Source organism: Scomber scombrus, chromosome 10 (genome assembly GCF_963691925.1).
Source record: "Scomber scombrus chromosome 10, fScoSco1.1, whole genome shotgun sequence".
NCBI classification, from domain to species: domain Eukaryota; kingdom Metazoa; phylum Chordata; class Actinopteri; order Scombriformes; family Scombridae; genus Scomber; species Scomber scombrus.
Genome location: NC_084979.1, coordinates 23145467 through 23433824, shown reverse-complemented (window position 1 = coordinate 23433824; position 288358 = coordinate 23145467). Strand labels below are relative to the sequence as shown.

Here is a 288358-nt window from a genome sequence, read left to right as displayed (position 1 = left end):
TTGACCTGCGAGTCTGTCTTGCATGACGAGACCTCGCTTTCCTCTGAGACTCTGCCTCTTCATCTCTGACTGGGGTCAGATATGACCTGAGTCAATAAAGAGTAAACCATAAAGATTTGAAGTACAAAGGCTGCAGCAGGGCATAGTCAGAGAAATGCACACAGAGGGCCAAACAAAATGTTCAAGGACAAGACAATACACAGTTTTTGATCAGTTTGATTATCGAAGATGTACATACATATACAACAATAATAATAGTAATCTTAAATTATAGAGCACATTTCAAGAATTAGAAAGTGTTTCAGACAAAGGCAGTTAATTAAAATCAACAATTATAAAATCAAAAATTTAAAATCCAATCAATCATCATTATGGGTATCAAGTGAAACATAACCAAATATAGCCTACCTATAGTTAAACACAGTTGTTAACATACATAGTTCTGTATATTATTGCTAAATGCTCCAAAAAGGCAGTAAAAGATAAAATCAGTGTCACAGTACATTTAATTAATTAATGATGCCTATTCTTTTTTTTGACATACAACAAGTAGAAAACCAGATTATAAGTTCAGGGATGAAAGGAAAATATGTAGAGACTGTATTTTAAAGTGAAACTGACAAAGAAAGACATATCTGCAGTGAATTTGTTCTGAAAATGATGTGTTCTTTCTTTTGTGACATGGCAACATAAAAAAAGGAAGCAACACAATTAATATTGTAGTTTATTGTAGTTTTGCAATTTCCATTCTTACTCTTATTTCAATTAATAAACTTATAAAATTGCAACTGACATGGAGTGATGTGGCTTATTGCTAACCGAGGAACCGACAGTCACCTTTCCAACCATCCATCCATTCAGCCACCAGTTACCCACTTTGACCAGTTGCTAATCCAGCCTTGCAGAAGCAAATTAATGAAATTAAATGAATTACTGAAATGTAAAAGGCTTTCACTTTGTCAATAATGAATGCAAAAAATGCCACATATCTCCCACTTCCTTCCTGCTGTGTATCTTTATTTGCGGCCTCATGATGCATCAGCAGATGTAACATCTCACTGATTTACACTTTTGAAAAACCTCTCCCTGCACCCTAATATCCCATCTCAACAGGAAATATATCAGAAAAAAGAAAAGAGATGTTGTCAGAATCCTTTTTCATTGTGACTTCAAGATGTAAGCAAGATTTCCGGCGGTTACTTCACAGACATATAGAAAGAGCTGAGCTAGCATCAGTGGAGAGGCTCATGTTTTACCCCTAGCTGCCCGCCCCTCCTCTGCTACTGTACTGTAAGCTTTTACTGGTATTGATCTTTCAGTTGTGGAGTCACCCTGAATCCCGTCTGAGTCAACGGGTTGTTCAGCATCACACTCTACTGAATATAATGTACAGAGCTTAGAATACGGACTCAATGACTGTGCATGGATCCAAAGAGTGATACAAGAAATATTACAGTGAAATAAATCAACAACAAAATAAGTTAAAGCTACTACAGCTGCAGATCAATTTATTGTATAATTACAATTATGAGTTAAGAATAGATTTTATCCATAAACACTGGTGCACAAAACCTGCTCCCCATATATAATGCTTTTCTTAAACTATATGATGAAAATGAATTCATAATTAATCAGTTGAAATAGTTGCTAAGGATAATAGCCTTCAGCCAAAAAATGACTAATGTACATAAGAGAAGCAAATCAAAGAGACCAAGGAGAGAAACTAATCTTCAGCCCCCAATGTAACAACCTCCAAGCTCACATTACATCAGTTTAATAAGGCCTACAGCACTTGTACTAAGCATAATTACATGAGGACATGGAGCTTTGCCAACACAATAGCCCCAAATTAGTGAAATAAAAATCCAGGAATAGAACAGAATGGCTCGTAAAACTCTGAAACTTACCTGGGAACAAATGCTTGCATGGTCCCTGTGGAGGGTCAGACACTGAGACACTGAGGCACTGCAGCAGTGATGAGTGGGAGAGGCTGTACAAAATGACCGGAACAGGCTAGAGTGCAGAGAGAGAGAGAGAGAGAGAGAGAGAGAGAGAGAGAGAGAGAGAGAGAGAGGGAGAGGTGGAGAGTAAGAGAGAGAGACTTCCTGCTCATCTAGATGTTGCACACACAATCAATTTAGACTTTCTGTCTACCAAAGTCTGATGCAAGCAAGTCTATGCACACTTCAGTTCAATCGAACATGTGGGCAGCAAGCCCATTTCTGCTAATAGCACTCAAGGATTTATTTGACTACATAATAAATTATATGAATAAACTCCATGTCTCAGTGTGATACAATGATTAATTTCCCGCAGAGTTCTTTTTACTGGGAGTGGATGACTGTGTTGAAGGATAATTATATAATTTAGGAAGGAAATTATGTATTTATGTATTTATGTATTCATTGATGCACTTATCTAGGTTGAGGGGCTTAAGCATACTCCAGCATACACCAGGTAGATGCACGACAAAAATAATCGACCTACTGGGTCAAACAAAGAAATTAGGGGTGACATCTTTTGTTTGAGTGATATGTATGTTGTTGTGCCCCCAATAACATCCAATTTAACCAATTTTGTCAAAATTTTATGTAAATGTTTGAAAAAAGTATTCGCATACTGAGTTTTGGCTCCCAAAAAATGTGTGAAAAAAAAAAAGTCTCCTGAAAAAGTGATTATATAATATATGATGGGGTCTGCACACAACACTTGTTTAACTCTTTGTTGAAATGTAAATGTAAATAACAATGATTGATTCTCTTAACATGGTAGTACATTTAATATTTTGGGGGTTTCACCTGCTGGTTGGACAAGAAGACATTTGATGGCATCACTTTGGCCTATAGGAAATTGCAAAGGGCATTTAAAAAAAAAAAAAACTGTTTTGTAATGTTGATGATGCCAAAATGACTGAAAGTTTGATTCCTTGCACATAATAGATGCACATGTAATTCTGGTAAAAAAAAAGCAGATAACCAAATACTTAATTTGACTGTTTAGCGTGATTTCATTATAAATGAACATGGGAACATCAGGCTGAAGATAATATAAACAGATATTTTGAAACTATTTGACAAATAAAAGCTCATTTATACAATATGGGGAAAGTCAACCCTGACATATGTGGACAGATATTTAAGAGGTTACTTATGGTGATCGTATAGGTAATCAGACCCAGCTGCATGCGCTGATAATGAAATATGAAATACTAACTCTGCATGACCATATTGAATGGGACACAACACAGCACAGAATTGAGAATACAAAATTGAAAGAACCAGGGTTTATTTTAAAAACAAGGTGAAAAATGTCATATCGGCAGTAATCAATGCCTTGGCAAAAACAGTGCATTTTGTAAATGTGAAGTTAAGTCTTAATAAAAATGCGTAGTGGTGCCCAAAAGTCTTACTATACTACCGAGAAGCTGTTTAATCACTTATCAGAAACTTATTCCACAGATGTGCAACATGTATATACAAACATTTGCCTAAAAACAAGATCATTTTATAACAATATATTTGATATGTCTATTGCTTGCCCCAATCACAGCTAGAAAGCAGTGATTTTACCTTTTTTTGCATTATTTGAGGATTCACATTATTGTAGTTGTCTTCATAGCATCCCAGAGAGACAGTGTTGTGATGTGAGAGTATGTTTTGCTCTTTTTTTAGATCTGGTGACTGGTGAGAAAAAGCCATGAACAGCACCACTCCTTGCTTGTCCTCAGACCTCAAACAATCCTGGTGCCCCTTCCGTCCATGTTAGGATCAGAGTCCTGCTGCAAAACTCCTCGAAGAAAAACCTAAAAAGTCATGATTCTGTAGTGTAAAGTAGCCCTTCTATTTTGCTGATATGCAGCTGAGCCTGTGTGAGTTTACATCCCCACACCTGTGTATTTCCACTACAGCTTGACTCTGATAAATTGTTGAACTGATGTCCTCACAAAAGCTCCCTGTTAAAACTTTGATTCATCTGTAGTCCAGACTTTCAGTTTCAGCAGTGAAATTTCGCTTCCATTAAGACTTTGTCATTTAACATGTGGTCTGACAATTGCTAAACAACGAGCTACAGTTTGTAAGTTGTCTTTGGACCGAATGTGTTCACCATAGAGATCTTTAGTTGCTGTAGTCTAGAGGTGCAACGATTAGTTGATTAAGTCAACTGACAGTAAATAAATTGTCAAGTATTCTGATAATCAATTGATCCTATAAAATCCTTTAAAGTGAAAAATTCAAACGATCTGAATATGTGCTGCTTTTTCTTGTCTTAACATGACAGTAAATATATATTTGGTGGTTTCCAACAGCTGGTTGGACAGCAAGATATTAAATGACATTACTTTAGATGACAGGAATGGGCATATTATTAGTGTTTTTTTTATGTTAATGATGCCAAATGATTAATCAAGAAAATAATTGGCAGATTAATCGAAAATAGTCATTAGTTGCAGCCTTAGTGTAGTTTGCTTAGGTCGGTTTGGTGCTGTTTTGAATGGAAATGACTTGGTTTGCATATCACTGCAGATCTAAAAATGCTAAATTTAGCTGCACATCAGCACTGTGAGTTTTTAGGCCATCTGGAAAACAATTTGTCCCTGAGGTGCTTCACTGAGCTCCTTTGACAGTTATAAACAACAGCTTATAAGTTAATGCATAGATCATATCTGCTGTTTTTTTTTATTAAAGGCTCCCAAAAAAGACAAAATGGTTTTCCAAAGTCTGATTTTGAAGTAATACATACCTAAATAAAAAAAGGTAGCAAAGCAGTTGATGAAAGTAAACTATTCTTGGTAGAGGGCTCAAGCTTTAAGATCCCACTGTACCTTACAATACTAAAGCTATATTCTGTTTGGCTGGAATTGTAATCAGTTAAAAAAAAGTGCAAAAAACCCCCACAATGAACCAAACTTTAACATTTAATCCTCTAGTTTTTAAGTAATGAACCACAAATGGGTACTTTAAAATGTAAAACAAAAAATGCTATCAACTACAGCATGTCCTATCAACTACAGCATGTCCTACACTTTTAATTTTTTTATAGACTTTTTCTCTAGCTCTTTCATTGGCCGTTTTTGATGTGTAAACAACCGGGGTACAATAAATTACTTCCTGCATTTGTTTTCTATTCTAAAATATTGTCTCACAATATATCTCAGGCGGTGAAAATATGAAACAAACTTTAATGTCACCAAAATAGGCATCACTTATGGCTTCAAGTGCATTAATAAAACAGGTTATGTCATTGGCTTTTAGTTTTCCAGTTTAGTACAGAATCTAACGTTGACAAAAAAGTTGACTTCTTAAAAGTGGAAAATGCTCTATAGAAAGACAAGTCATTTTTCTGGATTAAGGCTTCTGAGGTTGTTATTGATAGGTAAACCCTGAAATACTCATTTCCTAACTTCACAGCCATTTTATATTTTGAGGTACAGGTTTTAACTCAGCCTAAGCTCCAGCATAGTGAGTGAATTCTTCTGAATATATCTGCCTTTCAAAGAGTAACCACATTACTAATACTGCACCCAAACAACAGCTATCAATAATGTCTTTGTATTTGTCAATTTGTAGACAGTGACTTTAGCCTGAGAACGTTCCCCTTCTCCTTGGCGGGTTTGTCAGGTGTGGAAAAAAAATCCCTTTCTGGTGACATGCATTCTGTAAAACACAACAAAACAGAGAATTATTAGGAAGGATATGTTAGTAAGGGCATATTTGTAAGACACTAAAGTTAAAACAATAGTTGATTACACTTTTATGTCAATAATTTAATCATAGATTATTTTCTTGATACATTCTCACTCACATCCAGCTTTCTTCATCATCTTCTTAAAGCTCCTCTCTATCTTCGTCTTCCCACTCAGATGGCTCTGTCTCCTCTTCAAAATAGCTCTCGTCTTCAGCTGCTACATCCTGCTGTTCTTCCTGCCCTTCCGATACCTCTTCCTCTACATTAAGTTTCTCCTCCTCCGGTGACTCCTCCTCAACTCCTCCTTCTTCTTCTTCCTCTTCTTCAGGTGCCTCCTCTTCATCGGCTGTCTGCTTCTCCTCATGAGGTATCTCTTCTTCTACAATTTGTCCCTCTTCTTCTGTCTGTGACTCATGTTGCTCGGTCTCATCTTCTTTTACTGCCCCTGCATCCTCTGCAGGAGCAATTTCTTCTGGTGCAGAGTCCTCCTGCTCAACAGGAGCTTCATCTTCTGCAGCTGCCTCCACTTCACTTGCCTCTTCTTCTACAGCTGCATCAAGTACCTCTTCTTCAGTTGCTGCAGGTGCCTCTGCTTCAGCAGCGGGAGCCGTTTCTTCCTGTGTCTGCTCCACAGTCTCAGCAGAAGGTTGAGTTTCATCCACCAGCTAAGACAAGGAAAGCAATACAATATATTAGAACACAGTAGACTGAAGTCTGAACACAAAATAATTTACAGCTCTGCTATGGGGGTATCCAGGTGACTTGGTACATGAGATGAGATTTAAAAAAACATAAAAACATGATCTATATGGCATGAATGTAAGTGTAGATGTGAAATCATTAGAGAATCTATGCCAGGCAATTAGTTCATTCAAATTAACAAGATGGAAAGCTCATTACGGTTCCCTCTGGGCACACAGTGAACAAAAATAGTAAAGGGATCATGTGGGCTGACAGTTTGTGTGTTAAGGCATGTACGTGCCATTATAATTCAAGTATAATCTAATGATACATTACTGCTTACTCTGAAAACTTTATTATATACATAGTGTTTTACATCTGTGACCCAAATTTAAATAGTTAATTCAATGAAGAGGAATCTGATTAGCTTGTGTGTTGGATACCTGGGTAACCTGCTTCTGTATGTTCTCCAGCTGAGCCCTGAGTTCAGAGTGCAGGCTATGGGATGCTGAGTTCTGATCCTGCAGACTCTGACGTACCGTATTGAGCTGCTCCTCTACACCGGCCTGCTCGAGCTGCTGTGACTGTTCTTTCTCAAGTAACTCTCTGGAACACAGAACAACCTCAGTGAAAATCTTGGTTTCAAAAGATGTTTTCTGCAGTCGTTAATTGTGAAGACAAAATGTGACATGTCGTATAATATGATACATAGTTAACCGGGTGCCCTATGAAGCCCAAATCTTCACTGTTAAAATATTGTTATAAGGCGCCAATGCCTTTATAACTTTCTGGCATGGGCAACAATAGCCTGTGAACCACAGTTCTATGATGTTTACATAAGCTTCAAAGAGTGCAGATTTTACATACAAAAGAAGTTTTACGCCAAACATTCAGCTCCAGAAATCATCAATACAAAGAAATGTTTATACAGATGAGGACAATCTCACAATGTGAATATGAGGCCTACCAACACTGGCCTAGAGTAACACAGAGAAGCAGACAGTGGCAGCCAGAAGAGGCTTTGACAAAGTCAACATAACGTTACGGGTCGCAGGAGGTGAGCTATTTCTCCATTGCACCAAAAGCAGCTGCTTTTTCCAAATTTACCTGACAGTAGCCATCTCCAGCGTGCTGGCCTCCAGATGAGCCTGATAGCTGTTCAGCTGCTCCTTCAGGCTGAGCACCTCAGCGGCTTGTCCCTCCAGGGTGGCACTCAGAGTGGCAACCTGCCCGACTCTCTCCTCTAGCCTCGATTCTGCTTCTCCCAGGCTACCTGTCAGGCCCTCAACCTGCTGGGACAGTTCCGCACTCAAGATCGCAAGGCTCTCCACCTGAAGCCTGACATCCTCAAACTCCTCATTCTTCTCCTTCAGCATGGTCTGTAACTGGCTCAGCTGCTCCAGAGACACTGTGGCTTGCTGCATCTCTGCCAGGCGGGCTTTCATCTCAGTGTGGAGCGACAGCACCTGAGCAGGGAGGTCAGACGTCTTGAGCTGCTCAGCTGTAGCCATGGCCATGCCCACCTGTTTCTGCGCCAGTGCATAAGACTCCTCCAGGGCATTCAGGCGAGCCTCCAGACTCTCGGAAATGTGCAGCTGCAACGAGACACAAGAGTAGTGTTAGGCCAAGATGGCCACATGGAGTGACCATTATTGTCACTGGGCTGGTGTTTTGAAAGTTTCTTAAACACTGTATATGTGCACTGCCAAACAATTACAAATATTGTATTACTGAGCCTCACTCAAGTCAGATTTGCCCATATTATGTCAACTAAGTTATGTAATGCCAAAGACACTTTCATGTTCAATTCTATTGGCTCTAATAGTCAATTCCACACAAGTTAATTGCTCCAGCCACCAGCTGCAGTCAGAGGCTGAAGCAGCAGCCATTTTTTAGAATCATTTTGGTAAGTTTGTTTAAATTATTGTTATGTTGCAACTCATGTAACACAAGCAACAGACTCAGTGAAGTCCCCCCCCCACCCAAATTCATGTTCAACAGGAGCCAGAAACAGGCCACAAAGCCAACCAAGAGTGCACAACTAAAACTTTAGGCACATTTATGAGTCATAAAAAGTACATTTGAGGTTGTACCGGAAATATTTCAGAAACAAGACTGAGCTAGCAGAGTTGATGTCACACACAGTTCTTGCCATACTGACTTCCCTAAACCTAATTTGAAAAGTAGAGCTGCAGGAGGGAAGTGCTTCAAATAATGTCGCTTATCTCCCCAGAGCTTCCTGCAGCAACTTCAAAATTGTTGGAATACAATGAACATCACAGATAAAGTGACACAGCATCCATTAGTTTCAGTTAACAGTGACATAACAGGGTCAGTTCATTCATGTTTAAACATAAAACTAGGGATATAACTATTTTAGGGCTGCATTTACAAAATATCAGAAAATAGTAAAGAATGTCCTTGATGATTCCTTCAGGCTATGGTGACAAATGGCAAGGCAAGGCAGTTTTATTTATATAGCGCATTTCATACACAGTGGCAACTTAATGTGCTTTACATAAAACAAACATTTAACAGAAAAAATTGGAAATAAACATTGAATTTGAGAAATAAAAATAAAACCCAATAATAGTAAACACATGTCAAATGTCTTGCTTTGTCTGATCAATAGTCCAAAATCCAAGTTTACTATCATGTGCAACACAGAAAAGCTTCCAATTCCTACATCTGAGAGGCTGCAATCAGTAATCATTTGGCATTTTTGCTTAAAAAACAGCTGAAGCAATAATTTAATTACTAAAATGGTTGCCCTTTAATTGCTGACAATCACTTATTGATATTTTGGCTGGTTGTTTCAGCTCTAAGGCAATACTATTAATAGTGAAGATGCCCACACTCAGATTCAGATATATTTGAATTATCATTACAGAAATCCAGAAAAAACAATAATTAATTTGTGTTTCCCTAAAATCTTTCAGCCTGTAAACAGCCTATGAACTGGTGTTCAGTATCAAAAGACTAAATTTAGCTTTGGCACATTACTGTCTTGTTTATTATTATTTTGGCAGCATCCTCTGGCAGCAGTTCTTGTTTGGTATTATAATACTGATATGTTTCACACAGAGAGAACTTTTGACTCTGATTTTTGACAGTGAATAGACTCTCTGTGTTTGACTCACTAAAATAGTCACTGTCCCTCCCTGCATTTGTAGGTCAAGAGGAATCCTTTTACAACTGTCAGCAGCAGTATGGATGTTAGAAAGAGCAGCTTTTTGTAGCTACTCACTCCAGTGAGGGTCTTGGCATTTTTGTAATCTGATAGGAGGCCTACACTTCTTTCCTAACTTGCAACTACCAGCATGCAGCATGTGCTGAGGCCTTTTCTTATTATTTGAAGGTGTTTGTGAAAATAATAGCCCATACAAATAAGTATTGTAGTGTATTTATAATATGATAGAGGTCATTTGATGAGGCATCTGTTAGTGGCTGTACACTCTGGTGACATATCATATTCTCACAGGGGGAAATCATCACATTTATTTTTAAATCCTTACCTTACCACTTGACTGTCGCATTTCTTCGTGGGAGGACTGTAATTTCACTATCTTCATCTGCATGCCCATGATATTGTCTGTTAAGTAGGTTAAAGTTTGGTGTTGCTGGAAACAGAACCATGCGCCAGTGGCACTGCCAATTACAATCATTAGAAATAAAACAAAGAGAAGAGCGTAATTATTACTCCCTCCAGCGCGAACTTCTGACTCCATAACTTCATTTTTGAAAAAGTTATCTTCATTGTTGTGTTTGCCTTTTCCTCTCCGATGTTTGGCAGTCATCTTCCTACAGAGGACACAATGTTCTAGCGAGGCCGAGAGGTGATATTCAAGAAAACGGTGGGTCAAAAAAGCCTCGGCCGGTGAGTAAGCGGTGATTTACTTCTGATGGCTCCTTTAAGTTACGCTGCGCAATTTCGCCTGATTTAAATCACCGCACAATGAAGTACCGAGAGGCTGCAGAGAGTTCTTGATGATGAGGTTGAGCAGGAGAAGAGAAAGGGAGGCGTGGACCGTAGGTAGCGTGTCCGTCCATTCAGGAAGAGCGAGGAGGAGTGGGGGCGCCTGGCTGGCACCGGGAGTGGCTGATCCTCCGCCACCATGTGCGCTGCTGTCATCTAATGGCAAGACTACACGTCCGGCAGTGGCTTTCTGTGCGCTATTTTTTACTGCAGCTGAGGCCAGAGCTGGTGCATGTGGCATGTAGCAACTGCACTCTTCTGTCTTATAATAATAACCACTGAGTTAAAACGTATTAATGATACATTTATTGTGACCTCATCATCTGAACGATGTCATCCCTCTTCATGCATTACCACAGTGTCCATTTAAAATGTGACTATGTGACTTTCACATTCATTGGCATGCACAGACTGGTGAGGACACATTTCTATTTAAGGTCACCTAATTAAAGTCACCACTTTCTTAATTGTCAATATCTTTTTGGCATTTGCTGCCTCCTTACATTCCACCTCACTTCCAGTAAATTTCTATCCTGCTAATCTTCATGAACTCTTTTTTTCTTTGCTCTTTTAATGTCAAGTGGTGCAGCAATAGTCAGGTTATTTTCTGTGTCTCTTGTTTTACCCTATTTTGTTTTTGTGTGTTTTTTATATTGCCAATTTACACCTGTTCCACTTCAGTTTTTTTATGTTTATATGGTGCAAATAAACTAAGCTACGGTAAATTAAACACCCCACATCTGCACCAGACTACTGAAAATGACTTTATTGATCACTGGGGGCATGGTATTTGAAACCCGTACACACCCATGGTCCACCCACACAGATGTTTCCAACTATGTTGTCTAATTAGCTCTGCTCAGAGCTGTGTGGGCATGTACAGACTTGATTAATATTTCTTTCACTGTTCTGTTGCAGTGGAGGGCTGCTGAGCACTCTCTTAGAAACTGCAAAGTGACAAAGCAACAAAATAGAATGTAGTGATGGGACAATATGTTTAGCTTTTTCTGGCTGTTGATAAATGTCTAGTTCATAGTTTCAGTAATAAAACACACTGGAATAACTAGCTGGAGAAATGGGAACATACTGAAGTGTTCTGGGCTTAAATAATGGGTAATGAAACCAGTAATTGCAGAATGGAAGTGTGCAATAATGTTGGTGACACCACACAATTCACAGCACCTAAGAGGTCACTCCACACTAACCCTCTTTTTCTCTCCATATGGACTGTTTACTGCATGCAACTGTCGGTCCTAGAGAAGGGATCCCTCCTCTATTCCTCTACCTGAGGTGTCTTCCTTTTTCTTCCCTGTTAAAAGGGTTTTCGATTCGAGAGTTTTTCGTTATTCAAATGAACTTACGATAGAAGATGGTCTATGCTGTACATATTGTAAAGCCCCCTGAGGCAAATTTGTGACTTGTGATATTGGGCTACACAGAAAAATTGACTTCACAGCTGTTTATGGCAGCATAAATCATGATGGCAGGAAGCACCTGATATATATATATATATATATATATATATATATAGTTGAAAGGTATGGAACCATGTGATTAGTAACACCTGTGTTTCTTAATCAAAATGTCTACTGTGAAAAAATGTCTATTGTGCTGGAATATTTGTAGTGTAACCCTGGTAGGAATATTGTATACTAAGTTCTTTTCAAAAAGGTTTGTCAGTAAAAGTCCTATCTGATAGATGTAAATCAGCTGGATTGAAAAAATCTGACAAGTAGCATTAGTATTATGTAGCTGCTGTAAAATAAATATAGTTACATAAGCCACTGTACCACGGTATCTGCAATCATCAGGTAAAAGATTGTATCAATATTACAACCATTTCCATGTTCTGCATGAATTTTCTGATTTGAATCGCTTGATTAAAAACTCAGCAGTGAAATAATTATGAAACCAGGAATTTGAGGAATCATTTTATTTTAATTTCAATAGCAGCCCAATAAACACAATGTTCCATCGTATCCTTTTTCATAATGCAACTGGTGCATTACTTCCAAGCGGCACAACCACTTCAATTCAAACATCGTATTACATATCTAAACTGTAAAATAAATGCTGCTCATACAGTGTTCATCATAGTGTCTTCACTCTGTAAAGGAGATTAAAAATAGGATTTAGAATCATTTAATATCTTTTTCCCAGCATGTCATTTAAGTTAAATTGCAGATGTGCTTCCTTCTCACCTCTGACACTGAGTACAGTGAAGCATTCAGCCCGTCCCAGGGTGTTCTCTGCAGTGATGGTATACTCTCCCATGTCTTTGGGGCTCACATGAAGGATTAACAAGGAGCAAACTCCACAGATGTTGGAGATGTAATAGTTGGTATCAGTGTTTATACTGATGTGATTTCGATACCATGTGATACGAGGTTTGGGATTTCCTTTCACTGCACAACTCATGTAGCATTCATAGCCTTTCGGTGCAGTGTGAAGCTTTAAAGGTACAAGGAAGGTGGGAGCACATTGCAAATCACAGTCCTTTCTGGTTGGTAAACTCACCACAAACTTTTCTACAAGAGAAGAGATTCAGAGAGATTTATTTTCTGAACAATCTATTAAAACGTTTTTTGACAGGCATTTGTGCATGACTCACAAACACACCTTTCTTTCTCTCCGTTCCCCATGTCGGTGACTCCGACGGTGCAGATATGCCCATGTCATTTTTGGCATAGACTCGGAAATGATATTCTCTCCCATGCATGATATTGCAGGCCGTGAACTTGTTATTGAAGAGTCTGTCAGCCACTGTGGACCATGTGCGTTTAGTAGAGTCCAGTTTGGACACTGTGTAGTGGAGGCGATCATCACGCTTCTCATCAGGAGAAGGTTCCCAGATCACTGTGACTGTGCCAGGCACATTTTCCTCCAATTCTACTAGTCCAGGAGGCTTTGGATCATCTGCAACCACAGGCAGGTTTACTGGCATCAGATCCATTAACAGATTCATTTGAAATTGATTGAGCTGATGTGTCTCTGTTTGAGTTTTACCTGTAACCCTGACTTCTGTACTGAATGTCTCCTGTCCTGCGAGATTTTTCACTAAAATTGAGTAGATGCCTGAATCAGAGCGCTCAGAGGAGGGGATCAGCATCTGTGATGAGCCATCAGAGTTACTGATGGTTACTCGCTTTGTCACTGGCACGTTGTCCTTTAGCCACATAATCACTGGCCGTGGTAAGGCCTGGAAAAAAGAGCATTAGAAATATATTAATATAGTGTCCATTTGGTCTTCACTCTTGTTTAATAATAGAAATACTAATAAAGCTTAAGTATAAATGTTCACCTCAAAGTTTATCGTGATCCTGACTGAATTTCCCGCCCTCACCACTATGAAACTCTTCATCCTGTGGTTTGTGAACTTTGGCCTCACTAATATAAAGAGGAGAAGATTTAGATCAATGATTTACTGTAGTTAGTTTTAACAGCAAAATCATGCAAATCTAAAAAATATGAATGCATAGCTGCAACTAACCAGCAACAAGTTTTTTTTTAAGAAGAGCTGACGTACCAGGAGAAGGCATTGCAATAACATAATTGGCCAATTCCTCAGGAACACTCTCTCCTCCATCATTAGTTGCAATCACTCTCACCCAGTACATGTCCATGGACTTAAGGCCTTTTACCCTGAAAGAAGTCATAATGATGGGGGGGCTATTACAGCGGGACCATTCAATGCAATCCGCTGGACGTATCTCAACAAAATATCCTTTAGCTTCATCCTGTATGCCAAGTTTTTCTTCAGGTTTAGTCCAGGTCAGGACCAAATGGGTGTAAGAAGTTTCTGTTAGCTTCAGGCCTGTAACTTTACCAGGAGGCTCTGGGGAAAACAGGAAGAAAATCACAAAATAGTAACAAATGCAATATCAGGTATTGAATATTTAGATTTATATAGTGTACAATCTATATCATGGAATAGAAAAAAGCATACATTGTAAATAAACATATTTACTAAATCTAATATACACATAATACATCTTTTTTATTTATTTATTTTTACATATTGTTATGTACATTATAGAAAAAGAATAGCAGCACTTACTCTTAGGATCCCGTGCAAAAACAAACTCAGAGGGGTTGCTGTATTCACCAGCTCCTGAGATGTTTATGGCAGTGACTCTGAATTCATATTCCATACCTGCCACAACATCCTTCACGTCATATTTCTTCCCTGGAAGTAGTTTTAGATAGGGAACAAAAAACATCACTATTATGGTGTACAATGATATTAGTCTGAACAGGAGTAAAATAAAAATAAAAAGCATACCTTTTATTAGCTCATCTGAAGCGTTGACAACAGTCCATAGATTACTCCCCTTCTTGCGCTTCTCCAAAATATAGCCCAGGATACGTGAACCTCCTGTTTTATTTGGTGAATCCCAGGAAAGGTTTATGCAGTCATCACAGGCACTGACCACCTTTGGAGGCGCTGGAGGGCCAGGGAAGGCTGGGATATGCAGCAAAAAACAAACAAAAAAAACCCATACTACTGGTAAAGTTTGTAGTCTGCGAGATTTCAATTTTCTTGTATATTTTGTGGCTACACTTACATTTAAAAATTCGGTAATATTCATGTTACAGATATAACAAACATATGCTTTGCCATTGGTGATTGTGATGTGGACAGATGTGCAACATAAACTAGTGTTGACCTAGTTTACACTATATTTTTAAAGAGTAACAGAATAATTAAATAATTAATAAAGCAACTGAATAATTAATTAAGTCATTTGTCAAGCAGCGTGTGAATTTGCAGCATTTCTCTTATATGACTGGGATGACAAAACAAGGAAATTAACAAACAAATGAACAACAATCATTATTTACAGTCCTTAGTCCATCAGTCATTGGTAGATCAAGAGACAGATACGTATTGAATTGCATTACAGTATAAAAAGCAAAGGTGAAAGTTGTTGTTGGATCCATTTAGCCACTTTGCTTTCATGGTCCTTGCTGGGACACTTGAGCAGAATATGAGCCATAAAAGTTTCTGCACAGACAAATACCTTTTCCATTTAGATTCAATAGTGTCATACTATGAGAAAGATATATCTTCATGAGTTTCAAGTCTGTTCATATTTCATTCTGATATTGTTGTTTGCTTGCTGTAGGCCCACAATTAGCATTTGACGCACCTGTCTTTTTAAAAATTTGTATTATTTGAGTTCAACCACCCACCTTGCTGTAACTACGCATGCGCATTGCTGTCCCGTTTTTCAACCAAATTGAGGTCTTGGGAAAACATTACAATCAACAGTGGTCTGTACTCAATTGCAGACGTGTAATTTTCATTATGAGTCAGTGTGACAGTCTTTGAGGAAGCTGGAAATGTCTCAAAACATTCGGTAAGTGTTGTCAAACGACCTGCAGTGAGCTAACTATCATTAATTAGCTGCAACTAATGCGGCCCAGTTAGTAAGTTATCAGTTCCTTATTTCCAAATTATTTTAGTTTGACTCAATTTTCTTAGCATGGGTTTTATGTAAGTATGCCTGTATTTATTTATTTTATTCGTAAAATGTAAGTCACAAAAACATGAATATTAGCATACCATTAAATGTACTGTAGGCCTACCAGAGCAGGTCACAATTAATATATAAACGCAAGATAACAAACAATACAAAGAAAAAAACACATACGACACATGATAGAAAGTTACCAACATATTATATTGTCTGTTTTTTAACCAAGCATAGCCTAACTATTAAAAATAGCATGCAAATGTTTACCAGCAATGTTAGTGTCTGCAAACCATTTGTGCTATTTTACATCTCAGATATAAGCATGTCTGGTTTCATGCTAGTATATTAGTCCATTTCCTACTCTACTAACTACACCTGATAACAACCCAAGCACGTTGGGCTGATATGGACAGCATAGGCAACTCAGTTATCTTGCTAACATTAGCTGTTATGCCAGCCACATGATGACATTAGTGTAGGAAGAAATGTAGTTAACACAGTCATGCTCCCCACTCTATCAGTTGGTGTGAATTATTTGCTTTCAACATCAAATTTTCCAATCTATATGAGGTGGGACCCAATCTTCTGTGAGTAAATCTGTAGACCGGCTGGTGTTGGATGAACAACAGGTTGTGTGACTTTGCCAACAGTGATAGAGGGTTCTGCCATCCAAGCTTAATTACTGTTTTCTAATAGCAACAGCTTGTGGAGAAAAGCTGGATCGGGACTGTGGAGAGGACTTTTTCCAGACTTGTCAGGGATAACTTTCAACTCCGGCCAACTCTTCTATTGAGTCTTGTGGACCGCTGAGACTGATAACCTTGATGGAGAACTACTACAACACGCCACAACACTCCGCCAAGGAAGACTGCAGCATGGACTTCTTTTTCAAGCAGACCTTCAAACAGTAAGTGCAAAGTTTTTTTGTGTTCTGCTTGTGTTGTGTTGGCTGCTGTGCCATGCTGGGTCTCTGCTTGTTATGACCTTTTAAACTTGCGTCTTCTCTGCTGACTTTTCAACAATCACTGTTGTTTTTGGGCCCTGCGTGAGATTTTCTGTCTGACAGATTCATAGATCTAAAATGTATTGACCACTGTGGAAAAATAAGATCATTCATCTTCTATTGATTGTAATTTTATGTCATTTTGCTTGAAGTTTTGACTTGCAAGGTTTTCTAACCAGTACCAAGGACTGTAGCATTATCTTTCTTAGCCATAGGTTATAGTGGCAGGTTCTTTGGACATTAGAGTTTCGTGCAGGTGGATTTTAGACTTATGTGTTATTTAAAAAATCTACAAGAGGCTTTTTACTCATCATGTTTTATCACAGGATATTCTTGCTCTCCTTACAGCCACTGCTTTCCATTACTGCACTTTATTGGTATAGATTAAATAGTAAATCTGTGCTCTGGTTTCTCGCACAGACCACAGACATGCATATTATGTGAAATGAAAAGTCAGACTTTATTACCCGTGTGCTTTATTTTGTCTGCTTACTGTATGTGTGTTGGGCCTGTGATCTACTTGTGATGTGTCTTGGATGTACACTGCTTCTCCGTACATAATAATCATAGATAATGGTTGGACAGCACAGAGTGCCAGCAAGAGATAACACCACAAATAGGCTTTGGAGTACCATTTGTTATTTGATGTGCACTAAAAGCAGGGAGGTGTATTAATAAAAAGTGAAATCTTATTAGGGTATAGTATATCCTCTATTACGTCACTGTCTTCAGTGTTAGTGGGTGGGACAATTATATTAGTATATCTCACCAAGTGTACCAGCTTGCATTTCGTCAGTCTCCATCACTTGACTTACACCCTCCGCAGTCACCGCTCGGATACGATAACAATATTTTCGGCCACGGTCCACATTTGTGTCACGGTAGCTGGGCACATCTGGGATTTCCCCAATTTTCTTCCAGGTGTTTCGTCCCACCTGCTGTCGCTCCAGTATGTAGTTAATCACTGGTGAACCACCATCGTCCTTTGGAGGCCTCCAACTAAATTCAATACATGTAGCTGAGCTCTCTGTTACCTCCGCAGGACCCAGGGGTGAAGTGGGTTTGTCTGAAACACAAAATGTAGTTATTTGAAATTGCTTATGTGTGAGTGAGCTGATACTTGTTACTTGGAGAAGTCGTATTTTTATTTAGAGGTGGTAAATTACAATAAAATAATGTATATTATTTCAACTTATGTATTTTCATACCACATCTTTAACCTGTCACATTATCAAAACCTGTGATTGTACTTGAAGTAAACAATATTTAAAAAAACAATTCCTGTTAGTAATGTGGCAGTTTTGCAGTTGATGGTTTGCATTTGGAAAATAAGTAACTGAATCTGTCCAGGTAGAGATGGGCTCAGGGAAATGTTACGCTCCATTTTCACCTTACAGAGAAAGGAGTGGCCTCATTTGTTCCTTATTGTGGATGAGTAATGAAGCTTTAAAGCACGCTGCTGTTTGCTGTTCTTAAGCTTTTACAAGAGCAAAGTACTTCTTATTACACTGCGTGCAGCACAAATAGCATCCTTTGGCATCTATAAAGATAAGAATTTTTTAAAAGGAGTTGGATGTTTAGTTAATAATTTACCTTTTAAATTGGACATTTTTATTGTTGTGGTAAAATGTGTTTTTAGTTTTTACGGCTGTGGAGGAAAAAAGATCTGTGTGGGTGAGAAATTTCTGTTTTGTGTTTAATTCCCTTGTTATCCTTCATTTACTCACCGAGCACAATCAGCTGTGAAATCGCCTCAATGAAGCCGTGTTCGTTCTTCAGTTTAATCTTGATCTCTCCTGTGTCCTTTCTCTGGCACCTGCTCAGCAGCAAGCGGCTGTGACTTGCAGATTTCTCTATCTTTGTGTTGTTGTCACCTTGGAGCTTTTCTCCCTCTCTGTACCACTGAATCTTTATGGGTTCGTAGCCAACAAAATGCAGTTTAAAGATGGCATTGTGCCCCACTTTAACTGTTACAGGCTTGCTGAAAGTACAGAGGTCTTCAGGTTGAAACCGTGGGGGATCTAAATAAAAAAAGGGATCAGTTCGGGTCATTTTAAACCTTGTATGCTGTCAGCTGGGATCAGATTCAGTGTTAACATTTGCTGACCTGTGTCTATAAATATAATAATATATACTTTTGCTCTATTATTAAACAGCATTATTGTTATTATAACAAATTCTCAAACCTTTGACGTTGATAATTGCTTCTGTTTTACGACTGTCTGCCTCAAAGCGGTATTTCCCAGAGAGCTCTTCTTTGCATGTGATTATGATTAATTTGTGGATCGTGCCATCTTTAGTGATTGTGAAATTGTCATCTGGGGATATCTGAAAGGAAGAGATGCAGGCAGATGAAAATAAATAATTGAGCAACAACAATTGAGTTATTACTCAAGTTAGTAATATTGAATGGTCCCCCCAAAGGGCTTAATGTCCAGCTGTGGTGTCCTACAGTATATATGCCCAGAGTAACTAAACATGTTTGAGGTCCATCACAGATTAAAACATAATGTATGAACAGTGTATAGTGAATAACAGATTCCCTGTAATTGGGCTGATAATATACTTTTGTTTCATTCATCTTTCTTTTGATGATTTTTTGTGCATTTGCCATTTACCATATTGGCCCATAATATGAGGCAACCCTGATTATGAGATAACCCCCTTCAACACCTGTTTTGGAAAAAATGTTTGTTCGAAGACACTTCACAGTACAGTCACACACTCAGACACTTCTGCCAGACTCTTGAAAGCAGTCAATTGTACTTTCTTCGGCAGTTAACATTTCTTAAGACTGTCTGTTCGTCTTTTAGCTCCTTATCATCTGTGACAGCGGTCAATTTGCAGTTTGACAGATTTAGTCCGTGGTCCATTTCTGCAGTAAATATGTCGGGAGATGCTTTGGACGAGGGCTGAACAATTAATTGAAATCGCAAAATATGGACTGCTGCAATTTTCAAATAGCAGGAGGCACAATATCTGTTGAAGGTGAAATGTCAAAATCCCCCTTTTTTACAGATCCCTGCAATAATCATAACATTTAAATATTGTCCAATTAAAATGAGAATAAAAATGATCATTTCCTCCTCTATTGCAAATCATATTTCAATATCAGTCAAAATAATTGCAATTAGATATTTTTTCAGAGTCGTTCAGTCCGACTTTTGTCTCATTTTCACTTGTCGTGATTTTTTTTACGTTAGTCGTACCTACTGCAGAAACTACTGCAGGTTAAACCGGCCAAACGCTTTTTGAACTGACTGACTCTTAAACTCACTATAAACACACTTTAAAACACTCACTAGCCTAGCAACATTAAGGCTACAAACAACCCACAATGCAACACTCTCTGTAGGAGTACAGTATTTCTGATAGTGCACAGTGAAGGGATGGAGAAGAAATGTGAAGAGAAAGAGAGGGAAGACATGCAGTCAAGGTTGCTGACCGACTTTGATCAGAGGATGTTGAGGTTATACGGTGTATGACCTAGCAGCCACCATGACTCTCATCTTGTGCATTATCTTGATGTACACCAACACACAACCCAATAAAAAGAGAAGTTTGACCTTTAAGCCTAACCTTTTTGCCATCTCTGAACCAGGCTCCCTCACAGTCTTCACTGCTGACCTTGCATGTTAACTCGGCGGCCTCACCGATGATAGCGCTGACATCAGACAGTCCACAGATGAACTGAACCCCTGGATCTAACATACACAACAGTGAACAGCCAGGCTGGTTAACTGATTGTTTTCATTTCCAAAAGCAAACCTGTTAGTTGTGTTCACACTGAGGAGGGATAGCTGAAAATGTAATTTTGTTGTTAGAGTTATTACAGGATGACTTATTTTTTTTTCCATTTTACTTTTTTAGATAGATTTCAGTCTCTGTTGGAAGGTTTTTATTCACTTTCCTTCTCCTGTGTAATACAGCTCCCTTTCCTGTGCTATAAATATTTATACCCTCAATGTTTTCTTTTTTATTCAATGTGAGTCAAACAGAAAATTGACTCTCATGCTAGCCAAATGCAGATCTGTCAAGAAATCCTCATTTTGATGACAAAACAATCCATCTTTGCGGGGTAGCTCTGTTTCTGAAGAGGCTCCCTGCTGTGGCTAAATACAACATCAACATTGAACATGGAGCAATGGGTATTAACTAGAAAAATAACACAGTTACCACATCCAGAATAATTGTTTGTGGTGGAGGCAATATGTTTTTGCAACTTGTCACTAAAAGGAATAATGATTTCATTGTTGTAAAGTTAAAATCTGGATATTTTGAATTGACATGACAATGTTCAACAGTCTCTCCAAAATTCTTCCAAATAAACTGTAGGCAGTATACAAATTGCTCAAGTTAAGGTTAATTATTCAACACCAGGCACAACACATGTGTGTAAAGTACCATACAGTAATTGTACTGTATGTTATAGTGAAATAATTGATGATTGATGAACTCAAGAGCCATTCCTTTTCGATACACACTCCTTTTTTGTATTCATAAATATGCAAGTGATATTCTCATTCTGCAGAGCCTGGTTGTCATAAAACAGGCTTGCAACACTAGCAAGATGAGTGGACAAAAGACAATATACTACAATAGATAATGGATCAAAATGTCATATTAAAATATGCTTGGAGCGAATCGGCATGTCTTAACTGAAAAGATTAGTCAGTTAATTGATTGTTTGATTACTATATCATCAGACAATTAATTCCTAAACAGTCCAATTTAGATAAATGAGTCATTAAGTCATGACAACTGTTTGGATACTCACCAATCACTGTATCTTCTATCAGTGGACCTTGTCTTTTATGCTTTGAATGTGTGGCAACGCCAGTTTCATCTTCTGTCTCATTATACTCAGTGTGTTCTTCAGGACATGTGCTTTCACCTTTGAAATCCAAGTTTTTTAATGTTTCAGAGAGCAAAATATTATAATGCCATTGCACACACAGTTTATTCACTAAGCAGTCATCCATACAATACCTTAATATAAGAATATATAATATAAGTCACAAAGATACAATAATATACTATTTGGGGTATCTTACCATTGGTTGCATCCTGTGTCTTCGAATGATTCAAATTTGTGACCTTAGAGTCCTCCACATCTTCATCTTCATCACTTCCTGCTTCATTTTTATCTGTTAGAGCCACATAATTCAGGTAGTAAACACTCAACTGTACATATTTGATATGAACAGTATTGCACTGCAGTTTTATTCAAGTCAAAGCAAGCAGCACTATGTCTTGATGAGTGTCTCATCCAACTTAAGACACAATCATTGTGCTTTATGTGCAGTTTCAGTATTAAAACAAATCACAGCATTTCCATATGTGGAGGAAATGAAACTATAATTTCAACTACACAAATGTAAGTGGTATACAATGTTCCAGGTGGAAACTGCAGCTCTCATAATTTCCTTTGTTTTGGTCTGTAACATTTAGTTATTCCTTTGTACAATAGTATCAAATACAACATGAGCTCTGCAGTCAAGATAGTGATTTATGTTGGAAAAAAGAGATGATCCATCACCATTGTAAATAGCACAGAAATAGAATTATACTAAGCAATAAACCTTTTCTTCTGTCAGTACAGTATATCTGATGCAGGTATGACTAATCTTGAAAGTCAACTATAGTACAGTTTCTCCATGCAGTCAATGTCCCAGTTATTTCTTACCAGATCTGTGTTGTTTATTCTGGACCTTCCTTGTTTGTTTTGAGTTTCTGACAGACGCAGCAGAGTTTTCATTTCCATCTGAATCTGTTGCTTCATTTTGACTTGTGGCAAATGTTTGAATCTGGTTTACCTCTTTATCATCACATCTGCTGCTGGACCCTGCACAGATACAACAGAAAATAAAAATACTCTGCAGCAAATAATTATGGATGTTAAAATATTCAAAAACACACTTAGAAAAGTGGTGTCAATCACAAATAAATGGATCATTAACATAAATATGGATATTAAGAGCTGCAATGTTGCCTTACCTGTTTCTCTATGATCAGTCTCTTGACCATAGGTGATGCGTTTTGATTTATTGGATGATCCAGTGAAGTCCTCATTATCTTCAGAGTGTCCTTCTTCAATAGCATCTGTGGTATGTCACAGATATTTTAATGAAATAGTTCACAAGTGATATTCAGATCAGTATTCATTGATCGTCTAATCGATTAACTGTGGCAGTTTTTGTATAGTGGGGTGTGATGAAACACTAAAAACAGTGTGTTTGCTGTGGGTTGAGACCGTCCGTACTATTATTGAGATATCCTGACCAGGTTTATAAGGCTGCATGGGCTGGTCTGCAACGTATTTTTAATTTAATTATCGATTTAATCTTACTGATTAATTATTTAGACCATACATTTTCAGAAAATACTAAGTGCTCATTACACTTTCCTGAAATACGAGGTGATATCTTCAAATCACTTGTATGGTCAGACCAACAGTCGAAAAACAATATTCAGTTTACAATCACACAAGATTAAGTTAAGAAGCCAGAATAAGGGAGAGGTTGTGTTTGAAAAATGACTTCCAATCATTTCAGCTGTAGACACATTTTGAGATTTTAAAGGTATCACAGCTAAGAATGAAATGAACAACAAATTGTACTGTTTTTATGAAGTTCTTCAGTCAATAGAAATGTAATCCAAACAGATGTTAGATGTTGAATTGGGTGATGAGCAGCTGATCATTTGTACATAGATCTACTTCAGTGCAACCTGAACACAACTTATCTTTTATGATCTTCTTGTTATGAATTCATTGTTATATTAGGCATGGGCGGACTTTACCTGTTACCTTGTCAAAATCCTCTTGACCAGATTTGGTGTGTTTGTTGTTCTTAAGTTCATCTGCTATCAGTTGCTCTCCTGGAGAAGTTACACACCCTGAAGCATCCGATTTCAATACTGTGCCATCTGCTTTAGAGTTGCTCATCTTAACTTTCTCTCTGCCCCCTTGTTCTTCAAAAGAGGCTCTGGCTTTTGCGGCATCAGGCTTGTCCTTTACCGCTCCACTGTTTTTACCCGGTCCAGTGAGTGCTATTATTTCACTATCTCTTCCACAAGCAGTTAATGGCTTTTCTCCGGTCGGTTGTTCTGCTTCGTGTTTTGCTTTCATGGCTGCTAAAATCTTCTCCATCTCCTCTCGGTTTTTTATTTGCTGCTGTTTGGCCACTTTCTCAAGGTCCGTCTCTGCTCCATCAGCTGAGGCAGTTTTACGTGTTTTCTTCTTATCAGCAGATGTGAGGTTACTTTCAACTTAAAGGATATGAAATATGTCATACGTGACTCACATTTATTTATAATCATAACAATATTGATGTTGATGTATTTTACTGTAACGTTTTACCTTCCACCACCAGCCAGGCATTGCAGGATGTAATTCCAGCCACAGCTGAGTAGATGCCTTTGTCTTGCTGCTTGCAGTCCCTGATCAGCAGCTTGTGGATCAGTTTGTGGTCTGACACAGTTATGTTGTATTTTTCTCCATCCTCCAGGACGCTGCCCTTACGCATCCACGTGACTCTGGGCAGTGGGTGAGTCAGGACACATTCAAAGAGGGCATCCTCTCCTACTTCGACATTAATCTCTTGAATTTTGACAACGAAGTCCACATTGGAAACTGTATGAAATCATGCACACACACACACACACACACACACACACACACACACACACACACACACACACACACACACACACACACACACACACACACACACACACACACACACACACACACACACACATACACACACACACACACACACAAGACAATTAAGTAACAGTAAGGGAACATAGCCATCTATTCAGTTTGTTACACACAAACTACTACAATGCAAAGGGAAGTTTTATAGACCCTTTTAGTGTGTGTGTGTTTTCTTCAACCCACCACATGGTATGCGTGTCACCTCTGAACCAGAATAATCTTCACAAACTCATTACGTACTGAAATCAACCATGGTCACCTTTTGCAGTACATAGTATAAGTAACTGATGTCATTAGAGATCGAGGGGCCTATGCAACAACCAAAGCTGGTTTGGTATTTTCTTGCAATTCCTTTGATCTGTCTGTGTGGTATTTGGGTTCCCAGTGCACAAGGAGGACTAGAAGCATAAACATGTTTAAGGTTCATTCAAAAGAGGAAGCGCAAAGACAATTTTTGTGGGAAATTGTCCTTAGAATAGATGTCTCAATGGCTGTCTGCTGCTAATTTTTGATTTTGTCAACAAGAGCAAAATTAACTATTTTGATTAAATACTCTCCAACCTGTAGATGTGTTTAAATTGGTATTAAAACTATTTTAAAGGAAATAGAGCATCCAAAATGTCAACTTATTGCTCTCTATAGAGTAAACTATACTGTCTATTTATTAGCTCATTCTAAGTTGTGAATGAGCTGTGAACCTTTCCATTTAAAGGAACCATCACAATGAGTATCAGAGATTGAACACACTTGATGGACATAAATGGACAATAGGAATGTTTTGCTTATTTATTTTTTTTAAACTTTCAGTCCCACCTACTGCCCCTTTCTTTGAACCTACGTTTAAACTCTTTGAGGAGGAGTTTGACATCTTCACTATCCATCTGATTCAACCCTGTGTCAAGGAGGTTTATCTGTTCAGCATCCAGTTGAGTCAGCCCTGCATCGAGGAGGTTGACCTCTTTAGTATTCAACTTATTCAGCCTTACATCGAGGAAGTTGGCCTTTTCAGCATCCAGCTGACTTAGCCCTGTGCCCTTTTGCATCTGGCCCTTTATAACAGAATCGTTCGTCCTCCCACCGCTCGTTGGGCAGTGTTTGTCTCTTTCATCCTCATCATAGGGAATCACACCATCTTTCTAGAAGTTAACGACAAAAGAAAACTTATATATATATATAAACTGAAAATATAATTAATTTTGTTATAAAACATTTCAAATAATAATAATAATATAGGCACCTTTTAAAGCAATCAACCACACCTTACAAGCACATGTAAAACATTGTTTTGATAAATGCATTAATCATAAAATAAGCAGACTGTTATTAAGTATAATAATATATAATATAATAAATAAATCTAAAGCAGCACACCACAAAATATGTAAAAACTTAATTAATAATTGGAAGTTTATGTGAGAAAATTACAACATTTTGAGTTTTTAAGTCTGCATTAGATACATTGTACAAGACAAATGAACAAATATATTATGAAATGTGTTCAATAAAGAGCCTTGCAGCTAAGTCCTTATTTGCCTCACTGTGCATCTTTTAGCTCAATTTCCAGCTCTAATGAAGCACAGCCTTCTCCTTTTAATATAGCTGTTTTCTGATGGTGACAAGAGATGGAAACAGCTGATAGAGATGGGAATCAGCGATGGGAGTGAGAGAAGTAGAATTAATGGACTGAAATGTGCAGATCATTGTTCATGATTAAATGTCTCAAATGCATTAGTTCATCTAATTGAAGTTATGCAGTTGGATGAGAGTTATTCTCATCATGCAGTATATTTCAGGTTTGGTGAATATTCAGAATTAATATGATTTCTCCTCCTTAATCAGTGCCAGCTGTTTTCATTGAAATGTCAAACTATCACTGGCTAACTTGTTAAGATCTTGACTGGTGATTTAGCAGGAGATAATGTATCTGCTGTGAGATCTGGCTGTGAGATCTGGCTGTTTTCATACCTTGCACTTGTTTTGCGCTCTCTCCTTCTTCCTCTCCTCCAGTCTCTTGAGAATTGAATGTAAGTCTGAAACACCAAACTCATTACAGATGCGCTCATAGTCTTTCCTGTCAGCATTCAGCATGGCGTCCCAGAATCTTGTATTAGTTCCCTCATCTTCGGTATTTGTTTGGTTTTCTTCTTCTGTTTCTACTTTACTAAAGGCATAATGCATAAATCTTACATACAATCATACACTCATTTAGAAATGTCTGATTCGATATTTTAAAATCTTACAACTTAAATATCTTTTCTTACCTTCTCCTCAGCAATTTTCTGAAATCTGATGGATTTGTCAAAGCTGAAAACAAAAGATTAATTTCTGGTTTATATATATTGTATAGCTATATTGGGGTTTTAATTTAGATAAACTTTTGATGTAACTGGTCATTGTTAATGAAATACAGATAAAGAAGTCGAGTGAGAAGGAGTGACGTGTAGATTATAATGCCAGTTACAGACTTTACAACTCCCTGACATGCACATTCAAAACAAATATTCACATTTCAGAAAAGTATTGCATGAATAACTCTTACACTCATTGACAGTTAATGTTGTAGAGCAGACAGCTTTGCCATACTCGTTCGCAGCGTAGCATTTGTATGTATCCGCCTCGATCGCAGACACTTTGCGGATCTAGAAAGACAAATAGACATGGCAAGTTACCACATGTACAGATTGAATTCACACAATAACTAAATTAATAACGTATATTTTAATACATTACTGTCTGTGCTGTTAAAAACTCATAATGAGCAGTAACTGCTGGCAGGATTTTTACTGTATGTGAAATCTTGGACTCACTCACCTCTAATATGTGCTCTCCAGTTGATTCATCATATTTCATCTGAAATTTCTCCTTGTCTGACATATTCCCTTTAGTTCTTCTCCATGATACTTCTGGTACTGGATCCCCTTTCACCATGGCCTTAAAAATGGCAAATTTTCCTAAATGACATGTAGTAATATTGCAGTATTATTTTCACATCTATGAATTTTAGTCTGTGTTCATAATTGTAAAGCTAGTGCTATGAAATTCAACCAACTTTCCTTTGCTTTTAAATAATTTACATCTTACATTTACTGTCATGCATCTTTCAGTAACTATACACTTTAATTAATCCGTTAGTTTTAGTGACCTGTTATGATATAAAGAAACCCACCTTCGTTGACGCTCACTGGGAGAGGTTTACACAGAAAATCTGGGGCGCTTTTTCCTTCTGGCAGATTTGCTACATGCTGTGTGATGATCACTCCAGGAATCTTAGATTTTATCCGGATACCAGCTAAACAAGAAACAAACATCCCCACCAAAAAAAAAAAATCACATATTTTTGAGCATAGTTAAGTGACTTTAAAAGCTCAACTTATTAAAGAAAAACAACAAACAAAAATGATTAGAAAAAACATATTCAGTCCAAATGGAGAGGTCTGACTGTGGTTGAACTAAACATTTCTACCAGCAGATGTCAGGTATGTCAAACGTATTCCCAGTGGTGCCTTGTGTGTCTGTGTGTGTCTGTGTGTGTTGTTCATTAGTCATCTTAAAGGTTACTTTAGCCAATGACAGCTGCGTGTTTGCTGTCAAAAGCACTTAGTTTCACTTTTGAATGATCATCAGGGAGAATACTGTACACTCACCGGTCACTTCATTAGATACGCCTGTGCAATCTAATACAACAGCTCTGCCATCAATTCTACATTTATGAAGCTTATACATTTTCATTTTTTATTGACGTTGTCAAAAAAAAAGATATTTCTACTTTATTTTATATTGAGAAGTGTTCCTAATATTTTAACCACTCCATTAACATACACGAGGGGAGCAAAATATTAAGAACATTTTTCAACATATTGCACTCCAGTAGATTGTGATGTGTGTGTGCAGTAGATTTTCCTGGTTGTGCCATCTGATTGCTCATTAATGTCTGACTTAGACATCAGAGATGAGATAGAACATAAACACCTACCAGTGAGGGTTATTTGGTAAAACCCAAATGCGAGAAAAGAAAACATGCCTTTGTCAAAATGTGACTGCTCATTTTCCAACTGAACATTGTGATTATATGTTGTTTTCTATTTGTTTTTTGTTAACTTAGTAACTTTAAAACTTAAAGGACCAGCTTATAGGATTTTAGTGGCATCTAGCAGTGAGGTTGGATATTGCAAACAACTGAATATCGCTTCCGTCAGCCCCCTCAGCCCTCCCTTTCAAGCTGTAGGAGAACCTACAGTGGTTGCAAAATTTGCAAAAAGTCAGTGTTTGGTTTGTTCTCTCTGGGCTACTATAAAAACATTGCAGTGCAACATGGCGTGGCCTTTGGAAGAGGAGCCGCTCCCTTTGTAGATATAAAGGGCTCATTCTAATGTAATGTAAACACAATAATTCTCATTTTCATGTGATAATAGTGTTATATTCCATTTCTGCCAATAGATTCCCTCAAAGCTTACACACTGCTCTTTTTGTGAAATTCAACGCCCATAGCAGTTAATGTGAAATTTAAATTACTGTATAGTCAGAATTTGATCTTTGCCTTTTATGCATAAAACATGCTGTACAACAGGAGCCAAATCATAATTTAATGTTGCACTCTTTGTTTGATTTTATTATTGGCGGTTAAGGTCAGGCTAAAGCTGGAATTATGCTTCTCTAAAGATGAGTTTAAGCATCTCTGTGAACTTATGAAGAAATGGGTTTTATGGGTAACGTAGGTAGCAGAGGAACAATCATAAACACTTTCTGAATCTCAATGTGTAGTGCAGACCTACGTGTCAAGCAAGCCGATTCAGTTTCTTGTGGGTGGGTCAGAAACAGAGATGAAAACAAACGTAAACATGCAACATATACAATTTAAAAGAAACCTCTCCAAACGACGCCCCGTCTCTTATTACAAAGAAGACACTGATAGTGAAAGTACACTGTAGCTCATGTATAGATGTACACATATTTCAGCACATAGCCCATAAAGTTAAAAGAATAAACAACACACTAATTCACTGAAACATTTCAAACAGCGTGACATTAAATCCACTCTATAATCCTCTGCCTACCTGGTTTACTGCTAAACATTTTCTTATCAGGCTTTGGATGTGCAAAGATAGAGAATCACACAGGAGTCGATGAAGAACAACATTAATCTGGGGATTAATGATTATTATGACGAGGACAGTAATAGGAGAACTGTCACCCCATGAAACATGTAACTGAGGCCGACTGATTTCACAAGGCAACAAATTAATAGTTCAGGTTAACCACATGAAGACAGGGCAGGTAACATGTAGACGCAGCAGTCAATAATACCTAATGTATTATTCAGTATATTCCATTATTCCTAATAATAATGGAATATATATATATATATATATATATTAATAATAATAATGGATGCAGCTCTGTGTTATGTTCTGTGTTATGTTCATACTGTACATTAATGCAAAGAGACAGCGAACATGTTATGTATGTCTACCAGACAATAAAAAATTATTTTACCTGATCTGTTTCCAGACACCTCATTAAAACGTTGAATGTATTGATGAACGAGGGAGAAATCTGTTTGAGAAAAATAAATCACAGCAGATCAGTTACAAGTACAAGACTGAATGCTGTGGCCATAGTACATTTAAGTGGTGTATATAACAATACGTGTGTGGAGAAGAGGCTTTTTGTTACTGGTTGCTTCTGTGAAATTACAGGTTATGTCCTACAAGCATCTTCTTTATATTTGCAGAAAGGCTGATGATTATCCAAGCTAGGCTAAGTAATTCTTCACCTTTACTTTAATGTGTATGATTAGTAGTTAGATAGATATGTACACAGAGAGAGAGAGAAAGAGAGAAGTAAGCGATTGAAAGACCAAAATAGTGGGTGGAAAGGCTTGAAGAGAAGACCCAGTCAGGCTTAATGTGAAAAAGGAAAGCTCATGGAGGCCTGAATAAACTGAAGCACTCAGAGGGTCACAGTAAAGGGCAGTAGGCAGGCAACCTTAATCCAGGGATGTTTTCTTCTCATCCTCAGTTTATCACTGAAGCCTGAGAGAGACGACCTTTAGTCAACTGGCTGCCGAAGTGCCTGTCAGTTGGGGAAACTCCAACTCACATAGTTCTGATAAAAGTTAATGGAGTGCTGCACATGTGGCTGGAGTGAATATTTTTAGGTGTTTCGTGGCCTTTTACAGATGTCATGGGAACTGTCGGACTGCAGGGATGAAGATTTAAGTCGACCAGCTTTCCAAAGAAGGAAATATTTCTTCAGTTTTTTTAAATAGCGTAGTTTCGACTTGATGTTTAAGTATTTTAAAGCTGCACCAGAATGTCAATATACACAACACGGATTACTCCTCTACTGTCAAAATTGTTTGTTGACTGCAGTAATATGTTTTGGCAGGATTAGTGGCGCCTCATTTTCTACCACTTTTGGTGATGAATTTACTTGCACACAGATTACTGTAAATGAGCCAGTGATTCAGTTGGTTTGCTCATGTCAAAGACTGATGTAGACTTTCATTTCAGATAATCACTTCTAAGTAGTGTGTGTCACATTACAAAATGGTGTTATAGATGTTGTGCCGAATTTGTTCAGAATATTCACTTGACTTCACATGACTTTTTACCTATTTTATTAAACAGACAGGATAGTTTTTGCTTTGCTCTACGTGTTTTTCTACAGGAGCTTTTACATTTAAAAAAAATAATGTGACCTCATGGCTTGTATCAAAGATTTACTGTTACAGCAGTTTGTATAATCCTTAACCCCAAAACTGACACCCCTTAGAGGCATTGTAACAAAAAAGTGTGCTAATTTAAAATTATTCATTTTTTAAAATCTAGTCAGTGGCAAACATTTATATCAAAATAGTAATAACTATAATGCATTATTATGTTATTTTCAAAACTTTTCTCGGAGACTGTTTACCTTAATCTGCAGCAGCACAACTTTATATTTGCAATAAATGGATACTGGGCTGATTTTACTGTTGCTTAAATCCGTAAAATGGAACAGAAATTGGCAGAAAAAACAGGAAGGAAGAAGGAAAAGCAGAAGCGTACTTATTCTAGAGGGGCCCGTGTTCTTTGCTCTATTCCACATTTTGGCAAGACTTGAGTGACCTGAGAAGAGAAAATGAACATAAACATTAGTGCCAATGATGAGGCAAACATCATTATGTATATATATTCTTCCTGTGCAGTATTTTCTTTTGCAAAGAAAAATTTAAAATAATAAAGAAAAGGCTATTATTACAAGACAATATATATTTATATTCTACAAAGTAGTAATATGGTGATTTATAGAAGCCACTAACCAATTTTTTTTTTTTTTTCTACAGCTTTCACGCTGCTGAACCTTGCAGTGATAATACCCTGTTTATATTTTACATGTACTTGCATTTGAATAGACAGAATCTGATGTTAAATAGAGTAAATAAAGACGGATATAGACAGAATGTGTGTAAACATCTGACTACCACAAACCCCATGTTAACAACCAATTACATAGGATTTAAAGTATGTTGACAGTCACTAAACTGTCAAATAATGTATGAGCATATCAATGTCAGAGGGGTTTGCTTTGAAGCTTGCATGTGGATCAAGGTCAAAAGGTCAGTCTACATTTATTGTGACTGATTTGAAGGTTGTCAGTTCTTCTGCATTACATCCACTGGGTCTTTCATGAAGTGAATGTGCATGTAGGGATACAAATGTTTTAATTTAACCCTTTACAGCAAGGCAAAAGCTTAAGAAACAAGTTTTGTTGAAATATTTATTGTGCTCTGAAGTTCATATCAGATGCTTTTACCAATTTATTCAGTAATGATGGTAGAGATTACTTATGCAACACAAAATATTAAGTAAAGATTCTTTTTAAGGAAAGGTTGTGCACATTGTTATCATATTTTGGTCCAATCTGAGGATTTAGAAACATCAAGACTGGGGTTATTGAGAGGCCAAGTCTTGTAAAGCTCCAAAGCTATAGTTAGCTGTAACCCTGTTATGACTTCATATGGTTACACAAAGTCTGACTGAAGACTATTGTCACCCTGAGATCTCCGTTCTCAGAAGTCAGATTCTCAAGTTAGATGCTCTCAGTACACCAATATAGGACTGTAATTACCAAATATTTTCTTGGATCAGTGCTCCTGATAATTTCTTATCAATTAATTGTTTTGTCTAAGGTGATGTCTTCAGGTGCTTATTTTTGTCTGACCAATAGTCCAAAACCCAAAGATATTCACCTCACTATAAATGATAGAGAAAAACAGCTAATCCTTACATATTAGAGCATGAAGCATTAATTGTTTGAAATCGCAAAGTTGCCGATGACATTTAGGTCAATCAATTAACCTTTTCAGTTCAGTTCAGGTGATAAAGAAAACGATAAAATGAAAAATACAGAAATATCATGGGGTGAGTGAGTTACAGAGAACTTCATCTTCATCTTTTCTAGCTAAATTTTCTAGCAAGTTTCATTGCCCTGTTCATATTCAAAGTTACAGTGATAATTCTTTCGTACATCATCGTGCCTACACTACAGAACAAAGACTGAACAATTAACTCTTTTATCTGGTCGATCTTTTAAGAAGAAATCTCTTGACTCTCTACAGCGAACCCTCAGTTGTTCTACTTCTATCATTTCATAAACTGTAATCCACCTGGATATCATAAAAAAAAGTCAAGGCTGACCCACGGTCACACATAAACACAAACAAACAGATGAAGAGTGGTTTACCTGTCTACAGCTCTGTCCTCACTCCCACTGCGACTCTGAGACTGGTTTATAGATGTGGTATAAACTTGCTGCCTCCTCGGTTTTACTGGATATTAAATCCTTTGGGAAAACACATTTGATTTTGCTGTCTGCAAGCTTGTGCCGAGGCACAGACTGTCAAGGAGAGGCTTCTTCTGTTTAGGCAGATGGATGCTCGAAGCGGATGGGTTATTATTAAGGGGAATGGGGGTGCGTGTGGCGGTGGGGGGTGGTGGTGGATGAGGTAAGGAGGGATGAATAGCCTGAGGCAGAGAGAAGGGCTACCAATGACAAGTTAGTATTGAAGTTTATATCTCACTGCAGTAATTACTGATGACAGTCTACTCATCTTCCACAGAACAGTTGCTGACAAGAAAAATGATTGGTGAGTTCATTTTGTTGTATGTTATCTGATTCTTACAGATGCCACATTACACAGCGCATGCACGTATAACTGTCAGTACCAGTTAAGCAGAGTGTTAATAGCAAAAAAAACAAAAAAACAAAAATGCAGGTAAACCGCTTACTTTCAACTCTTGTTATTTTCAAAATACTCAGATTGGAGTTTGAGCCGTCACACCAGGCTTTTGATTTCAAACATGTAGCATTAAGAGCTGGAATAATAAACTATTGTTATTTGATAGGGACCTTGGGTGGTGGTTGCCAGGTGACTTTGCACAGACAGACACTGTGTGAATCTTATAAAACAATGTGGCTGGGAGTCATACACCTCATTGAACTTCAAGGTGGTATGATGTTGAAACAAATTTACAGTGGGATTCTGAATTGAGTCTCACCCTTGCGAGTACAGATCACACGTTGTAAACAAGGCATTTATCTCCTTGTATGCAGTGCTCTTCTTATATTACCACATATTACATAATCAAGGTTGTGGCATTTATGTGGTATAAGCTCTTCTCGTCATGGCTTTCAGGCAGTTGTGACTTAGGAAAAGGAAGATCAAATGAAGAACAAGGCATTAATGGTCTCAAGGTCATGTACCAGAATGTCCATTACATTCATCACACATTGTGTATATGTTCTGCATGTGGAGTATGTGATGAGCAGCCCTTATAATGTGTAGCTATAAGACAGCACTGACAAAAAGCAGTCACTGCAGCAGGTGATAAACAGCAACGGCTGACTTTAACACACTTTGTTTTTGCAGTTGCTGATCTAATTTCCTTAAGGGAGGTAACTATATTTAATTCCTGTTATGTTCTCTCCATGGAAACCTGTTTGTGTTTTTGCCACATTAGCAGCATGACTCTAGAAATGGCAAAGCTGTTTGGTCTGTCAATCTGTTGGTCTATTGGTCCACCTCTTTGATCTAGTGGGACTACTGCTGAATGGAATGAAATTAAGTATGATACACATTCATAGTCCCAAGAAGCTGACTTCATTTAGTGCCACAATCAGGTCAAAAAATCCTCTTGTCCAACTCTTCTGTTCATGGAACAATGCCTCTTAAACTAATGACCAATCTTTCATCTTCATATTTACTTTGAGATTAATGCATACAACATAGCGTATATTAGCATGCTAATATATGAAACATAATCATACAACACCAAGCTAAATGTCATATGCTTTTATCATTACACTTTCAGCTCAAAGCACAGCTGATCTCAACAGCCTGAAGTGACAAAATACAGCTTAGACATAGTTTGATTTCCGAAAATGGCCATTGCACACAGAGTAAACTGTGTTGTTAGCCAATTGATTTGACTAACCATACAGGATTTCCTCTGGTGCTGCTCCATAACATCCACCAATTTGGTTTCTAATGTTATAGCCTCACAGACTGCTTGTGTGTTTGTAAGTGTTGTTTAAAATATCAGAATCTGGACTTCCCACTCTTTAGTATTATTTAAATCAAAATGAATAGAATTTAAAAATAACTATTAATTAAACCAAATTTTAAACTTGATGGGTTAAACGTACTTCACCACTGACAAAAGTACGTCCTGTGCCACAACAGCATTCTGATTTTGAGTCTAACTAAACATACGTGACAGTCACACCAGATCCGCTTCAGTGAAATGGAACACCATGGAAACTGCAGGATTCAAAGAACAGATTGAAATACAGGCTTCTGACACGGTGGTTGTGTCTGTCTCTACGAGACAACCATAGAATCTACTAGCACAAGGTCCGAATGGTGCCAGTGTCCTGTCATGCTTGTCCTTCCACGTGCGGTACCTCTAATGCATCTGAATAGGGCCTGAGCCCACATAAACCAGCTGGATTAGGAATTAAACCCCTTCAGCCTACCCTCCTTATATTGATTAAATGTCATGCTGCATAGCTTTCATTCCAGTCATGGGGAACCACAGAGAGCAGCCGCTGAGGTGCTAACTAGACAGCCTGGCCTGCCTCTCTGTTGTGTAGATTGCTCTTCTCAGGAAAACCTCAACAGTACATGAGCTGAGGCCTTGTCACTCACTCTTCAACAAGGAGTGAAGATATTCTTAATTGGCTTCAACTAGGTGCACTGGCAATAAATCCAGGCCACTAATAGTCAGAAATAACTTATCAGGCTTTTTTAAAACTGGTACATTTTTAAATTATTGAATAGACAAAGGTTATACTGTAAATAACGGCTTGATGGCAGAATTTCTGCAGTTTACCAGTTTAAAGAGAAGCTTTAAGGCAAGGCAAGGCAGTTTTACTTATATAGCGCATTTCATACACAGTGGCAACTCAATGTGCTTTACATAAAACAAACATTTAACAGAAAAAATTGAAGAAAAAATACATGGAATTTGAGAAATAAAAATAAAACCCAATCATACTAAACACATACATACCCCCCCCCCCCCCCCCCCCCACACACACACACACTAATAATAAAAACAAAGTACAGAAACATAGAAAGAGAGAGAAATAAAATACTATAATAGAGCATTAAAAATAAGATTGCAGCATAACATAATGATTTGCTTTAAAATCATTAAAAGGACCTAGAGTGCAAATGAAAGATTACAATTTAAAGTGCTTTGAAAGAGCTCAATCATAAGCACAGGAGAAGAGAAGTGTTTTTAACCTGGATTTAAAAATATTCACAGCTGGGGCTGATTTCAGTTCTGCTGGTAGTTTGTTCCAGTTGTGTGCAGCATAACAGCTAAAAGCTGCTTCACCATGTTTAGTTTGAACTCTGGGCTCCACTATCTGACCTGAGTCAGTAGATCTCAGAGTCCCACTGGGTTTATATTCTACTAACATGTCATTCATGTATTCTGGACCTAAACCATTCAGTGATTTGTAGACCAGTAGCAGAACTTTAAAATATATTCTATTCTATTAAGTAGGGCATCCCCACCTCTGCTAACATGATAAACTCTGTTCATGATTTCTACTTGGTTCTTATGATTATGGAGCTCTTTTTTTATTATATTCAAGTAATGTTTGAAATGTTTTTGTGTAGTGAAATTCAAAAGTGCTGTACATACACAAGTCACACAAACAAAAGGATCTTCCACACAAGACACAATTATTCTTTTAAAATGACCCCATTAAGATATCTCCATAATACACACAAAGAGGAGTATCAGTAGAGCATACAGGTTCTCCAAAAACCAAGATTAACACCTACAGTAAGGCTAGAAAATAAAACAAAAATAAGAGAAAGGAAAATGTAGTGATTCTGAACCCTATCCTGACATATGTACTTCACAGTATGTGTGTAACTAATGAGAGATGATAGGTTCATTCATGCCTGTCAGTGTTTTGAGGAATAGTAGCAAAGGTTTCCTTGTCTAGCTTTTATGGATGAGTCATGCATAGTACATCACTAGCGATAAGAGAAATCTATACCAGCCGTGCCCTTAAAACAAATTCAGTGCATATAGCTCATAGTTTTGTGTCAAGTATGGATGTCTTGATAAGAGACTCATGGTTCCACAAACATTTAAACACTTCTGAGCTCAGTCTCTTCCTGCATTTTGTAGGTTTCAACTAAGGAAACTGTGGATATAATGAAAGGCATTCATCTTAATTAAAGAAAGCCATGTCTAAATGTGAGGTAACAACTCCAACTTTGTATGTCATAAACTGTACTCTTACATACATTCTCAAAATACATAAACTGAGATAATTAGATTGTGGGGGAAAATTTGGTAAAAGACGCATCGCCAAATCTAAGAAAACACTGTATGTTTCTTTGAAGCCCAAAGGAATGAATTCTGACTCCATTTGATTTTATACTCAACATTGTATAACATATCGAAAGCCTTTTTAGCATCTGAACACATTATTGTTGCTGGTTTATGAGGAACATAAATAATGTGAGAGAGATTCTCATAGTACCTGCAGAGTGTATTGATTTGATAAAGCCAGTTTGGTCATTATGCATATGGAGTGATTATTAAAAACATCCAGTCAAGCTCCCCAGAACTGTGGCCATTAGCTTTATGCCACTATTCAGCAGACTTATGTGCCTGTAGCTGGAATATTTGGCAGGTTGTTAGTTTTAGATCCAAAGACATTAAACCAAAATTGATATTGGTTGAAAAATGAGCTTCTTTAATACATTTGTGCACCATGTCTTACAGTAAGTAACCGAATTGTGGCCAGAAAGTAATATACATTTAGGCAGGAGATGTCCCCCTTTTTAATAGAGCATGATGAAGCTCTATTAACACTGTTTAAATAGACAATCTTTCACATCTATATAAGGGTTATGAGTTAAAGTTTTGATAGAACAACTTTAAGGGCATAAAAAAAAAAAAAACTTTTATTGCCTCCATTTTGGTCTGACCTCTTTTGTCTCCATTGAGGTCTGACTGTCTGGGATTTTGATTGGAGGGCTTTGAGGTTTTGATATTTACTTTCTGATAGCTTAATTTAATTTCTGAGGCACTCAGATTGTTCGTGCGGGCGGTATTAAAATAACAATCCAGTGACTCTGAGGACAGGGTCTGACATCATTTCTTGCTCTCAAGAAATAGCCATTTAATGAGTTTATTGATGATGTAAGTTGCCTCTACTTCTATATTCTCCAAGCTGCCTCACCACTGTCTCAGTAACCAGACTGTATCACAGCTTCCTGTCACTTCATTGTGTGTTTTATATGCTATCACCCTTTCATCATTGCCATACAGAGCATGTCTGCTGAAAGAGCCATGATTGCTTTGATATATCAGGTGCTTCTGACATGGCCATTGAAAAGCTGATGGACCACCAATGCTTATAAATCACAGTAAACTCATGACATAATGTGTAGAAGACAGCAATGAAGGTGCTGTGATTGTGACACTCGCATCCCTTGGATTGCCATCTCTCACAGGACAGCATTGCCATATGGATGCGGTATTGCCATTTTTAAGCATTTGCTCAAAAATGTGCTTGGTGAAACGTGTACAATGTATTCAGAGTTAGTCAGTTCTGGGCTCCAGACCAAACAGCCCAGGCATCTTTGCTCAGTAATGAAAAGCTATTTTAGATTAGATTGTTAACAACAGAAAGAGGATTAATGTTGTTGGGGCTTATGAAAGATAATACATCAGTTATTAGACTCAGTGTTTCTTCAGTATGTTACTTATGATTATTTATGATTTCCATCTGAAAAACTGTTAAAGGTTGAAGAAGGTTGTTTTTTCTCCCCCCAGATTTTCAATAATTGACTTAAAAAATACATTTTGTAATGCAGTTGTAAAGCCAATGGATTCTCCATCAAGTATTATCTGAACGGGTTTACCATGCGTCATACTGAGATAAAATTCCTTCTTCGACTCTTTAAACACATTGCATCAATATGCAGTCCCACAGAAAACAAAAGTGATGAAAGACAGTCATGTGTTTCAGTTTTCCCCAGGGCTCAACCACCCATGGTCTGACATGGATTTGTCCTTCTCTGAGAGCACTACTCTCAGATCTAGTGCTGTATGATTACTGCACATTCGTTCAGTTAACATTACTCTTATTGTTACCATTACAGCCTGGACAGTGCGACACATCTGTCAGCTTTTGTTTGTTTTTACATCATTCTAATGGAATCATTAACAACACTTGAGTCAACCTTTTGCACTCAACATTTGCAATGCAGCTTTAAATAGTCGTTATTATCACTAGATCATATGCATTCCTTCTTACTGTTATACACAACTGTAGATATACTAAATAGCTGACCTTCTATACACTCTATGATGTACTCTATGCATTGCCTGTTAACATCTAAGTCCTGTCAGTCTCATACTTAGCTTTATTGCACGTATTGTGCTGTTCTCTCCTGACCAACTCTTGCTTGTATTGTATCAACTCTCACATTAGTTTTCTTGACATGTACATTGTGTCTGCTAAATTAAATTGTAAATCAGCTGTAGCTTAATTAAAATTACATAACATCATATTGTTTTAATGTTCAACTTATCGGTCATTTTTAAAGCACTTTGAATTTCACTATGAAAGCTGCTACAGTTTGACTGATTGATGTGTTGTAGCACACAAATACACACATAATAAAATAGAAATGTATTTGTCCCCTAATTTTAGTCCTGTATATTCAACACATTTAGAAAGATGTTTAGAGACTTATTGAACTTTCAGGATCTTCTCTATGAAATGAGTCAGACAGGAAAGGGATATGACTAAGTGACTCTGTCCACTGGCAAAAAGGCCTGTATCTCTATGAGATATGCCCCTATCCTGCCATGAATTGCATTCTAAATCCTCATCACATCTTCCTGGTGGCCCATCTCCATCCTCATTACTCACAGCTCCAAAGGCTCCAAGCCTGATTAATTCCTCTCACCGACAAATAATCTGTGTGCTTTAAACACTCAGACACTGGCACTCTGATTGTTGCCTATACGCTCTGCAGTACAGGGACATTTGAATCATGTACTTAAGAGCTGACCAATCACAACAAAGCTGTACATACCTAAGAGCTTAAACTGAGGCTGAATGGCATTCAATGTTGTTCCCCCCTGCAAAAAATATTACGATTTTTAACGGTGGCCTTGGTCTTGGTCCAGCTAGGATCAACACCATGCCGCAGTGATATCAAAGAGCCGGGGATTGACATAAACATGGCGCACTCTTCCACAGCACATACAATACTGAGCTTGTAGTCTCACCACACAGTTAAATCGGGATTATGACAGTATCACTAGAGAGTTTATTCCCCACAATATAATAATAGGCATCTGTTGTTGTCTTTGCACAAATTAAAATCTACAAGTCGAATTTGTAATAATAATAACTGACCTATAAAGATGATATCGTCCAAATTGATGAAGGTAAATAATCACTGACTCAGAGCAAAGCTAACTAGGGCATGTACAGTATTAAGATAAGAAATATTTCCTCTTATAAACTAAAGATACATTTTATTCTCATACCAAGCAAGGACAAGTGTTGGTTTGGTTTTCGACATCAGATGTATTTGCATTGACAATCACTTTGGTTTTCTATTCCAATGGATTCCACCAGATGGTAGTAGATTTCCTTCATTTGCAATCACAGTGAAATTCAAATGATTGTCCTGTCAAAAGTTCAACATGTAAATGAACCCTTTATGTTACTTTGTAAATGAACCCCTTTATGTTAATTTGAAAGCGTCTCCCCTGTCTTGAATGTTTTATGGTGTAGTTATCAAGCATTGAAGGCAGGACTATATATTTGTGACATAAGGTTTTTGATGAATGTGTTGGGATAAAACCTTTTTTTCTTTCTTGACTGGGTTTAGTGCATTTGTATAGACGATGTATAATTACATTGTATTTAATCCTGATTTCATTCAGTAATTTTCTTCTTTGAATTCCGGGCTATTTTTCATCCACTGAATGGCCTTTTCATTTTGCTTGACATGAGAAAGGAACTATATGATGATATGCCAAGGCTATCTATGTGTGATAATTGAAAAAGGCTCTTTAGAGAAATGTGAGACTGTTATTCTTTAATTGTGACCCAGCAACTGTACGCAGCCCAGAAACAACCTTAAAACCACCTCTGACATCTACATTTTCTACATAATCAAATGATGATTCCTCGCTGGTTTTCTATCAATTTGTCCACAACAACAAATTCAATTTAGTGTATTCCTCCTGTATATCTTAAACCAGTTTCAAATAGAGCTGCAACTAATGATTATTTTTCATAATCCATTCAGGATGGAGATGGTGATTAATTTAATAGCTGGCAACTAGTTTCAACAAATAAAACAATCACCATAATACATTTCTTAAGCTGACTTTGACTTAGTTTCACCTGAAAAAAAAAGTAACAATATTTCTCAAAAATTGTATCTCCCAAGTATGTGTCTATGTCACATAATAAAAGGCTCCAAGACAGTTGGCCATTGATGGCTCATCCAAATCTTTGCCACAGCATTGCTCGTCTGGAACAATCCCCGTCACTGTCTTGTCAGTGTCTTACTGAAGGAGACGGCTCAAAACATGGCATCTAAACAAACATTCTCTCCTATTCTCAGCAGTCAGCAGCTACAGTCATGGAGAGGTACTTGCCCCTTGTGTTAATTTTTAAAGTGCTGTCTGCCTCCTGTCCCTGGTGTTGTATGTGATGTCTGCACTGCATTTATGACCACCATTATTGACCCACAGTGGTCAGCACAATTAGCATGATGCCAATCCAATCTGATGTAAACGTTATTTTCTGTGTAAACATCTTGTGACAAGGGAGACATAAAAAGAAAGACCGTTTTTTTTTTAGTATAGAGACTGTAAAATTATAATCCATCTTGGCCATTATGACAGATTTATTCAATGGACTCAAAATAGTCTGAAGCCTCTGAATAACAAGTTTTCTCAGTAAAGCAGTTTGATAAATTACATAAACAACATTAAATGTCAGACAAACAAAGTCAATTGTAAAGCAAACTTTGAAAATGTTAACATAAGAGAACGTAATTTTACATGAAGATTTGTTCATGTCTTTCTTTAAGCAAAAATGCACATAATTCCAACTTCTCCGATATTTTGAAAGCCTTTGATGATTGTAAACTGAGCATCAAAGATAAAGTTATAAAGTCTCTTTGCATGTCACAGCCTGCTCTCTTATCTGTCAGTTTATAATTTTCTTTAACATCTGTATACTTTGAGTGCATTGATGTTGAGCTGAAAAGATTAGTAATTTAATCAACAGATAATTCATCAGCAACTATTGACAATAATGAGTGATGGTACAAGTACATTTTCAAGCAAAATGTTAAAAAATGTGATGTTTTCAGCCCCTCAAATGAATGGATTTGCTGTTTTTCTCTGTTTTGTATCAGTTTAACCTGAATACCTTTTGGGTTTTGGACAAAACAAGACATTTGGAGATGTCACCTTCAGCTCTGGAAAATTTTGATTTACATTTTTCAATATTTTCTAACAAAACTATCGACAACAATTGAAAAAAGAAATTGCAGATTACATTTTTCGACAAATTAATCAGTAATACAAAGCCTAAAATCCCCAAAGACTGCCTCTGCGTATTACTTTGGCACAAGCAGAAAAAAATAAAGCAGTCAGTGTTTTCTGTGTTTCAAAAGTTAATGACAATAACTGTGAAACTTAAACTACTTTTGGGTCGTTACTTATTAAGACACCACAAAGTCTGCAGTTTTCAGTGGTGACTGACAAGGGAGCCAGAGCCGCTGGCTAAAGCAGTGTGTACATGAACATGATCTGGCTGATACTAGCCAGAGGAGCAGGTTATTACTGGTAATCCACTCAGAGCAACAGTCAGAGCTATCTACAGTATGTGGTTCAAGGGCAATCTGTATTTAAGGCTCAGCCACAATCTGGACATCCCACCACTTTCTTGTGGTGTCCGTCATGTCAATCATCTTGAAAGGAAAGTCAGTCCAATGAAAGACTTTCTGTTTTTTCAAGAAGACAAATATAACAGTATATTTTTTCAGTTGTATTTTGGCAGGCCAGTCCATTATGCTAGATGGTGTTCTTAATTTAATGAAAACAAGTAAGGTGTAAGGTTTATCACAAACTCATCAAGGAAAGGGGCTATGAACTTGAAAGATGATTAAATACAGTCATTTTAATGGATGAATAATAAGGAGTAATACATCTGCATCAAAATAGCCATTCACATCCTTCTTGTGATTAAATCATTGATCCTAAACCACAGCAAGGACCTGTATTTATGTAAGCCTACTAATCATCTGAAAGCAAAATACAGGATTATTGTAATCCTAATTGTTATCCTTCTCAAAAAAAGAAACAGCAGTTTAATTTTTTTAATGACTCTGAATGAAGACTTTATGGCAGTTCAAGTTGTGATCAGACTGGTGAGATTGTTGTCGGTAATGTTTGGTGTCTGTGGCTCCCCGTCTCCCAGCAAATCCTGGTCCATCAACCAACAGAACACGCTTCAGTGAGACCATGATACTTAACCATCCACTTAACAAGGTAGCACAGCAGCAGCAATTTAGGGGGAAAAGGTTTGAAAGTGCCTACCTATCAGTCTTTGAACTACTGGTTAACTGCACTGCAGCAGAAGAGCCACTTAATACAGAAGATGGCAGAAAAGCCATCTGAAATTCTTGGGCCATAACTTGAACATCTAAAAGCTCTGCTGTTAGATGGTTATTGGTTGTAGCTTTAGTTGTAGCAATATACATTCAATATACAATTTGTTTTTTAAATTAGCCTTTCTCGTGCATCTACTGTAGATGTACAAGAAGATGAAAAAATATAAAATCACTCATTGTGCATTCAGTTCCTCTGTTTGATTGTTAAAATGAATGAATTTTAATGTCCTTTTAATGGAAAGGAAAAGGGAATCAGGGAAATGACACACCCATCCCCCACCAACTATACGCTTTAGAGACCACATTTGAAATGTCCAAGTAAAGGTCATAATATAGTAATGAAGGTGATTGCAAATTGATTTTTTCAAATCAATTTCTTTACCTATCACCCAAGAGACCTACAGCCACCCTGCCATTATATTCTGGGTGCCCGTTCATCTTACAGTTTCTGTTTCTTCTACAGAATCATTTAACTTGACAATAGCTTTAGGAGTATGGCACCCCATTCAACTCTTTTCATGATGTCAATCATCACAAATGTAGGTTAGATTGAAAAAAAAAAATACAGCTGATACAGGCACACCTCAAGACAACCTGACATGCATATCCACTTCAGTAATCTTTTTCTTGTGTGCCGAAATCCCAAATGAGTGAACAGTGAACCTGTCAAGAAAAAAACAGTTTCACCAGCGCTATTACCACCTTTCCCCCGCTCATCTGTTCCTGTCGCAGGTCACAAGGACTGGACCGATCTAACACTTTCTAATCAAGCGCTCACCCTTTATCATCTCCAACTGACAGCTTTAAGTAGCCATAAATAAGCGTGGGCCAAGCTCCTCATTTGTCATGTGAGGCCCTGCTTGCTGTATATCTCCCCCTTTAGAGACCATAGCTCTTCTTTACAGCTCCTGCCTTAAGTAGGCAATGCTGGGGAATGACGGCAACAAATAATCCTGTGATAATAATGGGCCTTTGCTCCTCAATGATGATGAAAGAAACCCCTCATAAAGATACCTTTTTAAGCTTCTATTTTATTAAAAAACAGGACCTCCATTAGTATTACAGAATTTATTTTATGGTTGGCCGCTGTGGGAAATTTCCAGCCAGCAAGGAAAAAAGACCATTATATTTAATGTGTTGTGTATTTTTTTGTGATGAATTGTTTATTGAGATAATGCAAAACAAATAGATCAACAGATAGATCATCAAGCATACAGGGAACTCCACTCCACTAATGCAGTAGTTAGTCTGCAAGAATGGGGGAAAAATGATTATAACTATCAATAAATAAAGAATGCTAAAACGGGAAAGGAGTGAATTAAAGACAGAAAAAATACACCAAATAAGCCCAATTAAATAAAAACAATAATGAGTCAATGTAAATGCACAAATAAACAGAATGCCTGCGACACAGAATAACATATAGTAACATATACAATAGTAAATCCACAGTAATAAACAACAATAGCGATGCCAGAGACAACAAACAATATGCTAATTACAAACATACACACATACACACATACACACATGTACATGGCCCATGGTACTAAATAGAAAAGGTTATGTGAAATAAAATGAGGTCAGAGAAAGACCAAAGGTTGGGTTTACTTCTGCCTCTGGATGATCTTGATAGCTTTAGACCAGTTGATCACAGTATCAACTCTAGCCCTGTTATTTCTGGCAGCCATTTCAAGTAAATAAACATCTGCAATATTATCTGTTTCTCCTAAAACTATAACAATATATTTGGATCGTACCCAATAAGATTTAGTGCATAGCAGCTGGGAAGGGCTTTATTATTGATAGTTCCAAAAATCGTATTGATATATTCCCAAAAAGGTTTGATAGAGTGGAATAATACCAGGACATATGTTAGTAGTCTCCTCTAACAAAGCCAGGGCACTTAGTGCATAAGTCATTGTCAACCAATTTTTATCTACATCTATGCTCTGGTATCTAGTAATATTTGTCCACAAACTTAAAGTGAATTATCTGATAAGTGAGATTTTTAGATGACGAAAAAATGGTGCCCAGACTGTCTCTCAATTCCAGTCAAGGTTGAGAGACTGAACACTTTTTGTTACTGGGAGTGGTTGTCTGTTACAAGAGGAACGTTTGTTATAGACCAAAGCTACCAGTTTAGTGTGGGTATTAATTACTGCTAATGAAGGCTTTTGGAGTAGGAGTACATCCTATGGTAATCTTCCTTGCCATCTCCTGGCCCCTCCCACCAACATACCTTCCTGCCATCACCTGTTTCCTACCTCCACTTTTCTCTGCTAGCCATCACACTCCAACACTTACTGACTGAATGTTGTATTTTCCCCATTCTCAACCCCCTTTTTGGCACTTGAAACGGAATTTAATTTCCAGATTCTAGCAACAATAAAAACACACAGACGCTTCATCAGGAGAATCAAACAGGAGGGTGTCTTGGTCGTGGGAGACCTTCAACTTTGCACAATACAGCAGGAAGCTCTGCACACCCTTTTTTTATAGTTCTTTCATGATGAGTGAAAGGCCATTCTGTGTCTTGAGGTGTGTAGGGAATAATCAGGCGAACAGCAGAAGCTCATGACTCCCATTGGCGAAAGATGCATTCAGTACGACCTTCCTACCAGACTTGGTTTGTTATCATCAGTTGTTGGACTTGGTGTAAATCCTGTGGGCCCGCAGGGAGCCACATAGGGAGTTGGCACTGGAGAAAACCAATTGTGTCACTACCCTCCTCTCTTCAGGGAGAAAGATTAATCTTAGATTAGATCTGCGTGTATAATCCTGGATCCTTGGATCTTCTCTTTGTTTAGTTGAGTGACCTCACACTGTGCACACAGGTCAGACTGAATGATATTGGTTCTTTCTGAGAGTGATGTGAGCGAATCAGATAGACCAAAAGAACTTGCTCTCTGGAGACGGTAACCATTAAACTCCTCATGTCTGTTTGGATTGCGATGACAGCTACCCTCTTGACACTTACATCTTGCCAGATATCAGAGACTCCTTTAAGTCAGCAATAGCTCGGGAGATATTTGTCAGATGAGACTTTACTGAGATTTCCTCAGGACCAGCAAGCGCTTTACATACCAAAAGCTGTGCATGTTCTTGGGTTGTGTGATATTGGCGTGTTCTGATTCAGATGGTGATAACTTTGATTTCTCTATTGTCTGAACCCGAGGAAGAAAAGGGCAATACAGGCTCTAGTGTTTCCCTTATAATTGTACAAGCCTGGCAGATTGCCAGGACAATGAGAACCCTGGCCAGGCCAAAAAATATATATTTTAATGCCAAAAATAACGCCAAATGTCTGTTTATTCAAAATCAACTGTATTTGGGAGGCTCTGTGTAGCACTGTATCGAAACGTGAGTCAACTTCCGTGTCGTTGCCTAGGAAACTCTTGGTAGTGTTGCTTCTTTAAGGAATTGGGCAGTGCGGAGTGAGTATGTGGTTGAGAGAGAGAGTATGATGATGAGGCTGCAACTACTGTCTGAGAACAGGCATAGAGCGTGAGAGTTTCTGCCAAAAATAAGCACCAAGACCCAAAACACACAGAGACATGAGAGCAGCTACATGAGTTTACTGCAGAGAGCAGGAGGGAGGACAGCCCTCTATCTCCACTACTCTGTGCTGAGGCTCTGCTGCAGAGCAGAACGTGTCTGTCATCCAACTAAGTATTGATGGCATACTTAATTTGAAGAACAAGAGTGCTGAAATGTGGAAACAAAGTAACTCTAACCTTGGGGAACCAGTGGGCTCCATTAAGTCACAGGTTCCTGCGTTATTTCACTCAGTGAACAGAGGTTTTTCTGCATAGTCTGCATATTTCTTTTGAGTACAAATTCCATTCTCTTTACATTTCAAAATAAGTTTCAAACCTATGTAGGTAAATGCTGTACTATTGTTACACACCACATACAACATAATTCAAACATCAAAAACCCAGCAACTATTGAATAATAAATGTATTTGTTACTCAGCGCCTTACCATAAATGGATGACATATCCTTGTGTGTTCAGGGTCAAGATATGTTATACGTCATCAGTTAGGTAAACCTTTGATTACCTGTGCCTTCGTAGTCATTCATACTAAGAAATGCTTATTAATTAGTTTTCATAGGCATGCCTCCATTTGGGACATGTCAGTTGGGTTTAGGAGAACTTCAAAGTATTCCTTCCACTGTTCGTAAATGTCCTCAGTCAAGGTAAGCAGTTGTCCACCCCTACCGTAAAGAGCCTGGGGTGAGCCCTCCTTGCCCTGCCTGAGTTTCCTTATCGTTTGCCAGAACTTCTTTGAGGCCAAATGTAAGTCCTTCTACATGGCTTCCCGTATCCCCTCCCAAAGACAGGTTTTTGCTTCAGCAACCACCTGAGCTGCTGCCGTTTTGGCCCTTCTGGTACCCATCTGCTGCTCCAGGAGACTCCTGGGCCAGCCAGACCCGAAAGGCCTCCTTCAGCTTGGTGGCCTCTTTCACTGCTGGTGTACAACAGCAGGTATCGGGTTGCCGCCCCAACAGGTACAGATGACCTTCCAGCCACAACTGAGGTCTTGAACATGGCTCACTCAGATTCCTTGTCCCCAGCTTTCCCTGGGATGCAGGAGAAATTCCTCCAGAAGTGGGAGTTGAAGACCTACTTTTCTGTCCGGCAGCCTACCCTGCCACCTGATCCTACCCACCACCAGGCTCTGCTCCTGTCTTTACTTGATTGTCCAAGACATGCAGCCGCAGATCTGATGATGCAAGTACAAAGTTGATCATCAGTCTTTAACCTAAAGGCCTTTACACAAAAGTTGTATGATGAATAAACAACATGAAAATGTGAAATACTTGTCTGTGAATAAATGTTTTGCATAACAACTACTCACACCAGCAGCAATACAAATCCTGGCTCCATGGGAAGAAATCAACAGTGTTTGTATTTATAAATACATGATGATGAGTCGTATGATGATGCATGAATATTAATTCTTTGGTTTTTTAATTATTTGCCCAGTGAGCATATACCTGTCTGCCTCCAGTGAAACAGAGAAGCTCACAAACAGACTGGGAGCTGATCAGTCATTGTAGATGTGGTAAATAACAAATCCAGCGGGATAGTCAACCCCCACATACACCTTCACAATATACAGGTCTTTGTGCTGATAATAATCTGTGAATGGTTGATACTTTTTTTCACAGTGTGAAAACTGAGAAAAATCCACCTTGTTACGAAAAAAATTGCATTGCTTCGTTACCGCGTAATATACACATTCTCTGTGAAAGTACTAATGAGACAAACAACAGCTTTGAAAAAATGTTGACATACAAATTAATCACACAAAAAAACAGTGGCAAGCATTTAGAAAAACTACATAGATAATATTCTTGCTGATAATCTTGTTTGCTTATGTAGGTCATATAGAGACATTAGAGCCATCATGAGTCTGTTTCTCAACCAATTAAAAGTTCCTTTTAGTAAATTTAAGTTTTTAATCGTTTGAAAAATAGCTGTGTCTCAGTCATGGCGATTAAAAATAACATCTTCAAGAATGCAATAAAGCTTAATAAAGTATTTGGTTGATGTTGGTGTAAACTCTTGGCTGTCAGCAGAAATTGCTAAAAGTCAGACATTACTGGACTGTAGGTGTCAGGTAATGAGTTTTTTTTTTTTGTCATAAAAAAAAAAAAAAAAAAAAAGGCTTGCCAAGACATAAGCATCATCTCTTACGTCATGTCTTCTTGACATTTGACAGGTGACATTTCCTAATGATTTCTGCCATAACAATCAGCAATTTAATCATGCAACTAGAAAAAGCGAGGAAAAAGGATGAAAAATGTCACTTAATTCATAACCACCCTGAGGGTTTTCACAACTCTACACTTTTTCCCCCTTCCTTATAGCCTGCAAGTCTACAGGAATTGTGACCCAATTATGTCCAACAGTGTCCACACTGCTCCTGCATAATTGCCAGGAATACTGTTTTGGCACAATAGGTGCCTGTTCGGAATGGGTCGATTACTCATTATTTGTTGAAAGCAACATATGTATCAATTGACAGATGTATCAATTACAATGACAAGGAATTAATAAATTAAATGTTTTAAATCCAAACAGAAAGTTCACCAGTGACAATTTGAGGTTGAACCGTAGAAGCAATTTTCAGCCTTCCATTGGTTAATTCTGCTGTCAATCAAATGTGTCTACGCTACTGTTGGATAGTTTGAATTTCTTTATTTTCTACTGTGTATACTCGTTCTTCTCTCCCGAGCAATTGAGCAGGGCACGTAAGTATGTCCTGCTTAGCAAGTCAGAGCCCAGAAGCTCCACCCCACTGTGATATCACAATGTTTATATCAAACAGCCACTGTTGTACTCAGACACGGAGTTTAGCGGCTCACTGTTGGCTTGTTTATTCAAAATGTATTGAACACTTTAACACTCAACACTGCATTCCTTGGGTCCTCAGCAGTACACTGGCAAGCGTTAAGTTGAGTCAGAGCCCAGAAGCCTGCTGTGATGTGAAGGTGTTTATACTTTTTAAATATAGTTCCCAAACAGATGTAATCCCACCTTCAACCATAATGTGGATTGCAATGGCAGAGTGATGCTGTCTCTATTTCTTGACTCCATGTGCAGAAGAAGAAGCGGAAGCAATGTTGTTTATGAGGTATTTTTTATATTTCTGAATTTGCTGGACACAACCTGCACTAAGTCTTGAATGTACATGGCAAGTTTCACCATGGTGCACAGGCCTCCATATGTTTTGTTAATATTGGAGGCTGCCTTTAAACTCACAAAATGTAGATAAACATGCATACATCTTGAAATAACATAAATATTTCACCACTAATAATGATCAGTGAGAAAGAATGACAAGTGATGTGCGATTAAGGGAACAGTTGAAGCAGTAAGTAGGATGACCATGATGTTTTTTCCCTGCAGACAAATGTGTACATGGACAGTAAATAGCCTTTCAGCTTTAAATTCAATGGCATGTAAACATACTATAACACATAGACACTCACACATACAAACATACTGATTTCTTGGTTTTTTGTAAAAAGGGCTAATGGGTCATCATGATACACTGTATAATAACATCAATCACAAATGTGGTATATATGTAGTGAGAATGTTTTTATAAACCTGAAATAGCTATAGTGGAGGCTGCAGTATTGTACACTGTACACTCAATAGTATTCAGGTTTGGACAGACAGGGGGATTGTTTAATGCTAATTTTCAGAGGACATCAAATTGAAGTGGTTTGCATGAGGATTTTGATAGAAAGCCGTAATCGCCTGAGGCAACACCATCGGATTACCTCCTTTTGAAAAGCAATTTATGAAGTGGATGAGTGCCCAGGTCAAAGCCACATGAGGCACCTTTGGCATGTACTGCTCATCACCACTGCAAATTAAAGGAGAGAGAAGTGCCCACAAGGTCGTCTGGACGTCAATATTTCTAACCAGAGACTAATTAGGAATATCCGAAATGTGTTGTTTATTGTATGTCATGAGATAATAAGAGATAATTAGAGATAATTGATTTTAATTGGATGTTAATGGAGCTCATAGGTGACACCTTCACACCTGTACCCACAACAGAGTAGCTACCTTACAATAAAAGCCTTGTTACATATACCAAGCTGCATACAGATGACACTGACCAAATGTGCTCTGGGTCTGATTACTCTGTTCCCATGACTTTTTGTTTTTGACTCTCTAACCAAGAGAGGAGGCATATAAGTAAAGAAGACTTGATAGATTGAGTGGATGAACTGTGATCTTTAATATCTTGACAAGAAGTGAACCTAATATAATTAAATGTTTTTCAGGAATCTGTGAAAATATATTTTACACCAAATATCAAAAGTTGCAGGAAAAAAAAAACACCCAAGGTTTTAAAAAGGTAACCTCCACTGGTTTAACAAATTCTAGAAATACAGATACATATAGACTACTTAAAAGAATCACTGGTTTTCGACTCAGCCCATTTTAAAATATTTAGTTTAGTGCTTCAAAAACCATTATTAATGTAAACTTCACAAAAAAAGCATCATTACATAGCCACCATGATCAGACAAACCTTTTAATCGTACCAATTAAAGGGGATTACAAACTGGCACAAATGCTTTTTAGTTGGAGAAATACAATCAATGAAACCTGATAGAACCTTCTTTTGCAGCTTTTATCAGTAAAACAGACATTTCAATAGATCATGTCAGCTTCTTGTTTTTTGAAAATTAGATTTAGTGATTGAATTAGTGAACTATGTTTAAGCCTGGTTTCAGCAGAATGGGCAGTTTCCCTCGACTTAATCTGTAGTTATCATGGGCATGCTGTCTGTTTTTTTTAATGCACACCCAACTTGTTTAACAAAGCAGGAAAGCCACATTAAGAATGTGATCCACAATCCGGTGTTAAAAAAAGACACTGAATGATTTTATGAGTGGATTGTGACAGAATTGAAGAGAACAGTAACTGTGACTCAGTGATTTATAGCAAAGTTCAAATGTAATTTTCTCTCCACATTTAATAGATAGCACGTTGGATTTTTGGAGTGCAGGTTAAATTAATTCTGATTGCACTTCACTGACCGGCAGACAAATGCCCCCATCTGCGGTTCAGGTGAATACGTACATCCTTCAGAATAAATCAGCAGAAATGATATGCTGCTGCCAGTCAGTGAGAGCTATTCAGAAGCACCTGGAGAATGTGTTTCGTGGCCTCCCCGTCAATTAAAGTTGATGCCTCTTCTTCAGCCCATTCACCTCTCATCTCGGTGTGATGGCTTTGAATTTCAGACGGATCAGGTGTGCTGGAACTTGATGCTGACTGATGTTGATAGAGGCAACATAATCATGACAAAAGAGTCTTGTTTGGTAGGGAATGACCTTTAATTCTCTTTATCTGCCCTGAATGCAAATTTCATGTAAAATGTCATCACAGAAAGGCTTTTGCTGCCTTATTAACATTAGATGACACTTAATTAAATAGATTAAATAGGAATAATCTTCTCAGATCACTTTTCAGTAATTTGCTACAGTAGTGTCTATGTGCCACTGTGTTGTGTTTTTAGCTAATTGATTCAGGGCTGGTTTTAATTTGCACTTCTCACCTGATGAGTCTCCTGTGGTTTCCTCAACAGTCTGTGAATGGTGGTTTAATCTGGCAGTAAACCAACACCAACAAATATTGAGAAAGAGATCAAAGACAATGTTGTTTTTTTTCTACCTATCTCTTCATAACACAATGTGTTGCAACAAATATCCAGAACCTAAATTTGTAACTTATATATTCTGACGTCCACTGTTACTTCGTAACAAATCCCAACAATTGATGATGAACATTTTCCTTTTCTTTATTTCAATTTATTTCAGTGGTTATAGGTAAAAGCTGGGTTTTAAACTAAATGCACTTTCACTTATGTACCCTCCACTCAGCGTGCTCCATTAATGCACAAGAAAACCAGTGTTTTATTATTTTCTTTGAATATATTTTTTATTATGTATTACAAACCCATTTAAAAATATGCTGTACTGTATGTACCTTCTTGATTTACCCTATGGAAAGCCTTTCCCTCCTGGGACCAATATTTTGGAAGAGTTTTACTAATCTGCGTTGACAATGCAATTCATGGACAGTAATTCTGACTGTTGATGTCAACATACACACAGTGCTAATCATGTTGTTTCACAGCAAATTAATTAATCTACGACTAAGATATTTTGATATCACCCAGTATGTCTAATCCTATGCATGAACATATGTATTATACTTATTCAGCCAATTTCCAACCACAATTTTTTTTTTTTTAAGAAAAAAAATCCACCCTGACACCCTAAAAAAACAGCTGTTGGGATAATTTTGTTTTTAAGAAAGGCATTTTTCTGATTCTCATGAATAATGTGACAGATGATGACAAATATTATATTGACATCTTTCAAGAAGAGGGAGATAAATGAGCTCAAAAGGAGTAGAAATATACATTTACATTTTGCACTGCAAAATTAAAGATAAGAGAAATTATTTAAAAACACAATTTTGTACCCATGTTCAATGGTCACACATGGAGAAAATCAATTGTAGATCTAAATGAGGTGCCAATTTCTCCACCCACAGGTGACTTTAGTCCAGAGGCAATGCATCCAGTGGACAATTTCACTTATTCTCAACAGAAAGCCTTTGGTTTCTTGATCTTAGTTAGGTTAGTCATTTATTTAATTTTTATTTATCAAGTCGGCTTATCAATCTGTGGTTCGTCCAAAACCAATGGCAAAAAAAACAAACACAACATAATATAAAATAAAGAAAATTGGTGTTAAATGAGAATTACCTGACTATTTTGGGATGGAGGCAATATATATTTTTTGTACTCCATATATTAATGTACTGGGACATTTATTTTCTCTTAAATTAAACTCTGACAAACTGCCTTGTCAGATGTCATTACATCAGTGACAAAAAAAAAAAGTGATTCCAAGAAGAAGGATAACCTTTTCAATTAATTGGCCATAAGTAGGATTTTTTGATCCCCACACCTCAAGCGACTGGTGCAAGAACATATTCTATTAACGTACTATAGCCATAGTCTACTGTAGATGGCCTTTAGACAAACATATTCCTAAATCTGAATGGATATTACATGTTTTGATGCACTTCTTGATGCTCACTTGTTAAGGCAGACGCAGAGGGAAATGCTGAGCTCAAATGGACCCATCAGTTAACTAGACTGCAGGTACACACAGCACTGACTCAGCCACAGTTAAATAGCTGCGTGCTTCAGGAGTCTGCTCAGTAGGTTTTAAATGATGAAGGAAATAGCTGCATAATTCTAAGTTATCACCAGTAAATAAAAGACTGAAGACAGTAAAAGCATCAGCAAATCTTAATTTACAATATGTTGATATATTTCTGCTGAGCCACCATAGAGCTGGTTATAGATGGTAAGACGAAGAGGAATCAGCTCCTGTTTTACTGCAGTACACTAGAAAAGTATGTAGTATTAATTGTTAGTTGAGTGACCTGAACAAATTAGATTGAGCTGTTACAAGAAAATACCATTTTGATTTTCTCTGCCTGCCTTGACAGTAAGATTGTTACAGTTTTAGTATCTTTTCTTACAGACATTGTTTTTAACACACGAAGAATAAGAGGGCGATGTTCAACTGTCACTTGACTTTTTAAAAATAAATTGGCTTTCTAGAATTTTACCATAGTTACTAACGCTACAACTAGACATGTGGAAGATATGTAATGTGTGAATTGAGTATATATAGCAGTAGATAAAAGAAGACTTTCACACCTGAATCTGAGATCACTTAAGCTGTCAGTACACTTCCACTGTTCTCACAAGCATGGCAGGTGTAGCTAATAACAGGTTGGCAGCCTTTGACTTGTTTTTGTGGACAGATAAAGAGTTCTGTTTTTTTTACCATTACACCAATGTACAATAAAAAAGTAGTATCATAGTTATCATTATTACTGCAGTGCGAGTTATATCACTAGATATGTCTTATTATTATGATTTTCATGACACATTTGCCTTTGTACTGCTGTATCCTCTTGAAAGGGACATATCATGCTTTTTGTGATTTTCTGTTATTTTTATACGGATGTCGGATGCCTGTGTTAAACATGCTCAAGTTCCAAAACTTCAGGTTTAAGTATATAAAATGTTCCCTGTAATTCAGCAGCCCAGGCTTCAACCTGCTCTGAACACTTTGTTTGTAATGTCACCTATACTTCCTCCCCATGATGATTTCAGATTGTTTGAGCAAATATCTGTCTGTTTCATCGCCTTAGTTGCTAAGGTTGTTACTACGGTTGTTGTATTGGGGTTGTTTGCATTTTCCACTCAATCATTCATATTGGATTTCCTTCTGTGGTGTCACTAGCTCTCTACTCTGGTCCTCTGGAAACTGTGTAATAAAAGCAAATATTTTGATAAGCTTAAAACAGATGTCGTAAATAAAACCTCATGGGAAAAAAAAGACTATGAAGTTAATCTTTCGTCTTTACTTTGATGGTGTCTACAGATGACCAGTGTAGGAATTGTAGCTTTAGTTTTTGCTTGTAACTAAAGTCTACCAATTTGATTGGACTGAAGATCATTAGATCAGTTAAAACAAACTTTAGTCATGATGTCAAATAGTTTTCAGTCATTGACTCTCTGAAGTCTGTGATGCCAGAGGACACTCCCCTGGTGATTCTCTGCCTCACCTTAACTGCAAACTGGACTTTAGTCTTTGGTCTGATTTTCGTCCAGTGACACATCTGCTCAGCTGGACCGAGTTTAGGTGAATGACAAACATCCCACTGCTGGGTCATAAAAACCTCCCTGGCTGCATTTGCTGTAAGTTTAGGGTCATCCTCCTCCTGTGTTGTTCTAAAATTGGCAGACTACCTAAAGGGGGGACACTGTTGCTTCAGTGTTCACCTAGTATGGATGTGAACACAAAACTACTTCAAGCCAAGTCAGCACTTTAGTTTTAGTCTGTTTTATTTCAAATCAAATATGCCAAAGCCAAAATGACCTAAATGTGTCACTGTTTAAATTATGGAGTCAACCCTTTACTTACCAGCTCTCTCCTGGCTGTTTCCAGGTTATCCTGGTGCAGTCATAGGATGTGTTTATGCATCAGCCTACCAACACCTGTCTAATATAGGCACATGACATTTATTTTATTATTTAGCCCTTTTTTCTTTACTTTTAGTCTGCATTCACAAACATAAAGACCACCTTAGAGCTCAATACATCAAAAATGAATGTCAAACCACCCCTAATCATAGGGTCCAGTTAACTCACATAAACCTAGACATTTCACACACACTTAGATGAGCAAATATCCAAATGAGGTAGCATTGCAAAGTGGTTGATGATGCCTGACCTCCACAGCTTCAGGTCCTACATCCTTCATGTCTGCATCCAATTTTTACCAACATGCCAGGCTTATGGATGAAACATTATTTAAAAAATATGTTGGATATCTAAGGAACTGAAGTTGTTAACATGATGTTGAGACATTAACAGATGCTGCTCAGCAATCAGCTGGAACACCTGGCATTTATTTCCTGACACCTCTATCTGCTCCTGAGGATGCTTTCAAAGTTATTGCAAATATGCATCTATATTTTTGAGAGTAACTCTTATTTTACAGTGCAACATCTTATTATGCTTGAGTATATGGTGAAGGTCAATTATATATAACTGTGTGATATAGAACAAATGACGCTAATATTAGAGGACCTAAGAGACATTACCACTTCATTAAATGTTTAAGCTGAGCAAAATGAAAGTCATCAAGCTATGTAACTAGACACCAGGATCCTGCATTAGACAAGCAAAGTCAATAATTAACGTCATGCTTTGTCAAATAGTAGCTGCGTCTACAAAATGGGGTACTAACAATGTTAGCCAATGTTAGCATTATCCCTCATCAGCTGGTGGTTTTACAGGGTAGTTACACAGTGACTGATTGGGAAGTTAAAAACACAAGGAGGACCTTAACAGAACAGTTCATGTCTTTGTCTCTAATGAACTCACAAAGTGGCTTGGCTGCAGAAGTGGGAGCTGATGAGGTACCTGTGTTTACCGCATGAACTGCAGCAGCTATCAGGCTCACACGGTCCTGGCTTTGACATCCCATCCTGAACTTTATCGTATCACAAACAACATAACCCTCCTGCCTGAAATGAGCCTGCACATAACCGTGTTCTTCTGTTACAGAGGCAGCAGTGAAGTCCATTTCTACACCTGCATGATAACTAGCTGCTGCTTTTCCTGCTAAGAAAGGGAACTTCATGTGGGAGCAAAACATATCGTATAATCTGTGTATACATTCTGATGTATAGGCAAAACGTTGACCCCATGACACACTTTGAATGCCAGTCCCTCCATTTGCGTAATAACACAGACATGCATGAAGAAATGTAAAAAGAAAATACAGGGATAATTTCGGGGAAATCAATTGGTTAATGCCTCCATATATTAATTATTTTTGGTGCATTTAATGGATAAATAATTTATTTATTAAGTCATTTACTTCTACATGTATTTTTCATCTTGGCAGTTTCAGTCCTCTGTCAGCAAGTGTCATGAAGAAATCAAAGAATGAAAGTATTGCCCTTGCTCATTTCTCAGTATTAAAGCAAATATTCCGTCCTCTGGGGTTGATAGGACAGAGCTGCCTGTGAGAGCGTAGTAATGTAAAGAATAAATGCTGAAGAGCGCACAGAGTTCAGTCAGTCAGTCATTCTGTGATGAAGTGCTACTAGACTGTGAAACCTCAGAGAGCCTTACAAAGCAAACACACGAGAGAAAAGCTGCAATCTGTCTGTAACACTTTCAGAGCTACAGTAGGTTGGGTAATAAGGCCAAAATGGAGGAAAGCCCCATAAAAGATCATGCCAATACAAGGTTTTTTTTTGTTTGTTTTTACTGCTGCTGTGACCTTACATTACCTCAGCCTGTTGAAGGCATTGGATCTCATTTCTGAATGCAATACTGATCTCTTGTGGACACATACCCCGAGTTATTTCTTGTTGTGCCCCCCCTCCCCTCCACTCACTTGAAAACAAAATTATGCAACAATAGCATTTATATTAATGTAACATCTAGAGAGCAATGTTGATGTCCTGAAATATTGATTACGGGAGAATTTTGTGCTCAGCATTTAGTTTAGAGCCGTACAAAAATAAAGCAGCCACTTGCCTCATTGCTTACTTGGAATCGTTTGGAGCAGATGTGAGAGCCAAATAATTTATGTTCACTAACTAATCTTGACGATACTAGGCTTTAAATATTAAAACAAGGCTAAATGACTCAACGACTATGACAACGCAACATTTCTTTATGAGGCCAACAAAAAGCCTATATTATATTATTTTTTCATGTCATTATTTGCTGTTATGTCGTCATATGTGAAGCGAGGTGCATGCGGATCAAGGTCACTAATGCAGTGATGTTGCCAGGTTTGCATCCTGTGTCTCTGATGTGTTAACATCTGTAAGGAGACGGTAATCTCACTATTGATGCATCCAGGTGATGCACCCTATTTTCTCCCATAATGCTACAGTGTGAACAAATCTGTGTTGGAAATCATAGAAATAAACACAAGAAACCACCAGTTACCTTTCTGTGCAGATGAGATCCAGTGTTTGTTATAGCAATGCTACATTTGCTGCAACAAGACCAACTTTCACAGTTTTCATTTCAATTATCAAGGCCACAGACCACGTATTGGTAAATAAACTCACATGGCCTCTGTCAAGAATGGTCAACTCTGATCAATACTGTATTCCCTCATGTTGATGATGAAGTACAAGTTATCATTTTAAGTGCTACAGACTTGAATTACATTGAGCTGCTCGTAATGCAACACAAACATATCTGTTATTTTACTTTATCACCAGACTTTCAGAGAACACCTTTTTACCACTGCACTGGCACAGTTTCATGTTTGTCATCAAAGTTTCACATTGATCGACTCAATCCATTTTCATTCACTTATATCACATTTGATTTACTTGATACTGGGTAGATGATTTTGGTGACATTAGTTTGTTTATTTGTAGACTGTGTCATGGTGATGAGACATTTGTTCACATTTGTGACACTGAACTCTTGTATTTGATAACTCATTTTGGTGCTACAGATACCATTTTGATTTTATTTGACTTTGTTTAATGTTTTGTTTACATCTGTTACATTTTCTACTCTCTTTTATTTGATGATTGTTTTTGGTGCTTTTATTGGGATTTCATTTGTTTTGTGTCACTTTTTTAATATTCGTAAATATAACCATAATTATAACCATATAACATCAAACACACGTCTCAAAACTTAATTTGTCAAAAAACCCAAATTGTATTGGGGACTGACTGAATTTCCCTGGGACCCACTCAAATCCCCACCTGTGGCTCCAAGGGACACATTACATTGAAAGCCTATCAGCATCACTGCCAATGTGACAGAAATGTTTTTTTCCTCTTTGTTCCAGGCAGTTTATGTTATTAAACCCAAATAGAGATGACAAATAGGCTATTTTAAACATAAGGTAAAGCAAGACCTCTTTATTAAGTGAAGTGTTTATGTTGGGAAGTTGACAAAAAGCACAATCTATTTCAAAAACATCACAATTGAGTCAAATCATATTTGATATATTTCACAGACTCAAGCATATGATACATAACATGCTGTCATTGGTTATGAAAAATGACAAACAACACAGTATGTAACAGATTTTCTCCATTTGTAAAATAAAGTGGCTCCACTGAAATGTGATACTCAATATTCAATATTCAAATCAACTGCAGCAAGTCCTCCAATGTGTTTTTCTAAATAGGTAACTCTGGGGAGACCTGGAGCAGATGGTTTATAGCTGAAGGCAAATGTCACAGCATGAATATACAACCATTTTATTGGGGCTTCTAAAATGATATCAAGGGAGGGGAGGAAAGCTGCATTGTTCACTCAGGCCAGAGGAATAGAAGTCCAGAGAGCCAGTTTTTCATCCTGTCTTGTGGCACTGTGCACCAGCAGGTTCATAATAGCTCTGCTTAATGAGGGCTATGATATACCTCCACCACTTTATTGGCAGGACCTAGATTCTTTCCCTGTGCAGAAAACCATTATTCACTATAAAAGAAGCCCCGGCTCCAAACAAGCCTAATGCACTGCATCTGTGAGGACAAAGGAACATGACCACATCAGGGTTTTTCCTGGCTCAAAATAAGGCGGAGGTGGTACTTCATAGTTCTTCTGGCCCTCACACAACCCAGTTTGCTGTAGTCCTAAACTGGGGCTAATATGACTTGTTGTCAGTATGTTTGAGATTACATTAAATGGTGTAATTAATTAACATGAGACAGATATGGCTGAAAATGAACATAGCTGCTGAAACAGTGGAAGGGTGCAAACACATCTCTGTAGGTCTACATGGTTTACAATATAGTGGCACTATAGGTCTGATATTTCATTGAATGGTATGACGAATAACATAAGACAGATAGGGCTGAAATTGAACATAGCTGCTGAAACAGTGGAAGGGTGCAAACAGTTACAAACCTCTTTACAAAGGCCTTTGTGTTTTTCTTTTTGACATCTTCATAGTTACTTAAAACTACATAGTTCGAAGATGATTTAGAGAGCATTTCTAAGCACTGTATCGAATGTAGCACAGTAGAGTCGCAATCATGTAGTAGTAGAACAGCTGTTTAGTCAATCACATTTCTATAAAACCATGGAGTGCCGAATAAAGAAGCTTCATAAAGTTCACATCACGCTTCTTTGGACTTGCATTTATGTATTAATTTAAGCTGTGGATGCTCTGCAAGAGGTCTGGACCTTGTTGTTTTTATTATGGCCTGGTCCCGTTATTAGAAACGTTACAATATTTATTCTCTTTTTTTTTGTGAAAATATCGACATTCATTACCTACCCTCTTAAAAAACGATATGTTAAGACATCTGTATGCATGAGAAACCTTGCACATCTGTGAAAATAGAAACTGGATATTCAATTCACTGTCTGTCCTTCTTATTCACCATGTAATGGAAGAAGAAGTACCTGCACTGGGTTGAGTGCTGACTGGCTCACTTGGCTCAAAATAAAGCTATATATGTGACCTCTTCATTCATAAGATTCAAGTCTCAATGATTTATGAAAGGAAGATGCCAAATAATATCACAGTGGAAGCAAGTAGCATGTTGTGTTTATACATCCATTTGTGATCCATACAGTTTAAATTGCCATATGAAATAATAAGACATATTTTAAGAATGTATCTTTCCTAAAATTTAGAAGGAGACTATAGATTATAAAACATGCTTTTTGACTGAAGGATTAAATAAATTATAGCACCAGTCTGTTTAGACACACCTTTCCATTACCTTGAATGAGTGTGTCCAAACTTTTGACTGGTACTGTAAATGAAAGAAAGTAAAATAAATATAAGATATAATCACATTTGCATGAATAAATTTAGAAAGACGTATTCAGTCAACTAATTATTATAATTTGTGTGCAACACTATGATCACCCCTATTAGCTATGTTTAGTAAACTACACATCTATTTTCTGCTGATTCTGCAGATGGATTTTTTGCTCGTGTGTACTCAGCCTTCGGTAGCAAGTGAGTCTTCATTTCTTGCTGGGCTGTCTTAAGCCCTAGGTGGGAGTCCTCTTGTGTGCCATTATGGTTGTATTTGATTATGCAACATGTGGTGAGACATTTCATCTTCTCATCTTTCCTGGAGTTCGGGGCCGAGACAGGCTTTGTAAACATGCTCTAATCCACCACCAGATACACAATGAAGTCCAAAGCCTCCTGATCCTTGATAGATCCTTTAGAACAACAGTAAATATGAATTTATTCTGACACCAGGCAATGCTGTCTGGAAAAGACTAAACAGCTCTCTTTAATTTTTTTGTCTTTCTTCTTCTTTATAAGTAATTCTGTGCTACTGGATAGAGCTGGGCAATATATAGAAATTATATCGATATCGTGATATGAGACAAGATATTGTCTAAGATTTTGGATATCGTAATATCGCGATATGTCATCATGGTTTTAAATGCTGCATTACAGTAAAATATGTAATTTTCTGAACTTACCAGACTGTTCTAGCTGTTATGTTACTTTTTACCCACTTTTTCATTATATCCACATTACTGATGATTATTTATCAAAGATTTCATAGTGCAAATATTTTGTGAAAGCATCAACAGTCATCTCTACAATATTGATGTAATATCGATATCGAGGTATTTGGTCTAAAATATCGTGATATATGATTTTGTCCATATCGCCCAGCCCCACTACTGGACATGTTTGTGTGTAACAGGTGCAGGTAACAATGAACTGCTGGAGACTTGCCTTAAATCAATTCTCACCTTTTTTTTTCTTTTCACACAAGGCACTTAAATATTGTGTGATTTATTCATTACCTCATCCCGCATCCTTCTCGTGGACTGAAGGGTTTCAAAGCTGCTGAGCGAATATGAAGATCTGGACATAATATTTTATTACAAGACATACATCTCATGGTACATTAGATTTACCGCAGCTAACATATATCACTGCTGTAAAAATGGGATGGATGCAATTTAAAATGAATTATAAATATATAGAACCACTCAAAAGTTTGGACACACCTTGTCATACAAGTGACTGGGAAGGTGGTATCCAAACCTTTGACTGGTACCGTATACTTCATCATTATAGCACTGTTGTGGTTTTAGGAGGCTAAAATAATCAGTCAGATAAACCAGACTGGCTGCTGTGTTAAAGGACCACTGTGTAAGAGTTAGTGGCATCTAGGGGTGAGGTTGCAGATTTTAACCAACTGAATACCCCTCCATCCCCTTCCCTTTCCTAGCATGTTGGACAATCTATGGTGGCTGCGAAAAATCTGAAAGGCCCTCTCTAGAGTCAGGGTTTGGTTTGTATGTTCTGGGCTACTGTAGAAACATGGCGGTGCAACACGGCGGGCACCGTGGAAGATGACCTGTTCACTATATGGATAATATTGGTTCATTCTAAGGTAGCAAAAACACAACAATTGTTATTTTTAGGTGCTTATTAATTAGACATACTCATCAATATCATATTCATTTTTTGGCAATAAATCCCCCTTAAATCTTACACACTGGTCCTTTACATGTTATAAACTTTAATTTTTTGACATAAAATGAGCCACACTAACACTATATTTGTGGCCTTCACGTGTAATAATACTGAGTTCAGACTAAAAGGCCTTTAATATAGTCAGAATCTGGTGTAATTAATACAAACATGTAAGGCTACATAGAACCTTGCATTAAGTGTAATAGCGAAAATTATACAAGTCAGGAATTAATATGTCATGGGTTTGAAAATATACTTTCTAGAGAAGCATGTCTGTGAAGTTACTCAAAAAGCAAAGAACATTTTTCTTTTTCAAAGGCTTTAAAATGTCTAATTTCCTGTACGTTCAGGAGGTTATGTTGCTGTGAGCAATAATTTATCCTGATCTTAATAACAGTTTAAATGGATTATGTTGCAGCTTATCAGCATGAAATTAGAAGATAAAATCAGATCTATTTTTCAAGGTTTGCATTCGTCACTGCGTGTAGTTTCAATATACAGAGTTTTCACACATTACTCATGTCACACTGAGACACAATTGGCAGATTGTGTCTCAGTGTGACACAATCTGCCAATTCAGTTGTGTCCCCCCCCGCTTGTAAAGCCTGTGGACAATGTTACTATTTTCAAATGTGTCTAATATATGATGAAAATAGATGGTTCATCACATACTGTAGGTCAGTAAACAATATCTGAATGAAAAACACATTGAAGAGTCTTTAAAGTTGTGACCCTGGTAATTCTCCAATGAAAACAACTATGAATGTTCAACATCTAGTAAAACTAGCCTGACTGGATTGTGAAGTTTCAAACCAATATACTTTTTTATTCTTTTTTGAAAAATAGTCCTTGTAATTATGTTGAGGAACTGTTATGTACTGTTATCCACCGTTGTTTTAGAGAGTAAAGGTTTTTTTTATTAAGTTGACAGTATGACAGACCAATCAGTGTTTATGTTTTAGTCTTTATAGTTTTATAATTGTGTCTGGCATTGTATTCTGAATAACAGAGGAGGTGTCTGGTGTATGGAAATGATTCCTGTTTATTTAAAGTGAATATTGCCTCATTGCATTTCTTTTGAGAGACTTACATTTAACAAAGCACCATACAAAAAAGGGTCATGACTGGCTGATTTGCAGGGGCAATATCAAAATCTATTAAAGCAAAATGGAAAATATTTTACCCGCAGAAAATAAGCTCTTTACAGTGGACTTAAAAGCTGCAAAATACAGGATGTGGATACTTCTACTGCCGGGCTGCAACTACTCAACAATGCTTGACACAGCTTGAAGGTGAGGGATGGCAGTTTAGAGCCATATTCCTCTCTTTCACTCGTCATCGTAAAAAGCCCACTTTATGCAACACACAAACCTGACAACTCTTCATAGATCTTAATGGTAACACTAAACAGTCAACTGCAAAGTAAAATTGTTGTTTGGGACATTGTCATTCTAAAATTTCAAATCCACAATTTGAAACACTGCTTGATGACATCTGGACAAAATGTGAGTTAATACCACTGCCCAAGCAGAACAGATTCACATCAGTAGATTTTGTCGGTAGTAACACTGCAGTGGGCTGTGTTGATACAGCATGGTGATTACAGCAGTTTTACTCTGGCTGCAGGTGCCAGAATGCATTGAGAAATAATCTCCAACACAAGCTCATATTCCTCTAATAGATATGTCAGCATCACACAAACAGGGCAGGTGGTGGACAGGAATGCAAACTGTTTCACTGGATGGTGGCCACGCAACTTACATGCAAGCTGTTGCATGCTGACAGTGAATAACTACTTGATACAAAAACATGTAATTGTTGCTTACAGCAGCACTCCAACAGGAATTTTTGTGGCTGAGTTTTTCATTCTTCATTTTTTTTGTTATTTCTTGGCCTATTCATTTTCTATTTTCATTTAATTTATCATGTCTCAAATGAAAAAACACACTTATGCTGATGACAGTTTGGGCCTACACTGCTCCCCTTGGGAAGTAAATTACTAACTATAAAGACAAATGGCCAGCCGTGGTAGCAGATGCACATAATATGGCAGAATGGCATAGTGTTATTGGATGTTTATTGGAACGAGAGAAGGAGAGAGAGAGAAAGAAAGAGAGAGGGAAAGAGAGGGAGATTGAGAGAGTAGGCCAGTTTGAGTAATTTCTGCACAATACTGCTCTCTAATCTTAATTTCTTGGCAACTCACCAACTGGTGGTGATCAATAGCTGATTTCCCCTTTACAACGGCTTCATACCACACTATTGTTTGAGCCTGACACATCATAAAAGCATGAACGGGTTAAATCTGTTGATCCTACAGTAGTACCTCACAGCCAGCAATAGAACTGATTTAATAGCATTAAGGAGAACAAGTGATAACCTCAAAAGAGGATCCCATGACATTTACGCTTATGAGAGAAGAAAATGGCTAAGAACATAAATCTGAGGAAATGTGAATTTAATGTTGAGGGCACAGAAGTGTTGAAAGCCTTCATTTGCAATATTGTTTTCTTAATTTATTCCTGCAAACTCTGAAGGGAAGTCAAGAGCCAAACTTTTAGGTCAAATGAGGAATGATAAGAAATAAACAGAAGTGCTTTGATCCACTTCTTGTTACTGTATGTGCAATGGTAAAGCTACAGCACATGTTTTTTTTCCAGATCAAACGTGAGAAGCAGGGAAAATGACAAATTGAGGCAGCAACATTATTTCATTAGACAGATGATAGAGGAAGTTAATTCTACACCAGTGTCACACTTGATGAAAAATATCATCCACTTTTCCGAAGTAATTACTCGGATCTGAATCTACTTGAACAAAACGGCTCTCATATTTATAGATTTCAGTATTTGTACTGTTCCTCCACTCATGCAGGATTGATGGTGTTGGACGTGCATATTAGTTGCACAAATGAAATCCAGCTCATTTCTGCTCAGTGGACAAAACAGATGAAGCAGATACCCCAACTCTTATAAACGATTCAAACTGAGCCCTGATGAAAAGTAAATCGATCCCTGAGTACAGTTAACTTCATGTCACTGGACCATGACCTATCAGTCCAGCAAGCAGTGGGACATTTCTGACTTAAAATATGTGGCAAGTTATGAATGTTTAACAGGGCTAAAATTATAGCAGAATGTGATATCTGTTTTGAATCCTAATTAACACCTAAGTACCCTGGAATAGACTGTGAAACAGCATGTTGACAAAGTAGTAGCTGATTTGTGAACCAAATGCCAGTAAATGCAAAATACTTGACTCCATGTGACTGTGTAGTGTTGATAGGAAAACTTTGTGTTACATATCACTAAAGCTCATCATTTTTGGTTTTGTTATTATAAAAGATTGGTTTAAACTGATTTCCACCCTGATTTTATGCCTTTAATTGTTCAAATGTTGTGTTTCCTGATCCAAGAAGATGTTCACCACATTTTACCATCAATTACGTCTTGCTGCCATGAGTACAGTTCAAGAAATTCTTACAGTAATCTTAAAGTGAAAATGAAAATGAGAAGAATATACCAAATACCTTTTAAAGTAATTTTAAAAAAAACAACAAAATTAAAAAAAAAAACAGAAAGCCAGTTGTGATCCAGTCCTTGCACTGACTGTTTCTATTTTAGGCGACACAATTACGAATAGATTTCTTTTCAGTTGCTTCAGACGTTGCAGTTCATCCATGGCAATAAACCTCATTTCCACATGGGCGAACTTTCATTCAAGCTGTTCAAAAACCACATCGAACCAAACCCGTTTGATGAAGAATATAAAATGGCTGCCTCACAATGGCTTGGGTCGGCTAGGCGAGAATCTGTGTGTCTGTGACATCAAGTGAAACCAAAAGCTTGCTGATGAATGGGAGATGGTGTGATTTTAAATTTGAACACACCACTTCTTCAAATTGTATCTTCTCTCGGCATTGGCTGCCTCAGATTGTCTGTTGAAGGCGGGTCTTCTGCGACACCTCAAGCATGATGGAGGGACCACAGCCTTCATGCAGCGATCCAAATGGTTGGAGGCTGCTCATTAATATAGATGGGGTTTTTATAGGAATGGCTGTTGTGCTAAATTATTCAGGGGGTTCAGGGAGACATATGGGCTGGCCCCTTCAGTAGCATAGCTAACTGAACACGTAAATACCTACTGTGGGGCAGGTGAAGCAGAGGAATGAGCCAGGAATCTGCTGTATATGTGAAGAGTAATGGCAAAAAGTCTTGACAGTCTTAAATCATGAGCTGCAATAATGTCACCAGGGCAGCAGCAACCATATACACATGCACACACAACAGGGTTACCACATTTGTAATTTGACAAAGACATGAAGCCTGTGTGTGAAATGTTCAGTATGTGCACATGTGATGCATAATAATAACCAACATTACTATTGAATATACAGTGTATATATACTGTATCATGAAATACACCACCAATATATATCAGGGAAGTCAGCTCGCGAAATATTTTAATATTTTTTTTCACTTTAGCCTTTAACTAGCTAGTCATCTTCACACTGATGCACTACTGCACTTCTTTAAAATGTTGTATCTTACTTGATTTTATACATACTATTTTTTCTATGTTTTAGCTACTTTTACTATGCACTATATGTACTATTTTAAAGTTTTATTATTTCTATTTTCCATCTTATATTACATTAATGTTTTGTTGTTGTTGTTGTTTTTCAACTTTGCTTTATGCTCCTTTTAATGCCCATTTAATGTGAAGCACTTGGTGCATGTAATTTCTTTTGTTGTAAAGCACTTGGAGCTGTATTTCTTGTATGAAAGGTGCTATACAAATAAAGTTATTGTTATTATTATATTGCCTGGTTCAACCATAAATATTGCTAATCTGTGCGGATGATCCACTTATAAGATGGTGTGCAAACCAGGCAGTCAGGCAGGACAGAAAAAGACAGCACAGGCAGCTGTGGAGACACAGTTAAAAATAGAATCTATTGCTAAATTTCTGTCTGAGCATGTACACATTTGATTGACATCTCACAGATGACAGACGACTGCAAATCTAAAAACACAGACTCTGCTGTGTGGTTAAAACCTGGCTTTTCAGCCACCTGGCATGTACTCAACACAACAGTAGTTTATACACACACACACACACACACACACACACACACACACACACACACACACACACACACACACACACACACACACACACACACACACACACTCTCTCTCTCTCTCTATGCATGCTTGGAGATAAATGAGGGGGTCCATCCTGTGATCAGGTCCATTAGGTTATCCTGTCAGTATGGGTATGCTGTGATTATTGTGCAGAGAGTGATGGTAATGTATACATCAGGCTGTCCCTCATGTTGTAATATAAAGTAACACTGCATGGGGATGTGCTTTGTGTCTGTAAGTGCTTCATACTGCAGTCAGCCTGTATTTTAAAACTTTGGGAAAATGTCTCTAATATTTTAGGTTTAATTTCCAACAGCAAATGATGATTGCATTCATATATTACTTCAAGATCACAGGTCCCCTCTCTGTTATCACATCAGGCGACAGATACAGTACTCTGCACTCTGCACTTCTATCACTGTCTGGTTTTGATTGGCCACCAAACAGGTCAGTAACAGACGACGACGGACAGTCAGGTCTGCAGAAAATACTATCTGTGCTGACCTTCCCACAATCCAGGATCTGTACATCTCCAAGGTCAGGGAACAGGCAGGGAAAATCACTGTAGACCCCTCACACCCTGGACATAACCTGTCTGTGTCTTCTCTCTAAGTACATTAAGAGCTACTAAACTGGAGTAAAATTGCTTGTATATGTAAAAATACTTGGCCAATAAAGGTGATTGTGATTCTGATACAGATAGTTCTGCTGATATTAATTCAACCATGAAAGGCAGGTGAGGACCATTTGTTTTGTTGGTTCGTACGCAGTGTCTGCAATTTTAAAGAGGGAGCCAAGTATCTTGCTGATGGAATATTTATCTTTCCTCAATAGGGTTCCATTGTGCTGTCATGCAGTTTGTTAAGATTATTTGAGGGCCAGGAAAAGGCTGCTATTATGCATAATGAGTTTCTTCCTGGGTGATTTAAATGTTTGTTGTACAGTAGATATGTGCTCATTTGAATTTCAATTATCAGATTTCAGTGTTGAGACTTTTTCATCTGATTGTTTGATGGAGCATGCCCATAAACTCCTCCACTTGTTGGGAATAATCACAATAAAGTGGTTTTACACATATAATGCATGCTAGAATGCTACGTGCCATCTTAAAATACACAAGCACTTTAAACATTCATAAAAAAGCAGACTGATGGTGTTCAAACAAATTGAAAGAACACTTCTTCTGTGGGGGTGCAGGTGCATTTGGGACATGCACTGAATGTTAATGGCTTTCCTTCAAGATGTACTGCTTGAATAGTTCATTTTTGTCTGTTTTATCAGGGTGTTGTTGATTTCCTCTACTCTTGCTGCTGACTGCCCCCACATTGGGCTGCAGGCACTGATTTAACACCTTTAGTGCCTTGATTTCACGTTACATGATTCAATCATGGTAAACATAGTGAACAGCCACACAAGGCCGTGTGCTCCAGCATGTCACTTTTCAAATCTGTCCTGCTGCCTTTTGATTAATAAATTAGTTTATTAACTATACAGAGATATTTTTAGAATTAAACTGGATGATGATTCATTATTTTCCAGCTCAATATTTTACTGACATTCCAGTTATTAATCATATTAAATATTTAGATCTAAATACATTCATTGGTTAGAGGACATTTAATTAAAACATTATTCTTTCTTTCTTAGTATTTAGTTTGTGCTTATGGACAGAATCACTAAACGATTAATCTTGGTCAGATGAGCGACGTGCCAGACACAGACCCAGTTTTTAGATTTCGTCTAAGCACAGATTTTCATGAAAAATACCTACAAATTACTTTGCACTTGCACCGCGAGTTCAACTTTCATCCATTTACACCTTTCCCCTTGCATGAATATACCAAACAGACAGGCATTTTACAGTCAGGAGAAAGCCTCTCGAGAACATAAGAACAACTGTGACACATTGGTGGTGTTGTACATGCACGTTGAAAACCATTCAAAGTGTTGTGAGTCATTTAGTTGTGTAACTGAGGATGAACTTCAACTTAGACTTCAGGCATATGCACCACATACTGCAGTGTTGAACCACCAGTTTTCTAAAACTTCTACAGTCGTTATTGGAGCTTAAGGTTAACTGTAGGAGATTTTATGAAATCTACAATTCAACACCACTTTCCTGTCTTAAAATTGTCAGCCTTTCTGGAGAGGAAACATAGTCAAGACAGCTGACCATTTCTCGAGTAGGATTATTTCATAATGATGACAACTTTTTTGTGACTAGTCAGGAGAGGTCCAAATGAAATTCCTGCTACAGGCTGCTGTAATGGGCCACAAAGCACTGTATAGGTTGTCATAATGATTTATTGCGCTACCCAGAAAATTTCCCCCCTTGGAGTCTTCTGTGTTTTATTTTTCCTTCTCGTAAGAAGTTTGTAAAAACTGGTTAAAGTAGGATATTCAGTTTGCAGTGTGATTGAGGCATTTCTGAATTATTTCATTGAAAGAAATACGCAAAACTAAAATTACAATTTAAAAAAAAAAAAAAAAGAAAAAGAAAAAAAAAAGCCTTTTAAAACATTAGTAGGTGAATTTTTTGGGTGTGAAACGATTATTTTTACACTGCAAAATACACACATCATATATTATTCATGTCACCAGAAAATACAGCCTTACATAGCAAAGATGCAGTTCCAACTGGCTTAGTTTCATTCCCTTTGTCATTAGAGCTTTGCTGCCTTCTAGCTCCATCACTCACAGTAAGCCCCTGCCTAGTGCCAGCATTAGTTGATAGAAGCCGCATCAGTCACACAGAGTGAGTCACATACGCATGGAGTCAAGATTAATGAAACACTGCATACAGCTGTTTGGACAACCCAAGAATGTAAGAGAAAAAAAAAGACGACCGGAGACGGTTTGTCCACAAAGGGACAACCAGAAGAGTGTTATTGACCCCATTCGTTCAAACACACTGTACTTTGTGTTGCACCACAATCCAGCAGGGGTAAATTCAAATTCAAACTTACCACAGCCTAGCATCTGTGTACTGTCTTCACCACATTCTGAGAGAAACAAACACCTCGGCTAGATTTAATGCTTTTTTCCTGGGGACAAAATAAAATACCTGCTTGCTGGTTAGAGCAGCAGGGTGGAAATATTAAAGTGATATTTCAAATGTGAGAAAACCTTTTTCTATTTTCAGCATGTATTCCCTAAATGATCATAGAATAGTACTTATTAATTTGCACAATGGGAAAGATGTGGTTATATTACCTTTAATGGGAAAATATTCAAAACAGGTGGCGTTTTCTTGGTAATTTGTAGGAAATTATATGGAGAATAGTGCATCCTGGGTGGATAAACCATGCGTGAAAAATTGAAAAGGAAAATACAATTTAAAATTTCATAGCTTGCTGTGTGAGTAACATAGACACTGGGTAACTAGGATGAACGGAGGTTTAGAAACAATTCAGCAGTGGCTGGCATTCATTCTAACAATATTAAAGGCATTTACATTAAGTGTATATCTTTATTGCAGCCAAACACATAACATTTAACTAATTACATTTATCTATTTTTCTAACTTAGGCCATACTGCCCAGCCCTAGGTACAGTTATAAAATTCATATCACAGTATAATTTACCAGTAACGATATATATTACACAACACATTCTCATTATTAAACAATCCCACAGGTCGACTGTACCTGCACTCCTGAATAACCCATAAGAGCATTTTCAAAATGACCCAAAATCATTACAAATCACTGTTGAGAAATGGTGATGCTTTATGGTGTGACAACGCTGTGGTTAAGGTTTGCTGAGGTTTCGGCACATCAACCACTTGGTTAGGATTAGGAAACAATCATGGTTTGGGTTAAAACGATCACTTAAAATATGGTTTCTGCTACCTTAAATTACACAACCTTTATTGTCCTGGCAACTGTACACTATGTTACATTTTTATTTTATTTTTTTTCTAAAAAAAAAGGTCCTAACTTCCAGAAACATGATTCCCATGGTTGGAAATGAGAAGCCAACAACAGTCTCCTGTATCTAAGTCCAATTTTTGCCCTTTTTTTGCTATCTAACTATGTAGCCATCCACCCAACCTGCCGCCTCCTAATAAGGAAAATTGTCACCTTACATTGACGTCATCTGACCAGCGTCATGTTCCTGGGTCATATTTTCAGCGGCCACTAGATGTGCAAATGTATCAGTAGGTTGTTTTTGCCGGCTGAATTTTAGACCAATACAGTTGTTTTTTTCTTGTGAGGATGGGCTGATATTTGCTTATATATTTGTTTCTCTTAACATTTCAGTATACATTGTTCTGAAGGGGTAAAGGGCTGGTATGGCAACTGCATGGCAGCAAATGCTGAACTCTTAACTGTATTACAAGGACATATTTCACATTGTACATAGTAGAGTTTTATTTTTAAATTGCAAAACAGCAATAATACATTTAATTAAGTACAAAACCTTTTCTCAAGTAACTTCCATCTTGTTAGTACAGCCTGTAGAAAATTCCTGAGAAAGTGATGTCTCATTTGCAGAGACATCTTTTTTGTTCCCACTGCTGCTTGACGACGTTTGAAATTTGCGGAGGACGCATTATTTTGCTTTCCTCATATTTCAGAACATGTTTTGATTGGATTGGTGATAAAAAAATCCCCCCCCCCCTTGCAAACACTGCCGTCCAATATGATTTGCAGAATATCGTCTGCTTGTTGTCTAGCTTCTTAAACCTGAACCATATCCATAAAATGGAAGTTGCACTGGTCATTTCTTTGTTTCCAAGTAAAGCATTGTGGGCTCTCATGTTTTCCAGACGATTCGCTGGTTCAGGGTGATGACAACGAATCCTGGACAACTTTGTTTTTTGTTCAAGCAAAATGAGAGCTTTACTGGTCAGCATGATATAGTCAAAATTCATACCTCAGGGCAAATTCATGCTGGTGTAAAGTTCTGTACCATTTATACCATTCACCCCTATCTGTATCATACTTTTTCAGCTCATATTTCTTGCTTATAATGGTAAATCAGTCATTTTGTGTGTGAACACCATCAAACAGTTAATCGCATTGTAACACCTTCTTCTTGAATCCATTTCCCCATTCAGTCAAAAGATCTCTCTCTGAGAAACTGCAGAAGGAAATGCTATGATTTCAGTGCAAATACGTTTCCTTTGTAAAGACAGGGCACTTTTCAGACCTGAGAATGAAATAATATCTCACCAGTGAAACAACTTCTAAAGCTTTTAGCATATCAGTATGACTTCCAGTTGGAGTTTCCTGTAGAAATAAGTAGCGTCTTCCAACATCTGCTTGATATCAGGCCTGTGTTAACAGGCAAGAGTATTGGTGCATATGGTTGGTTCATATTTGGTTTATATGAGTAAGCCAGGAAGGTCAATTAGACTTTAGTATCTTTTTGTGCTGGCAGCAAACAAACACTGGTAGTTTGCTGAATTCATAATGTGCAATTTTTTGTCCATGTGTTCCTTGTTAAAGTTTCTTCTCAACATAAATCATACAAAATAAACATAAATGGTCTGGGGTTTAAAATGTTTATACTAATGTTATGAGAATTTAGTATAAAGACTAAAGTCGGAACATTTTGAAGAAAAAGTAATAATATTATGAGAAAATGTTGTAATAGTTCAGCAAATTAGTTTTTCATTTCCAAAGTCACGATTTTACAAAAGCAAATTATAATCATTCAGAGTTAGATGGTGGAGTTTCAACAGAGTCTATGTGCCTCACTCCCTCATGTCAGCGGGTAGTGGGCTCTAATCATTTTCTGATGCTATTAACTCATGTTTTAATATTTGCCTCTGCACTGTCTGGAGGAAACAAAGTCCACTCTGTGATTTCAAAACGTATCCCGTTATGAAGGCAGGCATCTGGTAATTGGTTTAATTTGTCACGAGTGATGACAAATGTTCCTTAATACCAGTTACAAATAGATGTACTGGATGTTTCCAATGAGAAGTTGTTATCGGAAGGCAAGGAGAAGATGCAGCAGTTGTATTTATGTTATAGTCTAGCTCTTTGTACAATTGTCTTACATAATCAGCCCTTGGAGGCCTCCTTGCAGTCACTGTGACTCTGCACCTGCTTGACAATTACATCAGTTTCTTGTGGTGGGAATTTTCTACGGCAGAGCTGTTCATCCTCAGTCATGATGAAAATGATAATATGCTATGACAAAGCTGTCTTAAGAGGGCAGGAAATGGCATGGCAGATTGAGCCTTGCTGATAATTAATCCCACTGATCATTTTCTATTTTCCACATAGGCCGCCATTAAAAAAACAGACATGAGTGTAAAACTGCTGACTGGACACTTCAACCAACACACTGTGGCAGTTATTTGACTCAACTGAAGCCACATTAAAGCCTGCTTCATCTCCACCTGCCGAGAAGGAATTCTTCACACTAAATGTATAGCTGATAAACATTTTATTTTACAGGCAGACATTTTGTTGTGTAGTGGTAAAATCACAGGTGTTTAATAATAATAATTAATAACATTAATTTGGGCTACAGTCCAATTAGTTTCCCAAGTTCCAGATCCATCTTGATCCAGGGCATGGATTTTCACTTCCTCAGCTTACTGATAAATGGAGTTTAAACCATCATTAACTTTATTAGTTATAAATGCGAGCTGCTATCATATGGCAGGATGTCTACTGTTAGTATGTGGAAATAACATTTTTATTGGTTAGTTTTAGTTATATAAATGTTATTTTATTATGAAATCTTAAAAAACAATGTTAGCATTGTAGTTGCAAATTATGTGCCATCTTTCTTTTTATTAATCTCTCAATAATTACTGTTGTTAAAACAATTACGTTTCATGGTATTAAATAGCAACAAACAAGATTTAAAAAAAAAAAAAAAAGTTCTGCAGCAGTCTGTGGAAGTTAGCAGCAGGTAGGGAAGACCTAAAAAAAAAATTTAAACTTGAAAAATGTACATTTCCTTTTTGAGGAGTCGCCTATGTATCACAGACAAAGAGAGACTGTATAATTGTGTATACTGCTGTTTTGCTAATTGCACAGGGCACGGGACTTGTATAAAAAACCACCAGGCTAATGATAGTACTGTATCAGTGATCACCCAGATGGCAATTTCAACCCTGCAATAAATCCACAATAAAGATAGTTTCACCAGCTCTACTTTTCATTTTGAGTGTCTCGTAATTCTGTCAGCTTTTGAAGGTAGCGTGCTATTTTCTCAATTTGTTCAAGGCCCATACTGCAGGTGTAACTGACCATATTGATCCACTATTAAACCGAGGTAAAGGCTGTGGCTCCCCTGATTACTGGTGAAAGTTAGACAACATTGTAATTCAACACTACATCTGACTTGTGTTCACGCTTCATTACAGATTCAGCATAAGCAATTTAATGATACAGAACCACACTAAACAGAAGTCACAGTTCAACAGTGGCCTTCAGATCTTTCCCATGTTGCCCTCTCCAATTTTGTATTTTTGAGTGATGGTAAAATCCATTCGTCTTTCCAGCCCCTGTACAGCTTCTCCTCTGGCTAATCACACGACTTTATGATTCAGCAGTAAAAATGACAAAATGGAAAATCCTGTAGATATAAAAGTACAAGTCTTAGCTCTGGGCTGTTCCAGTGTTAGATGCTGTGTGTGATCTGAATGTGGCTCTCCAATCTCTGTAAATCATATTGATACATTTTCCACCAGTTTAACCCAAACTGGCCTTTTCATGAAAGCCATCATGACAAGGGCACTGATTACTCTTTTAACACTTTAGTACATACTGTAAGCATATATTATATCACAAATAATTATTTGCATTGTTGAATAATCACCATTTATTTTCTTGGTTAAGTGACTAATCATTTGGTCTATAAAGCAGTCCAAAGTTACATCTTCAAATGTCTTGTTTTGATCGATATGAAGTCCGTTCAATAAAGATATTCAGTTTACAATCATGTTAAAGAAAGAAAAGCAGCAAATTGTCACATCGGAGAAGCTTTTTTAATCAATTTTCAAAAAAAGGTGCAGATGAACTTTCTGTTTATCGATTAATGGGCTGGTTATTGCCACTCTGATACTGACCAAAATCTAAAATCTGTTCTCAGGTAGGAGTTAAAAACTAAATGTCTGTCCAAGGACAAATTTAATACACTAAAGATGACATTTACCATCACAGAGCATGTCTTTTCCTTGATCTTACACATTATGTCAATTTGAAGAATACAGTAATTCAGATTATTGAAGAAGATGAAAAGTTGAAATGCACGGTTTTGTGTTAAATTGCGAATAAAACATGGTAAGAAGAAGCAGCAACACTTTATTAGCAAAACAGTCTTTTATTAGAAATATCTTGTATAAAAATGAACATGCTCTACACATTTTATTTTTTTCTATAGATAATTCATAAATATCCAGGCACTGTAATTCTTTTTTGTGTTTCTTCTTTTTTTTTTTTTTATAATTCAGTACATAAAGCAGACATGATCAATCAATTTTTAATAACATTAACTTGCCATTTAATTTCAGTCAGCACTTACATATTCTATTTTGTAACACAGACAAAGTGTTTTAGAAAAATAAAAGGGGGGTTGTGGCAAAAAAGCATTAAATTATCATATTCACAAACACAAACAATCCCACAAACGATACTTTATCAAATGATGGAAAAAAAACAACATTTGCAGCAACACCTTTAACATTTTTGTTGAAGCTGAGAGAATCATTGATTAAACCAAAATATTATTTATTTATTTATAATCCTCTGCAGTAGTTTTCCTTCTGGACATTACACCTCTCTCTTAAATTGTCCACATGACTTGTTATGAGTTTTGACATGCAACATACAGATTTTTGCATTGCTGAGGATAACATTTAATGAGACAAATTTCAGAGTTACTGTTTCTGACGAATACTTCAGAGACTGGAGACAGAAATGGAGTTCACACACTTAATTAGAAATTGTACATAAAGACCTTTCTTCCTTGCGTTTCAACAGAATACACTTTAAAAGGTAATGTAAATGCAAAGCAAACAACACCATGAAGGATCCATGGAAAGAACGGCAGGAGTAGTTTAATGGATATGAGGCACAGAATGAAGGCACTGGCCCTTATTTATCAAGCAACAATATGTTTAGATTTTAAAAAACAATGTTGATTGATGAATATCAATTCATGTGTGTTAGAGAAGTGATTCTCATTGCAGTGGAAATTTTACCTTGGGGCTAGAAAGACTCCAAAATGATCAGAGACACACAAACCTGACATACCACTGTCTTCTCATACGAAGAATTATCCTTGTTACATTTCTGACTGTATGACCAATGTCTATTATTCACTAACCTTCAGCTCTGTTTTTATCACCAGCATCTTCTGTGAAAATAACTGGGTAACTTGCAAGATGCTAAACCTTCTTTACCAGTTATCTGCTGTTTTCTGCCGCACAGGTGGAGACAATCATCATGTTTGAGTGATAGAGGTCCTATAGTTTTTCATAGCAGGGGTCTGGTGAGTGCCTGAAGACCATATTGGCCAAAAAACAAAACGGTGAGCTAAAAGAAGCTAAAAAATAGTTCTGCACTATGGTCAGCACTGTCACTTAATGCAGGTTTACTGTAAAAGAAGGTCCAACTCCAAATGAAATGGCTATAATGTAAAAATCTGACACCAAAACTATTACCAAAACATAAAGGGCTGTGCAGAATAATGAAACGGAGGATATAACAGAGGATATAGAATTAGCCATGAATTTGATTGTGTCGAGCATTTTGAAAGATAAATCACTCCTTGGGAAGCACTATGCATGCCACCCACCTAATTATCTATGAAGTCCATTGAATGGAAATGAGCTTGCACCTTCTCCAAATGGGTCTTCATGCTGAGTAGCTATATGTGCTCCCAAAATACCCTTTTAAACTATCATTAATCATTTCCACTGTAGCAAGTTATTGAACCAGAGGAAGAAAAAAAAAAAACTCTAAAAAAAGAAACATTATCTCTGCAGTTGCTGCATATCACAGGAGGTTCCCAGGCAATACTGTTATATGTGAATCGCACCATCAAATGTAAAAAATCACATGTCTGATATGACAACAAACTGATGTGATGTTCAAAAATTAAGTATTTCATCAAGTTAACCTGCATTTAGGGACAGAACACACCACAGAAGCTAAACTATTCTGGTGTAACCCAACAAAAACGTTATTTAAACATCATAGAATTACAAAAAACTCTTTTACTTTTAATGGTGGGTCTGTAAAAGTAAAACAGATGAAAAAACTTAAAGGGGTCCTATTGTGCTATTCTTTCCTGCATTATATCTAACTGATCAGCTGAACAAAGAACTCCAAATATCTCCATATGTTGTTGTTTCAACAGGTATTTAGTACTGCTAACGAAGCTCTACTAATGTTTAATTTCTTGTAAATTCTTCACAATAAAAGTTAGTAATTTAGGAATTTAAAAGCTTTTACTATGAAGCTACAAAGCAGGACATGTTGGGTTTGCATCTGTAACAATTGAACACTTCTGTGATACAGCTGGCCAATCAGAACATAGTGGGTTTTTTGAGAGGTGGGCCTTAAAGAGACTGAAAAGCTAAACTGTTCTGTTAGACACAGAAGCTGAATTGAGGGGCTGCATAAAGGGCCAATGGCCAATTTTTGAGTTGTGAATTACGCAAAACTACTTTAGCAAGTCCCAGAATATAGATATTGAGCTAGAAATGAGCAAAATAGGTCCCATTTAAACTTCTGACAATCATCCAACTGCTTGAATTTTGGAAAGGTCTCAACAAGTGTATGATAAATAAGGGCCAATAAATCGGGGATGTTTAGAGTATGCATCGTTTACACCACATTTATGCATGTGGTGTAAACTGTAAAGGTATACCATGGCAATTTGTTTTTAGTTTGGCTCATTTTCTGTTTGAAGTTACCCTTTATGTAGCAGAAGGTAACCCAGTGGGTAATGATCCAAAATGACATTTCCACTGTGAATGACAACCATGACAAATGTTGCATTCCATTGACGTTGACAACACAGCACAGTACACGTGATGCTCCCACAAGCATGCTCTGGGACTGTACACTAGGTCTGCCAAGATGATGGCGTTATCAACATTATTATGAAACATTAATAAAAAACTGGAATGACCCGCTGTTTTTTTCAGGTGTTTCAGATATGGTTAGTTCATACAGGAATACTGAATGGGCTCTAGTAAGGCATGTACAGTTTGAAGAATACTGCAGCTTTCAACTCCAATAATACCAGTTACCAAAAATAATGACTATATTTTTATACTGTTTGATCTTGTCAACTGCATTTGACTTTTGCAAAAAACAGAAACACATTCCTGTTTTTGTTGAAATGAGACAAACGATTCAGCCTCAGAGAGAACTGACATTGTGTGCTATAAACTTCAGAAGGAAAACATACTGTAGGCTCCAGGTGGTTCACTCAGCCTGCATCTGGAAACTTCACTGCCCAGTGCTCACGCATGTCTCAGAAAGGGTGGCAAGAGGAAAATTAACTGTCCAGTCTCCCTTACATCTCCCATCTCCCTCCTGCAATCTACAAATATTTCTCATAAATTTGGCGTTTATGCCTTTACCTGATTCCCTTGAAAAATGTGACATCCTTTTTATTTATGGAGTGACATATTCCCATCTTTCCACCCCATGCCTTTCTGCTGTAGAAGCTTGGAAGTCCTGCAGTATATTTCCAGTATTCCCCAGAATCAGGTGATTTCTCCTCAGGCAGGCCCTTGTTCAGCTTCCATGGTTCGTCTCTGTCTTAGATGGCATGGTTACTGTAGCTTATGTATGTCTGCTTGGAGGCCAACACTGCAGGTGAAGGTGTGGGAGAAAGAAGTGAAAGGTTAAAAATCCATAGGTGACACGCAAAGATGGGAGTCAGTAATCTTTCAGAGCACATGGTGGAGTCCAGATTGATGGGAAGTTCTATTTATGGGTGACTTCATCAAGCGAGTGCAGGTGGTCCAATGATAATAGCAGGATACTGTAATGTAAAAACTGTATTTACAGGAATGATACGTCATCCATCAGTATATTGCATTTGAATTTAAATGTGTAATTTACAATACAGGAATGTCAGTGTGATTCAAAATAAGGGCTGCAATTAATGATTATTTTCGTTAAGGCTTAATCTGATTGTTTTTTTTGTTTTTTTAGTCAATGAAATGAATGTTTTGTCAGACCAACCCAAAAATATTCAATCTCCAGTGATACCCGTACATTCAAGACGCTGGAACCAGAGAATATTTGGTATATTTGCTCGAAAAATGGATCAAAATTGATTTTCTAACCCTATCTACTGCTTGGTTAATCAACTAGTTGTTTGAGCTCTAAAACAGATTGAATTCAACCTTATTGCATTGAAAAACAACTGTTGATTGTAAAAATATTGATTGTTGCAAACATTCAAACAACAAATCACAGTTTGCACATTGAAATATTTGTCAAGTGATTATGTGCAGTCAGAATTATTGGCTGTGGCAATGATCATATCAGTGCAAATGCCTGCTATTACAGTACCATTCAGGAAATCAGGGAAAACTCTGTCGTATTGTTTTCTTCACAGCCGACTATATCATTAAATTGTATTACAAAAAAAGCACTATATAAAGTCACCAAGCAGATCACAGCAGAGGTATAAAATGCAATAGTAACCATTCAAATGCAAGTCTGTTACCACATGCAAAGACCTGAGATTTCTGTGTGCAAGAAGCAAAGCATGCAGCAGTCCGTCACTGTATTAACATTTTCTAATTGTACAGCATATTGTAATATTGTAAATCCTATTAAGACAATACAGTATGTAATCTGACTTGGCACTATAAGTGTTGTCATCAATGTTTGATAATAGTGCTCATTATTCTTTAACCTTATTTTCTAGTTTTATGGAATTTTTTTCAGCTGTGAATAAAACACGTAAGACAGATGCACCGGAGGGCCGAGCAAAACTGGTAATGACCATAGACAAGTCCAAACTGCTGGTTAAATGTGACTGTCATACCTGTGTGTATGTGTGCAGTCATGCTTGTATGCACACATATGTCTGTGTGCAAGTGTCAGCATGTATGTGTGTGTGTCATTTTTTGAAATAAAACTGTCTTCAGCAAGCATGCTTGGTGGTGGTAATCACACAACCAATCTGCCAATCTGCCCACAGCAGCCTTGGCTGATTAAATATGTCAGAGGGGATGAATCCAATCAGAAGACAGCTGAAAGCCAGAGTAGGGGCAAAAGTGCTGTAGAGGAGAGATGTGTAATGGTAAGCATTTCTGTATATTTGTCAGTGCCATGTTGGGCGTGTGAATGAGGGCGGTATTCTCGCCATTTCATCCAAAGCATCTCTTCCAAAAGAAGCATTGATAAATGAACCTTATTTTAATATTTATGTGCTGCGAGGCCAAGATAAAGAATAGATGGTCCAGAAAGAATTGGAGCGGGCAGCCCCATCTGTCTTTTCCTTTTCACTCTTATTGTTGTTGTTCTCCCATTACCACAAATTCCTTCTTTTGTCAACAGGGAAACAAATTACAGGGGACACATGGCTATCGCTTGTCTCCTGCACTCAGGCAGAGTGGTGTCATCTTCCCAAATTAACAGGCTTTACCATGCTGATTGGCCATTTTACAGCACCACACACCAATATTGTCCATCCAAGTTAATGTCTGTTGGTAAAGGGTGGATTTGTGAGGGTGTGATTACTGCTTTGTGTCATTCAGGGTGCTGTATTTTAGCCAGGGGCAGCTGGGGTGCTTTGTGCATAGTAAAGGCAGGCACGAGTGTTGTGGTGAACATTAGCAGAAATTAAGAGGAAGAAAAAGTGGTCAAAATCATTGTCTAATAAGGTTACCTGAGAGTCTAAAGTCCCTCACAAGGGTCCCCTCCCTCAACACAGTCTGACACATAAGCACAAAGAGCAGTTGTTAGATGTACAGTTCAAACCAAAGGGTGAGAATCAGCACTTAGAAATGGGCTTTAAAATAGGATAAGATATAACAGCTCCATTCTGAGGTCGGAAAAGAGGCATGGATGCAAGTGTGGGCGCAGGCTTTCTAGTCCTAATACACACCATTCTGTACTGTTCAGCTTGTCAGAGTATAAAATCAGGACTAGCAGTAATCAGAACATGTGTGGTTGCTTGATTGGATTTAAGCCTGCCCCCACACAGGGACAGCCTACTCATACACTTTATCTTGGTGATTGAAATATCCTCTTTTCCAACACTAAGCTACCCGTCTCCTTTGTCCCTTTCAAAATCAGAATAGTGTGGGCACCCTGTCACACCTCCTGATTCACAAATCCAGTGTGGTTAGAGTTAGGGAATATGGAACCATTTTTTTTATGTTCCTTGTATTCAAAAAGCAGGATTATCCTGGTGAATCACAAAAGTTACTTACAGCCTATTTTTTTTTTCTATTTCCAGTATTCTGTGTAGCTTATTTAGAACATACTAAATTATATTTGAAATATTACTGGATCTTGTTTAATCAAAGAAGAGTAATTTATTGAGCTATAAGCATTAGTTGTCCTGTCATTGATCAATAAAAAGCTGAATAATGTGGAATTAATAAACCTAATCCTATTCCAGGCAGAAGCTAGATAAAAGCCACTCCTACCAGTCCCTAATTATTCACACTATTCTGTTTGTGCCATCAGTGATGGTTCATGACCCCAGAAGAAGACAAAGTATAACATTACTTCAGTTGGCACAGAAAGTACACCCTTATATCTCGTATGCTCATGTAACGCTTGCTAATTTCCAGAACTGCTGAAGTGAGAAATAACACCGCTGTCAATTATGTTCACCTAAAAGGAGATCATAAATTTCAAGTAGACATGCATATTCTATAACTGCTGTAATTGTATGCCGACACCGCTCATTTCATCAGCATAAAATCAGCTCCTGGTTGAGGTCCACTGGAACACATTTCTTTCTTATTTTTGTTGTTGTCTTTACTGCTGCATTAGTAATACCAACCTTGTGTTTCAAGACTTTCACAGAGTTCAGACTTTGCCTCTCCGTTGGGCCTCAGGCCACCTTTGGGGTTGAACTTGTTGGACATGGTAGCTGCAGTGACCACAGCCTTTAGGCTGCGCTTGCGCTTGGGTACGTTCTGCTCTGGATGGAAGAGAACCACGTAGACCTTAGGCATGTAGAGCATTCCCAGAGACACAGAAGCACTAAGGCTTACGGAGATGGTCAGGGTTGTGGTCTGGATATACATCTGTAATAAGGAAGAGACGGGAGACAAAAACAACAGAATCATTTGTTGAGGCTTAACTTATTGCTGATCAGTGAAGTTTAATTTAAAAGTTTTCAGTAAACTGAAGTGAATTTAAAACAAACACTGCATCACTCAAGTAATGTGTGGATAGTATAGGATTATGTTTTAATGTAAATCACAGCTTCTTGTGTAGAAGAAATTCATTTTGCACTGCTCATAGTATCACATAATCCTCACATAATACAATGTGATGACATACAGTAACCTTTATTCTTCTTTTATTTTCATGTGTGGGTTCATCACTCCTGGGGTCTGCTTTCAATGAGGTGTTTGTTTATTTATGATATACAACTAATAGAAGTGCCCCCCTGATGGGTGTCTATGTAGTCTGCGTATAGATGTTTTCGCCCTGAGGTTTTAGACAACAGCATAAGGATTGTGTGCTCTCTGAAGCCAGTGACAGCTGCAACCCACAGCTGGGGAGCAGATATATAGCTACAGGCAACAAATATGGAGTAGAGAGAAACATGCCTGCAAGAGATTTTTCATCTATGATAATCATTCCAGAGCTCATACACTGTCCATCTCTGATTTTTTGGTTTAAGGTATGTAGTAGGTTAGCGCAGGGGCTGTAAAAATGTGATATATTGATCATATTTGATATTGAAACATGAATATCAAGGTTTTTACAAACACATTGGAGACAAAAATATAAATCATTGTATAGAAACCATTAAAAACCATTACATTCCATGAAACAAATATTAAAACCTATGAAAGTAACACAAATCTGAATTTGAAGATTTGAAGAATGTTAATTCGATAAACAAGCAAGAAGAGGACAGTTCACTTTGTGACGTGGGTGAAATTCGTACAGGTCTTCTGAACTTGATGAGCACAAGTCAGCGAGTGTACAGTGGAAACACAGCTGGCAGACATCCTTCAAAGACATTTGCCTGAGGTTTTGTCTGACATTACATTAGCAGACATCACAAATGACTGTGTTGTTTGGCATGGCCAATTGCCCACAGGCCTCTGCACCACTAGCATTTCAACAGTTATAAATGATGTTTCCCAACATGGCATTATGACATATGTTGTTTGTATGTGAGCTTGTGCAACATTTATCTTTTCTGATTTTTTTAAAATCAGCTTTACACCACCATGATCATCTGGGCTTGAAGGTAGATATCTATTAGTGTTAATCTCATAGAGGTTATAATATTTCAAATGAATCATAATATGTACAGGTTTTTTACACATACTACAGGTAGAACATTGTGTTGTAAAGCAAGATGTGTGAAAGTGAAATAAATAGCCTGGTCTGTCATGCACTGACTATGGTATAATTGAATGTAATGAAAAGCAAAACTATACAGAAGCCTGGCGCAAATTAGGCTCATAATACCATGTCCGTTTAGGAAAAAAAAGAGAGAAAGATGTCAGTGCAAAATGGAAGTGATAGGGCATTGTGTTCCATCATACTGAAAACAGCACATGAGCACTCCTTGGTGATAGAGGGGGAGTGTTGTAATCTCCTGAGAAGATTACACGTGGCCTGGGGTGAGTTCGGAACAATATTGCTACCCCTCTGGAGTATAGAGTGGAGTCACTCTGTGAGGGGAGTCAAGACCCTTGTCCACTTCCATCGGCCCCAGTGACATAAATTTTCCCTGACACGCCGATATGATTGCCAATCTGCTCCATCGGCACAGCAAGGGAACAGGGCCGGGGACAGAAACTGAGCCATTATAAAGTTTCTTTGAAGCAGGATTGCTCTTTTCTGTCATTAGGCTTCGAATCTTTTTTTCTGGCCAGCTGCCAGAGCTGTCTCTACCTGTACATAAAACATGTTAACAGGGTCACACTCGCACAGGTTGTCCAAGTCTGATATTTTTTGCAAATTGTTCTAATGACTATATCCAGTCATTTATTAGTCTCTGGCAAACCATATGCATTTTTCACAGAAGACATTTTGATATAAAATAATAAAAAAATAAATGATTGATGAATTAGTGTCTTTGGGTCCTGGTATTGTATGCTGGCTAACTGTCACACTGTCATGTGATGTGTTGTCTTTTATAGTTGTTCCCACCGGTCACACTCAAAGGTGGCATGAAAAGCCGACTGGCACGGAGAGGGGAGGGGAAGGGGGGAAGCGTTTAAATACGGGGTTAACAGCACATATTTTCAGACATTCTGTCCTGGAAGGCAGTCACAGTGATGCACTCAGCAGTTCGCAAAAGTGCATGACGAAAAGGAGTCACACAACGTCACTTTCATTGAATGAAAATGAAATGTAGGCCAAGCTGAAACAAGCAAATAATTCAACAACAGGCGTGTGGTAATGATGGCAGCAAGTTTACAATCCAACTCCGGCCGCAGAGAGAGTGATTTTCACTGTGAGCAATCTAAAAAGCTGCCTGTTTGGAAATACTTTAGATTTTGGTAACCAGTATGAATATTTCCTGACTTTTTTTTTGGGCCATCGAATAGCATATCTATTAAGAATAATTCATTTGATCTCTCTCTCAAGAAGGGTATGTGGTTTTTAAATTAAGTTTTACATTATAGTACATTACTTTATTTATTTATTTTTTAATGTGTAGATATTTAGATACTTTAAAATACATGTTTATTTTGAAATAAATATACCTCTATAAGTAGTTGTCTCGTCTGCCTCTTATGCACATAATACACAAAAATAGATATTCGAATGGATCAAACCAGTTTTGGCAGCCCTACTTAACTGTATTTACTACAGTACTGTATATTTGTGATGTTCTTTTATAGTTATACAGTCAGTCTCGTTTCATTTCTTGGTGTAAATGAATGTTATTCTTTGTGATAACAACATAAAAAGTCTTGGATTTGTGTTAGTGCCAGTTGGATTAGATTGAAAGAAACCTTGTTAGACTGAGAATTATTCCCCCTCTCAGTTTATCCACCCGGAGACACAAGTGACAAACAGAGATTATTTGTATCTTGGCTGCCTTTTTCATCACTGGCTGTGTTTACTTGCATGGAGTACCTTTGCTATGGACTACACTCTGGGGAAAGATACTCGCTCCCTAACCTCAAATTCAGTGTTGCTGTGACATTATAAACCAGTTGACAGAACAAATATAGTCCACCAGCAACAAAGTACAGCAAAGATCATGTCAAGTCATTGGGTGAACAATCTTATAGCATTGGGTAACAGTCTGACTGCTAAAGGGCTTTGACTAAATCTACAAAAAAACGAACAACAAAACACATCTAGCAAACAACTAATGTCCTCTTCTATCACAAGACGATTCAACATTTCTCCTTGTATTATTTAATGCAGAGTGTTGAGTTGTGCTGTTTGTTTCATATTATTGTACATGGCAGACATAGAGCAAAGGAAACATGACTAGCCTCACTGTTTTGCTCTCCCAATTTTCTCTTTCTAATCTGCCTGACAACTTTTTTTTCTTCCTGTGTAACTTGGCAGACTTGTGCTGAAAGCTAAAAAAAAAAAAAGGCAGATGATAATTTTCCAATTACCAATCGAGTAACAATTTATCAAAAGATGTTAATGTAAAATTTGTATTTGGAAAAAACTGAGACTCCAAATGTTTTCTTGGGCAACTGTAATGTTCTAAATATTACTGGGTTACTACGACTGTACATGTTTCATACTGAGTAGAAAATTAGAATGTGTCCCTCCCGAAAAGTGCACTTCCCTCCCCCAGTTTTGGTCCAAGAAACATTTTCTGGTCAGGCATTTGTCTCTACGCCAGTTTACTAGAACTAAATGTTCATGCAGACTCACCCACTACCTTGCCTTTTAACAGACCCTGTTTTATGTTGTTTGCAATCCAGAGGCTGCTATAGAGTTGTTATTGTTATTATTTTGCAGCACTATACCAATCTCATACTGCTTTAACTGAAATCGTTAGTTTGACTTTCTCAGCCTCCACTTCTTTAATGTACATCTGTGTCGAGCAACCTCAAAATTGGCACTTGTAAAAGGTAATTTGTGATGTGACAAGAAACATCAACATCCACAGTCATTTTATGCTACTTCACAAACATGCGTTATCTATTTATGTGCATATGAATGTGCAGTGATTGACTACTCGGTATTCCCACCCAGTGAAGCTGAATCACATACACACTCACAGAAACACAATTAAAGAAAACATATCCAAGCAAACTTGAGGTGAAAGAATTATCCTCACAAGTCGGCTCTAAAAGGCTTGTAATCCCCACAGTGGATGACAAAGCCCATCATCTCACGATGAATAGTGGCAGCATCCACAAACACAAGGCTGATGCTACAACAACAAACATAATTTAAGTGGCCATTTTCTCCACAACGAGGCACACAGGAAATATAAAAGAAGTCCAAATGGAAAACTGACATCCAACATGCACAAGTGAATTTAATCGACTTGCTATTGTGCTCTCTGTAAATACAGTGCAATTGGAAAAAGCTTAGTGACTGCGTTGGCATCTGTGCATGGATCTAAAGCTTGGTTGGTTATTTTCTACTTTGGCCACATTTCAAGTCGCATATTTACCTTTTCTGCTGATTGTGAGGTCCCAAAGAAGATGGGGATGAAGGCGAGCCATACAATGCAAGTGGTGTACATGGTGAAGCCGATAGGTTTGGCCTCGTTGAATGTCTCGGGAACCCCTCTGGTCTTGATGGCATAAACTGTGCAGGTGACCATCAGCAGCATGCTGTAACCCAGCAGACAGATGAGGGAGAGATCTGATATATCGCATTTCAGAACACCACGGGCCTTGACAGGATTGGACGTGCGCTGGTCCTCGTAGTCGATGATGGCTTGCGATGGGTCAACACCAAACCAGATACACACCCCGAGGAGCTGCACTGATATCAGGCTGAATGTGATGACTAACTGAGAGGCTGGGGAGATTAATCGAGGGGCACTAACCGACACCTTGCCCTGCTCAAAAATTCTATAGATCCGATTGGTCTTGGTAAGCAGCGCTGCATAGCTTATGCTCATACCCAGGCCCAGGAAAATCCTTCGCAGCGAGCATATGACCACATCAGGAGTGGAGATCATGAGGAATGTCGTAGCGTAGCAGAGAAAGATACCGGTCAGCAGCACGTAGCTCAGCTCTCGACCTGATGCCTTAACAATGGGTGTGTCATTGTAGCGTATGAAGGTGACGACCACAAACAGAGTAGCCATGATGCCCAGGACAGCGATAAGGACGGGGATGACTGCCCACGGGGAGCTCCACTCCAGCTTGACAATGGGAATGGGAACACAGCCGGTGTGGTTCTCGTTCGGCCGCAGATCAAAGCGACACATCTTGCAGGTGTGAGTGTCTGCCTGATACTGGTAACCGTCACAGTTCTCGCAGTGCCAACAACATGGAATTCCCTTCACCGTCTTCTTGCGCTGCCCAGGACGACAGGGTTGGCTGCATATAGAGGAGGGGACTTCTTGTGTTCCACCAGGCCACTGCATCTCATTGATCTGGAAGAACATGTATTAAAAGGGGAAGACTTAGCAGTAATGAACAATTTATTTCACTAAAACTGTTTTAATTAAGATTAGGAAAAAAAGAAAGTTAAAGGAGTCAATTTGTGGAATTTACTTGAAAAATAATTGAAAATGAATAACACACTACATAGATTAAAAATAAAAGATCATTACATAAAGCTGCGGCATAAATATTGTTGTATATGAATTTTGTAATGGATTTCGTTATGTAAATGGTCCTTGGATATATAACCGTGCATACATATAAGGAAATATTTATATGTGTATATTTTCAGTGTTATTATGTGCATTATGTATTTATTACTATAAATGTGTTGTGTATGTCATGTACGTAGGGATCTATTCAAAAGACTAATGTGAAAAGTGTTGGTGTTATACGCTAATGCTTCAGCCTACACCTTTTTGGTCAGAATCTGCTTTTTTTTTGGTTTGTCACTGTTTCTAAGGGAGATGAAGAAAATGAGGACATATGAATATTAACTTGAATTGCATGCAATTAAAAATAACCAAAATAAACTAAACTAAACTACTTGCATGCTGACATCCCTAAAACCCAAACAATGTGAATCAATTCTGTGCAGTTCCTCAGCATTATTGCATTAAGATAAGCCCGTAATCAGAATAAAAGGGCACTTTTAAAGTAGGATTTAACCAACCCGAACACAACATTAACACAATTTACTACATATTGTTTCACTTGGTACACGTTAAACAACATAATGCAAGTGAAAACACTCTTTTCATCAAGACACTATTGTGTAAACTCATCAAATTACACTCAACATAAAACACCTTTGCTGTTTAATTACTTCCAAGGAATGATGTACTTACTTGAAGAAAGATAAGTAAATAGTCTAGCTGCATGATACTGCAGTCTCAACACAGTGCAGTACAGTATTATATACATGTGCTTTTTTTAATGCAATTGGCTTAAGAGGACCTATTAAGTGAAATATGGTGTGCAAACGGTTGGGGGAATATTAAATTATTCAAATAAACATCTGGATGGTTTAGGTTTGGTTTTGTATGTAAAAAAAAAACTCCATACGGCATTCTTGAATTTTCTTGGGAGGTCTCTGCCAGGTGAAGCTGGCAAGATGATGTCTGTGCAGCAACTCAGGACCTTGATGTCTCCAATAATCTAATACCACATCGTTATTATGTGCATCAACATAATAAGAACGCCCGGGGGCTCATGTATAAATGACGCATAACCACAACAATGATGGATACGCATTGTTCCTCTCATGGTTTGGAATTTAAAATAAAGCAATTTTGGTGTAAACATATGGTACACTGCGGATTGTCTGCCCCATGCATGTATATCAGCTTATTGGAAACTAGTCTTTTATTGTATGCAGTAATGATGGCAAATAGCAAAATAAGGTTGATGCAAAAATATGGCCTTGTCTTTTCACAGAATTATAGACCCATTCTAATGAGCATAATCATGATGGGAAATGTTTTGGACGTTTTGGAAGTACAACACAGACTGCATTGCAATGCCTCTGTTTGTATGTGCATATATTGTAAAGACAACCAGAAGGATGATTAGTTATATCCACTGACTATTGACCGATAAAACCTGACAAAAGCGAGATGCATTTAGTGTAATTTTTGACAACAGTGATAAGTTATTATGAGGAGGTGAATTAATGATACACTACTATGTGTGAGAGTACTAGAGTTGCTTTAAATGTCACATAATATGGTGACAAGTAAAGATACACAGAGGCTGCTGTGGAATGAGAGAGTATACATGAATTTAGATTCTGTTTTGCTTTGTCTTATGCTTAATGCCAATTGATTGCTCATTTAATTCATTTCCACATGACTTGTGGTCACAACACCCATCTTCCATTTGGAGAAGCTTCAGTTGGGTATTTTTATTGCGATTTTTTATTGTCTTGTAAATTCTTGTCAAGATAAAATTAGCTGAATTAGTAATGAAATGCTAATCAGCCAAATATGGGATGTTTCATTAATTATTTTGCCAAACTGTACTGTACTGTACTAAAGTCATAAGTCATATTTTGAAAAAAACATACAACATAAAACCTTGTGGACACATTTAAACTAATATTTAAAATATTCATACGTCCAAGTGCAGCTGATCTGTCCAGTGGCCAATGATCTTGTATTCTGTGGTGCTATTTGATATCTGGTATTGGTAGATTTCATAGCGACCGGGAGCATCTCCATTCACGTTGAAGACCACCGGGGTGCCAGCGATTCCTGAGGATGACAAAGAAAAGTATTTGTTATTGCTTTAAAGTGAAAAACAATATGGTATCAAGTCAAGCTCTCATTCTCATAAGGCTCTTAGATGAAACAAGGCTTCAAGGGGAACTTGAAGCCAGTGCTGTTACAGTGTTAATGATGGGAGCAAAATCGATGTTGACAGCCATGTTGTCCTGGTCATTTGAGGAGGGCCAGGGCTTCTGTCTGTTCATGTTCCCATATCATTTCACACTCCTTCATTCTGCTTATTGCCCCATTGCTTGTTATACACAAGATCCCCCTCAGAGTGCTAACGAATGACAGCACTGATTTTAATTACCACTTTGAGGTCTCTCTCATCTCTCAGTTTCCTGTTTTTCCCTTTTTCTGAGCCAACTATGAACCCCTCTCCAGCTTCACCACTTGTTATAAAAGTGTGGTGTGAGGGAACAAGGACTCACAGATTTAGTGATGAGAGCCCACCACAGAGCGTTTCTGAGGAAAGGACCATTAATAGCATCCCCATCTCACTCTATTTGCCCCTACCAAACTTGCTGTCTCTCTTTCAATGCAACCCCTTAATACTGAGCAGTTCTGGAAATGTGGAGAGGAAAGTACAAAAAAAAAACCCAAAACAAAAAACATAACCTGTAGTTTAAGTGTGTTTTGTATTTCTTACTGTCAATATTTTGATGTTGTGAACAATAGATTCTGGAGCTACTTCAGTTCAAATGGATATCACAGTATTGACTACTCTCTCTTCTCTCATAAGAAGAAAAGGGATTATTTATTTGAGTGTTTTGTTCCTTTTAATAGGTCACCATATCAATTGTTGATTGTTGTTGGAACCCCTGAGTCAGGCTTTGGGACCAGACTTGTTTTCTACCTTCTGCAAACTTGTGCATGTCAGAGGTCTGATCAAAACCCATAGGATTTAATTGCATTAGTAGCATCCTGCTGCATTATCTGGAGGGCATGTGTAAGACAACAGCAGGCAGTAAGGTGCAATTATGAAGATTTTCTTGGCCATCTCAGCAATACAGGAAATTGAGTGGGATGTTCCTTCTAATTTGATTGCTTTAATCGATTAGTTTCACATCTTAACTTGCAAATAGGCATTTTAATTTTCATGCACAGCCAGCAAATATTAACAAACAGCTTGTTTAATAACCTGGTAGGATTACTCTGGAAACAATGTAGAAGATAACACGTACAAATTAAAGCCATGTAGTCTAGTAAAACCCACCTACTGCCATCAGGTGCAGCTCAGCCCAAATACACAGAAAATAAAATGGTAATAGTAAAATACTTAATTTTACTCTGTATGTGTTGGACTCTATTTTAATGCTTTGAGAGCTGCCTTGCCTTTTGAGGTAGTTGGATTTGCAAGATCACTTGTCAGGCTTCAAGTTATGCGCTTGTGGCAAAACAGTGGACTGTATATACAGATATACAGTGAACCCTCGCTATAACGCGGTTCACTTTTCACGGTCTCGCTGCTTCACGGATTTGCATCGTGCATTGTGTTCTGCATTCTGATTGGCTAAACAGTCTCTCCGCGTCTTCTCTACCTGTGTGTCAATAACGTTATGGTTTAATATGTACACGTACGTAAAACCGCTTGCCAAATTGAAGTTTGCTAATTCTCTTGCAATTTCAAGTTTCTCTAAAACCCATAATGTCGACAAAACGTTCTGCACCGACAAAGGCACTTGCGGTCGGGCCCAAAAGGCAAAGGAAGATGCTAACTATCGCAGAAAAAGTTAAACTTCTGGACATGCTAAAGGAAGGTAGAAGCTATGCGGCTGTAGGTCGCCATTACGGAATTAATGAATCTTCCGTTCGTTCCATAAAGAAGGAGGAAAATAACATAAGGACGACAGCAGCAATAAGTTTTAATAAGGATGCAAAAAGGGTTGCAACTGTCCGCAACAAGACCGTGGTAAGGATGGAGTCTGCATTAGCTTTGTGGATTAATGACTGCAGAAAAAAAAATATCACGCTGGATACAAACGTTATCTGCACAAAAGCTAGAACACTGTATCAAACCTTTGCTGACAGCGACAGTGACAGGGAAGAGGAGGAGGATGCAGATACCGGGCCATCATCAAGTGCTGTTCACGCAGTACCAAGCGCATTTAATGCAAGCAAGGGCTGGTTTGAAAGATTTAAGAAACGCTTTGGACTTAAAAATGTTTCTCTGCACGGAGAGATCGCCTCTGCGAATACAGTACAGTACAGTAGTTATTTGTAAAAAAAACAAAAAACAAAAAAAACAACAACAAACGTTTATACAGTACTTTTATTTGTTAAACAAATGCTTGGGCCTGTAAAAAGGTTTTGTTCCTTGCTTTCAATGTTTTATGGAGTATTTCATTGTATAATAACTGTAAAAAAATAAAGGTTTCTACTTCACATATTTCTCCTGTCGCGGGTTCTTTTTGGAACGCGATAAACAATGGTTCACTGTACAATGCATCTCCACTTCCTACCACTATGCAAACCTGAAGCCAAAATATATCCTTTCCAGGAGCTGCCATCTTGCCTGTGTGACGTCATTTGGAGGCAATGACTGCACAATAGAGTCGGGCAGCGGGATGACGACAGCCATCTGTAATGTAGCCATCTACCACAGGATGATTAAGATATTTTGGCTTCACTTTTTGGGAGCTGTCATGATGTCCATATTTGTATACAGTCAATGGTTTGGACCACTCAGCGTCCTATGAAGAACTGGCAGCCCTGAGCGTGGATTAGATGTTATGACAGCAAGAAGTTGGCCCGTGATATAGACGGATGGTTCATCCAATCACCTGCCAAGTATTGTTTGAATGTGTCGGCCCTTTTCCAAGGACGACTTCTCAATCACATTTAAAGCTCTACATTACTCCTTTTAAGAAACACTTGCGTTGTATTTAAACAAACTTAATTTTGAGGATGTCACGGAAGTCATAGCAAATTGGGGAACCTTTTACTCCATTAAAGCTATTTGTCAAAGCCACAAGAAATCTAATGTGTTTAGAAATGTAAAAGATACAGGTACTGCTGTGAACTTTATAAATGTGAAGGTTACTTCATTGAACTCAGTTTCTTTGATGAAGACATTTGCTACAAACATAGTTCAACAAGTTACAAATTATAGAAAAAATTGAATTGCCACGTTTTCCTCATGAATGCAAAGCAGTAATTTAAAAATTCCAAGATCCAGAAGTGTCAGATATGTAATTTGTTTCTATTTTAACTGGAGGCCAGGCCTTACATGGTTATTAGTCATTCGGTTGGGCAGAGTTAAGCACTGGCATTGATTATCTCTTCAGTGTTCTCTCTCTTTTTTATAACAATGACCTGAGGAACAGTGTTAAATTGTATCATATCCTCATAATTTGCTGTACTGCTTAATATTCCTACTTTCCTGGAAAGGCAAGATCCATTGATAAGCCATACTCACACTCTTTAATTTCAGATTTTTCTATAAACTGTATCAGTATCAGTTTGGATTAGTCTGAGCAGGGAAGAAGACAAATTCATTCTGATAAAAAGAAAAGTGGCTCCTATTTGTGTAACCACAGAAAAACCGTATTAACACTCCCTAATTACTATTAATGTCTGAGCAAATCACTGTGCCATGTAGTGATATATGATCCTGTGACTGAGTGCTTCCTCAAGTTATACCCACATTAAATTAGTAATCAAACCTCATGAAAAAAAGCAGCTTTAAATGAGTATGTTGAGATGTTACAGCCAACCCCTAATCACAACACTTTTATCACCACTCTATCAGGATACTGTCTTGCAAAGTTACTTTATAAAACACAATGTCCTCAGGAAAAATGGCATTAAGTACCTCTGAGTATGTACTATTTCTGAATATAACCTGCAGCAGTTTACTTCAGTTTCACATGGATTACAGACATGATGCTGTGCATCAATAAGTATCAACTTCAACTACAATATCTGTAGTGGCAAGGTTTCTTCTTTCGTTTTGTCAGCATGCACTCCTATAGACAATTCCCAGAATGCACAGGGATCATGTGGACCTTCCTGTTGTTTTCTTACAAACCTTTTAAATTCTCTATTCCTCTGTACAGAAAGAGTCTTAAAAGCAAGGCAGTATTCTGGTAATGTGCAGCATTGATTTCCTAGCCATCCCTGTTGTAATGTGAATGGCTTCAGTGCTGACAAGCCTTCCAGTAATTCAACACCACAAATAAAAGAATGCATAAACAATTAAGCCCTTATACAGTATTTCAGCTTTTATCAAATGCTGGGAGAATTTATCCATCTGGTAAAACTAAACAAATATGACTTCAGGACACAACTACAAACTATTTCTTATTTTAATTTTACACAAATGAGGGCTGACCTGCTTACATAGTAATAAGCACGCACAGGCACAGGTAAACAATGTTTTGACTTTGAAGATGGCGCCTACAGTAAAACAGTGCTGAGGGCTGTCGAGTTCTCTTTCCATGTCCATTAGGGATGAAAAGTTAAGTGCTGAAAACAGCAGCATCAACTTAACCTTTATTATCCCAACCAATAAAGGTTATGTTGACTACAATACTAACAAAAAACAAAACATGTTTATCCATGCCTAATTCATGTTCTTGTTTTCATGTTACTTACATACATCTATTAACCAAACCAAATCTGAGGTCAGCACCTTGGAGAGTGCAGCTGCGGACAGTCCTAACAACCGTTTGAAAGGTTAACATGATTAAAACAGTTTATGAACAATATTTAACAATATAGTCTCAGAACAACGTATGCTTCTGGAGGAAAGATGCTCCGCTTCCACTTAGTGATTTTATCAACAAGAAAATCATCTGAACATCTGTGGTTAAAACATCTGTATTAATCTTTTAATGACTGTGGGTGATTCTTACAGTGTCTGTTATCCACAGCTGTTTATACTATAGGACTGATATGTTGATAAGTCTGAAGCCTCTGAGATGCTGCACAGAGCGCAGTGCCATTACGCACAGCCACTCACTGGTTATTAAATCAGCTGATGACACCAGGCTGCTGCAGTATAACCACACACACCTCTCATCAGACTGGTTGGTTATATCTCCATATTCTTCCTTTATATGAATTAAATGTCAGGTTAGCAGCTCATAAGCCAACTTTCTTTTAATATTGAAACGCATTGCTGAGTAATGCGCCGTTATAATAGCAATCCGCCAAAGTGACCGTGCTTCTGGCTTTTAAAGGGAATGGGAGATGACACTCTGATTGGTTTACCGCGTGTTATGGCCAAAAACCCTGCTGAGTTTACCTGTTACTACATGACTGAACAAGACCATTATGATTAATGAGGGAACTTAAGTCCAACCCTTTTAGACCATGCACCTGGCGCAGTGACCATTTTTCCGCCGTTAAAATAGCAAAAGTGGATTTGGATACGCCCCAAAGGCACTTGCGCCACACGCTTCACGCCATGTGCTATAGATCGTTAAAATAGGGCTCTTAGTCTTCCAAACAAGATGAATAAATACATTGTTTTAAGTATTCCTATGAGATCCCTGTCAGTACCATTACACTTGGCAGTTAAACAGTGATTCAGCTTGTACAGGTTTGTTAGGTTTAGGCACTAAAACTACTTGGTTAAAGTGGCTTTAATCAATAGTTTTATAGTAACAATGTATCAAATGGCACTGTGTGTTAGAGATGTCACTCGTAGTGATGAACCTACAGAGAATTAGCTCCCAAGTCTGCTACTCCTTTGGCTTCACGGCACTTTATAGCAAGTTTCAGCTCGTTATTTAGCTCTCCGGCTCATTGTGTCACTTTCAGCCACATCAGGCAGCCATTTTCAGAGAAGTAGCCCTAAAAACCCACTGTACACTACTTGCTCAGCACCGAATGTCAAACAAACCTAACAATTGTGAATATAGTGGGGCATTTAGCTGCTAAAGTTTGTAGAGACCAAAAAACAGAGCTAAACAAGAGTGAATATTGGATTTATATTAATCAGGTGGACAGAAACATGACTCCAAATAAATGATATGTCTCTCTGTAACTGCTGGATGTGTAATTAAGCAACTGTTTGGCATATCAACTTAAAAAGTGATATGTCAGTGTTGTGTTCACAGCTTGTTTCCGCTGCTCCCAACTGGCCAAAATAAGAATTTATACAGGTTTGAGATTACAGGATCTCATTGTGGTTAGAGGAATAATTACTTGGTTGAGGTTAGGAAAATATTGTGAATATGGTTGACTCATCCCTCCATTTACACTAACCTTCTCCTCATAAGAATTTTTGATGCACTACTAACAAATTTGCACTAATTCTGCATTTGTTCCTGACAAGATTCATAGTTCACACAGCCACTAAATATCTGTGTCAAGTAAACAAATATTCATCATATCAGGTATTTCACAAAATTATCAAAGCCTTTTTTGCAGGGTCATTAATTGCTTAATTTACCTGACGAGGAGAATTTTGACCAGGGGAGCCATGTGGAGATTTGTGGTATCTCCCAGAAAACAGTTGCGTTTTCTACCTTTCCATTTTGTTCACTCATCCAAGCTGCAGGGACTGATGCTGTGAAATGAACTTTGGATTATGCAGCAGTGGTTTGCTTCTGTACCTGAAGTTCCTTTATTTTCATTTAATGTAAATTATTCCTGTCATGTACTTTCAGTCGGGTGATTGCCCCTTACCCGAAAAGCATATTCTGTAATTGTCATACAAATAAATGTTTCCATTATTGTAAGATTATCTGTGAGCTGTGTCTAACTGCTTGTGTTGCATTCGGCTGAGATTGCTTCAAAACTCTAACCCTTTACTCATCTGACATATAATTAACACAAGTTGCTATAACCACTAACGCTGACCTAAGTTTGACCTCGTTCTGCACACATTTTTATTATATCTCCACAAGCCATCAGGTTAAATTCATGAATAGACTGCTTGCACGACCTTATACTCTATGTAGCTTTTCCTGTACATGTAAGCCTGTAATTTATTGTCAGAGTTTCAAAGTACATCATCCTTAACCTTACTTAAACCTAATTTCCCACATTTTGGCTGGACATTTTCTCTTCATTCCTCTTCAAAACACATAACTTCCAAAAGCAGTTAACAAAGATGAATAACAGAAGACATAGCACTAACAGAGTTTAAAACAATCAGCCAACAGAGCCATTTCTGTACCAATTACACAAAACGATAAAGGCCAAAGAGATTTTTCAGAATATGGAAACCATTTATACACAAGCAGAAACAGGAAGTGAGCAAGTCTTGTTGTAGTCGACATAAAATAAGGCTTTAAATTTCCCTGCTAACACTGACACAGCAGTCAAATGATACATTGTATTATTGAATTATCATACTTCGAGGGGACATATTATACTTTTTGTGGTTACCCAGTGTTTCCTCTGGGTTGACTTCTTTGATGGGTGGAAATGATGATGGAGTCAGCAGCCAGACATTTCTCTGTGCTGTTTAGGACCGGCTGATTGACACTAAAATGAGCCATAATGGTATGCTAACTTCACTAACTTGCTTACTCCCTTCACTTTTCCAGTACTTGGGGGTAACAACACACAAGACTTTTCTTGGTCTTGAGAAGCTGCAGCGTTTATTAACTGACACACTGTAGTCTGTACAGTACATTTACTGCCAGACTGACAACTTACTGCTAACGTTTTCCTCTACTCCATTGACACTCACAGTCACTTTTGTGCCGCTCGCTGTCTCCACTCACTCAGCCACACACTCGCTACACACACACATTATGCACTGCCCTATTCCTTACAGGAACAACACTACCCTTATAACAGTACCTTTCACGTAGATGCTATTTGAGGAGTGAGGAGGCGGGATTTTGGGATTTGATGCAAAGGTTGATGAATCAAAACAACTCAAGGATAATGTAGGAGGTTCATGTTTGCACAGAGTGAAAATCATTAGTAGTCAATTGATATTAATGATTGTGTGAAGTTTTAACAGCAGCATTCATAATGAGTGTTTCCTGTGATTTATATACTGTTACAATGTTGGATATCTATGTTAGACATGGTCAGAGTTTCAAAACGTGAGGTTAACATATGTTGAAATGCTTCCTGCAAGTCTAAAGCCAGGGTTTAAACCTGCTCTTGTTTGCAAGATGGTCAGACCCACAAACCATCCATTCTATAGTAGTTGTTACCAAGGTTGTTTCACATATTTTGGATCAGATTCAGGCTCGAACATTTATGGATGTATTTGACACTTTGAAATTTCGAGTTAAGTACAAGAAAAAGAAGTGAAATCCTACTACTGCTGCTGCTTCTGTCTCCAGAGATACTGCATACTGAGCACTTGGATATCAACACAAAGAAAATTTTGTGTTGAAATTTACATGCAATAGTACCACCACTGAAAAACTACTGGCGTCTGTTTTTTTCTGGTGCTGGTTGTTAACTCTCTTCCCCCTCTCATTTATGCACAGTATTAACTTTGCAGCCAGTGCACTTCAAGCAGGAGATCTCTTGCGTGGGCAATTCAATGTTGACAAGATAAGGCGGGAAATCTCACAAAGCAGTTCCTGCACATCATCAGCTATGATAAAACGCACTGTTCGGCTGCTGATTGTCAACCCTCCTACGGATCTCATCCTCTTATACTTGCTGGGAGTAATTTATATTCAGTAGCCTGATAATTGGAGACCATTGCATGAGCAGGTTGTTGAACCCAAAAATAAGATGAGTTGCTCCAGAAACCACCACACAAATGCCTCAGAATGATACAAATAAAGTGATTTCTTCTCATACCAGAAACATTTCCCACAATACGCTATAAAATTGGTGATACAAGTATTTTCTGGAACTTTCTCGTACAATACATGTACTTTTGGTGAAATACACACCTGTGAAGTTGACATGGCGAATGTACTTAAGCAGCAGTGTGCCATTGATGGTTTCCATGTTGGAGCAGAGGCCGACTTTTCCAGGACAGAGATCTTTGTGCATGTTATGTAGAGCATGAGCCATGGCATAAATGGCATCAATCACAAACTGGACCTTCCCCTCCTGCTCGTAGGATGAATCTTTACCAATCCGCTCGTGATCTGAAAGAAAACATTAACAACACAGAAATTACAGCTCATGTAAGAAGGAGAACTTCTACATCATTACAATCATGACAGGCAATCAGGACAAGTATGTTTGAACTGACATAGAATTCAGAATAAAAAAGCTGCTCAACAATCAATCAAAAATGTAATAACCAAACTGATGTATGAAATCAAGAAAATCATAGCCTTTAGAGTCCTGATTACTCAATTGTGAACCATATTTAATTTATTTATAGATTGGTGTTGAATTGTGCATGTGAACAACTAATTATGCTATTTCTTCTAGACATCAATCACAGAATCCTCTTTAATAAAATCCAAACCGGTCTCGAGTGCAGCCTCTCTCATTACGGTCTGTCGATCACTGATTAGTCGCATTCAAGATTATTTAACAAGGCTCTTCCATTATCATTTATCCTAATCTTAATTTGTCAATGCAACCGACAACCTATGACTTATGTTAGGGATAATTCAAGCAGATCAAACTTTGAATCAAAGCAAATACAAACATAAAGTGGAAATATGCTCGGGATCATTCCTGAATCGCTCTCTCGGTCTTGTTTATAATATCTGATGGTGTTTATCCGCACAGAGTCACGTGCGGCCTTGCATCCATTAATCAAGAGCACCAAGTGTGATAGAGTGGCAGAGGGGGAGTGGAAGACAGAACAAGACAGACCTAATCATTCTTCAGTATTAATATAATTAGTTATGACAGGTGTATATTAATCATAGTTGGGGTTGTTCTAATGCTTTGAAAATGTGTTAATCGTCACACGAGGTTTCAATTAGCAGATAAATCCTTTGATCATCCAGTGCCCTGCCAGATAGCCTGAGGAGAAGAGTGACAGCGGGACACTGTTACCGCTTTAAGTAATCTAAATCAGCAGCGACAAACTGACAGGAATTGATCTGCAAGATTGGAAAGTTCCAACCTTTTTAAAGATAGCTTGAGTGCAAATACAGTTTACACACATCAGAGTCACTTTGCTGTATTTGTTTTCATGCTTTTAAATATCAGCTGCCGCTGAGTTTGCTTGTTTGCCAGTGACTGTAGGTTTTTAAAAAGCTAATAGAAGAATTGAGGTGTAAAATGACTTGTTATTTTATATGATTTTCCTTGTGGTGTCATAATAACCTTTATTTTAGCTTCATTTACTTGCAAATAAAGCTTTCCTCATCTTCAAAAAAGCTCAAAATAACAACAGGGTGATAGAATAAGCAGAACGGGACAAACACTCACAGATAAGCAAGGATAGCAATGTCACAGTTTGTTCTATTACAGATTGTAATGCTCATATAGCTGCAGTGAAGAGGGGCTGAGTAAATATAGACACTCCACATGTGCACCACTTTAACCCCCTTTTATGTACAAGCCATTTGAACACTCAAACTCTGTCCTTCTAGTGTGCCACTCATTTCTCTCCATTTCAATGAATGCAGGAGGATCACGATCCAAAGTCACTCTCTGCTGTGTTATTGCACTTAACGCGACAGAAATGTGTTTTGAGAGGCAAAGTTTTAACGCCATGTGAATTACAAAGCATTGCAAACGAATCCCCCTGAGGAAATATGATATATTTTATAATCAGAGACGGGGGAAGACGAGTGATGGTTGAAGTATAAGATAGCATTTGAGGCTTTTTCAGTCTTTGTGACATTTTTTTAAGAGCTTATTCATTTAAATAATAAACATGACACCCTGAGGTTCATCAGTGTCAGCTCGGTAGATCTTCTATGTCAGTCTGTTTCCTTGGGCTTTGAGGGTTGATACTGTTTTGGAATATATTCAGCTTGAAAGGGGAAAAAAAGCTTGATAATGGAGTAATTTGTATTACTGCACCTCATTTCATCTGCACTATCACAGAAGGCTTTGAAAGAGAAATTTTGAATAATAGCTCATGTCAATAAGACATAATGTGGAAAAAGTGACCATAATCAATTTGGTGTGCTAATGGGTGAGTTCTGGTGAATTTGGCTGCCTCTGTGCATTTGCAGGCTGTTTCCTAATTACTGGAGAGTTGTAATTGCTCTGACATTTGGTCATAATGATTCATAAATATATAATTCCAATGATCTGCTTACTGTCAAGGGAGCAGTATTTGAGTTCTTTGCGCCATCGCTTTCAATTAATGTTAACTTCCACTACAGTACTCAACAAACGCTTGGCCTTTTCACCGCCGCATTCACAAATTCGTGGCAAAGACGAGCACAATACACGACAATGTAAACAGGGCATCATGACCAGATAACAAAAAAGCCACATGAAGCAATTCATAAAGTGGAGTCATATTTTTGCTCATAGGCCTCGTAAGATGTCTGTGGCATCCATTTCTTATCTCAACAGACACTTCATTTTAACAAGTGCAAGCTTTAAACAGATTAATAGTTTTTGTTTGTCTTGTTGTTATTATCTAGATATGCCTCCCCAGTATTTGCTCGCTCAGAGGAGGCAATTTAACATCAGTGACAAGGCGCTGAATGTTTAAGGAGCTTGAATATCTCCAGTTATTCTCTAAATGTGTGCTACAGGCAAAGTGAAGCTTGGATAGTATATCTCTTTTTGTGGCTTTCACAGTCTCTCCTTTTTATGTTTTTGAACAACTTTCAGTCTCTGCCTCTCTCTTACAAATAACAGACATTTGTTCAGTAATGGCAGGAGGTCAGAAGGTTTTGTGAGAGTTTGTATATTTGGGTTTCTTTTAAAGGTACCTTGTGGGTCTATTTTTGAAATAAAAAAAAAATAATGATAATTCTAGTAGTGCTATTGAGCAGTTTTTTATGAGTGGGTCTGCATTTTGTTTGTGTAGCATTCACACGCATTTGGTTGATACACAGTCCTGCCAATGTTTCCCATTATTCACATGATCTACAGGTGGCAGTAATGTGCCAAGAAACACAGCACAAGGAAAAAGTAGACTGCAAGCTAGTAAATGGGTGCAGGATTTTAAATTATAGGGAGTTTGCATGTTTTATGAGGTAGGAAATGCATTCTTGTTAGACCTCAAGGATAAACACAATAGCTTCGAAGGACGCGGTCCACAAAGGTTTATCATTCGTAGACCACGAAGGCCAGGGCTGAGGGTTGTTAAATGAAAGGGTCCGGTCTACTGAGAATTTCCAGCTGCGTCACTAGCTGTTCCTGCCCTTAGCCTTGCGTCAAGCAGCACCGCTCCTGTTGTCTAGCAACCTTGACAGATGCAGTTGATAATCAGGACACAGCGAGTAGAAATGGAGCGAGAATTTTTTTTATTATGGCAGCTCATCCAGATGCAGCAGCACTACCAGGACCTCCCAGCTCAGCTGAACCAAAATACACATAAACACATTTATTTTCTAAGGCCTAATAATATTTATAAAACTGAATTTAAGTGCAGACACGTATGTAAATTATGAGACTGCTGTAAATGAAATAAACAATTCATTTTTATTCATTCAATATCTTTTTATTTTTCAGCTAATCTCTTGAGTAGAGAGAGGAGTGACCATTCTCTCTCTTGACTGTACTTCCAGAAAATAATCTTTGCTCAAAGCCCCGCTAACGCTTTTTTCCCTCACAAAAAATATCCACATCGACAAAAAGATAAAGTAAACTATGTTAGTCGCTGTGAAATGTAGCTCTAATAAAAATCCAACCTGCATTTATATTTATCTATATGTGATGATATCTGTTCATATTAAGACTCAAAGACAGAGCTGTTGTTATGTCCAGTAAAAACATGAAGCTTCATCTTACATTCAGACAAACTATGTGGCAGCTGCAATAATTAGATTTCATCTGTGAAACCAACATTTGTCCTAATTATATATTATATATCAAAATGCTACACAAACATTAGAGCCAGGAGTAAATCCCTAAAAAACTGCATCAGTTCGTCGCATCATGCTCTTCCCAGGATGATGGTGGACGTTGACCGCCGATCATCTCAGGAGTCGGGCTTCTATCAGCGAAGATGACAGGCCTCTGTGCACATGTCCGGAAATGTTCAAGCAGAACTACAAAATGTATTTTTATTTGTATAAAATGACCAAATATTAAGATTTTAAATTACTCTAAATCCTCCCTAAATTGATATAGTAACAGTCCTACCACAAAAATGAGTGTACGGTGTAGCCTGGTTCAAAATATTTTCCATTAATACGGCTGATTGAGGTTTGATTTATCTTATTCATTTTGCTAGGTGATTCCTGACATAACAAAGTGGGGGTGACAAAGGTGTGAATAGAGGCCAGCATTCCTACACAACAAGTACTGTTTTTTAGTAGGTTTTTACATCATCCTCTGAAAATCTGAAGAAATACCTGAACATATTCATGTTCAGATTGTTTATTTCTTTCAAACTTGGCCATATTGACTGACAGATTGAGAAAAAGGACAGTAACTGGATGTTGAGGTGTGCTGGCAGAAGGTCAGTCTCCAGTGCCACACGAGCACTGGTGTGAATAAAGATGAAACTATGCTTTTTCATCAAGGCTAGCCTTAAGATTCTGAAAGAACACGATGATCTAGAAAGCTCCAGGTCACATTGTATGCTCCTGCTCACAATAACCGTTTGAATGGAAGCAAATTGTTTCTTTTATACCTCTCTCTCAGTCCAGGTACTAGGCAACAAAAAGTTTATTGTATTATCTGTACAGTATGTGCACACTGTGATTTCTTTCTTGATGTTCTTGAAAATTACAGGCTATCTGCCCAACTAATTGGCTTAGATGATAGAGCTGTCAGTATTGTTTGTTCTTGGTAAGGCTTAGTTCATTTTGACCCAGTGGGTCACTCTGGTGAGAGTAATGATACAATCAGCCCACGGTTCAAAAATGATGCACAATACAGTTTACACAGTTCAGTATACTCACAATATTTTCAAGTTTAAATGGCAAAAAATCAATCCCACTACTCTGACATTCTTACTGTAGTATTCAGAAATAAGATTTCTGTGCAAACTTAAAAAAATAAAATGATAAATAAATGTGGAGCTGCAGTGATGAGTCGATCAATAGAACATCTTTCTGTAGTTTCAGCTTCTCCCTTATGAGGATTTGTAGCTTTTCTGTTTTAAATTATTGTCAATAAAATATATTTGAGATTTGGATTGTTGATCAGACAAAACAATGCATCTAAAGATATCTTTGACTCTGGAAAATATGATGTGATGAACATTTTGCACTATTTTCAGAATTTTTATACATCAAACAATAAATCGGCAGATATTTCCGATAATCCAATGTTTTTATTTGTACTACCATTTTTAACTTTCCATTTTATGGTGTTCCCTCATATTGTGCTATTTTTGATAACAAGTATGCTTTTTACTTCTCACTGAATTTAAATTACACTCATGTCACAATGTGTCAGAAAACAGATAATAATGTAATGCTAACATGTCAGCCTCTGTGGTTTAAGGCAAGCTGTGGGTGTTGTCTACCTATGTTCACATGTTTGTTTTTGGCTTGACAACTTCTAAAATAATAATTAAAATTACCCCTTGATGTTGCCTTAGCAAAGAGTTTGACAAACTTTGGTTGACAACCATTGCAAACCCCTCCCATTTTCTTATTCTAATTAAGAAGATTGGCCGTCATCACCCAAGGGATAAAAATAGACCGCCGTGCTTGACAGTGCTTGTCAGGCCTGCTTCGAAAGACACAGTGGGTCAAATGAAGTGAACTCATTGCTGCAGCTACAAGCTATGGATAGCAAATTAGTTTTTCTTGCTCTAACTGCTGTTAAACAAGAATTAGTTATATATTTATATATATATAAATTAATAGGTATGAGAAATTGAAGATAACAAATAGCTTTTAAATGGGATTTATTTTCTGGAGCCTCCCCACTGACCATACAGTGTAATTATTCTAAATCACTGCAGGTCTATCATAATTTCTGCGACGTGAAGAAAACATTTCTTTGTTGTTGTTTGGCTTATCTTTTATTTGAACCTGGACATTTGCATTGTATCACAGAAAATCAAGCAGGAATCAAATAGGTCTTTGTAATACTGCACAGGGTGTCCTCCATGTTTTCAGTGAGCAGTGCAATGTCAGATAATTGAGCAGGCAGGCACTCCTGTTTGGAAGTCTTATCCACTTGTGTCTGCAGGGATCCAAAGCAACGGAATGACCCAAGCCAGTTGGCTTCACTCAAACTGTGAACCTCTATGTGCACTGAAGTGACGTTAGCAGAAAGTATCACACCTGCAGAGGCTGTCGTCTTGGCCAACAGCCCAGTGAGACAAGAAACTTTAATTAGGAAACACTGCATGAAATGCCAGAACTGTTGGCAAATTGCTCCGCTCTCTATTCCTCTTTTGAATATATTCATATTTATATATGATTTAAATGATGATATTATGTACATGAAAATGATAGACAAGCATAGAATTGAAGCTTTTATGTAACAGTATATTCAACAAAGATTTAAAGATCACAGTTTGTCCGTCAGTATGATCAATATCAGCCCTGCTTATTACTGACCAATACAACTGTGATGAGAAGGAGAAACTCATGCCGCAATATTGTGCGGTGTCTTTCCATTATTACCAATTTGTCTCTCTTTTGACAAGTTCAGTGTTATATCATCCAATTCTTGTTTATTCATCTCTGCAAAACAGGATCATGTTTTATGCTTCACTAGCGTGAAATAGTGTGATATACAGTGAGTGGCCTGAGCACATCAGCAAACTTACAAATTATTGGATTCTACAACAACATTTCACATTTTAACTTTTGCGAAGGTAAACGTCTTTGAATTTCATATGAATGTACTAGTGTCTAATTATTTACTCTGTGTTTACTTACTTACTCATAATGACAAGAGTTGTATAGATAGCACAGATTTCAATTTCAAAATGCTAAAGTAGTTAGTGAATTATAGCATAGCTTAGCAGCTGTAACTAGACATGTCAGGGCTGTCAAACTTTGTACATGGGACTGAAGGTGGTGGTGTCTTTTATTTTTTGGCCTTTACAAAACCAATTCCACAGGAGCAATCGTTAGCATCCCCAGCTAAATACAGTAGTAATTAAGTGTCACTTCCAAAGCCAAGAGTTAGCACATTTTTAATTAAATTCAGTTGATTGTGCTGGTGTAAGTTTGTATGGGTGCAAGTTTTGGGGAGCCCTAGCTAATGATTAAACTCAATGATTTGACTTAAGGTAATATTAAATTTGGCAAACACATCTTCTAGTCTTTTCTCTTGCAACTTTGGAAGTGAAAACGTGGTTTGAAAATTCAAATGCCTGGGACGTACAGCTTTAGCTTCATCTTAATGTAACAATCATATACATATTCACGATGCTTTTAACAGGGTTGTGATTTTAGAATTAGTCCACTGGAAACATTATAAAGTCAGTTATTTGAGCTATTTTTAGTTTAATTAGCCAATTAGCAACATCTGATAAAATCCACCTGTTGGCTTTTCAGTTGGCAGAATCTGTGGTGGCAAGAAATCTGATTTTGTCTCTGTTTGAAATCAAGGACACATTGTTAAAGGGCTTATTGACAGTGGAAAGCTTAAAAATCCCTAATGGGAACAAAGCGAATGGTCAATTGGCAAAGTGATTTAGAGCTGCAACTATTGTTGATCTATTGATTAGTTGATTTATACATAAGTAATTGGCAACAATTATGATAATCAAATAATTATTACAGTACATTTTCAAGCAAAACTGCTAAAAAGTTGCTTGGTCAAGGCTCTAAAATATGATGAATTGTTGTTTGTGTTGATCCTACATTACTGCATTAATATTTTGGGAATATGTTAGTTCATTGCACAAAATGAGAATGAATGATTGTAAAAGTAATTGTGAGATTAATCAATTATAAAGATAATTTTCAGTTGTTGTGAAGTGTTCAGTGAAGTTAAAAAGTATGGTTGTTTTTGCATTGTATTAGTATAGTTAACAATATGTTTAGCCTATGTTTTAACACATATTTGTGGAGTTAAAATAGACAACAGTTTACTCTTGATAGTATTTGGCTCCACAAAGCTACAAAATGACTGTGGGTCGGGGTGACAATGTAGATCTGAAGCTACAAAGTAATTCTTGGCCTCTAGGGCAGCAGATACAAGAACACAGGGAAAGAGAGCAGGATAGGATGTGAATTATACATCTGCACTCTGTGTTGTTTTCCTCATACTGGAGTCAGCTACGCTTTAATATCTCAGTCCTGGAAGATGACCTGTTACTACCCTGCTGTTGTGGTACATAAAGCAGTTGCCATTGACATGTATTGTGCGATTAAAAGCTTTGATATCACATAAATGGAATAATTACATGCCCATCTAATCATGTTAGTACTTCAAGAATATAATTTTCCAGTCCCTGGTTGTTGATTGCAGTCTTCCACAAATAGTATTTCCTTCTAACTGAGTGTGGATTTTTTTTTTAAGTGACTTTGATAGGATTTTAAGGTTTAAAAATGTCCTTTTACCATGTTACTTGGTGTATACAGAACATATCGTACAGTTTTCGAGTAACTATCCAGTGACAGAAGTGGGTACAGGAGATGATTATGGTTACAAAAGGAACAATGGAGAGGATCATGATAGTCCTTGCAAAAAGCAAGAGTAAAATGATTGAACCTCTTGCCTGTAAAAATTGACTGTGCCCTGGAGGCTACTCGGAGGAAGAAAAGGGGCCAAGAGAAGCCACCGTGACAACTGATAAATACAGAAATCATTTATGATTACGTGTTCTACTGAAACGCAGAAGTGTTGATTATTGGAAACATCTCTGTCTTGTGCCAAGGGACACAAAGGTTGTTAAGAGAGCTGACAATTAAGTTCCTCCCTAATTTTCCTGTTAATCTGTTGTAGCAAGTTGTGACTCCCATAGTATTCGTGACATTTTGAGGTTGCAGTGTTATATATCAGCTGGATTAGAAAAGCCAAAAGTTAAATTATAAAAGGTAACTGGGTGAGAGGGGATAAACAATGAAATATTGTGTTTCTTGTGCGCTGTCCTGTAATGAAAATGAACTGTCAAAAATCTAATAATTATAATAAAAGCTGTCAATTCCGAAGAAAAAAAACAAACAATTTCTATAGAGCTACTATAGCATCTGCTCTGCACATCACACTGATCCTGACATCTTAATATGACAGTGCCACAATATCTCCAGGAGGCTTGAACAGCAATTTGTGATTTCTGGCTGCGCTGTCAGCCAAACTAAATTATTGCAGATGGGTTGCTGAAAATATCGGTTGACATGACGACTGCCAGTATTTATGTTATATTTTAAAGTTATAATTGGTAGCTTTTGAAACTACCAGCTAAAATGACATTCTGCCTTATTCAATTAATTCTCTTTTCGTAATTCAAGATGCTGCATTGAACAACTACACAATTTAGGGATGCCAGCACTGATTCACATCATCATAATCACTCTTCACATGAAAAGGTTGTTTATCCTGCTAGCTGCAGCAGACACTAATGAAAGTCACTTTAACAGTCTGACCATTCAGTCCACCATTTGTTGCCAAGTTACTGCAGTTGATTATAGGATAAATGGAAACTTCTTTTGGTGATAACCACTTTAAGGGATTTAAAATAATAATAATGAGCAACATTTTAATATAAGTAAACCGTAGTTGAAAGCTTTGAAATTGATTGTTTGAGATACTACTGAACCTTTTATACCGGAAATGTACTCTGTTGGGCATTAGTGCAAAAGTGTTGTGCTATATGTGTCTGTAAGCAGCACACAGACCTATATTAGTCAAGTATTCTGAAGAATCACATTAGAAAAGTTTGGGAAATCCCCCCCCCAAAAAAACCCCAAAACAAAACATGATGTAGTGAATGTTAAAGTCACATGGCTGATCAGCTGTTTATGCTCATAGCGTCTCAATTTGTCAACAATTACAACTTGCCCAATTGAAACAAATTCTTGAAGACCTGTCTCCAGCTTTCAAGACACTATAACTATTGGTTTAGTTTCCAGTTAGTAACTTCCATTTCTTCAACTATGTTTAATGGTAAATTATTTAAACCTATGCCGCCATTTTCTGATGAATCTCTGCATTGTGTAGCCTAATTTATTTGCTTCAAAGCAGTTGATGGAAACACATTTTCCTTTTTCCGACATTTCAAAAGTTAAATTAAAATTGACTTGTGAATCTAAGGGAACACGGCTATAGTCGATACGGACTGGACATACAAACATTAGTAATTACCAAGACTCAACAGGTGAATGACAAATGCAACGAGAACAGACAGTCTCTCTAGCTCCATATCTTTTGTGCTGTAAAATACTCCCAACACACAGATGGATATATAAGGAATGAATTGTCTAGCCTACTTGAAATGCAATGTTGCACTACAGTGAGGTGAGAGACAGCACCGGAGAGCCTACTGATTATAATGACGTGAAAGCTTGTTTCTAATGGGCTGATTGGATTTACTATTGATTACGTTTTCAGCGCATGCGGTGGCATAGTTTTGTGATTGCTTTTGTCACCCACTGCAAATTAAACTAGCCAACACACGAGTAATGGGAACATTAATTTCTCTCGGACAAAATTGGAGATTCCCATTCACTTATCTACACCCATTACATTTAACCTAAATTAAAGGAGTGTGATTGTTTTTTCCCCTGATGACAAATAAATTTGCCTGTGCATACTAAGTGCACACATAACACATTCACAGCAGAGCCAATCAATATACTTGTGTATTGACTGCATGCTTTCTATTGACTGATTGCCTTCTCTGCTATTATGTGCAGACTCACTTGTGCACTTCTTGATGCCAGATCCTTTCTTCACTGCGTGTCGACTGAGCTTGCATTGGAAGTTATTCTCCCAGAACTCTGCAAACCAGATATTCCTTCTGTTGTTCTCCAGTGTCCTGCTGATGAAGTAGCGATCAAAACCTAAAAAAATAAAAATAAAAAATAGTGAAAGATGCTGTTAAAATTAAATAACAAACTTTTATTTGTGTTTAAAATAGGCTGTCTGTGTCAAAATAAGGTCATTTTCAGTTGAAAATGTAACTGTTTTTGGAGCATGTTCTTGGTGGATAGCTTTGTTGATGATTCCTAATAAACAAATGATTTACTCTAATCCCAGCCTAACATTTACTAGAGCAGAAGCTCTGTAATCAAAAATATCAGCAGTCCAAATTATTTTGGTTTGCTCTACTAAACAGCTAACACAGTTCAAATTAAATTACAGTGTCAGATTAGTATGAAAGCAAACATAAAACATTATTGTTTTCACTGTGGTGATGAATATAAAGTGCTAAATTTAAAAAGGGAAGTATGTAACTATTTAACGGCATTGACACATGCAGAATAATCTACTTTATTCACACTTTACCAACAGTGTTAAAAAAAACAATAGTCTTACATCTATAAATATAACATAAGGGAAACATACTTCATACTGTACTTATATTATTTAATATGATTTTATCAATATAAAAAGGTAAATTGCAGTGATGACACAACACTTTGCCTGTCAGTTAGGGGAAACCGACACATAAATGACCATCAGATGACCACTTCAATTAAAAATCTTATATGCTCAATGAAGAGGGGAGATGTGATTAGAGGAGGCAAACATACACTAATAATAAGCAGTGAAAAGGAAAAAGCATTCACCTTCAATTTAATTCAAAATTAAAAATTTTTTTTATAAATAAACCGTAAGGTAAAGATGGTGAATACCTCTGATTGACTGTCGTTTGGGGAGGATGGTGACGGCGCCTTCTGCCATTTCTTCTTGGTTCAGTATTGGGGAAATTTTGGAGCCCCAGCTGTCTGAACCTACCCAGATGAAATGGCCAGTTTGATTGGCCTTCTTAGCTGCTTGAAGAAGTCGCCTTTAAGATACAGAAGGAGAGCAGTGTATAATTGTACCATATGATGTTCTATTGCCAGTGTTTCCATTTATTTTATGATATATTTAATGCACATCCAGTCATATATCACTTATGAAAAAAGTTTCTTCCTCATAGAGACAGTGCAGCTGTCATACTGCTGATATTGTGTCCTAAATATTCTAGTCTGAATGTGACCAAAGTTGCACAGAGGCACTTAGGCAGTAGAAGTAAAAATCCACCATAGACACCCTATCTTTCCCCAGTGTAGCAGAGTTCCTCCTTGCTGTAGCAGAATGACTCCCTTGCCACATTTGTCCAGGCTTGTTGCCAATGGAAGTAAGTTTGGGGAGCCGTAAAAACTGCCAGCAACTTCTGCTGTAGCAGCAGAGTTACATCAAGAAAGCTGGAACAGAGCAACATAAAATTTAAACAGAGCCACCTGTCATATGAAGCATTACCGGCACTCATATTGCCTCAAAGATGCTGGAGCAAAACAATTTATATGAAGCATCATATTGTGTTGGAGACAACATCAGCTTATTTACATGGCACATGCTGATTTAATATCTGGTGTTAAGAGTTTGCAGTTGCATAGAAGGACAGTATAACCTTGTAAAATAATTACCACATTTTTCGTAAAATGTAGAGTGGGGGAGCAGTGAGTCATCCAACTGACTTTATGTCTCTTTACTTTAGGTTTATGACCCCAAGGATTTATGTGTGATTGGTAATGATATTTTCCTGAGTCTGGTCTCCAGAAATGTAGTGAAATGAGCATATCTTCAAATGCAATTATGTGCTCCGTGTATGAAAAATGAGAGAAATAGATTTTATCACCATCAAGACCTTACGTAACAGGGACATGACTAGACAGGCTGACAAGCCTGATATAAAAATAACACGGTGAGAAATAAAGGTGTTGTCGTCGGGGGTGTATTGGGAGTGTACATCCTCATCTTCCTTCAACTTTGACAAGCCAGGTTCAGTTCCCAACTAATGTTCAGTTTTCTAATGTAAGTAATTAAAACAATTAGAAAAACTTCATCCTTTACCTTAAATACCTCACATGGACTTATGTCTTACCTTTGCTAAGCTTATTTTCTGTTGACAATAAGGTGAAAATGATACCTGTTTCTGTTATTGTAACATAATTAGATAGATGAATTAAATATGTGCATTAATAAAATACACAACAGATGGTGATATAATTATATTATTTTAATATAATTTATTTTTCTGAGTATGTGCTCATCTCTCTAAATGTTAAGTGTCTAGGTTTTGTTTTTTTCCGCAGTGCAAAGAAAGCACAGGATAGTGACAAAGCTACCTACCTGTCAAAATAATGGGGCAAACCCACCAACATTTCTTATACTCTTAATCCTGAAATGAGGCAGTATGTTTATACTGTATAGTTGGTTAAGTATCACACTATAGGGCTCCATCAAAGCAGGTATCTTATAATTTCCATGTAGACAATTTTGGGTTGTTATTAGGCCGCTGCCAGTTCATACTGACTGGGTTCAAAGATAGAGCAGGCATGCAGAGCTGAAATCCCCCTGGCTTTCTGTAATTACTATATATCCAGACTATTACCGGTTATCAGGACCGGATTAAGTCAATGAGCACTGGGACTTTTGCCCTGGTCATCATCAAGAGACCGCCCCAAATCACTCCGCACTTTCACTTGGAATACACTGGCCTACTGATTGCTGGGAAACATTTCCCTTCACAGAGCCACAGCAGTGCTGTGTGTGTTGATTCCGCCTACAATTGATTAATTAATTAATTCTTAAGACTATCTGTCTTAATAGCTGATAATGAATTTAAATTAATACATTTCTGTCCCCACAAGGAAAGTAGGAGCACTTTAACTGCAGTTTTTTTGTTGTATAATCAGATTCTCATGGATGGATACAACAGACTACATGTCAATTTGGATGACAAAGCTATTAGTCTTATAGAAAGCAGAAGATTTATAGGAAACTAAACTACAGTTTAGGAACACCTTTCGGTGTTATGCAGCTCAGTACAATATCATCATAAAATATGGTCTCAAAAATAGCCATGGAGTGGAGGCAGTGTCTTTGACAACAAGCTAAGATCCTTTACTTGAGTAAAAGTGTAGTACCTGCCTTCAAAACAAGTACAAAATAATTTGATTCTTTGTGCAGGGTCATCTCTGTCAGTGTGCATATCTGTGTACATTTCTAATTCATTTGTTGATCATATGTTTTGTATCTAAACTTTTAATGCACAAAGTAATTGGTAGCTAAAGTTATCGAATAACTGCAGGGAAGTAAAAAGTACATTTCCCTCTGGAATGTACTAGAGTTTCATTATAACGTAGCTAGCATATAATGGAATACCTCAAGTAAACTACAAGTACCTCAAAATCATATTGAAGTTGCAGTATTAAGTAAGCATACCTTATTACTTTCCATCAGCAAGTAGCATTTCCATTGGGTTCAATTAGGTAGCATTAGATCAAGCTGGGGTCCTGTGTTTTTGGTATCTCTGTTTAAAACTGCTTTACTTGCCTTCGATACACCTTTGACAACATATTTACTGACGGGCTTTTAAAAAATGTGGGAACACCCAAATATAAACAAATTTGCCATTTATAACTCATACATATTAAAGTGGGTAGAAGGCTGTATTCCTGTAATGAAAACACTATTTAATTTCTTGTGCACACAGGAGACATTTGTGACATTTTACTGCCAGCTGCGGAGGCAGCCTCAGGTAAAGACACAGCGCTGACAAACAGTGTACCTCAACTTTACACATTTCATTTAAGTAAAAAGCAAGTATCAGACAGTGGTTGAATGTAGTTGAGATAAGTTAGGTTGAAACTTATAATTTAATTGGCAGAAAGTAGGATCCAACTGCACTCACCTGATGTCATCCTCATTGGCAAATATAATGACTACTCGGGCGTTAGGGTTCTCACTCAGCCTGCGAATGATCTTGTCAAACTCTCCAGCTCTTGGTTCACGTGGTATTTTCACCGACTGTGATATGCACAGGCCACCTAATTGGAAGACAAAAGAGAACAGTTTCTAAATTAAACAAGTTTAAGGTAAAAAAAAAAAAAAAAAAAAAAAAAAAAACGCACTGCAGAATTATTCCCTTGGTCACCCAGAAATATCAGTTGATCTGTTGTCATGAAAAATGTTTCTTTTTTCCTCTAAACCCACACATATTTTTCAATCTACTGGCCTTTTTATGATAGATGCATTGTTAAATGTGCACAGGTGCACTATTTCACAGCGCAAGGGATGCAAGGTATTAAAAAATCCTTTCCTTGGACCACAAGGGGCAAGTATGAGACATGGAAATCCATTAATCCAGTTAATGGTTCTCCCAGTGATACCAGGGGAATTAGGTAGCATTTAGAAGTACATATAGTTTGTAATTGAAAACTGATTTGATATGTTCATTTTTATTTTAAAGGTTTTATTTGTTCAACTTACTACTGATAACATATTTCTTATGCTGGTTCTGGGCTGAAGATTGAGACACATTTGAAAGACATTAAACGAAACCAGAAATATATGGGTTCAATGTTCAGTGTAATCAGTCAATTAATCACATGGTGGAAAACCCACAGTATTGTCCAGTGAATTGGATTTCTTCTGTTCAGCTTGTGAGGGAAATACACTCTCAGAAATGTAACGTGGATGTTGTTTGCATTGCATAGTTGTTTCATGGTCAAACTACTAAATAATTGCAGTTTTGGCCATCAAAACAAAAAAGATTAATTTAATTAACATAATAATGTAAGCTTAATATTGTAAGCTTTCAGGAATACATAATTGTACTGATTTTAAACTACGTGATCAACTTATTTAAAATGTACTGCTGACGTTAGATTGAATAAAGAGTGTCTCAACATGCTTCCTTTACTTCTAAGCACATGAGTAGTATATGCAGGTTAGCAGCCATTTTCTAGCAGTTACAGTACCATGTGTTCACAGCCATTGTTGTATGTGAATTATTATTTCAACAATGTAATTTACTGGTCCATTAACAACAGGTGTTTGTCTTGTAAGAGCAAACTTATTTTGTACTTTATTGTAGTGGAGTGTTTTTTTATTTTCAAAAGGCCAAATAGTACAAAATGGCAAAGTTTCTGCATGTAATTCCTTGGTTTCATAGTGTATTATAGCAGATATATTGATGTCATCTGTGTGAAGTACATTCATCAACCTTTTCTGATTTGACACGGTTAAATGAAGTCAGGTGAAGTATAATTAAGTTGTATTTGTTTTGCTCGATTACCTTGATGGAGCATGTAGTGTTCAGTCGTGTTTAATACAATCAATCGTACAATGTTAATACATCTTAGCTGTGTTAGATGAATTTAATAGAACTCTCCATAGTAAATCAAACACAACTGCATTTAGTAAATCAAACCTAAATGTCTTAATTACATACAAGATAAGTGTTTTAAGTTGAGTGATGCAGCATTTAATTAATACTGCTTGGTGAGATTGTTTGACAGTTTTTAGTCATGATTTTATTTTTCTTCTCATTTTTTCAACTTAGTTATGCAGGACCAGTTGACACTAACTAAATTATGTAAATGTAACATTTAATTTCTTCGGGAGTATCCAGCACAATGCAGAGACACACAATGATTCCCCACAGATCGTTTTGAAGAGAGTCCTTAGCCTCTTAGAGATGCTCAGCTATTGAACACGAGTCTAAAGACAGCAGGGGACATCCACTGGTTACCAACAAGCTAAGGATTTTTTATTCCCAATGCAGCATTTCAGGATAACTGTTTTGTCGCTGTGCCAAAATGCCAAAGAGAGTATGTGCATGCTAATGAATTTCCCTTTCGTGACCCTGTACAAAGCCAGCCGAATGAACAATCAATGCAGGAATAACACCCTCGAGCTCAGTTCACACCATAAAACAAAGCCTGGCCCCAGCTCAGATACTAATAGGTTGGGAAACTGGAAATATGAGTAAAGAATAGGGTATGTCATTAAATTAACAATAATGTTGGGCTGCTTTGCTCATGGGTACAAAAGTCACTTTTGGTTAAGTCAGTGAGGGGCTTCTGTCAGTGGCTTGCACTATTGCTCCGATTGTACACTGTGGTTGAATTTAATGATGTTTTCTTTTTCTTCAAATCTGAGGTTTCGCTATTCCGCTGGGGCTGTTTTTTTCCAGCAAGGCTGCGTGTTTCCCGTGGTCATGCTTGTCACAGCTAGAACACGACAGTTCTGGCTTATACATTCACTTGGCTGGTTAATGGATTAGCAGCTCCTTCATTGGATGAGAATAGACTGTTTCCTGTGTGTGTACTGGCCCATGTCTGTTGTTGGGGGGATGTTTCCTGCTTGCACTCAGGCAAGACTCATGTTCAGCACAGACAAAACAAACCCCTCATATACTACGTCTAAAACCTAACTTGATTATCGCAGCTAACACAGAAGATGGGTATCATGATTAACACAGATTTCAACATTCAAAAGTCTAAAACTTCAAAGAGATATGCTGTACTTAATGACCTAGGGCCAAATCCATATGTACACAAACTGTCAAATTAATTTCGGGAGTTGAATACAAATTGAATAATTAATAGATTCAATGCTGATATTACTGTTTAGATATCTTTTTTTTTTTTTAAAGAATGTGCTAACATTAGTGAATCTTGCCCTTCTCGCTTTTGCCACCAACTTGTGAAAACAAAATCCTTTTGTCACATCTGATAAACAATAACGTTTTCTGAGTTTGACTCTATCACAGTCTCACATTCAGTGTGCTAACGTAAACCTTGAACGTTACAATATCAGAAATAGCAGAAAGCGATGCACCCATGGAGATCATCACAATTTTTGGATTTCCACTAACAAATGGAATTTAAAAAAAAAAAAGCAGGCCCAGTAGGATTTCAGTGTATCCTGACCCTAATAACATGTCATATATTTATGTAAGCAAGCACATACTGACACAGATTTGTTTATATTCCAGTGACGTGCATAGTTTAATTACTGTAATCCAATATGATGAAAGCTTATTTAGTATTTATGTTTTAGTTAACATTATTCATTTTGTGCCTTAGCTATTACTTAGCATGGAAGCTAACATCTGTTTATTGGCAATATTGGAATGGCCTATTGTGGACGATGGTGGCTATGTATAAGCTTGTGTATACTGTAGTTACATAGTAAGTATTAATGATAGATTCAATGTGAGCATTAAAAAATGAAATAGAATTTGAATATGTCAAATAATAAGTAATGAAATAAAAGTTATATTCATTATAATTGTATTTATAATAAAGAAAACATCTAGAATCTACATGCCCCTGATTGTTGAGGCCTTGATCTAAGTGAAGCAGAGGTTTGACTCCCTCACTGTGTCATTATATTTACCCTACACAGAAAAGCACATGGGAAATTTAGCAGCAGCTCTCTGCTCTCACAGACTCTATCAATCACTGGATTCTATGTCTTTGCCTCACTGGTACTTCAGTCCCCCATTCCCCCAACATCTGCTATGTGGAAGCGGAGCACTCATCCCTTCCCTTTCTTCTCTTCTCACATCACTGGCAGCAAGCAGGCTCACTGGTTAACCTCTGGAGAGAATATGGGGAGGACCAGGGGATAAGAACCCCGCCACTGGGAGTTGAGACACACTGAACAGGGCCCTCCACTGGGCCTGTATTGTAACTCTGTTAGCTCTAGGGTAGACATAGCAATTTATTTTACTGCAAACACCATCCATTCATCCATGTATCCATCTATTCATCAATCCAACCATTCCTTTCTCAGTCTTTCTCAGTCTCAGATGGTTAAAGAGATGGTCTCTTGACTCAAGAACCTCTTCAGACCTTGTGACAGAGAGCAGCCACAAAGCAAGACTCACACAGTCCATGTGTGAATTGATGTTTTATTGTTCTGCAGCTAACACCTTTTCACCTACAAGCTTTATTAGTAACATCCTCCTTACAATATTGTACATAATATTATTTTCTGTCAGTTAAAAGTTTGCATGCTGAAATGTCTTTCACATGTTAATCTTTCATTCAACCTAAGTGGCTTTCAATATGTCTAATTATAGGTCTTGCTTATTAAATATATCATATTAAGTCTTTTATAGAAGTCTCTTTACAGGAATCAGATTTTCAATCAAACCTATTGCTAGATTCCAGTTGGCCGTTGGTCTGCATGTAATTAGGGAGAATCACTTTAAGTCTCCCTCTCCTCTCATATACACACTACACATCAGACCTCCCTCTGAGTGAACCAGGCCACCATCTCCACTTCATATTGCCTTGTAAACACAAGAGCATACACAGACACAGACAATTATAAAGCAATTAATTACAAATGTGTAGCAGCCCACACAAAAACACATTGTTTACCATATTGTTTATGTCTCCAGAGAAATCCAGGCTCATCTGTTGATTAATTATAGTTATATATCAAAATAGCATGAAAATGATTAACAATCAGTGGGTTGGGTAAAATCAAACTCTACTGGGTTGTGTTTTATACTTTACAAAGTGAAAAATTAAATAATCCTAAAACATTCATTACTTTCTTCATAAATAGCTAGTTTGGCCATTTTCCTGATGACGTGCAGCATTTGCTAATTTTTTATTTGCTACTCATCCTATACCACTCTTAATTAAATATTATATATTAAATATTTCTTGGCACTCTGGCTGATTGCAGCACAGCTCCTTTCCTTTGTGAACAGTTGTGCATAAACAGACAAAATACACTCAGGTGGGTGTTGTGGTGAAGGTGCAGGTATATAAATAGCTTGTTTATTGGGATGCCCATAGTGGACATAACTACACAAGCCAGCCTAATTTACAGCTGGAAGACTAAAACTAAACCAGTGTTGCTTCTACTTATTGATGGTCAATCATTTTCAATTGCTGCAGGCTTGAAAAATCGCCACTTTCCGCCACACTGAAGGAGAACGTAAACACCATATCTTCGACTTCTGTTGTATGTCAGCAAATGATTTATTAGGCAACAGACACAATCAGTAACTAAATAGAAAGCCTGTTTGAGCTGCACAGAGCTTTGAATTCCCATCTGCTTTCAACAGCAGTGGTGTGATAGTCCTGCACATACTGTCTGGCTGCCGACCAGGAGTCTAATGTATGTAACAACATTGCTCAGCATCAATGGTGTGATCACAGTGGTTCATGTTATACAAATACACATAAATTAGATAAAGGTAATAAAAAAAAAACAACAGGAACCAAAACAAGGTGATTTGCATAGCACTAAAAAGGGAGATAAGTAATATTCCCCTCTGCTTTAGTAAACATGTATCCCAAATTATTCATGCAAAACAGTTGATCAGAGGACTGTGATAAACATTCAACCTGTCCGATGTTTTCCTGCCTTTCATCCAATGCATGCTGGGACAGGCTCAGGCCCCTGAGTGGGAAAGAAAATGGACGGATGGCTGAAATTGATTTTGGGCAAGAAAAACAACAGTTCAGGCAAAATCCTGACCATTCCTGGTAAAATGTTACCCTAGATGAAGTGTGCTGTGTTTTAATATTGGTACACTATCCATTTCATGTTGTCTACTATATATATAATTGACTATGTATATACTATATATTTTGTTTTTATCCTATAAGTATTAAAGTGAGTGGGAGGAAAATACTGGAAGGAGAGACTGAAATCATTAGGGAATGTGACCCTGAACTAATAAAGGCTCAGGTTCAGTCCCCTTTTCTAGCAACCACCGTACTTATGTGTCCTGGAGCAAGACACTAAATCCCCCACAGTCCCCGAGGCGATGTTCTGTAGCTGACACTGTGCTCTCCCTCACTGTGCAGGGCTGAGAGGATAAAAAAGAAATGAATTTCTCCTCTGGGGATCAATTACAGTATAATATCCCATTATAATTATTATAGACTGCTGAGCCTTAAAGATACCTTGCACCACCAAATTTCATCCATCTCTGCAATATTATGAGGATGGCTCGGTTGAATTAAAAGACAGTAACTGATCTGCTCCTGCCTGCAACATGACAAAAACAACACAAATGAACAAAAATATGTTTTATTAAAGAACTACTGAGTACACACATCACATTTGGCAGAGATTGCATTTTATTTGACCGACATGAATGGCTTCCATATTCGTTAGAAGATGAATGACCCCAATCTGTATCATTTTTCACATACACTATAACACATATCTACCCCCATTTGATTAAACAGTGCTCTGAAGAAGCAACTTTGTATGAATATTATATGCACTGTATATGTGTGTATACAGTGTGTCTTCATTTAAAATTCATTTGAAACACATGGAAGTGTCTGAATACATTTCCTGCACAGCCCGGGCAACTTATCAGGGACTTGCTGAGTCTACAAACATATACTCTCAGTTTGGCTCTGCTCTACTTGTTTAAATAAATATCTATACTGAAGAACAGATAGGATTTATACAGAGAGAACAGGAAAATAGGAAACCTATGTAAGGCTGCAACAAACAATTATTTTCTGCTGATTTTTTTCAAAGGGATTGTCTTATAAAATGTCAGAAAATAGCACCATTTTATTTTATTTCTTTTTTTTAAATACCACAAACAATGAATATAGAATTAATGTATTAAGATATTTTATTTTGTCTGACCAGTTATCCATAATCCAAAGAGATTGAGTTTACGGTCATATATGACATAAAAGCTTCAAATCATCACATTTGAGAAGCTACAACTATATTTGGCATCTTTACTTTTATAATTATTTGATTATCAAAATACTTGCCGATAAAATTTCTGTGAATTAGCTTATTTGTTAATTGACTTATGACTTTGACTCAAAAATAACAATAATGTATACTTCAAACCTATTATCTGGTACATCTTAAGGCTGCATATATGGTTTGCTGTATTATATATCTGTATTATATGTAATGGTGTATTTGACCACTTGAGAAAAATATTAGAAACATTTTAGAATATAATGCATGGACACTCAAATCTGGACCAATGTGTTGGACAAATAGAGCAATGTTGCAAATGACAGATGCCACTTTAGAGGCTAAATTTAAACTTTTTAGAATTATTACCACAATTTCACAAAGTTAACACTATGTAATGTCAATTTCCTATTTTTTAGACACATATTGCCAATATTGCCGTTTACAGTGGTGCTGCTGTATGTTTAGGTATCAAAGGAGCAGAAGATGAAACTAAATGATAGGAAGCACTTTTCCAGCTTTCCATGTCGTTTTTTCATAATGACTTTTAAATGTTGTCATGGGCAGATGCTCTGATGTAAACAAGAAAGACATCTGCATGCTGATGTGTGAAATTGAATTGGATTAAAGAAGACTGTGATCACTGTGATGTATCTCCACCTATATATTCCTATATGTTTTCTGTAAATGAGGTATGGCACCATTTTAGATTAAGAAAATACCTCAAATAAAAGCATGTTCACAAATTATTTACATTGTTGGTTTCATCAATAATTATATCACTATAACCAATGTTTGTCCTCTGCCTCTAACTGCCTATTGAGTTTAATCATGTAACTTAAACTTGAACTTTCATTTTTGTACTCAATATATAATCATCTATCAATATGATTCTAAAATGTTTTTCTAAAAGGTTATAAATGTGATATTATTCTAAATGTTATCAATAAATGATCAATGATTTATCAGTGGCTCATTTCAGCTGCTAATATATTTTACAAACAGTAACTGCTCTATATTCTGATAAACAAATGAGGAAAATAGATTTTAAAATATCATTGTTCCTCAAATTTAAGTTAATATTTTTGAATTTTTAAAGATAAGAAACATGTTTTTAATGGTGCATTCAGAAATGCCTGTGTAGCCTTCAAGCATGTTGTTTTGCATGTTTAACTGAGCTGAGATGTAGACCTTAAACAACCCTAAAACCCTGCATTAAACAAATATAAGGGGCTGTGTTGGCACTGTTCCCTCAGGCACTGTTGATACAAGAAAGAAAAAAAACGAAAAACAATCCATGAGTTTGAAGAATTATTAGACAACAAAACATTGCAAATAGATTTATATTATTATGGGGAATGATTTTACTGTTCTGGAAAGTTATCATGGCGGCAATCATTTTATGTTGAGTTGCAACAATCATGAGGTAAACAGTGGAAAAATGGTATTCAGGTTACAAAGCAATCTAACAGGAATGTGTACTTGCATGTGAAAATGAGCTGCGAGGAAGTGGATTTTTTTCACATAGGGCTAAAGTTGGTATAAACACAACCTGAGACACAATGTAAAAATACTCACTTAAAAAAAAGGTTTTGTAAGTGATACTAAAGAAGTGACACTATCAGGTGTGACATTACCAAACCATTAAGCATTTAAAAGACTGATCTTTTTGTTAAGTGCTGATTTTAGGCTCACTATTTTCTTGTCCACTTAACAATAGAGAGTTCAATACATGCCATGTTCATCACTTATTTTGTTTCTTAGCTCATTCAGCAAAACAAGGTTCAAAACAAACTAATGTCACTACAGTATATGTAGAATTAGAACATGTTTGACTGCAGATTGGTGATTTAATGGCATGTTAGCTGTAAGAAGAACTGAGGCAACTGAGTGACACTTTACTTTCATTGTAGTAGACATAAAGAAAGGGAGCAATAAAGTAAAATCAGAGCCACAACAGATGCTGTGCTCTCTGGACAAGTTGTTCAATTGAGTGTTGTGAACTGTTTGGGTCTAATCTTTGGTCTCTGAAACTAAAAAAATATCCACTCAAGCTTGTATTGATGACTCCTCTAACAATCTGTGAACGTATATATGAGACCACAACAGGGTGGAAGTGCAGTTACTCTCTGGGCTCAAAGTTGATGGATCAACTGAAAGTATTTGTTGGCATGGCTATTTTCTAAAGCCAAATGGTAACCAGTCCTTGTATTACATCTGTCAGCAACTCTGCACTGATAGCAGCACGCTGTAAGCCCCGGAGGGAAATGGACCCACTCGCTATTCATCCCCACTGTGCTGGGGAAGCTCATGGAGGGCAAGAGGGCAGCAGTGACAAAACATGTTATTTAGCACATATGAATCATCCTACACTGCTCCCACACATGTGCATGCCGTGAACATACACTGCCTACATTTTTATTTTTACAGAATTGATATACTCATTTTGTGGGAAGTTTAAGATTGTGGTTAAAGGGATGTTGACTATTAAAAAGTAGATATTATCAACCTCTAGAATGACTAATATGATTAACTTTGGTTGCATACATTGTTTTGCATAAACTATTAGTATTATTTTGACGGACATTTGTAACCAAAATGAATTATCTTGCAACATCCTGAATGAATAATAATGTTATTTATTAGTGTAATTGCATTTTTATGGCAAATATTAAATGCAATGACTTGGTTTCAAAATGTATTTTTGGAGAAATACATGTATTTGTAATAGGGCTGCACAATAAATCAAATTTTAATCACAATCTCGATTTTGGCTTCCCACGATCTAATGAATGTGATCGAGCGATATGTAAAGATACATATATGCGTCCTCTGTCCATAGAGCGCCACGCATCAAAGCATTTTTTCCACTGCAAAGCAAATCAAGCGCTCCTTAGACCACTGTCTGATCACATGTCTGCGTGAGCCAATCAGAGCTGCTCCCTGCACCGCGCAGCCTGAAGTTTCTTGGATGCAGTCTGACAGAGTAACGTGTGAAAAATACATCAGCAACGGGTGAGGAGCCTTTCCCTCGAAGCGGATCATCATACTTTGCTTGGAAATATTTTGGTTTTAAGGCAAAGAGTGCTGGTGAGTTGTGTCAGCACCACAAATCAACACAACTAACTTATTCAACCACCTGACGCAATTGATCTAATTAGCAGCAACACAGATCATCAGGACACTTTGCTCTCACACGCCATGCGTTGATAGTCACACAAACACACTCACACGTGCGCAGTCACTCTCTAGCGCATGCTCTTGCTCCAGATTCCGGGAGATTGGATCTTATTTGCGGGCGTCAGGGAGTCGCTATCAATATGCGGGAGACTACCGGAACTTCCGGGAGAGTTGGGTTGTCTGAAATGAATGATTATAAATACTATTATTACCATTTTATTTTGATGTAAAGATTTGCACATTAAGGAGCATAAAGAGCGATATGGATGTGAAAGCAATAAATATATTTTTTGTCATTAAAATCAATGAATAATCATGATATTAATCGGGATCTCAATATTGATCAAAATAATTGTGATTATTATTTCATTCATAATTGTGCAGCCCTAATTTGTAATAATCGGGCACTTTTTAAGATTTTGAGGATCAGTCTGTAAGATTTAGCTAAAGGCAAAAGGCCATCTCTGTAGCAAGTGTTTGGTTTGTCCCTTCTGAGCTACTGTAGAAACATGGCGGAGCAACGTGGCAGGCTCACTGAAAGCGGACCCACTCCGTATGTAGATAACACGAAAACAAAACAAAACGAAAACACCACTCTTATTTTAATGTGATTAAACACAAATTAAACCATATGTGTGAAAATTATATTAAACTTCTGTCAAGTCCTATCTGTTAGATGCCACTAAATCCTACACACTGAACCTTTCAACAAAAGTTACAATTCAGTGTTAAAATGCTGCGTGTCAGCACCAGATGTGTTTTAGCACTTCAATGTAAAAATTCACTTGTCAAACTAGGAGTAAAATACATGTCTTCATATGAAATGTTGTTCTTAGTATAACTTTGTCCTCACATACAAACATTGCAACATTGCTGCTGCCACAACAGGGATGAGCTCACTTTATTGACTACCATGACGTTACATCAAAAAACGATTATTTCAACTCAGTGGTGTAAGCAAAAAATGATTTGTCTGCGTCGGCAGAAGCTTCAGAAATCCACCCCTGTCCTATTTTTCAGCAGCTGTGAAATTCTGAACTGTGTTAACAAAGTTTTTGTACCAATGTTGCAGTCTGACCTGAAGACATACACTTCACATACAGACATTTTGATGCATTTTGTAGTCTTCAGGAAAGAGTACGCACTCCATGTCATTGTCAACCATTGAGCAAATTTGCTGGAAAGCATGCAGTCTATTCAGTTCCCAGAAACTAAATTTAAAAATAAAGTACATGACAACAGGGTCTGGGGCAACTATAAATTAGATTTCAAAATGACTGAATGACATTTTCCTTCTCAGTGCAAATGATATATAAATCAAAGACGGGCCCGTAAGCACTGTGAAATGAGCTTTCTTGCACTGTGGTAAAATGACTCACCTGACAACCATGGGACTTCCCTCTTACCACGGAGAATCAACATAGCAAGGTTCTTATGATGAAAATGTCGTTAAACCTTAGCTGAGGAGTTTAAAGTGTGTACTGCCTCCTCTCATGAGGAAAAGCAAACATTAATGGTGCTGTCTAATCAGGCGTGGGCACGGGTGAAGAGCTCGCTGCAGCAGGCCTTAAGGTGCACATTCCCACATTGTCAAGGAGCTGATGAAAACTTCCCTGCAACTACATTTAATGTTAGACTGTCAGTTTCTATCTTGTGATATGTTTCTGTCAGTTGTTACCACACATTTCTGGCATCAGATGAGTAAAATAATGATTGACATTCTGAATTTAAATCTTTTTATACGTTCCCCTGGCACATCACATTAGTTTCTTTATCAGTGCTTCGGATGTGATAAATAGCATCTTGGCATCACAAGCATTCTTCATTGTAACGTGCTGATAGCGCCAGAAGCAAGTTGTGTGTGGCCACAAAGAACCGCAACAGTATCAATTGTCGGGGGTCTTTTTTGTTTTTGTGAATATATTTCCTGTGTCAGTTATGGACATTTATGACTTTATTCATCATTTATCATGTTTTTGTTAAGAGCCAAGTCCTATTAATAATTTTTTTACAGTGCTACTAAAACATTGGATTTGAAGTTTGTACATATTACATGGTTTTATGTTTGCAATTAAGCCTTTTTCCCTCAAAAAACACAAATAAATGTGACACTAATGCTGATGATTTTAATTTAAAATGTTGATGGATTAAAAGTATGGTGATGTCTTTGTTTGACTTAAGAGCTCAAATATAGGAGCTTGACTTTATTTTATGCTACAGATTATATTAAATGGCGGCTTGTGAAAACACCAAAAGTACATCAATGCAAAGTGACACCAAAATGTGGTTTCTACATTGGCACAAAAATATTTTTTCAATATTAAGTATTTCAAATACTTGTTTCAAGTGCACCAGAAATAGTTTACATCCCTACTTCTCTTTAAAATGTGCCATGCCTTCAAGTGCCCCCTAAGCCGCAGTAGGATCCAACTACCTTTTGTGATAAAGTGTCTTCACCTTTAATATTGCTTCCTTCGGGCCCCAGGACAGCTTCACGCAGAGACTCCGAGATACAGAAATGAACAACCATCAGATGAGTTCTCCATTTTGTTAAATTGTTACTATGCCAAAATATTGGTTTGAATGCTTCAGGCCTCACAGTGGACAAGGTTAACTGTTTCCAAGAACAAATGGCAAACATTAAAATGCAATTATATTAATTGTTTTACTACAGAGACACGACTGACAGACTAGCCACGGTTGATATTTGTCAACCGTTTGTTTTAAAAATGAATATACAGGATTAAATAAGGATTACTAAGAAACCTGAAGCTAGATAAACAAAACCTGTAGAGTGTTGTGTCCTGAGTGGAAAGTTTTAGATATTCTGTCATGCACTGTTGGCAAGTCTGTGTGACATTATGCAAATAGAATATCTGTGAGAGTCTTGACAATCTATCTCTCTCTCTCTCTCTCGTTCTCTGCACACCTGCAGCTAAAACCCTTCATTGGTTTTCAAACTGTCTGAGGAACCAAGTTCCAGGTGGTTGAAAGTAACATAAAGCAACCCTCCGACGTGCAGCTGTGACAGTTTTAAAGACGTGAAACCATTTGCGAAGTGCCGCAAACTGCTAATCAAACAAGGTAATGAACAGTGGAGAGAAGAACAGTTCTCAATGGGCAGAGCATCTTAAGAATGTAATTGAAGGTAGTTAAAGATATAAAAAGAGGAAATTCAAGCAAAATGTTAGTGGTTGAATTCTGTAAATGGCATTTTCTTGTCTATATTTGTTATAATAAGATGTAGAGAGTCTGAATTATCACTTTTTCAGCCTCTTTTTATTGATATGTAGCTATTAAACATTTACCCTGCTCTGTAGCCTGTTTTATGCACAGGAATTTTCCCTCATTGCTCATCCCACTACCTCATGTTTTTTTCCCCACCGGATGGCTGTACAGTATTATCAGTAATGTAGGCAGGTGAACAGTGGTGGGGTAACAGGTGGAAATCCAAGGATACATGTGGATGCACAGTGAAAGTAAATTCCCTTAATCTAATTTTTTAACCTTCAAAAACCCAACACAGCATCCATCAGTATTCAAAGAGGCCTGAAGCAGGAGGAGCAGCTGACAGGGATTTCCTGTGTTTGACGTGTTGAGCTACATGATGATGAACCCGTCCTTCATTCCTTCCCACCCCTAAACCACACAAGTTTACATTATGCTAACACCTAATTTATCGAATATCTGGGCAATGGTAATTACTTTTATCACAGCAGAATAAGTCTTTAGACATGAAATTAGTTCTTGATTGTTTCAATAGCTAGCAAAAACTGTTGTAATACATAATTTCTCTGTATTGTCAATACTAATCATTCATAGATATTACTCAAAACCCATATTCAGAGCATATTCTTTCACAAGGTGTTTCAGGTTAATGAGTATTCAAATCATTCCTCTTGACATTTCCCTCATGACAAAGGGCGCAGTACGCAACCCTCATTTCTAGCATTTGCATAATCTCCCTGTCATTCCTGTGATGCTGTGTGCTATCTTTGCACTCCTCTACTTCACCTGTCATTTAAGAAAAAAAAACCCCTTAATTACAATTTGTAATTGTTTATCTACCTAATCTTACATTGCAATATCATATTGAAGTGACAGTGTACATATTTTTTATAGATTTGAGAAAATAAAAACAAACCAAGAAACAAACCTGAAGACTGTTATACAGATATGAATTGAGATATACCTTTTCTACGGGCCTACCTGAGATAAGTTCTCATAATACTTTCATTTCAAAGAGTGTCACGACCTGACTCTGTAAAAAATTACATAAGGGAAGTCATGGGAAGGTGTACAATATCCACTGAAAGAAAATGACACAGAGTGTCAGCCTCCATTACTGCAGAGGACTGTATGCTCTCTAATAAGGACACTGGAGGCACAGCAGCTTTTCAGAGAGAAGCACAAACAGAAAGAAATCTATTGAGGGAGTAACGACATCTGCATCAAGGACAGTCTAGCATTTCAAGGGTGACAACAGCAAGGCATCATACAGAAAAATAGTTTTATCCCTCTTCTCTTGTAATCATCCTCTATGATGACACTCTTTATTTTTCCTCCGATTTGATTGATACAATGAGAAACACCCAAATGAAAATACAGCTTTTGGGAAATAGTTCTGCATCTCGAAGATAGAACGTTTCAGTAACAATCCAGCAGCTGCAAATGAAATAATGTTTGACATACCACCATTTGAGAAACTGCCACTGTGTGCTGATGGTGACACTATTCAGCTTAAATTGTTGGACTGACACACTTGGGAGATCCATGCAAACAGGTTTTGTGAAGTTTGTGTGGCTATAGCATTAAACATTTATGCTCCCCTTCTCTCTTCTGTGTCTTGACTGTTGAAAATTATTTCACTGGATCCTTTTTTTCTTCCAGGGAAACTAGTGAATAAGCAAAAGCTTTCTTCCTCTGACTATAATATTTCTAGTTTGAGAATATGCCATCATTTGGTATGATGAACACATTAACTACATGAATGTTTGAATGTTGTCAACAACTTTCAGCAGTTGCGGAAAGTTGTTGACAACATTCAAAAAGAGATCCAGTCAAAAGCTTGCTAAAAAAAATTGAATTTAAAGAATGAACTGATTCATATGACTGCATTGTTATCCTCCGATTTGGCACTGCTGACGAACACATTTGTGAAAAAGCTGTTACAGTGGGATTTAAGAGATGCATACATTGTTGTATGAGTCAGCTGTTGTCGGGAGTAAAACGACTGAACCAGTGAGTGACTTAATGATTAAACACTCCTCTGCTTACAGTACAGTAGTAGGCTGTGAAGACCTATTGTCAAACAGTAAAGGTTATTTGCTACCCTCCTCTGATATATCGACTGTCCTGTTGTCAAACTGTTTCCGCTCCACAGTGCCGATACTCATGTCCAGCAAGTCTGTGTCACGATTCCTGCCTGGTCCCTGTGTGTGTTTCCTTCTCCCTGCCTTCAGCGCTTCATCTCTCTGTGCTCTGATCTTTGCCATTTCTCCACCTGCCCACCAGATGCCCCCAGACTTTCCTTCCTGTTCACCACACCCACCTGCTCGCCTTTTCCCACTCTATAATTGTCTGCACCTGCTTCCCATTCCCTCATCAGCTCCTCAGTATTTGCACCAGTCTCAATCATCCATTCCCTGCCAGATTGTTATGTTTCTTCCATGGACTCTTTCTTTCTTGCCATCCGGACCCTGATTTTGCCTGTTCCAGATCCTGTTCCCATCTGCTCATGTTCTTTATGTTTCCTGTTCCTGCTTGATTCTGTGGCTTAGACATTCAGCCTGTTTTTAACCTGCCTACCTTTGCCCCTTTGCCTTATCTCAGAGCCATTGTCCCGCTGACTAACTGTAAGCCTGTTATTTGTGTTTTGAGCATTAAAACTTCATCATTCAACCCGACTATCTGCCGAGTCTGCATTTGAGTCCTCCACCTGTCTGGCCCGTTCTCATTTGTGATAGTCTGATCAAATACTGTGTGAGCTTCCAGTTTAATATTGCTTTCACTTGAAAGCACAGGGAGCTAGGATCAAATGATATCAGATTCTCCTGCCAGCAGGAGCTTGTCATCTAACATCTAACACAACACATCAACACCTACACCCCCGCTCCCCGCCAAAAAATCACCTCTGCATGCAGACATGCTAACGTACTTGGAGAGAATATTATTTTGACCTAAAATTGAACATTAAAAACAAGCCTGGCATAAGTATGAGTATGGACTCTGTTTAATGTCAAACATTATACATTAATTTTGTTCAGTTTCCTTTTTGCCAGGAAGCAAAGGGACACACAGTATAATTAAATAGATATTTGAATGGCCGGAATACTTATTTTAATTCATTAATTTATTTATTTGTCATCACATTATTGGATACATTTTTTCATTTGTCCTCCAGCTAATCTTAAAAAAAACCCATTAAACCGTGGAGTGCTGAGAAAAAAAGGCCAAATTAAAAATATCATCGTTTCCATTTATAAGCTGTGGACTGTGCTGGAAATATAACTGAATCTCATCACAGAAACACCAGCTGTAGTCTGTTGAATGACCTCACAAGTGTAAAGTCTGAGGGTCAACACAACAGTTTGTTTCTCTGGAGTGCTACAGTAGCATCATGGCCAAAAGGTCTTCCTCGAGGACAAATAAAGTACTCATGTCAAAGATAGTTGTTTAAGTTGATCTTAAATCTGGATTATCTTAATTTCATGAAACTAATGATCCTGCAGGTTTTGTGCAAGAAAAGTGATATTACAAACTACTTTAATAGTCTGTCCATACAATTGTGTAATTAATCACACAAGTCAAAGAAAAACACCAAGGTATATGAATTATTTTCTTGGCAAAAATTCAAGTTACTACAGAAACCACAACACAGGCAGTGATTTTACATGCGTCTAAGTCTCATGAAGAGGAAATGTACTGGAGCAACATCAGCATCAAATTCTGATAATCCGGTCTGGACAATAAACAATGTTTATGATACCATAAACTAATAGAATTAGAAGAAAATTGCAAGCATCAGATTTTGCAGTTAATATATCTACCTATTCTAAAGGTGTTTTTATCTTAATTCATAAATCAATCCTCTTACAGGTAAATAAAACAACATAGATAAATAATACACACTCTCAATCTGGTAAACATAAATTGACCCAATAAAGATGATTCAGCATTTTTTGACAATATTTTCCTCACTCTGGCTTCTCTGAGAGGAGGAATTATCAGGGGAGTAGATTTTAACTGCACATTGATTATTTCATCTTGCCAATCAAGAAAGGCCTTTGTGACATATGGAGAGCCAGGAACCTGGACAAGAGAGCCTCTCATAAAACATAGTTGTTGTTTGATCTCTTTAGTTGCTTCTGACCATGCACCATTATCGCTAGAACTTAACACTAGTAAGACTGAGATGTCATTCTTAATTAGTTGGGATGCATTTAAAGCTTATATCAGTGGGGTTAATAGTGTGGTATTCATCCTTAAAATCAAATCTATCTAGAAAGAAAATAGCAGAAATTGAAAGACCGATCAAAACATTGGAATGTGAGCCACAAACAAACCAATACTCAAGAATGTCAATACAAATCTTACTGACAGCTAAATATGAAGAAGAATCAGCTAACAATGCCCTCAACAGCCTGTATTGGCTTAAACATATATATATATATATATATATATATATATATACACAGTATATATATGATTATGGAGAGAAAATAAGTGAACTACTGTCATGGCGTATAACAGCTTTAGAAAATGAAAAAGCTTTTGATGAAATAGTAAACAAAGCTGGTGATCTTAAAATAGACCCTAGCTTTTATGAATATCTTGACATATCAGATACACCTTACAATGATACTTTTTAGACAATTACACTTTTACATTTACACTCTCCACCATGAAACATAATCGTCAAGTAGCTCAGGATCGACCAATAGAAATAACTGAATTATAAGAAGGGAAAGCAGCAGGACATGCTGCCAGCTGAGTTTTATGAAACATTTAAAGATAGACTTAACACAAAAAACCCTGCTTTTTAACTTTTTAACTGTTTCCTACCATAACTATTCAAGGTCCACATTACTGTTAGTCTAAAACTTGATAAACCGTCATCTAGATGTGAATCATACCGGCATATCTATCTTATTTACTGATGCTAAGCTGGTGGCTAAGGTATTAGCTTTAAGACTGGAAAAAAACATATACCAGACCATATCCATATAGACCAAAATGGATTTATAAAGGGAAGACAAGCCTTTCATCATATAAGAAGGGTTCTCAATATTATCCAGGCAGAGAAGGATGCTTCAGATCCGGCCATTCTATCTTTGCATGTGGAAAAAGCTTCAACAGCGTAAAATGGTTGTATCTGTTTGAAGTTGTACCAATATTTGGTCTTGGTAACAACATAATTAAGTGGATAAAAGAACCAGTGGTAGAGCTGCTAATAATATAGTTTCAGAGCCATTCATACTAATAATAGGCTGTCCTTTATTGACCCACTGGCTCAATCAATTAGAGCTCATCTTGGAATGACAGGTACAAAATGTAATAATGATTATTATGAACACCGAATTGCTTTATATGCAGATCTTTCTTTTTTTCCCCCTGCAAATACTAAATTACTAGATCAGTATGGTATTTTTTCTGGCTACAAAGTTAATTATGCAAAATATTTTATATTTTTTAAATAATCTTTTATATCTTAACCAATCTGAGTCTCCCTGGGAATTAAAATAATTTTAGACGTAAATAAAGTAGCTGCATGGAATAAACATATATATTTTATATCCAGTTAAGAATGTATTGATCTAAGAATGGACTAATCTTGTTAATTAGCCAAGTTAATGTAATCAAGATGAATATTCTGCCTAAATTTGCTTTATCTCTTTCTGGCTGTCCCTCTCCCCCCTTTATCCTATCGATCATCTTTAAAATTATTATAAAAAAAATATAACAAATTTCAGCTAGAATGGTGCATCTAAGGCTTCAACTTAATTTACTGTCCCTCTCCTTTGACAGGGTTGACTACAGGTTCCTAAATTCATATTACTGGGCTGCACACAGTAGTGATGCACTGGTTTTTAGACACTCCTTCTATCTATTGCATTACAATGGAAAATTATAGCACGTCAGAGCTGCCTTTACATCTTTTTTATATATTCTGATACAGTGAATAACCTGATGAATCCAGTCGTTAAACCTATGATACATGTCTGGCACAGTGTCAAAGCTCACCTGGGTATTGTTTCACCTCTATCATGTTTCACTCTAATCTGGGGCAACTGTACATTCATCGCTGTTAAAAGTGACTCAGCATTCAAATTCTGGGCAGAAACAGGATAACCAAAATCTCCAATCTGTTCATTGATGAGAGTCTACTGTATTCCTTTGATCGTCAAAAAAAATTACAATGTCTCTGGTAAACAGGTACCATCAAGTAAGGAATTATATATCATGGTTGTCTTGTCTTGAACAAATTGTCATGGATCACTTTACCAGCCATGGGCAGATATCTTGTTTGTATCAATTAATTATTAATAAAGCAAATGAATCCTCAGTAAATAGAAGGCTGGCTTGATGTAAAGAGAAATATTGTAATATTGTATGTGGAACTGTGAGAAGTTGCAAAACTTTTAGGTATGGAATATGAAGTTGCAAATCTTTTAGTTGCAAATATTTTAGATAAAAACAACAAGCCATATCAGATATTGAATTTTTTTTTACCATTACCTATCTGCCCCTCTCTTTGCATTCAGTTTCTCTTTCCTGACGATGTCAAATTGTCAAAATCTAAGGCAAAAACATCCAGCCAAACAGCCTTTGTGTCCTACAGGCAAAAATATTACATGGCACCTCAATGGAAAAAAAATGAAGCACCAGCTGTTACTCAATGGCTAAAAACCCTTTTAAGCTGCTTAACCATGGAAAAGCTGACATATGCTGCACAAGGTCACTTGTAAACATTTCAAATAATAATGGGGACACTTTATGCACTACTTGGAAGCTAAGAAATGAAGTGTATGTATAACAGCATGCTGACCTAGTGAACTACAGTATACATCATGTTCTGTTTTTGTTTTGTTTCCCCTGTCTTGTTTTACTTTGTATGTTTTTATTGTACGTGTAGGCTATATAGGCTATACACACACACATATATATATATTAAAAAAAACTAAACATGCACAAGCAAAAAAAAAAAGAAAAAAGTGTGACTTTGTTCGATCTACTGTATTTTCAACCTACTTCAGTGTACCAAACTCTGCTATTCAAAGCTAAAGTCTGCTTCTCTCCACACAAAGCACCACAGCGAAATCAGGGCCACTGTGACATTAGGTGGGTGAGACTGCGGCTCAGTGTGGCCTTTGGCTGTTTAATGAGACAGAACATTTGGCCATTTCTGATCTGGCTGTTTTATTATGTGAGCAGACAACTGCAGAACCCATTAGGCAGCCAAATACCTGTGGCTTTGATTTTGACAGAGCTGCCTGCTCGTCGTCTGTGTCTCTCTTGTATAATTAATCAAAGCCTGAATGGGAGGAAGGGACATGGGAATCAAACAATACTTAAGCATGGTGAAAACAGACATGTACATACATGTCCGTGTTTCTCAAAGAAGAACACTGCAGTTGTCTGACTTAAAAGAGCTGTAGGGCTGATTTGACAGATATATTGTCTAAATTCTTGTTTACTTTCTAAAGGCAACGACAAGACAGGCAATGAGTGCAGTGTTTGTCTCTAAAAAATGAAATTTTGATTGTGTACTTGACAGTTTTTGCCTGACATGCAGCCTTTTACTGTCATGTAGTTAAAGCAAGTGACAGTGAAATTTGAGCTAACAAAAATACAAGAGTTTGGTCAAAACATAATGTTTCTTTCCTGTTTTACCTCCCAAGTTTCTGGAATCTACATCAAATGTCAGCAAGAAGACAAATATTTGACCTTTGTACTGATATATTAAAAACTGGAAAACTATTTGTAGTGCTCATCATGCCTTGACATCATTTCAGTCTTAATGACATTTGGGAAATGTTCATCAAACAAGAAAGGGATGGGACTAGTGTAATTCAAATACCGAAGCTAAAGCATCAGTCAAACATGCCCTGGAGCTGTACAACTGTACTTCCACATGTGATCAATATCAGATCGCTGTCTTTTATCATCACTGCAGAATTATTTCTTTAGTCTACATCAGCAGAAAATAAGATAAGAAAATGTTTTAAATTACAAGATCAAAGTGTCAAATGTAATTTGTGCACTTTGAGTAGATTTGCATTTCAGACATTTGATCAAAGGTTTGCGTCATACAGCATTAAGTGAAGATGTGAAATGTATGTGAATATACACAGTACAGTTTTTTGTTTGTTCGGTATCATATGGTGTCCCTTTGCAATGTACATGAATTTATTATCGTTATTGGTGCTATTAACAATGTTAAATGTTATGATTTTTAAGACGCAAAACAGTGCTAGTAGTGGTACATGTACAGGTTTAACAAGAGTTTCTATTTTATGCACCAATTTGCTCATTGATAGCCTAAATAGTTAGATTATAACTTCTAACTTCGGCAATATAAATTGATAATTGATAGAACTTTATCAAATTAAGTGTAAAATACAAGATGGGGATTTTTAATAGTGCGTAATTGCTGTACAGCTGTGTTTGGTGAAGATGACTCCTATTGAGGAGGCTTTTCTAATGGATCCAATAACCTTGCAATCACAACACTAATTTACTCTCACAACAACAGACCACTTAAACCACCTGACTAATATTACACGTCCCTAAGCTACATGATGCAACAGGCATGCTGCAACTCCTCTTTCATGCTTACAAGTTTAAGTGCGACCTCAGGAAGCACGCTTGGCTGTGACATGACATCAATAAATACAGCAAAATCTCTTGGAAATTGTAAGATCCCTGTAACTTGAGATGGAACAGGTGGAACGCTGCATATGTTTGCAGGGCTTTAAGCACACATGACTGGGTTAGTGCTTGATGTAATGAAAGGCTGCGCTGTGTTTGGAGAGAAGTGAACTGGAGGAGCCTTCAGGGATTCTTCACCTGCCTCAAAGTGAGACATTTTGAGCATAAGAACACAGCAGATCCAGAGATATCAGTGTTAAGCAAATGTGAGCTGACTGTGACATTGTTAAAAGGAATATTGAGGTTTTGTTTACACTTGTCACTAAAAATGTATTGTCTACTTTAATAACTTAACTGTAGTTTTGAATACTTTTCCTGTGTCATGAAGGTATTTCATTTTAATGTTTGAAAACCTGAATTGTTTACATTGGCTTGTGGTGCTCCAGTACATTACTCAATTGTTTGATATTTCATTTCCAATTTTCACAGATGCCTACTTTATATAAATCAATTTATTAAGGAAATATTTAAACAGATTTTAAAAATGCAACAAAATGAATAGAATGAATCATTGCCAACTAAACTGTTTTCTCAAACAGACTTTAGGTTTAAACACTTTAAAAAATGACATACCAGGAGATTCATTTAAACACCACTTTCCACCAGCTTTGAACAAGTTACTTTAAAATTGTAATTATTGCTTATTACATAGTACTCATTGTAAAAGTAATTACAATTCTTTACTTATTACAAGGCAGCAAAAGTAACATGTTATATTACTTGTTACTTTACTGTAGTTACTCAGCCATCAGCTACAACAAAGTTGCCTTTGAACAGCTCAAAATTTTCCACATACTGCATCTGTGCATTTAACATGTAGAAATAGAAAAAGACACATTTGTGGTTTAACAAGCAGGCAGGAGACAGTTTTATGGACTTACTGACCATCCAAGAGCTAGCTTTGGCTTAGCCTCAGTGACAGCATAAATCACTCCAGAAGTCGTGACTTAAGCTGCACAATTCATACAACCTCCAATTGCAAAAGTAACTAGATGCCATTGCTTCCATTGGATTCCAGTTGTTTTCTCCTCTGCTTCCCCTTTATATGGTAATTTGGTGTTTTTTGAAAACTAATGAGTCTTTGAAAGCTCATACTAAAATATTTTCTAATTCAATGTCTGGGCTAATTCGTATTAAATACTACTATCATTAGGGAAAGAATGAAAGCATGTCTCTTTTTTAATTGCAAAAGCTCTAATCATACTGTGACTGTCCCGTTGAGTTTTGAGTCCCCTTCATATAGACTGTTAGGCAAATAGGAGGCTGAGCTGGACAGACTGGAGGGCTCAGCAGAAGTAATCGGCTGCTGGTGTCTGTCCAGGACGACTGATGATGGGCACCAACATAGAGCTGGTTGGAGAGAAAGGGCTGCAGTGGCACGGAGAGTACTGGACATGTCACTATTGATTACATTCTGCTTCAGAAAAGGTCAAAGGTCAGATGGAATATGTGCTGGCAGATTCCTGCGCCAAACTGACTGTATTCCCAACGCTTTATAATACGATCTCCTTATGGCGCTGTGGGCTATCTCTGCAGCCTCACATTTACTACTGCTCAATATTTGAAAATCAAATTCTATCCCCTCATTGTATCTATTGGATGCACTCGTATAGCTGATGCAAGTATCCCCTAAAGATAAGAGTTGAGCGCTTACTGCAAACTCAAATTGCAAGGAAAAAATCCAGATTTCAGCATCAATAATACTCAAAAGTCTCTGTTTATAAAAATTAATAAATAAATAAAATAAAAGGGCATAACATTTATATCTCTTGGCCACATTGACAAACAGTTATGACACAAATAATTATTTCAAGTGTCTTTATACTGCAGCAGTAGACTAGCATTTCACACTGCAAACATTGCTTTTGACCTGCCATAAGTACTATATGACATTGAATTAGATAGCACAATAGCTCCCTCAATTGTATACTCTACAGTGTCATTGTCCCAGCATACTTCAGCAGTGTTGAGGCAGTTTTTGCCATTGTTTGACAGGGCAAAGTTACATGTCAAAGTTCACTAATGTTTGACTCAATCTTTCACAAGTGACGTCTTTGATTTTGGCCCTTAGCCTGTTCAAGTTATATTTATGTAGTGAGTAATGTAGCATTGGTTCAGCAGTGACAGACATAGATAGAACTAATACGCACAGACAGCTGGCTATGTTGCAGCTTTAATTGCTAAGACAAATAAAATCCAATATTTACATTCAAACATACAGCAAAGGAACAACAAACATAGCTCCTTCCTAACAACTCTCAGATTAAATAAAAATTTCCAGTATAATCAAGTAAATCACTGAATCTGTAGATAATGTTTCTTTTACAGTCAGCTTTGAATTGCATGTCCACCCACGTGGAAACACAAAATGAAATTCAAGAAGCAAGAACACATCTCGTAAAGAAACTCTAGTTAGTAGGAAATGTTTGAAGAAGACTCACCATCCTCTCGGGACTTTTGAATAAATGCATCCACTCCGCTCTCGCCATAGTTTCCCTCTGAGGCTACAGTGGAGACATAGTTCCAGCGCATGGCTTTGACAATGTCCACCATGGCCTGGGCCTGGTAGGTGTCCGGAGGCACCACCCGGGAGAAGAAGTCATAGCGGGTGTTATCACTCAGCTCTGGAGCTGTGGAGGCGTAGCTCACCTGAGGGATCTATAAGTGAATTAGAGAGGCGGAAAATGAAATAGAGGGAATGAGAGATGTGGTTACACAGTGAAATGTATAAATAATATACTTTGTGTGAATTAATTATAAATACTGCAAGCTTTCTTGTAGTTTCATGTACAAATACATGATTATAATACAGCATCTCAACATCTGCTGAAATCTCTCAGCCACTCCTGGATAATTATTCACCCTCTACAGTTGACAAGGCATTGCTTTAAATAGTCCTGATGATCACAGGCTTAGCTACAATACTTTCTGAGAAGTATTTTCCACACCAGTCAAGCAACACTAATCTGTTCAGGCATTCGCACTTGTCTCTAACATAATGTGAGATTTATTTGGTGTTGTAAAACATATAAGCACAAGATGATCTGCTTCCAGAGCCGCAGTGATACCAGGTGTTTGTGTCAAAATCCACCAAGTCATTATTGCTTAATGGGAAATGGCAGTGAACTACAAATATAATAGCATATGTTATTAGCAAATGTTGAACTATAACTTAATAAGAAAGTTAAACTTGTGAACTGATGGAAGCCATCTTAAGTAGATGTTCAAATAAAGCCAATACTCTTTTAAATAAATCTGTTTAAAAATGCATTTGAGTGATGTAAAAACAGCTAAAGATGGTGAGCGAGATCTTTCACAGTTCTGTTTGTCCTCACATGTTATAAAAGGTTTAAAACTCCCTCTGTTCTCTCACAAGCTCCTCCAGCAAGAAACTCTCAGTTGATATGTAATCTCAACTTTTGCTTGCTCAAGTTATTTCAGATTTATGGCTGTCGTAGCATCTGTGATCTTGCTGTGGCTTATGTAATGCACAGTTTGGAAGTTAACTGACCAGATTTTACGACATTCAATTGTGTTTCATAATTTAACTTCAAATATGGGCAGATTTTTTATGCTGATGCATCCTTTGTCCCGCTTCACCACTTGATAAATTCAGGCACTAGATGTAAGAAGGCAGAATTGCTTTGAAGCAGAATAGAGTTTGGCTGCATCCGAGTCGGTGGATGAATATCTTCTAATGTGCACGAACCAGCCCAGTGTGAGAGTAGACTACATGTCCTCAGACTGCTCCTTTTAAAAGATAGACAAAATAACTGGATGTTAACAAATGAAAGAAAAAGTCTGCTTTGGAGTATTGCCTAGTTATTTTTCTTTATTTATACAATTCATGATATGTCATAGCAAATTAAATTTCCCAAATTATATCAATAAAAATGGAATAGCAAAAACCACATTCAACTTTTATTCAAGGATAAAGGATAGAAGGTCAAAATACTCGTCTTTACACCTTTTCATCAGGTGACCTGGCATGTGAATGAAATATTGCTCATCCTCTCCAAACACTGCTTGTCATGGCACCTCAGTGGGAATTTTTGACAAATACTGTCACCTTTTGAGAAACCCTACTGAGATAGAGGGATCTGCGGACAAAGGGACATGCTGAATATGACACTGAAAAACCTGCAGCGTGTTAGAAAAATATGAATTTGTTACAGCTTCAAACATGTATGACTTTCTATATCTGCTTAATTATAAAATGATATGTTTTGGGCAAGTTAGTTTTTCAGAATCATCATTAGTGTACCGGCCCACTTCCTGCACTGCAACCTCAAAGTAAACTTTCCAATCTTACTTTATCAATAACTGCTCCATCAACTGCAGACAGACCGCTGTGGAAGGTACATCCACCCTTCCTCTCTCCCTCACTTCACACAGCGGAGGCCTTTGATGTGGTCAGCTGTAGCACTGCACTGATCCTGCTACTACTGTGCTCCCTGCTTGTCGCTGCAGCCTGTGTTCAGAGCACAGCTGTTCAATCTGTACCCATGACCTACAGCTCCTAACAACTCATGTAACTGCACACCAACTTTCTTTTTTTCCAGGGTCTACCGGGCAATGGAAGTGCAGCATTTTGCTTTTTTTATTTTATTTCAGGCAGCGAGTGCAGAATATGTAATGAAAAAAGTCTAAAAAAAAGTCCCCTTGAATCATTTTATTGTAATATTTATGAGTTACAGTATAATAATCTGCATCTTTTAACAATAATTTTGGGGCCTGAATCACAACATACTATGGATTAATATTGCTTCAGTGCAAGCTCTGCTTTAAAGGTGATTTATGATGTGGCAAACGTGCCAATCAAAAGCAGCCTTGTTAGATCGATTCCCTTTCAAAGAAGAGAAAAGCCAGAAAAGGGGAAATCTGTGTGTGCTTTAATGGACCGTGTGCATGTTGCATATCAGCCTCACGGACTGATGGCTTTCAGTTGTCCCAGGCCATCACACTCTGCCGCGTACACATAACACTTCTGTGTCGGTTGTCTTGTCTTGAGCTGCAATTTCTTGTGCAGATTACACTGCCTCATGAACTGTGTGGCCGAATGTCATCGATGTTGGAGGCTGACATGCTTCAAGCACGTGCTCCTCTGGGATGCTTTTAGAGACGCAGACCTTGACAGGGTATGTGGCATGTGTTCAGTCTGCACCCTGCGGACTGGAGGCATTCAGCTGACTTGTTGATTTAACACCTGGCGGTAACAGCAGGCCAAGGTACACCTGACCCTCAAGTTTGCTCACTTTTTGTAAGCAGAACTTTTCTCCTTTTGCATTCGTGTTTCCCTTCCTCTTGTGAGCAATCAAAGTGTGAAGCAGTTTTTTTCTTGCTATGCTTTGACATCATAAGACAGGATCTGGCAGACTGAAATAAAGTGTTGCGCAAAGGTGTTTAGAAGGTGTTGAATTGTCTTATTTTAGAGTATTACAATCTTCTAGCGCACAGCAGCACATTTAACATTAGCCTTTTAGCCATGTGCACCTTTAAATCACTCCTGAGTGGTAGATTTGTGCATTATATATATGTACTCTGCTCCTATTATTACTGTGTGTTACAATATTTGTTCTAAAACATCAAACAAAATGCTGACGTGAAAATAGCTTGTTAGAAGTTAAACTGTGTAAAATTGAACTGAATTGCAGAAAATGAAGAGTAAACTATGTTGAAAAGAACAAAGACTATGCTAAATAATTTAAAATGGGGTTTAAAATATGTTGTTTTTTTTGTTATCATGCAATACTTCTGAGATATCCTAGTGAATGTTCTGCCTCTGGTTTCTATCTTTTTCTGGTTTTTAATTTTGCTGCTGTCATGTATTGTGGTGCTGCCATGACGTGTCTGGGCCTATATCTGCCAAATAAGTGGGAGCTGCAGTGAAGCTACCCTGTGTTGTATTTTTCACCTGAGGGATTTTCACTGCTGTAACAATCATACAATTTCAGGATTCTGTCAAGAACCGGGACAGGCAGAGCTTATCATGTTTGTGTTGGCGAGATTTCTTGCTCACTGGACTACAGCGACAGTCCTGAACAGTGTGCTTCCTCTAATAGAACACAGTCACTTCTTAGCATTGACTCAAGAAATTAAATTCCTCAGCAAAGCCCCCCACCCCTCCACCTCCACCTCCACCGCTCCCTCTAGAGAATCAAAAGAAACCGAAATTGGGAAGAAAAATAAAGACGTGATGTGTTTTTGAAAAGAGAATGTGCCGTATGCAAGCAAGGAGAAAATATCTTGGCAGGGGTTGGATGTATGAAAACAGCACAGAGCAAACTGAACTCAGAATGGCTCGCTATGCTCACAGCCAAATTCAGAATTCAAGATCTTAGTAGGTTGTTGAAAAATGTTCCATCTAAGTGAAGCTTTGTACACTTGCCATCTGCTCAGACTGACACTAAAGCAGCAGTACTTCCTGTCCTCTGATGTGAGCTCTTTGTGACCCAGTCATTTCATACAGAGTATACCAATACATTATGTCCCCCCCACCACCCAAAGTTTATAGAAATGCTTTAATCTGTACCCCCCTCACCCCAGTGCTATCCATTTAATTGCTAATGGGCTTGGGAAATATGCTTAATTGCTGTGGCGTGAGTCTCAAGCAGATTTTTGATGCAGATTTAATGTTCAAATCACTTGCTTTAAATAACTGTGCCTTTTTAAAAATTCAATGAGCTCATTTGGCACTGCATCAATGCAGGAGTAATGATGCTCATTAGAACTGTACAGAAATATTATACATCTCTACTGTTTGCTGGGGAAGAATAATCAAAAGCTTTAGTCAGGCTCTGGAAATGTTTCAGTAAATACTTCCTGCAAATATGTCAGGAGTGTATTTAATTTCTAAAAAACTGGAGAGAAAAAAAGTTTTCCTTGAGCTAACTTTTGTGTTATCTTGCTGACAGCTAGGCAGCACTGTGCATGAGGTGATCATTTATTTTTTATAATATAATGAGCTAAAACAGTAGTTGAAATATAAAATCTAAGAGGAACTGTGGTTGTGGCATGCGACATATTCAACACAAAATATTCAGCTGTGCAGTGCCCAAGGTTGAGCATTTACAACTAAGCTTTGGATTTCTCTACAGGCTGAAATAGTGTGCATGGAGCTGTAGTTAGAGATATGTGATATCTCAACACTTTAGAGGTTCTTGTTTTTTTTCTTTCTTCTTTTTTTTTTTGCCTTTCCAAAATCCAGCGAGTGCAAAATTGTTAGAACTGTGTGTTTGTCTTCTAATGTTAGCTGTTAATGCATTAGTATGCACAGGTGAAGAGCACATCATTAGTTAGTGTAGTCATCAATTATTTTGTGGGATTACAAGTTATTTTAGAAAAATGCCTGTTCAGGACAAACACATCCACTCTGCGGGAACTATGATGCTACCATATATGCTAGACTAGCTTCACATACTACTTCCTGTCAAACAGGAAGGGTGTGATCCACCTGTAGGTGTAGTCAGGCACATGCAGCTGGAAGAGCTTGTCCTGCAGCAGAGCTAGGACGGATCCACAAACAGGATCCTGGTGTAGATTACTGCCAGATGCTGGAGTATGAAGTGGATGGCCAAGATTACTCTATCATCCCCAAACCTGTTGGCTCTGTAGGCAAACTGCAGTGGGTCCAGGATTGGGTCCTTAATTGTTTTAAGGTGGGACAGTACTCAAAGGACTTGATGACCACAGAGGTCAGGGAAACAGGTCAGTAGTCATTGAGTCCTGTGGTCCCCGGGCTTTGGGGATGGGGAGGCTGGTACATGGCATATCACAATTGAGGTGTTAAAAATGTCAGTGAACACTGGAAACAGCTGATTGGCACAAGGCTTCAGGGTGCAGGGAAAGACAAAGTGTGGTCCAGCTGCTTCATGGGGGGTTTTTTCAGTTCGATAACACCAAAATGTCCAGTAATTCCACAGATTGGATGAGACAGTTGGGAAATAAACCCACTGTTGTTCCCCTGATGTTCATGAGCTCGTCTCTGGTGAAAGAGCTCCTGGTACTGTAGCAAACAACCGAATTTACAGACAAAACAGGACAAAGCAACATGCACCAACACACCAAGGCAGCCATCAGCGACGCAATCTCGAAGTATTCTTATGCATTCTTAATGTCGCTGTAGCTTCTAATTTACAGAGCGTTATTACACCTGTATTTCATGTTCAATTAGAAGTAAATCTAGTTATTGTGTTTGCTCTCACAGGAAAGCCAAATAACTGATACTCACCAGAACGTTCAGGCACACAGTGTAGTCTTCACCCTTCAATTAAAAAAAACAGCTGACTATAACACTGGATGTTTTCCAAGGAGAAGCCTCCAGTCAGTGAATCCCTGTGGTGTAGATTTCCATTCTTACCCAGTGATAAGACAAACAGTCTTCCTGGCATACTGATTGATCAAACCATTTGACTTTCTGCATGTCCTTCATGTTGTATAGCATTTTAACTATAAGGGGGTGGGGGGGATTTGCTAAACAAATCCAGTCCCACATTTAATTTTCACTAAACTTTGCTCTTTCAACAGTGAACCACAAACACCACACAACCCTCCCGCATCCACATCCACTCGTGTTTTGTGTATCTTGGCTCTTTACGATATGCCTCAATAATGATAATAAACATTGCCCTCATATATCACTCACAGAATGAAGGCAATTTACTGACTGCCACCTGATTAATGTAATTCTTGATCATTAACAAATTCAGTGCATGGTTTAACATTTCCATGCTGTCCTGCTGTCATATTGGCTGGATTACATCTTTCAGTGACATATTGCTGTTGTTCTGCACCGGGTCTATGACGGCCATCATAAAGCTCTCACTCTCTACTGCTGGCATGCAGTATTATTGTAATTTATAAAATCCTGTGTTCAAAAGCTGCTTAAAACATTTTTAGACATTAACTTAAATGGTCATAATTTGTGAATCCATTACGTGTTCTTCCATCTGACAGTTAATTGTATTTCCTACTTTGACTTCTTTAAACTACACTAGTTGAGACCAGGGCAAGACTCAACTGACCATAGTTTACTGGCTAGCAGCACAGCTATAAAGTAGTTCCCTCAACTTTTGTTTTCTTAATGAAATTCAGCCCATTATAAATTCAGGCTGCTTTAAAGCCCTGACAGAAAGAAAGTGTCAGACATTACTGTCAACAAATGCACTTATTGTTCTCAACAGATGGAAGCAAAACAGACATTAAAAGCTGTGTTAAAACACTTTGGCACTGCTCCCAGCTTTGGGTCACAGTGAAAGTCTACTGACAACTCAACCAAAGCTTGCCAGCAAGATACTGAATGTTTGTTTGTGTGAGAGTCAGACTGTCTGAGTCATTGTTTAATACCTAGTGGACCTTATTCACCGTCAACCAGTGTGAAATACAGTATACAGTATGCACTATCATCCCTTCAATATATGTATAATGAAACAAAATGAATAGTGTCCACTGCATGAATGCTATTTATTACTACTAGTCCCACAATACAGTGTGTCATAGATACAAATGCTACATGTCATGCAACACTACTCCTGTCAGTGATGATGCTAAATGATAATGATTGTGTCCAAAATGTCAATTTACTGCTCTACATAGGGTATAATATTGAGCGTCAGCATTAATCAGCAGGACAACATAATTGGTCTGTGCTTTCCAAAACTGTTACACATCACTGTTAAAAAATAATGATGTTTTATTTGATAACACTTCGGTTAACCCTTACATACTGTTCATATTATGACTCATAAATCGTCTCTACACCATTTCACATTCATAAATTCCCCATCAGTCATTTGATTAATTCTTCTGTTTGATTTATCTTATGGATAAAATACATTCATAATCACTATTCTGTATAGTTGCGGTCATCATTTGGGATATACTATGTCACAATATGTGAACGCACCTGCTGCCTTCAACTGGCTGATGAGGAGAAGGCAACGTATTCATGTTTACAACACAAAGCTCTTCCTCAGCCAATGTTTCCTGCAGTTGGGTCAGATTGAGGGCAGATCACATTTATAACACCAACCGTACCAGAGTTTGTTTCTAACTGGACCCAGACCACCTCCTCAACAAATTCTTGGTCTGGTTGTTTTGGTCTGCACCCTAGCGCAATTTCTAATTTCACACCTGCCCAGACGAACCACACCAAGTGAGAAAATGAACTAGAGTTTGATTCAATTGAACTAAACAAAACAGGTGTGAAAACATCCTTAAAGTTAGGTGCCATGGGGTTAGGGTTTTGGGATGATTACAGATGCAGTTCTTAAAAAACTGTTTCAACTTGCAGTTAGAAAATCCAGCGTGATTTTAGGGGTTGGTCACCTTATTATCATTTTACTGGATACTTTTAAGAGCATACTTCACTTACAACATTTACATTAAAATGATAACTGGGTGGGATTTTAATTAAAAAATGGTTTGTATTAATATATTCAAAATTACAAAGAGCAGAAACATTTTTCCATAGTCAACAGTAAAAAAAACATCCCTGAGCAAGTTTATCACTTCACCATGTTTAATTCACATTATGGTTTTATGTCTTTGATACAGTTAAGTCTCTGAAATGGGGTTTGAAGTTGTATATCTAAAATGCTCAGCCTGTACAATACAACATTGTGGCTACAGAAACCAAGATTCATAAACATAGAGCAGATTTTCTACTGTTCTTCTAATGCAGTGGCAGCAGGATTATGCTTTTCATAAATTCATGCACTAAAAATAATGTGCTATATCTCAGCACACGACTCCCTGCCTCCCTCTCCTCGCTCTCCTCGCTCTTCTCACTCAGCCATTGGCACTTACACTGTTTAGATCTGTAAGTGTGACAATCATGTTTACAAGGTATGGGTAATGGCAGATGTTCCTGCACATACTGTGTCTTATTTATCAAGACTCTCTGATGAATTTCCTGTCATACTGAACACGGTGGGATTCAGTAGAAGTGTCTTAGAGACAATGGCATTAAAACATGGAAAAAGTTGCTCAGCGAAGTAGAAAATGACCCATTATTTAATAAAATACATTTTTCATTTCCTGTATTCTAATTCTGCTTTACATTAATGTAGATTGCTCCCCTGTGCTTTCAGTGCTTTCATCACATGATGAGCTGCTACATGGTTTTCCCCTGGTATTCGTTGTGTAAATTAGGTACACTACTTAATGAATTTGGCAGCAATTTAAAGATTTATTTTACATCAGTGTGATGTAAAATAAAGCGTGTGCCTCAAAATGAAAAAGGTAGCAAAACTCATAATTGTAATGTAGTATCCTCTAATTCATTATTATAAAATAAAGATGGTGGCTTCTCTTTAACAGTGACGTATTACTGTTTGTTACTGTTATTCATATTTTCCATGCTTTTTGTCATATTATTGTTCCCACTACAGTTTTATATTGAGTGGTAGCAAATGAGCCTCAGAGACAGAGTTAAAAGTATCTTTATTTATGAAGCATCCATTTAAAAATGGTCTTGAATCACATTGACTTGCCAGAAATTTCTGCCAGATTGTTGAGTTAATTTGTTGATTGAGAAGAAGGATATGAATATTTATCCGTCAGCAAGAGGGAACCTAAACATTTTATGGAGAACAACACATTTACATGTTTAAGGGCTGGAGTTTAATTGATTAATCGGGTGATGCTGTGTAAGCCCCAATTTATTTTCCACCATATCCAACAGCATTTTCACTGATTGCTATGTATTCTGGCACCAAACATCCCCAGCTCTCTCGCACTTCACTGTTCCAAGGCCCGATTTACAAGTTTTGCAGTTTTGAAAGCCCTGGGTGTGATGTGATGTACAAACCAGTATACACAACTGTTTTTTGTCACTGTTTGTACACACGCATACGGATCCACACACCAAACACAGTGCAAAACAGTGCCAGCAGCCATTCATGCATTGTCACAGTTTGCATAAATCTCTGTATCTCTAGAAAAAGAGAACAGACAGGCAATACTAGATAAGAATTTATTTCCCATTCTTGCTCGGGTGGGCTGTTCCATTTCATTTTCAACCTTTTGTCACAAATAGGTAGCTCATTTTTCATACTTTGCCTTGGCAAAAAACAAAACAAAACAAAACAAACAAAAAAAACACTGCAGCTGAATTAAATATTTGATGGGCTCTGGCATTTATTGTTTATCCCCTCTTCTGGATCCACTCCATGCTGCTCCTACACAGCATCAGTATTCTATTTGTTAAGCGGTGGCAATCATTAATTTAGGCAGTGGCAACTGTGATTAATTATCTCATTACAAATTGAATTATTACTTACGTTGAACATGCAAATGATCTCAGCGAAAGGTTGAGAATGTTGTGAGATTTGAACTAAGTGACATTTGTGATTAATGAATCACTGCATAAACAATAATGCACTCGATTACCACAAAAATTGAAAGGATGTAGTGAATAGTGCAATTATTGCTCAGGTTTGACTGATCCTCCCTCTGGTTGTACTAAATTATTATTACAACCCGTAGTATTAAAAACCACACACAAACACACACAAAAAGTTGAATGTTTGATAAAGAATACCATTGAAACTTTTCGCATCCTGCTCAGACTGTGATGTGACTGATGTTTTACCAAGTGTTACTGTACTACACTATGAAAAGCCGTCGTCTTGTATGAGAGCTCAGAGAGATTCACAACAGGAGATTAATAAACGTGAAATATAATGAAATGTCTGGATGTATTTGCAGTTAACACAACGGATATCATTTTTGTATTCAACATCCCTGAACTGGTGCCCTCCTCTGTCTCTTCTCCCCAGGCAGCAGACATTTTCTACTGCAATGGTTCAAAAGACATCAATGAAGGGAAAAGGGGAAATTCTCTCCATTGCCTTGGGATATGAATGGATTTAATATTTCTGTGGAAGACTCAGAACAAGTCTTGCACGCTATGTCAGATTAATTCTTTATTCATCAATCTGGTCCAATCTTAAGTGTTGTAAACATCACAAGGTCGGTGGTCCACAAACAGTCTACAGCATATTGTGTTGCCTGTTGTTCCTGCATATAAACCATAAATACTTGTAGAATTTCACATTGAATTTATTGCAGTGCTTCACACAGATGAGCACTGCCAGTTGGGTTTGATGGAGCCACACCATAAGCAGCTGGGGATTGAACCAGTGATGCTGCAGTGGTGGCAGTTTCCCCTCCTCCAGGCCAGTTCACAACTTCTTTGTATAATTATATGCCTGATTCATTCTTCTGTATCACTGATTTATGACCTAAAACAATCCAGCCAAAGCCAGTTCATTAAAGCTTTTGTGTTTGGGCCTCTAGTTTGCTGGCAGTAGCCATAAACATTATCAGCAGGCACAAACCTTTATTGACAGACAGCAGCGTTATCGAAAAACTGGTGATAATGGAGTAAGAAGATGGAGCTTATTAAAAGTAATGAGTTTACAACTAATCACATTTTCCTGAGTTTACAGCCTGACCTGTAGGGAAATATAATCTTAAAAATAAAGAATCATGTCTCTTACACAATCAAACAGGCTAATTTATATTATTTCATTTCAAATGCACGTTATATAATCAGTTTCATTTTCTCCTGCATAGCAATAGACATAAGTTTAATTCTAGATAACAATATTTGTGTGGTAAAAAAAAGAAAGTGATATGTGCTTTTATACAGCAGAAGTGCATTAAAAATTGTATTTTTCTTAAGATAAGTAACCAGTAGCTTTAATAATCACCTTTCCAATAGTTGGATCCATTCAGTTAAGAAAAAATAGTATTAGGTAAGGTCCTACACTGAGTGGAAAACAACCAAAACAATCCCTGCTCCCAACAAAGGAAAATAACAATCTTTCCTATTATTGCTATTGACCGTTTTTTAAATTAAATGTAAATATGCTGAAATACAGATTTGCATATATATGTAATACAAAATATAACTTATATAAAATATAACAAATAAGACATTGGGCATTATTTGATATTTGACTGATGTGTTACATGTCCTCAGTCATATAGCTGTAGCAACACTGTTAGTAAATACTGTTTGTTTTCCCACCTTGAACTGTATAGTTTTTCAGTTAACTGACATAAGAAAAATCACTAATATTCTGTGTTTTTAATGTTTTGAAATAATGGACTCAAGAATGTCTCAAGAATTCGAAAATGTCTGACTTTGATGTGACCTAGTGTTAAATAAAATGTACTGCAACATACAATACATTATGAGAGGGCCAAACAATTAATATTGTGATATATTGCAATATTTCGGTTTGCAAGATCATATCCATATACTGGTGTCAAGCACTGATATATCTTTTTAAAACATACACTGCTCAAAATTGATTCAGCCGCTTTGACTCACCACTACCAGAGCACCAGTACCGTTCACATCCTTATGGAGGCGCTAAACCAAGGTTCAAATCATAGATGTGTCAACGTGTTTTAACACAACACTCACTTTGGATTTTACAATGACTAAATGAAGAAGCTCAAAGACGATGTTGTCTGCAAGAACTGTGTCTGAAAAATAAAATATAACAGCAACATGCATAGGCACCTCACTCGCCATTATCTTGATTTGATTGACAACACAACTACCATGTCTACACAGTAGCCTCAGCCTACACTGGATGATATATATATAAGATTAAGCTCCTCTTTTCCTGGACAAGGGCGGTAAGCATTACTAAATACATTGCCACGTTCATGTGCAAGACCTTCAGCCTCACAGTATAGTGGAAAATGAGGCTTTTTGCAAAATGCTTCAGTAACTGCAACCAATATATGAAATACCCAGTAGACCTTAGATAAACTGTCACTCAGTCCATTTAAATTTGTGACATCTCTGTTAGCTTCCTGTTCATTACAGTACAGACTGCACCGTAGATTTGCATTAAATTTATGCAAATTTAAGCTGTAACTGACCTTTTCTCAACTGGTCAAACTGCCTTGTGCAAATAATAAACTCCCATGTGCTCTGTACCTGTCTGTAAATTGCATGATTAGTGATTCAAATATTTGTGTTTGTCTAAGACAACATATTCTATCTATCAAGCTTCCCAGCATGCTTTGATCAGTGTGTTTTTTCCACCTTCATTACGGGGTAAACATGTAAAATGTGTCAGTGAGCCATCTCCTTGGAGGGAAAATGAATCTAGTGGGGATAGAAGGGCTCATTTTAGAGGGAGGAATAAAGATAAATAGAGGTCAGAGAGACCACTGCTGCCCAGTTGTTTTGTTTACAAAGACAAACTAAAAAGACAATCAAAATTAAATCCAGAGTGTGACCTGAAGAGCAGAAATTGGAGCTCACCATCATCAACCAGCCAGCCAGGCCAGCAGAGCACAAGCATCTCTTAATAAAACTGTATCAGCAGGGTAATTAATAAATCCCAACAGAAAACAACAGAGCTTTGACTTGAACCAGTATCTAAAACAGCGCATGTGATATTTCTATAATTTCCTGCCTAAATATCAAACCATATTCAATTCATATCTGCAGGATAAGCTTCAGGCCATAACAGGCAGTACCTAGGTCAAATATAACAGATGAGGTAAGGCAGAGTGCTGTATTTTCTTTATTGAGCTCATCAAAGATTAATGTCGACTGCATGCCTTATGCTGCAATTTCTAAAACTGTAAGGGAACAAACAACATAGTTTTGATCTAATTTAGTTCCGTAAATGTGGGAACACTCACTCCAGGCGACTTCCTGCTTCTTTCAGCCTTACATTAATTGTGTTTGTTTTGTGATGCAGTAATCCAAAACCTTTTGCAATTTGGGAGTTTATTCTAGAGAGACCTTTTTTTCTTCTTGGTACATCAGTTAAGAACAACACATATTTCAAAACTTCAATTTATTATTTTGAGCATGTCCCTGTATGACCTGTTGTATTGTGAAGAAAGTATATTACATAAACCCACTGAAAAAGTATTGAGTTGTTGCAATGCCAATAAATCTTTCTTGAAAAAATGAGTGGTAGTGTTCACTGTACAGTGTGTCCTTGACATAATCCTTACCTATAAGTTTCTCCTCATTTGTCTATCTATGAAACAGCTCACATGTGTGGTATGAATTAAATGTATATTGTATGAATTCATTTATATTGTATAAATATATTGCCGGAAAGCCGAACTAAGAACAAAAACACAAATGTCTTATCTCACTTCTTTAAATATAATTTTGAAGAGAGTTTTCTGCTCTGGTTGAATACTAATTTATTCTGTTTATTAAATTATAGTAGTGGTAGCAGTCCCACATCATTTGGTTGAAATAGCTTATAATAATGGATGCATTTAGATCTCAATGAGTGGGAGTTTAAAGATACACAAAAAATATATACATACATTTATCAAAATCATTTTCTTTTCTCTTCTTGTAAAACTTTAAATATCTTTATAATGACTCATCATGAACTCCGAGATGTATCCAGTTACATTACAGTAAACATGTATCCAGTCAAATGTGGTTTGGGACGACAAGCTAACTGTGCCTATCATGTAAAACTGCTCTTGACAGTTAGCTTGTAAGTTCTAGCAGAGCAATATAATAGATATCATACATTCTTTCACATAAGTGTCTCTGACCTGGGAGCTCTATTACAACCCTAACCCCCTACAGCTCCATGGGAGAATAAACCACTCTACTTAGAAATCTGTGTTTTTCATATGAGTTCCATCAAATCACTACTCAAAATGAATTGCTTTTCTGCATTGAATTTATTTATTTATTTTGTTGTTGTTGTTATTTGACTGTTTTTATATTTTCTGTTTCTTCTGTCCGGGGGTGTTTCAATGTGCTTTTGCCTGTTCTAAAAAGAAACTGGTACATTGATTTGTCTGGAACCATTAGAGTAGTGCTCTGCACGAAGCAAAACAAACAAACTATGAACCACATCATTGTAATGCAAACATCAAGAGCGATGACTGCAAAGAATCAGTCTCTGTGGGGATCCAACAAAAATCATTAATTTAGGAAAAGAACATTAGGAATATATGATCATTCAACAATGCATATCACATGAAAATTATTTTATTTCTTATATTTTAAGTCTCCTGTTTATGAACAAATGGATCAATATTGAATGAGTCAACATTAATGTGATCTAACACACCCAGCAGTTTCTAACAAAGAATCATTGACTAATAGCTGGGGTTATAGACCAACAGATACAATAAATGTGGTTAACCCAACATATTTTTAGGACTTTATATTATTTCCATACAATCTAGCTATCAATATCAACAAAATAGTGTAATCAGTTTATAGATGTCTGTATCAGGTAACAGTGCTGTCTTACTGAGATACTTTTCTCTTCAAACTGTCCTCTGTAACATGCAAATAACCAACAAATGATGTATCCTTCTATAGATGAACTATTCACACCTCTAGTGCTTTCCAATTTGGGGAAAACATCATAGCTCAGCAAAAAGCTGCAGAGGTATGGCTGTAAATAAGAAAGTGATGCAGAAATAGGGAGGAGGGATGAGTGCTGATGGGAAAGCACAACCTTCTCCTTACAAGACAGTTCATTAAACACCTTTCACAGCCACCGTGGCGCAATGCCTGGAATGAAAAGGATGATATAAGCTTATGCAGGTCAAAGGGTCAAGCTACCATAGAAGTCCACTGATAAATGCTGAGACAGGAACAGTGCCACACACGAAACAACCTGAGGTTATCTTAGTCACAGACTGTATTACATTTATCTAGAGACCACTTTATCTCCACTGGAAAACATCTGGTCCTCCACGTTGTTCTGTCCCTCATATCTTATCACAGAATACTTGGTGGAAACTAATTGGAATATACAAAGCATCTACATTGTGGAGCATTTGGCCAACACTGAGTAGATATTGTCCCTTAGAGCTGATGCATGACAGAGGGGTATGCCACTAAGAGAACTTTGTCCTATTTTCCAGAGCACTCACATTTGAAATGTTATCACCATGAGCACTATGGAGGGATAAATCTAATTTTGTCTGAAACCAAAACACATGAAACAAAAATAAGCGGGTCAACTGTCTTATGAGCTTCTTACAGCATTTGTCATGACACTGTAATTAAATGGCCTCTTTCTAATGAGAATTCACACGGCTGTAATATCTTGTGTAGCAAATGTACCCATATAGATGAGCAGCCTGCAAGTTTTGATGGACTTTTTGTGGGGCATTCCACTGACAGAGAGGCAAATTAATGACCTCCCTGGAGAGTAAGGCTGGTGTATGGGGAGGCTTATAAATAGAGCAATGGTGTGATGGAAGGTCTGTGATATGTGTGTGACTCCCACTGATTCTAGACGACCCACCTAGACTGAGCAAAAACTCTTCCCGGGCTGAAGCAGGTGTTTATTGTTTCCTCAGAGTGTGTCTGTAATATACAGGAACAGCCTGTTTTTACCTGCTCAAGGATCTTATAAAAAATGCTCTTAAATCAGAGTTGTGGATAGAGTTGACTAGACTAATGGAATTCTAACTATTAGCAAGGTGGATAGTTTAATTTCTGTCTCATTTAGTGTGGGTTGAGCGTGTCAAGACCAACAAAGTAGCACAATGCACATTGCTGTTGCACAGACAATTAATTCCTGTTGTGATACCTGAAGTATATTGTGATGCCATGCTTCACATCACTGACAAGGGCATTTAACACTTCTCAATTCCAAAATTCTAAAGGAATCTCAGTCTAAGCAATCTTAGGGGCCCTACTCTTGTGACAAATCAATATACTTGAGGGTGGAGTACAGAGACAAGGGGGCTGGCAGTTAATAGGAAGGTGAAATGAGAGTCTCCTCAAGTGCATCTGTACCCTGTGTGCATAACAGGACTAAAGTGGTCTCCAAAGAATGGTTATCACATCAACTTTTCTGTGCCTTCTTTGATGGGTAACAACTCAAGAGCTTTTACTGATATCCTCCTGACATTGTTAACGTGTGCATATGTCACTCACTAAGTCAGGGATCAGCATTCATTAGATAGAAACAACCAAACAGACTGTATGCTTTGGTTTGGATTTTGAGAAGATGGGTGTTAAATTGTTTCTTGGATCATTGCATTTGCATAGCAATTTGTACAGTTATGCATCATGTTTCCCCTTCTGTAATAGACATTTTGCAACAACAAAAAGACAATGAAGAAGATTGAAGAATGAAGAGATTTAGACTAAATACATTGGTGATAATATGAATATATTCAAGTGGCAACTTTTATTGCTTGAAAAGGCAACTTGAAGAGGCTGCTTAAAAAAACAGCACAATTTTCTTTAATTTCATGAATTTGTTATTTTTCCCTAAATTCACATGTAAGAAAAACTCCATTACTAGAGCTGTTAGTCTGTCCTTATCTAAAATTTGCACAAAGGAAGCACGAGTCAAGTCAGAGCAAGAGTCGTTAATTGTTATGAAACAGGTGTCTTTAGCTTCATTTCTAGGTGTCAGACAGCAAAGTGGGATTGTCTTTCTAGTGTGTATTCACTATTCAGACACAATTTTACTGTTTCAGTGCATCAAAAGCAATCCACTCATTGTTCTCCGCCAAATAATTACTTTTTGAATGCATCATGTAGAAACAAGCCTGGCACCATTGAGCTCTATGGTATATCAGAGATTTATGTCAGTAGTTTCATGATCATCTGTTTATTGTGAATATAAACAGTATGATACCAATACAAGAACAAGACATGACAGTGCCATGAATTGTGTAATCACAAATTCAAATATACATACGTCCAAATACATCACACAATCAGGTATTCACAGATGGTTAAATATATATATATATATATATTATATAATATTAATACGTTTATGGCCTCCATAATTCTCAAAGTCCAGGTATTTCCCCCATTTCTAAGCATTATATTCCATCAGCTTAATGAGACAGAGAGACACTTTCTCATATGCTGCTACAATCCCTAGTTGAACCATACTTTCACTGGGGTAAAATCAGTGGACATTCACTCACAAACTAGGATTTTTCTACCCAGCATAAGAGCTGTATGAATCCAGTCTGCATCTGACGTGTGGAGATAGAGAGGCACCCAGAATGTACAAACTAGGCAGAAATGGAACATCCTCACCAATGATCAATTTAATATTTTCATGAATGGCTTTCCAATAATCTTTGCCCTTTTGGGCAGGACTACAGAAAGTGTACCAGACTGCCAACATTCTCGTTACATATCCAGCACTCTGGACTCTCCCTCAGCTTAGCTCTTAATAACTTTGAAGGAAATGTTATTTTAATCTTAAATTGGACCAATCTTGTTTTAATCTCCCTGGACATATTCTTTAAAATTCCTTGGAATATTTCTCCATGCTTCCTCAAAAAAGGACATTTAAATATGTATCCCATCCTGCTTTAAGGTTAGAAGACTTAGTATCTGGGTGATTCAGAAACATGGAGTAGTAGTTTGAAGCATCTGGTACTCTTCCAAATAAACCAAAATAGAGGAGGAAGTGTCTAAGTCAGAGGGGTTGTAGGAAGTTGAGCCAAATGTGTGAACTAAAAATGCCTTTAGTTTATTTACTGGAAGATAGAAGATACTTCCAAAACTGATGTTGGGGTAGGTCAATCTGTTGTTTTAGAGCTGTGAATGTTTCACATGTTCCTCTTCATAGAGGTCCCCCAAGAGAAGAATGCCCCTCTCTAACACATACCTTCCAAAGAAATGGTTTCTTATCTATGTTAAGTCTAGGATTCAGCCAGATACCCAAAGACAGGTATAAGACTGGATCAAATGTAACTATTACAAAGGACATTTTCCTCTTCACAAAAGGTATTTTCAATAGATACAATTCAATTCATTGGCCTAGCAGTGGCTCAAGATGAGTACTGATTCAATCTGAGAATTTCTGACAGAGGGTTATGCCCACATGTTTAATGCCTTCCAGGGGCCAGTTAAAATCTCCACACTGGAAAAGGGACTTAGGGCAATGAGCTGTTAGAGGGAGAGCCTCTGATTTCAGCCAGTTCACTCTAAAGCCTGGAAACTTTGAGAATGAATCTGTCTGATAGAAAGCAGGAAAGGATCCTCTCTGGATCTGAAACAAAAAGAACAATGTTGTCTGCATAAGACAAGGACTTGTGATATTCTTGACCGTCTAGGCTAATAGCTAAAGAGTCCCTGGTATAAGGGGTCACCCTGCCTTGTTCCACGACCTAATCCAAAGGAGGGTGGCATAATTGCGTTGGTTAAAACTGTAGATTGGGACCAGTTAACCATATCCAGTCAATACATGTATTACCAAAATCAAAGGACTCAAAAACAAATCATTCTATCATCCTACCCTATCAAAAGCCTTATCTGCATTATTGTTGTGGGCAGCGTGCATAATCTGGTTCCTATTGTACCGGAAGAACCAAGCGATGATAGGCCTGTGCGGCAGGTGCTGCCCCACTGGTTCCCTTTCAGACCTGTGGCAGAGGTCAATCTCCAATCAGTATAGGAAGACAGCTTCAATTGGATCACCTTGGTTAGAAATGGAATGGCGCCATTTTCACTGGATTCAGTAAATCCCACGAAAATGATGTTACTCTTGTGAGATTTCCCCTCTAAATCATTCAACCTGTGGTGCAGCTTCTCCAACTCAGTCCAAGTAGCTGGTGGGTCTTTTATCTTGACCTTTTTTGCATCCTCAAGGAAGTCAAGACAGCTTTCTACTTGGTCGAGGCGTGTGACAGTAGCAGACAGGTTGCTGTCCATTGACACAGTTGATTTCTGTATTTCATCAAGTTTGTCCTTTTGCTTATTAGAACATTTAGTTAGAAAGTTTTCTGCAGCCAGCTTTCCATCTTACTCCCTGTCTGAGTCAGAGTCGCCCCGGTTAGCATTAGCAGCACCATGTTTTGAGGTACTAGCCTTAGTTGACACATTTCTTATAGTCTCAACAACACTAGCTTGGGCATTTTGTTGCTTATTACCCAACATCTGGAAAGAATAGATGATATAGGCTGTTAAAATATAAAATATACTGCTCTAAACTAGTTACATAAATTTCTGCCACTGAGGTTACAAAGGATTTTTCAAGCTGCTATTTTCTTCAGTGTTATCACGTGACTTTTTTAAGTAGTCATTTAGTGTTTCTGTTACTGTCCAAATACAACCCAAGAAATTTGAAGTTTCTTGCAATCTTTTGACAACGTACAAATCCTGCACTCTGTGAGAACAGTGTTCCATTTTTTCCTTCAGTAAAATATCTGAAGGAAGATGTAACTCTAATTAAATAAATCCGTGTACACTTTGATTAAACATTGTTCTGTCAGATGTCAGACTTGCCTTATACTAGAATGGATCAAGGCTGGCATGAAGCACTTGCAAGTCATTAAACATGACCTTTTCTTCAAACCAAAATCAATCACCACAAAGTCGTGGCCCTGCCTTATCAATACTTGCACCAAATGAAATGTGCTATCCAATTGGGAGCCCTCTGCTAAGCATCTCAGCTCTTCACCAAAGAGTCATTTAAGTGATGCCTTATATTGTTTTGCTGTAACTGATGGATGTTAGTTGATTAATAAGAGTGAAATAAAGAGTTTAAGGTAAATATCGGCAGCCAAAGAGAGAACACACAAGAAGGATTATGAAACCAGCAACACTGCAATGTTTTGTTGACTTTACTGATTTGTGTTAAAGATTTAGATGCTTATGTCACATGGGACTCACACTTCATAATCACTGCCATGAAATATGAGAAACAGGCTCAGTCTGCTATCAGTAATTTCAAAAGGAGGGTTATTAAGCATGAATGTTTTCATGAAAGCAAAGGCAATCATTGTGTTAGGATTACTTCTCCTTTTGACACATCTCCATCAGTAAAAAGAAAATCTGCAACAGAAATCAGAACCTAGAATCCAGCAAGCCTTAATGGAGGAGACCTTTGTGTGAACCTCTGAATGTTTTCCTTTCCAATTCAATCCACACAACTACACTTCAGCTAGTAATATCCCTTGATATGGTAATTGACCATTGGTAAACATTATTTATCATGCAGTTGCTTTGGGAAATTGCAATTTGAGCAAATCCTTCTCTTAAAAATCTTTTTTTCATTGAATGGCTTTGTTGGAGGAGAAACAACCGCGTAGTTCAAACGGCAGTTAAAGCACCCATTGCATATATAATATTTGAGGACAATGAAGACTGTTTTCTGTCTGTCTATTGGAAATAAAAACTTCTTGAAGCACGGTCTCCCTTTACATGGGAAGCCTGTCTGATATCAGAGGAAAAGGAAACTTTGCTACATGACTGGTAAACAGTCTTTGGATTGCAGCTCCATAAGCATTGGAAGTTTCTTATTACAATATGCACTGGTCTATTTTACAAGAGTGAAGACAAACAAATCTAGATACATCACAGTATTGCCAGAGACACTTACACAATAAGCATAATAGATGGATTTTGTTAAATAGAATAAAACCTTGAGGCTTTGCCCATGTCATGATCCTGTCAGAGTCTGAGACTGCCCAGACTTTTCTCCCTGTGATGGTAAGACTGGCATTAGTGGGAGAAGGACAGATACTTTGATAATTAATCCTGCATTATGCTCTAACATTACCAGGGTTTTGCTTTTGTATTACTCGTCACTGCTTCTGTTGAAAATTCCAGGATGTGAACAAAAAGGCAGAACTCAACTGTGAAGGCAGCGTTGTACCTGGACAGTGTACATTACCTAGAGTTATCCCGTAATCCACATTTTGAAAAAGGCAGTAGTTGCATACATGTTTTAATTTAGTGACTAAATAATTACCTTTCCAAGAAAAATGTGAAGTATATTGTGAATATATCATAGGCTGTCACTCAGAGACCAACGTTAGCAGAGTGGAGCATTGAACTCCAGCGGAAACAAATGAGCATTAAACAACTAAAACCAAACTCTGAGATGAAGAAAATAACTGTGCACAGTTGTGTCTGTTTCACCTCAAAAACCCTGCACCCGCTCTGCGTCTTGGACAGCGATGTCTTTCCCCGGAGCTATTGGTAAAGCAGCAAGGCTGCTCTCCACTGCTGGAGACATGACGTTAATAACAACACAGAGCAAGCACTCTGCCTCCCCCTCATTTTGTTATTCTCATACAGGCAGGAAACTGTAAAATACTTTCAAATTAATCAATACATTAATAAATACAGGTAACTTTTTAAAATGAAAAGGTTAAGGACCATTTATCTCATCTGCCAGTTATGTTTCATTTATATTTCAGTGGTATAAGGACACCAGTGAATGGTTCAGCACACAGTATACTGGAGCAAAATACTGAAAATTGTACCCCCATTTCCTTTTATTCAGCTGAGAATTGGTTTTGAAGTGAGGATCAATTCTGAATCGAATTGCCACCCCAGTATTGTGGTAGTAGCAAATTAAATGATATGCATATTGCGCCAGGACTACAAAATAAACATTTGTTGTAACCTGTATTTTTCATATTTTTGTCCCATCTTGGTTTAAAATTAGATCCCTGTGGACACTTTTATCTGTCAAATTGGGTTTTAATTTGGGGTTTTTTCACTTAGCGTGTTGCTGCACAACACTATATGCAGCACCATGCATATTCTCCATCCTTTGCCACCTTTGTCTCGAAAACATTTGTCTCAAAAAAACCTGGGAAAAAAAGCTTTTTAGCATAGATGCCCTTTTTATTGACCTGTTTTTTGTCGATATGCATGGAAAGATTATAGAGGAATTTGTGAATGGACAAAAGGTGGATGTTCTGTTATAATCCAACATCCTAAAATGAGTTCACAGTATCAGTCTTTCAGATTTTTGTTGTTCTTTATGCTCATTTCATTTATATGTTTGAGAGTTTAATATGTCGTCATGACATAAAGAAGAAAGGATTGTATGTTGTAATTTTCTGTTCAGTGTTTTTTTCTTCCCGTGTTCCAGTGCTGACTTTGCCTCCTCTGCCCATTCACACACCTGCCCTGCATCAGCCTTGTCAGCCCTGCCCTGCTCCCCCAGCCAATTGGCCCACTGCCTGTTCTCCTGTTTCATTACCTCACTGCCCTCATCTGAGCTTCTCCACCCATCTCCCCACCTGCACCTCACTCCTCGTTAGTTCAGTTTGTATTTCAGTCCTGTGTTTCAGTTCAGTCTCGTTAGCTCCTTTGTCTTTTACTGTTTTGTTCCGTTTTGTTGTGCTTATACATCTGAATTAATTCCAGAGATATTATTCAGTTTATACTAACCACTTTGTCCTGCATTTTGCTGCACCTGCTGCTACTCCCCTGACAGCCCAGTTTTTATTAAGATTTAATAAAAAAGCCAATTATATTTATAGGAGATATTAAAGTTGCTGACAAATAATGTATTAACACTTAAAATGTCATTTTATATGCTTAGAAATACATTATAGTGTGTTGTAGTTCATTAATGGTAGCATGTCAGTCCAGGTCAGTGTTGAGTGTTGTCTGTTTTTACTAACAAGTCCTTTATTCTCTTAACATTGATACTGAAGTAAAGCAAAGTATTTACATAGAGCAAATGCACTATGTAAATACTTTGAGGATTATGAGGATATTGCTTTCCCAGACCATCTAATTGGGATATAATCTGCTCTGATCCTCTGAATCTATCTCTCCAACTCTCCTGGGTCTCAAAAACAGTGCTTCTCAGTCTCACCCTGCCTGGCCTCTTCACCTGGCCTTGCCACTGCATCTCATCATCCCTTCTCCCCATCTCCACTCCTCTCACTGTGGCCTGCTGTGCACATTCACACAGACACACACAAACACTCACACATTGTCTGGGCAGAGTCAATGGTGTTTATTTTGACTTTACTTTGCGCATTGTCTGTGTGGGACTCATGAGCAAGTGATCATTCCTGGTTGAGTACACCTAACGATGTGTTTTGCCTGCTGGACATTGCTTATGGATGCACTCACTCTATGGTTGTTGTACAATTGGTGCAAACCCTGAAATGTTTGGCTGAGTACATAATATTTATTCAGAGACTTACCCTGTCTGCAAAGCCCTCTGGCTTTAAAAAAACTACTTTGTGTTCAATGAGAGATCTTATTCGGATTTTACATACAAATGTCAAAGGAATTGTGATGTAATGTTGCTGAACAGAGATGATTAATTTTTACTATTACTATTACTTACATTGGCCCAGAATTGCATTGTATTCAGATGCCATCTAATTCTAAATCTGTCTGGTCTAAATATTCTTAATCTCAATGTGCATAATGTGTTATCCTAAACGGATATGATTAGAACATGGATCAAATCAACATATGTTGACACTTGGCTGACAAAACCAGTTATTGGTATAGGTCTCAATCTGCCTTAAATGATGAATTTCAGTCTTTGAGTCACCTTTTATCCAAATTGAATTAAGTATAATTGTTTTCACTGGTGATTTTAACTGGCATTGGCTTAAGCCAGTATCTGAAGTTTTTATATATTTTTCGTGATTCTGTCAATCTTACCAAGTCGATTAATTTACCCACTCGTTCGAATTTCAAATGCCCTGAGAAGACCATCTTAATTGACTTGATTCTGACTTATGCTCCCTATACATTTGAGAATGCAGATACTTAAGTGACCATTGTGTTGTTTCTGTTAAGAGGAACACCAAGGCCTCTAAAATAAAATCACACTCATTTGTAAAAGTAATCTTAAACATTTTAATGAACAAGGGTTTTATCATGACTTGTCTCATTTTAATTGGAGTAGAATAGAGCTGAACCCTGATATGGAGATAGCCTAGGCATGTTTAGTGAGGGTTTCACACAAATCATAAATACACAGGTCCCATTCAGGATAAACAGAGTAAAAAGGGTGTGATAACCCTTGGTTTTCTCTTTTCTCTGCAGATGCCATAACTTGGCTTGGGCCAAGGCAAGGACAATAGGTTCTGCCACTGTCTGGCTTGTTGTGAGACAACTAAAAACAAATGTTCCTCTGTTATCCAGAAAGCTAAATCAGAATATTATTTGTCTATTACCACTGAAAATCTAAGAGATTTTGGAAAACCATAAAGTCCCTTTCTGTGAGCAATAACCCTGAAGCTGTAACTTCATTTGTTAAGAAGGATGCTGTTGCTGTTCATGACAAAATGGAGGTATTGAATTGTTTTAAGAAGCATTTTATATCTTCTGGCTCTCTGTTTGACTGCTTGTTCTGTGTCTGTGAAACCCTGTACTGATGTTCCTGTGTTTCCGGGTCAGTCTTTTAATTTAGGCCCTTGCCCTGTGCAGGAAGTTCACAAAGCCCCCAAAAGCTTTAGAGTCTAGAAAATCCTCAGGGCCTGATTATATTGAACCTTACTTTTTGAATTTGGCAGCTAATTTTGTAGCAGAGCCTCTCCCATATCTTTTAACCTTGCAGTGTAAAATAAGGAAATTCCAAGGATACCGAAATATACATTTAAATGGGATGACCCAACTATTTTAAATAACAACTATAGGCCAATATCTAAATGATCAATGGGCTACTGGCTAAAATTCTTCAAGCTCTTGTGGGTGATCAACTTAAGGAGTTTTTATACAGCAATGATATTATATCAACATAAAAATCAGCCTTTAGAAAAAAGAAAAAAAAAACAGCACCGTCACAGCTGCACTGAAGGTAGTAAACAACATTTCTGTTGCACTTGACAAGAAGCAGCATTGTGTATCACTCTTTATTGATCTTTACAAAGCTTTTGACACAGTCCACCATGTTTTTTTTAAAAACTTAGACTTCTTACCTCAGCACTCTCTGAGCAAGTAGTCTCTTGGTTGTCAAACTACCCTAGTAATAGGTCTCAGTGCATTAGATGTGATGATCTATGATCTGATATTGTATCTGTCGACATAGGCGTTACACATGGCTCTGTATTAGGTCAATTTACATTTACTATTTATATGAATGATCTGGGTCAAACCATGTCAGATGCTAATTTAAATGTTCATGCTGATGACACTGTTCTATGCTGCAATGCGTCAACAATTTTTTTTAGGCCACTAAATACTTGCAAAATGCTTTTATTGTTGTTCGAAATACCCTATTTCAGCTAAAACACTTTGTTAATGCAGATAAGACCAAACATATGTCGTTTACCAACTCTACTAATAGGCCATAAAATAACCCCTCCGTGGTCACTCTTGATCTTTTATGTAAGTATACCTTTTGTCAGTGACTTTGCATGTTTGCTTCCTTGAGGTTCCTTACCAATTGTAAAGCTATGACTCACCAGTCACCACTGTGAGTTGTACTCTCAGGTAAAATGGCCTGTTCTGATCAATCATAGGCTTTTTGGTACACCTTTTATATGTAAGGAAATCCTTAATCTACTCCCATAATACCTATGTGACAGTCCTCTTCCCATTCTCAGGATTTATGTATGTTTTCTGTCCCTAATCCATAACCAAATAGGAAAAAAGGCATTTGTGTATTCTGCACACTTGGCATGGATTACGTTGCAGACAGACTTGAAACTCAACGACTTAATCTCAGTAAACACATTTAAATCCAAAATAAAATAATTGGGAAGATTTCCCAAGATGTAAAAAGGTTAAATAAAAAAACAAAACAAAAAAACATTCATTAAATGTTTGTATATTTCTTGCTAATGCTAATTAGTGGGGCAGTTAACTTTGAATTTTGGTCCGTTCTCTGCCCGGCTTCCTACCCCACCGAGAGCATTACAGCAGTGGAGCGGTGACTGTTCTTGGAGAGCATTCTGCCTTTAAATTAAGTTGCACTGTTTATACAGTAATTACGGCAGCCCAATCAAGTGCTTTTACGTTACCGTAATTACTGTAGTAGCAGCACAACTAAACGGTCCAATGTTGTTAACTTGCTCAAATTTTGTTGATTTGGTCAATTTCTTAGATTTCTGTTCTTCTATTGTGGGTCAGTAGGCTACATAGATAAATGCTGCTGTCTGTTTTATTCATGTTTGTTGCTGAAATACGATCGGGAGTCTGCACGGGTTGTTTTATTTTTAGAGTTGACCGGAAGTTTTCTGCTGATTCTGTATCTGACTCCCATCTGGTGTGATCTGTTCTGTTGAGTTGTATGCAACTTTGAAACAGTATGCACTGCACAAGGAAGAGCATGCTGCCAGCAGCATGTGCACTAGTGTCATTGACACTTCTCAGACACTCCTCCTGGCTCTGATTGGTTGTTTTGATCCAGGAGCTGTGGATTCTAAGACCACTGGATGGACCCAGAGACACCGGATTTTTTTCACAGTTTTATCTGTATCTTATTCTACTGTCAGAACATAATGACACATTTGGCAAATATAACACAAAAATAATTACATACTGCAGCTTTAACTAAAGTTTCATATGGAAGATACCTGACAATATAGCACTACTTACCATTAGAGTTAAATTGAAATGGAATTGCATTTTTCTGACTTCGTGACTACACAACTAGTATTGACGTCAATGAGCCCCCAGCCTTATGTCTCATTCATGCATGCTGACTGCTGTCTGTGTTGGTGGTGGACTGCCGGCTAAGTAGTTAGATTTTGTATGAAGTGACTGGTCACAGATTATATTCAGTGTACTGCACAGTATGTCCATTAGTGGTTATTCTTTCTGAAATGATTTTCTTTATGAAAACAATGAACCCCCTACCTACAGTAGTCAAAGTTGGACCAGAAAACTTCATCTGCATTTATTCGCTGGTATTTTTATGTATCAAAAGGGTCTTTTGTCTATCTTAAAGCAATACTCACATGCCCATATGTTCATTGAAACAGTTATCGGGTATCTTCCAAAGTTAGTCTTTTTAGTACCAAATGTCCCCTTTGTGTGTCAGCAGACAGTGTTTCCTAACAGTGCTTTCATACATGTGCTGTATATGGGAATGTGTGAAATGTTTTAAGACAGACTTGAAAAACCCTTTATCAGTATAATGTTGTTTTTATGGAGCATTTCATATACTAAAATGGTATCTACACTAGATGTGTGTCAGTCACACTTTTCAGTAATCTGTAGTATAATCTGTGTGATACAATACATCACTTCTATTTTGTGTAATGGCTTCTAGCTCTGTGAGTTTATTCTTTTCCACTGCATTTGGTGCTAAATTTCAAACTAAGGAACAAAACAAGTATTTTGACCAAAAGATTCAACCCAGTCTTCCAACCCAGAAAGAAAGATACTTACCAAGAGGACACACCATTACACGAGGAGATTTTTTTTTAGGTGTGGGGGGGCTGTGAGACAGTTTACAGTGTAAACTGTCTCACAATTTACACTTTTTCAGCCAATGGGCTTTCAATATACTTCTTCCCCATCCCAAGACATTCTTTCAGACATGCACAGACAAAGCCAGTCACATGTCAGCTGCTTTGAATGTGACATAGAGGAAACGGTTGGTTGAAATAGCCTCACTACATGTCTGTTGCCATCCATCCATGTGGATACTATAACAACACAGGTGTTCTCAGAGAGCAATCACCACACACCACCCAGTTGCCATCATATTCCAACACCACTATACAGGGAAGTGAAAACATCCTCTGTGCTAGTGGTGTCTTACAAATGGAGAGCCCATTAATCAATACACTTCCATGGTCCTGTTTTCCAGGAGACATAATGTATGCTTGGTGCTGGATATTGACAACAACAGTCTGTCTGGGATCCGTCACAGCAGCAGATGATCCTGTCCTTGGCTGTGTTGTTGTCTCAAGCACTGAAAAACTACATGTTCTGTACATGCTCTGTAACATTAAACATGTTAAGGAAAGACAATACACACTACTGTATTGGTTCTGTCTGAAAAAGAATAAAAAAATGCCCTTAATTTTTCTGAGAAGTGCATCTGCATGGTCTCTTATTTTTCCTTAATGTGAGCTCCAGTCAGTGGGTTAAACAATAATTTTATCAAACAGCAGCAATAAACTGGTTCCCCTTCCTTCAATATAACCTCACAGTGACCTTAACCACTCTGACTGTTGTGTCTTTTGTTTATGGATTGATGAAGTGGAGAGCCAGGGAGGGACAGAGGGAGAGAGAGAGATAGAGTGAGTGAGAGTACTGTAAGTCCACGGTCAGAAAGATCCCTCTACGGCTACAAAGAGCGATGACATGTTTGATTACATTTATGTTTGATTGAGTTTAGTGCTCCCTTAAGCTAGCTTGGAGAAAATGAGATTTCCTCTCCCAAAATATTACCCTGCATCTCTCTTCCAAGCCATCCATCAAGGTCCTATACAGTTTACCACTTTGCCGATTTTACAGATCCCATCGGGCACTCTCTGCCTTACTTTCTCTCCCACGCATTGCTTTGATTTGACCAAAATAAGCCACCAAGACCTTATAGGAATTACATTCCTTGAAAGTCAATGTGATGATTGAAGCGAGCCCGTGCTGTGGTACCAACACTCCACATGTTCTTGAACACAACAAAACAAACACAGCTCTTTAATTATTTACATAGTAACATACATTTCAGTCGCAAAAAGAGCCTGTATGCACTTACAGCTCAGCAGAAATGCATATAGTTGTGTTGCAGTAATACATTAAATTCTACATTGTGTAGCAGCAATATGTCACAGCTTGAATGTAGCACTCTGCTCTGAACAAATGGCAAGAAATACCACATGCCATTCATAATGGTTGTAATTTATCACTGAAATGAGCTGAAAACAAATATGAGAAAAAAGAAACTCAGATCTTTCAGTCCATGTTGTACATTTGTTTTTTGCTTTGTTTATACTTTAACTTTTGCCCTTTGAACTGTAAAGGGAAGGGAACAAAGCAAGAATAAAGACAAACATATATTGCCTTTCATTGCATCAGGCTGTATGTATGTGCTCTCAATCTGTCAACTGCATTGTAGACATCTATCTGTCTCTACTCCCATGGCTGCCGATCGGAGACTTCATCCATGAAACTGTACGGAGTGAAAATGTGAAAAATCAACGCTCTTTTTGTTGTTGTTATTATAACCTGCTCATATGTGTTGAGTGAACTGTGTACATGTCTGATGTCAATTGCCACAAGTAGCAATAAGTGGATATCAGCAAACCCTCTTGTACCTGGTTTGCACATAAATGCCAGGAATAATCACTGACAAGACAATCAGCACACATTTTGTTTCACGCTGCCAACATTGTTCCCTGACAGCACATGAGCATCTATTGTAATGTTGATTTCCACCACAACCACTGCTATGTGTTTGGCACCATGAAAGCAAACTGACAATAAGATGAATCTAGATGTAATTTATTGTCCCATATGTGTATTATTGTTATTCTAATGTGCTACATGTTGTGATGACAATGAGTAAAAGCTATATAATCTCTGAAGTTAATCAAATCTACTTTGATGATTACTGTTACTGAATTATTTTGAAGCCAATAGGCTACTAAACATATATAGAAAGATGAAAAGCTCTGAATAAATTCTAAAAAATACAACGAGAAAAAGCCTTTGATATCGTGCTTTTATTCCTATGTCACTCGTTTCATTCAGTTCATTTGACTCATAACATCAGTGCACTTTATCATGGCACAACCTTTTTTCTTCTCAATTATAATTATTCATGTGGAAATGGTATGTTTTCTTTGTGCACAGGGCCAGCAGACTTTATGACGCCCACACAAGCTAAAGCTAAAATCAAACGTGAAATAGAGAGGCTCTCAGAGGAAGGGCTCATAGGATGCTTGGCTGGTATCTGTGGACTAGTGTGTATTCTCAACCATGTTGCCAGCCCTTACTTGAATCTCCACTCTCTGAATCTCTCTTCAGCCATAAAGCTGGATTCGGTTGGTTACCTTGACATGAAGGGTGTACATAAAAAACACATTAGTCTGGGTTATGGATTTCAGTTGTGTGTGCTACTGCAGGCACTGTAGCAGTCATCTTAACATTAAACATCCAAAGATTTTCTTCACATATATGAAAAAGAGTCTAATATCAAATAAACTGACTTCTTGATGAAATTCATCACATAATGACAATAATTGTGCTAACAAGTATTGGCATGAATTACAATAAGCAAAATTAACCTGCCTCCTTGTTAAAAAAAGAAGAAAAAAAAATCTGACACATTGGTTCAAAACACAAGCAGGGATTATGTGGTTACTCAACCTCGTTTCTAAATTTACATTTTCCTGCTAGACACCACATTAATGCTTGAGGTTATCTCTCCTGGACCCTTCATCTCACCAGTGCTGACTAGTGTGTTTCTTTTCTTGTTTAGTGCAGCGTCTCTGCCTCCTCACCGCAACACAGTCTGGATTCTTCAATCTTGTCTCAGCTGAAGCTCTGTGGCTCTCTGCTCCCAGATTGGCGTCATATACAAACTCCCTCTGGACTACTTGAGCGGGGGATTTGATTAGCTTATCATCTGTGTGGGGACACCCATGCAAGTTGGTGCGATTATACCACAGTAGAGAAACAGCCCTGGGTGGAGTCAAGACGTCAGAATCACCTGACGCCAGGAAGAGCAATTGGATGCAGCTCACATGCTACAGTTGAATGTTTCCGTTGCCTTTGACAGCTCATGTCCACATTTATGTCAAGACTTTTAATTAACCTTCTTTTATGCAGAACTAACTCTGACATTTATTCCAAAACCTCTATGAGTTCGCAGGGAAAACAAAGCCCACACAAGTTATATTACAAGAATTGGCTATAACATTATAGCTTGTCCTATTAATCATATCCAATTCCTGTTCTATTATTTTACAGTTCTACGGAGGAGATATGGGGCACACAAGACAGACTGGGTAAACAAATGACTGCAAATTATGCAATCTATCAATTCAAGAGGGACCTGCAAATACCAAGCTGTCAGATCCAAATGAAAGCCATTAGTTTGCAGCGATCAGAGCCTTTGAATACCTCCGACATAGACGACCTGCTGTAGTGCAGTCAGCATCTATTCTATTAATAACATCCATGAAACCCCCGGACGCAAAGAGGCTGTGATCAAGGTCATGGAGCTTACAGGTGTTCACTGTAATCTGTGATAGAGTCTGTCTTCCAATACTATATTACATATTAATTCTCATTTTGTCAATGCAACAGTGACAAAAGTAGTGTCCATATACGTAGGCTGTTTTGGAAGCTGGAAAAATATGTATGGACAGTGATGTCGTAGCTCCAGAAACAAGAAATAAAAAATAAAAAAAATGGTGGTCCCCAATACTAACGCTATATACCACCGTATAAAGTAGTTGTAATCCAATATAAGAATATTCCAATTGTTTATTTACGCATTTGTCCACTATTATAACTCCTCATATGAAGAAATGCTAACGGGTGTGTAACTACTTAATGGATAAGTACAACATTGCTCTAATTATATTAATGATCAATGATTACACACATGAACAAATGTTTACATTGTATTATAAGACAGTGATTAGGGTTATATAGCATATAAGAGAATACAACTCAGCTGTGGACTTTTCCACTGAAGACTGATGTTTATTTCCTGTTTCAACTCCAAATTTCACATTTCCAACTGTGAGTTTGGACAGTTGACATGACTACAAAGGTTGCCTGACTTTTAGGAAGTTATAACCTTAAAGTGATCATTTTAACTCAAACCATGATCTTTCCCGAAACTTAGCCACCTGTTTTTTGTGCTTAAACTAAACCAGACCTTAATGATAGCATTATCACATCATAAAACAAGTTAAAGGTGTAGTGTGTAGAATGCTGGCATCTAATAAATGTGCAGCCATGAAATTATTTAAATTTGCCACAGATATATTGTACATATACATATAACCCCCTTTTTAGAGTGCAAAAAATACTGGCTTTACCAGTGAGTGTTCACTGAATACAAGAACACTGCTATTTTCTTTAACACCTTTCAAATATAATAAAAAACACCTAAGGATTTACATACAGGAAAATATTGATTCTATTTGACCTCATCTAATTAAAGGAGCTAATATACACATTTAAGAAGATAAAATAGAAGACCAAAGCTGTTCTTATTGAATAAGCATTAATTTAAAAAAAAAACTCTGCATGTCAAACACACATTTGAATCCCTCAGAGCATCACAGCTAACACAGACCACAAAAATAACAATCTACCATCACCCAGAAATCATCCTAACTGCATGTCTAGAATGTCTCCAGGGCTTTGCTGTTCAGTATCCAGTTCAACATTTTGAGTTCCTCGTCTAACTGAGCTCCCATTTTCTTTCCACATTGTTTGATTTAATTATGTTATCTATATTTGTCTTGTCTGGATTTGTGTGTGTGTGCTGCAAAAGATAGACTCTTTGTTAAAGTAGGGCACCTCACTCATTAGATAATCCCAGAAAAAAAAGAGGGTTTTGCACTTTATTATCATTCTTACCAAAAAGAAAAGTACATTCTTTTTTCCTGAATGATTAAGCAGGTCTTTTTCAGCTCAGCGTATTTAACTGCAATACTTTGGGCTGGTTGTTTTGGAGCCATTAGTGAAGGATGAGACAAAGTGGATTTAACATTTAAACAAAAACGGTGCACGCTTACCGGCATCATGGTATCTCTTTCACAGTGACTTTCACACTGTAATTCTCCATGCATTTAGTTACATTAAAAGAAGAAACTCCAAAGACAAAAGCTGTAATTACAATAAACAAGATCACAATTTAATATGTGGTTACTTATTTAATGAGCAAACTTTTGGAATGCACAGAATAAGCAGAGAGCCCCTAGTTAGTGATTTTAAGACCAGCACAGAAAGAGAGAAGTTTAAGTTAATGTTAATATGTGAGGATTTGCTGTAAGAAAGTTAGTCAGTGATTCAAAGAAATTAAGGGAAGGGGTGGTTTGTTGTACTGTGGGGCAATCCTGAATACCCTTGCTGCTTTGAATGTCCCTCTACATTCACTCCATGTGGCACTTAATTCACACAGCACCTATAGGGCTAGAGGGATGAATGAAGTAGAGGTAATAGAGGTATGAATTTCATTTAAAGGAAGGATGTGACTGTAACTGAATGTAGACATGACTTGTTTTCCATATCCAGTGTTCAGGAGTGTCCTCCTAAGAAAATCAGTCATTTAAGCAAGTTCCCAAAAACAACATATAGGCTATTTATGTTGAAGTGACAAAAGCCCTCCAGCAGCCGCAAAAATTATGACTGTAGCAAAGCAGGAAATCATGTGTAGAGTCATGCTCTGACTCATCACTTCTGACCCATTAGAAATATGTGGCGATGTATTTATCTGCAGACATTCTACCTTCTGCCTGTATTTTCTTAGTATCTTTCTGTGTTTGGGATGTTGCTGGGTGTCAACCTTTGGACAATGGGTTTGTAGCCCCCAGCCAATATGAGTGCACAGTGTGTGAGGTCGGGGCTCGTAGTATGGCGACCAGGTTACATTGCTGTCTCCGTTTCTCTCCTCAGCTCTGCTCTGCTCTGCTCTCTGTCTCTGTGTCATGAACGTATAAAGGAGCTGCTGGTCTGTGTCTACTTAACTGAGAGTGGGGCTGAGCCACACACATTCAGAGCAGAGAGACCACAGCAGATAGGATGAAGCTGTGCATTCACACAAAATCAGGCAATGCAGCACCTTCCTGCAGGGTTCTGCAAAGGTGTGGATGTGCTTAATTGTGTTTTAGAACATGACTGCAGTGAAACGATTAGAAAATAACATTTTACTTATCCAATTCATGGCTTTGTTCTTGCCAGTGCCACTCCCTCTCTTCAATCACTCTCTAGCTTGCTCGACCACCGCTGTTCTTTCACTCTCTTTCTTTGTAGCTCAAACCACTGCTCAGCCTAAGTGCAGTTTCACAGACTCTTGATATTGTTTTATTTACTTTATGCAAATACTGTATTCTGAACAAAACTGTTATGGAGAAGACTTGTGTGACTGTTTAATTTCCATTGGTTTGTGTTGGTTCGCAAAGTTAGTGATATCAGTGATGCACTGCAGTGATGTCAGGGGAAGGAATAGTTTGTTGTACTGTGGGGCAATGTTAGATATCCTCCTTTTGCGTGTAGCAGTGTTGAGCCATGGGGCACTGAGGGAGACGTTCCTGCAGCTAGAGCCTTACAGTTACTTTATGTGAGTTTGATACTTAATACAACAACACCCAGGGCTAAAAGGACTGGCTGTTGGATCAAAGAAACACTGTGCGAAACCAGGCTCCAGGACATCTATCCCCTCAGCCACATATCCCAAGCATAACCAAGCTAATGGGACTTCCCAGATAGAATCATGTTAGTTTGAAAACCTCTAAGTGATGGGAGTAGCAGGATCATGGCACTGCTTTCTGTAAGGTTTAGATCTTTGCTCTACCAGAGATTTAAATTCCAGCAACGGCAGCATGCTGAGTCAAAGAATTGCCTGAGTAGCAGTTGCTGTTATCAGAACTTTTGTAATACCCCTGTGACTGTGACTTCAAATTATCTCCTAATTTTTTTTCAGCATTTTCATCATACTGTGTATCATGAAGTCTCTTGCAGCAAATTTTTAGATAGGAATATCCCTGGGGCAGACAAAATGAAGAGCATGTATTCATTTCCCTTTGATATGCTATCAGTGTAGCTATCTGAGTGACAGATCCTGTTGTAAGAGGATAAGTACTGCGGCTAGAGAAAATGATATACACAACATACAATATTACCCACCACAGCAAAGATTTCTACAGTATATAAGTTTGTCATGCCCCCCCTCCCCCCCTTTGGATACTTGCTCTTTGTGCCAACAAATTCACATGAATATTAAGATTGCAGACAAGGACAGGAGTTACCATTGACATTAACAAAAATGCCAAGACAACTTTCAGTATGACAGAAATGATGTTACACTGGAACTCAGACAGTTTGGTTAAGTTTTATATTTTACATTTCGGTGCACATGTTTAGAGTTTACTAAGGATAGTGTGATAAGCAAAAAAACATCCAGTTAGCTGCCGTCCACTAGGCCAAAATGCCTCATTATCCAAAGAGGTCAGAGGAGAATGGCAAGACCTTTGCTATCAGAAAGGCTATTAAGTATTCAGGTAGGAGCTCGCTACACAGGAAGGCAGATTAAGTTCAGACACACAGACACAACTTTAGAATTCACTACTCATCAAATCTGCAAGTAAATGGCCTATCAAGACCAGACCAATTAATGGCTACACATCACATTGCAGCAAACCACTGCAGGAATGCTGAGATTGGAAAGTGGCGAATGGTCGTCCAGGCCTGTTGATTTTTTGGTGCAATGGTACTTCAAGTAGTTTTATATTGTTGCTGTTGGCGTATGATAAATGAAAACCGCATGTCACTGCTGTTGCACTGCTACATATGAATCCCCACAAGCTTACGGAGATTCTTTACAGGCAAAACTAACCAAATTCCAGCAATAAACTAATGAAAGTGGCATAACATTGAAAGGGACATAATATGCTCTCTTTTCTCCTTCATTTTTAAACAAAGCCTCTGGAGCTGGTAGAACTCTGGTGATAGGCTGCTCAGAAGCTGCCCAAATCAGAACAGAGTGGGCTCTTCGGGAGGAGAGCCTTAAAGAGACAGGAGCAAATACAGCCTATTTAAGACAGAGGCTGAACTGAGGGGCTGCATTAAGATCAAATACAAAATTAATTAGGAGTGTTTTGAATAGTAAATAGAGATATTCCAATTGAGTCCATCCCAAAAAAATAAAGACCTGGAAATGTGCATGTAATGTCCCCTTCGACATACACCACTGAAACAAATGGGGCAATATCATCACTCACTTTTCGATCTCAGCGCTACAGAAACATCATTCATGGCTGGAGTCCAAGCTTTTAAAGGGGATACCTCCAGCAGAATAATGTGCTGTGTCATTAATGGCCCAACCTAGTGCTAATGTAAGTTAGTTAATGTAACACTCCTCATATTGTAAGAGCAAATGTCAGACAATGGATATTTTTAGGATAAGCGCACCAGTTAATGTTAACTACTTCATGAAGTACAGTAAAAGTAACTATTAGCTAATATTCATCACTCAATTAGTTAATGAATTAGCCTTAATAAATTAGCCATTTGATTCTGTGTTGAGCTTAAGCAAGCTTGTATTAGACCAAGTTAGGACAAATAACACTTTATTCATGAAATCAAATCTGTCTTTCTATTGTGTACTCGACATGCCACAAAAAACCTTCAGGGAGATGAGCAGCTCGGTTACCACTTTATTAGCAGGTGTTCCAGCCTATCATCATGGCTGACTCCTCAGCCACCCGCCAAACCCTGAGCCTAACCCTAAACCACCCCCCCCCTGACTGTGTGACTTCAACACAGCGCCTTCACATTAAGATGAAACAGGATGTGTGATTTTGCTGCTAAAGAATCTGCTGGAGTCAGCACTGACCAAGATCCCTGTGGAACATGCCCAGGACCTTGTTGAATCTGTATCAGGTTTTTTCTGAGGCAACAGTGGGTCATATTTGGCGTGGGCTATTCCTGAAGTGGATACAGAATGTGTACAAAGAAATGTGATCAACAATATCTACAATAAAAGCAGGATAAGTTGTTAACTTAAATAAAAACATGCTGTGAATCCAGCAGAGATTTATATTCTGGTTGTGTTCCTCTATCAGCTGTCAGGAAATCTTTAGCCCGAAACACTGTCTCCACATGTTTTGCCAACAAGCATATTAATTGCGACTAGATGGAGCTGTCAGGTTCAAAATTTAATAGGTTTGCCCACTTCTGATGACAAGCTGCCACAGTATACAAACACTCCATCAGTGTTTGCAGTTTGTGTTAGCAGCTGTCGTTTCTGGTGTCTGTATGACAAGCTTTTTTGGATAATGTTATGTGTGACTAACTGTACTGTAAATTTTTTTTTCATTACAGCAAATTGGGTGAAAGATGTGATTATTCTTATATACAGTATATAGATTATTTAAGTATAATAATACATTGAGCTTCAGTCATGACTACTTTTTCAACTTTATTTTTATTTATGGTCTTCCACATTAACGGGGAAAAAAAATAATTTCATGGTCAAATTAATTCCATTTTTAGTCTTATGCTATGCATAAGGTTACAATATTTGACCTACGATAATGTTTTATCCATTCCATTCATGACTGAGTACACATATGATTATGAGGACTTTGTCTTACTTCAGTAAACTGTGGTTTGTTGTTTGATTAATTGATTTAGAAAAAGAGATTTACTTCCTCCCTGCTGGTAAATAGTGCACTGGGGAGGGGAGGAAAACAAACGGTAGCTCTGCTGATATTTCTGCTGAAGGGTAGAGAATATAAATCCCTTCCTAGGAATGCATGGCTGCACATTTATTTCATGTCATAATTCAACACTGCTTACATTTGTTGAACATTATGCTCATCAATAATGCTAAGGGAAACATTAATTTATGGAAATGAGCTGATTATCTGTGTAAGAACAAGTCATGATTGTGTTTTGATAATTGAACCCTCTTCAAACTTTGCAGATAGATTTTTCTTATTTAACTGCTGACATTTATTGCTTTTAGGATTAGGTGCCTTTGGTATGTTGTAGGTGCCACAAGAAATATGGTTTTCTTTTGCACAAAAGCTCCTGCACCTCCTCTCTTTATTTTCTATTATTCAAACAGCAGTAAACAATTTTGTCAGTGTTCACCAGCTTCAGTTCAGATCTAAGAAATATCTGCTCAAAAACTCGAAAAAACAAGTTCAATTATTTGTCTTTCATCAGGCCCAGCAGGTCTAGACGTCTACTCATCACTATAACTGCTGTAACTTTTCTGGGCTTTTGTCCAAAAACTAATAATATGAGTCAACACTTTTGAAATGATTTAAAAGTAGCTTTGAGTATTGCTGTGGCTTGTGTGGCTGTCATAAAACTCTTCATTTTTGAAGTCCAAACTAACCAACTGAAGGAAACACAGAGCTGCAGATTGTTTGTTCACACAGAGTTACACATTACCTATTGTCAATTTTAAATTGATTAATTTTGCCATTGTCATTTAAATGTACTTAAGTAGTAGATAAAATGTGAAACATCAGAGAAAGGTCCATGATTAAAGTCTGGTTTCTGTCAAGTCAGCAAATACATATTCAGTGAAGCTAACATTTTGCAGAGTCAGGTTCTTTATGTGTGTGTGCACACGTGCTTATGGAAAAGAAAAGAGGGATGAATAAAAAGTGCATGTACACAACTATTTTTGGCTGTCTGACAAAACAATGTCCCTACCAAAGTTAAAAACAAACCTACGCCCTTACAAAAGAGAAATCATGTAATTCCTGCTTCTCACTAAGATCAGTACAGATGGAAAAATTGGGACAGATATTTTCTGACAGAAAAAATATGCTAACTTCAGTCTGAAAAAGGTTTATTCTTTATTATTCTTCATTTTATCATTAGCCAACTACTTAGTGTATGTCTGCTGACTTCTCATTCTGAATTTTAAAGCTCGTCTTTGCCCCAGGTGAGTAAACAGTGATGAAATTGTGTCTAATTTGGTGAAATAAGTTTTGCACCATGCCCCCCAGTGTTACACCCTCTGAAATACTGAGACAGCCATCTTGAGATCTTGTTGTGGCCAGGAGGCGTTTATAGCAGACGTTTTCTGATGCACGAAACCGCAGTTGAGTTTCCTATAGAAGACTGTATGAAGGTATTTTTTGCAAAGATCCTCATCTAAGAAAATATATTTATGTCTTTTGTTTTGTTTTGGAGGAATGCCCAAAAAAGTTACGAGAATGAGTCTGATGAGTAGACACAATGTACCAGACCTGCAGAGATTAATGAGAGACAAGAAATAGTGTTTCCACTTTTTGAGTAGCAGTTTCTCACAGCTGAACTGAAGTTGACTCAGTTCTCTGTGGCAAAACTGTTTACTGCTGTTAAAAGCATAAAAAAGAGAGGAGCTGTTGAAGCTTTGTGCATTTTTTTTGTAGCTTTAAAAAACAAACTTCAATGATGGACTTTAAAGGTTCCTAACTCAGTTTTCTGAAATTGAGCTCACTGATGATGTTGAAAGTTCAGCAGTAAGCTATGATGAGTTTTAAAACTTGAAATTTGGTGAATTTTATATCTTTGTCGGCTGCTGTATAAAAACATGACATACGGTATATCATTTACACTGTGAAAAAGATTTGCTCTTTTATGCATTAAATGTGAATTAATGAAAAAACAATGATGAAAGACAAAAACACTGTACTTCCAAAACATCACATTTCCTGCCTAACCACTGTGGAGGCAGGAAGTGTGAATTAATGGTCCCCTACTGACCATTAATTCACTTTTCAGCAGATGCACTCAGATCTGTAGTTGTTTACTATTTCCAATAAAACATGACTTTGTAAAGTGAACATCAGCAAAACTCGATAGAAAATGCAAAACCACAACCTATTTCTTCTTCTGATTTAAAGACTGACTAATAGTGAAAGATTTTTAACTTCTACACAACCATATACTGTTTCAACTGGGACAGTGAGGCAGGCAACACCTTTAAAACAGCCAGGGAAGGTACCGTAATGGCAAGCTGGTTCTAAGTTGAAATACAATCAATAATATTTTGTAATAATGCATTTTAACTAACTTTCTATCAATTGAAATGGTTAAATAGTTTTTATTAGCCACGCTAACTGCTCTTTAGACATCAGTGTCGACCTATCTACTGGTCAGTTGATCCACAATTTTGCACAGACGAAGCCTTCATAATGAATCCTACTGACTTTGATCTTCAGATCTCTACTTAAGCGCTACTATGAGGCTGGCATTTGTTTTTTTTGAGCAGAATTTCCCAACAACTATTGTATAGATTTTCATGACATTTGACATGAATGTTCATCTAGCTCCATCATCAAGTCAAATGCATCCAATACTTGAGTATATGACTATAAATACCAAAGACTTATGACATTCACACATAACACAAATTCTGAAATTAACATTACCTTACCATAAAAGTAGGCCCCAATGTCCATAGGGCCCTCCTTATCAGTGTGCACACAACCATAGACTCTAGTTTTACTGCACTATTTCACTTGACTTGTAGCATGATACTGCCACTTGAATCTAAGCTAATTGTCCTTGCTACTGCACAAGGGAAGGAGAGAAACAAAACCCCAAATAATATAAAGCTACACAAGTGGCACAAACGAGCAAAAAAGGAAGAAAAAATAAAATCATTACTGACAACTTTTTTCATCACAGAATCAACTGCTTCTAGTGTTTGCTGCTAACAATATTCACCCCGCATCAGCTTAATGAGCCCTAGTGAAGCATACATTAGTTCCACTGCCACTGCCAATGCAATAGAGGTGGTGTGTGTGTGTGTGTGTGTGTGTGTGTGTGTGTGTGTGTGTGTGTGTGTGTGTGTGTGTGTGTGTGTGTGTGTGTGTGTGTGTGTGTGTGTGTGTGTATGTGTGTGTGTGTGTGTGTGTGTGTGTGTGTGTGTGTGTGTGTGCCGCCATGCCAACAGACGCCAACAGAGTAATGATAATAAAAATGTGGGGATGACAAGCAGAATCAAAACATGATAAATGACACCATATCGATTCATATTCAATGAAGATTGTCATTCATTTCTCAAGCTGAATGAATAGTTGTGGTGTCAGTGCACAGCTGTTACTGTGTACCTTTTCGTCCTTGCATTCACATACTGCTCATCCTGAGCATGAAGTGGCACTTTTCCACTATACAGTTCTAGTTCTACTTGGCTCGACTCGACTCGACTCGACTCTACTCGTTTTTTTTTGTGTTTCCATTAGGGATAGTACCTGGTACCTGGTAATTTTTTAGTACCTGCTCTGGCGAGGTTCCAAGCAGGCCGAGCCGATACTAAATGTGACGTCAACAGACTGCCGAACACTGATTGGTCAGAGAGCCTTCACTGGAAGAGTCATGAGCTGTCCAACACAAGAATCAAACCCGCCATTTTTAAATACCTGCAACAGCGTTACAGCCACATGGCTTAATTTTCTTGCTTTGTGTGTGACAAAAAGCCACATAGAGCAGCAAGTACACCATCACCTCCATGTCCTCCATTGTTTATGTGTTTGTGTCGCATATAAAATGAAGCCGCGGCAGTTTTGCGCCGCCGTGCTATAATGACCCTGCCCACGTTGAGTAGTTACTATAGTAATGGAAAAGGTCGTTCCTGGTCGAGTCGAGCCGAGTAGTCCTAGAACGGTATAGTGGAAAAGCGCCAAAGGTGATGAAATGAAGTTTGGATTGTAGACCATCTACCACAAGTATCATGTTGACCTCTGCTAAAGGTGATTCATTCATTACATGTGATAATGTCATATTTGTTGTTAAAACCTAATACAAGCTTAACATGCAGCAATTTGACACCAGCCAATCTTAGTGGAAGCAACATACTGCATCTCTTATGAGTAACCATCAAATGTTAGCATGTAGGCTTCACATTGCATGTTAAGTTCTTGTTGCCTTGAGGAAACTGACCCACAAACTGACCCTATCATGCTATGTATGCATTGCAGAGGTCTGCCCATGTGATGCAGCCTTATCACTAAGCCACCCACTGGCTGATATTCTGGGACCACTATCTATTCCTCATTTTTATTTTTTATTTTTTTTTAAAATTCATGACAATTTCATTACTCAATAACTCTGAATCACGATTTGCATTAGAATTGAAAACAAATGCACATCAGAATGTCTTCTTCCTGGATTTAAAAACATATATTCTGTTTTGGCAAGCGTGAGAGAGATTTGAATTTATTACACTCCCTCTGTGGATAAGCCCATCTGATTCATCAAACAGGATATCCTTTCTTTGGATTGTATAAACTCTATCGAAACTGCAGTAATCCCCATTCCCCTCCTGTAGTCATTTCACTGAATCTCTGCAATTTGATCTGAATTCAACAATTTAGAAAAACAATCTCAGAGTATAGCTCACACTCCTAATACCAAGGAAACTAGTGGAATCAGAATTCATTTAAATGTATGCCCATTGATGAATTGTGAAGTGTAGCATATTTAAAACAAGATAGGACTGCAAGTTTATTAGACCAATAATTAGAACAAGGCTATAGACCATGCCAACACATGACATACTATTAACAATCAAAAACAGAGCCTGAATAATGTCGATCAGCTTGTCTGAATGTAAAACTTTGCCTTCCATTCACAATGACACACACAATCTATGACAAGGTTATAGGAACAAATGGCTAATTATGCTCTAATGTTTACCTGTATGCTATTATGGTATTTCATTTTTTCATTGTCCAACACAAACCAATTCACAACAAAGTGAAGAACCTACATTTTACCTGGCTATGAAGCGGCATTGACTGACAGACTAAAGCTAATTGGATTATTTAAAGGCTTTACCCAAACAATTCATGATAAGTACCAGCTTTACACCTCTATAGTGAGTATTACTTATGTTAAATGTATCCTGTTGAGTTTTTGACCACTGGTAACACTTTTGAAGTTGGTGTTGGTGCCTCAAGGTTTTTATGAGGGTATTATCTTTCTAGCTTTCTAGCGTTTATCTAGCAAACGTGGATGTATACTATACACAATTCTACATTCAGCTTAAGACACTGAATGTGAACACTACTCCACAGAGTATCTTTAAGACAACAGAGTTTTTACAAATAAACTATCTGCGAAAATAGTTGAAGATTAATGACATCTGCCAGCTGTCTGTAGTGAAATGTATTATTGAAACACTTACTAGTTCTTTTTAGGAAACACTGTACTAACAATAGCCCTGCAATACATTGTATCATTGTGAGGCATTATTTTGTGTTGAGACTGTGGCTGTTGAGTCCACTCGTCTCTTTAAAAAATGTTGCTGGTGTTGATGTCGTATTGGCATGAACGACCAGCAAAGTGAGAGTCTGCACTGTCATATTATAAAGACCAGCTCATTGACTTTTCTGAATGAGATTGGTGAGTGTAAAAGCTAATACTGATCGCCTGATGGAGTGCGTGATTGCAGTGTTCTGCCCGAACAAATGTAACGCTCCATTTCACTCAGAAACAGTTGAGTTTGACAGAAAAGGCTTTGCTCTTCGAGACACTTCCCGAATGAATCCAAGAAGTACTTGATGTCAGATTCTGTGGGGAGCACAGTAAAAAAAAACAATGTTCTCTCTCCTGATTTTGCAAGGAGCATTGTGGAAAAAACCTCAAACAATAGAGTAAACACCACCATCATCCGACATACACAACACCTATATGTGAAGCATGTTGTACCTCTTATTGGATGCTTATGAATCTCCTCTCATTTGAGGCATGAGCTCTGCAAACATGCTGGATACCCCCAAAAGATCAGCAGTATGTTTATGCAAGAGAAAATATTTGCTTGTGGGCTTGTAAACCAATCTTGTGCAAGCATGAAGACTTCCTGACACTCAGCTTATACAGTATTAGAAGAAATAAGTGGAAATATTCACAGTTTAGAAGTAATTTAGAATTTCTGCACCTTTCCGAAGTCAATTTTCAAGCCTGGATTTCTGTGTTAAGGGGTTACTTCACACTCATGAAGGCTGACTCTTCGAACATTTAACTACACATCAGGGCTACAAAGGCTGCAGAGAACGTGGGGACTTTGACAAGTTGTGTGTTTTCTCTTATAAGTTCCTGATGCAAGTAGAGATTGATCAGAGTGAATAAAGCATTTGAAAAAAGACATATTCACACATCTAGCAAAGCCATTTCCACTGCAAATCACTGCAGCTCCTGCTGTCTGTCACAGTGAACTAGGGGTGTAACAGTACGTGCATTTGTCCTGAACTGCCACGGTATGGATACTACAGTTTGGTGCATGCAGTTATATGAAGAATATTCTTTGTGACCCAAACAGTTACCCTTGAGCCATTCAGAACAACAATAATCACATTTGATTTTCAAATGTGGTCAGAGACCTCATCATAAGAACAAATTCTAAGAGAGAAAAATGTAGTTAAAGAGTATGAAAGTATATATCTTTTTTTAACCAGGAAGTCCCTTGAAATTGAAATATTTTTTTTCCGAGGAAGACCTAGCCAAGAAAACATATCAGTTACAGTTTATGTAGAAATAAAACACAAAAATAAATCCAGCTAAAATAAGGCAGTTGCAATTCTCAGCTAAATACGCTTTTAACATGACTTTAAAATCTTACATATTCATATTATTATATATGTCATCATTAAAGTATTAATACTGAAGCATCAGTGTGTACGCATCATGTTACTGTTGTAGCTGATTGAGAGGGAGCTAGATTCAATTTCTTTATGTATAGTTAAACCATAAATCAGCATAAAACAGCTGTCAGCAGGTGTTCAGACTCCAAGAAACAGAAAGGTTGTTTTCCTTTTCCACTGCTGCACAACTAAACTGTTTCAGTAATATTTACAACCAATGAGCCATTGTTGTATGTTCACATTTTTTAAAATATGACCATAATATTATTTTCTACCTTTTTTATCTTTTTTTCCCCTGCTGTACCAAAATTGTACCCAACCATGACCCAAAAACTGAGGTACAAACTGAACCATAAATTGAGTGTACCGTTAAATTGAACTATTCCTCTAAAATTAGCGAAACCTTTGTGGATGTTACTCTGCTGTCTGTTGTGTCTTTTGTCTTTCTGCTTTTTGAGTTTTGGTCATGAATGATAAGCAGTCTTCACAGGATTGACGTGTGCACCTCTAGGACTTGAGACTGATGACCTAGCCAAGATTCCTATTAAATGTGAGAGAGAGACTTAATACCTTCTGATGGAGTTGGCATAGGTTAAACAAGACTGTTGGGACTGCATTTCCCAGCTATCTTTTCTGGTAAAGAGATATCTTTGTATCCTGAATGAAATGTAGGCTCTGGAGTCTAATGAGTTCAAGGGAAAGTGTTCTCTTCTATGAGCTCCAGTGTTTAAGACCCAATGCATGTGTGGCTGGCTATGGAACAAGCAGGATAATGAGCGGTTTCCAAGGCCCGAGGCAGGAATGTATGACTGAGTGATGAAAGGCCATTGGCTTAAAGTAATCCGAGTTTGGACTCTTGTCTTCTTAGCGGGTGTCGCGACAGACACTGGCATCAGCTTAATTAGTTACAGTCGCATGTAGCGAGTAGTAGTAAGGCGTTAAAGCAGAAAGAGAAGGGCCGGCAAGGAGGATCAGCATAGTTAGAGTGTATGTGCACTCATATATTAAATACCACTTTATTGATTGATCTGAATTGGATGATTGGTGACCATTCGAGCCACGACATAGCGATCAACTGATGCATACATAACTTCAGCTTCCAGCCTTTTGAGCATCCACGAGCACAGCAGCTGTTTTAAGTGAGAGTTAATGCCGGTAGTGATTTCCTACATCACTTCATTCAAAAATGAGTCCAGTCGACTACTGAGCAGTGAACTGCTGTCTTCTTCTGTTAATTATTCCAGCATTAATGGTAGCTTTTAATTTGCTTTACTCTAGTTCATATATATGATCTAGGGGGTCGAGGCATAGCTGCATTTTCAGTCTGTAAGGCTTAGCAAGGCCTGCAGTTTTATTTATCATGTCAGCAAGGTCTGAATCCCTTTGCCCAGCATTTGCCTTCTTATCTCGACTTTGCATCCTTACAGTTCTCCATGACACTGTCCTCATATGATGGAGACAGATGTGTGGAGGTCTTTTAATAGAAATGGGGGAGGGAAACTGTTTTTAAAACCTTTTTTAAATATAATGTGTAACTATTTTTTACAGATTTACTCCAGAATAACGATTTAAGAATATGGTATATTGGTTTTTTTTTCTCTCTTTTATCTCTGGAAAACGAAACAGCAGCCTTCCTTGTGTCTATGTGAATGTGCAGCTGGTTAAATAACCAGAGAAGAAAAAGCGCACTGGAGGGAGGATCATACACTGCATAAGATTTAAGCGGCACCTGCAATCCACAATCCGGTGCAGTTTTACAATTTTGAAGACAAAGCAAAGAGATTCAGAACGACTGAAGCACTTTGTAAAGTCTGTCATGGCAGATTGAAGTAATGTGGATATACAACCAATTTGCAGTCATGTTTGGCACAAAACCCGTACAGTAAAATACAGTAAAAAATGAAAGGAAGAGAAAGTTCTGCCTGCCAAACAGACTTTGAAAAAAATGTATGGTCTGCTCAGATTAACATGAAATACAGTATAGCCTAACAAATGGCCTCTCTCTTTTTGTCACAAAAATGTGTCCATCAGCTCTATGTGGGCCCCTGGTTATGTGGTCATGTGGGTCACTAATGGTGTAAACATTTGCTTGGCATGTGAGCAATCATTCACGAGCTCAATATGGGCTCCTTTTTGTGTCCATTTACTGCATGTGGGCTGTAAGCACAACTCATGTAAGCACTTCCAATGTCATCAGGGGGCCCCAGCTGGTTTAATCTGTACTTTTTAAGTTGTTATATATGGAGGGATAATAAATGCCAGCACACAGCAGAACACCTTCATTTTTTTTTAAAGAAATGGATTCTTCTTCAGCTTACAAAAAGTATGCACATATGTGAATTGTCAGTCGTGCTTGATGCACTCTGCAGGTGCTCTCTGCAGGTGTAATACTGTGAAAAAAAAATCACAGACAAGAATTTTCCTCAACGCAGCCACAGAAAACAAGCTGACAGCATCACATATTAGATGAAGCCGTACAACTTTTTGCCTGAGACACGGAAACCATTTATGCATTTCAGGATTTCAGGGAGCATCAATAAGACTAAAATGTCAGTAAGGATCTCATTATTATTTCATTATTGTTTCATCTTTGCATCTGTTCTTTCCATAAGGTCCCGTTTTAATATTGATGGCTGTAAGATGATGTCGGTTATCGATGAGTAGTTGTGACAGAACACGCACTAGAGGAAGCAGCAGAAATCGTGAAGGATTTCATTGTAATTTCTATAGTTTTTGTTGAAATATTCCACTGACATGTTTCTCAAAATGATATTCTGCTCTTAAAATTTGGGCTTAAATGTCTGTAAACTGCTGAGAAATGTGTGCATGTGGGTGAATAAACAGAAGTGACTCAAATAAATGTGCAGTGTTGTCTCAGAAAACAATAGAAAGTTGCTTTTCTTTTGTTTCAGACCAGCAGTGGCTCCAACCATAACAACAAACAAATATTTCAAGCACCAGAACATCTGTTGCACATAATATATACAATTTTAGCTTAAGTCATGACTGAAATGTTGGCAGGCGTCATAGATAATACCTGCCAGTAGTATTTTTTTATTAAATGCTGCACGTGGTATGCAAAATGTTCCCATATTCCTGCAGTCACACAGTATGGCTAACATTAAATCCTCTCTGGCCGGCCTGCTACTCCACCATTCTCCCTCACCCTGGGGTTTGCCAGTGTTGTTGTACTAAATTATGCTCACACTGGGCCGCCATGCCAGGGGGCATATCAGCAACAGTCTAACTCACCAGTGAAATATACAGGCCTCACATGGAGACAAAGAAAGTCTAAAATATGCAGTTCTTTCTCAACCATGATATCACTGGAAACAGCACTCTAATCCATTACCCTAGACGCCTACACTGGAAGGGATCTGTGGATGCCTGATAAACACAAACAGAAACAAAGCCTGAAGACTCTGCCCACATTTACTGTATGTTTTTTCCGCCATTATCACTGACTGGTTTAGTAGGAGGTGGTAGAATACATGACATTATATACAACCTCTTTTTTTTCTCTAAACAATTTGACCCTAGGAAGCCATTTCACAGGCTGCTTCAGCACCTAAGGAAAGTTTCAGGACTTGAAGGGGGCCACAATGAGTATATCACCCTTTCTCCCCTGTACCGCTGGAGCCTCTCCATCTCTTCCACAGTAGACTTCACTTGTGTTGCCCCTTTTCTGTGCAGTTTTATTTTGCTTGTTTCTTTTCTGTCAAATAAATACTCAAAGATAGCCTCAAGTGACAAACAACAAGAGAGTTTCTCCCCATTTTCCAAGTGACCACTTTATAATTGGTCAAGAGCCATCACAGATAGTTAATAAAAGTGGAAGTTAATAATTACTGTTCTGCTGTGGAGTGTCTGGAAATGAGGGATAGTTGTGGTTTGAAGTTGGAGAAAGGGGTTGGAGTTCCCAGCTAAGCAGCAAAAGCTAATTAGATCTGGTCTACTCCAACTCCGACTGACAAGTCTGAGTCTCTTATTCTTCCAGAATAAATGGAAACAGGTGTTAATGTGTACTGTCCACTCCTTTGCCATCATTTCACAAAGCATTTTCATCAATCAAATTCACTTCTGAAATGTTATAGTAATTGTATGTCTACAGGAGCTCAGAACACTTCTGTTTGATTAATGTAAGAAACGTGCTACTGAATCATTACATTCATACACATTGTATGACTGCAACAATGTTCCTATTGTGATTCTCTGCATGCTTTATTCTACAGCTTGTTGTTAAAATATAATAACCAGATTTACAGTTACCATTTGCCCAATCCTGTAAAACATCAAAAAAGATAACTGAACAAAAACATGACTCCCCCCAAAACCATAGCAAACCAGCAAAAAAAAAAGAAAAAAGTTAGTTAATGCAAGGTGTTAATGCCTGGCTGATCTGAATGCATTGCAATCAGATCAGTCAGACCACTTCAGGAGGTGATCGAGGTATAAATGAAATCTGCAAAATGTGACTGAAAAATGAATGAAATGCATGACTCCTGTCTACGGCATTGCTTCCCTTGACCAATTTTGTTGGCAACTCCACCAACCCTGCCCAACTCATTTGCATATTAATATCCTATCACAATGTGGGCGGAATCAATATAACAGGTGTAAATGCCAAGGCCACTACACTCATTAACTCTGTCCTTAGAACTTTTAATTGAACATTTTTTGAAATTTCCTGCATGTGCTTTTTCAACTCATATTCAAAAGCCCTCCAATTTATTTTGCTCTGTACTGTTTCTTTCAGACTCCCTCTTCTGCTTAAACACTTAAAAGCAATTTTGTTTCCCTCTTCAACTACTCAGTACTTTACTCTCATACTCCCATTTCTTAGAAGTGGAAAATTACTGATGGCTGATCATGACACTAACTATATTTGCCATAGGAACAAAGTAAGTCTCGAAATCTGTATAAAATTAAGTTGGGGATTTTTTTCTTTACTTCTGAGTATTTTTCATGTTCAAAATGAAAGGACCAATGTAACTTGAGGATCGTGGTGCTTAAATTGTGGATGTTTACTTTTTTTTTTTTTAAGTAGGATATTGTAGTTGTCAGTAGAGATCAATGCACCATCATGGTGAAAGGGCAAGATTGCATTCCTTTTTTTGATTAAAATTGGATACCTAGTGTAAATATTATGTATGAATTAAGATATTGATTGTGCCTCCAAAATGCAACATATCTTCTTATGTAATGTGTGACAGGATGAAAAGATAGTTTATAGTTTTTCTTTGCTGATGTAAATGAATGAGAAGGATAACTTAAGTTGTCGGCTCATAATTATATTCATTTCTCAAGTACAAATAGGCTTCTTAGCTTCTCATATTTAATTAGCTAGGCACACAGTGGCCTTCAAGAGGAGTCTTTATTGTCATTATACAATGTTTTCAAAAGGCATCTCTGCAGTACACTCAATAAAATAAAAAAAATAGCAGATAAAAGAATAATCATGGATGAACCTATTTCATAAAGTCACACTGAAGCTAACTTTGAATGATTTATAGTTCAAAAACTCCTTAATTGCGGGCCCTTTATGCAGCCCCTCAGTTCAGCCTCTGCCTGAAACAGGCAGTTTTAGCTCCTGTCTCTTTAAGGCTAATTTCAACTATCCAAAATATGAGATAGGCCACCGCAAATAAAACATTGACAAGACCAACAATTTTAGCAGCCAAGGCTACAGAACAGACATTTGTTTGCGGGCCTGTTTAAAGATGTGACGTCCGCTCGGCAGCAAGTTAGAAAAAAACATTGCACAGTTTAAAGCCTGGGCTTTTGACTTGCAGGGAACATGTCAGCGTAGGTTTACCTCAATTTTTGGATCTTTGACCATGTTAAGCACAGATATCCAACATCATAACAGTCTATGATCAACAGAAACTCACAAAAGTGTACATGTTTAAGAAGCTAGCAGCTAGTGAGCAACTGAATCGATGAACAGTTTCTTAAAGCTAGTTACTCTTTGTTTGTCAAGAACATAAAGCACCTCAGCAACATTAATCTGCTCCTGCTGTCATTACCAGAAATCTTTCACGTCCAGCAGGATTCCTGCTTTAAGCCGTCCTGTCCTGACCTCAACAGCATTCACAATCTAATTTTAATGTGGAGCCTTGGAAAGTGCAGTCAACCAACAAGTAGTGTGGTGTTGAGTACTGATAATTGGTTGCAACTTATTGCTAGGCAACCTACTTTGTTTGAACCTGCCTGTTTACTTCTTCCTCAGTTAATGATTACATATATTTCCTAGAATGACCTTTGTGCCTTTAATTTTACCTATGGAAGCTATGATTGCATGATATTAAATGCTGGTTATAAGTATATTTAATGATGGGTAGCTTATTAATGCATGCGTTATAATAAAAGGAATCTACTCTAAACTTGGCTTGAGTAGGGCTATTGTAAAAGAACACCCACATGAGTTCCTGTGTATTTATATAAGGTTAAGTACATCAACTATCTGACTGGAGAATTGACCAATCAGTGCATCTGCTTCATTCAGCATCTCAGTGGCTACCAAACCTTGTCAATGTAAAAAGCCACTTCAAACACTTTAAAACAGCATTGATTAGTCATGGGTCCATATTCATGTTAGATGGTTTATTTTTGTACTTATTCCATTCATTATGAGGATATTGTGTCCACTGATTGCTTTAACAGACCTGAATACAATTTAGCCACAGGTACGTTTTGCATATAGGAGGCAATAGTTTTTTTTGTTTTTAAAATCCTTGATAACAGTGATTGGACTGTAATTGGTATGTTATTTCTCTAACTGATGTTAATATCTGACTGTGCATGAAAGTTATGATTGAATGATATCTGTTTTGGTAATTTACATGGTGGTTGCGGTTCTTTTGAATGTAGCTGTGTAAACAGTCCGGTCAGCGTAAAAGAGGCTGACAAATCCACAGCGCCATTGAATAATTCAAAGCACTCTGCCATCCATTCATCCTGCCAGCCTTTAAAACCTTTGACTGCACTATTGATCTGTGTTCTTTGGCTCTACCCCATCGGATATGTATTGAATGACCAAAATCAAATGAACAAGGTTGGTGAAACAAAAGTTTAAGCCTTTAAAGCATTATAGGGAAAAAAAACCCATCCCAATAATATTAAAGGTATCCATACCAATTTTATTCCAACTTTCTTAACTTCAACTAATGTGGACCGTTGTCGTTCTGTAACTCTAAAATGAATCTAGGGTAAGTTTTATCTGTCCTTTTAATGTTATGGGATTTGAGTCCCCTGTGAATATCCCTTAAGTACTTGAAGGCAACTGATTAGCATTACCACTTAATTATCTGTTACAAAGCTATTAAGAACCCATTCCTAAATAAAAAAAATAATGGGGTTACTTCTTTCTTTTCTATGACAGACCATAAAAAGAGAACTGTTACAATAAAATACATTATTTCATACATTTAAACTAGTTTATGGATCAACTTTTAAAGGTCAAATTAAACCTTTAATGGCACCGTTTTTATTAGAATACACAATAAAATTAATACAACAAACTACTAGCACTATCAAGTTACCATTGTAGAAAGGAAATGTGTCTAAATGTTTAAATCAGTGCTCAGATGCTTTAACAGTTGACTCTGTATTAAGAGCATTGTGTGTCTGCGATGGCCTTATTACATGTTTTGAAGCATTTTAATTGCCAACGATTTAACTGTGCTGAACTGCACAAAAGGTAATGCAAATTATGTTTAATTTGCATAGATTGCTTAATCATATTAGTGCTCATCCCACAGAGACCAATTCAATGGAATCTTTTGGCAGCAACATCTTAACAGTTGAAACACTGATATAAACAAGTGGGAAACGGCCCACTCTTATTGGCCTGCCTCACATTACCTGAACTAATACCACATCATCTGAATCTGATATCTTCTCTGTGTCTTTCTGCTCAAGTTGTGTTTGAATTACATCAAACTCAAGGTCAGTCAGTGCTTATCTGTACAACGTCTCAGGGACTCTGAGTGAGAAATAAAGGCACTCCTCTGCAAACCCCAATAGTTTTTTTTTTTTGTTTTTTTTTTAAATATTTCATTACTCCTTTTTTCAGCTTAACTTGCAGAAAGGAGAAGTGGGGCGGTGGAAAGCATTGATAGCACATGCAGTGTGCAGCAGTTATGAGACAACAGAGTGGGTTGAGTGAGTGTGCCTGCAGTCTGTCCTGCTCAAAATCAAACTGTGCCTTGCTAATGTCTGTAAGCAGTGCAGCCTGATTGCCTGAATGTTTCAATCTAGTCATTCCTGTGTGTGCTTTGACACTGATGCCAACAGACAGCTAACTTCTCCATGTGTAAGCAAACCAGGCTTTTCACCTGAGGCAGATCTTTGAAGTTTAGGACCTGCAAATGGAAATAAGAAGAAACACAGGTGTAATACACTTGATGTGGCTTTTACAAAGACTGATGGCAGCATAAAGTATTTATAACAATAGGTAAATGTGCTGAAAATCAGAAAACTTAACGGACTGTCGTAGTTCTGCAAAGTTACAGCTGATTAATTATTTTACCAAAACGGTTGCAGTTTACCCTTAACTACGGTTTTTCAAACCTGCCAAATGCACTGAGATTATTTGAAGACATGACACTTAAACAATGCAAGACTGTCGAAGGCCTTATGCTACTCTGATATCAGCGAAAGCTGCAGATGATGAGCACGCACATTTACCCAATTTCGCCCTCTGAGAAGCTGTTTATAATTTGTCCAGAGTTGTCTCATAATGAGCCATATTAAACACATTCCCTTAAGCAATAGTCACATACAGTATGTCATATAATATCCAATATTATAAATTAAAATTGGATTTTGTTTGTGATATTCACAGCACTAAAATTACCCTGTTAGCATGTCTTTCCAGGCACTGTGTCTTGTTTTTTTCATGATAATTTTAATGTTGTTTTTCTTTCAGTTTTTTCACATTTTCTTCCTTTGAATGGAGAATACAAGGAACTGAAGTTTGTAGATTACCTTGAGCAACAAGAAAATTGCCTCTGGATATTAAAAAAAAATGTTTGTGAGCACAACAAATGAAGTTCACCCCCTATAGTCCGTGAGCCAGAGGGGTTGGTCGTTACCGAAAAAGTGGCAAAGGCTACCATACCTTTTCTGAAAGCCTGGAATCTCAGCTTTTCAATGATGTATGATGGCCATCTGACAAGAGTAGCTGTTTTGAGTTATCACACATAATGTAAACTAAGGTTGAGAAAAATAATGCGTATAAATCAAGCAGAACACTGACAGCTGAAAATCTATATTGGACATATTGGAATATTTTATTTTGTTATGTTTGGTATCATTTTAAAGGGGAGACTCTGGGCTTTCATTTAAATCCTTTTGTGAACATTTTGGATAAGTACAGCCAACCCTGGAGCTCTTCAAACTTTTAATCACACACATTTTCCTGCCATTTTCGCCTAAGTCATCTTTTGTCTTTTAATCCTGTGGCACCAGGGAGCATCAAAGAAACAAAATCCAAACACTGAAATACTGGCATGACCCTAATGATTCAGAAAATGTATCATTTACCCATATTATCTGATTTGGAGGGGTTGATTTTCAGTGTTATATCAGACATGGCGTTTGAGAAAATAATGCCTATAAATTAAGCAGAACACTGACATAGCTGAAAATCTAAAAAAACGTATAACAAATAACAAATGAGACATGGATTCCTATGTTTTAAGGTGTGGTAAACCCAATTATGACATTGCCATTACTGTAAAAGATCAAGGTCATGACTTTTAGGCATGGTCAATGACATTTTATGACATTTTCGTACAGATTGCATCATTCAAGGCCACGACACTAATCAAACTCCTCGTCGGAATCCTCATCAGAGGAATTGGATTGTTTCTCATCAGCAAAGTCATCCTTCTGGTTTTTGCACTGTCTTGCATGGCATAGTTCAGTGCAGGCCAAGTTGTTGGCAACACACTGACATGATGGAGTGACACAGTCCCTCTTGCATGAGCAGGACAGAAACTCAAGTACTGCTTGTGGACCGATGGAGACATTGAACCAGTCTATGGAGAGCTGCAAGTCACCATCTTGGTCCACTCTAGACCACCCATGCTCAACTGGGAAAGGAACTTCAGGGTTGTTCTCGAGGCATCTTCTCCAGATAGCACCTTGATAGTTAGCTCTGAGACAGTGCTTCCTGAGAGAATCTGAGCATGGAGGTAACTGCCAGGATTCTACGCCTTTCTTTGCACAAAAAAGTGCATACCTCATTTCATTGATGTTGGTGATTCTGGACTTGGAGCTGTACATTTGACATGTGAACTCCTGTTACACTGCATACAACTCAGGTGTCATTGTCCAGCCTGCCCCAACCTTCTGAAAGGTCTCACAGAAGTATTCATTCTTCTGAAGAAGTTTTAGGGCTGACACTTTACCACGACCTGCAAATGCACTTACAGTGTCGCAGCCTGTGTATGCGTGTAAACCAGGCAAAGCCTGACACAACTGTGAACCCAGACCACGAGCGAGTTGTGAGATGTTTACGTAACTGGTGCGATTCTTTGTCCCTGACTGCAGGAACAGGTCACATGAGAGTGCATCACTGGTAGCCAGGCTTATCACCAAGACATCAGTGTCATCAGACACAAGGATGACAGATTTGTGACCAGTCCTTGAAGCATGGCAAGCATGGAGTAGCATACGGGTGTCAGCCTCTTCCTGAGTGGACGACAGGTCTGCTACCTTGTGCACTCCCTGTTGGGTCAGCTTGTAAGACTTGTAAGACAATCTTTGGTTGTAGTGTACAGAACCTTTTCACAGAGTCTTGTTCTAGACTGTTCTTTGCCCCACTCTTTGAGCAAGAAGGTAGCAAGATTTGTTTTGTTGTTGTTGCTTTGTAGGAACTTCTTCCATTGCTGAACTCTGTACCCTGCAGTGATCTGTCTGACCTCTGCGCCTGAGTCTGCACCTCTGGCCACTCTCTCCATGTGTTTGATAGAAGCCTCATTATATACATCAAAAACAATGTCAACACGGGTGCTGTGACTTGCTTCAGTTAGCACAGTGGACAAGACATAGTCTGCAATATCAGGAAATGTCTTGCCATCACCGTTCAGCTTCTGAACAAGTGCCATGCCATCTATTACGCAGCTGAAATTTAATGGCAATGATTCAGCAACACATGGGAACTTGAGCAGTTGCTTGGCAAGTGAGGATTTGCAAGTCTTCCTCACATTGCCATCTGGTGAAGCAAGAGCCCACGGAAGTGGTCCAAGGGGATGAGATAACACCTCCTTCAGGTTGAGCTCTCTACTCTGTGCAATCAGTACCATGTGGGCAAATATTCGATTATCAGCTTTGAGGATAACTTCTTTATTCCCAGTTTTGCATGTCTTTGCCTTTCCCTGCATTGAGGAGAATGTTTTCTGTTTCTTCTTGGAGAGTGGTGCATGGAACTGCTTTGCAGGAGGATTACTCTCAACACGCTCAGCAGAGAAGGTTCTGTAGGCATTCTCGCCAATGGTGTGTGCATTCAGAAGGTCTTCAGCAACATCTGCTGGTGCTGTACTTCCAGTAGACAGAGAAACAAGGGACTCACCACCTGCAAATGGATTTATCCAACTAGAATCCAACAGATCCACAGTGCTTGTAATGTGTTCTTCATCTTTGGCAATTCTGCTTTGCCCAAGGTCCTTGTGAGAACAGTCACTTTGTTGGAGTCCCAGGGAGCTTTTCAATATAGACAGGTAAGTGCTTTTGTACTCAGCAGTAAGGTCATATCTTGAGACAGCTGCTGGGTTCAAGCTGAACCCTTTTGTGCCTCCAGCTGTCTGAGTGTCCCGATTGACAGTTTCCTCTAGGGTCTGGTCAATCGGAACCCTGCCAAATGTGTTTGTTGCACTCAGCTGGGCCGAAAAGCCACCTTCACAGAGAAACATGTACAGACCTGGTTTCTCATGTTCAATGTGGCTCATCTCTGAGTAGTAAGCAGTGAGTGACCTTGCATAATTCAGATTATCATAGGCAAAGGTCCAGGGGATGATTGATCGAATGCTAGCCATGTGCAATGCCCAGTTTCCTTCACGTGATGCCCTCACAAGGTCTAGTACAACCTCCACCATGTCAATATATGACATCCAGAAGCTGGCCAGTGGACCTTGCTGAGACCTGAGATGCTGCAGGAATTCACAGAAGTACTGATGGACCTTTCTGAAAACTGTACGGTCAAGTGATTCTTCTACAGTGGTTGATGATATACCGTCAGAAAAGACACTCAAGACTAGGGGCAGGATATCTAGGAGATCGTGGGCATCAGGATGGTTCTCTGTGAGCCACTGGGGAAACTGATTCCAGACTAGCCTCAGGAGGGCTTCATACATGATTTTGTGGAATCTCAGAGATCTATTGTACTTATGGCCATCCAAAACACCACTGACAGATCCCTCAGCCACAGCTCCAGATTCAATGCATATGTCCATTAGGCCTGCAGCCTGGAAGCGCTTCCCAATCACACCCAAGAACATACAGATGGTGTGAAAGACTCCAACTCTTGGCACAATGTTGGGAAACCTGTCTCTATGTGCCCACAGAATTTCTGTAACTTTACAGTAGAGAGCCTGATCAAAGGCAACTGACATGTTGCTAATGTGTAAGGAAGTCATGATGTTTTTACTTTGAAGGAGAATCTCATGAACAGTTGCCATCTGGGTGGCCGGGGCATTGATGGTTGGCAGATAGCTGACAATACTGGGAATAACATCAACAGAGTTTGATGCTAAGATGTTGTAACCTGTCCAGCTAGGGACACTTTGATTTGTGGCAGAGTGCAGTCTGCATACCAACCATAAGAAGTCTTGACTTCAACATAGGATCTTGTTGGAGGACGACACCTAGTTCCCACAGCATACACTGGCAGAGCTGGCAAAGATACAGAGACAGTTCTTTGTTTGCTCTTGGGTACATCACAAGCTGGTCTAGGCAGTTCAGGACCGAACATCCGAGGCTGCACTGCTATACTATTGACCCTATGGGATGTTCCAAAAAAATAATCGAAAACATTTTCTGCCATCGTTGCATTCTGTTTTTATTCACTTTTTGTTTTTATTTATACATTACAAGCTCATTATTTATACATTTTATTTCTGACTGGCTACTATTATATGTTTAAACTGCTTAAACCGCAATGATAACTTTTAAGGTGGCCTCATCCAATATATACATGTCAAGTTTGAACATTTCTCCAAATTAGCGCCTATTTTAGTAAATGAAGCCTCATTTGTATATTTAGCCATTACTTTTGAGAAAACCTGCTATACAAGCAATACTTGTCTTAAAGTATGTGATAAACTGGGAAAGTTTTGTGGTGATGTATAAAAGTTTTCTTATTTACCAGAGTCGCCCGAGAACAAGGCATTCATTTTTTAATGTAAATTACATGAAAGTGGGGACCTGATATAAATTATATTTGGTGGATATGTATTAAGGACCCTTTGAACTATCTAAAAATGCTTAAAATGCTGAATAACAACTTTTTCTAAAAAAGATTTACCTCAGACTTCAACAAATTAGCCTAGGGGTAATAGTACACTACATGTTTCTGTCTTTGAAAACGCCATGTCTGATATAACACTGAAAATCTCCCCCTCCAAATCAGATAATATGGGTAAATGATACATTTTCTGAATCCTTAGGGTCATGCCAGTATTTCAGTGTTTGGATTTTGTTTCTTTGATGCTCCCTGGTGCCACAGGATTAAAAGACAAAAGATGACTTAGGCGGAAATGGCAGGAAAATGTGTGTGATTAAAAGTTTGAAGAACTCCAGGGTTGGCTGTACTTATCCAAAATGTTCACAAAAGGATTTAAATGAAAGCCCAGAGTCTCCCCTTTAAAATGATACCAAACATAACAAAATAAAATATTCCAATATGTCCAATATAGATTTTCAGCTGTCAGTGTTCTGCTTGATTTATACGCATTATTTTTCTCAACCTTAGTTTACATTATGTGTGATAACTCAAAACAGCTACTCTTGTCAGATGGCCATCATACATCATTGAAAAGCTGAGATTCCAGGCTTTCAGAAAAGGTATGGTAGCCTTTGCCACTTTTTCGGTAACGGTTTCCATATTTTGAGGCCCTGGCTCACGGACTACTATTGTTGCTGTCATGTAAAGAAAAGAAACAGGGAATTTTTGAATGTGCCTCTCTGTCACATGCAGTCCATATAGTTTGCATATGAAATTATGCATGAAGCACATGTGATTAATGTGCAGAGCATTCACCAATGCAATTAGTATGTCTTATTGTTTAATGATAAATATATGCCTGATACCGCTTTAAGAAATATTTTGTTGTCATTTTTCCTACTTAAACCTAATTCATACCATTTTGGCTTACCGTAGCTACCATTTGTGCTTTCAAAACATTTAACAAAGGTGAAGTAACAGGAGAGAAAAGCACTCTGCTGCAGCTGCAGAATCACTGAAGGTGTCTATGTCAGGATCTGATGCTTCCATTAACACTGACTAGTTGATTAACTGTGAGCACAGTACACGGGCAGGTAATGTATTCACTGAGTCGATGGTAATGGCTTTTACACAAGAGTGTCACTGTCAGCACAGGGATACTGTTTTAGAGGAGACACTCTGTTGGGGTACAAGTAACTGGCTTGACGTATTTACTGTTTTAAAGACTGCTTTTGTTATTTTTCCCCTTCAAAAGGTTGGAATCATGGCTAGTTTTTAAAATCACTTAAAGTTACTACAAGGAACACTTCATTTGTGTTGATTTTGGTGGCTCCCCTCTTCCTTGTAACGTAACGTAAACATACCGTAGGCTCTTGGGTTTTGCATGCTGTAAATTGTTACATCAGATTTCTGTATTCAGAAAAACTAAAAATAGCCAAGCTTCTCACTCATGGTCTCATTTGCTAATGTAGGTCATATAGAGCATCAGTATTAAATCGAGACTGTTTCCAAACCAAAAACTCCACGTAGTTGCTTTAATGGCTTCAAATTAGATAATTGATGTAAACCATTTTATCCTTTTTATCTAGCCACGACCTTCATCCTGTGCAGCAGATCCAACTCTCATTAAAAAAACACAGTTTAAACCCAAAATTTCCTCAGGGTTCATCGGGAACACTCAGAGCCGACTAAGCACAGTTGAAACTAATTTCTGTTTGTGTAAAAGTAAGTTTCACACTCTCATCGGGCTTAATTACCTGCTTCCTTTAATTGAATATAATTATCTAAAGCTTTTTTCCCCTTGGCTGCTTAATTGCTTATGGAGAGGAATATTTTCATTTATACTGTAGGAGCAATTACTCTCATTTACAGAAAATAGTTGTTAAACATTTTTTTCTTTTCTTTTCCATACACCAAAATTCATATCTTGCAACCCAATATATACAGTAACTACATACTACAAATAATAATACAGATCCTTTTTTGGGAAATAGTAAAAGGAAAAGATATGATTAAGACATAATTAATGAAACATTTTGTATTAATATTTATATTCAAAATAAATCAATAGGTTATTGAATAGTTTTAATGAATTAAGTCATAGAAAGTTTAATTTACAGATAAAGATTTTTGACACACAAACTGCTCTATAATTTAAATGTAATAGAGCAGCACCTTTGGATGACTTTGGAAGTCCATCCGCTCAGTTTATTCTTCCCCCTGTCGATATTACTTGGCTTTTAAGTAATGGTCATGCTCCAGCTGGGGTCAATGGGATCTTGTGGGTTTGCCATCTGTACTGTTGACTTTGCGGTGTTATTGAAACACATAAGACAGTAAATCTAGGGTCAAACAGAGGCAGCAGGTTGTAATATAAAGAGTAGTAAATCCTTCTGCAGATTTATAAAGTCACGCATGACAAAATAAGGAATGTGACATTGTTAATGTGATTAAACTACTGCTCTGTGCTGACATTTCCTTTACCACGAATCAGCAGTGTTGCGAGCTGTCAGCGGCTCACAGCACTGCTGAGGCTGTGGATCATGTCTCAGTTTACAGATTTTTATTGAGGTAGAGATCTCCACTCTGACATGATATCATAAGAAAGCACCAGATCTTCTTTCTGTAGAGGAAGGGCAACACACATTCTCAAAACTCTGACTTAGACTAAGACTATCCTCCCGAGAAAAACAAGACGGCTGATGAAGTAGGTCATCCTGCTAATAGAGTCGGTTGATCAGAAAACGTGTATATGTATATGTGTAGTTATCTTGTTGTTTAGTTTGGAGAACGTATTACATTATGTGAACTTATTATTACCATATCACTTCATGAAACTGAACATTGCTCTAAAAAGAACACAACTTTTGTTTTTACACCATTTGCACCTGCACATCTGACTCAAGGAGATCAACCTCCCAAGAAAAACTACACAAATAGGCCGTGATATCAGTCAGCCTGTCAATTATTGCTGATAGAGACGCCAAATTATAAACAATCCCATGTGTCAGCCTGGAGAGTATAGTCAAACAAATCTATTTGGTTGTTTAATTTGAAGGATTTGTTTTAATTAGATGCACTGTAATTGTTTCATACTAATTTCACTATAAAGTTAAATTACTTAGAGTTAACCTTATTAGGGCCCGAGCGGCGACTGCAAGTCGCCTGGCGAAAGCCCTATTGAAATTGTAATGTTTATTATTATTATTATTATTATTATTATTATTATTATTATTATTATTATTATTATTATTATTCTGACATTTCGTGCCCCAATTTCGCCCCTTTCCCAAATGCGAAAATGCTTATACTTTTGCACGGACGTCCGGCCTCATCCGAAATTCGATATTTTTGGGTGGTCGCACATGGTCGACGCAGAATGGCGGAATAGCGCCCCCTACAAAGTCCAAAAATGCCCATAGGGAATTTTGCTAACACTTTCCTATGCTCACAAAATTCGATACACATATGTATTATACCCACATATGCAAAAAAGCCTCTTGACCTCATGACCTCAACCCAACAGGAAGTCGGCCATTTTGGTTTTGATTTTTCCTGCCTAAAATTAACTCCTCCCACAGCGTTCGCCCGATCAAGTTCAAATTAGGTACGCAACATCTCCAGACCTAGCTGAGCTTAAGTTGTGCTCTGCGCATCCGTAGGTCAAAGGGCGTGTCTGCCAGGGCTCAACTAACTTTGGCGTGCTCGCCATGTACATACGAGTGGCTCTCACGCCCACATACTTCATCCAATCAGCTTCAAACTTGCTGGACATGATGATGGCTCCGCCCTGAACGTCCCGATATATTAACTTCCCACGTAACTCATAGCGCCCCCCGGTGGTAACAGGAAGTGAACTTAAATTCATGAAAAATACATAGTTGACCCCATCAACTTCATTCCACTTCTAAAACATGCAGAACCAGTTGGTGAAGCTACGTTATGAACACTGTGAAGCTACGAGTAATGCCGTCCCTGTGGGGGCGTGGCTACCATCAATTCCTCGCCATGAAAATACGTTTGGCTTTTTGATGGCTTTATTGAACATGTATCATCATGAAATTGATACACAGGTCCAGGGTGGAGACCTCTTCCATCTGATAGGGGTGTCGCTCATGTCGCCCCCTAGTGGAAACAGGAAGTGCCATTTTTTGCATCAACATTGTCCGATTTCCACGTGATGAGGGACTGACCCTGAAAACACCTGCACGCATCCCATTTCTGCCCCCTGGTGAATGAACCATCAAATGCTCATAACTCCCTCTTGCTTTGTCCGATTCACTCCAAACTTCACATGAGTGATGAGGGGCCGCCCCTGAACGCACCAGACCACACCAGACCATATGTGTAACTACCTGTGACTGCCCCCTACTGGATGAACGAAACATTGCATTTTTGGCCTCCTTCCAGGTTTTTTCTCACTTTCTGCTTCACGCCACAGCCCCGCCATGCCTCAGGCCCCGCGGTGGCATGGGTGAGCGAGGGCCCGCCATCGCCGCTTGCGGCTTTAATTTGCTTTGTTACTTATAATCAACTATAAATTACTTTTTTTCTCATTTAGCAAATCAAAGTATTCCAAATCAATCTAGAGTACTGAAACTATGTGTCTTTTTGAAAGGAATGTTTATATGAAAATAAGACACAGAAAAGATTTTTTGCTCAAAAACCTTCTTTACATTTTGAACAACAGGCATCAAATCTGAAGCTTCACCAAGTATTAAAGCCTCAAACAGTGTTCATCCATACAAGTACTTACAATTTAATTATGATATACGCCTGTTTTCAAGTTCACATGCACATATAAAGTAAAATACTTTAGGGAGAGCTGTGAGTGCAGAACCATCATCTATAATGTAGTGCAACTAAGATTAGATAAGATGACTTGCACGATATGTTATATCAGATGGCAAACTACATGTTTAACCGTAACAAATAGTATTATATGAGACAGATCAGCAGTGACTAATAAAAAGCACCTCAGGATACAAAACACCATCCAGACCGAAATCCAAAATGCTGGTTCATAAGAACGAGATTTCACAAAGAATCTCTGGTCTTATGGTCTTATGAGAGATGACTGTCATTGTTTGTTTTTTATTACTATTCTTATTGCTCTTATTGTCAGACCTAGTAATTACAGCTTCATGGGAAGAGTCTGTTGGAGCCATGGGTAGAAAGATTATACAGGATTTTAAGCATTTAAACTATCAACTATCGGCCCACAGTGCCGTTGATTGAATTGATTGAATAACGCACAAGAATAAAAACTGTCCCCAGAGAAGAAGAAATATTTACAGTTATCCGCTCTTGTATCAGGGAGGGCAAGAAATGTGTCCTCCAGACTGGAAATTTTGGCTTGATCATGTTTTGCCTGTCACAAATTGAAACTTTAAGGTTAGAAACCAAAACATAACTGGACACATTCATTTAGAGTTTAATATCAACATGTCACCTTTCTGAGAAATCAATAGCAATATGTTCCAACTGAGCACTGTACAAGTGCACAACATCGACTTTCAGCCACGAAAGGGCGAAGGAGACGTGTCAGGAAATGAGGTGTTGTCAAACCAGCTTGAAGAAGCAAGCTCAATATCCAGGTGTGGTTGTAATTGAAGGCCTTCCAATCTTGATAGTTTAATGATTGCAGGTTAAAGAAACAAGGTGATGGGGTGGTGACAAACAGACTGCTAGACTGTAAGGATTTATCGTGTGAGGAAGCACCTGAGACAATAATTAGGCTATGAATGAGAATTGATCGTCCTCTGCAAGCTCGTAATGTGAATGTGTGCAAATATTTGAAGAGCATGTGTGATCGGCCTCTATATTCAGTCTTTATGTTTGCATCCAGTCTCATTGGACATTAGTTTTACATATCAACTGATTTCACGAAATGGGAACCACTGTTAAACCATGCAAATGTTCTCTTTCTTCAATGGTAGCTCTCAAACTTCGCACTGCTGTACAGAAAACTGGGATTGCTCAACTGGGGTTTCATAATAGAAGAAAATGAAAACAAATTCATGAGAGTAGTGGGACCATCTGGTGTGAGACCATTTGAAAAAGAGCTTTATAAAACAAGAAGCAGAGGGTTTTAATGTTTTTCAACAGCTTAAAAGAACTGAATAGATGGATAGTGTATACTGCTACTATGTAGGCATCTCTCTTCCTTTCATGGTTGCCTCTTAGCATACATAAATATCAGCTGTCACAGTCACTGAAATGTTTCATCCATTCATTTTTTTGTGTGCTCATGTTGTTACAACCATCAGTGTTTTGAAACAGAGAGACAAGTCTTTCTAAAAATCCAGACTTTACTCTACAGCAATAAAAATGCAAAATTATGTCTCAGGAGCACGTTTTAAATATATTTCTAGACATTGGGTCAGTTTAGGTTAATCCATTTCTATGATTTCTTCCAAAAAAATCAGTGGAATTAATGTACAGTCAGAAAAAAATAAAGGGCACCAGTACTACCCTTATTAGATCTTCCTGGTGCTACACACAACTTCACTACTTCGGGAGTCTGAGGGTGGGCGCTATGCTTCTGTAAAAAACGTCATGGGCCTGGACAGTTATTTACGATTAATGCCATATGAGCAGTGCTGCTTACTTGCGCATTTCCTGCTCGGGACATGTACAGCAAGTGTGACATGAATAGCCAATAAGTTGTTCATGTGAATTTGTGGGAGATTTGCCCATGATGTGGAGGCCGTGGAAGAGAAGTCTTCACGCTCCACCTTCCCCTTTTAAAAATGTTAAAGCAAGAGCAAAAATTGTATTTATCAAGGAGATTAAGTCGGAACATGGAGAGAGAACCAGGGAAATGGAGGATGATCATTTTGAAAAGTTAGGTGCAGGATAGCCTCAGGGAAGAGAAAGAAAAAGAAAGTTGTTTTGTTGAGTCATAGTGAGAGTGAACATGAAAAAGAAACCTACATGGTTGGAATGCAGATTTGGGGTTTGTGATAGAAGGTGCTGGATGTTTAGCTTTCTTAGAAAAGCACAAAGTGGCAAGATGTATTGAGAATAAAGTGGGAAAAGTTAAACTGATCATCTAAGAGGCGGAGTGTTGTGTCAAAGATATAGATGGGAAAAGCTTTGAAAATCTTGTTGTTTGGTTCTGGGATGTATGACTTTAGCTTTAAACTTAGCCTTGACTTTGGTCTGTGACCAAATACCTACAAAACTAAAGTAATTTCCATCAGTCTCAGCTGTACTTTTTGTTGTAAATATTAGCATGCCAACACAGTAAGCTTAAATTGAGATCATGGCAGCTAAATATCAACAAGTTAGCATTGTTGCTGTGATGTAGCATTCAGCATGCTGATGTTAATATTGAACTCACAACACCACTCTGAAGCTTCACCGAGCTGTTTACATGACTATTGTCTCTGAGTCGTTTTTTCTGTAGGGCTGTATGGCAAAACACAGTGTATGGATGGCCGAGCTCTCTCAATACAGCAGAGGAAAAAATAGCAAAAGAACATGGTGTTCAGCATTAGTGCCACATTCACAATATTCTTTGCTCACATAGGTCGTGCCATGGTATACAATCAATCTTCCCTGTGTCCTATTTATATAAAATGTTTAACTCTGATGTTGGACACAGTTGGTATATCCTGACTGCCTCTGTCCAGAAAGCGAGTCCCTTTGTGTGACACAGCAGTGACTCACGAGAGCCTCCATGTTGTCTCATGTGCTGGAAGGCTGGAAGATGTCCAAGCTGCTTAGCCTGAAGGAGGCCAAACTTTCCCTCTCTGTCCCTGCTGCGGGGTAGTCTGAGGATATCAGCTGGCATTAGCAGGCGGGCTGACAGTCCCAGTCCCTTTAAGATCTCAAGCAACTTTACAGTGGCCATATGAAAATTTTATTATATTGACCTTTTCTTGCTCGTATATTTTATATTTATTGTTCAAGAGAAGTGCAGAGAAGCTGCTGCGCTGAAATTAATAAATAACTAAGCACTCTATTTTTTTCCCTCGCTGACACTGTCACTTTGACTGCTCAAATTTTTTTTTAAATAAATAAATAAATAATAAATCTCTTCCACAATCAATACAGACACTGTCATGCTGCCATTGATTACTTCTAATTTAAATATGTTTGAGCTTTTTGGTTTTCTCTTCGTTGTGGCTTCAAACCTTTCATCAAACTCTGAGTACATTTTAAGCAGCACAGCCTCACACAAGAGGACAGTGATGGATTGGTGGGTTGATGGTGAGATTATGCAGGTGAGACAGCTCCAAGCCTTTAATCCTACGCTCTTTTCAAGGAAACAATGTGATGGCTCCGCTCTGTTTGTTGGATTCTGTTCTGAAGAGCAGATTTTTTTTTTTCTTATTTAAAAAAAAACTTTTATAGAAAAGTAAGAGCAGAGTATCAGATACAGATCTAAATGTTAGCGACTGGGAGATTGCAGCCACTGTAGTATAGTGACAGCTCAAACACAGAAAATAAACCCTGTTGATATTTGTGTTGTGCTCTTCGTTGTCCCTCTTGGCTTTGAGAATTTAACAGGAATGCTCAACAGAATGAAATCGTACATTTATTAAAAAGAAAAGAAAAGTGGGAAAAAAAGCATTTTCCCTCCTGCCAGCATTCCCTCTATGGGCCTGCTCGTACACACTAATTAAATGCCAGAAATTAATTTGAGTGAAACCTAACATATCGAGAAAGAGAATGCACAGGAGGAGACAGCCACACAGTAGCTATTTTGTCATTGTGTTTGGTGATTACCAGCAGTAGTTTGGGTTGCCTGCAGAGGGATTTGCAAACGCCAGGAGAACAGGGATAAAAACAGAGCTAAAGAATAAAAAATAAAAAAGCAAGGTTTTGGGCAGCCTTAACTCATGACTGTCCTAGGAATTGACCGGTCGGCCTGGGTGGGCAAAGTGAGTCGAATCGGAACTAATCCCGAACTAAAGAAGCTGCTCCTGTGTAGTGAGAGCATGGTAGATGGGGGGGGATGTCTGCAATCTGGGGTTGAGAAAGACAGGAATTTGGTCTTCTCAGTTGTAAAAGTCTTGTTGAGGGGCACAGATAAAACCATAGGAAACCCACTGGTCTGCAAATGTATATAATCAATTTCTTGCTGCTTGTTTTTTAGGACATTTATTGGATTTGCTTCCCTGTTTGTTTGTGTCAGCCAGACTTTCCGGGGTGTAAGGATTTCAGCATGTACATGGGATTTGTTTGGCATGAGTGGGTGGGTTTCAGGGAATGGGCTGCGTGAATGGGCTAATGTGGCATAGTGTGAACCAAATTACACTGAGACCAGAATGGGAGTGAGCTTAGTCAGAGTCCATGCTCCTGTCCAGACCTCTCTCTCTTCAATTACCGTCCAGTTCAAGGGTGTTGATGAGGCTCTGTGAAGGTGACATGGTGCACATTGAGAGCAGTGTCCAGGTGTGATAAAACACAGGTCAGAGTGTAACATTTAGCTGTACTACACTATGAGGAATGTATGTCACACTGCAACAATTGCTGGAAATATACCCCACTGTGTACCCCACCTGTCTTATTATGTTGTTATTATTATTGTTACAATGCAGCAACAGTGTGATTGTCAATGAACATCTGAAATTTGACTTGAAATGACTTTGAAAATGTTTGTTTGTGTAACTTCTTTATAGGTTACACTGTTGAACTCAATAATTGTACATAATAAAATGAAATAGTGTGTCAAATTTTCTAATGTCAAACTCTGCAGTCTCTCATCTTGTGTCTATTTTAGTATCTTCCAGCTCATTATTTTGGTTTTACAGCCTATAAATTTTAAAAAGAGATCAATTTTGTTTTGATATGACAGCACACAATGAGTCATGTGGCTACATAAGCTCATCTGGGTAGTTTAAACTTGAAGAAGAAAAAATCACATGGCATTCAATTAAGGTAACGACTAAAGTAATTTGGAGGCAAGAGTAAAATAAACATACAAATGAAATAATGATCAAATTTGGCCCCCAGAGATGATGGCTCTAGGCTGCCCCTGATGTTTATTTCCTTTTGCTGTTAATTTCCTTTTATTGTGTTGGATTCCCCCTTATTTCTATAATGTAAATACACTGTTTTGATTCTGTCTTATCTCTTTCATAAATCCAGCTGCAGCAGGCAGATGTTTTCAGAAAAAAAACACAGCTCTGATACACCCACTTTTGCTTTCTGGTAGACAGAGTATGTTAAATGTATGTCGCTAAAAGGAGAGTGAATATTAATCAGGTGGCTAAAAACACAACTCCACATTAATGCTGAGCAAATAAAAACATTAGATATATAATTTTTATAAAGTGATTAATATGTCTTTGTGAGGTTTACAGCTTGTTTCACTGCCCTTATGTGCAACTCTCAACCGAGATGAAAAGGAAGCAAGATGGCTCACTCGTTAGCTACTTTAATGATCAGCTCTGTGTTTCATTCAGTTTTTTTTAAAACAAGTTTTAACTCTCTTTGGATTCAAGTGGCCAAAAAAATCCATCAGAATCATCAGGTCACTAGAACCGTTAAAATTAATGGAAAGAGGAAAACTCAAATAGGCAAGGCGAGTTTATTTATATAGCACATTTCAGCAACAAGGCAATTCAAAGTGCTTCACTTACAACGTTAAAAGCCTCAAAGTGCAAAAGAAACACACCATAAAAGGGCATTTAAATACAATAAAAACAGTCATTAAACAGCTAAGATAATGAAATACAATAATAGGCTGAAATAAAATAAGACAAGTATAAAGTTTTTTACTTAAAGGAATTACGTACTAAAAGACAAACTTGACGCATTTGAGATGCATTTGATTGGCTAACTGCTGAAGGCTTTGATTAATCTATTTTGGGATGTATTTTTGTATTGAATGAGGACTGTCCGCCTTCACCGGTGTGTTAGTATCTCTTCTGTGAAAAAATATCTTAACCAAAAACTGTTTTAATTATCATCATTAAGGCACCTGACTTGTTTTTGGACAGGATTTTTTTTAAAAGGGAACCTATCCTTTAATACAGTTTTATTTGAAATGATTGTTATTTCCTGATTAGTTGCTGCTCAGTGTACTGGTCACATTGGCTTTAAAATTAAAGTAGCGACACACTTGCTCCATTTCGAACACCTCTACAGGTTCTTAGCATCATTTTACATACATTTTACATTCATGCTGCTGAATTTTTATTCAGTTCTCAAAGCAACTGAAAGTGATATTTCACATTCATGTCTAGATGTAGTAGGTTGACATTAACAAGTGAAAGTAAAAAAACAGATGTGTGCATATTTTTGAGAGCCTTTAAAGCTTTCATCGTATCTTCACTGCAGGCTGATGCAGTAATCCAATAAGAGCGCTGTCTCCACACAGTGAAATGCTGAGGGTGAGTAAGGCATTGTGTCTGAGGGCCTCTCTGTCTCTAATGAGAGAAGAGAGAGGCGGATGCAAGGTCTGTACTTCACAGACAGCACAACAGGCAAGTTAACCCTCCTCTTTCTGCACAGAGTACCTAGCTACCACCTCTGCTCCCCTCTTTCCATCTGTCTCCACAGTTCCTCCCTCACTCCTCCACAGAGGAAACACATAGTTGTGCAGACTGACTGTACCTTCTTGTACATAATTTAGAGAGCTGGTGGTTCGATTCCAGCCAGGGACCTTTGTTGCATGTCATTCCACCCCTCTATCTCCCTTGTTTCCTGTCTGCCTCCTCACTGCCCACTGTCTACTAAAAGCAAAAAATGTCCCCCTCCAAAATCTTTATAACAACAGAAATAATAATAAACTAGCCCATTCTATGTCTGGAAGCTTATGATTATCTCAGCAAGTCAACTTTCATACCTGAAACAAGCTGCAGTTTCTCACTGCAGCAGCAATATCCCTCAAGCTAGTCAGTGTAGCTATTTTCAATGATGTATCAGAGACACAATCAAAAGCTTGGGGCTTTAATTACACTTAGTATGTCTTGAGTATCATAAGCAACCAACCACTAATTACCTCAAGTACTGGTGCACTTTGCTCCCACTTATATAGCAGTATAAAGACCTAGCAGATTAAAACAGACCAAGCACTGGACCTAGTGATGAGGGGAAGCAGAGGGGGAGCTTTCAATGCCAATCCCTAGGCGTGAATTACGTAACAATATTGTAAAATATTCATGACACACCATGGGGACGGAATCCTGCCTGCTCTGAAGTGCTGAGCAAACACTTTGCCATCAGCCACTCTAAGACTGTGAGGAGGATAAAGAAAGGCCCAAAAGTAAGGAGCTGAAAAACAATTGCAAGCATGAAGCCAATTATCGTCAGGAAACCAATCCTTGCCCATGAGGATGGCTAACAGTGTGAACAGCGACGGTTCCAAAGTTGTATTGGTGGTGTATTGTATTTAGGTTGCGTGCTTTCATGCGGGTGCTCTTTGTGTGTAGTAAATCATTAAGCAAACATGAAAATTTGATGAAGCAACTCTAACAAAACACTGCGTTAAACAAAATAAGGCGCCACAACAAACCAGCATACACAAGCAGCTACTGACCAGCACAAAATATCTCATAACAGCTCCTTCATGTTTACATCATTGCTCTGGATTATTACAGTATAACATGCAAAAAAGACACACCATCATCAATACCTTGAGTTGATGTCAAAGTGACATCTCAAGTGAGGAAGAAATAGGTTGAACAATTGAAAGAAGCCATGCCTGACTTTTAAAGTCATTAGCGGGAAGTGGATAGTAGTGAAACCCTCCCCGCCACTCAAGTCAGGCCTGCTTATGGTTTTTATGTGACTTTAATGATGGAGAAAGGAGCTGGAACCTGCCCAGCCATGCCGCCTGAGAGTACAACCTTAGCTTTACTTATTAGTCAATATCCTTATGGCAAGCACAACGTATTACAAGTAATTGCAGCAGAGTGGTTTCTGATGGCTCCTGCTGACTTTTGTATTCTGATATTCCACGTAGTACTTGTTCAAAAAGGCCAAAATGAAAGTGATATTTTAGGGACAAATCCACCCTAAGATATTCTTATATTCTGAGAGATCATTGGTGTGTTCAGTGAGTTATTTTTCTCCCTCAACCTGACTCAACTTCTACTTCAGTTCATGATTAATTGTATACCCCACGATACCTTTGGATAACTGCCAGAGAACGAGCATGATTTTGTTCCAAAGTCACCAGCAGTTCATGATTTTTCACTTGAACTGAGGGAAAGTGAATATTTCGCCTGCTTAATGACTAAAAAAAACATCCTTCTAATTTGCATTTTCACATTGGTAAAGGGCACTGGCTCTAAAAGTGTCAGGTCATCTTGTTTTTTTGCAACAATCATGCATTGCCTTGCAGCATTGTTACCATTAGTATAATTGCAGTTTTACCTGAAGTAAGATACTTTAAAAGCTCCAGTCAACTGAATATCAACTTACTGAACATAATATCAGGGTAATTATATCAAGTAAAACAGTGTAATGAAGTAAATTCAAATATAATGCAAGTAAATAAAACAGGATGGTAGAGAATTAAGCACAGTGGGAACATTTTTATCAACTTGTTTACATCATTACATCTGCTGGCGTGACGATTAAATCCTGAAGAGAAAATTATAGAAACGAGGGCACAAATTAACTAAAAGGAGGAGAGAGATGGATCTGATGTTCTACAGTAAATCGAAATGCGAGCACAAGGTCTGCCTCATGCATATGCAAAATCATATTGTGACCCGAATGTGGTGTTAATATTAGTAAAAAAATATTGAATCCAGTATTATTATTTGCACCTGGGGGCCACTTATGGGCCCCATACAAAATCATGTTTCCATGGTTTCTTATTTCCCTATCAGTGTGATTCATGAAAAATTGTTCCACCTGTCGAATGGAAAATAGACGATAAGTCGATTAAAGGCTTTTGAAGCTTCACAGTTCTCAACTATGTGTATTTTAAACTACAGGAATAAAAATCCAATGAATGCTCTGATGAGAGAATTTGCCACTGTCTTGACTTTTTTTATTGTTGTAAATAATGTTATCTACTTTGCATGTGGTGTAACATTAAAAGAAAGCAAAGGCAAACCAGGGGGAAGCCACACTGACCTCTTGTCAGATATTTTCAGTTCTGTGATGCTGTGAGTTTTCTGGTTTTCAGATAGTGTTATGTGATATGAAGAAGTTGTTCATCAGATTATTGCTTTATAAAAAGATTCACTGCTGATTTGAGATGTTTTGAGATGTCTTGTTGAAAACATCTGGAGCTATAAAAAGGTTGGACAACAATGTGCTGTTGTACAGAAAGATCTGACACACACACTAACTGATATGATGTGAACTGTTCTTAAAGAGATAGAAAGCCCTGTTTTTTATGCGGTAGCCAATGCCAATCCACCACTGGAGGTGGATGCATTTGCACAAACTCCATTAACTAAAAGCCTGTTCTACGCTTTTCCTTCCTTCCATCTGATCCCACTGCTGATGCACAGAGTCAAACAACAGGAGCAGCACTGTGATATGCAGAACATGCCTGGCTAATGGTTGCTCCCACTAGCTCTCAATGGTTGCATCATGTCAAAGTTTTTTAGGATTGAAGCCAACAGTGATGTAGCCAATCCAGCGCTTGTGTGACTGGTCCAATATAACTTCCCACTGTAGGTAAAGAAATCGGTCATTTCAATGCTGCTTCTTCTTCTACTTCTGCTCTAGACTTGTGTGTTGGTTCAATGTGTACAGTATGTGTCAGCGATGTTCTGTCATGAGTGCTTTGGAGAGAGGTCGTTTTTAGCAGCCATCTCTTGATATATAGTGCTTCCTTCTTGGAGTGACGTGACAGCATCCTGTAGCATGCCCGTCTGTTGCCAGTGGTTGTCAAGCCCACTGAGCAGATATCTTTAAGGGTGCTGTCCATCAAAAAAGTATTTCTGCTTGCCCTGACCTCACCCCAGAGGGCGAATTATTAGTGCAGCCTCTCAGTCCATCTAAGCTGTTTGGCTTCTCGAATATGAGCAGCACTGTACGTACACAAAAGTCATTCCAGGGACACTGAGTCTTGGATGGTGCAGCTCAGTGCCCTTTAGAGAGGAAAAAAAGGAAAACTTAAATAATGTGTTCCCACTGCAGGATTTGGAATGCTCCTTGGAACACACAACAACTCATTGGCAAAATTTTGTCCAAGCAGAGGCTTGCCAATTAGCTGTGCGCAGACGTCTCACAAGCCTGTGAGTGGACAGGCCCTCCACTGGCTGTTCATGTGTCCTCCACAAGGAATCTGGCAGCATTGACAGCCTTGTTCTGTGGCACATTTGGGGTTGGAGGGTTGCACAATGGAATAAGGCGTGGCAGTTATCCCAGGTTTTTGGGCATCTCTGGACAGGCTTAGGGAGTAACGGAATAAATGTAATAGCGTTATGTAATTAGAATACCAAAAAAAAGGTACCGTATACTGTTACTGTCAGCTACAGGAAAAGAACATGTAATCTCATAACTGTTCAATTTTGTAAAAAAAAGTTTTGGTTGATTTTTTTATTTTTTATTTGGCAGGATTACAATTTTCAGACTGTCCATGTTCGGCAAGAACACTAGTCCTTGCTTGCAGCCATGTCTCTCATTCTGTAACCATTAAAGCTGCAGTGTGCAATTGACACGCCCACTATACCTGCAGGGGGTGGAAGCAGAGTGCTACACACACATTGTTGCCCCACTGTTCCACCAATAGTAACACACATTGTACTAAGATCATGAGAAGGTGCGCTTCATTGTAGTCAGAGCTCGGTTAAGTTTGTCATTTACTAAGCGATAGTTTAAAAGAAAGAAAGAAATGTCTTGCTCTGGACCTACATATAAACTGCTATTGATTGTTCTGTTGTCTTACAGAATTAAGTAAAATTCATCTTATTGATAATTCTTTTTCTCTTGTCTTTATTTGCATATTTGCTATTGAAGTAGTCCAAAAGTAATCAAGTTGCATTACTTAAATATTGTAATTAGTAATGGTATTGGATTAACCTTTAAAAGTAACCCTATCTCTGTATTTGTGCTCAGCAGTGTCATGAGACTTGTATATGTGTGTTGTGCTGTCACTGTTCTTTTATGGATGGAGGTAACGGTAGAAGGGATGTCTTGTTTTTTGGTGATGTATGTGTTTATGTTTGTCTTCCTCCTTATCCTCTGTACTAAGAAGAGGGTCTTTAGTGTCAAGACTTGCTCAGCAGTGTTGTAGTCTCCACCACCCTCTGCTTGAGCATATAAGCTAATCGTGGACTGGTGGACACTGATGGCCTGGTGTGGCTACATCCCCCACTGACCCAGAGAACAACAGACATTCTGCTGAATCTTTTCTTCTTTGTCTTCTTGGTCAGACAGAATCAATATAAATACAGTTTAATGACAACGGCTGTGATACTGACATTTAAAATAAGTAATCACAGAGAAAGTTCTAGATGACAGAAATGTATTTTAACTTTGCTGCCACACAGCCCATGTAGGAGGTTTAACAGGTACCTCCGTTCAATCCCCTTCTGCTCTTTGTGATCATCTGTGCAGTTTTAACACATCGAATTCACAATAAGGTTGTTCTCATTGACATATATTTACATATTTTTTAAGTGTGAAATAGTGATACAAATAGGACCGTTAACCATGTTCTCTGCCCTCCACTTGTTGCTAAAAGCTAAATGGATGAAAAAGAGGGAAAGTAAGCCCATTATATACTTTATATTCAGCCGTTATAGGGTTAAATCTATTGATACTAATTGACTTGGCACATACGAGCAAATTTATGGTCAGTGGATTCATGAATATTAGTAAATAAAGTCCGAAGAGACCATAAGCTAGGGTTACCATACACAACCACTGTCTTTCTTACTGCTGCCTAGTCTGGCATGAATATTGGGATATTATTAAAAAGACAAGCTGTTTTGACACGACCCTTATGCTCATTAGTTTGGCTGTAGCCTGTAGTTTAGTGTGACTGCACTGAGCAGGTATTACAAAAGTCCTGTCATGTACTGTTTATGTTTTGCTTCCATTTGCATCTGTTGAGCCAGTGCAAAGCAGAAGCTCATTTTATACACTATATTCAGTAGCAGTGCAGTGTGCTCATAGTGCCATGCATGGTTTACCCAAATTAGCTAATTAGATGAAGAACACTAAGGACTCTTGGCAAATTAATGTAATTGGTGAAGAAAATTATGGTGTAATGATCAGTCCTAGTTTTGTGGACAGTGGGTAAAGATGTCTCAAACTGCTGTGATTTAAGCTACTGAGGAAAATAAAAAAGAAAGAAAGGCAATAAGCAATAACATAGACTGGGAAATACTGAATAAAAGAGAGTCAGTGTGTGTGTGTGTGTGTGTGTGTGTGTGTGTGTGTGTGTGTGCGTGCGTGCGTGCGTGTGTGTGTGTGTGTTAAAATCATCTAAAATTCAACGTCTGCCTTGTATTGTTTCCAACTAAAAGTCTGATCCACAAAAAAAAGAAAACATCAATACTCTGCAATCATGATTACACAGATACTGAAGAAAAAGTGAAGTAAGAAAGTGGTTGCTGAAGAAGAAACTGACCTTGAAGAGACGTAAGATGTTGGCCACCATGATTGACACGGAGCTGGCAGATGCACCAATCACTCCCACCACCCTCTCGGGCTTAGTGATGATGGGCGGCCCTCCGCTGAGACACTTGACATCAGTTGAGTCTTTCTCAATCAGCGCCTGAACAAATGTCAGCGACTGTTCCAGAGCATGAGTGTCCCGGGAGCAGGTGTCCAGGATGCGTGCCCCCAGAGTGATATTAGGCAGCAGCTCGTTGTCATTATTGATACGATCCAGGGCGAATAACATGGCCTCCAGCCTATGGATCCCTTTCTCCTTCTTCAGCTCCCCACAGGCCTTGCCATCATTTCCTCTCGCATGCACTGGAAACAGCCCACCCAGAGATATGTCCCCATCAATGCGTATTGAATTGAGGTGTGTGTGGCCTGGCATTTTGGGTTTGGCTGCCAAAGCGATCAAGAAGTAACAAGCCAGCAGCAACACCCAGCAGCAGCAGCCAATCCACGCTCTCTCAAAGCCTCCTCGCAGAGTCATAATGAAAGGCTAAATCCGCATCCAAATACAAATTAAAGTCCTTTGAAAATGAAAGCGGAGTACACACATGTACCCACACACACACATGCAAATGTCCTGAAGGTTAGCCGCAATATTTTTGAGCACAGTCGTCTTCAGAAGTCTCTTCTCATGCTTTCTAGCTTTGACACAAACTCAGTAATACTAATTATGCAGCTTTGCTCTCTTTATCTCTTACCCTTTCTTCTCTCTTCTTTGTGTTTCACTCTTTTCCTTACACCTGAGAGTGGTGGCTACATGCAGTAACTAAACAGTACAGGGCGAGCTGAGTCGGAGTCTAAAAGGAGCGTTCTCAGAAGGCATGGGAGAGAACAAAGGCAGGAAGTTTGCCTCTCTTCTCTGCTTCTCCAGAATCACTCAGGGGCATTTACAGTAGCTCTCCTCTTGGTCCTTCAAGCACTCAGAAAGTCATGAGATGACCCAGTGGGCTCCGAGGCAGCACCTACAAAAAGAGAAGAGAGGTGTGTGAGATCCTGAAGACACAGCAGAAAGAGCAACTTCTAGGATACCAGAAAATGTGAGATACAATCTGTTCATGCGGGGGTGTTGTCTTGTATCACTCTCCCACACAGTTGAGATTTTGTGTTTATTGTGGAATCTCCCACATAAGTCCTCTATAAGTCAGTGGATGCAAAGCAAGCTGTTCCTGCTCTGCATGTAAAGTGATGTCACACCCTCCATATTTTAAATGACATCATATTCAAAACTGCACAGCACATTTGCATTGGACAGTCACAGGCCCAAATTGGTTTCTGGATCCTAAAATTTAAGCAGAAATTATACTTGGACCGAACACTCTGCACAGGAAATCTGTTCTGTGTTGCACCCATGTCTCAACTGCTTTCAGAGCACTGCAATGAATTATTTCTATGTGCCTTGAGCATAACTGATTTGCTGCCGCTTGGCACAGTTCCACAGACTTCATAACCGCACAGTGCTCTGCTCATGTATTCCTCTTCAGAGTGTTTTACCAAAAGGTTAAGAAATATAATACTAAATTAAAAACATAGGAGTGTGATAATCAAAGAAAAAGAAACAATTTTCCTCCAGTTATGAGCACACCGGCTCTTTGCACAATCAGAACGTTGTAGTCTCTCAACGCTTGTATCAACAGTGGTACTCTGCATGTGCCTGTGTGCACGGTCTCCCAACAGTAGGCTGGCTACTTCCACAGTGCAAGACTAATAGAATGGCGGACCTGGGCACAGTGGGAGAGGCCTTCAGCTCACTCTCTCTGACCATCACACACATATCTGTCAGGTTTACTTCATGCTGCTTTTGTAAGCTAACATACAGCCTCCTGCCGCGGTGCACCATGAAACAGAGGACAAAAAGGGCAAAAACTCGTTCAGGATCGGAAAGTTGCGCCATAATGCAGCAGCTGTCAAAGCCATCACTGTGGAGCGGTGATATTTTTGTAATTATTTTAATGGGGATGGAGGTGAAGTGGCTGGCTGTAGAAGCTCTTTTTTATGATACTATTTTTCTCCTCTAATGGTGAGTCCATATTTGTAGAAATATCTCATTGAAGTGGAGATTGAAGTGGGGGTGTCAAAAGATTGGCCACAACTCATGAATTATAGACAGCTTTGCCGTGTGCAAGTCACATGTGCATCTTTGCTTTCTTTTTACTTTGGACATCAAATCAAATAATAAAGATGCCCTGCACTAACACTACACAGTGGCCTCTCTTGTGCTGCCTCTCTTATTCTGCTGGGACCCAAAAGGAGATATTTATATCATCCTTCATAGATCATCCCCCTAAAACACAGTATCCATAATGGATGAAGGCCTACTAGTCACTGCAAAACGACTCATTCTAGAGGAAAGTCCAGTACAGAAGGAAAAGGAAAGGGTGGCTGTGTGGCATTGATATTTTGTAAAAAATAAAAATAAAAAGGTTAAACAAAAAGCTGAAAACAGACAAATAGGTGGAAAGATAAACTGCTGCCCATGCTCAACAGGGTGCCTTGGTAATGATGACAGAGGCGCACCTGCTTTTTAAACACCATTAAGAGACATTTTTACAAAAGCACCATGGAGAAAGAGAGTACTCCATGTTGTATGGACCATAGTGATTCTCTGGGGGCCTGAAAATAGCATTTTAATTTGACAATTGTATTTCTCTTTGTGGGCTGTGGCAATAACGTTGTATGAGAATTTGGAATTAGATAATAATCTACGCCTGAAAATTAAGGAGAAAACCTGCAGGCAAGCAATGTGCTTCTTATTTCAAACCAGCCCATCCTTCATCATTGTGATTACAAACTAATAAAGCCACAATCGGGATAATTGCAGTGCACTGCTGAACAAAACAACCAGATAAATGTCTTGAGTGCTGGACAATACTGTTGTAATTGAGGAAGGTTTCGAGAACAAGCCTTGACGTCCCAGTAATGAAGTCCTTCCTTCCTCTCGAGATCCCTTTGGATGGGGTGGACAGCAGTGCCCCTTCACTGTCATCACTCTGTGAAAAACTGCATGCACAGTGGCAGCTTTACCAGATGTTAAGTCACAAAGCCCAGATGGGCAGAGCAGATAAACATCAGCTGTCTGCAGAGAGTAGGAGTTAGGCAATATTGCAGAATCCACACAGCAACCGTCTCTCCTCACTGTAACGAGGAGGAACTCCAGCTACCTCTGCACTCGACCACAGTCCCCTGCTGCTGTGTGCACTGCTACACTGATGTCTGAGGGAGCTGATGGTTTTACTCAACTAAGAGCTTCACTAAAATGAACCAAGACTTGAGATCAAATACATTTTTGATACAGTATTTACTAAAATATATTGATAAATTATAAGACAAATATTGCCAGCATTTGTGTACTTGTAAAATTTAGAGTGGAAACCTTAAACTAAACTAGAAACTATCACTATTAAAATCAGTTTGTTTACATTGCAGAGCAAATAATTTCAGATTTGCAACAGTAGAGCTGTTCAAGCATCACATAGATATTCAGTAAATGTTTTGCAGTTAACATTTTTGTGAGGGAAGGTAAATGACTGCTTATGTAGCACTTAGATCCAAAGGGCTTTTACAGTGTTTCTGCTGCTCTCTCACACATTCACACACACAGTCACACAAAGCTACCACGCAAGGTGCTGGTGTAACCATCAGGAGCAATTTGGGGTTCAGTATCTTGCCCAGGGACACTTTGACATGCAGACTGGACAAGTTGTGGATCCAACCGCCGACCTTCTAATTAGTGGACGACCTGCTCTACCACTTGAGCCACAGGTAAAAGTGTGGGTGAGCAGTGATTTGGGGTCATTTTATAGTCTCTTTGTGGCTATTCAAGACTTAATAATAAATAAATACTGCATTATATTTTATGGCTACCACATGACTTCATGATTGACTCTTTAGGATAATTTAAAATATGTCTTGTAATTGTTTCCATAACAATTAGAAGAAGGAATAATAGAAAAAAGGCTTTTCACAGCAGCACCACACACACGAACACACACACACACACACACTATGTTCTGTCATTTTAATTTAGAGCAATTTGCTTGAATTTGTTACAAGCATGAAAAAGTTTAATGCCCTCTTGGGAGTGGCCCTTGGGGATTTATTTAAGTATTGGAAAGCTGAAAAAAGATTAAATGCTGAAATGCAGGGGACACTTAACTGCCTCTGAAACAGTTCAGAAAAGTATAAATCTTTTCTTCTGCCAAATGATCAAAGATTGCCAACAGCGTTGAATCTTAGCCGTTGGCTACTTGCCAGCCATCACCAAGCCAGAAAGACAAGCAGACTCCCACCAAGCCAGACTGCTGCTGAGGCAACCCAGGCAATAATTAGCTATTGTCTTACTATAAAAAGGTCTGTGTTTGTCTCAGTCTTTAAAACAAGTCTGGTTATAGTCTTAGCTTGAGATTGATGTCAGACTGTATAGAAAAAGACATCAGAGTGATTTTAAAAGCCACACCACATCCTCCCACTCCGAACCCTCATCCACATTTAAATGATGTTCTCAATCATGTAAATACATTTTAGCCATTGTTCGTGGCATCAAGGCCATCTTTATATGTGGCATTTACACAAGCAGCAACATAATGAAACAGTGATTGCCTTCAGTTGCCCAGACAGCATCTCATATTACACAAGAACTTCAATTACGAATGATACAAGAAAAGCTTGTAAAGATGTGAGCTGAGTGAGGAAACCAACAGGTGCTGCAGCTGATATCTCCAACCACATAAATTAGTTGCACTACTTTAATTTCAGATATACAAATAATCTGTACAGAAAATATTGAAAGTATGCCGTCCGAATCTTTGCTTCACCTTAATGAGCTCCACTTTAAATTATGCCTTTATTATAATTTGATGGTGACATCTTTTGCTGTTTTATTTATTCTCTTTAAACATCAAAAACCCTGAACAGCGCCGAGGAAATGCAGCAAGACACACCCCTCAATTTTACATCCTGTCTTCTCTTCAAAGCCTCACAATGACATACGTCCTGCTTAATAGGTTCGTCAGGATGTAGCCGGCGCCGTCTTGACAGCAATGTCCAAATCCGACAGGGAACTGCTGTTCTGCCTCTGATTCTTCAGCAGAGGAACTACTAAGGCCCAAAAGGCCAATATGATCACAGCAGAGGATTCAGTACAGGTAACATTACTTTATATTGCCTGCATTAATATCTGCAATAAACATTAATTATTATTGGGACATTGGACTTTCCTCATTGAGAGTGTACTTTTTAAGTTCACCTGCTTTGGAGAAAAAAAGGAGGGCTGAAGAAATTAGGAATCGCTGCAGAAGTCGTGCTGAATATATGCACAGCTGGTTGAAAGCTTGTCTCATTTTAAAAGTCCAGCAATCCGTCAGACGACAGAATTGTAATGTTTGGTTGCCTTGGTATCATTTCTCTGTGACACTGACAGTTTCTGTGTCAGTTTCTGCTGAAAATACAAAAGGAGCCGGAGCTTACTTATTATTGACGTCAAAGAGATGACTGTGACTATTGTTTTTAGACAATAAAGGCATCAGGAAGAAAAGCCTCTCCTCACTGCCAAGGAGAGTAGTGGCAGATCCTCTAAAAGCAGTGACTCACTGGCTACGGGATTTCAGAAGAATACAGTTTTACACATAAGTATGTTGAAAGAAAAATGTATGCACTGTACAGCAGGTTTAAAATGTCTTGGTACCATGTTTATGTACATGTAATTGACTTTTTTTGTATTTACTGTACATGCAACTACATGTAGTAAATTACACAGATGTTTTATATTACAATAAAAGCCGCTGTGTATGTGTGTTTGGTGGGTCGGCTTTAGTTTCGCCAGACAATGGGATGATCTCAGAAGCAGCATAGTTTTCTTTTATGAGTACAGAGTAACCGTTGTAGCAAATATTACACTGATCGCTGAAGACTCATCATACTCTGAATCAGAGTCACATTAATTTGTTCCCTTTATGATGAATCTGATTTAAGGAAGTGATGACGAAAACTAGAGTGTAGGGAGCATAAAAAGTGCTACAACGAAATCGAAAGCTATGGGGAGTGTGTGCAAAGCTTCATTACATGCACTGTAACTCTATAGTCAGCTATCTTCATTTATCCCATCTCCATAACGGACATCAGACACCCACCTCAAAGCTAATTCCTCTTTTCTCCATTACCTTATTACCCCTCTCCAGGACACTGTCCATTAGCTCGCTCCACCAGAGCCGGTGATATTAAGGCCGATTCTCTGTTGCTCATTAACACTTTCTTCATGCAAAATGCAGATTCCATTAACAAACAGTCTGTGTTGCTGCCCTGGGCTAACGGGGAAGATGATTCAAGACTTCTGTGGAGTACATATAACAATGAAAAGGCAGAAAAATGCAGACAAAACTCTAAAAAGAGGTCATAGTGGCATAATAATGAGATTAAAGATTCGCAAGCCTATTTCTTTTGTATTTAGACTGTATATCTATAATCATATGGTAATTTTATTATTGAAAATCTGATTTTCATGTATTTTTTAATTTGTCTCACTTTTTTAAAAGGTAATGTTTCAGTACAGGATGAATGAAAACGAAAAAAATAAAAAATACTCAGATGGAAACACCTTATGGTCTCTATACATCAAAAGATAGAAATTAATCCCAGAATTGAGGGGTTGGATGCAGTGTTGCAGCAGTTAAATGCCTCTTTATAAAGATTCTGTACTGCATGAGGCAACTTCCACTCTATGTAGTTTTAAAACGTGCCTTCTCCCAACTGCATGTATGTAAAATGTCAATTATTCATGGGCAAACCCTTTAAGGCTCTGCCAACATATGCGCAATTAATGTCTGGAAGACCGTCATGGTGGGGGACAGATATGACTTTGTCCTGGTGTTTCCTTTATTTCTAATTCAAGACTGAATGTTTTTAAAGAGAGAAAGATAAAAAAGAAATGTGTATGAAGAGCAGTGAAGCGATGAACAAGAGGCACTAGCTGAGACTTTGTGCGTGTCCCACTTTAGCTTGAACTAATTTTTCATGTCGCACAGTTTACAACATCAACACACAGAAAGCCTCCTTTGAGCTTCGATGTTGAGGAGCTGGACGCTGTAGTTCATAAGTGCTTGAATCAGAATGTCCTAAATGTGCCAAACGAGACAGACTCAAGAAGTACACAAATGAAAGATTCAGCAAAAATGTTGTTTACTCTTTTTAACAAGACTACAGACAAGTTCAAATAGCACCTAACAGGCATATAATCATTGCGATGGCTCACATGAGTTCACGCCGCCCCATCATACGAAATATGGAAATTTGTCCTCTCCAATATTTGTAATTAACCAGGCATGTCATCAGACCCCTCGCATGGTGCTGAATATCTCCTGATTCATGTTGGAGTAAAGTCAACCAGCAACAGTTGTGCCAGAGTTTTTGTTCTTCTCTACATCCTCCACATGGCATGCATGATTTACATAAGTTGATCACTAACACGTCTACCTTAGTGGAATAAAGTCTGTTTGATTTGCAGCATCACTGGTGCACGTGTCTAATATAAACCAGTGTGTTCCTGTACATTGGGACAGGTGTTACAGGTTGAGGGTGATGTTGCCTTTTGAAAGCTGAATCTCATTGTTGTTTTATCACTAAATCAACTGACCAGGTTATCATTATCTTATTTGTGTGTGCTTTGGGGCACAATGCACACACATTTGGAAATAGATTGAAGGCTTACTGGTAAAGTGATTGTTTGGGATACTTCCAGATTGCATCAGTTTGTCTAGAGAAGTAAAGCAGCCTTTTCTGATGCTGGTGAATATTTCCCTCATTTCCCAGATCAGCAACATTTACCTTTAGTGCTGTATATTAATGCATGGCTGTTCCTTACCTTAACACCTTGAATAATTGTAATAATTTAGGTTACACATTCTGTCTCTCTCTCTCTCTCTCTCTCTCTCTCTCTCTCTCTCTCTCTCTCTCTCTCTCTCTCTCTCTCTCTCTCTCTCTCTCTCTCTCTCTCTCTCTCTCTCTCTCTCTCTGTGTCCTGTTCTCCCCTTGATGTGCATCTCCCCAAACAATAAAGTTAAAATAATTAAAGTAATTAAAATTATTATTTTATAACAATGCATTGTGTTCATTTAAATGCAGCTCATATAAAAACAATACATTATCCACCAAGGGCATTCTTATCATTGTATATTGCTTACAAATTGCTGCTTGTCTGCTTTGTAGTGAACTATGACTCAGACGGAAATCCTAATATAGATTCATCAATCTAAACTGCATTAGCACGACAACAATGTAGATGTTGAACATCCTCCAGTTCCTCCACATGTGGCATTTCATTTGCCAAGTCTCCAACCAAGTGAGAATGAATACAACTGATCGAACTGATTGATAGTCAAGACAGATGATGCTGTGACACATGTATCGTGCAGATCAATACACTGGTGTCATGTGTGGGAACATGAACAATCAAAGAGGCACTAATGACACATAAAGTCAAAAAGAGGGTAATGACTAAAATGTTGATGTTTTTTACAGTTAATGCTTAGTTATTTTCTATTTAGAAATTACTTTAAATATATGCAGCCTTTTTCAGGTGGCACCTGAGCAGCACTTTCCCTGCAGACTTCCTACACACTGTGAAAATTAGATGGTTTTGAGTCTGAAGTAAACAACAACACAAGTAAAAACCAAGCTAACAGGCACATTTCATTCGAGACTGATCACAAGGAGGAAACATTTCTTGTGTCTGCTGCAAAGAAATCAAATGACGGAAGACTGTGGAAACTGCCATGTAAAGCACTCTCTGAATCCAATAAATCTCTCCCCAAATGCAGCAACCTAATAGTCAAGTAATAGCTGGCTAACAGCGCTGAGCACATTTCAGAGTGTGCAGGGGAGATAGTTTTGTCACGGAAAGCAAATGCTCCAAGTGCACCTCCCTCAGTGGTGACAACAGGGGGGGCAAAGACGTATTTGTGAGGAATCACATATTTCAAATCACACATTGAGCTTCTAAGTATAGCCCGGGTTTATCCGTGCTCCTGGAAACAGAAGCTATGAATACTGCATCCCTCAGGTTCCTGCCACCCTGTCAAAGAGGGTTTCAATGTTGAGGCATGCTTGAATGGATAAAGTGGAATTTTTATCATGAGAACACCACCATTCACTTCTCCTCTGCTTTTCCTTTACATGCAGACGTGGGATGCAGAGAGGAGATGACTGTTCCTGAAGGACTCAAAGACGACATCATATTTGAACAGATAAAAGAAGACAGAGAGCATTAGAAGCTCCTGAATCTTTTCTGAGGATTGATGTCTGATTGTCACAAGCCCACAGGGTTTTTTCCTGCGTAGAGAATTTCGAGGCGACCGCTTCTGTCAATTTCCAGGCCACATCCATCAAAATCAGGGTCCCAACAGATCCTTAAAAAGTCTTGAAACATCATCTTGATATATATTATATATTATATGTATTATATAATATCATTTGTTAAATATATTTTGCAATTCACAGGACGTAATAAATGCTGTTATGTGCTGAAACAATGAGGATAAATGGTGTAACATTTCTAATATCCGGACAAGACCCAAAAAATACCAACAAAGTCGAGACCTTTTGCAGAGCTGCCACTGCTCACATTAACACATAAATGCAAGTTCAAAGAAGCGTGATGTGAACTTCCCTATTCAGCAAAACGCAGATATTTTTTTAATTCAACTGTCATGCTTTGACATATTTCTGCTCACTGTACTTGTATCATTAAACTGACTGGAAAGTCCTCCTTCTTCTGAACAAAACGAAGCACATCACTCCACGGTTTTATAGAAATGTGATGGACTAAACAGCTGTTCTACTCATGAATGATTGTGACTCTACAGTGCTGCACTCGATATAGTGCTTAGAAATGTTGTCTGAATCATCCTCGCACTGTGTAGTTTAAAGTTGCTCAATAAAGGTTTCAAAGCCTTTGTAAGAGGGTTGTAACTGTTTGTACCCTTTCACTCTTCCAGCAGCTATAGTCATAGTCAGTCGTATTTGCCTGATGTTAATTCTTCATACAATTTACGCTGTGTCTGAAATCACTCCCTTATTCACTCAATCACTACACCTTATATAATAAACACTAAATAGTTCACTCAATAGTGAGCAGCAAATCAATATTTTAGACACTAACTAATTGTCATCATTTTGTGTTGTCACCATCAGCTGCACTATATAGTAAATAGGGAGTGATTTCGGACACAGGTTTAATGTAATATGAGACTTATAGTGCCACCATATTGTCGACCATGTAGACCAATAGTGATGTGTTTGCACCCTCTCACTGTTTCAGAAGCTGTGTTCATATTCGACTATATCTGCTTGCTGTTAATTCGTCATACCATTTAATATAATCTCAAACAAAGTGAGAACAACAGCGTGTTGGGCGTAGGTGGGCGGAGTTCCCAGCATGCTCTGAGACGATGTGTTTATGGAGATAAGTTAAGGTAAATTGGGTTCTAAATCACTACAGATGAACACAGTGATTAGTGTTAATGTTTTTCACACTAACTTTACCTTGTAGTTGACAGTGTGCTGTTGTAGGAAAAGGCATTTTACACCTTGAATGAAGTTATGTACACAGTTACCTCCCACCAGTATGAGTGCGAGGGATATGTGCAGTGTTGTTGGTGTGTTCTGTTACTGATAGACAGCATTTTACTGTAGCTGTGTGGTATATGGGGCACAGTGACTGCTTCAAAACTTGAGACTATTTCTCAGTTTGAGTTCTTGTCACTGCAAAACTTCAGTTTGCTACAAGTTGTATCACCTCCAGACTCAACACATGTAATTTTGGCTACAGTTAGGCTTTTATAGTTACAAAGGGAAGGCAAACATTGGCATCATCTTTTCAAATTAGCTGAACATCTTTTGGTGAATTTCAAATTCACCATCACTCCAATTTACAGTTTCAATCAAAAGTTTGATTGTGAAAGTGTAAACAATGTAAACCATTAAGCCTAAATACAGCACTAATGGTAGGCTACATCACTTAGAGGTTATGTAATGTTGAAATTGTGCTCCTTGAAATGTTTAAAGGGATTGAAATCAACAGACACAGGTATGACCAGCTATCGGTATTGAAAGATAAACTGTTATGTATTGTAAATGTTGCGTAAATGATTAGTTAAGGAATACAACAACAACTTATTCTGCGTGAGGGCCAGAAGAAGGCACATACTACCACCGCTGCCTGAATTTGGGCAAGTTTAAAATGAGCTCCAAGTGTTCAACAAAGGAAAATATTCAGTTTGCTGTGACTGTGTCAGTTTCAGCTGGTTGAACGTTGTTATTTCTGCTTCATCATTTGTACCAAAATGTTACTTCCAGTGCCTGGTTAAAACAGGCAAACTGAGCTCTACCAATTGAAAGAGGCACAGCTCTGCATCCCTGCCACAATTTCACTGTTGAACACCTGGACCTCATTTTCCCTGGCACTGTCGTCGCTGGAGATAATCATACATCACTGTCTCAGATGCGGTGCTCTCAGGAAACGCAGGGGTGAGCTCCAAACACGACTGGCACAATGCTGGTTTGTGCCAGATGGGTGTGGTTTTTCCTAATCATTTATATTTGGCTCACAAAATGGCACGTACCGCTTGTGACGGCCTGAAACAATGGCTTGTGCAACGCAAGCAGTTCAATGTGAAGCAAACAATGGCAAACACTGGAGAGCGGTAAACACATTCGCTTCACATGGATGAATCCAAATTAAAAATTATTCTTGTTGTCAACATTTGTGGTCCAAAGACAAATGTACAGTTTTGACATCTATGATGGTTGCCTGCAGCCTCACAGACAGCCAGAGGAATTTTAATATGTTGCCCTGTCTGATATTTATCATATTTACCTGACACTTAATGCAACTCCTTCTCTACATGAAGCGTGTGCACTGCTTTAGTCACACTGCCTCGCACTGTTTAATTAATTTGTTTGATTGTCAGCAGTCAGGGATTCAGTGTAATACCTGCCACTGCTACTCTAAGTGGCTTTCCCACCCCCATCACTGCACAGCATGTGGCATGCCGGCCAAATCTAGCACACCCTGACTCATTTAAGTGAGTGTCATGAGGTCACAGCAGCAGGGACTTAATGACATGTTTCTCTCCCAGTGCACAGAGCAAGATTGACGCGCTTGTTTCATTTGTCCTCTGTACAAGAGCTCAGTTAGACTCTACGGAATTTTAATCTCTGGGTTCCTTTGTATTCACTGCTTTAGCTTCACATTTATCATTTTTACTGTTTACCTTTCAACACAATTGTTGGCGATTTTATTGATTTTTTTAAGTTGTTGTATGTCCATCTTTTATTCTTCTGCCTTTGAATGTGAATAATATATAATACTTATATGTTATATTATAACCACTTTTGGTGACCAAAATGTGTATATATATATATATATATATATATATATATATATATATATATATATTGTATATACACACGTTTTTAAGACACATTTGCTGCATATTCCATTCTTTAAAAACATCTTCACATTTTCAGTTCACACACTATACATATAAACTATCAACTCATTAACTCATAAGATAAACAACAATCTTACGATGTATAAATATAAAATTAGGGATGAAAGAAGATTAAATTGGCTGAAATGAAAATAAAAATAAAAGCAAAGAGGAGCAGGGAGGAAATGCTTCAGCTGGTAGGTAAGGTACATCAGAGAAAACCTATAATAAGTGGAATTTATTAGTACAATTGTTAAGTGCATCTGTGCTTAACAATTGTGGTAAAAAATGAAAGGGGATTGGAAACAACGTCAGTACCAGCTTTATTCTTGTTGTTAAGGCTAAAAGAGTACAGTTTCCGAGAAGCACGTGCTAAGATTTTTAGAAATAATACATTTTGCCTCAGATTATATATATTTAACATTCATTTAACAACATGTATTACAAAGTGTGACCTTTTCTGTCTCAATACTGCAGCCATGCAAGACCCTGAAAAGCCACCCCTAGCCAGTTTTATAGACCTCCTGAGTCAATTTCTACGTCAAAAGAAATTATATAAATAGTGTTTATTCTTAAGTTAGCAAGTAAGAGTGAAAAGGATTTAAAAATGGGTATTTTTCATCTTTCACTTAAGTCAAAAATGGCATTTTTAGAGCTTAGATAGTTTCAGGCACTAATTATGTTTTTTATTAACTTAATAAGGAAATGCATCAATCTATAAATTCACAAAACTTTCATACTGAACATTTGTACAAAACATTCACTGACAAAATTGCATGTGTTTCTCTCATAATATCAATGCAATACACATATCAATCATTAAACCAGATTTTTATTGTTATGTTAAGGCACCTCAAAGCATTTGGTTAAGATTTGGGAAAGAAAGTTAGTTATATACAGTCTTTCCCTAACTTTAACCAAACCATGATCTTGACTGAATCTTAAAGTGTTTTTGTTGGCTAAATTTAACCCTGGTCCTTTGATTTGTAGGCTTATTTTCAACCAAAAAGACATGGTTATATATAATCTTAATTTTTAGGAGATACAAAAAAAAGTAATTTCCTTACTTTGCTCAGGCCTGAGTAGACAAAATGATTGCATTGTTTTCTGGTACAGTGACTCCATGGTACACAGTATTAGGCAACATGCATTAATGTTGAGCAGCTGGAGATTCACCAGCTGCTCACACTCACACTAGGGCCAGTTGTTCCGTACCGTGCTGAAGCACGGATGTCCCCCCTCTCCTGTCCCCCGCTGGCCCGCACTCACATAACTCAAACCCAAGTGTACTCAAGCACGGTTACCTCCGACACATCGCGCAAAAACATATAGACAGTTTACTCTCATAAAACATGCACAGGTGTGTGTTCACGTGCTATGCGCCGGTAAAACACAAAACAGCCGATCATTTAACACAACGCATTATGATTAAAAACTGCAAGCTTGTTCTTGTGAGTCATGCCTGTGTAGTATGCAGAACTAGATACTTGTGTAAAAAAAGACTAGTAAAAGCAGACGTCCTGATTCAACTCTTTACGCCAGTAAAAGTAAGACTTAGTTTAATGACTTAGAAGTCGCCAAATGACTTACTTTAACGAATTTCGTTAAATTATATAATGCAGATTTGTAAAATATTACTTTTATGAGGGTCACAGTCGCAGACAATAAACGTACCATTTCATAATTGTGGTAGCAGCCGTGCAACAGATGTAATGAAGTCCACGCAGCACGCTGGATGCAAACTAATATTAAGCCTATAGCCTATTCATTATAATGTCGATGGACATAAATTGAGTTCTTTTGCCTTAATAATGCACTGATCGGATTGGGAACCCATATATGCATAATGTCTCCACGTTGCATTTAGTGTTGCTTGAAATGACCAGGGCTCAGCTAGTGTTGCCTTTTAAAAATCGGCGATTTCCTGGTATTCCCTGGAAAATTGGCTTCTTTTCCCGGGATTTAAAATGTCTTATTTTCGGGAAAAATATTAATCCCTAGTGCACATGCGTGACCAAGTGTACTGTGCTCAAGCACACATCTTCCAACCGTACCGTGCTAGGGAAGTGTACCGTATTCACGGTACACTTGCAATCACACTAGCCAAATAGTCCGGATTTTAGGGGGCAAACGTGGTTGGGCACGGTACAATTGCCTAGTGTGAGTGCGCCCTCAGGCCACACATTCGTTGGCTCTCCTGAGCTAGTATCAAAGGTCCCTGTCAACATCACAAACAGGCACCGAGTCCCCTTTCAGCCACACTTTCTAGCGCTGTCATCTTTCTTTTTTAGTGGTATCATTACTAAAAAGCTAGAGAGCAGAGCTCAGCTTGCTTAATGCTATCTGCCAACACTGAAATCTCCTCTATCTTTACCATTCATCTCCTCTTAGAGGGATCTATCCAGCTTCAAAGTCAGCCTTTGGTCTGATGACATGGATTTAATCCCCAGACTAAAGATTTTATAAAAGTGATTTTTCTTCCCTTCTTCTTCTTGTCACATTTGCATGCTGGGCAGCTAAGAGTGCGGCTGAAAGAGCATGTTATGAGTATGCCAAGAGGAGTGGAACTCAGAGTTAAATACAGGAATACAAACAGTGAATCAAAGGGTATTAGGTTGTAAGCTTTGCATCATTCCTAATTGGGTCGCCAGTGCGCCTTTATTAAAATGTGCCACTTTTTTTCTCTTGTTGTAAGCCATGTTCTGTGATTCTTGGCAGAAAATGTCTTCAAATCGTCAGAGAGGTGCAGAGTGGAGTGCTGCAGTCATACAGTACATGATGATTGTTACAGGAGATTGGAGAAAGTGTTTGTGTCATCTAACTGAACATAGGTGGAAACCAAAAGCAGTAAAAGCAAGTGAAAGATTTTGATGATGCTTAATTTGTGCTTCTGTCCTCTTAGTATTTTTCCCTTACTTTTTCTCCTACTCGTTGTTTTCATAGGTGTTGCCTGTATTTAGTTGAGGGTTTAAGGTTGGTGTGGAGGGGTTGTCTGTTTATTTAACTGTTCTATTTTACTGTACAATGACTATTGTGAAGCCTTTCGTGGCTGTAACTGTGCTTTGCAAATACACTTCAATTGACTTTGTGAACACAAAATCTGAAATTTGACCATATACCAGCTTTTTGATTCAAAAAGCACTGAAGTCAGTAACAATACATAGATCTCTCAGAGCAAGTCCAGCACATGGCTTTGTGACAGTGGCCCTGAGCTTAGCCAGAGGGCCTGGCTGCTGTGATCCGGCTGCATTCAGATGCCACCGACCTGTTCTGCCACTCAGGCTGTTTGAGGACTGAGATGTAACTGTCCTCTGACTTTCCAGGAGCTCCTCTCAGGGAGCCTTGAATCAGTGACAGTGAGCTGCAGTGATTAAAGGTGTTAATGGCCAAATGAGATGTGATGATGGCCCGTCCAGATGTCCATCAATGCCAACAAAGCATAATGACCAAAGCCAAGTCACTGAACACTTTCCAAAAGCTGTACTATCAAAATGTATGTGACCTTATGCAAGAATACATCCCAACTGTACAGTGTATTATATGTACAGTGAGAACATAGTTTTAACTTGACACACAACTTTTATGGAAACTGAAACCATTTCTAAAATGCTGTCTGTCTTTAGATAACTACTGGGAAATATACTCAACATGGTATGCTATGTTGTTTCTTATATTTAGAGCTGAAACAATCAGTGGAATATGAAAAAAATGAATCAACAAACATTTTGATAATCAATTAATCATTTAAGTCTTTGTTCAACGGATGTTAGTTCTTATAGACTTTCATGACACACAAAACAGGTCATTCAAAGACATAATCTTGAGAATTTTTCACTATTTTCTGACATTTTATAGACAAACGTTTCTAAGAAAAAATCAATCTGCAGATTGATCGACAATGAAAATAATTAGTTGCAACTGTACACATTATAACATCTTGGTAAGGCTTATTTTAGTACATCTAAGTGGGAGAGATCCACTCAGCTTCATCTTTATATCAAAGAAAATTGTGTTTGCATGCAGCAATTAAACACAGATTATAGGAATGCGTCACTGACAACAATAATTTAGTCTCAAACGACACAAAATATACTAATATAAGAATACAGACAATATCAAGAAGATATGGTTAAATGTGGTGAGATGTTCTGAATGTGGCCACTGTTCATTCTCAAATTCATAAAAGAGCACAAAAGCGGTTGTAACAATACTTCGAGGTTTAGATGACTCATTGCCATCCCCCGTCAACTGCAATAAAACAGAAAATATGTCTTCCGTGTCAATAGACAGTAACGGTAGATACCCTGGGCACAGCCTTGTGACTCCTTTGTGGCTTTCAGCAGGAAAACATTGGATTCCAGGGTTTCTTCCCGTCTTCCTCTCTGTGCTGTTAAATCCTTGTGTGTGAACTTCAAGGTCTCACAAACATCGTTTTCACAAGGATAAAAGAATGAAGCTTAAACTCAGGGTCTTTTGACAGACTTGAATTTTGACATGCTATGATTTCCCCTCTCTCTCTCTCCCTGTCCCTCTCTCTTTCTCTCTCTCTTTCTCTCTCTCTCTCTCTCTCTCTCTCTCTCTCTCTCTCTCTCTCTCTCTCTCTCTCTCTCTCTCTCGCTCTCTCTCTCTCTCTCTCTCTCTCTCTCTCTCTCTCTCTCTCCTCTTTTTGCAGTATCCATATTTGCAGGATTGCGTGCATCTTGGATACTTACAATTGAACACAACCCATTAATTATTCACCCTAACCCTGCTCTATCACAACCCCCTTAGTTCTCTTTATCTCTCCCCTTAGTCTCCTTTGTTGAATTCCCAGATAGTGAGAAAATTCAGACCTATCTTTGTACGTTGGCTTAGCATAAACCAAGCTAACTTTGTGTTTGGCAGTCCTTTAAGTGAAGCATGGGACCTGATGATTGTTCCTTTCATCTGTCTTGTTAATTCTTGGATCAAAGAAGATGAGGCAGAGTATGAATGGGACACTGATGGCAAACCACAGCTTAGAGTTGGACGGGTTAACAGCCCTACAACACTGCCACTCTGTGCTCTGAGATCAAGGCAAAAACATCTTTGTGAAAACTGTCTGTTTCATGTCCCTCCCTGACATCCGAACAAAACTTGCACCAACTGCATTCAAAGATGTTAAAATACTATTTCAGCAAATCCCTGCATAAGTTTCAAGCCCTAACGTGTGCCTCCGCAATCATCTTACATAGCTGAATTAAAATTTTTGTTCTAGTAATTGTACTTAAAAATTAATGCCAGTTTTGAGAGCCAGTCTACTGCGAGCATTCATCATGTTCTGACAGCTTCCCCTGAAGATTAAGCATTCACCCTCAACGCCAGAGGAAAATAGGGAGGAGCCCAGATGAGAAACAGGGTCATTAACTTGAGGCTCCTCCGCGGAAATAGGTGTCTGATTGAGCAATTGGGATTTTCTGAGAGGAAAACACTGAGAAAGACTTTGATCCATATAAGGATCATGTAAAAAGATTTGTATGAGCATCTTTTATAAAATATGGGACAGATGGATAATCAGTGATGCTGCAGTGAAGAGGTGAAGATCAGAAATTCAAAGTTTTTGTCTTCTAATGATACGCTGATCTTTTGGTTCTGGATTAGAAAACAAAAACTGATCATTAAAACCCTTCAGGTGCTGCCTGTGTGGTAATCTAAGGTCAGAATATATTCATTGCACAGCAGCAGCTTAATGGGTCTGAAGTTAACGTCTTAAGACATTAGCTGCTTAAGAGCGAAATGATGACAGTTGAAACAAGTCCTTTAATTTATTCCACTTTGCAGGACATGAATATTCAAATTAGGGCAGGATTTTTCACGAGCACTATCCCCAACTTTCCTGTCAAATATTTCTCTTGTGGGAATCTATTTGTTTTTTGTTTGAGCACAAAGGATGGGTATCAAGCCGCTTCCTGTTTGGTCAGCACTGAAATATTGATAAGCTCCTGGCAAAACAGTACTGCTACTGGTATTTATGTAACGTTAATTTATTCTAACATAGTTGATATTGGTTTTAAGCAATTCTAATTGAACTGTTATGTTCAGAAATTAAATAACTTAAATCTTCTTACATCTTTTCATGTCATGTCTTTAATTTTAACACTAAATAATGGTCAGCATTGGTCTCAATAAAATCCTGACACTACCCATCCCTGCTGAGCACCTTATCAATCAACAATTCTCGTGGATACAATTATCTGAAAGAAACATTTTGTTGTTTTTGGTCACCATTTTCATCATGGACAACATCATTTGTCTATTTAAACCTTTAGTAGTGCAATTGTTTACCGCAAGTGGTAAAAATGTACCTGTAGACAAAAGTGTTATTATCAGATAATACTAAGAAAAGCAATGTCCTTCCTTTATTTTGCATTTTTAATTTCCGATAGAGTACAAACGAGCTGTTACTGCTAATTCTCATTCTCTGTCTCAGGAGGGTATAAGCAGAAGAAGACTGGGTCCTATTGAGTGGAGATCAATTAGTCTTCATGACATGATCCCCTACTGGCTTCCCATTTGTGTTCAAAGGGGCCGAGCCAGAAGCACCACCCTCAAGAATTGACCCAGGGTCTTAGAGGTGGTGCACTGACTTAACTATATCTTCAGCCTGGTGTGGTGGCGCACATTTGAAAAGAAACCATCTTTGTGCTTTTATGGTGCAACAAAACATCTGGGCCCATTATCAGCTTGTTAAAATCCATATGTGAAAATATTCAGCATGAAAATGTACTTCTCCTGTACCTCTATTTTTGAGAATGTAGTTTTGCTGAGCACGGTTGCTGTTTCAGCTACGCCCTGCTGCACACTCGCAGTTGCACACAGTCACAGCTGGAGGCTGCACATTACACTCAGTTTTTATCTGTCGGTCACTGAGCTGCCCCTCTGGAGCTGTTCCCTCTGACTTACTGCTCCTCCTATATGTGGAAGTAAAACACTAAAAAAAACAACTTAACACAGAAGTTTGCACTCAACTTTTTTGGTTAAACTGGGAAACACCCACATTTACTGTTGTGAAAAACTATAATCAGAATTTGAAGTGGCAAGAGTTGTGACACATACAAGCCTTGGGATGCCTACATATAAAACAGCCTTTCCAGTGACTATTAGTGTTGTAGTCAAGTGTATTCTAGCGTGCTGGGTGAAGGAAGTGCAGTGCACAGATGGCCAGTCCTCTGTGGACACATAAACAAACACATTCAGAAATTCAGAACTTCCGGCTTTTAACGTTTCCAGTTCAACTAACCTGCATGTCATCATCAACACTACCTGTGGGAATGAAAGAAACCCTCTGGAGATTTGACCACCAGCAGTACTACGGACCAAAATGATGACAAGGGGTCCCCTGCTTTGTTTTTATCTTGGGCACTATAGATGTGAGGACACAGATTTACACACAAATACACAAGGTATCTGATGCCTCTCACTTTCACGCTGTTACACTGATCAACAGCCAGTGGCAGTAACGCAAACAACAAAATTTTGCAATGTACGTGCAAATGATAGCAAAGACTTCTAGCCGATGTTAACACGCATTTAAACAGCTTTGAAAACTGGCTTTACAAATGCTTAATGAGGTAAGAAATACATACATGCATTCAATACATTTGTTGGGCTTCAAGGATACAATGCAAAACAAAGCATTTGATGAGAAACTCCTCAGGGCACCTTTAAAATGTGGGTGACTGTAAATAAAACACATCTGTATTTAGCATTTAAAGTAGTTAATTCACATTTTGAATATATTTACTGTTTTTGAACAGTGTGAACCTCTCACACAGTGTATTAATGACTGCGCTCTGGCATTGTTTCTTAATATACTATACCTATACAGCACACACTGCATGTCTTGTTGCTAATAAAGGTCCTGTCAAGCTTGGTCTTTGTTTGCCAGGGGGCTGCTTTGCTGTGCCAGTGCATAATTGTACAGGTCTCCCTTGTCAGCTCTCCAAAGCTCCCAGGGCACGACATGCGGCATCACAGCAAGAGAACAAGGGTCACAACCACTAGACATATCATTAATCACAGAATCTGGGGGTTTTAGCTTGGGATTATCCATCCCTAGGGGGGCCAAGTCAGTTATGGAATCCGCCGTAGGTGCTGCAGCTAGAGGGAAATGTCAGTCTGGTGGTGCCTGATAGACTCCGTTCGGGTTGAGGCAATCTGCAGAGAGGATGAAACGGCTGGAACATTGATTTCAGTTCAAGAAGCAGGTGGGAGGAAAAGGGAACAGGAGCAAGTCAGAAAAGCCTTCAAACTAGCAGTCTATCCCCAGTCGAAGAAAATGTAGTCAGATTAAGTGTGGCGGTGCCCATGTGGGTGCTGAAAAAAAAGAAGAAAAACTCTCTGCAGTCAAGATGCTTCAGGTCACGTTCTTGTCTCTTATAATTACGACTTTCATCTATTCACCTTATATTTTGGAATCAGGAGAAGCAGCAGTGAGACTTGTGTTATAATCCCCCTTCAACGTCAAACTATCTCTGTAGAATTTATATTTTAAGCACACTGAAAATGTCAGCATTTTCAGATATACCACATACTGTACAATATGTAGCACTGTTTGCTGGAGTATTTTGTGAGTCTGTGGCGGGTGGACTCAGACCCTGTAGGGGTGTATGGGGTCATGCTCCCCCTCAAGTAAATGTTGTACATTTTGAAGTTAAATGCATCAATCTGATGCAGTTGAGAGCGAAATTAAGAGGCTAGAGATCTATGAAGAACTTTGTGCTCTTATAAACAATGTTATGCTCATGTAAACAATTTTGTGCCCTATTTAATCATAAACAAATGTGTTTTTATAGATATTGTGAATGCTGATGACATGACAAATATAACAACTATTTTAACTATTTTCTGACATTGTTTGTTCTACTGAAAACAGGAGGACAAAAAATTACAGCAGAAATGATTAATCGATTAGATAAGGGACAGAAAATCAATCATAATGACAGTAAACTGTATATATTAGAATTTTGGATTGTTGATTGGACAAAATATGACATTTGAAGACATCACAATTTCTGACATTGTGTTGTTTTCACTACTTTTTTTCTGCTGAAGACATGGACAAAAATGAGTTGACGCTTGAAAATTGACGCTTGAAATTAATCAGTAACTATTTTGATAACCAAATCATGTTTTAAGGAAACATAACAAAAATTGCTGGCTGCAGCTTCTCAAATAATGATGTTAAGCTTTTTTTTGCATCATACAGCACATAATAGTAAACTGAATATATTTGGATTCAGTCAAAATGTGACATTTGAAAACATCACATTAATTATAACCAACCATAGCTATTTTCTGACATGTTGTGTTCTTTATTGTTTCTGCTTGTTTCACTGAAGGACAAAACATTAGTAAATGCAGGTTTAATGTTTTGTGCTCAGAGATATCAGTTGCATTAAAATTAAAAAAGGACTGTTTAACCCTCTGGCATGATGTTACCCTCAGGCAACAAACCACCTTTTTTAGACCTAACACCACCGCTATACATTTTGATTAAAATATATAAATATGTAGATGATATTGCAAGATACTTGTGTCCAATGGAATTAGAAGCTGACGTGAGTTTGACCTTTTGTCTGGGGATTGAGTTGGGTTGGGTTGGTTTCAGGAGGTCACATGTGACACAGTGCCAGCAATAAATATCACTTCTTAACTTGTTTAGTTCTAATAACTTTAGATAAACTTTACATACAAATATATGCAAGTGCATGAGTATGTAAAGATTTATATTTGTTTAAATTATGATTGTTTAAATACATATTTTGTTTTTTATATATTAAAACTGCATTTTAATTTATTGCCTCAGGGCAACATTGTGCAGTCACCCCACTCTTGTTAAGGCAATATCATGCATGGAGATGTGCTGGGATGCTAATTATCATCATAGTTAGTTACTTTAATATCTACTAAGTGGATCCCAGAAGTCAGGGGTCAGTCAGTAGAGTAATGGTAAATAGTTGCTTATATAGTGATTTTATCAAAAGCGCTTTACAATGTTTCTGCACACTGATGGCGGCAAACTAAAACACAGGGTGATGGTGCAACCATCGGGAGCAGTTTGGGGTGCAATATCTTGCCCAAGGACAGTTTGACATGCGGACAGGAGGAGTTTGGTATGGAACTACCGACCTTCTGATTAGTGGACAACCTGCTCAACCTCCTGCAGCAGCAGCCCAGAGTAACACATGTGCAAGAAAAACCCACAACGCTAACATACACATTTGCACAAATGCCTACACACACAGGCTAACCAATCACACACACACACATTTGTTTGATGTTTTGACATTCAGGCTTCACATTGTAATTTATTGAAATAATATCTGGTTGATGTTGGTCAAAATGATTGTTTTCAAACCAATATGATGTTGGGTTGGGGGTTATATTTTATTGTGAATATATCATCAGCAACCCTCAAGCTCCCTAATAATGAGGTTATTTTTTCCCCCCACAAAAATAAAAATTCATGGGTTAATTGCATTTACTGAGACTCCAAGGGTGTCACTGAACATGCTCAGAGCTCAGAGGCGAAGGTGAAGCCAGTTAGTCACTCCAGATAACCGGGCAGTGGCCAAAGAACTCCATCTGGTTCAAAATTAGTCCGGCTGAATTAGCTGCACTCAGCACTAAAGCACAGAAACAGAAATGATCCGTCTGTTTCTATAACAGCTAATTTTGCTTTTGTAACATTAAGACATTATAACATTTTTTTTTTCTTCCCCAGATTGAATCAACCCTTGTAACGCCAGCCTTGTTGTTATATCAGTAATTCCTCTTCTCATCTGTGAAATCTGACATACTGAAGTTGCAGCTTTGTGTTATTTTTGAGCCACGATGGTTAGCATAGCATGCTTGCAGTAGCAGGTAGTTGCTAAAGCTACCCGTATTTAACCTGCATGCAGCTGCAGGGATGCTCTGGTGTTGTCAGCTGAGTGAAAACACACCTGAATCATCTCACATAAACAACTCACCTGCAGACAACAAACCCGACAACAAAATTGCAAGAACCACAAGCGTCAATATCACACAAAACACAATGTTATAGATCTTTTATGTTATTTTGAGAAGTAAAAATATTTTCTGTTCATTATGAAACTGTGGTGGGACAAATTAGTCTGTGTCCGCCACAGTCTAGATAGTGAATGGGACATGCTGTGTAGGAACTTTGAAGGATTTTCGCTCAGTCTGGGGATGGAAACGACAGGATGAAACAAAAACAGGTGCCATGAGAAGGATTATACAAATACACATATTCAGAGGGAATTAAGGATTAAATTCAGAGCTACTTCCATTAACACTGTTTCTTTCATAATGCGCTTTTATCAAGGTACTAGTTTTCTACCCAAATGTTGTCGCTTTTGTCAATCTGTTACACTTTACAGTTAAAAGACTCAAACTTAAATAATGACAGACGCAAAGCGGTACAATCCATATGGTCTCATCTATCCACATAAACATATAGATTAAATACTGTCATATTTAAATGCCTCTATTATCTGAAGGCACTTTGCTCCCTGTCATATCACCCAGTACCCTCTCTGGGGTGTTCCAGGTGGATTGAGTGGCAGTCTGGGACAAGAAGAACAGTTGCCCAGGTTTCTGACCGCACCACCTAAAGAGAGAAAAGGAGGGGGGGTCAACTGCCCCCAAGGCTGTTGTCTTAACCTGCGTGATTAATGGTGCATTAACGAGATGGCAGGTCTTTGAGCAAATCACGGCTCTCACATTGCCTCTGCATTATTAATGCCTGCACAAAGAGCCTGTTTAATGAGCCAGAACTCTCTCAGTGGATGTTGATTAGGCATGCAATAGATGTAAAAGCTCACCCTCCTGAATGTATCTACATTTCAGGGAATGAGATTTTCTTTTTTTTTTGTGCCTGTTTTTGGTTTATATATTTTGGTTGTCATTTAACCAAAGTTTCAGACACAGCAGGATAGCATGGGAGAGAGACGGGGGTCGAATTACGATTAAGGTCCTGGGACAGAGTGGCCCACTAATACCCTATTAACGGAGAATTTTATATGCATATGAATATGATATCTTGAGTTATATTAATAAAAGGTGCATTTAATATATATAATAATACTTTGAAATGACTGTAAAGCCACACTTTCAAGGAATAGTGTGGCAGTTTTTGAAACATGCTTATTTGCATTCTTGACAAGTGTTTGATGAGAGGATCGATACCACTGACATGTCTGAAGCTACAGCCAATTGCTGATTAGCTTAGCTTAGCATAAAGATTTGGGACCAGGGAAAACAGCTAGCCTGGTGCTGTCCCAAGGTAACAAACATCGACTACCAGCATCTCTAACGCTCACTAATGAATGCCTTATATAACTCATATGTTTGATCCCCAGCAAGCCTGACCAAGAAATAGTCTGGTACATGACCCTCATAAAACCACAACTTCTCATTTTTATACTTTGGTTTTTGTACAGATTTTTAAAAAATTTGATTTAACATGTTAATAAGTGATCTTTAGAGGTCAAGCTAAGCTTATCAGCTGTCTCCTATAACCTTATATTTATTGGACAAACGTGAAAGTGATATTGATCTTCTCGTGTAACTTTGGGCAGGAAGGTGAATAATGTTCCTTCAACACAAATGAAAATCAAATCCAGCTCTCGTAATCACTGTTTGTTCTGAGCTAACATTTGGTCTGGTGTGTCTGTTCTGTGGATTCTCCTCTCATTAAAGTGACATTCAATGTATTAGTTGACATTTATTATACTCCTTTTCAGTGGGGAAAGGAATATAATGAGAGACAACAGATCAAATTAAAATAGTAATTTGGAACAGCGTTGGTTGTTTTTACCACTCGCTTGTTTACTGAACATAAGTCCATTCGATCAGCGGAGAACTAAATCATTTATGGCTTGATAAGTTTTGACTTTACAAATCCACTAATTAGATGAATGAATGAAAAAGCATATTTGTATTGTTTTTCAGCATGAAACTTACATAGTAGGCGAGTGACAACATAAATCTGAGGGATGATTTAACCGAATAGGAAAGCTGTAAAAAATTAAATAAAATAAAAAAGAAGCTATTTTCGTCTCACAACATTATGTTAATCTTTTCCAGATTTTCCTGCCATCATTGTTTTTCTTGTGGATCATTTTACTCATTGAGGGCTATAAATTATTCAAATGACTATTTAGTCAAACTACAACTGGTAGACCTGCGTGTGCCTGCAAGACTTTGGTTTGATTAAAGGGGTCACAAGACAAAAAAGATTACTGGAATGAACTACCTTGACTTATTTATTTAATACAGCATACAAACATCCTTTCCTTTTTTCGTGTTTTTAATCTTTTTCATCTACTGAATGTCCCTTGATGCTCATGAATATTTCTTACTACTTCAACAATCATACATTTATAGAAAATACACATGGGCCAGTTTTTAAAAAGACTGATGGGGAGTTAAGATCACTGTCGAGGGATACGTGCGCATCAAATAAATATTCATGATTTGCTACAAGCGTAATAGAGACTGTTTGTGTTGAATTTGTATGTGCATGCTCCTGCATTTATAGCTTTTACCCACACTGTGCAATTTCCTAATCTGCAGCAATCCATTTCTTACTGATTAAAACATTATAGATTTTTTTCCCTCTGCTGTCACGTCGTCTTTAAATGATGATGTATCTGTGGTCATGTACCGCCTACAGCAGCGTGTCGGGTTTATCACTGTTTCCTGACAACAGTGCAGGACATGTGAAACAACTAGGTTATCTTTGCCTCTGTTAGGTTACTAAAAGATGATCACAGCGAGCCCAAATAATGTGTGCTGTCTCATTATCTCTTCGGTTCTGGCAGGAAAAGGCGTGGGAGGGAGCACCACAGGCATGGTAATCACTGTCATTGACCAGCATAACAATTTCGAGTGGACGATACAGGTCCCCTCTTGCCTTTCACAGAGGCCCTTAAAGGTGTATACTTGTTAATGAACATCACTGCATTGGGCTATCATTACTGGATTGTATTGGAATTGAACTTTATGAAATTCAAGAGACTCTGTACAGATTCGTTGTACACTTGTTCAATTGATGTGAATTTCTTGCTGGAACACATTAGCATGTTTTTCTTTTTTCGTAATGCAACATGATTTAGCTGCATCTGTGCAACGATGCAACAGCTTTGAATGCAGAACAATAACCAGTTTCCAGGGGGAGTGTTCCAGTACAATTCAACAAATGAATTCATGAAGCAACAATTACTTTGACTGGCTGTTATTATCCTTTCAAACAGCAGCAATGTTGCGACAGAGGTAGCAATTAAGAAACGTTCTCCTTAAAGACTCGGCTACATTTCTGAGTAGCTCTAATTACTGCAGAGAATAAACCTGTTCTATCTGCGGTGCTCCCATTAAAGGTCCATGCTGTTGTAACTGCTGTGAGGGCTAGAGAGGTCTCCACATTACAGTAATCATTTTAATTTTCTTACATAATCAGCATAATCAGAGTTCTCTTTGGCTTTTATGCAACAAGGTTGAAGAAGAAGAAGAAGACGACGACCTCTCTGGCTGTGAAGCAATTCTCTGTCACTGACATGGTATTAATGCTAAGATCATACAGTGCCAGTGCCTGGTAAATACAGATTCTGATATATTATTTATTTTTATTTATAGACAAAGACAGCAGCAAACTCCATCACCCGGCTCTGTTACTGCCTGCATTGTTCTCTGTCACTTTATTAATGGTCTGCTGATAGTGCTGAGAGTCTGAGTCAAGACGGGCACGGTGACAAAAGAGAAAACGCTCCAAGCATCGTTGTTCATCTCTTTGAAGTGAGGTTGCTTAGTAATTCTCAGCTTTTAATGGTTTCTCTTGTCCTTAAGCATATGGGCTGCAGTTATTTTCTCCTCTTTTGTCACTTTCCGCTGGACAATGGAGTCTTACTATCAGTCCCAGTGACTGCAGCAGATGGATCAACCATCCTGTGGCAGACACCAACCTAAACAGAAAACATTTGTCCAGTCAACCAGCACACCTGATATAGATGCTGCATTAGAAAACTATCTGTGTGTGCGTGCGTGTGTGTGTGTGTGTTCAGTTCATTCATTCTTTCCTGATTTGAATTTGAATGCGATTTTTTGCTTTTTTAAAGATGAAGTGTGACTTTTTGAGAAATGCTATTTTACTTTTGCTCTTTTTGTCAGAAAAGCCACTGAAAATGATGTCTACTGTCACACAAGCAACAATACTGCAAAACTTTTTTTTGCCAGTCTCTAAGAAGCATAAAAGTGCTGCTGACTGGGTATTGTCCCTGGGTCAGTATCGTCCTTCTGAATTTGATATTTTAAAGAAGATGTATCATGCACATTTCTAGCTCTATATTTATATTCTGGGACTCTACTGATGCATGATTTACAGTTTTAAAAAACTCCTTATAAATATTATACTGGCCCTTAATGTAGCCCCTCAGTTCAGCTTCTGTCTAAAATAAGCTGTTTTAAATTCTCTCTCTTGAAGGTCCACTTCCCTTGAGCGCACTCTGTTATGATTGGTTAGTTCCTACAAACCAGCTCTTGGCATACATCTGTAGGCTACGTCAACAAACCATAGTAAGATTTCACTTCTTTACTCAAAATGGAAACTACATCAGTACATGTCTGAGCTAAAATGCAATCTGAAATATGAGATTAGACAACATGACCAACCTGTTTAACAGCATTAGCCATGAAGACTATGGAAGGGACAGTCATTTCTGGGCATGTGAAATAACCTGGGGATGCCTCAGGTTTTGACTTTCAGTTCAATTTGTACATACCTTCTTTTTGCAGCTTTGACTATGTTTTACATAGATATCTAACTATCTTAACAATAAATAAATAACAAAATCACAAAATGTCCCTTTAAATAACTCTGTATGGGCATAAATCACGGTCAAAAAAATACCAGATGGTGTCAGTTACACTTTTCTTTCAACCTGGAGAAGTTCAGGGCCAGTTGGAGGTAGCATTACTTGCTAATGCTAGCATTACTCGCCTTGTTTTAACTCCTCTTCTCTGTAACTTTGGTGTCACTACACATCGCCCCTAAATTAACAGTAAGGTGAAGTGTTTTTAACTAAACACTAACGAAACAGGAGTTCATGGAGAGTTGTTTGGAAAGGTCTGTTTTAAAAGCCTTTCATGAGCAATATGGGTTGAATCTGCTGTTCTGTGATTATACTAATCTCTTCTAGCTCTTCTATCAGTTTTTTTTGGTATGCAGGAGTTCATCTTTGCACCCATATACTGTCCATCTCAGTGGGTAGATCAGATGATTAACAGTGCTAGGCTTGAGCTATGCAGCAATGTAATGGCTTCATAGCAAAATACAGCACTTTGGGTCAAAGTTCACTCTGAAGCGCTTGTTTTATATTCCCCCTTCAGGCTTATCACATTGACTTAAACATACAGTAAAATCCATCACTCATGTGTGGAAATGTGGGTGTATATGGGTGTTTAAATATGTGCCTGGCTCTGAGGCCGTCTTCGCAATCATTGAATGACATGCGGTAAGCTCATTGGTTATTTAATCAACACTGGAGGTGATTCTATTACAAGTATAAAGGTTTTACATCAAAAAACAAAGTAACATATCTTAAGTAAATACAGTAAGAGTGGTAAATAAATATTGGTCTAGTAATACCATGTAACATCTATTCCAGCTGTGGACATGATAGCTGCATCTTGCTCGTGCTTCTGTTTTAAAAAGATTACACAATTTCCACACTTGGTTAATGCCCAAAGGGTTTGGAAATGTGATTTAAACCGCAGAACATGTAGTCAGCATCTGCTCACCCTCCACAGAGACCAGAAACCCTCTCTGAAACTTTAATGTTTTATCAGATCTTATCTGCCTTAGAATGCACTGGAAGAAACCGCATGCACAGAGGGATACTGCAGAGGACAGATGCTCTCTTTAATGCTGCAGAAGGGCTTTAAATGCTAGCATGGCATGCTATAACACAGAGAATATTATTGTCATGGAGTTCTGGTTATTAGCATATTGACATTTGACTGTAAAAGTGAGAAGAGCAGAGAGCAAATGTGCTCACGATGACATTTCCCCATTCTCATAACCCCTTTAGCTATTCTCATCTCCACGAGTGCTCCTAGTGTGAGGGTCAGGTCACTTCTTTCCTTATCAGTCACAGAGACACAAGAAGATGGAAATTGGCAAACAAGAAAACTATTCTCTGGGTCTTTGCAAAAATTTGTTATGAATACACAGATGGTTTGCTACAATACGTCATTTGTGTTGGAGGCACATAGAAATACTGCTTTCCACAATGCTTTCTATGCACGTAAACTGTCTTGACAACACTAAAAAATGTGATTTGATCAAACCACCCATTCAGGAACACTTCTGTTCTCAACAAAGTGAAGACACAGATTGTAATTTTTAAGTTTCTAGTGAGACTAGAGGCTTTGACCCCGAAAATTAAATATCCACACCCCTGCCAAAATACTGTCACTGTCAGTGTGTGTGCCAAGTTTTCAACAGGGCCGTCAAGTCTTGTGCTCTGGAAGGCCAAGAGTGCGCTGGTTTTAATTTTAACCATCTCCACACCAGCATCACTTACAGAGCTCTCAGTGATATATAAGGTTTTTGCCATTGGAGAATTCTGAAAAGATAGCATTAAGATCAAAGATTAAACCTTAGAAAATGTCTATATATTATAAAGGTAATAGTGAAGCACTTCAGACTACTTGTATGGTGAACAATTGTCTAGAGTGGAAAGGAGGACTTTCATTGATTTGTTCAACTCCTTAGATAGAGGAGAATAAAGGCTTCAACAACAAGAACAAGAAAAGTGCTCCACACCTTGAGAAAATTGGAGTCAGGAAAGTCCTACAGATTAGATTGTACTTTAATGACATTTGTGGTTGATCTTCCTCTCATTTGGGACATATTTGTATTTCTTACTCAATAAATCAATGCAGTTACACTGCAGTAACACTGTTCCACAGCTTGAATTAATTTCATTCTCATAGAACGTGAAAACTTTCAGAGCTTAGAAAGCAGCTTTAATGGATATAAGAGTGTTCTCCAGTGTTGCTGGAATTGCTGATGAGACACAACGATGAACATATTTATGTAGGCTTGCCAGATGTACTGTAGGTGAGAAATCATATTAGTTGTGACTCATGTTCACCATCCACTAACATGAAATGTAATGATTTTTTTTCCACACAAAGAAAGGCAGCAGCTATCTCATTGTGTGCACTGCACAATGCAATCACTAGGATTTAAATATTTACTAAAGTGTCCATTTTGAGTGTAAATCTTCCAGTTAATGGGGTGACGTTCCCCTTGTACAGAGCATGTTCTTGTTCATGTTCTGACTCATTCTATAAAATGTAATTTCAGAGTGGGAATTGATGTTGTGGGTGTCCTTCGGGTCCTATTTGTATTTCTTATTTCAAGTGTTTCTGAAAATATTATTTAATAACTGCCAAAAACCCCTGATGAAGATTTGTGTACTTGTGCAGTGTAATTACAACAATAGCCAACAACTATCCATAAACCAACACAAACACATGAATGAATGACATTTATGGACCATGAGCAAAACAAACATTTATACACACCGCTCTCTCACACATACAGATCATTAAGGGATCAGATAAACGCTGTTACATCTAGGTGTTCTTTCTGTATGACTGTATGTGTTAAAAAGCTACAGACGCTTTTTACTGTCACTTCAATAAAACAGGGATGACAATACATAATTTCAGTGTAATTTCAATCACTTCAGCTACCATAATCACAGAGGACAGGCCCTGTAGAGGCTACTTTCACAGAGTGTTTTCCGACATACTGGGAGGAGTAAAGGTTGTTTTTGTGTTTGTTGTGTGGAGAGATGGATGCATTTATCCTTTTTTTAACACCTGGCTTGAATGCCACTTCAGGACATGGATTGAGCAGCTTTAGATGAGTCAGACTCATTCTGATTCTTGGATGCATTAGAATTGGATTTTGTCATATCTGATCGCTATCTGATTTGACCAAGATGCATGAAGTGAAGCATAAATGGGATCTTTGATGAAAAGGCCTGTTTTACATTATTGTTAATTATAAGACATGATTGCTTATTTTTGAATGAGGGGATGCTCTTAGGTTTCTTTGACATAATGCATTAACGCAGCATGGAAGCAAACATGCACCAGGGCCATTCTAAGAAATTTGCATAGCTGCTTTTTTAAATACTTTTACAGACTTGATTTAATGAGTTGATTTGTTTTTCTTTTTTCTTTTCCATTTCAAACCAATCAGCTTGCTTGACACTCAGATCTGCAAGTATATGATGAGATTTGAGAGGTGTTTGAACTGTCTACCCACCACACCTTTGGTATACTCACAGAGGCGTTATTGTGTATCTTTGCAGCCATAGTGTTCAGTGTGTTTGTTGTGTGTTTGTTGAGTCTTTCCCAATTTATGAGTTGGGGACAAAAAACATCACTGGGATAAAAGTATTTGTCTTTTTATAGCGCAGAAACACACTGAACTTTTTTCACCTCTAAGCTGGAACTGCGTGCTAGAAGTTACTAGAGACCTCTGAGAGAATTTTCTAATTGTGTGTGAATAGGACCCCAAATGATTTGACTAATTACTTCATCTTCTTTCCTCATATCTTCATCCTCTGAGTGAAATCACCAGGTATAATCTGAAAACTCTCTGCCCTTCATGACAGATGATAACACATGCCTGGATTACACTCTTTGTTATCCTGTTTCTAATTGCGAGAGTGTTCGTGTGCTCAACTGTTCGAAGTAGTGGAAAGAGGATCCCTTGACAACTGTGTTGGAAAGTCTGTAACACAACTGCTTTGCATTTCGACAGCACGCTATGCACTCTCATGGCAAAACGTGTGCTAAAGTGTGCACTACTAAGGAGCTCTGTTGCTTTAATATTTGATACTTCCTATGGGGTCCACTGTGTAGCAATCAAAGATGGAGACAACCTTGAAATGCCTCCCTCAATTTACAAATGCAGGGTATCAATGAGAGAAAGTAGGCTAGAAATGGGGGAGCGGGGGATGGAGAGGCGGCAGAAAAAGACTGCATTAAAAACAGAGGCTGACAGAGAGGCGGCGCAGAAAGCAGGAAAGAGAATGAGCTGCGTCTAGGTAGTAGGGGGAGGATTCACAACCTCAGACCCCATACTGACAACTAATTAAAACCGTTAGGCCTTTATTTATCACTTTTGAGTTATATTATAAAAGGCAAAGAGGCAGTATGTTGTGCTTTCGCTTTGCACCCAATTTAGAAGCCTTGTCTGTCCTCCTTCCTTATTAAAACAAAAACAGATTTCGCAGGCACGCTTTACATCCACACACGTTAACTCAAGGGTGCAATTTGGAATTTCTTGTACGTTTTTAAATGAGAGTTCATTTGCACATATTGACAGAATTTTAACTGTAGTGTTTTTATCCTGTTTTACTCCATCAAAGCTCAAAATACAGCTGCAGCATTTACTGCCAAAAGTAAACTGCTAAACCTATAAAGGAGAGTTAAACTTCGTCATTTAAATGGCAAATTATATATATAGTAGTTCTGGATACAAGAAAAGGTTTTTTAAATGCTATGAAAACAGTTGTAGCAAACCAGTCAGCTGAATTTCTAATAAAACTGATGATTAATTATTTAAGACATTTATTTGTCTAAATATGAGCAGGGTCCTGACTGATCTGGTAGTACTTTTCAAACCTGGCATACATAACATTGCTTCATTTGTCTGTTACAGTGATGGCTTTTTTGTCATCTCAGCCACATACTCACAAGTAGGAGCTGAAAAATATAATCATATGAAAGAAATTGTGTTTTTACTTCCCCTACAGGCTGCATCACTGATGGATTTTAAAACATATTTTACCTTTCGAGCCTTAATAAATGACAATCATCACTGACAAGACACTTAACTAATACTCACTGAATACCCTAATTTATTCATCAATTTCATCACTTATCAGAGAATTCAAATGCCCACCTTATAAAGTCCCACAGTGTACATCTGCAACATTGTTGGCTCACATGCTCTGTGTAAAGATTTTTTTGCTGGATATTCAGTTATTCATCCCTGCAGTTGCCATGAATAAGAGTTGAAAATATGTGGCAGGAGACAGCTGGTCTAATTATTACTATATAAGTTCTTTTGTAACCTCTCTTGCCCTGCACCGTGCAGGGGGGAAATTACTTTTATTGACAGATCTGACAAGAGAAGAACCTTTTCAATAATGAAAGTTCATTCAAAGTGTTTCATAGTTTATTAAACAGATCGTATTTTCTTTGAGTATAGGAGGTGATACTAAAGTGAGAAATAAATTACAGTAGTCTGAATCAGGCGAACAAGATGTACATTTAATCTCTTTTGCTGCAGTGTTGAAGTTGTTTTTATGTTTTCTGCCATGGAGAAAGGATTGTGGTGTACATGGACTGTTATGGACAAGATGGACTTTATGGTGTTGGCTTGAGCATCTGCTGAATCCTGAGTCTGAATTGCCAATTAGTTTTGCTTGGCCTTTAAGACTTGTATCTTTTTTATTTGTTCATCTCTGATTGTTATACTGGCAAATACTTGTTTAGGGATCTAATCTCTACAACAAAAGGTTTCCAACCAAACTATTTGGAACACCATACAGCAACTGGTCTGATATGCTTTCCCGTTTTGACGGATCGCTGTCTACACAAGCAAGTTCTAATGAGGGCAACATATAAGATTTGGAAAATCGTGTCAAACGCTGGAGATAGAAAACTGAAGGAACCTGAAGGAAAAGATTGAATATGGCAATAATCAAAGATGGTCCTCTAATCTTTGCTTCTTACATGTTCCTGAACAAACTGAGGGCTGGGACATTTTGGGCTTCATGGATCCAGCTGATCCCACTTCTCCTTGGTGAAGATAATTTTTCAACTTCTCTAATCATTGAGCGGGCTCATCATTCTCTTACTGTACACCGACAGGAGCTGGTCCAAGGCCAATCCTGATAAAATTCCTTAATTTCCAGGATAAATTGAAGATCCTTTAACTTGCCCAGCAGAAAAAAAGAACTAATGTTCAAAGGTGTGTGAGTCCACATCTATTTGGATTTCAGTGCTGGGTTACTTCAAAAATGTTGGCACTTTGATCCCATAAAAAAAAGCTCCATGACCTGGACATAAAATACTGTACTCCATCCTGCCATGCTGAGTTATTACTGAGGGTAAACCCTCACTATTTCGCTGGCTGGATGATGCTGAGGCATTCCTTTCTGATATCCCCATGAAATCGCAATAATTCCACAGGTGATAAATCTTCACCCTTTCTCACCGTCTAAGCACTGTTTGTCTTGTTTCTGTCATTAATTTATGATGGTCCACCATGCCTTTGAGTTGCAGGTACTTATAATTGACTTTAGATAATAAACTATGCTGCTACTGCTGCATGTTGTTAAACCAATACAATTTTTGTTTGCCATAAACTATAATGTAAGGCGTCAAGATGCAGTGATCTGCCGTAAGGTCATGCTGTGAATGTTTGTGACAGATGATAACATTGGTTTAATTCAGAGGACCTATTTGATGGGAAGGGAATAATTGTGGAATATGATGATACTAAAATGTAATTTTTATTTTCATTATGGCTTTTCACCCTATAGGCCTATGGTTGATCACAATCTTTGAATGTTGAAATTAATTGTGACACAACACATTATTCTTAATTACTCAGGGTAATTTAATTATGTTTTTGTTTAGTGTGTGTGTGTATTTTCTTTACCATTGACTCTTTAAATCATCCAAATGAAATTATTATTGTGGGTGACCTTCACAGTATTTTGGTTTGTTAGTAATGTTAGTAGTTTGTTAATCCCTCAATGATCGAAACCTATTTGGCAGAAACTCAACTCATAAGTGAGCCTACCAGAGTCCTTGTTAGATTGGGTTCTTGTCACCCATCCTGATGGAGTTATAAAATCTGGGGTATTATCTGACTGTTTCAGTGACCACTCCATTATTTTCTGTGTTTGCAATATTAAAGTACCTTGTCTTCTATCAAGGTAAGACAATGTGAAAATATTAATATTGAACATTTTATTCAAGACTTAACTGCCATAAATTGGGACAGAATTAGTCAAAAATGGATGGAACTTCTTTTACATTGACTTTATTAATGTTTTAGACAAACATTCCCCCTGGACAACAGTTAAGGTTTAAGGTAGACATTTAGTGGATCTTTATACAGAAAGATAAAGTCTTGGAGAAATATCGCTCGATAAAGGATTCTGCAGATTGGAATAGATATAAATATTTAAGGAATATATGTACAACCAAAACATGAAATGCTATATCTAATTATTATAAAGAGTGTTTAGCTAATGATATTGATAACCCCAAACTGCTTTGGAACAGAACTAACTGTATAATCAATACACCCACCAAAAGCTCTACTACTCATATTAGAGTTAATGATGAAGTTGTTATTGATCCATCTATAATTGCTAATGCCTTCAGCCAGCATTTACCTCTGTCTCCCTCCTACTCTGATCTTTCATTGAATAACTCTAAATGTGGCAGCTCCCTCTCCATTAGAAGAGTCTGTCCAACTGATATTCAGCTGGTTATTTGCTCAGGTAGTGGTGCTGGTCCAGATGTTTCGGAGATTAAGTTCATCAAACTTGCCTCTAATGCTTAGTTAGAGTCACAGTTAGAGTTACCCTATTGCTTAAAAGTGATGATCCTCTTGATCTGATTAACTATAGGCCTATTTCCACTATTAACAGTATAGCAAAATTGTGTGAAAAGTAAATGTTTAATCATCTCAATATGTGTATGAACTTTACATTTTCTCTCCATACCAATCTGAGTTCAGACATAACTTATTTAAAACCACTGCTCTTTAAAATTCACCAATGATATATCCTTTTCATTGGACCACAATATGCTTACAGGCTTTTGACATGGTTGATCACTACTTCGTCCTTGACAAACTTTGTACTATTGGTCTTTCAAAACAGTCTTTACTTTGGTTCAATTCATATCTTCACCACAGATGTCAGTTTGTCTCGTATCAGGGCAGTCAGTCAGATTTTATGATCATGTAAAAAGGTGTACCTCATTGTTCATCTCTAGGGCCATTATCATGGAAATGTTACCTGTAAGGACTCTGGACTCTCAGGAATTAAACACACAGAACACTTTTGATGGGAATTTAAGGACGATCACAAAATGCAATGTACATCACATTTGAAGAAAGCATTACCTGAGATTGTCTTCTGTTTCTCTAGTAACAGGTCCATTCACAATTCATGCTTTACAGAAAGATATACTTCTTTACAAAGATTGGTTGTTTTGAGATAGAATGATACTGTCCATCCAAGATACCACCATATCTGGACATGACACATGTGCAGCATTCATCATTACATACTTTTACTCCACGTGACGTAGTTAAAATCATGTTGTTGTTTTTTACAATGAACCTCTCAGAGAACAGCATATACCACAGAATCAGCTCTTTTGCGTACTCCTAGCCTAGTTCCTAGGTCAATGTCCTCTTTACACATGGCAGCATGAAATCAAAGTCCAGCATACAGTGCATGAAGTCTGATGAACATGTAATTTAGTCTTTTACAGTAAAAAATGGTAAGTCCATAAAGCTTCATGCTACTTTAACACCATTACTGTTCTATTTTTTTTATACATGATCTCCCATTAATCTGTTTTGCAATATTCAATTATATGCAGATGATACTGTGATTTATTCTTCAATTCCAGACATCTCACAAATTCAGTACACATTACAGGGTGGTTGTTTTCTTTTAAACATCTTACTCTGAATAAGACATCTTATAGTATGTTATTTGACACTAATCGACACTAATCAACACTAAGTCTTTGCATTTAACCAATAATTGGTGGATTATTTTCTTAGATAGAACATCACTTGAGAAAGTGGAGGAATCAGAATACCTCAGAAACAAATCAAATGTAGTTTATAATAGTCTCTGTAGATTTGTTTTGAGGTGTTCTTATAGAACCCATCACTGTTTCATGTACGAGTCGCTAAATTGTTTACCACCTAAATCTAAGAGACATTTTCGCTGGTTGCAATTTAGTTTTAAAGGCATTCTCTTTAACTATCATTCTTACTTTTTAATTTTGAATTCCATATAGGTCATTGTATAGTCTAAGGTTTAGCCGAGGTTTTCAAAGTGAGGGGCGGGGGCCTCCCCAGTCAGTTTCAGGGGAGGCTCAGTGGATGGAAGTGAAAAAATATTATATTAGTTATCAAAGGTCATTACATTTAGTAGCCTTGATGTGTGTGATTTGGTAAAAGAGATAGTTCACAGATATTTTATTGTTTGTTTGTTTTTCATTTATAAAATTTATAAAGAAATTGGGCAGTGAGCCTTTAAATGTAAAGCTCCATCTGATTGGAACAACATGCCCTGTTCACTTACCTCTATTACTTCCTTCATTTCTTTAAGGCATCTCCTTTTTACTAATCTTAAGAAAACCTGCTCGTGCCTCTAATTATATTCGAGATATGGAAATAATTTAACTCCAATGTGTAGGAGCATGTAAATGTATGTATATAGCTTTGTATTTGTATGTGTACATTTACTGTATGTATTTTGGCATTTGTGGGGGTGACTAGGCCCGGGAGAGCTTCTGTGTATGTGTGAGTGTATTTGTGTTGTTTTGCTGTATTTTATGTTTCATATTTTGCATATTTGTGTTAAAGGACGACTCCACCTTCGTTTCTTTCTGAGTCTTTCAAATGAATATGCCTACTCAGCTGTTAGAAAAAGCAGTGACGTTGGTTAGAGCCAGAGCGCTGATGCCCCCCTACTCACATCACACGCACACGCAGTTTGCTGACAGTGTCTTCCTAACATACTTGCTCGCTCTAAGTTAGAGCAGCAAAAAATTGTCCAGAAAAAACTACATGTGATGTCTCAGAGCTGAGTTTGAGGCCTGGGACACACTGCGTACCTCTACATGAGTAGTGCGTGTGTTGCTGAACTGTTCGTGCAGTGCTGCTACTGTCAGCCCCATATTTCTAGAGAGTTTGACTTTGATAATGGCCATCAATAATAGAATGTCATATAAATTCATTATAAATTTCATTTATATTTAGTTTTGACAGAAAAAGGTTAACAAGCGTGTGCTGAATTGTGAAAAATGAATAAATAATATGTGAGGTGAAAGTAGCTGTCTTTCTGATGGGCATGGGGTCTGCTTGGAGCTACTTCTTTGTCAACTATATACACTCCTAACATACGGAGGGTTTTCTTTTTTTGTTGATTATATTGATTATTCCGCCAGTTAAATCCCCGCTGTCACGGCTCCAAGTGAAGAAAATCCCTCCAGACGACACCAAGTTCCCCAATCAAGCCAAACACACTCTGACAAACAAACTTCCAAATTAACTGTCAGGGGGGGGACTGAGAACAAATGAGGAAAATAACAACACCAAACCTCCATCTGGAAGCAGGTAACACAACAGGCAGGAGCCTCAATTTGAACTAATATCACAGAAAGTGAGAATGAGAGTTCCCTACCAGAAAGACTCCCTGCCCCAAGGTGCACTATACATAGGCTGACCTGCAGTGGTGATACTACTTTTTTTTTAAAATGTCTGTCATATATTCTCCGGATGTAGACATTGAAACTATAGTGAAAGATGTAGTGTAATGCTGTAATGATATGATGTCAATATGACTATTCACAGATCATTTTCACTTTCTATTTTTGTTGACAATCATGCGTGTCACATAGATATAATAGGTGAAACACAAGATCTCCAATTGACGGGCTGCTGCAGACATGCATGAGATGTACGGCACACATGGGCTGTGAGGCTACTCTAACCTGTTAACTTTGGGTGCCTAAATGAAAAGCAGGAGACTCTGGCTCAAACGCACTGTTCAATCAGGCAGTGTGTCCCAGGCCTGAGTGTGTGAGATGTTTATAAATGCACTGGATGGAGTGGAGGGACAGCTGCTGAGTGCTGGGAGCTCTGGAGGAAAGAGCCGGGAGCTCAGCTGGGGCTTTAGGACAAATAACACCCGCAAGTCACACCGGATTGTGCTCTGATATGGAGCACAATATACTGTCGGGAGGAGAGCTCAGAGTTTATTTTGTGTCCTTGTGTCTGTTTAGCACATTTAGCAGCAGCAATAGTGACTGCTCAGTCCATCTCCGTGGCTACTGGCTAGGCGGAAGGGTTTTATATCATTTTAAATGTAATGGTGTCATGCAGAAAAAGTTTTTATAAGGGCTTGGGAAAATAGCAGTACTAAAACATACATACTTTGAATACAGATGGAACACTAATGTGAAGCTACCCTCAACCTCAAAAACTCAAAAAAATAATGTAACTGCCCTAAAAGGTACCCCTTGAGAAGGAGATGATCCATCCCCAGGGGTTTATCCTTTTGATAATCAAGAAAATGTGTGTTGAAAGTGTTACATTAGGCTCATGTTGTGACTTTTACATATTAAAACAAGAGACAGACAAGTTACTTCTGTGATGTTTGTCTCAGATTTATACTGCACACCTTCCATGTACCTGTGTACACATTATCTGTGTAGCTTTGTTCAGATTTAATCCTTACAGCATTTTCTTCATCTTAATTATTGTTGATTTGTTGTTTATCTTGTTTCTAAAGTACTACCTAACTTTTATGATCTAAAACTGCAAAAGTTAGAAATCATATTAAATAGTCATGAGGAGTTGGAACAACGTTTTCCTTCAGAACATCTTCGGTCCTTTGAATGCTGTTATGCCACTGCTGAAGTGTGTGTAGTGGGATGTTTGACCTTCCTTCAAGAAAGAAAGCCTCCAGCTGTTTGGGAGATGAAGGAGGTGGATCTGCTTTACACTGAGCACTCTCTCATAAAGGTTTCATGTGGTTGTGTTTGGTGAGTTCACAGAAGCAGTTTGACTTGATCCTGGTGTTGGCGAAAGAACTGCTAAATTTGTTTTGCACTGTGTTTGGTGTGATTATCGTCTCAGATTATTGCAATGTTACAAGGGAAGAGTGTGTCCAGCAGTACTCCGGCTTTGTGCTGTAAACTGCCTCATAATCTGTGGCTGCAACAATGTTAACAATTATCGAACAGACTAAATGACCCGCACAAAATGGCAGCCGAGGTCCAGAAGCTTTTTTAACAGTGTGAAGATCATGGGATAAAATTGTTTGGGTCAGTGTGGTTTTACGCTATATTATAATACAGGTTTAGTGTGTCTTTGACCAGGTTGCATCCGTCCTCACTATAGCAGTTTCCAAATTGTAACAGTGCTTTTAATACCAGTTTAATGATGCTCATAAAAAGTATTTTTGCGCAGATAAGTGAGTCACAGTTTTTTTTGTCTTTTTTCAGTTATCCTTTGCACTTATTTGAATAAGAATATGGCTTAGATTTGATAAACCTTCTGACCTCTTTGGAAGCTTTTTTCCCCCCATGTTGCTTTGATAATTTGTATAAAAGTTCTGCCAGACTGACTTATTTTTCAAAAAGGACACATACACACTTGTATTTGGTATTCATCTTAGTCTGACACATCTGTGTCGCTGCCCTTGAACTTTTTCTTCAATTCCTGGAGTTTCAATCCTTTTGCCACCCACTTTCTATTACAGTGCAAATGCTGTGCAGTTAAATGGTTTTATCCCAAAGCATTTACAGGCAGTATAGAAATTGTATCATTACCACTTCTCATATAATTCATAGATTATCTGAAATAGTGCCTTTTAGTAAGAATGTGTGACAGTGCTTTCAAATGTTGGTTATCTAGAGCTGAAACTCTTAAATCTGTTATGAGATTGGACTGGAATGATGTTTGAAAAGATTATTTAGACTATGATTTGTGACTATTAAAGCTGATAAAAAATTCTGAATGGTTAGATGTACTAATCAATGCAGTACTGACTTCACACATTAACTGAAACTCACTTAAAGTTGAAATGCGTGACTCCTTTTTCACTTACTTGTTTTACATTTACACAGTTAATAAATTAATATTGCTATAAACGGAGCAAATAGATAAACACAGCGAGAGAGGGGGGGGGGGGGGAGGGGGGAGAGAGAGACAGAGCAGCTTCTCCTGTCTTTCGACTTTCCACCTGCATGGCAAATAGCTATGTCTCTGTGGCACCTCTGAAAAGCTTGACTCAATCCATTAATCTGGCAGCTGGCTGAACTCTGTACAGCCCTCACAGCTTTGATGTAAAAGATATATCTTGATGCTCCCTCGTGGCTCTGATCCAACGCCTGATGTTAAGAGCTGCTGTTATCCAACAAAGATTTAAGCAAGTTGAAGATGCTGAATGTCCCAAATATAAATAACACAAAACTCACAATAACCAGATTTATTTAATTAGAATGTAAGACAATAAAGGTCTAACACAAGGGCGCTCTTCTGTTCTCTGTTATTGCGTGATAGGTTCACAGCCAGTCCCTTGGACAGGAATAATTACTTTGTTGGTGTCAGATCTCTCAATGTTAATTTGCAACACAGATTGGTGTAAAGAGTGCGAGAACAAGAGAAAGCAGCATAATGGTTTTGAAGTTTTTAAACGTAACATCACAAGTCAGCCCAAAACCGAACATGACATGATACCCTGAAGAGCGCCTATGTTTGAGGGCTTAACTGCCCTGCCATTTTTAATCACTGTAGGCGGCGGGGTTGAGACAGGCGACAGACTAGCATGGGTTCACATTGCTCTGTCACCGCTCCCAGCCAACCATTCAAGATGACAAGTGTCACTGTGCAATGCTGATATGTTTCCCAGAAAACACAGCTTGACCGCCTACAGGAATATACTGAACCTTGGTCATGTCTGCAGGCTTCTTCGCTCTAAAGGTCAGCTGCCAAGCAAAATAGACATGCACCTCTTAGACCTGCGCTGTGTTGTACTGTAACTCTTTGTCCAAATACAAGTCCTGCAACTGTTTTTCTTGCTTTTGTTGGACTGCTGTATTCACTCTTGATCATTCAATCTTGTATAACGCTTCTGGGATTTGGAGAACTGGAATTTATATTCTCAGCCTCCCCCTTACTGTATAACCCTGGGTTCTCATTCTTGGCACTTTACTCAGAGAAGAGAGCGGGGTCCCTTGTGTCGGCACAACCCCTGGCGACAAGCCTCATTACATAACCACTGGCAGAAACTGAATATGCTGCAGACCTACGATAGCAAAGAAGGAGATGCCGCTGCATTGAATATACCATTTGAGATGACAGGCATGACTTACAATATTTACATTTTCATATATCTTTTTCAAAGTTTTAAGAAATTGGAACATTCAGTGAGATATGATTTGAAACTGCTGGAGGTGCTTAAGCAGTCATATGGCATTAGATGTGACATCACTTACATGAAACATCATTTTCACATCATTTATTCTGTATCCCATGTGCTTTCATATTGCTTTTGTCATTTAGTGCGTGACATCAAACTGCAGATGAAGATTGGCCTTTTGGCTAAATCTGTCACATTTATATCACATTGACATTAACCCAAGTTGTTATTTTGTCATTGTTATTTAACTTATTGTTACTGCCTAAACCCAAATTCATTCTTTTATAAAGGATATGCCATCCACTTATATTATAGGGTATAGATCTGCATTTTATCCATTTAGAGAGTATAGAGTTGCAACTAATTGAAGACAGGGTTCATAAGGGTGCTGGAAAACCTTGCTTGAAAATGCCTGAATTTTAATGTGGTATTTTCAAGGAAAAGTGAAAAGTACTTGGATTTTGAATAATGTGCTTGAAACTGTTAAAATTGTTATTGCATTACTTTCATGGTAAACACTGGGTCAGTGACACATTTTAAAACTTTGTTGTGTTTTCCTTGTAATTTTGCATGCTCTCACTAAATATAATTGTGTTTGTTTTTAGCACAGTAACACTTGATTTAACATGATGAAGTGAAATAATCATTTTCAGTATATATACCACAGCCGTAAAATGCTGGAAAGGCTTGAATTTGATTTAAGAGGAGGTGCATTTAAGTAAAAACTTAAGAACAAACTACATAACTAAACAGTTTGTGTGGACATGAATAGTAGAAAGGCTCCAAGTCAACATCTGATCGGCAGTCAAAGGTGAGGAAAGAATTTCCATTTTGTCCAGCGACAATGTCAAGACTTTCCATTTTCACATTCACACATGATGTAAGTCTTCCAAGTGATACTCATACTACATCAGCCTTTTCTCTGAATATATGCAGATCCAACACATACTGTCCCATGAGTGCAGCCTAACTACTTAAAATAATTTGTCCTTGAAATGACTATTTGCATTTGTTCTAACTAACCACCTATATGCCATAGCTGTATGTGTGGGTGAATGTAGGTAGGCTAGTCACATGATTAGGGTACTCAAGCCCACAGTCAGTTGTTATAGGGTTAATTAATGTGTGCTGCCCCTGATAAATACATAGATTAAACAAAAGTTGTTGACTTGTAATTGTTATACATACTATATTCAAGACACCATGGCATAAAGGAATGGGTTTGACCAGTGGTGCAGGTACTGTTCAGCATACAGACAACAATCTGAGCTTTAGGCTATGATTTGAACAATTAGCAGCCTTTTCATATGAGAGCAGGATGAAAATATCGGCTCCTTGTTTGTTAATTAGCACAGTTGCCTCAGCGGACCAGGGGCTATTAAATCAAGTTAATTATCAGCCAGTGAAGGAGAGAAATGACGAAGGAATTAGGAGGCATGGCCAGTAACCTTGACAATGAATGGAGTCAATTGTGGACCAACAGTAAGGTGAAGTGTTTTGGCAAAACCGGGAGACTATGAATTGCTTGAAAAACAAACACTGACAATGTTTTTTCTTCTTCTCTCTCTTACTATAGTGTCATGCACACATGTTAGCCCTGAACTCATCATGCTATCTGCCCAATGAAAAGCACTATCATAGCTTAGAGCCATATCTTGAGTAATTGAACTATTACTGAGAAGGTCAGGCAAAAGTAATGATCCTTTCTCTTTCTAGAAAGCCATTCTTTGTCCATAGAAAACCCCTTTTTAGCTGCAGCAGCTGAGTAATAGGAAACAACAGTGTGTATAGTGCACCCTGTGAAATGGCATCTGACTTATTCAATGACTTTACATGAGTGCCTTAAAAAGCACTGAAATGAACAGAAGATTCAACAATGTTTATTAGTGTATTCATGAGACTAATGTGACATGGACAAGAAAGCGAAGCAGGGAACAGAAAATAAAAAAACAAAACAGTGAGAGTTTTTATTTAGGTGGGTTATGACCTTTAAATTGAGTTAAGTATTTTACATGAAAACATCCTCAGATGTTTTGAACACTTTGAATTCAATTCCATTATAGCTGTAATTTATTGTCTTGTTACAGTCTTGGCCAGTTAAGCATGTGGTCCTCCTGAGGCTCTCTCTCTCTGCTGCAGTTATCTTTTGAAAAACAGTAAGTGTTATTACCCTTGCAGATGAGACAACAAAAAAATAATGACCCAAATGTGGGACCTTTAATAATAAAGAACAAAGCAAGGAAAGGAAAGGCGAAGAACAGGGGCATCCCCTTCCTTTCTTTAGCTAGGAACTCACAGAGGAAGTGTCAATCTGTCAGAGGTTGGATATAATCTTCTATATTGTGACGCATGGGGCGATCATGGTGCCCTGTCACCGGTAGTCCTTGTCGTTGATTAAGGCTTTTCATCCTCCATTGGGCTTAGCTCCAGGCTGCTCGCACTTTGTCTTGTGACATGCGTAATTTCTTCCTCACAGTCTCCCCATCTTGATAGCGAGCTAATAGAAACTCTCCCCAGATCCGCTCCTAATGAAGACAGATCCTCAGATGGCCAAGCAGACTCATTTATATTACCAGTCTATCAACTTGTTTTAAGTAGATTAGGCATGTTCCGTGCGACAAGCAAACGGGTTGGTGGGATGGTTGGGGAGGGTGTGTGATGTGTATAAAAATAATTTACAAAGGGATTTTACAGGGAATAATTTTTGTTTAAGCCATATCATAGCAGAGCTGAAGGTTCACTTGATCTCCAGACAATGAGGAAATGAAAGGATCAGATTGTTGTAGACGCTCACTGTGTGCTGAAGGTTGTCTGGTGAGCAGATTTTAGGTTTAGGGTGGCTAGATAGCTCTATGTAGATTAAGTACATGAAATAAGGAGGCTACTTACATTCAGATTTTATGCATGGCACCAAATCAAACCAAATGCAAATTAGAGCTTTTTTTAAGCATTCATTTTGCACACTCTGCGATTTAGTGTGCCGCAAAATTATATATATAAAAAAAATCAACCCGTTTCTGTCGACAGGCAACAAAAGCTGGATGGCAAAATAGTGAAATCAAGCACCTAATTGCAGTTTATAGACTATAGAGTGTGGGTGGCTGATATAACAAAACATCAAACCACATCTAAAGAGGAAATCCTACACGAGTCACCTCTAAGCTGGGTATCCTTTGAGGTTGTATGTTTTCATTACAACAGTAGCTAACCTCAACCAGACTGACATTAGCCTCTAATGATCCTGTGCATCCCACTCAATGAGCTCAAGGGAACAGACAACTCTACCTGACAGAGCTTCTGGTTTATGGGGTTTGTTAACCGATATTAAAATCTATAACTCAGCACGGCCCCTTAATAGGTAAAAACGTATGTGAGAATGTCTTTGATGCTATTATTTTAAACTATTTGTTGTGCTTGTGATTGTAAGATGTTCATGAATGCATAATGCAGACCTGTAATGTGCTGCTGTATAAGAAATTGTTCATCATCATCATCAAGTGTCTTTAGGTGAGCTAAGTGTTTGTATTTTTGCATGTTTTTTTTAATAAGGGGCTGCAACTAACACATATTTTCATTATCTGCCTGCTTTTTGTCTTTAAAGAATAGTGAAAAACGGTTTGCTTTTGCTGTTGCTAAACCAAAAGAGCTGCATATCAGAAGGCGAAAAGCAGCAAATTATCACATTTGAGAAGCTGAAACCAGAGCATGTTTGGCCTTTTTGCTCAAAAAATGTAAAAGAAAATAAATAAATAAATAGAAAATTGATTATCAAAGTATCTCCAGATTCATTTTGCTGTTAGATAGATGGAATAACCAACTCATAATTTCAGCTTGTTTTTATATTTTACACCTTTTGCAACTTTGTCAGAAAACTTTAGGGGACAAAATAATAAAACTGTCTAAATTTTTTACGAATATTGAATACTTAATAAAACATAAAGTCATTATTTGCCCTCAGAACTGCTTCAATCGACCCCCGGATTGCTGTCAAAGTGTGCTTAACTGTGTGCAATGGGATATTGGGCTATTTAGAAAAGGAAAGCCTCCAGTACTTTCCATCAATATTCAATGATCAGTGATTTTTTTCACTGTTCACAAATTAACTCTTTAATCTGTTTATCTGGGTGTAACTGGCTTTATTATTTTAGGAGATTAGAAGATTGTGAGGTAAACAATGTGCAGCAAAGTGGTCTTATTATCATACGATTACACAGATACATTCAGAATACAACAGATGAATGACTCCTGTAAAAGGCCCTCCTATTTCATATATACACATGTATACATATTTACATATTAAACCACTGATTAGAGATGTTATGAGCTAATTTTCAACTTCTTTCCAAATCCATAGGAAGGAATGTGAAAAATAATTCCCTGATGATATTATCCTTGCACTGATGGCAGCTTAACACACTCTGGTTACTTACTGTCTCATTTGGTTTTGGTTTTGGTATAAACAATATTTTAAAATTGGGTCAGTTTCAGGTACCAAACCAGGTAAAACAAGGTTGAATATTGTTGTTTAAAACCATAAGATTCATATTTGGAGTTTCAATCTCATTAAAACAGCTTAATATTTATCAATTCCAACGTTTAGGCTTGCAATCTCTTATTCATGGTGCCCCAAGTTGTCACATTGCATGATCCAAGCAGCAGGAAAGTTGTAATTTATTTTGTACCTTGTGGGCAAATACAGTGGTCAAAATTCCAATAAACATCTAAGCTATGCCATTACATGCAGCCCCACCACTCTATTGGTGGAGATTACTCCAGAATTCAACCCTGTGGTCATTTATGTAGAGTGCAACTTTAGAGGAAGTGTGTTGTGTCTCGGACTCGGTGGATGCTAAACCCAGCAAACACATTAACATCAAAGAAAACGCATAAATTAAATGTCAGCCACTGATCCCCAGTTATCACTGCTGCCTCGGTTTGTGCAGAGGGAATGCCACCACACAAGATGGAAAATTACACCGGAAGAATGTTCAACTCTTTGGAAGAAAAATCCATAAAATGAGGAATCATGATATGACTTCCTGATGAACATTCAGCAAAGACTCCCCTCCTCCTCATAATTGAAACAATGCTGCAGGATAGCAGAAGTCAATGGCACATAATGCGTAACTGTGTATGAATGTATGAGGTTTAATAGATCGTGAAAATGGCAGTCTGATGACAGAGATGGAGCATTTCATTAGAAAGACTGAATCGAGTCTGTACGGGTGGTTGCTGTTGCACTCTAATACACCGTGATGAAAGACTAGCTGTTAGAGTGCCCACACAGTACACCTGGAAGGATGGCCTTTTGTTCACACGATACCCTTAATTAGAGCTGGGATCTGAGAGACGGTGCTATTTTGGATCCAGTTTTAAGTTGGAAAAGTACCTGGAAATGTTAAGCTCCTAGTCTAAAATGAAACTCTCCTGGAGTCTGTTATCCTCTTGTATTTTCTCAACTTGAAGTGATGTGTGAATCATTAAAGTAGTCAGTACAGGTACAGTGTAACAGTGAGGGGACGCAAATGCTCACACAAAGGAAGAGGTTGTTGATGAAATGCACTAGAAACGATGGTGGAAAAAATAGGCTTATGGTTGGCAACAAAAAGACACTCCAAGCAGGCAGTGGAGGCAGGAAGGCAGGTCTCAGACTGGCAGCGGATCTAAAACAGATAGAAGGTAGCAGATAACAGCCTTTTTCCAAGAGCAGGAACAGGCAGTAACAGCTGAACCGCTATTGCAACCAAGCAACACAAACATCAGAATAGTGGCCAGGATTTTATACACTGTGGATAAATTAGGGATCAAGGGAAAGGTTTGGCTCAATGGGTGCGTGAGGGAAAGGCGGAGCAAGGTTGCGGTGTAGAAACCAAAGATAAATCAGCCAGGCTGATATATCAGCTGGTATTAGCTCACTTAACAGTATCGGAGTATATGTCGGCCAAGAAGTGCCAAAAATATGCTGTCATTGTAGGTTACAGATTGTCCACTGAAGACAAATGTAATTTTCAAGTGGAAAGTGTCTGATCAATAACTATCTTGTTATTCTTTAAATAACTAGTTGTTTGTTTATTTGTTTGTTTGTTTGTTTGTTTGTATGTTTGTTTGTTTTTACTCAAATATTGAAAATCCTGTCAGCCAGATTATAATGAAGTGACTGGCACATATTGAGGAGGATGAGGTGACAGATGAGAAACACCAGACTCTGGACAGTTCCATAGTGAATACAGAAGTTAGAGGGGAAGGGAGTCTGAAGCTGAGTGGAAATGTGGGGTTAAAGTGGAGAGTCTGAAAGCTCGATCACACCAGCAATGACAACATCTCTCATTGAAATTTAATTAATTTCAGTGGAAACACAGTATTTAGTTGATTTACATCCAAATTAATCTGCATGAAACGTTTACGTCAAATTCACCTTTGATGAACTTTGACACAAAAATGTGCTCCATTGACCAAGAGCAAGTCATCTAGACAATGCTGACCTTTAAAGGGAACAAAGAGAGTCTAAAATGAAGGAGGAAGCTATCTTGGCTTATTAGCTGTGTTGAACCTTTTTTATTGAACTTTTCTCTGTCAGAGTATAATGATTCACAGACAATTATGAGACAAGACTCAAACGTACAAATGCGTTTTATGGATAAACTGACTGAACCTATTGTCCCGTTAACAACCAAACTATCGAGGCAGCTAACTCACAGTTGAGCTAGAAAGATTGGAGAGCTTTTTCCCTGCATAATTTTTAATTTGTTTCTGAGAAATCACCACAATATGTACCACAACCCCCTTAAGCCTTGGCCACCATTACTATGGAGAAGAAGCCAATCACAGGCACCAATCAGAGCAGTAATTCATTCAAAACACTTTGTTGTTGCAGCTGGAAACAAAACACAGTGCCATTGTTGCTGAACTCACTCAAAAGCGATTCAGAAATTTAAACCAAACTGATTCTGTTTTCTTAATACTGTAATGTTTAGCTTCGCCAAACTGCTAGAAGTCAACATGACCAAGTTTTAAGCTCTGTGATTGGCTGTTTCTTGCCAAAACGTATCTCGGGAGTCGTAGTTAACTGTAACTTTGACTTTTTATCAAAGAACCAGTTATTTTCTTACGCAGTTATTCATCTTAATCATCTTTAACCGGGAGAGTTTCATACAGATCCTAACTGTAAGCGCTCAATGTGAGTCACATAATGCTTTTTATGGGAAGAAATGTTGGTATTTTTCCTTTTAAAATGTTACTATTGAAATAGCTTTTCCCACTTTGCAACTCCATACAGGATTCAGATTTGACAAAATAATAAAAAATAGACATAATCATATAAAATATTTTTATCCTAGAAAATAAGACGGCACCAACAGAGGGTTAGAAAGCTACCAAATAATATAATTTTAAATAGTTGCTTTTCATTTAGCATTTGTTATTAAAGGGGCCATATTCCAATCCTTCCAGCCTACAGTATGTTGGTGGTACAAGTGGAGCTAAATCTAGTGGAACATCCCAATAAATCAAATGCACTCCATGTCATGTACTAATATTTCTCTACATGGATAAGACATCCAGAGAAGAACAGCCTAAGGCGTTCCAGCAGTACCGCTGTGTGTGCGTGCTGTGTGTGTATGCATGCGTTTGTGTGCTTCACGCTGCCAAGTTATGAAGCAGCCGGGGTCTAGAATAGTGTTTGTATTGACCGAGGAAAGTCTACAGAGTCCCCATTACAGCCACACTGTAAACAAAGACAGGTCACACTGTGTAAGTCAGATGGGGAGTCCGAGGTATCCTGAATCATGGAACAAATACGGTTCACAACAGCTCATTGAGGATGCTGTCAATTTTTGCCTCTGCTCACATTGCAAATCTGTAGGAAATGATAATAATAATCAATAAGGATTTTACTGGAGCAAACTTTGTGCTGCAAGCAAGTTTCCAAACATTTGAAAATGTAGTATTGACACAGATTACTTCATTTCTTTCTACTGCTAAAGAATATATTGTGAATGACACATTTGGAAAATACTTAAGTGTATTGAATACTGTTTTATTACATTAGATATTTTGAATGGAATTTGTGCAATGATCAATCCTGTCTCCTGGAAACTGACAAAAGAAAGCCAGCCAACCTAACCTGTATAAATAGAAGTTAAATAAATAATGAGCTTATCTACAAAGTTGAAATGTGCAGGTTCTTGCTTCTTACAGTACGTCTTATTTACTATCATATCAATTTTAAATATACGGTTTCTTTGGTTATGTTTATATAACTCAAAGCACATTTTAAGGTTAAGGTTGGGAAAAGATTGCAGTCTTGGTTAAATATTTAAAAAGACACCTTGACAGAGATGCATTTACTTTTTCAATATTTAACCAAAACCACAATCTTGCCTTATGTAGCTTAAACCTAACCATACATGGGATTTAGGACACAACCCATGGTCACCGCTTTGCCACAACATTTGTGCAGTAGACAAGAACATAGCACTTGACAGACGAGAAACTTTTTTTTTTGCCAGTGAACATAATCCACAGCAATTATATTTCCTCCAAAACATATTATGCAAAGCCATTCAGTGGTGCAGTATGTAAATGTTGAAATGATAGGGTAGGGTAGGTTTGTTTCATCATCATTATTCTTGTAGTGCTCATTGCAGGATGTATATTTATTTATCTTTTATTTATTCCCTCCTTCAATTTGTTTTTTTTCTGTTTTCAAAAGATAGTAGTTATTGCAAAGGCAGTCCGCCAGCTCTGTGTGTGTGTTGTGTGTGTGTGTGTGTGTGTGTGTGTGTGTGTGTGTGTGTGTGTGTGTGTGTGTGTGTGTGTGTGTGTGTGTGTGTGTGTGTGTGTGTGTGTGTGTGTGTGTGCGTGTGTATGTTTGCAATATGAGTAACCGTGATTTAATCCCCCACTTACAGGTGTCAGACATGAAAGCTGGGAGTGGTAGACATGGTATCCCATATTGCTGCAGCTGCATTAATAATCAGGACTTGGTGTAAATACAGACGTCTCATTACGGGTGAGCTGAAGTGTGTGGTACTGAGGAAGGGCAATGACAAGGATTCTCTGAGTAATGGGCTCTAACACATCAGCACGCCATTAAGTGGACCTGTGGTGCACGTAGTAGCCCTACAGGCCCATTATAAAGCAAAACACAACCAAGTGAGACGACTAAAATCTCTAATGGCAGTCTCTCTTTACAACTTAATGTCATTAAGCACAACTCTGTGGATGTGGAGGAGTGCTGTCTGACTGCTAGGCTGAACGATTGACAAAACGTGCAGACAAGGATGAATGAAATATTATCCTGTTTTTCTTTCTTTTTTTCTTTTTTCTTTTCTTTTTGGAGGGATGGGATTTTTTGTAATTGATTGCATGTCTTACTTAAGCTAATTTGTGCCTGGCAATCAACAAAGACCCGAAGCAACTTGCATGCACTACTGTGAAGTCTATACGTTGCATTTTACTCAGAAACAATGACATTCTGTTTCCTTATAATTAACCTAAGCTTCCTCTCTTTGCTTTGTTCTTATTCGATTGAGGAGATGGTGAACTTGGGCAAAAGAAGGACAGCATGGGGATTGCAATTGATCATGTCCACTGTATGCAAACACTGATACCTATATTGGTCATTGAGCCAGTGTAGGTTATAGGAGGATTGCTTTTTGCATCCATCTTTCTTTAGAGCACTGGCAGGCTAATGAGAAAATCGGATCTGAATGGTGGATCTATAAGCATTCGCTGTAGAGCAGAACAGGAGCAAAATAAGCTTACCACCTTGGGTCACATTATTTCTGCAGGATCTGCAATGGCTTTTACAGTCTTAAATTTTGAGTTTTTTCATAAAAATCATTGTTTTACCTTACATTAAATTACATTTTTAGTAAATCTCTAGAAAAGCTCACCCATCCCACCCAACTGCACAAATAATTGAATATGTCCATGCGTCTCTGTCGTTGGAGCCAGCCCCCATGGCACACAAATTGTAATCAAGGCCAGGAGTAGTGCACATAGAGCTGGGTGGCTGTTGACTGCAGGATTTAGGAACTCGGCTGTGCCTTCCCATTGCTGCTGGCAAGAGATTTCTGCCAGGCGATGATTTGCAGAACAAGAACTAATCTGGAGTGGTCTGTTGCCGTTAAAAGGAACTGGCCCTGAAGTCATGCATTATGGGAAAAGTGGGTATGTGTTTCCCACTCATTTCTATAATTCTCTGCTGTAGACCGGTGTGGAAAATGTATACTGAATACTGCGTCTTATCATGAACTGTTTGTTTATTGCAATAGTATTTGATAACAATTTCACAATGTAACATACACAGAAGCATTGTACTTTGCATAACATTTAGTTTTTAAGCTGATTGGGGAGAGGTCATCAGCTAGATCTGTTTAGTCTGAAGATGTGCTCATGCATATTCATGCATAGCAAGAAGGACTTAACATTGACAAAGAAAACGTGTAAATGTCTCAACTCACACATTACGAACATCAGTGAACAAGCCAAGAGTCAACAGCCTTGCTAGGGGTTCTGTGAAGCTGTACGTAGGCGTAGAGGTGGTGCTTTGATCTAAATGGTAACATGTAATGTTCATTTAATGTAATGTTAGTTTAGCAAGTTTGCATGCTAATGTTTATGCTTCACAGATTACAGCTCAGTTTGATGGGAATGTCAGTAATATAGCAGGTCCTGTACCAAAGACTTAAACAGATTGAAACTTTAGCCTGCTGGTGGCACTAGATGAGATATTGTAATTAATAGTCCTTAGGGGGATATTAATGTGCCAGTGTTATAGCAATCCATCTAGTAGTTGTCTAGATAGTTCACTAATAGCCCAAAATGCCAACCTTATTGTTATTTCATTGGGTGATTGAAAAATTAACTTCAAAGTTAGGAGATCACCAAAGTCATTAGGTTTCATCGTCTGGACACTTACTAAGCAATCCAGTAACTGTTGAGATATTTCACGCACACCAAAAATCCGCCTCATGGTGGTGCAACAGGAAATGTGAGAAAATCACCCAATTCAGTGGGATCATTCTCTTGGCGCTTTTAATGTCTGTACAAATTTTCATGGCAACCCATCTGATAGTTGAGATATTTCAGTCTGAACCAAACTGTGAACTGACCAACACTGCCATCCCTAGAGCCATGCTGCTAGCGTGGCTAAAAACTTGAACTGGAGCATGTGCGTGACCCCTTGTATTTATTTTTTAGAACTTAGAAGTAGGGGAGGAAATATACATATAAATGTCTCAATCAAACCCACAAGGTTGCTTAGCTCTGATTAATGAGCAACCAGGGGGTATCACAACCTTTGTCACCACATAACCTTTTAGGAAATGTAAAGTAGTAATATCTTTCATGCATACATACATAAATAATGTAAATTGGAAGTTCAATGAATGTATGGAACTCACTAGATTATTCCCATATAATGACAAGAATCAGCAGAGGAAAAAAAACATCAAACAGGGCTAACCTTTAAAAATCACTGTTTAGTCAGACTTTTCTGATTAATGTTTCAATATATGCAAACACAATCATCAAGACCATGACTCAGGTTTCTATGGCAATATATTAACCATTTAGTATAGGTGTGAAAGTTATAGAAAAAGTCCAAAAAAAACAAAAACAAAGGAAAAACAGCTATGAACTGTGTGATGGAACCACAGGAGCTTTAACAACCTGAAATAAAAAGAAAGCGCAGCATCACCTCAATCATCCCACCAGGCAACCAATTGAAAAGCACCTGCTCCAGCCAGGTTACCCCCTCCAAAAAAAACCACAACAGCAACTGAATGAAGGGCATTACAAGCTCCGTATTGGACTGTGCGTCTGTGTATTGAAGCCTCAAGGGAAGGAAATTAGTACATGAAATTTGATGCTAACAAGCCGTTGACGTTTATGTCCACCCTAAGCTGCGGCTATTACAGTTAATTATGGGTGATGTTCTCATTGCTTAATTAATTTAATGTTATCATATGCTATCACTGCCAATTCACACAGGACGATTGTATCCTGCACTAAATCCTGTTTACCGGACTCCGTTTGTTTTGTGTTGGCTAAAATGCGCGATGCATACAAATATCCTTCATTGTGGTCATTTAGAATTAGTTGATTGGATATTTTTACGGTGGAACAACAGCCAAAATGACACGCTTTAATTATAAACATCCGGACCAATACTAATTAACAAATGTGCTAATTACACAGCAAAACCAATGCCTAAGGAAGAACAGCAAGCCTTATTTGGAAACTTTTCTGTGACAAAACAACTCACAGCTGTTCAGAACTGAGCCCCTGAACCAAGATATAAAGATTATGTAATAGGAAGAGTTAAACAGTTGTTGATGACTTTTGGAGTAGCTGTAACACCAACTCAACTAACTGCTTTGTAGTTAAAAATTCATGATTATGAGCCTCCTGTACCTTTAACTTACTAAGTCATTACAACGTTAAGCATGATTAAGTATAATGATCAGGCCTGATGAAGAAAATATCCTGATTATAGATAATAATCATTATAATAATATATAAGTGAAACCAGCACATAGAGGAGCTTGCAAGCAGTGTACACATCAGAGTGAGAAATGTGCTTGTTTATTTTATTATATAAGTATTCATTATTAATTATTTATCTCATTTACATGACTCTGTAGATTAGACCAAAACATTACACTGTGTGAGTTATAACAGATGTATTTGTGATATGGATCCATTATGCTCTTAACTCATTTGAATACATTTTGCCTGTCAACAGGGACAAAGTCAGACCTCTGTTTAAAATGCGCCCGGAAACCAGTTTTGCTGAGGCCAGCATGTTTCATCATAACCTTTGCTAAGAACAATGACGAATGCAACACGTTGTCAAATATGTCTCTTTTAGGAGCAACTATGTCACCGTGGTGGAGAAATTATTTGCTGCATTGTTTGTGTTGTAAATCTGGTAAATTAACCAGAGTGCCAGTAGATGTCATCTCTGATTAGTGTCAACAGGCCTCTAATGAAGATGTTCAACCTGTAGGCGTGTTACTGCTCGCACGCACTGACTCTGTGATAACACAGTTTACTTACAGCATGCTGGTTTCACACAAGAGTATCTGCATGGACAGTTTCCTGATAACGGTTGATGTTTGAAGTTAAGAGCATTTTCTAAAAGATTTAAATTTCTACACGCCTTAAATAAAGCAGAATTTAAGAACAAGTGCACGCATTAGCTGTCCGTGGTACTGAACATGTAGTCATTTTGTATATTTGTCTGTAAGCTGTGTAACAAAGCTCATGTTACTGGTTGAAAGTCAATTTAAGAAAGTAAACTTTGATTAATTTTGCTACTGCTTGAGGCAGACATTATTCTTATGCTCATTTTAGACCTGAAATGAAGCAGCAGCGTTTCCTTTAACATTCATGAATATGAATGTAATCTGTTGTGAATGTCATTCTGGTATTATCTCTGTATTATACTTACTGTATATGTGTGTGACGAGCAACAAGAATTAATAGAAAAGAATATGCAGAACTTGAAAATGTGCCATTAAGAAAGTGGCATTTCAGCAAGAAGAGATTAATATACTCGGGCGAGAAGGAGACGAGGACAATGACGACAAAACTGGCAGATCTATCATGTAAATAATGTGTGTATGCATTTGCTTAGTTTCATTTTCTTATTTTCTAATCTAAACACTTACATCAAAGGTCACATAACAAAGAGCATTGGTGTTCATAATAAAAGTATACATTTAAAAATGAACCAAAACTATGCCTCTGTAAAGCTGTCCTCGTGTGTCAACACAAAATCATCAGCTAATGCAGCTGCTTTAAGCACAGTGGAACAAACAAACAGGTTGTGGAGCTTTTGAAGATGCTCTTAGCCTGCTACAAGTGGGTGGGAGGCGCTTGTCAATCTACAATCATTTCTAAGAGCGTCTCCAGCTATGATGGGAAACACCTCTTAAGCTTAAAAAGGTTCATGAGACATATTTTAGCCTTAAGATGCTTTTAGGAAACAGAGTTCTGGACTAATCCCCCCCCCAAGAAAAACTTTGGAACGAAAACTCGTTCCAAAATAGTTTTGTTACAGTGCAAATCCTGTAACAAAACTATTTCACCAAAAGACACATATGGCACAAATGACTAAGCCTTAAAAGAACGGAAAGCTTGTTAAAGGATCACTGAGAAGAAGAATCAGCAGTTTAGAAAATAGGATTTTGTCGAGTGTGTGTGTGTGAAATGGATCTGCTGCTGTTTTAGAGATCATCAGACTGTGGACAGCACAGCAAGGCCACACAGGCGGCCCCCCTGACGAACAGATGGACTGCCAGGAAGAGCAGCCGAGGAGGTGATCCAGAATGTGGACACTCCAGGATCATGGAGCAGTTATGAGGAACAACAGTGAAGGTCAGAGAAATGGATATCTAAAACCCCTCCAACACACAGAGAAAACCGCTGTCTGCCTGTAGCCGTCTGTCAGTCTCTTTGCACTGCTGGACGGATTTCAGCGCTGACATACGTTCCTGCTTTCAGCTCGGTTTTGAAAGGAGAAAGGAAGGGATGCCCACAGAGGAGAATAATTCATCCCACCCTGTTCCTATAATGTCACACTAACTCACAGCGGCATGGAAAATGAATTACAAAAGAGGGAGGAAATGACAGTAAACATATCCTGGATGATTTTCTGGGTATAAGGGGAACATTATCAGGTCTGGAACAGATTACAGTACACGGAAACTCATTTGGAAGTAAAGGTTAAAAGTAACAGGCTTTGAGCTGACAGTCAGTTTCTTACTCTGTTTATTGGAGCCTCTCCAAGCTTTGCATCTTAATGAGACTTTTTTTTTTAGTTTCCCAGAGAAAGTTATTAATGATGAAAAATACCAAATACTGTCTTGTGCCATTAGAAAACTGCTGGATATTTTTTCTTGTGATTATTTTGTGACAATGAAACAGTATACGCATGAATTAGGAAAGTCAGTGATCATATGATTGAGGTTAAGACTGTCATGAATCAGTATAAGATGATAATCATTTAAGTACGGTCAGTGATCAGTGATCATAAGATAACAATGGTGTGGTTGATCATATGATAAATAAGTATGACTGTTAATCATTAAAGACCATTTGCCAATAAATCAGAATCAGAAAAGAAGGTAATTCAAAATGACACATTGGAGCAGTGCCAATACATTGTAAAATTTAAGGTCACCATTGAATGCCATCGCTGACGTCATAACATTTTTTTAAAAAGCTCTAATTTCTAGAAATGTGAAAACAAGACGAAATTTAAAGGGCTTTTGTCATGAAAGCTTTTTTTTTTTTTTCAGCTGTCAACAGTAAATTTTACAGTAATTGTTTCTTTCCCTGAATAAGGCCTCTGGGGTACCACTTTCTCCCAGGCTGCATTCAAATCCCATCTCCAATGGGTAGACCCCTATTGGCCTGAACCTTCAACTCAATAACCAAAACCAAACAGCCATTTAATTGGTGACTCTTGTTGGGGGGTGCACAGCTTTGGATATTGGGATCACTTCAGGGCAAAAAAGGGTTGGGTCTGCTAATTTTGCACACTGAAAATTTAGACGAGATTAAATTTCTTTCTCAAATGCAGTGTTAGAAGGGGTGACTGCAAGGCAGTTGAAGCTAAGCAAATAAAAACATTAAACAATCCAGTAAAAGCAGGATGATTAAGAAATAATACTCTGATGAAGGCCTTCAAACCAAAACATGAAAATGAGGGAAGCTCAAATATTTCATCTCTGGTTTTGGAGTTGATTGTGGTTTTCATAATTAGGGATTAGTAGGTTTAAAAATAGTGCTGGTTCTCCCATACACTAGTCAGTACCTAAACAGTTGTGCCACTACTAAAATGAAAATGTTTAATATTACCAATATGACAAGACATCTCCACACCTACTGACTTCTTCATACTAGATTTGATTTGCCCACAGTGGCACATAAGATTGAGAAAAAGTAAATGTTTCATAATGCTCACATACTGTGATACTGATAGAGATTTACACTCGAGACAGTGTGAGATTGCTGAAATGAAACAGGGTGGAGAATTTGTACTGCCAAGATTCAATAAATCTGCTTCATACTGTGAGAGGCCAGGTAAGCAGAATGGATGCAGATGTGTAGCTTTGAATACAGACAACAATCAAATGACCGCAGAAAAGGAAATGGATATTTAAAAGTGTTTAAGGACTTCAAAGAATCAATTTTCCCAAAAACAAAATGTGAGAAAATTACATAGTCATTGGCTCAGTGAAACATTTTGGTGTGATTAAAGCTGTTTCCAAGAAGTGTTCCGGGATAATTTGATTGGTCTTTAAAGACCAACAATGTGAGAGTATATCTGTTGTGAGTTGTTGTAATTTGCTACTATTAGGGTTTCAGAGTTTTAAGAGTATCACCTCAATTAATTCATTGTCACTAACTGAAATCCACCGAGGCATTTTAAGTAGAAGTGAATGTTGGACTCAGGAGAGATCCAGAGGGTTATAGACTGGAACTTAACAAACCTCAAATAATGAAATGGAAAGTGGAAATAGAGCAAATCTATTGCGCCACTGTCTGGCCTGCACAAAAAAATCTTGAAATGATATGCCTCATATCTCTTCAGGACAAGTAGTGTGCAAAAAAAGTATTTCTTTGGAGCAAACCGGAAGCAAATATCATTGGAATCATATCAGTTGGAAAAAATCCTGCTTTCTTTGAGTGCTTTCACATATTGAAACAAACATCATGTATCTAACAGCCTGTCAAGCAGCAGATATATGAGTAGTAATTAATGCATTCTCTGACAGTGATGCATAATCAAGTGAGGCGTCACCAAACCATATGACCCTCCAGGGCGTCATGTCTCACTTGAAAATGATTAAATGCAAAGATGGATTGGCACCAAAACAACCCTCTAAAAAGCGCGCATATATCAGTGCGTCTCACTTAAGAATGGCACCCTTAAAACACCCACAAAAATCCAATCTTAATTGAATTGGATCAGTTTAAATCTGTGGGTTGATCAGACCTTTAGACTCCTTGGATTTGCTTATGTGAGGAACAACAGCGAGCAAAGTGGAGCGGAAAGAAGAGAGAGAGAGAGGGGGAGAGAGAGAACGGGGCTTGCAGAGGGGGCTCCCAAGACGCAGCTGATGAAGGGGTCCATTGTATAGTCAAGTCTCCCCCGTCAGCTCCACAGGAAACGTCAGTCTCATTCCTGCTCAAAAAGCCTTAGTATCAGTCTAAAGATGATTCATCTGTTGAGTGTAGGACCAGCTAGAGAGAGACCACAGCCCGCCCCCTGCCCCAAATCATACAGCTAAACCTGCCCAACACACCAATATTCAGCAGGAGAGGGGTTGGAAAGTCCTCATATGCGATTGAGCTCAATCAAAAATGTGCATGTCCGTTATTAGCATGGCGAGCTCCTATCCACTCACAAATGACACCAACATGCCTCCAAGTAGCTGAACAGAGAGACTGTCATATTTGCGCAGCATACTCTCACAGACAGAAGCCACAACACAGCTGCGTAACTCTGATGCACGACTGTCATACCACTCCTAATCCAAATTGTGACAACGTAAAAGAAAAGAAAACACCCTTACCTTCAAATCCTCCTCATATAAGTGAGCTTAAAGTGGAGAAAATGAACTTCTGTGATCTCTGATGCCGTCCAGTTTTTTTTTCCTCTTTTTTTCCTCCTGCGTCTTTGTTTGGCAGCGCCAGCTCCAGTCAGCTCTGGACTCGCCTGCGGTTTGAACGCTGTTTGCCAAACCCGCCACACAGGCACAGAGAGAGAGAGAGAGAGAGAGAGAGAGAGAGAGAGAGAGAGAGAGAGGGGGGGGGGGGATCAAGAAGAAGACATATGTGGGAAGTCAAAACGCCAGCGTGAATTGTACAGCTGTGAGAGGGGTGAGAAATGTAACGCCCTGTGCAGATGTGGTGTTAGTCACAGAATGAGACTCCAGGGGTTGCAGAGATTTCCTACTTTTCTTCCTCTCCTGCTTCTTCTATTTGACTGCACAAATCTTCCCTCCCACTGTGGAAGATTGAAGATGATCCCCTCTTGCTCTCTCTCTCTCTTTTTCGTCCTTTTTTAACAGCGCTGCAAATGAGCTCACCAAATGCACGCTTTGTCCAGCTGACAAGAGATTTGATTGTGTGAAATCGATGCTGGGAGAATTACATCGAAATCACCTGCGTTTTTAAAAACACATCACTTCACCTAATGAATCTTTAATTGGGAAGAATAAGACAAGAAAAAAAAGAGAGGGAGGAGTGGGTCTCAGTTTGAAAGACAGTCTTCATGTGGTTGTGGAAACGGGCTTTGATGGGCTTTTGAAAACTGGTTTGAAGCAGCTGACAAGTCATTTCAAGAGTTTTGTCGTTTGTCACAAGCAGCCAGAGGATGAAGAAGCGCCGGGATTTGAAAGAGCTGCCTGCTTCCCTGTTGTCAGAAATGTTGCAGATATCACAGCCTGCAGTTGTTTAGATTTAGCTGTAAAAGTGTGCTCTCTGTCTCTCTCTCTCTCGCACCTTGCTCATTGCTCAGCAAGATGAATTACTATACACTGAAAGAAATATTCTTGAGCTGCAGTGACGCGCTGACTCATCTCTGCTTCACTGGGCGGATTTTAAACGCAAATAACAAAAGTGTGTTTGTTTGTGTGTAGCTTCGCCTCGCAGCTGCGCGTCAATGTGTGGTGGTCGTATCTGATCATTTAAAGATATGAATGCTGCTTGGATGATTCACTGAGTTAAACAAACCGTGCAGGGAGGGCTCCTCTCCCGGCTTGAGGAGGTCGCTGTGCAACACAAGCCGACTAGCGCCCCCTGAGGTCTACAGCCGCCGGTGTGGATGCTGGAGGTGTCTTTAAAGTTCTGCAGGAAACACACACACACACACACACACACACACACACACACACACACCATTCAATCATACATCAACCTCTCGTCGACGTTTTATGTACTGTACTGCCGTCCAGTGCTCACCTCGCATCATCCCTCGGGTAATTTCGAATCGCTTTTTCTTTATATGTTTATCATTACCGCGCTGATTGCAGTTATTGATTCATCAGTCTAATCAGTCGCACTCCTGCAGTAATGAGTGAGCGAGCAGATCCAGCTGCTTCTAATCTGCAACTGCATTTTAATCTGAGCTCCGCTTTGTTCTCACACTCACAAACACGATGAAACACCAGCAGCAGTCTGAAAACTTAATATTGAAAAGAAAAAGAAAAAATATTGATAGGTTACCACTTTCGGATGAGACACTCTTTATAAGGAGTGTATAAACTGTAATGGCCTCGTTAATAGTTCATCAGTCCGTTTAAAGCATTAACAAGAACAGGTTGTTGTAAATCATCCTCCATGCTGTCTTTTTAGCTCTTTAATTCAACTCCTGGAAAAGTTCTGCAGTGCAACTGGACCAAAATCCATTTACTAATCATTTTTAAACATTTACAACTGCAGACTTGATGGATTATTGAAAGAAAACTTTTTATCAGCCAAGCCTAGGACTGCAACTACAGAAATGTCAGGAAATGGTGAAAAATGTCGATCACTGTTACCCAATGCCCAAGATGAATAGTCCACCGTCCAAAGATGTTCAGTTTACTGTCATAGAAGACATAGAAGAAACCAGAAAAATATATCATTTGAGAAGCTGGAATCAGACAATTTGGACATTTTTCTTCAAAATACTGACTGAAAATGCTAAATCAATTATCAAAATAGTTGGCTGTTAATTTTCTGTCAATCAATTAATCAATTAATCAACTAATCATTGCAGCTCTAGCCTAATAATGTATTTATATTTTGTGACTGAAGATGACTGAAAGTGAGAAACGTGGCCTTTTATTATTAACTTTATTAACATTTGTATCTGCAGAACGATCTCTCTGAGTACAAACATTTGTTGGCATCATGACTTACAGAGTTGGAAATCCATCAGTACTTATTGATGATTTACCAACACTTAGAAATATTTTATTAAAACCAAACACACTGATGCAAAACAGTATTTCATTAAACAATAGAAGACACAAACTTCCTGTCATCCACAACATCTAGTTTCATGTATGTACCAGCATCCTTGTGGTCTTTCATTATTAACTTTTACATTTGTAACTACAGACATGACTGATTACAAAGTGAACCCATGAGTATTTATTAATGGTTTACAAACACGTATCAACACATTTCTTAAAACAGACCTCACAATGCAATATACATTGTCATTAAATGACCGAATGGGAACTTTTTAACAAGTCTTAACACTGCTGGTCTCTCCACATTTTTACAAGTGTTTAACGCAGCTAAACAGCTAATCAAACTCCACATTTAAGTCATAAAATGAAAGGGAAACAATGGAAAGAATAATACAATCAGCAAGACTGCGGTTACAAATGTTTATTAATGTTGGTTCTAACTGATGAATTAAAGATATAAAAAGGGTCATGCTGGAGGAGTATTTTCTTTATTTTTCTTATTATTATTAGACTATAACAGATCCTTGCAGTGTTAGAAAAATAGCCATTAATAAAGTAATTAATTACAGCATATGAACCATTCATATTAGAAAATGGGGCTCTGATAGATTGTGTTTGTCTTCATCATTTCTTTAAAGCAGACACAGGGGTGCATCTTGCAAAAAGTGCAGAAGCTGCCAGACACAGCTGCTCAGTAATTTGTAACGATCAGCAGGTTTGAGAGATCAAGCAGTTGCAAGAGACCGTCTCTGTTCTACAAACACTCCGAAAAACACATACTGAATTCATTTCTGTCCTAATTTTCACCCAAAGTGTATAGTATGCTTTCGAGGATTGTTGCTGTACAAAGTGAATAAATTTAGGTTCTCAGGAAGTATTTATATATTATTATAGTTTTGTTTTTTCGTTGTTTTGTTTTTTGTCCACTCCCCCTCCCAGCAGTGTTTAATCAATTATGCAAAAACAGAGCCTGTTAACTAGTTGGAAAAGTACTTAGTTTGCAGAAAGAAAAGACAGGGTGTTTGTCCATTCTAACAAAAGCCATTAGGACACAAACATCTTGTCATTTACAGCATTACTCGTATGTGCTGGCATCATTGTGGCCATGGTGGAAAAACACTGCTATAAACAACTTTTTGTGTTTTTTTTTTCTTTTGCTTGTTAGTGCAAAATTCATGAGAAACTGTCAAATATGAAAAGGCTGTCAGCAGTTATTTTCCTAAATCGTTGAAATAGCTTTTTCTGTGTTGCTCACAATGTAACAATGTTACGCTTTGATATGATATTATTATTTAATTTTTATGTTGTTCAGCCAGTTTGTACTGCACTGATTTAAAAACTCACAGAGATAAAATAACTAATTCACAACTCAATTACAGGAAGCTAAAAGAACAAATGCCCAGTTTTACTTGTTTAAGGTGTTATACGTTATTCCGCTATATTATTTTCTCACCTTTTCCCCCCAAAGCATTCTCACTTTGAAAAGTGAATAACACCATGAAAAATGGAAGGCATCATAATGTTTATTAGAAGAAAGTTTTCTAAATTTCAAACTAACCCCAATGATCCACAGTCTTAATTATTGAATTGACGAGGGCAACGTCAGGATTAATAAATAATCTGGGTTGTAATAAAAATCCACCCATTCTCACCTTGGATAGTCACATGAGCTTTCGGGGTCCATGAATTATTTTGTTCTCCCTTAACCATCCAAAATGGGTGGAGAGCAGGATTTCATTAACTCCCCACTACTTCAGTGACAAATCCAGACAGGAATTCAGACTGTAAATGCAGAGTCACACACCTTTAAAAAAAAAAAAATCCCAAAAAAAAATAAATAAAAATGGATTGTACTCTGTTATGCCTTTGGTGTTAAACAGGTAATTACAGGGTGGGGTGAAATGTTGTGCACAGTGGCAAGAAACTGTATTATATTAAGTGTTCCTGGTCATATTTCTGTCTGCATGTCTGCTGCTACGGTGGTGATGCAGTGCAGGCTGAAAGAGGCTAATAGGGCTACTAATAATTGAGAAAGCTGCAACTCAGAACACACCCCAAAAAAATTTCTTTAATTGATAATCTTCCCCAATATTCATTTTTTCAGTGAAGCATTAACTTATAAATAATCATATCATAAATCATATGTTCAATGCACTGGTCAAAGAGTTTGATGTTAACAAACAGATGAAACACATGGAACGGATTGCACAACATGTTCTTCATATTTAATAAATAAAAAGCAGCCGCTCATCGTATTTTTAAGGTTTTGGTTGTGAATTTGGGCTTTCATTTTACATGCTTCTGTGATTGCATTAGAGTCAAACTGCACCATTGCAAACAGATTATGATCCAGTTGTCGAAAAAAAAGTTTATTAAGAGAATGAGCAAGTTCCACACACAAAACGTGGAAAGAGGCAGGAGGACTTTGGCGGTTATGCAGCACCAGTGGTGGAAGAAGTAGTCAGATCATTTATTTAAGTAAAAGTGCAAATACAGCAATATAAAAATACTGCATTACAAGTAAAAGTTTTGCATGAAAGTATGTAAGTATTGGCAGAAAAATATAGTTAAAGTATTGCAGTAAAAGTAGTAGTTTTGTCCCCTCTGACTGATATATATTATATGATATCATTAGATTATTAATACTGAAGCATCAGTGTTTAAGCAGCATGTTACTGTTGTAGCTGCTGGAGGTGGAGCTAATTTCAACTACTTTATATACAGTTAGCTAGTTTAGTACAGTGGTTCACAATTTAGGGGTCGGGCCCCTCAGAGACGTTACCAGATAAATCTAAGGGGTCGTGATATGATTAATGGGAGAGGAAAGAAGAAAAGACAACGTTCTGATAAATCTGAAATTGAGATTATACTTGAATGAACTTCTTATGTGTTGTGTTTAATATGCGCCTGTATAGTTCTGATATTGATGTTTCTAGTTGTTTTTGCCCTTTTCTCTGTCCCCTGTGTGGGAGTATCAGACAGCATTATCCAGCTCTGCTCCGACTGGTCCAGCTTAAAAGTAGAATGGTTTTCAATCAAGAAGATCACAATCACCTGAGTGATGAATGGGTTTTTGTCTATATATTGCTTTATATGCTGTGTGATGGGGATTTGACAATGCCTGATAGATCAAAACGTTGCTAAATTAAACTTGCCAGGAGCTATTTGTAAAGTGTGCAGATCTTTTGTCTGATTCTTGCCTTAAGAAAATATACAGAACATGAAAGAAAACCATCCCTGAATGCGTACAAGTAAATAAAAGGGTCACAAAAGAGCATATTACAAAAATATAAAGAGTGTTGTATTACATTCAAAGAGCTCCTGTATCTCTGCAAGTGTTTGTTCACTGCGCACAGCTATCATGTTTCACATCTTTATGTTGACTTGTTGATGAGAACCAGTTGTTTCACAGCTTTTTTTTTTAACCAACCCTACATAGACATACATATACACATTCTGTTCTCTATACTATCTTTAGAGGTGTTTTCACACATAATGTCCTTGCATAGGAGGGTAAAATTTACACAATTATGACTGAAAGAAACCCACCTTAAATCCAATGAATGACTTGGTAAACAAAGCTGGCAGTTGGGAAATATTGTGCTAACAGCAGATGCAAGTATCCATCTGTGATTGCACCTTACTGTAATCACAGATGGATCGGTAATGTGCTGCACATTACATAACCCAAACATCAACAAAAAATTAATTACATGCCACAGCAATGAAACATTTAAAAAGGTGGAACATATCTGTTGTCTCTATCTATCTATCTATCTATCTATCTATCTATCTATCTATCTATCTATCTATCTATCTATCTATCTATCTATCTATCTATCTATCTATCTATCTATCTATCTATCTATCTATCTTACACACACATACACACACACACACACACATCAGACCATGGTCACTTTTGGGGACATTACATAGACTTAGATTAATTTCCTGGAGAAATACTCTAACCATAATCACTACTTGCCTAACTCTAACCCTTTTACACTAACCTTAACCACTGAGCCAAAAAAAGCTTTTTTTTACCCACTTGGGGACACAGCTTTTGTCCCTAACTGGACAAGAAGTAACTGGTCCTAAGTCTGAAATCTGTCCCCAAAAGTAGCCTATGACAGATCAAACACGCACATACATTCATCCCTGCTTTGAGAAGTGTTGATAGAGGTTATATTAGCAGGCAGGTTGGGACAGGCAGTTTGAGCCTCGAGACCGGGCAGCAGAGCTTTGAATGAATCAGTCGGGCCAGCTGTCCTGCCTGGAAATACAGCAGCGCTCCACAGATGTAAATGTGACTGCAGGTGGCCTTCATGGCATTAAGCATTGCTTAACAGTATGGTAACCTCTCTGGTCTCATAGATGTGGACTTTTACTAGTGTTGATGTATGTGTTTGCCAGCTTGTATTCTGTGCTTTCTTTAATGTTTACTGTGCATTTGTTCAGCAGAGTAATTTATCCTGCAAACACCCATCAACCCTTACAAATAATGTTTAATGTCACTATCATAACTGATGTCTATCAAGTGGTGGTGTTAGATGAGATTTATGGAGCACAAAAAAGTGATATAAGCATAAGATTATAAGTCATCATAAGTGATTAAATGCATACATATATTTTTTTTTTTAAATAATTGACTTTGGTAATTAAAAAGGACATAAATAAATTCAATTCTTGGTATGTATTCCTATGTTTAATTGTTAATTTATTCTTTGTGTATTCATCTATTTATGTATGCATTTCTGCATTTATTTAATTATCTATTTCCGTATTTCTATATTTATGCATCCATTTATTTAAACTTGTTTAATTATTTATTTTTATTACATTTATTTATTTATGAATGCTTATGTCATTTTTGTGCTCCACAGAGATTGTCCAAGCTTAGGAACTTTTCAATTCTTAGCTGTCCAGACAAAAACAATTTGTATAATTTCATAAACCCATCGGTCTAACCTTAAAAGTAACAAGCAGCTGTAGCAGATACATGTAGTGAAGTAAAATGCAGAATATTCCCTTCTGTAATGTAAAGTAGAGTAGAACTATGAAGAACTATGTTAGGAGGTGGCTGTGGCTCAGGAGGTAGAGCGGTTGTCCACCAATCAGAAGATTGGCAGCTGAATGGCTAATTGTGTGTGAATGGGTGAATGTGATGTAGTGTAAAAGCGCTTTGAGTGGTCATAATGACTAGAAAAGCGCTATATAAGTACATTCCATGAAGTGAAAAATTGAAAGTACCTTGAAATTGTACTTGAATTTTCCATCACCAGTTAAAGCTATTAAAGCACAAATACATACTATTTACCTTCGTTAAACCTATAGTAAGGTCTGCTTGTTGACAGTTTTTGGCATGTATTTCATTGTGAAATTGTGTGACAAATTGTGTAAAATAGCAGCAAATTTGGGAAGACAACACATTTTTAAAAGGCATAAGAAAAAATAATTGTATCGTGAAAAACACAGGAAGTGACCCTCAACATATTGTTTATTTCTTCATTTAATATCTTTGCTCATTCTGTTACATCTGCCAGCCTATTAAATAACTCATATGAGACTGGAAATTTAAGCAGCAATGAGCTAAAACTGTCAATCACCTGTCTATGAGTCAAGTGCATTAATGAAAGGATAAAAGGCATTAAGATGAAGCCACTGTTTCACTTTTAATTATACACTCAGGTAATCTTGATATCTGAGTCGTAAGATTAAAATTTACCTTGCTCCTTTCTCACACATCCATCCATTTGATTATGCACTAAAGCTGACTACAACTGTTTTAATGGGGTTTTTTTTTTTGAAAGGCTTGCAATTGTTGTTTTGCAATATCACATCATGATGATACAACAGAAAGATGACACATTCCTTTTTAAACCCTAACACAGAAACAAGAGGGTTCAACCTGCATATAAATTGGTTTGCATATAAAAAAAAATGGTATTGACAAAAAGAGACAATACAACTCCAAGAAAGTAATAAAAAAGAAAGAAAATATACAAAGAACATATCTCTCACACAAAAACCCAAAACAAAAGATGGTGCTTCCACCTCATCTTTACACTTACGCTTTTATAAATCAAATGTACGATACATACACCACTCGAGGACATATTTCTCTATCTTGTGCTGCTTCCTATATGTCATTTTTTCATATGCAGCTACTTTTCCTAACTCAGTCTTGCAGTCCTGGAGAGGAAACTCTCAAGGCAACTTCCAGATCCTGAAAATGATTTGCGATCCAATCATAATTGCCATCTGGGTCTGGTATTTCAGTGATTGTGATATAACACCTACAGTCATAATATATAAAGCTTTGGGCAGAATACAAACTGCACTTTTATGACATTAACAATGTAATAGCGGGTCTTCATCCAGAATTGATGGATTTTGGGGCATAGCACATGTACCAGTGTACCCTCATCACCACTATATTTCCAGCAGGCTGCAAACTCTTCTAAACTAAGTCTATATAACCTTCTTGGGGTTGAGTAGAAAAAGTGTAACTTTAAATTGTGTAAGCCTTACCGTCAAATCTCACCCCATTCATGTTCATCAAATGAAATACACCCAAATCTCTTTCCCAGGCAAATTTAGAGGCTCCGACAGTTTAATTCCCTCCATGCTCCAACACTATTCTATAATATTTTGATGTTCACATCCTTCACCAAAGATATCAGAAATTCTGCTGACCTTGGAGGTTGTAAACTTTAGCTTTAATGCACTTTAATGTATAACAGCTTATGTATTTATTACTCAAGAAAATAAATAATTATAAACCTTAGCTGAACATATTAACATATTCTCTTTAAGTCTTGCTTGTACATAATGAGTTGACTTTACATCATCCAAAACTTAGCAAGGATCCTGTTAAAACATTGATGAGCAACCAGTCAACCAAATACATATATTCAGTACCAGTATAAAGAAAATACAGTTTTATTAAAGGTTTTTTAATCAGTGACTCTTAGGATTGAAGTGCAGTTATTATTTATTGGTAAATATGGCTACTCGTCTTTTTTGCTGAGAGTTAGATCAAGCAATCAGTACCACTCTCATATATGTATGCTAAATATGAAGCTACAACCAGCAGCCAGTTAGCTTGACTTAGCATAAAGGCTGAAAACAGGAGGAACCAGCTCGCCTGGCTCTGTCCAAATTGGCAAATTCCACCTAGGATCTCTGACAACTCACTAATTAACATGTTTTATCTGTTTGTTTAATCCATACAAAAATGTGAAAGGGATCCTCTTTTTCCAGTGTTTATGCTAAGCTAACCACCTGTTGGCCTCATATTTATCAAAAAGATATGAGTGTTATAAATCTTTTCATCTCACTCTCAGCACAAAAGCAGAATTAGCATATTTCCCAAAACTATTCCTTTAATGTATCACTTTCATACTTAATACACATGGCCCTCTTAAAAATAGTGAGCTTGCAATTTAAACTCCTGTTTGATATTGAAATGAATTGTCATTTCTGCCCTCAGAGATGTGCTTATTTTCCCCCATCCTCTCCTTTATCCATCGCCACAGTTTATCTAGGATGAAAATGTTATCTACCATTCATTGTGTGAGTGTAATCCAATTCAGAGAAATGTTTGTGACCGCAGCCAAGAGTCATTGTTATACATTAAGACACCCTATCTGGAAAAAAACACCAAACCGCCTTTATAATCACGGCATGCAGGATAAGTCATGTTAGGTTTTAATCCTCAGAAGCAGCTGCAGTCAGAACACAACTACATTTTATGCCAGATGAACCTGTATAGTGTGGGAGAGAAAACTGACTAAGATGAACCCACAAAAATATTTACACATGAAAATAATGTTTATTCAACAGGATTATCAATGGCCAGCTACAAAAAAAATCCTTTGAGGTTATATTAGCAAAATATACAAAGATTTACCAACTGTCAAAATGAAAAATGCATGTGCAGTAGCATTCGCATGCACCATCCCGTAATCATGCAAAGATTTACCCTCTTGGACACAAAGACATTTTCAAATAGGGCTGTGGCTTGGTCTGAAAATGCAAAAAGTCCATTGAACATTCCAGCTTATCTTAATTACTTTTGCTTGTGATATTCCTCACCATTCCATCAAAACTAAACTGCCTTTACAGTTGCAGTGTTGAGGATAACTCAGTTTGTATTCTTGCCACAGCCGCCTCTGTGAGGATTAAAAAACAGCTCAAATGTATGTGTTATACACCAGATAAACCTGCAAACTGTGTTAGAAACAGGAGGTAAACCTGCAAGATATTTACTCATGAAAACATTTATTCATCTAGATTAATAACAGCCAACAGTAACAGAGGAAGCCTCGGATCTTTGGTTTTTGATGGTCTCCCAAAGGATGTAACAAAAACAGGCGATCACTTGAACTTATTGTGCTTAAGTGTCTTTGTATGTACCCTTAAACATTGCACAATATGCAGAAATGAATTATGTATGAAATGATGGAAACCCTAGAAATGTGAAATTGTATCTGGCAGGTGCTACATCATTGAGGATTTTTTTTCCTGTGATGTATATTTCTGTTTCTATTGGTATTATAATGTCTGTCCATCTCAAGTGAGCATGAATATACTACACAACACTGTATACATGTATTGTTTTGTTTAGAAACCATGCTGCCATTCATAGGAGAAAGTTGTACTATAACATTTAATATTAATTAGTAAATTGCTATAATATTTGCTGTTTATCAGTTGGCAAACTGATGATGATTGATGATATTTAGATTGTTGGATTTATTATGTCTGTGGTTTTTTGGGGGGCTAGTGTGTGTTTTCAAACTCTAATTAGCCCAGCTGTTCTTTTGTCTAGTATAGATAGAAGCTGGGACACATTGCTGTGTTTGCCAGCTTGTGTTCTGCAATGAGCACAAATGGTGAAGAAGTCCAGCTTTATTACCAGCTCCATAAAAGGATGTGCTGTAATGTGGTATGAACTGTGTAACATCGAGTTATTATGAATTCACGATTGATTCTAGACATGCATTCGTGACACATTTTCACCACTGTAATTGATTTCCATTCATTTGGCGTTAGACAAGACTATCCAATATCCCCACTCCTCTTTCTTCACTGTTCACAGCTTCTCACTGCTGACAAAAAAACAATGTTTTAAAAGGAAAATCAAACGCAGATGATGATACTACTCTGCTTTCAAATGACTCTGCAGAGGATGCTGCTGAAATGAATAAACAGACACGCTTGAGGTTTTTTAATGTTTGTCTGAACTTCAATGAATTACTTGCCTGTAAATGCTATCACCAATGTATGAAATATAGACCCTCAAATGAAATGTTGCATATCCAGTAATTCAAATTATTTAGGATAAACATACTACTGTGGGCATTTAGTGAATCTTAATCCACGTAACTACTATTAAAACTGCATTCAATTATTTTTTGTGGCACTTGACAGTACAACAGCCTGTTAACAATAAGGCCATACATTTTATCACCTTATTCCACCTTGTTCTTATTCACCAAAAGAGCAGCATTCACTGAGAGTCATGCTTCTGTCTTAATTTAGTTATTTACATTGTCTGTCTACCACTGGGTGCTGGGCAGGTAGTGTAGAGTGGATTTAACAAATCTGTGCTGAAAACAGCTGCGTACTTCTGCTGAAAATTAGACCTATGAAAACCGTAAGAGTGAACCAAAACACTAAACTTGGGGTACACAAAACCACAACAATGAGATAAAAGACCCTGAAACAGTCTGTAGAGCTGGGGAAAAACTGCCTAGTCGGGATAATTATCTGAGTTTGACACTAAGAGCAACACTACTCATTGATCCATTGTTATTATAAGATATTGAGACACTTTAAGTCCCTGGCTACCTGTCTCTTCAGTCTTAAAATGGTACGTTTCTGCTAACAGGCACAAATGTAATCACTATTTTTTTTAGCAAGAATGTAAATAATGTCATCAGTAGAGCAAACTAATCTCAAAGACTAATAATACGGTATATATGCAATTTTAATTAAATATGGTCTGTTTGAACTTAATTAAACTGTGGAAAAAGAAACATAAGTCAACTTATTCCAAAAGATACAAACATTGCATTCACTCATAAATACCTTTCTTTAACTTTGAAACTTAAATGTAACCTTTACATTGAAGTTGGTTGGAAATGTCACATCCATGGTTACCTTCGTTCCATTGTGGTGAAACAAGCCAAACGTTATGGAAATATAAAGGGCGGTTTGCTTCTGCACTGCAACATTACTGATGAAGATTGGTAAAGAGTAAACAGTGGCTTGGCAGTCTTTCTCCCATTGAACAAACCCTTCTCCAATTACTTGCTTGTCTCTTCTTTCCTCTATTCTCATTTGTTACATCTGCTGTGACCTTTCAATTGGATGTGGCAGCAGTCAAACGTCAGCGTGTGAACGTATCAATGATAGAAGGATGGAGGTCATTACCAGCAGTCTT

General features: G+C 37.9%; 3 protein-coding genes across 3 annotated transcripts; all 3 read right to left on the bottom strand.

The window, feature by feature from the left end:
* Positions 1-5165: 5165 nt before the first annotated feature.
* zgc:66479 (uncharacterized protein LOC327541 homolog) lies at positions 5166-10583 on the bottom strand. Its single transcript, XM_062427126.1, has 6 exons — positions 10331-10583; positions 9882-9958; positions 7474-7961; positions 6906-6972; positions 5803-6350; positions 5166-5654 (listed from the first exon to the last, which is right to left on the bottom strand). Exons 1-5 carry the CDS (start codon positions 10581-10583, stop codon positions 5826-5828), a joined length of 1410 nt encoding a protein of 469 aa, XP_062283110.1. The 3' UTR covers positions 5166-5654; positions 5803-5825.
* Positions 10584-12444: 1861 nt separating this feature from the next.
* LOC133987681 (immunoglobulin-like and fibronectin type III domain-containing protein 1) lies at positions 12445-31631 on the bottom strand. The gene is made up of 26 exons (XM_062427125.1): positions 31592-31631; positions 30036-30095; positions 27709-27831; positions 27354-27493; positions 27082-27181; positions 26804-26846; positions 26515-26703; positions 25553-25613; positions 25381-25453; positions 24183-24455; positions 23624-24091; positions 22820-22924; positions 21877-21969; positions 21600-21788; positions 20402-20526; positions 19009-19150; positions 18550-18843; positions 17592-17888; positions 14625-14804; positions 14400-14528; positions 13869-14177; positions 13644-13729; positions 13349-13541; positions 12962-13258; positions 12544-12870; positions 12445-12449 (listed from the first exon to the last, which is right to left on the bottom strand). The coding sequence occupies exons 1-26, from the start codon at positions 31629-31631 to the stop codon at positions 12445-12447; spliced, it is 4341 nt and encodes a 1446-aa protein (XP_062283109.1).
* A 48651-nt stretch (positions 31632-80282) lies between these two features.
* On the bottom strand, positions 80283-215530 carry grm4 (glutamate receptor, metabotropic 4). The gene is made up of 10 exons (XM_062427961.1): positions 215096-215530; positions 139613-139829; positions 115255-115390; positions 112205-112359; positions 111269-111409; positions 100331-100531; positions 91354-91490; positions 88293-89228; positions 83499-83745; positions 80283-80332 (listed from the first exon to the last, which is right to left on the bottom strand). The coding sequence occupies exons 1-10, from the start codon at positions 215513-215515 to the stop codon at positions 80283-80285; spliced, it is 2640 nt and encodes an 879-aa protein (XP_062283945.1). The 5' UTR covers positions 215516-215530.
* Between the last annotated feature and the right edge of the window lie 72828 nt (positions 215531-288358).

What these genes read in the sequence shown, in the direction of transcription:
- zgc:66479 (XM_062427126.1), bottom strand. Translation starts at nt 10,583, where the DNA reads ATGCCACATGCACCAGCTCTGGCCTCAGCTGCAGTAAAAAATAGCGCA. An exon ending in TGCGACAGTCAAGTGGTAAG is followed by an intron (nt 7,962 to 9,881) that starts GTAAGGATTTAA and finishes GTCTCGTTGCAG; the next exon opens with CTGCACATTTCCGAGAGTCT. An exon ending in TAGAGGAGCAGCTCAATACG is followed by an intron (nt 6,351 to 6,905) that starts GTACGTCAGAGT and finishes TCCTTGTCTTAG; the next exon opens with CTGGTGGATGAAACTCAACC.
- LOC133987681 (XM_062427125.1), bottom strand. Translation starts at nt 31,631, where the DNA reads ATGTGGAATAGAGCAAAGAACACGGGCCCCTCTAGAATAA. An exon ending in CAGGGCTAAGTCAGCTGGAT is followed by an intron (nt 25,454 to 25,552) that starts GCTGAAAAGGCC and finishes GATGCTGAACAG; the next exon opens with ATAAACCTCCTTGACACAGG. An exon ending in TGCCTGGCTGGTGGTGGAAG is followed by an intron (nt 24,092 to 24,182) that starts GTAAAACGTTAC and finishes ATATCCTTTAAG; the next exon opens with TTGAAAGTAACCTCACATCT.
- grm4 (XM_062427961.1), bottom strand. Translation starts at nt 215,515, where the DNA reads ATGCCAGGCCACACACACCTCAATTCAATACGCATTGATGGGGACATA. An exon ending in CCTCACAATCAGCAGAAAAG is followed by an intron (nt 83,746 to 88,292) that starts GTAAATATGCGA and finishes TCCTTATTACAG; the next exon opens with ATGTATATCCAGACCACAAC. An exon ending in TGAAAGTCTTGAAACACAAG is followed by an intron (nt 80,333 to 83,498) that starts GTTGGTATTACT and finishes CTTCACCTGCAG; the next exon opens with TGTTGGCCTCCAAGCAGACA.